Source organism: Heterocephalus glaber, unplaced genomic scaffold, assembly GCF_053883595.1.
Source record: "Heterocephalus glaber isolate CG9 unplaced genomic scaffold, H.glaber_assembly_v1.0 deba00000331, whole genome shotgun sequence".
NCBI lineage: Eukaryota > Metazoa > Chordata > Mammalia > Rodentia > Bathyergidae > Heterocephalus > Heterocephalus glaber.
In genome coordinates, this window is record NW_028258142.1 from 58,749,918 (window position 1) to 59,009,597 (window position 259,680).

Below are 259,680 nucleotides of genomic sequence, written 5' to 3' on the forward strand. Positions count from 1 at the left end.
AGAGCCAAGAGGTTTCCAATCAAGATGGAGAATTAGCAGGAAATCAAGGCAGCTGAAATGGGCGGTGGGCCTGTGATTGCTGAGCTCTGCCCACAGGGAGCAGAAATAGGCTCCAGACCACAGGCTGCCCAGAGATAAGGGCCCCCAAAAGCCAGTGGACCAGTTCAGAACTGAGGGGTCTGCACCCTGGGAAAGCACTGGGCACAGAGTGAGGACGGATTGGCTGGTCTCTCCGACTTTCAAAGGGAGCCCAGGACAGTCTTGTCATTTCCATAGCCAGAGACCTCACTGTAGATTCTAGAGCTCGCCCCTGTGACTAATAGCTAGGTTGTTTTCAAACGAATTATTAGGGGCCATGTTTTCAGTTCAGCTAATCAATTAGCAGACTGTAGAGGGCCTGGTTCATCACCGCAGTATTTACACACTAGGTTTTATCACTTCATGTAGTTAAAAGTGACTTATCACTTTGGTTATATCAGTTCTTGTAGTCAAATGACGCCAAACACTAAATATTCTTTCAATATGTTTCATTTGGGAGTTTCCTTGCTTTCACATTGTTGCTTCTATTTCCAATCTAAGAGGTTTTTTTATGAATACATGTCATAAATTTCAAAGGTGAAAAAAACCATAACTTTTTCTTAAACCTTTGGTGAGTCTGAGCCCAAGGACTAAAATAGAAGGGAGCTCAAGGTCCTTGCTCCGGATTGTGTGCGCAGCCTGCCCTCTAGTGTTTCCTTTTAAACCCTACCAAATTTTAAACCATTAAATTCTTAGTCTCAAAATATTGGTTTAATAGGATTAAAAACTGTGTCATCAAATTAATAGGACAAGGCCAAGTCCCTGACACGGATAAAAATTAAATCAGAGAAAAGTAGAGGTTCTTCTAGAAGCTGGTGGCAACTTCTCTGGGGAGGGACTGCAGTTAGCGGTAAATATACTATCTCAAAATTTCACTTGAACGGGGTATTCATAGAAAGAAAAAAATTCAAAAGAGATGTAAAATGTTATAATTATGTAACTATTAGTATGGATCTTTTTTATTATTAGTAGTAGTATGGATCTTATTTTATAGTTGTATTTAAAAGACATTTTCTATGTTCATTATATAGGAGAGGTTTTCATTGGTTTTTTAAAAACTAGCAAATACACACAAAGCAGATAAATATCCCCCTTTTGGGAGAGAAGTTAAGATAACATGGTTTATTTTAACAGATTTAACTTTGTCAAATGTACAGTTCTTTTAACTTTTAGTAAAGTTTTAAATATTTGTGTTAGGAATATTTATAAGGTATATCAAATTAGTAAAAGGAAAAAGAAAAATTTAGCTGTTAACTATTCATACAGCATGTAGATTTTTATCAGTATGACAAAATACATGAAGCAAAAATGTGTGAGGCTCATTTTGCTCTCAAAAAATGAACTTGTTTGAGAAATCCGAATTTTGGAGGAAGAAAACTGACATAATCTCATTAATTCTGTCTCTAAAAATGTTTACTGTTGACAAGAAAATCAAATGAAGTTTGGAGTCTATGGGGCTATGATCCCTACTTGATTTTCAAGTACTTCAGGTGATAACCTTATTTAATTGTCATAAAGGTTGCAAATTAAATAGAGACTCGAGGTTTTCTTGGTTTTTTTATTTATATAATAAGCTTCCTTCTGTCCCTTATATTAGCATAAGATGTCTAAAGTCATAAGAAAAACAGACAGAAAATGCTTTGGAGCACCATGTGTTTTTAACTAATGCCGGGAGAAATGAGCTTTAATGGAAGACATTTGATGCAGGTTTATTTTTCCTTTGCAGTAACAGTGAGAACATGGAGCTGCCACTTTTGATGTTTATTGTGTATCTGCTATGGTTGAAAGATTGTCACTGTGCACCTACTTGGAAGGACAAAAGTGCCATGGGTGGAAACCTGAAGGGTACGTTTGGTCTCTTATCTGTGCCATGTCCTGTCTGTATGTCTGCCTTTGCGCTGGCATTTACAGTGACCTTCAGCTGAGACATAATAACTACATGCACTGTTTCATGGTAAAAAGTCCTCTAGGTCTTGAGACCAAGTCATCATGACACCAAACAGCTGGATAAAAATAGAAAATTCCAGTCAAGACTGCGATTCAGTGTTCACATGTACAGATGTTTGCTATCACATAGATAAAACCTGCCAACTTTTTGACTGCATTTTTTTGGTATCATCCAGATGTTTGGTGTCATCTCAGCACAGCTTTTAATGAACAGTGAAATAACTTTTCTAGCATTTAAAGAATTTAAACCACCTGAGTAATCTGTGACTGTTCTAAGACTAGTGAATGGGTGGGTTATAATTACATTGAATCTGGTTGTTCTGTGGCCATTAACTTGTGACCTTTCTTTGGCGATGTAGGTTTTGGGTCTTTAACACTTAGAAAAATAACTTACTAAAATAGAGCTGACTTGGAGTCTATCATTAAATTCAGAGGCAAGAATAAGCTCTCGGGAGGCCATGCTGGCTATTGGGGAAAGAGAATAACAATGAATTTCATCTCCAAGGGCTTATTAAAGGTGTGAAAGAGGAGTCGGGCATCACCAGTACAGGCCTGTAATCCCAGCACTTTGGAGACTGAGGCAAGAGAGTCACCATGAGTTCAAGGCCAGCTTGAACTACATAATGAGACCCTGTCCCCAAAACCTAAATAAATAAATAAATAAATAACCACTAGGTTATTAAGGAATCTTGTACTTTATGAGATACTTCCTTGGCTTGATGATTCTTGGAAGGTAAGTGAAGCTGAGAAAGTGAAAATGTTTGCCATGTTTGAAGCCCCCAGCTGGGCATTTCATATAGATGAGTTTGTGAAGAAAACTCAAACATAAACATATCTGAGTTGTCAATGAAAGGGGACAAAAAGGGCAAATGAAAATGGCCTGAGGAAAATGACAAAAATGAGGGTGAATGAGCTCTGGATTGTTCAGGGGCTCACAACTGAGGAACAGAAGGAACTGTCATGTGGCAGCTGGGTCCACGCAGCAGCTGCCAGCTAATTCACTATGATCTGCTTTTAGAGCAGAGGCTATAAAAGAACTAAGCCTAGGGCCGGGGATTTAGCTCAGTGGTTTTGCTGCCCGCTGTGTAAGCGCAAGGAGCAGAGTTCGATCCCCGGGACCAAAAAAAAAAAAAAAAAATTCTTCGACACAAGAACTAAGCCTCCATTTCAAGGACAAGAAAGAATGGGGATCTCACTGTTTTATAATCTGATCAGATCTCAAAAAAAATGCAACGTGTCTTTTAGGTTTTTCTGAGGCTGAAGAGATAGATGGAGATGGAGAGGTGAAGAAGGCTTTGATTGGCATTAAACAGATGAAAATCATGATGGAGAGGAGAGGGGAAGAACATACCAAACTAGTGAAAACCTTGAAGAAGTGCAAAGAAGAAAAGCAGGTACTATAACTGAAAATAATACTTGCTCATGAACATATCTACTGCACTTAACAGTGCAATTGCTAAGTTACATATTTTCCCTAATTACAAATTTTCTGGAGAACATCTCTTGTTGGAGGAAACATCTGAAGGATGTTCATCTGAAGGATGCTTCCAATTTTTTGAAGAACGTACTCCTTATAGAATGGCACTTTGCAGGGCTCCAACACAGGAATTCGGTGGGATTCATCTCTGTTTGAAAAGTGCTACTTTCTCAAAAATGCTTTGTTCTTAGTTCCTCATGAGTGCAGATATTAGGCAAAACAGTTCACGGAGTTTTGGGCTAGATTAGTAGTGTCCAAAGCATTTTCATTTCTCATCCTTATTACGAAAAAATTTGCTAGCATTAATATGTCCACATTGACTTATTTATAAATTAGATACATGAACTGCTACCATCAGTCTCTGAATGCACAATACACATTTAGGATGAGGTTCAGCACTGGCTCCATATTTCAAATAATGGTCAGGCTGGGAATTTAGCTCAGTGATTCTGGCACCTGCCTTGCAAGCACAAGGTCCTGAGTTTGATCCCCATTACCAAAATAATAATAATAATAATGATCTGGATTTTTCAGTACCAGGAATTGAAACCAGGCCCTTTGTACAGAGCTACAACCTCACACCTTTTTAATATTTTTATTTTGAGACAGAATCTCATTGAGTCATTAAGTTGCCCAGGCTAGGCTCGAACTTGCAATTGTCCTACCTACCTCAGGCTCTAAAAGTACTGGGATTACAGACATGTCCTACTACACCTGGCTAGATATTGTGACACTTTTTTTTTTGGTACCGGAGATCGAGCTCGACCTTGCACTTGGCGAGGCAGGTGCGGTGCCACTGAGCCAAATTCCCAGCCTGACACTGTGACACTTTTAGGTTTTTTTTTTTTTGGTACTGGGGATCGAACTCGGGTCCTTGCGCTTGGGCAGCAGGTGGCGAAACCACTGAGCTAAATCCCTGGCCCCACTGTGACACTTTTAACCAACCTGCCAGACCTGATCAGATCATCATAGCTCCATTTTGTCACATGACCAATAAAGAGCTTATAATGAAGACATGTCAGCTGTCATGTACTTTTTGTCCCCTTGAGCTTACATCAGTGATGGCAAACATTTTAGAGATGAGTGCACAAACTGCAACCCAAAACCCACTTATTCACTGCGAAGTGCCAGCACTGCAATTAAACCTGGATTCTGAGGTTTTAGTTTAGGAAAAACAACTCTACATTAACATCTTTTGTCTTAAAAGAAAAACAAAGAACACACGTGCCATGGGTTTGCCGCCACTGGCTTATATTGATATGCTTGAATATTCTGGGGATTTTTTTACCCCAATAATCTTTTAAAGCCTCCTATTTCATGAGGAATAGGTTAGTTGCAACTAAATAATAAAGTTCATCAATCCACTTGACTCAATACAATTAGCTGCAAAGGATGGAGAGGAGCTGGCCAATGCTTCTGGCCAGTGGAAGGTCCCCTGGTGTGCAGGGTCCTCACATACAGTGGCCACATGAATGTCTGACAGGAGCACCTCAGGACAGCACCAATGCACCCTAAGTAGCGCACCGGCCAATCCATTTGACTTACTGCCTGCAGTGCTGGGGATCAAACTTAAGGCCTCAGGCACGCTACGAAAGCTCTCTAACCCTGAGCTACACCCCCAAACCTCAACATTTAAAAAAATTCAGATAGCTTCACTTAACAGTAGTAGTTCAAACTGTATCTTTTTACCAACAAAGAATATACACTATATTCAAATGTCCTGGAAGATATTAAAAATTGTTCACAAGCTACTGTACAAAACTCAATTTCCAAACTATATGTATTGCATACCTCATAGTTTAATGATTTAGCAATATAACATTCAAAACAAATATTTTCTAAAAGATTATTTTCCAACAATACCCTTCATCAAAAAGGAAGTAAAAACTAACAAAAATAATTTGGGAAATACTTAAAATTTTAATATTGAGAGTAAATTACTTTTCGTTTTTAAAGAAATGTTGAATTGTGGTAAAATGCTAATAAAATTTACCATTTTAATCTTATTTATTTCTTCATTTTGGTGCTGAGGATTGAACCCAGGGTCTCATGCATGCTAAGCACATGCTTTACCAATGAGCTACACTGCCACCCCTATCTTAATCATTTTTATGCGTCTGTTTAGTAGTGTTAAATACATTCAGACTGTTATACAACCAATTTCAGAATTCTTTTCATTTTGTAAAAGCTGAAAATTATGCCTATTAAACAATGACCCACTTCCCCTTTCCGTGTCAATTTTTTTTTTTTTAAAGACAGGGTCTCGCTATGTAGTTCGAGTTGGCCTTGAACTCACTATCTAGCTCAGCTTGGCCTTGAACCCACAGGGATCCTCCTGCCTCAGGCTCCTAGTGCTGGGATTACAAGTGGGTGCCACCACACTCTGCTCCCCTGTCAAGTTTTAAAGAATAGCAGTGGAATTTTACTATTTTCTAGCCACACCTGTACCTATCACCTATAAAGCTGAAGAGAGTGAATTCCAGATAGGTGCTTGCATCTCTTTACTCTTGAACATTTGGCCCCTGAGAGCCCACTGAGTGACCCAAGTCTGACAAGGTGACCTGAAAGCTGTATCAGCCTGTTACCAGGCTGGAGGATGTTGCAGCCACACCCACCTCCCAGATTCAACCAGGGTTTCTGGCAAGGAAAGGAGATTTCCTGACCAGCAGCTGCAACCCTCCTCCCTTTTGGCAACAATCAGAAGATTGTAGGAAATCTAAAGTAGCTCCTCACTGGGACAACGTGGAAGCCCCTGAAGCTGGGTTCTTCCCTGGTGGGCTTGTGAGACTGGCCATCTGGGAACAGTGACACCAAATATCACTGACAAACCCTTTACAAAACACAGTATCACATGGAATGCTCCAACATCTGGGCCAACCATACTTTCATTTTCCAGCTAAGAAAGCTGAGGTTGGAGCTGTTAATTGCATGTTACTCCTGCTGTGGAATGAATGAGCCAGGAGAAAGCTAGCAGATGTGGAACCCAGTGGCTTTCTGTTTCTCTCACTTTCCTGAGCCTCTTGACAAGCTCAAGGTGTTGTAGAAACCAACCTCCGAGTTCACCCCTGACTAGGGGGTGAACAAGGATGAAAGACAAAAGACACAAAGATAATTTGGAAGGAGGGGGCCGGGGGCTCTTTGCCTCTAGTGGTCAAAGAGCCCTGAGTGGTTGGCTCACCTCGCTTTTATTCACTTAGATGAACAATTAGATAATAGAAGATTCATCTGCCTCTTGTTATCTACAGCGTGTGCCCAGGTAAACATCCAGAGGTCAGCTGCACTGACTTTCCTGGAACTTGCAGTGTGCTAGCATGCCTGCCTGCACGTTACCACAGGAGGCACAGCTTGGTGCTTCTCTCTTTTGTGCTCGCAGAGAAGGTTAGTTTGGCCTCCATCCTCATTATTTGGTCTCCTACTGGGTGTAGAAAATGAAAAGACTATTCCAGTTAGGGGCCGATGAAGCAAGCAAATGTTTTCAATACTGGCCCTAAAGAATCCCAGAAACTGACATAATTTTTATTTGCTCTTCAAAACTTACTTATAGAAAATTCATTGTATTATACTCAAGTTTGGATATTCAATTAAAAAGTTAATTGGTATAAATATCACATTTTTTTATATACAAATGGAGTACTATGTCATAAAGAAGGATAAACTTGAATCATGTGTAGGAAAATGGATGCACCTTGAAACCATAATGTTAAGTGAAATAAATAAAACACGCAAGCTTAGTATCAGTGGTTCCTCTTCTATGAGAAACCCAAAATATAAATAAAGAACAAAATAAAAGATAGATAATAGAAAGTACAGAGAAGGCTGGGGATTTAGCTCAGTGGTGCCACTGCCTGCCCCGTAAGTGCAAGGTCCAGAGTTCAATCCCTGGTACCAAAAAAATAAATAAATAAAAATTTAAAAGAACAAAGAAAAGATAAAAGACATTTACAGGCAAACAAAAACTAAAGTGCTCCTGTAATCCCAGGACTCAGGAGGTTGAGGCAGGAGGATCGCTGAGAGTTCGAGGGAGCCTAGGGCTACATGGTGAATTCAAGGCCAGTCTGAACTTAGCAAGACCCTGTCTCAAAAAGCCAGAACAAACAAAAACACTAAAGTGTTGGGTTGGGGAGGGTGTGCCTCATAAATAGAGTGCTTGTCCAGTATGCATGAGGCCATGGGCTCAATCCCTAGAACCATAGGAAAAAAATTAAAATGTTTAATAAAAAATCAGAAAAAAGTAAACGCTGTTTAGCCCAGAGTTTCCTTCTAAAATTGCTTTAACCCTAGAATAAAGGTTTAGACAAATCATGAATTGGCAGAGAGGTCGGCACACCCCATTTCCTTGCTCTGACCGCCACCCACCCCTGGGTGGGTCAGCATCATCAGGGTCCCTGCCTCATCCTCTCCCTGTTAATATGTACCAAGAACATCGGAAATTTGCTTTTGCTTAAAGAGGAAACCCTAGGGCAGCTAAGCGTGACTTGTCCCCATGCCAAGTTCCAGTGGCATTCAGATGAGCTGTGAAGCACAGGAACACAGCACAGACCGTGTCCATGGGCAGAATAGTTAGGGAAGCCGAAGAAATGGATGGGACATTCTTAAACCAAAGATCAACCCCATCCATGGCAACACTTCACTTCTAAGCCTTGGGATGTGTGATCTGGTCAGTGGCCTTTGTTATGCTTCTAACTGGTAAGAGGAAGTAAGTCTGAGGCTTACCAATGACTACAACGTGCTCAGTGACTTGCTTCTTTAGTTCACTTAAAGCAAAAGCCATCAGATTTGCTAATGAGACTGAGTCTTAGCTATACCAAGTCATTTATCCAAGGATACATATTTAGTGTAGTTCAGAATTGGGAATAATAGGATCTGGGTTGAAGGAGGCATGAGTAGAATATATATATTTTTTAGAATATTTAAAGTTGCAACTGAATGAGAAAATCCAGGAGGTATTGTTGCTTGCCTGGGTGAAACAATCATTCTTAAGAAAATGTAGGATTCCAACATTGTTCTGCAAAGCCCATGTTAGACAGACAGATAGACACACACACACACACACACACACACATACACACACACACCCCCCCACCATGTGCAGCTGGCAGGCTAAGGCCTGATCTTCCTGCATGAGTCACAGCAACTGCTTATGGCTCAGCACCAGAATTCTGCAATGAGGACCCCTGAAAAATCTGCCCCTGGGCAGAGAACACCTGAAAGACTGTCGGAACCATGGTAGTTCTTTGGGCTTAATAGGCCAGAAAAGGCTGATTTCATTTTCTTTTTCATTGAGAAAGAAAAAGCACAATAAATTGGTTTTAAGTACAGAAACTCTTCTCCCATTTGAACTTTTCATGCAAGGGAGACACCGAGAGCCTGAGGCTATCTTCTTAGGGACAGGGGCATTACACTCCTTACACTGCTCACTCCCCTGAACTCCAGACCAGGAGTGCAGAGTGGCCTTAGAAGACCACATCTGCAGAGAGGCTGGGGGTCCAGGCAGAGGCTTGTGTCATGTACCAGCCTGTGGGGACCTCGAGGGGACTCGAGGGGCAGGGTGAGGCTCTAAGGCACAGGTGCTAAAGCTGCAGGGTGCCACCCGGTCATGTCCAGCCAGCACCACAAGGGGGAGTGCTCAGGATACTGACAGAAGGAAGCTGCTCAGTGGATAGCGCTTCTGCTCTTAGAACGCAACTCAACGGTGAAATATAAGCATTGCACTTTCCTGTAATATTTAAAAACACGCAACAGCTTAAAGGAGCAAAAATGAAAGTGATAAATCAGCGCCAACACAAGCCCTGAGTCTACTGTCCACATCCTTCACAGCCTAGACATGCAAAAGACAAGTTAAAAGGCGAGTTGCAGTGGCTTCTGTAGATAAGGGGATCTCTGGGACTGGTTCTTCCACATCCAGTGTAGTGTCCATCACAAATACTCAATAATACTTGTCAAAATGAACAGATAAATGAGATTTACATAGGCTTCAATACGAATAAATCAGTGGCCTTTTCTTAATTGAAACAGAAAGAGCTAGAGCAGATCTGTCAGCCACTTGGGGGCCTGAAGGAGAAAGATGGAAATAGCTTAGAATGCCCACTTTTTTTTTTTTTGGTACCGGGGATCATTTTTTGGTATTTTTTTTGGTATCGGAACATTGCACTTGTGAGGCAGGCAGTGGCAAATGCCCACATTTTTGAAACAGTGAAATCAACTAAGGTCCAAATGGAATCACAGAATGGAAATAGGACTTGTGTCTCTACTTTTTAATTAGGAGGCCCTGAAACTTATGAATGAAGTTCAAGAACATCTGAAGAAGGAAGAAAGCTTATGCCAGGTGTTTCTGGCAGATTCCTGGGATGAATGCAGGGCTTGCCTGGAAAGTAACTGCATGAGGTTTTATGGCACCTGCCAACCTGCTTGGTCCTCTGTGAAAAATACGGTAAGAAGAAAAGAGTGCTCAAAAGTTCTGAGTTCATAAGGTGTCTATAGCACCTTTACCTTTTCGTTTTTTGTGGTTTTTTTGTACTGGGGATCGAACTCGGGACCTTTTGTTTTCCAGACAGGCAGCGGCACCACTGAGCTAAATCCCTGGCCCACCTTTACCTTTTTATTAATTTATCTTAACAGTCAGAATAGAGATGTCTGATCTGACATTGACCTTTTGCGATTTAGAATCAAACACTAATGCTTCTGTACCTGTATAATTTACACATCAGAACATCTGGTTTTTACCCTCCTTTGAATGACATCATCTGTGTCTTTCTCAGAAGTACCGTGTCCTTCAGCCCTGTTTGTTACTCATGAACATGGTCCCACCAGACTGTAAGCTCTTTGAGGGCAGGGATCATGCCAAACTTGTCTTCATTTGAGCACCGTAGGCATCCAATAAATGTTTGCTGAGTTGCATTCTCAATCATAGTATTACTGTCTCTGATTTCAACGTTTTATCAGTCGTTCTCCCTTGAGGCCGCCTATTTGAACACATTCTCTGCCTTGTGAATCTCTTCCCACGCACATCCTACAGGACTGGCCTTCCCTCATCCCCTGTTGCTGTCTGTGGGCAGAGGGAGTCGCAGAGGGTGGTGACCCGAATAGGATGAGCTCTGCCCCACAAAAGGCTCCCATTGCCCTGGATTTTCCTCCTTCTTCAGGAGCTGAGTATGAAGTGGAGTGGAATTTCACTGTCTATATTTGTGCACTTGCTAGAGAAGGCGCCTGGCTTGGCACTGCCTCCTCAATGACAAAGGAGTCACCCCTAGGATACAGAATGTGCCAAGTTAATTTGTGACCAATGTTAATTGCATCTGCTGTTTGTAGAGCCACTGTCACTCTCTAATATAGAAATGAGGGGAGAACCATGGGCTGGAAGTCAAATTTGGGGCCAGTAATGTAATGCTATGAAAGTTGTTTCTTTTTTTTTTTTTTTTGAGACAGGGTCTATGTAGTTCAAGCTGTCCTCAAACTCATAGTGATCTCTCTGCTTTAGCCACCACACCTGGCTCTGAAAATATCTTAGAGCTTTAAGGTTGTGGGGTTTTTGCTTTTCTAAAGACAGAATCTTACTATGTTGTCCAGGTGGTTCCAAACTCCTGTCCTCACATGATCCTTGGCCTCAGCCTCAGGAGTGCTCAAGACTGTAGGCAGTACCACCCTACCCAGCATTAGAGCCTGCTTTTATGGATGGAGTCGAGTAAACAAAAGCTGGGAGACAGAGAGGCAGACAAGCCCTCCAGATTATTTTCTGAGAAAGTCACAAGTCCTTTAAAAATTCCTGGAGAATTTTTTGAATAGTAGGGGGATGATGCTACAGTGGTAATGTTCAATAATTAGTAACAATCAGCGTGTCCTTATCATTATCCTCTAAGAGCAACTACGGTCTTCCCAGACTTAGGTGTCACATGAGTGAAGAATAGCATAGTGTGAGTGCTGAAAAATCTTTCCCTCTGTATGGTCCCCCAAATTCTACAATTAAAGTTTCATTCCTTTAACTATAACAAGAAGGCCTTTGATCACTGCTAGTATGTATCCATCCCTAAGTAACCTGTTAAGCTGTATCTGGTATCTATAATTCAGTGGAGATGTGTGGATGTTTCCTTCCCACAGAGTGATTTATGAGATGAGAAAGAGGAGCCCATTCAGTAATGGCGAACCTTCTAAAGCTTTCAATGATAAAAACAGCCTGCTGCGGCGTGTGTACTGTAGGTTTGTCACCACTGTATAAACAATTATGACATTTAACTAAAGAGTTTTTTTAAAAAAAGAACTAATCCTTCTTTGCAGTTTTCAGACAATTTCCATGGTGCCCTATAGGCAATGGAGTTCCAACAACCACCAGTACATCTGATAACTGTATCGATAACTTGACCTCTTTAGATCCTCAGTGGCAAATGTGAACCAGCAGGAATTTCAGATCTTGTTTCCAAAGTCAAAGTCAAACCAGGTACAAGAGGTACAAGAGCGTTAATACCATACAGTGTGTCAAAGTTGAGCTGAGTGTAGTACGCATGCCTATAATCCCAGCATGTGGGAGGTTGAAGCAAGAGGATTGCCTTGAGGCCAGGCCAGGTTCCATAGTGAGTTCAAGGCCAGCCTAAACTCTGTAGGGAGACCCTGTCTCAAAAAAACCAAAGAAAAGTTAATCACTTTTTCCTATCTTGCCTGAAATTCTTCTTGATTTGGGATGAAAACTGTAAGCTGACTTTAAAATTTGCAGTAAGAAATGGTGCAGAGTGGGGAGGGGGGTGGCACACATCTCTAATCCCAGCACTTGGGAGGGCAGCCTGGGCTACATAGTGAGTTCAAGACTGGTCTGAACTACATGGCAAGATCCTGTAGAAAGAAAAGAAAGAAAAGAAAGAAAAGAAAAGAAAAGAGAAAAGAAAAGAAATAGTCTAGAAAGAAAATAAATTTTTATTCCATTTCTTTCTCCCACCCCACAGGTGGAACAGTTCTTTAGGAAGATCTATCAGTTTTTATTTCCTCTCCAGGAAAATGGTGGAAGTTATGTCCCTGTCAGCCAGGGGCTCACTGAGGAAGACACACAGGTGTCACACATGGAGCATGTGTTCAGCCAGCTGACTGAGGATGTGACAGCTCTCTTCAACAGGAGCGTCTACATCTTCAGACAGATGCAGCGAGAATTTGACCAGGGTTTTCAGTCATATTTCATGTCTGATGCTGACGTACCAGAGCCTTACTTTTTCCCAGCTTTGTTGGAAGAGCCAGCCAAAAAAGCAGATGTTGGGCAAAGCTGGGCCATTCCCAACGTCTTCCAGCTGCTCCAAAACTTCAGTCTCTCCATTTATGATAGTATCCGTGAAAAAATCACCAAGACACTGTGTGCAACAGAGGATTTACTGAAACAAGACAAAGGTCAGTATTCAAAGGTTACTTTTTCTTAGACGTCTACATTAAGTTCTGCTTAGCTTCAGAACTGGAAATTTCTGAGTCACTGTACAGTCATTCCTTGAAGTGACAATTTATAGATAATCACAGTTTCAGAGCCTCTTAAAGGAAGAGCTTTGAAATCTGCCAAATATCATCCCCCTTCTCATTGCTGAGAACTTCACTGCTGTTCTCTCCTTGTAGAGCAAATTTTCAGCAATGATAGGAAAAAAACGCAAATAGGGGACAACTTGAAAAACACAGTTCCCTTCTTTTTCAAAGTTCAGAGAAATAGATGTGCAGTTCTATTGTGCTTGAACACCACAGTTTCTTTAAAGCCAGCCTGGGGCCCTCCCCTCCTGGCTTCCTGAAGGCCAGTCTCACATGTAACTGGGTCAGTGCCCTCCATGGGCTCCTGTGGGTCACTGCTAGAATCCCTGAGTCCTAAGCACAGAAAACACTCATCTGCAAAACACTACAGAAAGATGGCCTGGAGAAGAACTGCCTGCTGTCAGTACAATCTACCCATAATAGTCCATGTTGGAAAGACAAAGCTGCCTCATGTTTCTAGGCATAGGGTGTCTTTTTAAATTTTTTTTTAGACAGGGTCTTACTATGTATTTCAGGCTGGTCCTGAACTCACTATGGAACACAGGCTAGTGTCAAACTTGTGATCTTCCTGCCTCAGCCTCCCAAGTGCTGGGGTTACAGGTGTGCACCATCACACCTGGCAGAGGGGTTCTGGACACAGCATGTAAGAAATGAGAGTTGGCCAGGCATGGTGCTGTACACCTGTAATCCTAGCCCCCAGAAGGCTGAGACAGGAGGATTTCTGTGAGTTCGAGGCCCACCTAACTACATAGGGACACCCTATCTCAAAAAACAACAACAAACCACGGGTGCGAATTGGAGTGTGCTCTAGGATGTGCCTTTCCTAGTGTCACCTGGCTGGGTCTGGCCCACCCTGCTATAGCAGGCTCACTGATGGCCATCGAAGAGAAGGAATTTTCAGGACGTGCCAGAAGGAGATGAGCAGGGTTTATTAGACAAAGACAGAGAATACAGAGCACATTAAGCAAAAGTATTTATCATAGAGTGAAAACAGAAAGCAGCCTTTTTTGTAAAGTGAAAGCAAACGGCCCCTGGGCAAAAGAACCTGGGAGGAGGCCAAAAAAATGTTGTCCAAAGGGACTCCCAGCTTAGGGCATTTATACTCAACAAAGGACTACACTGCTAAAATTACCAGTATAAGCCCAACAAAGACGCTCTTTAGAGGGGTGTGTACATCTTGTTCCTGGGAAAGAAATTCCACCAATCCAATGAGGCCTCTGCTGAGCCGCCAGGTGTCCTGGCCTTGGTCTCCGGCTCCCTCACTGAATCTTTCTGACTCCCTCTTTTCGTGCCATCTTCCGGCCGCCTGTACCTCCCTTCGCCTGGACCCTGCTCATGGCCTCCACACACACTCAAGCTGCCAGGCTCCTACACCTTACTTTCTGAATTGAGTTGTTTTATGGCTTGGGTAACTTTAGCTGTGGCTGTGTCCTGGAAGCTGCAGTCTTTTTATGAAGTACAACTGTTATAATTTCCTTGTCTCCTTTCTACCTTTTATTTGTTTATCCTACCTCAATGGGACTTAGTTTCTTTCTGAGCACAAGGCCAAGTCAAAGGCTGATCCCTCTGAGATGAAAATAAAACAGGTTCCTCTAGCTGACTCTTTCCCACTTCTCTCAGCTCTGGCTGGCAACATGTGAATCAGACTCTCAAAACTGCCATGATGTCACACAATTGGTTCCCATCTAGGAGGGGCTTACCCCATAGCCTGAGAAAGAGAAGCCAGGAAACAAGTCCTTCCGGTCCCATTGTTCCCTAATGGCCATCCTTACTGGAATTGTTGGGTTCTGTTTCAAGGCTGGGGGACCTTTCTTGGAAATTACATGCTTTGTCTGGTATTCCATTCTAAGGTTTCAAATTCATTCAAGCATCAAGGCAAATGAAACCTATCAATGCTGGGGCAGCATCAAATGATGCCTGATGTTTGCCTGATGTTTGAAGTTGGTATCACTTGTCCTGGAATAATATCAGAACATGTTCATCAGAACACAATGCCATCCCTTGAAGGGTGCCATCCCTTCACATGGTAGCAACCCGAGACATGTGCTGCTTCATTCAAATTTGCACAGGGTTAGGACTGATTCAGGCACATCCAAATCTAAATAATTTCCCCACCACTGCAACTCCCTCCCACCCGACTGAGAATAGGGGTATCAACCCTCTCCCTGAGGTTCTTCATTCACACTTGGCAGATCCATGCCTTTGCCATTCCACACCATCTCTACCACTGTGATAACCCAGATATTCAGGGAATGCTGTAAATCCAAACAGTAAAAATAAGAAAAATGAGGCCAAGGTAGGAAGATCACAAGTTCAACCCCAGCCTGGGCAAACTTGGCAACAACTAACTACATTCTTCTTTCCCTGAGCTAGACAGCACCCAGCAAGTACAGCAGAGAGGTTCTCATCCCACATGACCAAATGTGGCTTACTCATCAGGAGTAGTCAGGCAGGGGCTGAAGGACATTGGTGGATGGTTTCCATCACTTTTCTGGACAGGTGGTAAGGAATAAGGCCACTGTCCCTAGAAAATCTGCAGAAGGAGACATTTTGAACTTTGTCCTTTGCCCTAGGCAGAAGAATGGCAGTTCAGACATCTACTCCTGAACCCCTAAACCTGTGACTCTGTTAGAAGACAAAGGGAAACTAAGGTTGCAGATAAATTATGGTTGCTAATCTGTTGACTCTAAAATAGGGAGATTATTCTGAGTTGTGGGGATGTGTTCAATGTTTTTGTTTCTATTTTTGTTTGTTTGTTTGTTTTGGTACCAGGGATCGAACTTAGGACCTTGTGCTTTCGAGGCAGGCGACGGCACCCCTGAGCTAAATCCCCAGCCCCGGGATGTGTTCAATGTGATCACAGGAGTCCTTAAAAGTGGAGGAAGGAGGCAGAAAAGAATGAGAGATAATATCAGGAGAAGGACGCTGTCCTACTTTGCTGGCTTTGAAGATGGAGGAAAGGGGCCAGGAGCCAAGGACTATAGGTGGCATCTCAAAGCTGGAAACAGTATGAAGATGGATTCTCCACTAGAGCTGCCACACGACCCAGCCCTGCCAATACCATGATGTCAGCTCAGTGAGACCCACTCAGACTCTGGACAGAACCGCAGGATAAGGGCCAGTGGCGCTGTGCCTGCCTTACAAGAGCAAGGTCCTGAGTTCCATCCCGGGTACCAGGAAAAAAAAAAAAAGAACTGCAGGATAAGAATTTGTGTTGGTTTGGCCATTGAATTTGTGGTAATCTGTTATATAGCAGCAATAGGAATCTCATGCATGCTTGCTGTCATTCCCACAGTCACACTCCCTGAGCGAGTACTCTGTGTCTGGCAGCCATCATGGATGGGCCTCATTGGTCAAGATCATGCTAAGAGCCAAAATTAAGCTCGATATGGTGGCACATACCTGTAATCCCAGCACTCAGGATGCTGAGGCAGGAGGATGGCCATGAGTTTGAGGCCGGCCTGGACTACATAATGAGATTCTGTTTCAAAAAAAGGAAGAAAAGAAAGAGCCACAATTAGAAAAATAGCTCATATTGAAATATTTTAATATTTATTTTTTTCTTCTATTAATTTTATATGCATTGCTAATTCTCAAGAATTGGAGATAGTCATTGTTATGACCAGTGCTTTCAAAAAATTTTTTCCTATGCTTAAATAGAGGAGTGCATGTATCTCCAATTCTTGAGTGCAAATTCTTTTTTTTTTTTGGCAGAAGCAGAGATTGAACTCAGGACCTTGTGCTTGCCAGGCAGGCAGGGTGCCACTGAGCTATATCCCCAGCCCTTGAGAGTGCAAATTCTAATGATACTAATGTGTAAATGCTACATTCCCTGCAGACTCCAACCAGGGAGGCCCAATTTCAAAGATATTACCTGAGCAGAACAGAGGCTTGTGTGGGGACCTTGGTCAGAATTTGTCTGGATGCTTCAATTTTAGCAAAAGATGCCAAAAATGCCAGGATTATCTATCTGAAGGTAAGTAGTTAGTATTTTCTCAGGGTTCCCGAGCAAATATTTGTTTAGAGATAAAATAATCTCCCTCTCACAAACCCTGGGGGTCCCTTGCTTTCCTTCCAGTACTTCTTGTACTCTCACTTCCATCTGGGGTGCTCACTGTAGGGTTATAAACTCTAAGTATTTCAGAGTATGTGGTGGTAGTCAGCTTTCTCATTGCTGGGACAAATGACCTGACACCCATAACTTAAAGGAGGAGAGGTTTATTTTGCCTCAGAGTTTCAGAGGTTTCAGACCATGGTCAGCTGGCTCCAAGGCAGGAACATCATGGCAGGAGAGCAGGGTAGAGCAGTGTTTAGTTCATACCAGCCAGGAAGAAGAGCAAGTGAACAGCATCAGACAGGAAGGGGCCAGGGGCTAGATACAGTCCCCAAGGCCATGCCTCCACAACCACCCAGACACACCCAGAAGTGTGCTCCGCTGATCCTCTGGGTGGCCCTCCAGTCAATCAAGTTGACAATCCAGCTTACCCATCATACATGTCAACTCATCCTTTCACTTTCTTTAATTCTTCATTGCTTCCATGAAAAATATTTTATGATTAAAGACTATCAAACACCAATATGAACAAACAAGACAGGAAAACAATGAGCAAATTAGGGCAACTCCTTCCTTCTTATGGCAAATGAAAAAGAAAACCCACCAATAAAAGAAAAATTTCCATTGAATAAATCAATTTTTAGCCAAGTGAGTATTTGTTGGAAAGTAACAAACATTAGCAGTTTCCAGTTGGTGCATTAATAACCTGATTAGTATTTAAATAGGGAAAGTGGCTTCTCTTCACTAGCTCCAGGAAGACTTTTCTCCCCCAGAGCTGGCCAACCATGCCCTTCCCCAGGCACAAAATCTTTCTTCATTTCCTCATCCCTCCCTTTCTTGCTCCTCTCACTGTCCTCTTCCTAATTTAAAATCACTTCTCCCATCACACAGGGCCTGAATGCAAATTTCCTTAAAAAAAAAACAACAAGAAAAGTTTTTGAGTCCTATGTTTTTGTATTTTATCTCACTAAAACCCTAAGGAAGGACATTTAAAAAGTATGGCTAAGGCTTGGACAAGGAGGTTGGAAGATACAGTAAGAACAGCATTAATTATCTTGATAAATTATCCCATCACAGGAGCTTGTAACTTTTGGCCAATTTTGCTATCTAGGACTGAACTGAGTCCTTCAATAAAGGACTCAAGATCACCTTTGAGTTCTAACAAAATTACTCTACAAAGAAAGTTCAGGAGAGAGCAGACTACAACTTGTTAGTTGCAAAATCATAGCTCATACACCCATATTTTCCCCAAGTGCAAAGACCACTGGAGTAATACTTACATCAGCAGGAAGAGCAATGAGCAGACCTGGTGGGAACGGCTTTCTTCTCCTATTTCTTTTCCCAACCCTCTCTCACCTTTTTAGAGAAAAGGGAAAACATAATTGTTCCCACCTTCAACAAGGTAATTTGAAAAATACAACAGTTTTTAATGTGTCTTTAGATGCACAATAATACAAATAAAGGTTACTTTTGCTTTTTAGACTAAAGATGACTTTTTAATACTTCATTACATATTTTCCAAACTTTTTTTGGTACCGGGATCAGACTCTGGACCTTGTGCTTGCCAGGCAAGCATTGTGCCACTGAGCTAAATCTCAGGCCCCCAAACTTTTTTTTAACCTACAACTTACATGTACATATATGTATACTGTGTAATATTAGAAATTATTAGATATCTCTAAAATTTGCTTAACTTTTTTTTCTGGTGCTGGGGATTGAACCCATGGGGCACTCCACCACTAAACTACCTCTCAACCCCTTTTTATTAAAACAGGGTCTCAGGAAGTTGTCCAGGCTGGCCTGGAACTCACGCTCCTCTTGCCTCTGCCTTCCAAACAGTTGGGATTACAGGTGTGTGCCACTGCACCTGGCTGACTTTCATTTAATCATCCTGCTTGGGCTGCCAATGTAGCTCAGTGGCAGAGCACTTGCCTACTGTTACAGCCTCGAAACCTCAATGTGCTCAATGGTGGGGCTTTTTGGAGGTGGCTCAATCTAGGGTGTGTGAATATGGATCAAGGGTGTGTGATAACTAAATTAGCCCCTGATTGGTGTAGCATAGTTCCGGGTGTGGGTGGCACCAACCAATAGGCTTGTACCCTGAATGGAATAAAAGGGAAAAGGGGTCCTCGCTGCTGCTGCTTCCTGCCTACTATGCCATGGACTGTTCCTCCTCTGTGATGCCCCTCTGCAATACTGCCCTGCCTTGGAGACAGCTGACTATGGACTAAAACTTCTACAAACTATGAGCTAAAATGAACCTTTCCCTCCTTAACTTGTGGGTGTTGGGTATTTTGTCTCAAGCAATAAGAAAAGTAATTAAGACACCTACCACATACAAAGTCCTACATTTGATCCCCCAACATCCTAAAAAAAAATACAAAAAACTGTCAATCACACTGCCCAAGGCAACTGTGCTCTACAGACTGACGTTCTCTGTTCCTGAAACAGGTCTTCACATGGTGCAAAGGTTCTAAACATCCTCATGCTTTGGAAAAGGAGTAAGATTAACATCCTGATTATTTTGTTCATTTAAACAACAAAAAATGAATTTAATAGTCTGTTAAACTGGATCAGTATTTAGGTGGTTACTGAGCCTTCTTGGGGGCCAGTAACAATCTTCACCTTTTGTTTAAACATCACCATCCTGGGCTCTTATTTCTGAATTCTAAGGTTGGCAGGGCTTATGGGGAGAACAGTTTCATTGGGTTACAGAGCAGGATGAAGGGTGCTCTTTCTCCCCCTTGCACTTCATCCCCTCTTCTCTTCATCCTGGCTGTTGGTTTTCTACGACTCCCCCTTTTTTTTTGGTACTGGGGATCAAACTCGGGTCCTTGTGCTTTCAAGGCAGCTGGTAGAACCACTGAGCTAAATCCCCGGCCCCAATATCGCTTCTTTTGAAAGCAGCATCCATTATATAAATGGATTCATCTACTTTTTTTTTTTTTCTTTTGAAAGGCAACAAGGTGCAGATTTTATTCACCTGGGTGCTGGTTGACTGAGGGTAAGCAACCTGTCAGTGGTGAAAAAAGAACAGGCAGGGATTTTTATAGGGGATCAGAAAGGAGTCTGGCACGTACAGGGGTCAGAGCAAGTATCTGTGGTAGAGGTCCATGCAGCAGTCACGGCAGATGTGTGGGTGTTGTCGGGTCACTTGGCTCAGGAAGATGTTGTGCTGTGTTGTGGTCTTTTCTCCTTTCTGTAACATCTGTTCTGTGTTCTGTGTGCAAGGACACAGCACACCTGTATCTAGGTGGAGATGGCCGGATGTATTCCTGGTCTGCAGCCACCTGAAGGAGGGGCGTGTCTTTGCTGAGGGCTGTGGCTTTTTTGTATGTGCTAAAACTACCCATGGGCACCTCGCCTGGCTCCATGTCTTCTTGGCTACTGTGAATTGTGGTGTAGTAAACGTGGGTATGCGGGTATCCCTCTAGCGTGCTGCCTTCACTGCCTTTAGGAATAGACCCAGGACTGCCAGACATCCAAAATGCCAAGTTCGTGTTCTCTAAACTCAAAGAATGAATTCTAGGAACAACGGAGGTTAAGAGTAGGAAGAATTTTTGTTTTAATTTTTATTAGTACATATTTGCAGTACATAATGATTACATTCATCATGGGAAATTGGTACCTGTATATAACAAACACATCTTAATTCCTTTTACTTCCTCTTCTCTTCCTCTCATCTCCATCTCTTAGTACCTTGTCCATTTGCAAAAAATCTAGCTGTTTGCTAATATCTATCTTTAACTTGCTCTTTAAATTTTTTATACTTTGAGTTTCTCACATAAGAAAAATCATGTGATATTTAAGCTTGTGTCTGATTTATAATATTTCACTTAACAGTATGATTTCAAGGTGCCTCCATTTTTCTACAAATGACTCAAATTTAGCCTTTTTTAGAGCAGAGTAGTACTTCGTTGTGTACAAATACCATATTTAGGCAGGATTTATTGAGAGAAAGCTTCTAAGAGACAGAAGGGGTGATACAGAGGGAACAGATGTCACTCCCATCATGCTAGATGTCAGATATGCCGCGTTTGTCTAAGGAACAACAGAGGTTAAGAGTAGGAAAATTTATTGGGGAATAAGAATGGAGAATAAGAATTAGGAATAAGAATAGCTCCTGGGAGACAGGAGGGGTCCCAAATGGGTTGCCCTGGATTCATCTACTTTTCACACCTTTCCAGGGCTAAGTTTTCTTTCCATAGGCATATCTAGCCCACCTTAGTATATGTATTGGAAAATTTTGACATCTAGAATCTGCTAGATTTGGTAGAAAAAATTTTGAAAAGTATTGCATTTAGGAGCTTTGATTACAAACTGGGCTTTTGGAGTTATCTTTTCTGTCAGACCAAGATAATTTACATCTGCTGGACAAAAATCACTTACAACTTCACAATGCATAATTTACATCTAACTTCACAGAGTCTGGCCGTACTTGACAGTACATAGTAAATCCAACAAAAGATCATGTTCCTATAGGAACAGATTTATCGGTGGGCATTTTAGACAATGCTTTAGTATGATACTGAAAGGACACATGGCTATTCTTGTGCCTTACTTCCAAGTTCTGTATAACTTTTTTTTTTTTTTTTTTAGAGACAAGGTCTCACTTTGTGTTCAGGCTGGCCCTGAATTCACTTTGTAGCCCAGGCTGGCCTCGAACTCCTGGTGATCCTCCTGCCTCTGCCTCCCAAGTGCTGGGATTACAGGCATGCGCCACCATGCCCGGCTCTGTATAATTTTTTAACAATATAAATAGCCTTCCACAGGGGATTTAGCTCAGTGGTTTCGCTGCCTGCTGTGCAAGCGCAAGGACCCGAGTTTGATCACCGGTACCAAAAAAAAACCAAAACAGCCTTCCAATTTTTCACTTACTGTAGTTTGTGAGATTTAGCCATGTGAATATGTGTTGCTCTAGTTCATTAACTCACTATTAATTCACTGCTGTATATTGGTCTATGTAGACATATCACAATTTATTTATCTACTCTCTAGCTGAAGTACCTTTAACACATTCACAATGGGGCCGTAATTCATATGTCTCACTGCTGGGTGGTTTGACCCACTGACAGTACATGCATGTCCCAACAGACATGCATATCCCAAGACTCAAGCTGGCGGGAACGTGTTGTCTCGAGTTTTACTATTACAAATTACTCTCATCCATTTTACCACACAATAATTTTTCCTTTTCTTTTTTTTTTTTTTTTAATTTTTCCTTTTCAATCAATATTTGATAAGCTTGTGTTCTAAGACTAAGCATATAGCTATAATTATAATCTCACATTCAAAAAGATATTTTCCCAAACACCACTAGTCCTTTTTTTCACTATTTACTATACATTTTTAGTCCCAGTTAAATGGATCCACTATAAGGGATCTTTTTCTCTTTTCCTATATAATTACTAGTTCTGGACATACACACCCCAATTCAAAATAGTAGTTTCCTTTTGAGGCAGTAAAGGGGATATGAAAGGGTATAGCAGGGCTTCTGCTTTGGTAATGTTTCTCTTCCCTTAATATAGATGGTAGGCATGTGAGACATGACAAGAAGTTCTTTGTCTAGCCCAGTTTCTGTTACATAAAACCATATAATTAACAATCAGTTATCGGAGGGTGATCAATCCTCTGACTGCCTAGAAAGGGAGACAGCAAAGGCTAAAGAAAGAAAATAGACTTGCGTAATTTCAAAGTATATGGGAGGAGGTCAGTGACTCAGAGTGGGCAAAAAAAGACACTCCGAGCTGGCCACTATTTATTGGGTTCATACAGTGATCGGAGGGAGCATCAGATGACTCAAAGGGTAGTGGCAATTCTATGATGATGAGGATCTTATACTGATGAGAATCTTAGGTCAATGAGGAGCTTATATTGATGGGTGAGATGAGCAAAATGTTCTTACAACAGTAGGTGGGACAAGTTAAGCTGATCAGGAATTTATCTCTCCCCAGGTGAAACCTTTCTCTTTTTTTATTACTTGGTTTTCAAAGAACCAGGATATCTTCAGCTGATGTAATCTTGCCCTTGAGCATCACAGCATCATGGGACCACGGAGGCCTCAGCTGTGACTGGAGGCAAAATGGAGTTATGTTTTCACATGCCATAGTCAGCTCTTGGGCAAGGACATTAGGCCTCAGACAACCCTAATCATAAGGATTTCCTTTACTGTTACTTCTTTGCTAGACTGTCCTGCTGTGCCAGAACTACACATAGAACTCAATGAAGCCCTTAGACTGGTCAATATATCCAATCAGCAGTACGACCAGATCATGCAGATGACCCAGTATCACTTGGAAGGCACCACGTATCTAATGGAGAAGATGCGAGAGCAGTTCGGCTGGGTTTCTGAACTGGCAAACCAGTCCTCAGGAGCTGAGAATGTCTTTAATCCAATAAAAGTAGTAATGGTAAGACCCAAGAGTGGACACAGAGATTACATGTGTGCACCTTGATGCTTCTGTTATTTATTACTTATACCTGATTTCGAAAACTGGCTGAAGGGGAAATATGCATATGTCCATTATGACTGAATTCGGGCTGACTTGATTTAATGTAGTTCATGGTCTTCAGGAAACAAACAATAAAGAAAATCAATATACAGTGGACCCTTGACTTATGAACTTGATCAGTTTTCAAGGGCTGGCTGTAACTCAAGTTGGTTATAAGTCAATACATCTGGGTTCTGGATGTTTACCTGGGTACACACTATATGTAACAAGAGGCAGATGAATCTTCCATTAATGTAATTAACCCAAGTTGTTCATATGTCAGGCTAGTCGTAACTTGAGGGTCCACTGTAAAACAAAAAGTACTTTTCTAATCCAGAAATAGCTAATTCTGCTCATAGTTTCAGGGCTATAATTGATTGAAGTAACCATGAAGAACACTGGCCAATGTCATACTTAAGAGAGAAGACTTAGGTGTAAAGGAATTTGAGTTCAAAATTTGACTGTGAAATTGAACAGCTTGTAAGAAGCTTGGAAAAGTTCCTTAATCTTTCGAGGTCTCAGTTTTCCTATCTATAAAATGGGAATAATAGCTACCTTAAAATGTTTCTCTGAAGATTGGGGATGTAGCTCAGCAGTGTAGCACCTGGCTGGCAAGCACAAGGCCCTGAGTTCAATTCCAGGTACCAAAAAAAAAAAACAAAGCGAGACCTGAGCAATCCTTTATAAATCACTCACATTAGAATCTCAGGCTCTGCTTCTAGAGAATTTGCCCTGTGATATTCTGTAATTCAACATTTTGCTCTTTTTCAGCCTGTAAAGTTGTAGGCTGATTTGAAAATTTTAGGAAGTCACAAGCACATTAAAAATAAAAAACAGAAAAAAAACAGGATGGAGAAGAGTAGGTTGCACTGAACTAAATAAGTCATTATGAATGTTGTATTTCCACTGTGTGTGACATGGTATAAATATCTGTACACATATGTAAGCAAGCATGTGGACTTTGAGTCATGATGTGAAATGTGTATGTTACTATAGACAATAATCAAAGGGTTTTGAAAGCCACTGTTCCTGAGCAGGGGATGGTGGCAGATGCCTGTCATCTCAGTACTTGGGACGCTGAGGCAGGAGGATCACCACGAGTTCGAGGTCAGTACTACATAGCAAGTACTGAACTACATAGTGAATCTGAACTACATAGTGAGATCCTGTCTCAAAAAAAAAAGGAAGATGCTGGGGATTTAGCTCAGTCGTTCCACCACCTGCTTCACAAGCCTAAGGTCCCAAGTTCAATCCCTGGTACCAAAAAAAAAAAACCTATTGTTTCTACCCCTGCTGACTCTGATTCTACAATTCCATTAGGTCATATTCTAGAAGGAAAAAAGAATTCAATGTATTTAATCATCCTCACTCATACAGACTTACAGTTCAATGAGGACTTGTCTTGAAGAATGAAATTTAAGAAATTTTTAGCAGGGCATTCAAACTTTAGAAAGCTGTAGCCAATACTTGTTTTTATTAGTGTCAGTATTTTTGTTTTGTTTTTTTTTTTGGTACCGGAGATCGAACTCGGGTCCTTGTGCTTGCAAGGCAGGCGGTGGAACCACTGAGCTAAATCCCCGGCCCCCATAGTGTCAGTATTTTTCTTTCTGTGCTTCAATTTTCTGCCATTCTACTGCTTGAGTAACAATAACAAATTTATCTAAAAAAAATTTTTTTGGTGGCACCAGGGATTGAATCCAGGGCCTCAAACATGACAGGCAAGCGTTCTACCACTAAGCAACAACCCCAGCTATTTATTTATTTATTTGTTCTTGAGACAAGGTCTCATTATGTAGCCCAGGCTGGCCTCAAATTCAGGGCAGTCCTCCTGTCCCTCCTGCCTCCCCAGTGCTGGGATTACAGGTGTGTGCCGCCATACCCAGTTTACAGCCTTCTTTTAAATTTTGAGATAGGGTCTTGTTATGTCACCCAAGCTAGTCTCAAACTTGTGATCCACCTGCCTCAGCCTCCCCAGTAGCTTGGATTATAGGTGCATGCCACTGTCCCTGATTTAAAATTCTTTATATTGATAACAAGGCATGACTATATGAAAGCCTTCACATAAAATAAAAGTTTTTCAATTATGCATATTTATAATAGTAATCATTGAAGTTATATATCAAGTAATGTTCTAAGAACTTTTCTATACATCAGACCATTTAATCCTCTGAATGGCCCTCCCTGTAAGGCAATGTCTGAGCCATTTTCTGTTGTGAGAACACATGAGACTGGGCTGAAGGTGCAGCTCAGGGGTTGTGCACACGTGTGCTTGGCATGTGTGAGGTCCTTAGGGGTCAATCTCCAGCACCAAAACAAAGAAAAACAAAAACCCTGAGACAAATAATTTACAAAGAAAAGAGGTTTATTTGGTTCACAGTTCTAGGCAAGAACCACATGCCCTTCCGCATGAAGAGAGAAAGCAGATGTGTGTGGAAAGGAAGCATGTGTAAGAGACCAAGGGGAGGTGAGTGGGGGGATCCAGGCTCACTTTATAATATCAGCTTTCACGGTGTCTCATCCAGTTGTAGACCTAACTCACTCCCAAAAGAACAAATTTTTTTTCTTTTGGTGGTACTGGGGATTGAACCTAGGGCCTTCACACTGAGCTACATCTCTAGCCCCTTTTTCTATTTTTATTTTTTAAATTTTTAGGCAGGAACTTACTAAGTCACTTTACAACCCTCGAGATTATAGTGTAGGCCACTTTGCCTTAATCACCTTTTTTTTTTCTTTTTTTGGTACCGGGGATCGAACTCGGGACCTTGCGCTTGTGAGGCAGGCGCCAGAACCACTGAGCTAAATCCCCAAACCGCCTTAATCACCTTTAAAGGTGCCTTCTCAATAATGTTACTCTGGGAATCAAATTTCAAAATGAGTTGTGTTGAGGGACAAGCCATGTCCAAACCGCTGCAGGTAAAGAGTATTCTGCTCCTCATTTCTCAGTCAATGCACAAGGGAGAGTAAGCAGCTTGTGTGAGCTCACTCAGCCAGTAGGAACCGAACACAGACTCAGGCAGGGGTCTCCAGAATCAGCACACTTCACCACTCTCCTAAATTGCCTGTAAAAATTATGTTTTCCAAAGCAGCTCTTACAGAGCAACCCATAAAATAGCGAGGGCTGAAGAGAAGCCTTATACAGGGACTATACAAATGCCAGCAGGTGAAACAATTATGAGCCCTAGTTATGTTATATAGGTGTCTGCTTTATATTTGTGAAACTAGACAAATGCTTTATGCAGTTTTATGTATATTACAGTCGCTAAAAGAAAAGTGAAATGTTGTATAATCTATTCCTTTATGTACTAGAATTACTGGATTTTTTTTTTCTGGTACCCAGGATTGAACTCAGGACCCTTTGCTTGACAGGCAGGCACGGCACCACTGAGCGAAATCCCTAGCATGTACTAGAATTACAAAATTACTGGTTTTAATGTGGCCTTAAAGTTTTTGCTTCAGTTTTGTTTTGGATAAGGGAAACATTATTGGAAAACATTTTCAAAATAGTTCTCTTAAGGTTACATCAAGTTGCATGCCATTTAAATTCTACATAAATGATGAAAATGAAGTACAGTATGTGCACTTTAGAATTCATTAAGAGAGAGCTGGGCAAAAAAAAAAAAAAAGAGAGAGAGAGCTGGGCATAGTGGCGCACACTTGTGATCCCAGAATTTGGGAGGCTGAGGCAGAAGTTTGAGGCCAGCCTGGGCTATGCAGTGAGTTTAAGGGCAGCCTGAACTACATAGTGAGACCCTGTCTTTGGGGGGAGGAAGAAGAAGAGGGAGAAGGGGGGGGGGAGGAGGAAGAAGAAGGAAGAAGAAGAAAAAAGAATTCCATAACTAATGCACAATTTGTCCGACCAGTTCTTATGAAAACCTCACCCACAACCATACACCGTGTGTGTCCTAGGAAACTTGGTGTGAATTTGACATTCCACCTTGATGTTTATGGCACAAACAATGCTCACTAAACATTTCACCTGCTTCCTTGTGTTTTCTGGCTCCCCTTGCAGTTACGTGGTGCCACAGGGCAAGTTCTGGCCAATGAAATGTAAGCAAAATGGCAAGGATTATTTCTAGGGTGACATGGTAGAGCTTATACTGTATGTGCTTATCTATTTTCTTCTTCTGCTGAGTGCACAAGGGAAGCCAGGTATCTGCAAGCTACAGCCATAAGATGATGCATTTCTGTCACCAAGATATAGAGTGTCTTTGTTAAGAGATGATTTTTTTTTGTATGAAGTCACTGGGATGTTGGGGCTAATTTGTTACTTCAGCACAACCTAGCTTCTCCTCAATAATGTGGTATTAATTTCAAATGTTCACTGGGACATAGTAAACCTTTTGTGGTATAACCCTTCTTCTCTAGGTAGCTCCAAGTGTTCATGAAGGAAATTCTTCCAACCAAGATGCAAGCCGTCTGCCTGCCCCTCATTTCACACTCAGGAGTCCTCTTGACCAGGGTGCTGACGACTCTAACTTCACTGATTACATGGCAGAGAAGGCTCTTCAGTACTTTAGGGAACACTTTAAAACTTTGTAAGCATGATGTCTGATTAGGAATGCCTTTTTTGATGGGAATAGATGATTCATAAAAGGAAAAAACAAAACTATTTTTAAAACCTCTGAAAATATGTTCAACTTCAAAATAACCAGACATAGAAACAAGATTGCAGTTTCTTCCGATCAAACGTGCAAATTTTAAAAAGCCCATACTGGTGGTGCATGTCTGTAACCCAAGCACTCTGGAAGGCTGAGGCAGGAGGATCACAAGTATGAGCTCAGCCTAGGCAACTTAGTGAGAGCCTGACTCAAAATAAAAAATAAAAAAGGATGTAGCTCAGTGTGAAGGCTTTGGGTTCAATCCTCAGGACTGCAATAAACAGCCCCCAAAACCTAATATGAGTGTGATGAATCAGAAATTCTTATATGATTTTGGTGAAAACATAAACTGGTTTTGCCTTCTTGAAAAGCTATTTGATTATATATATTGAGTCATAAAAAATCTTTTTAATATTACTCCACTTCTGGAATCAATTCTAAGGAATAAATTTAAATTTGATCACAAGTTCTCTTTCCAAAACTGGGTGTGGTGGTGCATGTCTGTAATCCAAACTGAGGCAGAGGCAGGAGGATTGCTGTGAGTGAGTTCAAGACCAGCCTGGGTTACATAGTGAACTCAAGGACAGCCGGAACTACAGAGCAAGACCCTGTCTCCAAAAAAAAGTTCTCTTTCCAAGATTTATATGTACAAAATTATTTAAAATAGTAAAAATACCCTTAAGACAAACAAAAGAAAATGGTTAAGTAGATAATAGCTAAATACTCTCACTATATATATACATTTATGCAAATATATATATATATATATATTTTTTTTTTTTTTAAGTTTTTTGAGAGGCCTTGCTATTGGTTCAGGCTGGCCTTGAACTCACTAGTAGCCCAGGGTGGCCTTGAACTTGTGGTAATCCTCCTGCCTCAGCCTCCCAAGTACTCCGATCACAGGTGTGTGCCACCACACCCAGCATTCACTATATTTTATGAAACTCCTGGGCAATGTCATGAGCTACAAGGCAATTCTGAACTACTTAGTGAGACTCTGTCTCAAAGCACAACAACAAAAGCTGGGTGTGGTGGCACATGCCTGTAATCCTAGTACTTGGGAGGCTGAGGCAGGACTGTGGCAAGTTCAAGGCCAGCCTGAACTGCATACAGGGACTTTGTCTCAAAAAACTGAAAAAAAAAAAAAAAAGTTAAATGAACTCAAGTCAATATGTACTAGTGCCAGAATCTGAACTCAGTTCTCTCGACGCCGAATCAGCCCGCACCCCAGCAACAATTCACTGGATCCTCCCCCCCCACCCCGCTCCTCTGTTAAGCCACCTGGTTTCACACTACAAAGACGCAGAGGACACGGGACCACCAGACTACAGTACTGAGTCGCGCTGCTCCCGGCCCAGAGGTAGGGGCTTCTGAGCTGCCGTCCCACTGCTCCTGCTCCAGAGGAAGGGGCTTCCCGGCCACCACCCTCCCGCTGCTCCCAGATCACAGGAAAGGGCTTTTGGGCCACCATCCCTACCCCTGCTCGCGGCCCCTGTCCCACCTCTCCCAGCTCAGAGGAGGTAATCCATGCAGGTGCCAACAGCGCCCCCCCCACCCCACCCCCGCCGTCAAAATGAGAAAACACGTAAATAAGTCTCAAAACCAGACTTCCAGATCACCTACAGCAACCCCAAAGGGAAATGAGAAGGAACACTCTGATACTCAACCACCTGGACCCACTGAACTGGCAACAAAAGGGGATCTGGAAAAAATGAAATCAGAAATAATTTCTCAGATAACAGGAGAAATTGTGCCCCTAGTGCAAGACATGATTAATAAGTCTAGAGAGGAGCTCAGGAACATGATGGAAACCCAACACAGGAAACAAATGGAATCCATAAAACAGATGCAAATAAATTTCCAGGACATGTTAAACTCCACTGAAAGTCTACACAGCAGAATGAGCCAATGTGAGGACAGAATTTCAGATATAGAAGATAAGATTGCAATTAGTGACCGGGAAAAGAAAAATTGCTTCAAAATTATAAGGGAACATGAGAAATCAATCCAGCAGCTGCTAGATGATGCAAAGAAGAATAACGTAAGACTGATTGGACTCAATGAAGAAACAGGAGAGAGTGGACATGACATAAAAAATCTCTTCACAGAAATAATGGCAGAAAACTTCCCAAGCAGGGGAAAAGAGGTTGACATACAGATAAGTGAGGCATACAGGACTCCAAATAGCCTTGATCAAAAAAAATCTACACATAGGCATATAATTGTTAAGATTCCAGAAACTCAACAGAAGAACAAAGTTCTACAAGCAGTTAGTTTAAGAAAAGAAACAAATCACATACAAAGGAAAGCCCAGCAGGATCACAGCAGACTTCTCAACACAAACCATCAAAGCAAGAAGAGCTTGGAGTGACATAGTCCAAGCCCTAAAAGAAAACAGCCTCCAACCCAGATTGGTGTACCCTGCAAAACTATCTTTCCAAATGGATGGAGAAATAAGATACTTTCATGACAAAGAGCACCTTAGGAACTTCGTGAATACCAAACCAGCACTCCAAAGAATTTTACACAATATCCTAGGAACAGAAATTGAGGATCACAACCTCAGGAAGCAAAGCAGAATGAATTCATCTGGCATGACAAGAAATTAAATGTAAAGGGGGAGAACCCAATAAAAAGAAAAGGTCATGGCAATGACAAGTCAATACGTTTCAGTTATAACCATCAACATTAATGGTCTCAATTCACCAATCAAAAGAAACAGACTGGCAGAATGGGTCAAGAAGCAAAATCCAACAATATGCTGCATACAAGAAACACACTTAATTCAAAAGGAAACTCATAGACTGAAAGTTAAAGGGTGGAAAACAATACTCCATGTGACAGGAACCTGAAAAAAAGCAGGAGTAGCTATCCTCTTGGCAGATCAAGTAGATTTCAAACCAACACTGATTAAGAGAGATGAAGAAGGACACTACATCCTTGTAAAGGGAAGAATCCATGAGGAAGAGATGACAAACATAAATATCTATGCACCAAACACTAGTGCGCCCAACTATATAAAACAAATACTAACGGACATGAAAAGTCATATATGCACTAATACAATTGTAGTGGGGGACCTCAACACCCCACTGTCACAAATAGATAGATCAACTAGACAAAAAATAAGTAATGAAATTCTAGAACTTAATCAAACTCTTGAACAAATGAACTTAACAGATGTTTACAGAGTCTTCCACCCCACAAAATCAGAATACACATTCTTCTCAGCTGCACATGGGTCATTCTCAAAAACAGACCACATACTCACACATAGAACATGTTTAAGTAAGTGCAAAGAAACTGAAGTTATCCCCTGTATATTATCAGACCATAGTGTGATGAAATTGGAGATCCACAGCAAAAGAAACTCAAAAAATTTCATAAACACGTGGAAATTGAACAACACACTTCTGAATAACCAATGGGTCACAGAGGAAATTAAAGAAGAAATCAGACAGCTCCTTCAATTAAATGACAATGACAATACAACATATCGGAATCTATGGGACACAATGAAAGCAGTCTTACCAGGGAAATTCGTAGCAGTGAATATGCATATTAGGAAAACAGAATGAGCCCAATTAAACAACCTGATGCTGCACCTCAAGCTTCTAGAAAAAGAATAGGACAACCCCAGAGCTCATACAAGGGAGGAAATTATAAAGATCAGAGGAGAAATCAATGCAATGGAGACTAAGACAATGATACAAAAAAATCAATGAAGCCAAGAGTTGGTTCTTTGAAAGAATCAACAAAATTGACAAACTCTTAGCCAATCTTGTCAGAAAAAGGAAAGAAAAGGCCCAAATCCATGCAATTAGGAATGAAAAGGGTGAAATTACAACAGACCCAGCAGAAATCCAGAGGATCATCAATATCTACTTCCAGAATCTATATGCCAATAAGATGGACAACACAGAAGAAATGGACAGATTCCTAGATACATATGAATTACCAAAGCTGAACGAAGAAGACCTTAAAATTCTGAACAACCCAATATCAACCAATGAAATTGAAAATGTAATTAAAAACTTATCAACTAAGAAAAGCCTGGGCCCTGATGGCTTCACTGCTGAATTCTACAAGACATTTAGAGAGGAACTGCTGCCACTACTGTTTAAACTCTTCAATGAAATTGAAAGGGAAGCAATAATCCCAAATTCACTCCTGGAAGCAAGCATCACTTTGATCCACAAAGCAGAGAAAGACCCAACTGAAAAGGAGAACTATAGGCCAATCTCACTAATGAACATAAATGCAAAAATCCTTAATAAGATACTGGCAAACAGAATGCAGAAGATCATCAAGAAGATCATACACCCTGATCAAGTGGGATTCATCCCAGGGATGCAGGGATGGTTCAATATATGCAAATCAATCAATGTAATACACTATGATTATCTCCATAGACACAGAAAAAGCATTTGACAAAATCCAACATGCATTTATGATAAAAACCCTACAAAAAATTGGAATAGATGGTCTCTACCTCAAACTGATAGAAGCCATCTATGAAAAACCAACAGCCAATATCATACTAAATGGTCAAAACCAGAAATCCTTCACACTAAAATCAGGAACAAGACAAGGATGTCCACTATCACCACTCTTGTTCAATATAGTTCTGGAAACATTAGACACGCCAATTAGACAAGAGAAAGAAATAAAAGGAATAAAGATAGGAAATGAAGAAGTCAAATTGTCATTATTTGCAGATGACATGATACTCTATATAGAAGACCCCAAGAACTCCACCAAAAGTCTTTTAGACTTAATAACCAAATTCAGTCAAGTAGCTTGTTACAAGGTCAACACACAAAAATCAATACCTTTCCTCTACACAAATGACAGACTCACTGAGAGGGAAATAGGGCAAATAACTCCTTTCACAATAGCATCCACAAAACTGAAATACCTAGGAATCAACCTAACGAAAGAAATCAAAGACCTCTTCTCTGAAAACTATGGCACTCTGAAAAGAGAGATTGAAGATGATATCAGAAAATGGACAGACATCCCCTGCTCCTGGGTAGGAAGGATTAATATAGTGAAAATGGCCATACTTCCAAAACTGCTATATAGATTTAATGCAATTCCAATTGAGATCCCAGCAGCATACTTCATGGACCTTGAGAAAACAATCCAAAAATTCATTTGGAACAAGAAGAGATCCAGAACAGCAAAAGCAATTCTAGGTAACAGAGACATGGCAGGGGGTATCACAATCCCCAACCTGCAACTATACTACAAAGCTACTGTGATAAAAAGAGAATGGCACTGGCAAAGAAACAGACCTGAGGACCAGTGAACTCAGTTCTATCTGATTCTTAATCCCCGTACTGTACTGCTTTTTGCTAGGCCATTTGGTCAAAAAAAAAAATGCAAGATACAAAAATCTCAGTAATATGGTCAACTTTATCTTATAATTAAATTTCAATTCTAAGTTATCATTCTTCAGGGACCTTGACAGTAGGTCACCATCAATGTATAATTAAGGTAGGTATTATTGGGGGTATTGTCTCTCAGGCCTTTACCTCCAAACTTTAGAGGATATTCATCCAACTCATATGAGTCAAACAACCAAAGAGCCTTTTAGCATGTAATAGTTTAAGGCAAAGGACACAGGTACTATGGAGGAGAAAATAATGAATTTGATAAAATCATGTCCTAAAGGAGCTCTATCATACTGTGCCAATCAGTTTTTCATGGCTGGGATAAACTACCTGACATACACAGGTTAAAAGAGAAGTTTTATTTTGGCTCAGGATTTCAGCGGTTTCAGTCCATGGTTGGCGCTCTGAGGCAGAAACATCATGACAGAGGATGGCAAAGAAAAGCTGCTCACTTTGTGGCAGCCAGAAAGCAATATGAATTACTTTATAGTTTCTTGATTCTAAAAGTAACAAAATCACAATTTTTAAAAATTTAGAAGATAGGGCTGGGGATTTAGCTCAGTGGTTTTGCCGCCTGCTGCGCAAGCGCAAGGACCCAAGTTCGATCCCCAGTACCAAAAAAAAAAAAAAATTTAGAAGATAAAAATTATCCACAATCCCACCATCTCAACAAAACTACAATTATCACTTTACTATATTTCTTATTCAAATTTTCCACTTAATTTCTTAGACTGGATTCTAAGAAATCAAATTGCTGGTTTAAAGGTCATTAAATTTTATTGTTCTTGATATATACTGCCATTTAGTAACAACAATATTTAAAGTACCAATTTTTAGCTAGCATTTCAATTTTTAAAAAATTTTCAATACAGGGCTGGGGATTTAGCTCAGTGGTTGTGCCACCTGCCTCACAAGCGCAAGGACCTGAGTTTGATCCTCAGTACCCCCCTGCAAAAAAAAATTCAATACAAATGAACATTTTAGGCTGGGCATGGTGGCCTACATCTATAGTCCTAGCACCCCAGGGGACAAGATAGGAGGATTGAAAGTTTCAGCCCAACCTGGAAAATTTAGCAACTTAGACCCTGTCTCAAAATAAAAAATAAAAAGGGCTGAGGATGAAGTTCAATGGAAAGGCCCTGAATTCAATTCCCAGTACCTACCACGCACACAAACACACACACCCAATTCAGTGAATCAGGGGATCTATGAAGATGTCTTTAAATAAATGTTAAGAATATTCATACATGTGGTTTTTCTATTACTTTCCAATATATTAATTTTTCCAATCACATTTATTTATTCTATTGCCTATTCTGAACTTCTAGTCCAAGAAAAAAATCCACTAAAAGTAATTAACTAGCCTTTTGATTATTGCTGGGGTTTTTTATTGGTTTTTTTTTAAGGTAAGAAGATCTAATCTAATCTATAACCAACAAGAATTATGCCTTCAGCCAAGACCTGAAAATCTGAGATACAATGCAGGCTAACACAATGAACATAGTTGGGTGAAAGTTAGTCATATATTAGGAAGCACTGTTGATTTACTTGTGTTGAGTGGTAATTCAACAGCTATTCAGGTTGAGTTAAAATAAAAATTTCCTCCTAAAAAGTCAAATGTACATATGTAGAATATGATGCATTAGTACTTCTTTGTAATATTAAGTAATTATTGAGTGGTGTTTATGTTCTACAATTTCCATAAATGTGCCACTTTCTAATTAGTAAAGGTTCTTCCTTCAACTTCTTTTTGAATTTAAAGTATATTATAATTCACTTTTTTAAAATCTATAATTCATTTCATTTAGCAAAGACCAATAGCTTCTGCATATTTTTTATTGCAGCAAAATACACATGGCATAAAGTTTTCCATTTTTAACTATTTCTAAGTGTATAGTTCTGTGGCATTAGAACATCACCATCCATCTCTAGAACATCTGCCATCTTTCCAAACTGCAACTCCTGCACTAAACACTAACTCCCCATTCCGGCCACCCTTACCCTGGCAATCACCATTTTGCTTTATGTTTCTGTGAATCTAATCGCTCTAGGTACCTCATACAAGCAGAATCATACAGTATTTGTCTTTTGCAGTTCACATGTTCCACTTAGTATAATGTCTTCAAGGATCGACCATGCTGTAACATGTCAGAATTTCCTTCCTATTTTAGGTTTTGTAATATTCCATTGTATGTATAGATTTAATTTTGCTGATCTATTCATCCACTGATGGACCCTGAGTTCGTTCCACCTTTTCACTATTAATAATGCTGCTTTTGTAGGCATGGTGGCACATGTGTGTAATCCCAGCACTTGGGAGGCTGAGCCAGGAAGATCACCATAAATTCAGCCCAACCTGGGCTACATAATGAGTTCAAAGCCAGCCTGGACTGTATAGCAAGACTCTGTCGCAAAAAAAAAAAAAAAAGGGTGGGGATGTAACTCTTGTTAACCTGTCTGTTATAGAGCTGTCGGCCCTGACCTTGAGATGGATGAGGAAAACATGACCTCACCTGGGCTACCTACAGGAGGTCTACATTCCCAAAGGCAATACAGATCGATTTCAAAAATTCACTGGTCTGGAAGTGGGATGGGGGAGCTGGGAGAGGAAAAGAATCTGGAATGACCTAGGAAAGGGCAGCCGAGTACGAGGGTGTAGGAAACCAATTTAAAAATCTCCTGTCCTGTAACTCAGTGCATTTGTTTACTGTGGCCTTGTGAACATTCATATCACCAAATAGCAACAGCACCAATTCTCTACCAGGGCTTGGGAGATTTTTTCCGAAAGGCTTCCTCATTCTGTTCTTGGTACATCTTTTCTCTCCAATTAACCCAAATGGTTATTGTGTAAATTGTCTTTAAGAGTCAATTTATTGTGTGACAGTTTCATGCCACATAAAAGCACGTGACACTGTTTTAGCTGGCCAGATGAGGTAGGGCTGCAGATGAAAGAGACTTACCGAACTGCTCCCAGGATATTGCCATCAAAAAAATTTTAAGTCTGAGAGGTTTATTAGAGCAGAAGGACTTGCTGTGTCAGCTTCCCTCACTGGCAGAATACCCAAGATAATCAACTTGGAAGGGGGAAGGGGGTACTTTGGGCTCAAGGCTTCAGTCCGTGGTACTCTGGCTGGTTCACAGAGCTGCCTCCGCCTTGGCAGCCGGAAGCAGCAGCCAGGGTCCCACTTTCCTCTTTAAGACCACGCCCCCAAGGAAAAGCATAGAAGGGGAAAAAATGGAAACAAAGCTTTTGTAAATAAGGAGGGGAAGAGGGGCTGTAGGGAGGGGAGGGGGATGGGGAAAAAGAAGCAAAACATATCACGTAGAGGCACAAATTCCCTACGATGAATGTGATCTTCGCTTAAATCTGTCCCTGAACAAAGACCACGCCCTCCAGCGACCCCACTTCCGTCCACCAGGCGGCACTTCCGCCCCTTCCCTCGGTGCCACAGGCTGGCGACCACGCCTTTAGCACGGCCTGTGGGGACCCTGAGCCGAGCCTCTGCACTGGCACAGACATTAGGCAGGAGAAAGCCAGGAGAGAACCTCGGGCTCGGGCTGGGGGCCTTGGGTAGAGCACGTGTGAGATCCTGGTTCACTCGCCAGCACACAAATGAAATTCACAGCGGTGCCCGGAGCCCATCTTCATACCCCGACCCAAGCCGACAGGTTTGCTGAGCACCTACCGTGGAGACGCATCCCGGTCCTCCTCACCCTCCAGCGTGGCTGCGGCGCAGGCTCACCGTCACCCCCACTTCAGGGTTACAGCTGCCGCTCTGAGGGGAGGGGCTCTGCGCCCCGCTGCACCCCTACCCCACAACCGGCCTTCCAGAAGATTCCCCGGGTTTCAGCACCGCCCCCGGAGAGCGAGGCTGTCCTGGAGCCCTGCACCAATCCCAGGCCTGCATTTGGACCAATCACAGGCCGGCAGCTGCTATATAAGCAGCATTCCCCGCATACCTAGAGGTTTTTCTAGAGGGTTCCCTCCATGGCACCTGTTCCATATGGAGCATCCCAGACCCCGTTAAAATAAAGACTCCCTTGGTGGTCCTGTAAAACTGCTCACTTATTTCTCGGGTAGTGTGGGCCATGTAGTCTTCAAAAAGAAAGCAATGAACACTATAGGCTGCCCTGAAGAGCTTGAGAGATCAGCAGCCAAGGAAGATGGGCAGCAGCAGAGAACCGGCAGCTGCACCAGCCAGCATCTGGCTCTGTCAGCTGTTGGCAGCCAACGTTATCTGGTGTCATCTGGTGACATCAGGACTGGTAGCAGAGCTGCACTTTGCCGGTTTCGAACTGAATCGAGCAGAACCTAGGCTGATTGGCAGCACCATGTGCTCCATAAACAGTTGATGTCGACTTTGAATTCACCAGTGCGGCGGCGGCGAGAAGTTTGAAAAATATGGTGTTAAACCATTTTTAGTAAACTTTAAAAATGTGCTGAGGTGAATTATCGAACTCAGATTTCCTTGCACAGAAGGCGGTTCTTAGCAGATCTGATGGCGTTGGTAGAGGCGTTCAGGGTGTAGGAGGATTTAGACCTGGGAAGTTCAAGGCTGAAGCTGAAAAATGTCTCACTTTATAGTTCGGAGGGACTTTGAACTCACTATGTAGCCCAGACTGTCCTCAAATCCCCTGTAATCCTCCTGCATCAGCCTCTGGAGTGGTGGGATTACAAGCATGCAGCCACTAATATCCAAAATAAAGGAAGTGATTAATATATTTACTTTCCTGTTTGTAACGTGTTAACCGTATTTTCTCATCTGTGAAATGAGATTGGGAATAATATTAAATATTAAAAATTAAAAGAGTAATGAATAAAGTGCCCAGAGAACAATGCCTACAGACTTTAGGCAGTACCTTGTGGGTACTGTTTTAGGGCTTGGGGAATACAACTGTGTACAAAAGAAAAAACAGATGAGGACCATTTTGTTTGGTTTTTTGCAGTCTACGTCCTATGGGAAGGGAAGGAGGGTAAGGTTAATTAGAAAATTTGGAGTGGACTCAGGCAAGCCTGGTGTGGTGGCCTGTAGCCCTAGTATTCTAGGAGGCTGAGGCAGAAGGATCGAAAATTTGAGCCCCGCCTGGGCAACCTAGTGAGATCCTGTCTCAAAATAAAAGGGGCTGGAGCTGGGGATGTAGCTCAGTGTGAAAGGCCTGGGCTTAATCTCCAGTGCAAAAAATCCAAAATCCCAAAAATAACAGTTGATGAAGAAGGTTGCTTGTATTTACAAACTGTAGTAGTGCAGTTGACTCATTGTCAACACGCTCCGACTCACCCGTGTTTATATTCTAAAATCTTCCAGCAAAATTGAACAGTGCGGTGTTAAAAACTTTCCAAACCTCAGCCTTCATCAATCAAGTGGAAAGGTTGCATTGCTGCCCTTGCTCACTAGTTAGCTGTGCCCTTCATTGTAGGAAACGGATCTCCACAATGTTTAGTCCGCCTGAACGTGGGCGCTGGGAGGGGATCCAAGCAGCCTGGCTTAGAATGATGGGGGTGAACCCTGAAACTTTGCAGCTAGAGCGACCCTTCTGGGCCTAGGCACCGGAATGTGGGATTTGGTCGTGCTCTCTTGGTTGTTTAGAGGCTGGGTTTCACTATGTTGCCCAGACTGGCTTTGGTTTCAGGATCCTTACTGTCTCAGTCTCCCAGTGCTGGGAATTCAGGCGTGCACCCTGCACCCGGCTCCAAAGACTTTTCTTTTTTATTTTACTATTTATTTACCGGTCCAAAGGCTTTTTTTATTATTATTATTTATCGGTGTTGAGGATTGAACCCATGACCTTCGCCACATCTCCGGCCCTCTGCATTTTTATTTTTATTTTGAGGCAAGGTCTCGCTAAACTTCCCAGGCTGGGATCCAATTCGCGATCCTCCTGCCTCAGCTTCTGGAGTGCTAGGATGACAGGCGTGCGCCCTCAGGAGAGCTCCAAGGGGTCTTAAGGGCGGGGACGGGCTAAATTCCCGGAGACTGGGCACACGTGCGCGGGGTCCCGGCTCCCCACAGGAAAGGGCGGAGCGGGCGGGGGCGGCGCCCGGAAAAGGCGCCCGGAAGGGACGGCCCCGCCCTGCCAGCCGCTGCCCAGAGCCGCGAGCACCATGCCCGCCCCCGGCTCTCAGCTCCCGCCACCGCCCGCCGCGCACGACCAGGGCGCGAAGCCCTCGGCGCCGCACGCGGAGCTGCAGTACCTGCGGCAGGTGGAGCACATCCTGCAGAGCGGCTTTCGCAAGGAGGACCGCACGGGCACCGGGACGCTGTCGCTGTTCGGCATGCAGGCGCGCTACAGCCTGCGAGGTGAGCGCCCCCCGGACGGCGGCCGGACCCGGCCACCCCGCGTCCCCGCGGGCGCTCCCGGGTGGGGAGCGGGGAGCCCCCGGGCGGTTTGGCTTTGCAAAGTTTTTCAAAAGTGGAGCGAAAATAGTATGGGCCGGAGGCGGGAAAGGAGACGGCGCTGCAGCCCTGGGCGGGAACGTGGGGTTCCTGAAAGTTTCCCGCCAACCCCGAGCTCTAGCTCCTCCTCTGCTCTTTTTCTTTGCAGCTGTTTGGGCCTGGGGAAGAAGTGTCCCGGGGGTGGTTAGGGTCAGGCTTGCAGGGGACAGAGGACAGGGTGCGGGGGCCATTGCGTTAGCTTCTGTCACGCTGGGTTGAGGACCTGCTGTTTTCTTTTGGGGGGCAGGGCCTGCAAGGCAATCGAGCCTGGGGTAACACTGACCTCTCTTCGATGAGTGAGGAGCATCCTCGGCCTAAGTGTGGGACAGGGTTTGAGTGAGGAGACCCACTGGTGAAGCAGACTTACTGTGCTTAGGGGGACCCTCCATGGTTCCCCTTGTTCCAGAGACTGGAAACTTCACCCCGGATCCGTTCCGTATCACCCTGGAAGGAGCGGACTCTGAAGAAACACAAACAGCCCCTCCCCTTCGGTACCGGAGATTGAACTCAGGACCTTGGGCTTGCAAGGCAGGCGCGGTGCCTCTGAGCTAAATCCCTGGCCACAAACTGTCTTTTAATCCACCCTCTCTGGGTAGACCTTGGGCGAGCTCTCTGGTCTTCCACTTCTCCATTTGTCACAGGAGGAGGAGTTAATGCTCAGTAGGGAATTCTGATTTAAAAATCTCTTCTGTGAATATCAGCTACAAGGAGTGATCAAAATATACTGTGAACATTTTAAAAGAATTTATTACAGTGCAAGACACATTACCATGAATCCTCAGAATCCTCCTCCTCCCTTCAAACACACACCATGGATCTTGCCTCTTTCTGAAGCAGTTCTGGAGTCCTCTTTCCTGAGTGTCTCTAGGGACAGTGATCAAAAATACATGAATGCTGTTGCCGAGTGCCACCCAATGGAAAAGCAGGCTCATAAAAACATCCCAGTGTGTCCTCATTCCCCTGATCTGCCACGGTGAAACTTCTGGCTCTTCCCCCAGGTCAAAATGAGCATGAAAGGTAAACATTTCGAATCGATTCAGGACATAGAAGCAGTCACCACAATGCAACTAAAGATACTCACGAAAGAGGACTTCTAAAATTGCTATGGAAAGTGGCAAGAACTGTGGGATGAGTGTGTTCAAAATGAGGGGGAGGATTTTCAGGTAGATTTATGGCAATGGCTTTTACTATAAAAAATTTTTAAAAATTTAAACACCATATTTTTCTTTAAAATCATACCTTGTATACAACCAATAATGTGGACTGCCGCGGTACTGCATTTAGAGATAAACTTTTACACGTTTATTTCTCTGTTGCCTGTTGCTCCCACCCACTGTCCCTTAAGCTGTGTAAACATCTGCATTGCTTCCTGTTGCCTGTAAATGAAGAGCATAAAGGTGCTCTGGCTGGGTCACGTCCTGGATTAACAGGATCCTGCAGTGAAGTGTTTAAACAGTTGGTGTTTATGATAGACTGAAATAATATGTCAGTTTGCTTTACATGTATTTGTTACCGATCCGCAAGTTTTTACAGTGTGGATCTGGGTTGTGGTGGAATTAGGTGTAGAAGTATTCGGGCTTTGGGTGGGGGTGCAGTTTGGGTGTTGTCTTCCTGCCCTGTGACGGAGGTCACACTGCCTGGGTGGCGGTGAGCGCTCTGCCTTCTCCTGGCACTCCCACAGCATGGTGTGGAACTCCTGTGTCCAGGGCCACCAGGCTCAGGAGGGCTGCCCAGCCTTCCCGCCTTCCCGGGTGTCCCCCGTGGTCACTCCCTCGGTAGTTTCCTCCACAGAGAAAGCGGATTTTGAGTCCTGTCTTCTCAGGTTCCAACTAACTGTCTGGCACACTGTTTTTCAGATCAGTTTCCCCTGCTGACCACCAAGCGTGTGTTCTGGAAGGGTGTTTTGGAGGAGCTGCTGTGGTTTATCAAGGTAAAGAAGCTGCTGCCTTCACAAGTGGAGGGTCCTTTCTTAGCACAAGCCAGTGAGAGCCTTTAAATTATCAGATCATAGCCAGGAGGCTGAGGCAGGAGGACTGCAGGTTGGAGCCCAGCCTGGGCAATTAATTTAGCAATACCTTGTCTCAAAAGATTAAAAAAGGGCTGGGGATGTCTCAGTGCAGAGGCCCAGGGCCACACACAGACAGTAAGTCAGATCCTGTCACACCTCGGCCTAAAGCCCTTAGCGGGTCCTATTTCACTCAAGAAGAGCCAGGGTTTTCATTGGGCTGTTTTTCTGGCTCTGGCCTTCACTAGTTTTTCTCCATCTCACCACCCTGGCCTCCTTACCAATCTCTTGGGAATACTGGGACAATCCCATTGAGGCTGATGGTATTTGCCATTCCCACTTCTAAAACCTTCTCCAACACTTCCTTTGACACTGCTCAGTGAGCTTTTCTTTTTCTTTTTGGTATTTTTGAGACAGGGTCCGGGGCAACTTGGTCACAAGCAGGAGGTGGCAGGTACCTGCCCAGCAGCCCGGAGTGGGTGGGAAGGCAGAATCGGGCCGCTCGGCAGCTGGTTTCTACCTGGCCCCGGGGTTTGGCTGGCGCTGTCTGGGCCTGTGCTCTGTTATAGACGAGGCTGGGGCGGGGAGCAGTAGGTGGAGGGGTAGGAGGACCAGGCAAGGCCTAGGGTTATGTGGCTACCTCCTCATCCTTCCTCAGAGCGTCACAGGCCAGATCTAATGAGATGAAGTGTAAGAGAAATAACCACCCGAGGCTTTGTACTTAGCAGGAAAACAACTGTGTAAATACATATTGTGGCTAAAAGGAACTTTACAATAGCATAGATGAGTAAAATAGTGTCCACTTTTAGTCCAGTGTGACTGGTAATACTTGCCAGAAAAGCAAATACTGATTGGTTCTGATCAGTAAATTATCCTGTTGCCCGGTATATGAATGGATTGCAGGCAGGAAATTCATTTTGGAGTAGCACATTTAGACATAGAACATGTTTAAAGAAATGTAAAATTGACCGAGGCATGGTGGCTCATGCCTGGAATCCCACACTCTGGGAGGCTGAGCCAGGAGGATCCTAAGTTCAAGGCCAGCCTGGGCAGTTAAGACCCTGTCTTAAAATATGACATAAAAAGGGCTGGGTTATAGCTTAGTGCAAAGGCCCTGGGTTCAAAACCCAGTACTGAAAAAAAAAAAATTTTACTCAGTTCCCACTGCCATTTCTTCCAGGGATCCACAAACGCCAAAGAACTGTCTTCCAAGGGCGTGAAGATCTGGGATGCCAATGGGTCCCGAGACTTCCTGGACAGCCTGGGGTTTTCCAGCCGCCAGGAAGGGGACCTGGGTCCCGTGTATGGCTTCCAGTGGAGGCATTTTGGGGCTGACTACAAAGATATGGACTCAGGTGAGGAGACACAGCCAGGCTGCCAATACTCCAAGTACCCTTCCTAGCACGAGTTTGATCCATTTGGGGGACGAAGTCTCAGGACTGGCAAGTCCTGGAGCCAATGGAGAACTCTGACACTGGGGAGCTTCCTGTGTCATTGGCAGATGGCTGTAGGCTTGGTGTCCGTGTTGGAGGAGGTAGGTGTGTGGGAAAAGCCACCCAGCTGTGTCTTGTGGTGGCTTTGCTCTCCCTTTCCAAGGCTGAGACAGGAGGATTGCCACAAGTTCAAGTTTGAGGTCAGCTTGGAATACATAGCAAGACAAAACGAAACAAAAAACAAGGCTGCACCACCAGCACAATGTAGGTCCCTGTGGTGCTGGAATAGTGGAAGGAATATCCCACTGCAGGACGTCTGCCCTTCTCCATGCTATTGGTGGCACCTTGGTACCAGAGCCCAGCCCCTGGCCTTTGGCTCTTGTCTAACCTGTCCTTAAGCAGATGCCACCTCAGGGTGCGTGTGCGGGAAGTAACAGTCTGGTGGCTAGGCAGGGACCAGCAACCTGACATTGTGTCTCCTCTAAAGGGGACAGTGTTGCAGCTCTGGTCCCACCCCACTGGGGGTATCGGGCCTGGTGCTGTCTGAATCCCTTTAGTCAAAGCCTAAGATTGCACTGATGTGCAGTCATGAGATCTTTTTAACGTTGGCAGCTCCCCTCCCAGTACTAGAGATTGAACCTAGGGCCTTTGCACCTCCAACCCTTTTTTATTTTTTTATTTTGAGACAGGGTCTTGCTAAGATGTCTAGGCTGGACTAGAACTTGGGATCCTCCTGCCTCAGCCTCCCAGAGTAAAAAAGATTTAAAATGCTGTGTAGACCAGGAATGGGCAAATTTGTAGTGGCAGAAAGTAGAATGGGGGTTGCCAGAGGCTGAGGGGAAGAGGGAATGGGGAATTCAGGTTTAGCGGGTATACAGTTTTAGTTCGGGATGATGAAAATTCCAGGAAATGGATAGTGTGATGGTTGCACAATATCAGTGTGCAATTAATGCTGCTGAACTGCATACTTAAAAATGGTTATAGTAGTACATTTAATGTTATGTATACTTTATCAGTAAAAACAATGCAGTGTAAGTCACGCATGGTGGTGCATGCCTGTAATCCTATCACTCTAGGAGGCTGAGGCAGGAAGATCACCAGTTCAGGCCCAGCCTGGGAAACAGCTTAGAGAGACCCCGATTCAAAATAAGAAAGGGCTGTGCCTGTGGCTTAGTGCTAAAGCCCTGGGTTCACTCCCACCCCCGCAGAACCCAGCAGGATGGACCAGCCTGTGGTAAGTGTCTGTCGGTCGTCTTGTCTGCCCTTGTCGTCCCGGAGCCTCTTCCTGAGGACGTGGCTGCTCCCCTGGCCCTCGGTGCCTTGCTTCCTGCCTAGCAGTCAATTATTTCTTGTTGCTTAAGGGGAAAATTATGGCCTTACTCTAGAGCTGTCCGAATGCTAGCTGTTGGACTCCAGTAGGGGAGTTCGACGTCTTTGTTTTTAAATGTCCAGGGACCAGCCCAGTGGTGAATTGCTAGCCTAGCATGCACAAGACCCTGGGTTCCATCCCCAGCCCTGGAAGAAAATTTTGTTATTTTGGAATAATTACACATTCATAGAAGTTGCCCCCCAAAAGGAAAGTTCTCCTTCCCTGTTTCCCTACGAGGAAGACCTGCCCGAGGTGTGGCATCCATCTCTGTCGGTGCGTTCTCCAGTGCTCATCAGATTCGCCTGTTGTAGCACACTTGTTAGTGCGAGTGCGATTTCTAGCACTGTGGCATCCATCTCTGTCGGTGCGTTCTCCAGTGCTCATCAGATTCGCCTGTTGTAGCACACTTGTTAGTTCGAGTGCGATTTCTAGCACAGGTGTAGATTCGTGGAACCAGCACTACCATCGAGGTGTAGGATATTCGTGCACCACGATTCTTCTAAAAAATCTTTGTTTCCTTTTCTGGCGCTGTGATTGAGAGAGGACTTTGCCCCTAAAATGTGAGAATTGCCAGGCTGGAGCACTGGGGCTGGAGCATTGCCTGACTCCAACCTGGGGAGAGCATGAAGCCCGCCCCTCACTGCAAAGAGCTTCTCAGCTTCCTGTCCCGGCTCACCAGGCAGCCCAGGTGTCAGAAGTTCATGCCCCAGGCCCAGAGGAAGGCGGTGGTGTCATTGTTGACTTGTGTGGTGTGTTGTGTTTCTCTGCTCGCTGGGATGCAGTTTTAGGTGGGGGTTAGGGTAGGAGGGTGCCGAGCTGTGAGGAAGGAACCCACAGCCCACTGTAACCAGGACTGTGGAAGGAATCCTAATTCTGCTTTTCTTTTTGGTACTGGGAATCGAACTCAGGGCCTCACGCTTGCCAGGCAGGTGCTGCACTGCTGAGCTACATCCCCAGCCCAGGAATCCAATTTTGTGTAGGACCCAGGACGTCCTGTGTGGAACAAGGCTAAGCTAGACCGTGTCAGTGACAACCATGGAGGATGAGTGTAGAGAGGGAGTCCCAAGTAAGACTGCTGAGACTGGAGTGGATTAGCTTGTTTCTCGTGACAGCCATATACCTGGAAAGGGATCACTTTAGAAAGAAAAGAGGTTTATTTAGCTCCCAGCTCTGGAGCTTTAAGGTGAGGGCCATGCTGCTAGCACAGCAGCACAGCCCTGAGGTGACCCGGTGTCACATGGCAGTAAGGGACGGGAAGCACCCAAACACATCTCTTCCGGTCCCTCTTCTCCTTAAAGCCACCATGGAACTCCACTGTGGGAACTCCACCCTCATGACGTCATCCACGTCACCTCCCAAGGCCCCATCTGAGCGCACCAGAGTTGGATCAAGCTCCTCTTTTTTGGTACCGGGGATCGAACTCGGGACCTTCCGCCTGTAAGACAGGCAGTGGCACCACTGAGCTACATCCCCGGCCCTCAAGCTCCTCTTTAATACACGGTGAAATCGAACCCAGAGCCCTTGGAGACACATTCCAACCCCGTCCGAGCCACAGTAGTTGGCAGTAGGGGGAGGCTGGAGGAGAAAGGGACTGAGTGAGACATGTTCACGGAACTGGCACCAGCCCACAGACCCGGGGCCTCAAGTGGGGCCTTGCACTCCGGCCCCTGAGGTCTGAGCACTGCAGAGCGCGCTGTGGCGCAGCCACAGTGGCCCGGGACCTTGTCACGAGGTGCTGCTTCATGTGTGTACCTGTCCTCTCCGGCACCCCTGCAGATTACTCGGGTCAGGGAGTGGACCAGCTGCAGAAAGTGATTGACACCATCAAAACCAACCCTGATGACAGAAGAATCATCATGTGCGCCTGGAACCCAAAAGGTGGGACGTGGCTCCTCCACATGGCTAGCACAGAGGGGGCACCCCGGGGAAGCCAGCTCAGAGTGTGCCCCACCTCAGTCACACTTGGGTGCTCTTTCACCTTCAGACTTTGGGTTGGACCCAGGTGATCCCAGTGTGTGCATCTATACTCATTAAATTGCCTAGGAAAATACATGCCCATGAGATTAACATTTTAAGCCAGGCATGGTGGTGCACTTCTGTAATCCCAGCACTTGCAAGGCTGAGGCAGGAGGATCACTGTGACTTTGAAGCCAGCCTGGGATACTTAGTGAGATCTTGTCTCAGAAAAAGATTTAACATTTTTAATGTGGGCAGATGAAGTTTCAGCATCTCTGTTTATTATTGACATTCCTTTTCTTTCTTTTTTGGTGGCACTGAGATCAAAGCCAAGGGGTCGCTACCCCGAGCTACATCCTCAGTTCTTCTCATTTTTCACACCAAGGCAAATGTTGCTAAGTTGTCTATGCTGGGCTTGAACTGGGGGTCTTCCTGTCTTAGTCTCCCTCAGTGCTGGGTTTACAGACGTGGACCACCGTGCCTGGCTCATTCTTAACAGCTGTGTTGTAGAAATGAAACCTTTCCAGGGGTACTAGGTACCCAGAGTGTGGAATTTGCCTCTGTAATAGAGATTTTATCATGGAGTGCACCTGGGATGCCAGTTTCTGTGAATGAAACAATTCCTCTGTTTGGTGCCACAGAGGTAACAAGTCCTTGATTCCAGCTCAGGTAGAGGAGCATCGCTCTGTCCCTGTACGTCATAGAAGTCTCAGGCTGAAGGCCTAGACAGGTCCCCATCAGTTCTGGGGCTCTGCTGCAAGGGGGGAGCAGTCTGGCCTCATGCAGGATGTGGGTCGTGGGCATCGCTGCAGCTGGCGCCTTTCGAGGTTCTGCCTTGCGAGTGGCCTCTGTCTCCTGTTGGCCTTGCTCATAGCTGTGTTTCCTCACACCCCACCTCCTCCTCCGTGCTTCCTCAGACCTCCCTCTGATGGCGCTGCCTCCCTGCCATGCCCTCTGCCAGTTCTACGTGGTGAACGGAGAGCTGTCCTGCCAGCTGTACCAGCGCTCCGGGGACATGGGCCTGGGCGTGCCCTTCAACATTGCCAGCTACGCCCTGCTCACCTACATGGTCGCCCACGTCACTGGCCTGCAGGTGGGCTGCGCCCGGAGCAGAGAGGGTGGCTGTGGCCACCTCATGCCTTGGGCCCTTCCAGTCTTAGTTAACTTTTCTCAAATGCTACACTGGTTAAATCATTCTCTTGAAAAGTCTTGTAGTGTTTTCATACACTATATGATGTGCTTTAAAGGAATTGAGACTAAAGCTGGCTGTGGTGGTGCACACCTATAATCCTGGCACCTGGGAGGCAGAGGCAGGAGGATCTCTGAGTTCAATGCCAGGCTGGACTACATAGTAATGGGGGTGGAGGATTTAGCTCAGCTTGTGCTGCCCCTGCCTGGCAAGCACAAGGTCCTGAGTTTCATTCCTGGTACCAGGGGAAAAAAAATTGCATAGCGAGACCCTGTGTCAAAAAAGGGAGGGATGGGGCCAGGGATTTAGCTCAGTGGTTTCGCCGCCTGCCGCGCAAGCGCAAGGACCCAAGTTGGATCCCTGGTACCAAAGGGGTTGGGGGGGTGGATTGAAACTAATACATCATTCATCTCCCATACCATTTATTTAGCCAGGTGACTTTGTACATACTTTGGGAGATGCACATATTTACCTGAATCACATTGAGCCACTGAAAACTCAGGTAAGGATTAGATCCGTTCTCCTTTTTTGGGCGTGGTACCTTCTGCTAGTTAAAAGGTTGATTTGGGCAGCATCCCTTAGGTCACAGTCACTCTGTGGTGATGCGCCTGAGTTCCAGAGGATTCTCCGGCTGCAGGGCTTCCGTATAGGGAAAGGGGGCAGGCATGAGGCCAACACCTGCCTCTGTAGCCACAGGCATTTCACATGACAGGTGCTGTAAGGGACTAAGCACCAGTACCACAAAGGAAGGGCATGTTCAGGCCAGGGGATTTGAGACCTTCCCTGATATTTTTACTTGAAGGAGAAATGAAATGCAAATATTTTCCCTTAGATTTTATGCTAATAGAATACTTAAGTCTGTCTGAATCCTTTCAATACCAGATGATTTGAAATGGCAGGAAAAATATGAGCAGCTGTGCTTCATAAGCCCCAAGGGAAAAAAGGAAGAACCAAAAACCTTTGGGCCCCTGCCAGATCAGACCTGTGAGTGACACCTTTTGAGAGCTTGGCCTCTCTTAAGTAGACCGGCTACCAGCTTGTTGGGCTGTGGCTCTGCCTGTCCCTTCCTGTGTGTTGGACACTGTGCTGGGTCTGACCCGTGTCCGCATCCTTGCTGGTGTCATGTGCTCATTCCTGAATCCTGGCGCACATCCCTTTCTGGGACTCATTAACAGCACTCATCCTTTGTTTTCCTTTACCAGGGACAGTTGGGATAGGGATTATAGAATTTAGGAAACCATACTGTAATGCTGTTGTGAGTTACGTACAGAAAAGGAAGCTGGGTGTGGTGTGCACCTGTAATCCTAGCACTGGGGGCGCTGAGGCAGGAGGATCACTGCTCGTTCTAGGCCAGCCTGAGCTTAGTGAGACCCTGTCTCAAAAAAAAAAGGCAAGGAAAAATAGACTATGTCCTGGTCTTTAATAGATCTGCCAGGAGTTACTGTATAAGAATGTAAGCCTGAGCTGGGGATGTAGCTCAGCAGTGCCATGCCTGCCTGGCAAGTGCAGAGTTCTGAGTTCAATTCCTGGTACCAAAAAAAAGGACTTCAAGAATGTAAGCCTGACCCAGGTGTAGTGTGGTTCACGCCTGTAATCCTAGCACTTGGGAGGCTGAAGCAGGAAGATTGTGAGTTCTAAATGGGCATGGACTACAGAGCAAGCAGTGTCAAAAAAAAAAGCTGGGCATAGTGGTGCACACCTGTAATCCTGGCACTTGGGAGGCTGAGGCGGGAGAACTGCCACAAGTTTGAAGTCAGCCTAAGCTACATAGTGAGACCCTGTCTTGAAAAAAAGAACTTGGGTCTGATGAGCCACCAGGCCCCTGATGGCATGTAATGTCACAAACACCCTTCACTCTTACCTGAGCAGGGAGACCAGGTGGTTATGTCCCAGGAGTGGTGGGTAACCAGGGGAAGGGTTCTCCTTGGTTCATAAAATTGTGCTTGTGTCATGAAGGGACAGAATTAAAGCAGGTTACACAGACGCGGCAGAATAATGGTCTGATTTTGTCTTCAGCTTCAGCGAGAACCAAGACCTTTCCCAAAGCTCAAAATCCTTCGAACAGTTGAGACCATCGACAACTTCACAGCTGAAGACTTTCAGCTGGAAGGGTACAATCCACATCCTGCCATTAAGATGGAAATGGCTGTGTAGAGTGCTTTCAGCGGTGCTGTTCGAAGGAAGGAAGGAAGGAAGTGTCCCTGTTTAGAACTTGAGTCTCGGTATTTTTGTTTGTAAAGCAAAAAAGGAAGTAGGTCAAAAACTGTCAGTGACCTATCAGTTATTATTTGTTAACTTTTGAAGATAGTGTCACTGGCAGATATAAGGTACTGGTTTTTTAGTAACACAAGAGCTTAACTTTAGTAATAAAAGTGCACGAAAATGCTAAGATTATGAATAAAGTAACAACAGTGAAAGTTCCTATATTCTTAGCAAAACCAAGTATGCATTTCAGTTGTACATAATGAAGGTGAATTTAATTACATAAGCTCTTCCCTGAAATCTCAAATAACACCATCAGTCAGAATGTATAGTTTGCTCATGAACATTTGCAGTTACATTTGTTGTGTATATTCCTGTAATAAAGCCTTGGTTTGCATTTATCCGTGTTTCTTCCTCTGTTGCCGTTTATTTGCTCAGCTCCTGCCTAGCACGGTCACCCGAGTGACACACTGCGTCCCTGTTTAGCTGCTGTGGAGAGTGCTGTTGTATGTATTAGAAGTGCTCACTGTGCAGTATTTCACCCTGTTTTTCCGCCACGCATCTCCTTCTAGCTGCATTTTATCTTTAAATATAATGAGCATTTAGGTAGAGGTTTTTCAGGGTTATAAATACCATCAGTTCCAGTGTGGTGTGACTTCTCTAACAGGCTTAGACCGGTTAAGAAAAGGGATGCTAAACCACTTCAGGGCTCATCGGTGGCTTTTTTCCCTTTGTTGCAAATACCAGCTCCCCGCTGTGCTCCAGAACTATTTTTATTCTGCTAATTTATGAGAAGCATTAAACAGAACATGGAGTTGTTCTAACAAATTGTGCGACATGTTGCTGATTTTCCAAGTAATTTAATGTCCTGGTACAAGCCCTTGGTAGAAATTTTTTTTTTTTGGTACTGGGGATCAAACTCAGGAAGACCCTGCCTTGCAAGCGGTGGCACCACTGAGCTAAATCCCCGGCCCTCTTGGTAGAAATTTTGTTAAGAACATCTTCCTGGACTTCAGGCTAGGTGAATCTAAGTTTGTTTAAGGGTTAGAGTATGCATCGATTTGTTAAAAGAATCGATGATGAAACTGATTCCTGAGGTTAATAGGACATTCAGCTGAACTTGATTGGTAGGATGCAATTTTTTTCCTTCTATTTCCATAAAACTAACCAGGAAATTTTAAAGAAGAAAAGGTAGTAGGTAGCACTATGTAAGAAGAAGAGGAAATAGGGCTGAATGCTTAATTTTCTTGAGCAGCAAGGAGTTTCTTCCAGACTTCGCCATCTGGATACTGGTGTTTCCTTACAGAGTCCTCTTTCATTTCTGTCGAGTAGCCCGCATCCTAGCAAAAAGAATCAATTGGGCAGTGCTGATGACCACCTGGAACAAAACCATGTGTGTATTCCTGATTATTTAAAAGGGTCAAGCATGCCTGTGAGGCATCCCGGCCTGGCTCACCTTGGGAGGCATGTAGGAAGCCTGCTTGATTTGCACGGGATACTTGAAATGTTCGTGCAGATGATCCACATATTCACACATCCTAGGGGGAGGAACGAGACTGAGGCAACAGCACCCAAAGGGAGGTGATCTGTGAGCTGCTAGCCACTAACGCAAGGGGAGCAGCACGTGGGATTCCGCACGTTTCTATGAGAAGCCCTCGACCTCTGCCTCGGGTGCTATGCACCCAGAAGAGCAGTGTGGGACTGAGGCACAGTGAACCACGACGTCCCTTGCAGCTCAAGGTCTTGTGATGCCCCAGAGGCGTCAATTCAGACTCTGGAGAATGAGTCACCCAGGTGCCTGGCCCAAAGTCAGACAAAGAGAATGAATCACCCCATGGGGTCCCTCCAGGTACAGAGACAGGCAGGCCATGTGCTGCCCTGGTGCTGGGGTTGCACAAAGAAGCTGATGAGAGTGAGTCGCGTGGTTTCCTTGGGCACAGCCACTGAGCCACTGACTGGGGTGTCTGAAGAACGGTGCAGAAGACCCAGCTGCAGAGGAGAGGACAGAAGAGCAGGAAATGTGTCCACACAGGATGACAGAGCAAGGGGCTGACGTGTGACAGCACGTGGGGTAGCGTCTGGTGGTGGTTTTACCTGCGGGGAGGCCTTGGAGCACCAAGTCCCACTGAGGCACTAGCGCGTGGGGTGCTGCACCAGGGACAGTGTGCACTGAGTGCAGGAGTGACCCCCTCTCCCCCTCAAAACCTGTGGAGCTTTTCACAGTTGGTCAGAATCTCCTGTGATCCTGAAGGAGGAACTGAGGGGCAAGAGCACAATGATCTATGGTTCTTCACTCGAGTCTGCGAATTCACTGGGAGGGAAGAACAACGATCTAATCCCAACCTTCATCTTCCAGATGTACAGACAGGTTTAGACTTAGATGAGATCAACCCATGTCAGCTCCAGGTCTGAGGGGCCCAGGTTTCCTTCTTTGCAATCTAACATTCTTTAATTTATTAGCATAACATCATCCAGACAGCACCTGTCTCCTCACTACCAGCTGAAGAAGAAACCATTACAACTATGCCCTTTCCGTGCCTAACAGAGCCCATCTCTCTTGGGCCTGAATCTGGTATCTGCCTTTCCCCTGCATGCCTGGCTCTTGCTGTACACCTGTAGTGAGCTTTCTGCAACACTTAATTCCAGGAGCTGAGAAGGCATAATAAGCTGGATGTGGTAGTGGACGCCTGTAATCCTAGCACTCGGGAAGCTGAGGCAGGAGGACCACTGAGTTTGAGACCAGCCTGCACTACCTAGCATGACCGTGTCTCCAAAAACAAAACAAAAAGAAGAAAGCAAACATAATAAACAAAGCCATACATGCAGATGACTGGAAGGAAGACTGTCCCAATGTAAAGTTCCCTGGGATGCTGAGAAGATGAAACTATTAAATAAAGATGTATTGGGTGGTATCAGGAAGAGGAGATGCAATGGAAAATGTACATGTGAGAAACCAGGGCTTCAGGAAGGCATAAAATAGAGCCATTTGGAGTTCTGGGTGTGAATCTACCCTCAGTAGTGACTTCTCTAGTGGGTCCCTGTTCTTACTGCCTGTGTGGAGAAATCAGCAAAAGCAGCATGTTTATACGACAAAGTGGATGCGTCACGCTGTTCAGTGTGGAGCCGACTCTTAGAGCCATGTAGGCCCTTGCAACAGTGCGCAGTGTCCTGGGTGTCTGATGGTGAAAGCAGGACGCTCAGAGAGCTGGCCCGGCCTGAGGGAAGGAGTGCTCGAGGTAGACAGACTGACCTGTTGTTAAGGCTTGCGGAGACTGATATGTAGTCAAATATGATCAAGTGCTGCACTAGCTCACACAGGCCAACTCCGCCGGCGTGGGGGCACACAGGAGCTGGAGGGAAAACATTTCTCCTCAATGCCAAAAGCGTGCAAAAGAGGTGGGGAAGAGAGCCCTGTGGTTTCTGTCAGTGCCCACAGGTGATTAAGTCATTAATATTTAGGAATAGAGTCCCATCATGAAAATCATTAAAGATTCCTTGATGGGGGCAAACAGAGAAAAAATCAGCATGGCAAAGTAGAGACTTGAGTTGCAAAGACCACAGGAAGTGGGGGACCCCAGGCAGGCCCTTACTTCCAAACTTCTTGGCCATCAGTAACACTGAGAGGTTTTCATTGACACTTCCCAGTCTGCAGCTGTCAATCTGGAGAAACTGCAGGGCGTTCACCTGTAGGAGTTGCTTAAATACCACTCTATTGTGACACTGGAAATAGAATTAAAAATGACACCAATAGAAGAGTCAGCACTGGCCTTCGGGATCCCTAAGCCTGGCCGTGCGGTGATTCCACGCCAGCTGTCACCCATGGGTGGCCCTGGGGAACCCAGGCTGTGATTCTCTTTTGTTCTCACTGGGCAGGAGGCACCCTGGCAGTGCAGGCAGGGGCCTGGCGCTCCCTTCCTTCCAGATCTGCGGATGTGACCGTGAGACAGATCACACCAGCTCAGGACGCATTAAGGAGTAACTTGTACAACCTCAAGTGGGAGGTGAAGCCAAGCATTGAGATGAGGTATGGTGACAGCGATGAGCGGGTGGCATGATGACAAAACAGAACCACAGCTGAGTGGTATTGTTCCTTTTGCTGGGAAAACAGAATCTGTTCTCGGGCTGACTGCAGTGGGGCTTGGCAGGCACTGGTGCTTGGTTTACAAGCACAGGGAGCAAACACCATCCTGCTGACCCAGTTCAGAAGCTGGCTTTCTTACGCCACTGTGCAACCTTGCAACACCTTTACATTGCTGCCTTGTTGATCTTGATTAGATGTTTTGAGAAAATCACCTGAACTGTATAAATTATAGAAAAAGCCACCAACTTTTGACTGACTTCACACTGATGGACTACTGAGTTCTAAGACGGTAAAAATGTCCTGGCCCAAAATGGAACCGGATACAGAGCCTAACACAACTGTGTCCGTCAGTGGTGGGTGTGTGGTGGCATCGAGACACGTCACTCACCTGTTCTCCTGTGGCCACACCAATTCCTAAAGGGACCAGTGCCTAGGAGAGAAGGCAGCCTACTGTTATTTTCCTAGGTTTTAAACTGCAGCTCCTCAGGATTAAAGATGCATTTTGCTCCAGAAGGAAAATCCCTGCTGCTGAGCCACGTGACAGTCAAAGGCAGGCAGAAGGATGCCCGTGCATCCCTGACGGCCCCTTCAGTGGTTATTCTAGAACCTCCTCCCTTGCCACATTGTGGGCGACAGACTGGGTGAGGTGCTGTCACCTCCACCTGGACTTGGTCCTCTAGCCTGGCCCCGGAAAGCCATGTCCCTCACCTGCCACCTGGGCTCCAGGCTGCCCCACTCGGCCTCCACTGGCAGGGACCCCACAGTTGTCCGCCTCAGACATCTTTGGTTCCTGCCTGGTTTTCCTTCCATTTCTCAGGGACAGATTCGGAGCCCTCGCTGCCTGTCAGGTGCTGTGCAAAACACTCGTGTGAGTGATGCCCAGTCACACCTGGCAGGAGAGGAGCCATCAGTGTCCTTGTTTTACAGACGAGGGAACAGGAGCATCCCTGTCACAGAGCTGGAAGTACACAGCTGTGATTTGTCCCTGAGGCTGATCCCAGAGCCTGAGGAGACTTCTGGATCACTTATGCCAGCTTCTCAGTGAAATCACTGAGGGCGCAGGTGCCCCTGACTCAAATCCGTGTCCCACCTCTCGTGGGGCATGTGGGCGCGGCACCAGGCGGGCTTTCAGTCTGTTTCAGCAGATGGTCTCAAACACACCTTCTCACGCTAGCATTTTATGCTTTCTGAAATTTCTAATTTAAGGACATTTGGTTCTTTGTCTCAGACGAGAAAAAGGAGAGAGCAAATGAGGAGGGGAGCGGAGGGAAAGCCATTTTAAGGCAGCGTTTCCAGCACTGACTGGGTACCGAGTTTCGACCTGGACGTAGTCCCTGCATCGGCCCTCTCCCAGCTGCTCTCCCTTCACCTCCCCAGGTTTCAGCAGCAGCCTCCCCACCCCACCCCTGCCTCAGTTTCCTCTGCCCTGCAGGCCCTGTTTCAATGCACGGCCAATGGCATCGCCACCGTCCTCCCAGTCAGAGACCTGCAGCGGCCACCTCCTTCGGGCAGCGCCCTCTGAGCCCCTGTGGTGCCTCCTCTGTGCCCTGCGCTGCGCTGTGCCTGCAGTTGTGGTGCCTTGGCTCATCTGTCCCTTCCTCAGAGCCTCCCCTGACTCCCCAGGTGGGTGGCAGTCAGCTGCGAGCCTGGAGAGGCGAGAGCAAGGTGCTGCGACCCCAGGAACCCTGAGGAGCAAGGCCACGCACGCTCAGGGGAGGAGCCTCGCTGACCTCAACCTCTCACCCAGACACCTACCTTCAACAATTCTTTGGAAGGTTTGGCTTTTGTCTCTCTCTCTCTCTCTCTCTCTCTCTTTTTTTCTTCTTTCTTTTCTTTTCTTTTTTTTTTTGAGATGGGGTCTCACTATGTAGTCCAGGCTGGCCTCAAACTCACCACAATCCTCCTGCCTCATCCTCCCGAGTGCTGGGATTACAGGCGTGCACCACCACACCTGGCTTCTCTCTCTCTCTCTTTTTGAGACAGGATCTTCTATGTAGTGCAGGCTGGCCTTGAACTCTCTAGCCCCAGCTGGCCTCAAATTCCAGGTGATCCTCCTTCCTCAGCCTCCAGAGTGCTGGGATCACCACCACCCCCGGCTCGGCTTCTGTTTGAATAAAGGTGGCTGTGGTTGCCCCGTGGCTCCAGCACATGTCCCTCACCTGCAGCCCAGTGTTCTTTACAGTCAGCTCAGGTCCCCACCCCAGGCCATGAGGCCACCTCCCAGTCCCTGCCCACAACCCCCCCCCCCCAGGAGCTTTCTTCTCTGTACTCAGCACTCAGTGGCCCGGTTCATGTCCCCGCCCATCTCTGTTTAATGTGTCTGTTTTTCCTCTCCAGAGAAGCTGCAAGTGGGGTGAGGAGGACGTTCCTGAAGCATAGGCTTCCGGAGCGTGTCCGACCTAAGGTCGGTCTGATGTTGATCTGCTGAGAGAGCCAGCGAACAAAGGACCTTTGAGCCTCTAACCTCACACCCTAGTGGGAAAAAGGTTCTTAGACGAGACAGGGTGGCTGGACCCAGGCTCAGGGAGTAACAAGGCTGAGGACAATGTCTCTGTGGCCAGAAGTAGGTGTATCTGAACTTGGGATGGCCATAGCGGGACATCCGTGAATCCCATACCCAGTCCCTTCCCTGACCGCACCCTCATCCGGCAGCCTTTGGCTAACATGACTTCTTACAGAGCTTGCTTTCATCTGAGGATCAAAAGCCTAGGAGTTACGGTCTTGTACAAACTACAAATTAACCACTTGACATGGCTTTGTAGATCAGGGCTGTAAAACAGCCATAGAAGGGCCCCCTGCCTAGCCAGAGGTTTCTCAGGTGTTCCAACATGTCAAGTTCTTCCTGAACCCAAAAGGGAGGGAAGAGTTAGCCTTAGTTCTAGTCATCTGGAGGAATCTACACTTGTTTCATTCTGGATGATTAAGTACAGTTGTACCTCAACTTATAGAGGAGTTATGTCCTGATAAAAGACACATTCATGGCCCAGGATTTAGCTCAGTGGTTCCAGTGCCTGCCTCGCAAGTGTAAGGTCCTGAGTTTGATCCCCAGTACCAACAAAACAAAACAAAACAAAACAAAAGCCACATTCAAAATATGAAGTATGTTTTCTACTGAATGCATATCACCATTGTACCATCATAAAGTAGAAAAATTCTATGTTGAACTATTGTGAGTCAGAGACCATCTATATTCAAACAGCAGTCACATTTCTACACTTAAAAGCATGGGAACCATGTCTATCAAACTCTAGATTTTAGCAGCCTTGGAACTTTTGGTGACTCCCTCCAACCACAACAGGCGGAAGTGGTACAGAGAGGATGTCGGGTCTGCAGCCCTCACCTGTTGCACATTACAATTACTTCAGCTGCCTCCTTTAGGAAATGTGAAAGGGAGCAAGTGAAGAAATGTTACGGTCTGTTGTGACCACGCTGGAAAATTAAACATGAAAGTCAATGGCCTGGACAGCAGAGGCAGTGGCAGTCTTCCTACCTTGGAAATGGCAGCATGCCCCAGGATGTCATCGGGAGACGTGGGCTCCTCGATCCACAATGGCTTGAACTCGGCCAGCTTGGACATCCATTCCACCGCCTCGGGCACGTCCCAGCGCTGGTTGGCATCCATCATCTGCAGGGAGCGTCCTTCCCGGTGAGGGTGGCCCACTGCTGACACCCAGCCCACAGCCCTAACAGAAGTGGCTGCCCGGACACACGTGTGTTGAAGCATTAGCTATTTGTTGGGACCATTTTATCACATACTGAATCATGTAGTAAATGGTGAGTTTGTTCAACAGCCATGTGTTGACTGTGGCCCACCATGCATCTGGCACATTAATTAACAAACAGCTACCATTAATGAAGCCCCCACTCCCATAGGTGCTGGATGGGTTTTGTTCCATTTAATGCTTATAAGAACTCCATGAGGAAGGCCATACTTGTCCATTTTGCAAATAAAAAAATGACACTCAGAGAAGGAACTTGATCAAGAACAGTAAGTCAGGCCAGTGGAGAGTTGAGTCCAGGTCTTGAGTTCTGAGGCCCTGCCTCTCCACCTGCTGCCAGCCGGCCCAAAACCTGCTGGGTGTGCAGAGCCTGAGAGGGGCCCTTCCACCCCTCTATCACTGACATCACAATGCCTGAGAGCGAGACAAGGAAAGTAGTAGCTATGGAAGGTGCTAAGTGGTAAGAGCTCCCTCCCAGGACTCTTGGAACCACAGGATGGGGCACTCAGGAAAAAGTTTTATCATCAGTCATTTGGAAGAGAATGACCTCATGAGACAAGAGGAGCATTAACTCACGTACAGATAATGGGCCTTCGGGTCCTACATCAAGACTCCAAACTGGAATTTTAACTTGTGAAGGAGCCTCTTAAACTTCATAAATACATCTGCAACTTTTTTGTTTTTCAGTACTGGAGATTGAACCCAGGGTGTTGGCATGGAGCTACATCCTCAGCCCTTTTTATTTTTTTAAATTTTGAAACAAGGTCTTGCTAAGTGGCTAAACTGCCCAGGTTGGACTTGAATTTGCAATCTTCCTGCTTCAACCTCCCAAGGTGTTGGGATTACAGGTGTGCACCACCATGCCCCACTTGCAGCTTTCTTTTACGAAAATATTTTACACTTAATGAGAACCATTTCACAAAAATACTGGGTCAGGGACAAAAACAGCTGATCTTTACATTTATCACAGCCACAGTTTCAATACTTCTTCAACAGTGTCTCCCTGAACCCCGCCTACCTGATGAGCAACCTACAGAGATTAATGATTGACACACCAGGGCACCAATGGGAGACCTGTTTGCTGTTGGTCCGCAAATAAGTGAGCAAGGAAGGACCCAAGCCCCACCCTGATCTTATTTAACTAGTTCTGCAGAATTAAAAAACTAAAAAGTATTAAACCCCATGGGTTTGTGTGTTTTTTTTAAAAAAAACACATTCACCTAGGGCTGGGGATTTAGCTCAGTGGTTCCAGCGCCTGCCTCGAAAGCACAAGGTCCTAAGTTGGATCCCTGGTACCAAAAATAAATAAATAAAAATAAAAATACATTCACCTACTGCAAGACCACAGAGCCATACTTCACCTGACAATAACTTTTAAAACTTCTAAAGTTTTTAAGATCCTCCCTGAAATGAGTTGTACTTTGGCCCTGGATAAAGTCTTCCTGCCAGGTTGCCAGTGGTGTGAGAAGACAGTTACCAGAGTCTTCTCAGGTCCGATCATGTCTCTGATGAGGCGGCATCTGCGCATGTCATCCTCGAGGTCAGCCCCCACCTTCACTTTGAACCTAGAAACATATTTGGTAGGCTAGTGTACCTCTGTCCTTGGACTGGGCAGAAACACCTGAATTTTCTGCAGAAGTGACTGTCTCTGTCAATAACTCACAGACCACATTTTCCAGTAAACTCTGGCTCTTTCCCAATGATGTTAGCCAAGTCCCCTGCCCATAATGTGCTGACAGCACTGCTGTACTCTGTCAGGATAGTGCCTCTCAGTCACTGCGGCCTGCAGGCAAGGCGCCGGGACAGAGGTCTTAGTAAAGTGAACTGGGCCTTTGCTGTATCACGGAAATGAATTAACAACAAAGAGGCCAGAGGCAGAGCTGAAGAGCATGGTGGTGCTGACAGGGTATGTGGAGTCCCCTGGTGCACCCTGAATGAAGAGACTCATTTATAAACCATCTCTACCTTACAGCCTGGCGCACAGAGGGCCTGTCTTAAGTGAGCCCAGAGGGAGGAAGGCCACAGGGTAGTCCATCCCCCAGGTGCAGGGGCCCAAGGCCAGCAGCAGAAAGGACCTGGTTGAGTACGAAGGCGAGCAGAGGGCAGCTGAGGCCCCTGCTGAAGTCTCCTCCCACCATACATGCCTGTGGCAGGGAGCTGCCCATCTGGCTTCACGTCCAACCGTGCTCTGAGACGTGGCTGCTATACATGCTCCCTGTGACTCTGCCCTCAGCAGTGTCACTGGCCTGAGTGTGGGCACTGTCACGTGGAGGAGGGGCCTCCACTGCTGGGTTCGAGTTTCTGCTTACTAGCTCTCCAGGCCCTCGGCCCTGCACACTCAGTATCAATCACATAGGAGGTATGATAAAAAAAAATATGGTGAATATTTACATTAAAAAATTATTACAGTAAATGACACATTGCTTTGAATCCTCAAAAATACTCCCATTCGCCTTGAGCACACTTATCCCATCATTCTTGCCATTTTCTGAAGCCATTCTGGAAGACTTCTTGTCAGTGTCTTTAGTTGCACTCTCATGCTTGCCTCAGTATCCAGAATCAATTCAAAACGTTTCCCTTTCATGGTCATGTGACTTTGGGGAAGAGCCAGAAGCCACACGGTGCCAGATCCAGTGAATATGCCGGATAAGGACACACTGTAACATTTTTTATGACCCTGCTGTGCTGTTGAATGGCCCTGGGCAGCGGCACTCCCTGTAGTTTTGATGACACCTCATTATACCCATGTGCCAGGCTGCTTCTGGCCTTTTTGATGTCATTTAATCCCTGGCTCCCATCCTTGTGCTGCTAAGCGGGAAGGTCAAGTCATCACACAATCACCTACCTGGTCCAGCCATCCTTCAGGGCTGCCGTGCAGAGCTGTGGGGAAAGAGCTACCGTCACTGCGTTCATGGTATACGTAGCACACCACTCCCCTGGCTGGGCGGGACTCAGGTGTGTCTGATCTGGGTTCCACTAACATTATGGCCATAACATAAACCAGAGAAACAGCCATGTGTTGTTGAAATCAAGGGAAGAAACAGCTCGGCCAACAGAGCATCGTTCCTTCTCCTTACAGGGTAGCTTTCTCCCTCATCTCCATGGGAACCATTTCTTTCACTGTCACAACATTCCTGGAAGGAGTATGTAACATGAGTGTCCCTGTTTTGGGGGGGGTTGTTTGTCTTTCTGAGACAGGGTCTCACTATGTAGTTCAGGCTAGCCTTGAACTCACTATGTAGCCCAGGCTGGCCTCAAACTCACAGCAATCCTCCTGCCTCAGCCTCCCAAGTGCTGGAATTACAGGTGTGTGCCACCATGCCCAGCTGTGTCCCTGATTTTATTTTATTTTATTTGTTTATTTATTATTTATTTTCGGTACTGGGGATCAAACTCAGGACCTTGTGCTTTAGAGGCAGGTGCAGTGCCACTGAGCTACATCCCTGGCCCATAGTGTGTCCCTGGTTTTAAACCTAGCACTTTCTGTGGCATCCAGAGAACTAGTGGATGTAAGAGTATCAAGCAGAAGCCAGCCCGTGTGACTCCATCTCTCTTTCTCTCTCTCTACTCTACATGAAAACAATATGACAAGAGAGAGTTATAAATTAGCCCCGTGCTGAATGCTAATGGCTTCTGGAGAGGGGAGAAGACTGAAGGTTGATTTTCAGTGGTTCACGATGTCATCAACCTGCCTACTTAAGGAAGCCCCATAAAATCCCACAAAGACTGGCTCCAGAGCTCCAGGGCTGGTGAACATGTCGAGGTACCTGGCTCCCAGAGAGAGGATGGAGGTGCCAATGCCCCCCTGTGGCTCCTCCTGAGCTGTAGTCCTGACAGTAACCCAGTATCGAAAGTAACGTTCCCTTGAGTTCGGGGAGCCATTCCGGCAAAGGGTAAAACTCCAGGATTGCGGATGGAAGCCATTTTCCAGTCAGTTGCTCAGAAACTCAGGTGACAACCTGGACTTACATGGCTGGCATCTGAAGTGTCCCACCCTGCGAGCTGAGCCCTTAACTTACTGTCTGATGCTGACTCCAGGCAGACAGCATTCAGAACTGAGTAAAACTCTAGGACGCCTGCCCACTGGTGTCCCCAAATCCTGGAGACCTGAGTGGTGCTGGGGAAACCCACGCATCTGTGCCAGAAGTGACGTACGATCATAGCAGTGTGAGCATGGACGACAATCAGTTTGCTGTCCCTCCTTCAACCTGTCTGCAAAGCCCAGGTACCCAGCCCACCTTCTTCAGCAAGTCGTCCGAGTACCCAAGCCAGGCGCACGACGTGGTGTAGGCAGGGTAACCATGTGTCAGCATTTGCTCTTCTAGAAAACACAAGAGTTGACCTTTTTTTGGGGGGGGGGGGTAGGGTATGGAACAGTGTCTCACTATGTAGTTCAGGCTGGCCTGGAACTTGAGGCAATCCTCCTGCCTCAGCCTCCTGAGTACTGGGTTTATAGGCATGCGCCACCAGGTCCAGCAACATTCAACATTTTGTGCTTTCCAGGAACTTTGGAATTAGAACTGCCTGTAGCTAAGCTGCTGCTCATGGAGACTCCAGCTGTTCTGCTGGGTGCCTCTCACATGCACACAGCACTGGTCCAGCCCCTCGGTGTCACAGTGACCAGGATACCCTCTGAGTGTCCCACAGTGCAACCCTAGAGCCTAGCTTCCTGGGAGCAGTGGTGGAAATGAGCCTGCAGCCAAGGTGACCCCAGGTGGCTTCTTCACTAAAACCCACACATCTGACTGAGGGTCCAGCTGCTTGGTGCAAAGCATCTAGAAGGTCAGTTTGGACCCCAGAGGCCAGGGACACTCAAAAGTTGACAACAAAAACAGAAGATTTCCATACAACCTACCTCTTTCTTTTTTACCAACTTGACCTTTCTGCAGTATTTCTGGAAAAAGAAAAAAACAAACTGTCACCACTCCTTTACCCGGCAGAGCTGATGGCTGCTGGGTGCACCTCACTGCCCCAAAGCTCCTGGTTCCACCGCCTAGCTTGCCTCACCCAGGGCGTCCTCCTCGGTCAGGGCGTCAGTGATGTATCGGAAGTCAATGCAGGATAACAGCATCCTGGGGTCCTGGCAGCAGGATAGGAGGGAAAAGGCCCAGATCAATTCGTATGCAGATTATGGGTCTAAAAGCTCCTCACACTGATCTTCAGGGATCATGTGGGCCTTGGGCCGTGAGAGAAATCGCCTGTCACTCCTCGGTGTGGAGTCCTTCAGAGACGCAGTGCTGCCCCTGACAAGCCCTAGGGCCCCTGCCCTGTCCCTCTGCTCCCTGCCCCTGCCCTGTTCTTTCCGACCAACACAGCTTCCTGCCCAGAAGACCTGGCATGTGTGAGTACTCAGGACAAGGGAAGCCAACGATGACACCTGGGTTCCCTCTCTGCATCTGCTCTGGCCTCAGGGTGACCTACAGGGACCCTTGAGGGGCTGGGGGTGATCCTGGAGCGGCTCAGTGCAGAGGACAGGAGGTGGCTCTCAAAGCCAGGCACCATCCCCGCCACCCTCAGCTGTGTCCAGGAGCAGATGTGACAGCCTCCTGACCCAACAGTCCTCCAGGCCTTTGTGTGGTAGTTTGTCCTGAATTTTGGGGCATGTAACAACAGAGCCTTTGTGTGTGGACCAGCAGGCATCACACCGGGGGACCAGCAGCTCCCACAGTGTAAGGAATGAGCCCAAGGCCACTCGGTTGGTCGTGAGCTGTGAAGTCCAGAATCAAAGCCGGGTCTGCCTGGTTCGGAACTCGGCTCCCTTTTAACTCAGCCACAGTGTTTTCCTGCTCAGCAGCCAGATGCTTATCCCTGCTACAAACAGGCCAAAGAAAAGAGCCAAGTACACGCCTCTGGAATTCGATGTCGAGTCCCTGCCCTGCTGGAACCACACGATCCATCTGGTTGTGCTTTGGGCATGAGAGTGACCAGATGATGGATGTCTGAAGAGTAACATCTTGCTTCTCTGAGTTTATGAAGTTCGTTTTCACTGGGTCTTTCATTCTGTGAGGTTCCCAGGGGTTCTGACGCTCCTCTTCACATTGTCAGGCAGTGGAGGCTGAGAGAATTCACATCTCGGGTCATGTGCAGAGGGGAGGCCTGAGCTCGCCTCCCACCCTGCCTTTCTGAGCACAGCTCTGTCACTTCCCAGCTCACCATGGGAGGACTGCGTTTTGCTGGGGCTTGCTTTATCATCAGTGATTAACAGACACTTGACTATATTTACTGATTATCAAAAGGCAAATAACCCATGAAATCCATCTCATTAGAAGCAGTTGTAATGTGAAAGAATCTACTTACCATGTCCACAAGGAGCTTCCACAGAGGCTGGAAGAAAAAAGGACTTGTAAAACATAGATACAAAGCACTCATTTTCATTCTGCTAGTGAATTCACTAGTGGCAAATTCTTGCTGTCAGACATGTGGCCCACTGCCTGCCCACCTGCCTGTGGCCCTGGACCCTTTGCTTTTGTGTCCCCCCCTTTCCATTCCAGCCTTCTGAACCTACTCCTGCAGTTTCCTAAGTAGTGCCAAGATCTCTCAGGGGAGAAAAGAATCAAGCCTCTACTTATATCCTTTTGGGGAGCTGCACCACACTTGTCTTTGCTCTTCAGAGTGCTGCTCGCAGAGATAGTTGTGTGTCCTTGGGTGGCCTGGAGGCATGGGCAGGATTCTTACCTTTCCCTCTTGCTTCGCCCAGAGGTCCCACACCGCATTCAGAATCGCTGCAGTGGCCAGGTGTACCACACCTTTCTCTGGACCAATCTGGTGGGAAGCAAAGGCATTCTTAGACTTGAAAAAGATACTTAGGTCTTCTAGCCAGGGACACACTTCCGGAATTAAAAGGCAGCAATGGCAATGTACCTAAAGGTCAACTTTATTTTTTTAAAGTTTCGAACCTATAGAAAAGTTGTAAAAATAGAAAGAAAAACAAACAAAAATACTTATTCCCTGCTTCCCCCTGCCTTCTCATTTTTATTTCTGAATCATATGAGAGCAAAGTTGCAGACACCATCCTCTTTTACTCATAAATACTTTGGTGTGTAGTTGCTAAAAACAAGGACATTCTCCTATATAACCACAGCACCATGATCATATTCAGAGGATATAATATTGATGGAATACTACTAGCTAAAATATGGTCCATAATCAAATATCAACAATCCCGATAATGTACTTGTGATGCTTAAGTTTAACTGTCCATGTGACTGGCTTGGAAGCCAGCCAGGAGATTAGTGAAGCACACTTCTGTGAGTGCCAGGTGAGTCATGGAGATGCACCCTTGGGTACAATATCTGGTCCCTGGTCCCTTGCCTCTCTTATGCTGTTCCCCTGCTCCTTTCTAGCTGCCATGAACTAAGCGGTTTGGCTGCACCCTGCCGTAATGTTTCTGCCTTAGAGCCAACTGACTATGGACTGAATCCTCTGAAACCATGAGCCAAAAACCATTTCTTCCTTTAGATTGTGGGTACTGGGTATTTGGTTCTAGCAATGGGAAAGCTGATTTATACAGTATTTTATCTTGATCTCTACCTAATCCACAAAACACATGTGGAATTTAGTCATCATGTCTCTTTAGTATCTTTTAATCTATTGATATTGACATTTTTAAAGAGTATAGGTCAGATGACTTATCTAGCATCCTTCAATATAGGCTGGCCTGGAATTCCTTCATGACTAGACTCAAGTTATACATTTTTTTGGCATACTGTGTAAATTATGTTGTTGTTTTCTTTTATTAGTAGGGTTATTAAATTGCAAAGCTTGGGTAAACTCGTGTCCATTCAGTGTCTCCACTGTGAAGTTACCATTTTCCTTTTCTAAATAAAAGATAACTATCACCCCCAGATTTTAGCATCCACTGATGACTCACATCCATTAGCTATAGCTGTGATGGTTGCATGATGGTGAGTTCCTGGCATCACCATTCATTGCTTTGTATTCTACTGTATTGATGAGCTTTCCCTTGTTGTTATGATATGGACTCATGGGTTCTTATTTTATCCAGTAGGTTATGATAAGCCACTTTATCATATTTATTGTGAAGCTTCAGTTGTCCCAGATTTGGCCAGTGGGAGCTTTTTTCAAGGAAAGCTGAGCTTGCTTTGCAGAAAGTCAAAAGTAAAATCCAAGGCAATTAGAAAGCGCATTCCTTTGCGCCCTTGTCTGTGCATGGATGGGAGACTGAACAGCGAGGAAAGGGCAACACTGGCATCAGGAGACAAGGATAGAGCCCACATTACTGGATTTCTCTTGCAGTGTTAGAATCCTTCCTCTGAACCTCCCTTTGGCACCTCTGCCCTTAGGGCTCAGATACCAGCCCACACACAGAGAGGCACATGGTCCTCTGACTTCTCAACACTGCTCTCAGGTTTTCTCCTTTTTTTTTTTTTTTGGTACTGGGGATCAAACTCGGGTCCTTGCGCTTGTGAAGCAGGTGGTGAAACCAGAGCTAAATCCCCAGCCTGCAGGTTTTCTCCTTAATGTCCTCCTCCAGTGATGGCAATGCTTCTCACATTCTCCTTCCCAGAAGGTCTCTGTTCAGCCCATTATTCTCAGGCAACTTTTCCCAATCCAGGGAGAGGGAAGGGAGGCACAGAAGAGCTGAAAGTTCTTGGATCCATACACGTCCAGATTCAGCCCTTGCAGAAAGGAACTGATTACCTCAAAAGGCCAATTGTCTGAGTGGCTCCAGCCCAAATTTACCTGAACGAAATGTTTTATTTTAAAATTACAAACCCATCTCTATTTTCACATTTGTGGCAATCAGAGGACATCTCAGACCTTAGGAACAGTATGTGTAAAAGCTCCTTATAAAATAGATCCCTTACCCATCGGAGCTGCCCGTCACTGGTGAGCTCCCTGTAGAAGCCTCGGAAGTTGCTGACAATGTCCCTGAGGTCCTTGTGAAGCACGTGGTGGGCGAGGGCATTCACAGCACAGACGACTATTAGAAAAGGATTGAATTCGTGATGTTTTAACACATAGTCAACAAATCAAGACATGAGCTGGGCATGGTAACCCACCCCTGTCATCCTAGCACTTGGGAAGCTGAGGCAGGAGGATTGCCAGGAGTTTGAGGCCAGCCCGGGCTACATAGTGAGTTCAAGACCAGCCTAAACTACATAGTGAGACCCTATCTTAAAAAATAAAAGCAAAAAAAAAGTTAAGGCATAGGAACACACAAACTAATTTTTCTGGAAAAAATTTGGGTGCAAAAGATACACACTTTGTCCAATTGTTTCAAGTCGGTCTCTGCCTTTGCCATAACTAATTTGCCACAAGTAGAACAGCTGAGAGTCCAGACACAGAGCTAAACTTCCTGAGCAGAGCAAATACATTTGGACTGGTTATCACACGGGAACCATATCAGCGAGTTGAAATAATGTTCCCAAATTATTCTCTGCTTCACTTTGTAAAATGTTCAGATGATCACATTCAAAGCTGAACCTGGCTAGGTCGATGTTTTTAAGGAATAAGAATACCTTGACCTGGGCCAGGGATTTAGCTCAGTGGTTCTGGCACCTGCCTTGAAACTGCAAGGTCCCGAGTTCGATCCCCAGTACCAAAAAAAAAAAAAAAAAAAAAAAAAGAAAAAGAAAGAAGAAGAAAACAGACACAGAAAATAGAGTAAATTAAGATGACGTCTGTTTGGGCTGGGGATTTAGCTCAGTGGTTCGGCCGCTTGCCTTGCAAGCTCAAGGTCCTGAGTTCAATCCCCAGTACAAAAAAAAAAAGGTATAGAAACCACCTTGAATTCACAACATCACACATTTTAAAGGTGAAATGAAGCTGGGCATGGCATTCTACTCAGGAGGCTGAGGCAGGAGGACCACTGTGTGTTTGAGGCCAGTCTGGGCTACATAGTAAACTCAGGACCAGCCTGAACTACATAACAAGACAATGTCTCAAAAAAAAAAAAAAAAAAAAGCAAAGAACAAAAATAAATAAATAAATAAAATGAATTTGTAATCAGCTTATGAAATGTTAAAGTACAGGAAACCATCTTGAGTAATACTGAATTTCTTACTGTTGACTTATGACATTACAATTACATTTCTCATAAGTAGTTTGAAGGATCATTTGCGTCAGCACTACCATCAATTATTATTTTTGGTGCTTTGAAAGACTTCATTGCGTTATTTAAAATGAAGGGCCGGGGATTTAGCTCAGTGGTTTGGCTGCCTGCCTCGCAAGCACAAGGTCCCGAGTTCGATCCCCAGTACCAAAATTAAAATAAAATAAAATAAACTCTCGGGCTTTTGTTGATGGGCTGCACTACCATCCCAGCTCATATTTATCCCCAGGACTGTGAGAAGACAGCAAGCACCCTCTTCCTTCCTTGATGGTCGATGCTCTTGGATTTTAAAAAATCTAAAGAGTGGCCCAGGGATTTAGCTCAGTGGTTCCGCCGCCTGCCTTGAAAGCACAAGGACCTGAGTTCAATCCCTGGTACCAAAAAAAAAAAAAAAAAAACTAAAGAGTAAATCAGTGACTCATGGTGAGGGAGATTATTACAGTATCTGCACCAAACCCTGGCCTTGTGGGTTTAAATTGCTGCTGGAAATCACTGACTAAAGCAGCCTGTGGTTTGCATCACAGGAGCAAATGCATCTAACAAAAGCTGAGAGTGATCTCATCTTTTCTAGCTTTAAAGGATGAACAAGCCATGCCACTATTATTCATCCATAATATGTGGATTTTCCTTGCTCAACCCAAGGGCACTGCAGGAAGTTAACTCAAATCAGCTGCTTTTGATAGAAACCTGGCTTGTGGTGACCTGGCTTGAGGGCAGAGAAATTCAGGTCTGAATGTTCCATGGGATGGGTGGGAATGCATCTGGAAAGAATTAGCCCTCAAAAGGTAGCTTCTTGCTGACTAAACCCAAAGGTTTTCTCCTGGAACCTCGATTCTCTAGGATCCCAGGCCTGGGAGGACATTCAGTGAAGCTGTGGTGACTGCAAATGGTGACATGAACTATTTGTGTGTGTGTGTGTGTGTGTGTGTGTGTGTGTGTCCCCAGCCCTTTAAATTTTTTTTTTTTTCTTTCTTTCTTTTTTTGGTACCGGGGATCAAACTCAGGACCTTGCGCTGGCAAGGCAGGCATGATATCACTGAGCTAAATCCCCAGCCCTTAAATTTTTTTTTCTTTTGAGACAGAATCTTTTATGTTGCTAAGGTGTCTAGGAGGGGTCAAACTCGAAACCCTCCTGCCTCAGCCTCCCAGAGTGCTTGGATCACAGGTGTGTGCCACCATGCCCAGCTGGGACATGAACCTCTAAAAGCTATTTTGGGGGGTCTATTTAAAACTTTTTCCCTTTTGTATCTTTTCCTTTAAAATAAAATTGGCTTGCTCTACATTGTACATATCACTGTATATTTGTCCAAACCCACGGGATGTGCCACACTGAGACTGGGTAATCCTGCAGCAGCGGCACGTGACAAAGGGACCCACCACTGTGCAGGGGGTGTGTAGCACGGGGTGAGTGTAGCTGGATACTGCTGTGAACTGAAAACTGCTCTGGCAAAGTCATGAGCATGGTGGCATGGTTCTTTGGGAAGCTGACGCGAGAGGATCCCAAGTTTGAGCCGAGCTTCCGCAACTGAGGGGGGAGAGGAGAGGGAGAGAGAGGTGAGGGGGAGAGAGAGAGAATAAGTAAATTTAATAAAGATGTCAGCAAGGGCCGGGGATTTAGCTCAGCGGATCTGCCGACTGCCCTGCAAGCGCAAGGACCGGAGTTCGGTCCCCAGCACCAAAACAAACAAACAAAAAGACGTCAGCTGAAGGAAAAATGGTCAACAAAAAACATGTCTCCTCTGTGCATTAGAAAACAACTTTCCCTCCTTCTCTCTGTACCCTGAAAGACTGGCCAGATCACAAGGGAGAGACTTAGAGGCTGCATCGCGGAGATGAAGGTGCGCTCATGGCCCTTTCCTTTTTGGTGTCAATGTGGGTAGCTTGGTCAAAGTTAAACCAGGTTCTGTCAGACTGCGGTCTGGAAAAGGCGGAAGCCAACACAGAGGCACAACAGAGCCCTGTGTTGGTCATGGAGATACGGCCCATGACCCTGCCCACTCTGTCCGCCAGGATGGCAGGCGGGGCCCGACGGGGTGGCGGGGCCCTCAGCAGGAGCCCAGAGCCGCAGAGAAGAGCTGTGAGCCGTCTTTCTGCTAGAGGTCCCTCCCTGTGCACCCAAGGCAGCAAAGCTCCAAGTCCCGGCGGAGCTGTCTGAAAGTCGGGGCCACGCGGCATGGTCTGCAGCCCGGGGAAAGACAGCAGCTTCTTAAAGTGCTCGGTGTATGGCCAGGGACAACGCAGCTCACAAATCCATCTTGGTCCGGTGATCACTACCTTGGGGAGAATGTGGAAGTCGGGGACCTAATAGTAGGAGGAGAGGCGTGGCCTGCGGCACTGCCTGTCTGGCCAGGCCCTGTTTACTCTTGGAGATGCACTCAAAGCACCACCTCTGCTCTGAAGCCTCCCCGGCCGGCAGAAGGGAGGACCCCCTCCATGGGCACTGTGTAGGCAGTTTCTATAATAGCGGTTCGCACACGGCACCGGGGTCCTGTCTCCCTGTGTCGCACTCCATCCTCTGTGCAGCTCTGGCTTCGGTCTCTCTCTCTCCAGTGCCCAGCCCAGCACCAGATACCCAGCCGCACTCTCAGAGGTCTACAGATCCCTGAGCGGGGCAGGGGATGGCTGAGCTGCCGCCTGCCCTTGCCTGGAGGAGCTAGCGCTGGGGTCACCTTGGTAGCAGCCACTGGGAGATTGTGCCAGCCTCCCTTGTCACTCACGCTCACACTCGCACACAACATGCACACGCACAGCCTTTATCTGCTTGACAATGTTAAATCTTTCAGTAGGGCAAGGCTTTTATCTACGGCTATTGGGAGGGCTTCCAGTGCCAGTCTCCATGCGAGGCGTGACACTGCTACACAGGCAGAGAAGCTGCTTTCCCTCTTCCTGATCCTCACTGTCCAGCCTATCATAGCTTGGCTTCAGGCCCTGAACACCCACTGAAATTGATATGGCACAGGCTAACGTTTTGTCCTTCTTCTGTTTGTACCATGCTATGTGTGACTAGGGACACAAGGTGTGTTTAAATGTTCTAGAGACGATGTGCTTTGGAGTCAGGTTCTGCCATCCCTGAGCTGCAGTCTGGGCCTCAGTTTCCCTATCTCTAAAGAATTAGGGGGGTTGACATCACCAAGATCTTGTCCAGCTCTGGGGAATGGTACATTACGTCTAATGTCTTCCATTTAGGAAAACAGCCCAGGGAGAGGTCAACTTGTACACGGCACCATGTGGACACCTCGGAATCTGCTCTTGCAACCAACTTGTGAAACATCTTGAAAACGGAGTAGATTCACAGAGGGCACCCCAATAAGCCTTCCTGGGTGAGCCACATCTGCTTCTTCTTGTTCCCTCTGGTCACTTCCCTACCTCAGGTCCTCCAAGCTCAGCCAAGAGTTAAAAGCAGGAGGGACAATTCTTGTAGTTATCATCTGACGCAAAGAAATGGGTCCATTCCAGCACTTGCCAGCAGTCTATCGATGGCTGCAAATGCAGTCACTTTTTAATTGCTCTCAGCAAAATAAGTAACAAACCATCTGATGCTGTTTTTGCTCCCTTTGAGCAGGGTAAATACAAAGAAAAGGCAGACAAGGACCCAAATCTAAGTGAAAAGCAAGCATCCAGGAACCTCAAGAGAACGGTGAACTCACCCACTTCGGTGCCCTTTCCCAGCGTGAAGGTGAGCCCGCAGCCCTGGAGCCTGTCCTCCGTATCCGTCTCTAAGACAACATAGGCTGCCGAGTAGTCAGGGTCTGTGTGCTGCAGGAGAGGAGTCCCCACCCAAAATGCAAATATGAGAGACCCAAAAATAAACGCCAGAAAGACACAAGAATAAAAAAGGCAACAAACAAGGGATATGCAAGGACTCCTGTCTCAAGAACAGCTGAAGAACCCAAAGGAAACATATAGCTCTGAATGGACCAAAGTCCTCCTGCAGAATTCCAGTGAGTTCAACAAGTGCAAGGTGTACATAGTGTGTGTTTGCGTGTGCTGAGGATGAACCTAGGGCCTCAAACATGCTAAGCACATGCTCTGCCACTGAGCTCTACCCCCAGCCCCAAATGTTGACATTTTAATTTTATTTTTTGGTGTTTTTTGAGACAGGGTCTTGCTACATAGTTCAGGCTGGCCTTGAACTCACAGAGATCCTCCTGCCTCAACTTCCTGAGTGCTGGGATGACACGTGTGCCACCCTGCCTGGCAAGGCAGACATTTTTAATGCTAATGTGTAACTGGTGTGCAGCTCAATTTTAAAGCCAAGTGTTCTCAACAACAGAGTTATAGTCACAAGCAGCTTCAAATTGAACAAGCCAAGGCTTCAGAAAGCTCTTAAATAACATTGAACTGATCTTCACTGCAGCAGTTTATAGCAAGGCTGACAACATAATAGTGCAAGCTCAGGGACCACAGGAGAAATGAAGACAGAAAGCCTCAAGACAAGCTAACCCTTGTTCTCTAAATTATTTTAGCTTTTTACTATCAAACAGCATTTAAAAATAAAAGTACTGGGGATTGAACTCAGGGCTTCATGCATGCCAGGTAAGTGCTCTGCCACTGAGCTATATCCCTAGTCTTTTATTTATTTTTGCGGTACTGGGTATCAAACTCAGGACCTCAGGACCTTGCACTTGGGCAGCAGGTGTGGCACCACTGAGCTCAATCCCCGGCCCTCCCTAGTCTTTTTAAATTTAGAGATAGGGTCTTGCTATGTTGCCCAGGCTGACTTGGCTTCAAACTTTTGATCCTCTTGCCTCAGCCTCCTGAGCTGGGATTGCAGGTATGTACCACCACGCCTGGCTTCAAACAGTATTTTGGTAAGTATTTATTGTTTGACTATTAGGAAACTCAGCAAGGCCTAATGAATGATATGGGGGAAATGTCTCATATCGTGGAGAAACAAAGTCAAAACTCAAAGCCAGATGAGAACAAACTAAGGGAGCACAAGGTTGTACATTGAAGCACAGTGAATATAAACACACAGACGTTCAAGGGGGAGAAAGAGCAAAGAGGAAGTAGAACTTGGGAGAACTATCTTCAGGGAGCAAAGACCATTTAGATGGGCAAAGGGGCTGGTGAAAACATCTAAGAAGGAGAGTGAAGCGAATGAAGACAAGGGCAATAGGCAGTGTGAGGGCAGATGACAGCCCAAAAAGCCAGGCAAAAGGTCTGAATACGTTAAGGAATGGAGGTGGCAGCTATTAAAGCGTTTTGCATAAGGCTATGAGAATTTATTACTATCATTGTTATTAGTGATATAGGGTATATATACAGTGTATAGATATATAGTATAGTATATATAGCATATAGTATAAATAGTATACATATAATAGTATATATAACATATAGCATAATATATTATAGCTATACACAGCTATATTATATAATATAGCATATAGCATATATGCTGTATACCACCTGCTATATATATGGTATAGATATAGTATATATACTATATAGTATAGATATATATATATATATATATATATAAACATATATATATATTTCTGGGGGTGGTACAAAGGACTGAACTCAGGACCTTCACTCTAAACTACATCCTCAGCCTTTATTTTAATTTAATTTTAAGACCATATCTTGCTAAGTCACTAAATTGCCCAGGCTGGGCTCCAAATTATGACCTTTCTGCCTTGGCCAGTTATATAATATTTACACAGCCAGGCACATCTTTCAAAGGGTTTCACATTATACCAGGTGTGGTGGCACATGCCTGCAATCCCAGCACTCGGGAGGCTGAAGCAGGAAGATTGCTGCAAGTTTGAGATCAGTATGGGCTACACAGTGAGTTCAAGGCCAGCCTGAAATACATAGCAAGACTGTGTCTTAAAAAAACAAAAAGAAAAACCCCAAAGAGTTTCACATTATTTCATTTAATCTTCACAACAATATCATAAAGTCGTGATCCCTGTCTTAGAGATGAGGAAAGTGAGTTTTATTTATTTATTTTTTGGTACCGGGGATTGAGCTCAGGTCCTTGTGCTTTCGAGGTAGGCGGCAAAACCACTGAGCTAAATCCTTGGCCTGGAAAGTGAGTTTTAAAGGGGCTAGTACCTTCCGCAAGGTCCTAACATGAGTAAGTAGAGGAGGCGAATGTCAGTCCTTGTATTTGGCTGGGGGGCCAGGGTGGGGAAGCACGTGCACAAGACAGAAGGGATCCCGAGTATGGTGTCGAAGCCCAGCGGAGGGAGTGTGGGGTGCTGTGTTGCTGAGCACCAGCTGCACAGGAGACTGTGCATGTGGTCCAGTGGGACACAGCTATGCCTGGTTTGAGGAAGTCACAGCTAAGAAGACACGGTTACCAACACACTCCCAGTGCCAGGCAGAACCTACGTCCCCAGGGGAGACAAAAACAATGAGGACAGGCAGCGGCACAGTCTGCTGGCTGCTCTCAAAGCTGGGGCAGGCGTGGTGATGAGACAGGTAGGATCTGAGAGGGAAGACTCTCTCAGGCCCGGTACCTGCTATGACTGGTTCTCACCAGAACTCACCTTGAGGCCTGGTCCTGTGTGATGATATCGAGAAGAGTTTGGGGTTGTAAGAGGTAATTAGGTCAAGTGGGCACAATCCTCTTGAGTAGACTCATGTCTCTCTGGAGGACCAGGTTAGCTCTACTGGGACTAGATTAGTTCTTGTGAGAATGGGTTGTCGGTGAGTTAGCCAGGCACCTCCCCTGGGTCTCTCCCACAGGTCCTCCCTGCATCTGGGTCTGCTTCCCTTGTGCTTTGCTACCATCACATGAGGCAGCACCAAGCCCTCACCAGAAGCTGGGCACAGGCCAGGGCCAACCTCCAGAGCTGAGAGCTAAATAAACCTCTTTTCTCTATAAATTACCCAGCCTCAGGTATTTTCTAACAGCAACACAAATCAGACTAAGGCAGGAACAGTGGCAGAGAAGGCAGTGAAGGGGATGGCTAAGGGAAAGGCTGGTGTGTGTCAAGGGTTGGTGCCCACCCTAGTTTGGCATGTTACTGTTGCTGGAGTGGGGCTGAGAGATGAAGCTAGAGAGAGACTCTATGAATTAAAGACCCATCAGCAGTTTTTGGGTTAGAAGGAGAAGCAGCAATGGAAAGATGAAACCTTTTACTGAGGTGTTGGGAGAGGTCCAAAAGGACAAGAGGAGTTACAGATGACTGAAGCTTCTGAGCCCTGACAACTGGTAGAGTGATCCCAGTGGGTCAGGAGGGATGGGTGAGGGATGGAAAAGCGTCAAGTTCTGATTTATAGACTGTTTAGCATGAAGGTGAAAAAAAGCGCATCAGAAAATGTCCAGCCCCAAAGTGGGATCTGGGAGACTTTGGCCTAGTGATAGGTCCTGAGAGGGGCTTAACGGGAGTATGTGGGAGACACAATTGCAGGAGAGAGGGAACAAGCAACCCTAAGTGCAGGAAGGAGCCATCAGAAAGGCAGAGGCCAGCAGGGACACAGACTTAGGAAGAATGACAGCAGGCAACACATGATGCAGCAGAGGATGAAGAACAGTGGATGCAGAAATAATGAAGCAATTCCAAGAAGGGAGGGAAGCAGCAGTTGATTTTACACCAAGGCAGAAATAGATGTAAAGAACAGGTACCAGGCATGGGGCAGTAATTTTGAGTTTGATGACAACGGGCAGTGTTGCAGTCATTGTTTGCAAGGGAATAGATTTAATACAGGACACATAATAATCTATAGGATTGTTTTGTAATGTTTACCCAAAAAGTCAAATGCAGAGGAGTGTAAGAGATCTGTCCACATACTAGAGACCCAAAGAATCCAACGGGGGGCCTGGATCCCACAGCAATGGCCGCACAAGTCCAGCCAGAGGCCTAGAGGCCGAGGCGATGTCTTATGCGAGTCCATATTGAGGATCTACACTGGGAAGGCCCAAAGGCCAGTGGTGGGAGCCATAAAGCCTGTGCCGGCGGGTTGAAGGGTCTGTGCCACCAGGCTGAGGGGTCTGCACTGGAGCCAGGAAGCTACGGTCAAGGTGAAGACCAGAGCTCCCCTGACGAGAACAGCCGCCATCCCAGTGACAGGAAGGACCTGAACACCTCCTCCAACGAGAACAGCTGAGTTTGCATCAGGAAAACCAGCCGTGGCAAGCTTTTCCAAGAAAATCAACAGCAAAGATCTTCCCCTCCAGTTCTCCTTTATGCCACTGGCAGCAATCCTCAGGTGGGCCTTCCACGCCCAGACCACCCTGACTCAGTTCAGCTGGGCATTCCAAATTGACCACTAGTTAATCCACCACATGCAGAAACCGAAGGGAGCCAGCGATGTATTAGGGTCAAGGGTGGACTCCTCCAAAGTGGGAAGCCTTGCCCGTGTGGGATCCAGAAACAGGAGGAGAGGAAGACTGAAGATGGAGATGCTGGCGGACAAGGGGATCAGCATGGCAGCCTTGGGAGTGAAGAGCGGGAGGGGTGGGGCTCAGAATAGATCCGGACAGGATATGAACAAGGGATGGAGGACATGGCTGGTTTGGAGATGATGTGCAGAGAAGAGGCTGAGGGAACTTTGGTTCTGGCTTCTCAGTGATACAATGGACAATGACTTCTAACTGCTGAGGGCCCAGAACTGGGGGCCAAGGAGAGAACCAGCTCCCAGACTATGAGCAAAGAGAAAAGGTATTGCTGGGAGGTGGCTGAGCCAGCTGTGGCACTCTCGGGCTTGGTAGGTATGGGAAGCAAGTGTCTGAGCTACTTTCTCATCCCTGAGACAACACCTGACACAATTGGGAGGAGGCGAGGTTTATTTCGCCTCAGTTTGTAGAGGTTTCAGCCCATAGTCGGCTGGCTCCAAGGTAGGGTGGCATTGCAGAGGGGCCTGGTGGAGAAGAGCCACTCAGGGCATGGTGGACAGGAAGCAGAGATGAAGGGAGGAGCAAGGGGGACAGACCCTTCTAGGACACATCCCCAGTGACTACCTCCTCCGACCAGGCTTCACCTGGCAGCATCACATTTCGCTACAAATTCATCAGTGGACGAATCCACTGATGAGTATCATACCCCCATGATCCATCCGGTCGCCCCAAAAGCCTCACCTATGAGTGCATGAGGCTTGGGAGGGCATCTAGATAGAAACCACAACAGCAAGCAACTAGCAAGTATCTTCAAGCTAAGTGTTCCTCAAAGGTCCTTGAGCAATTACAACAGGAACCTTAGCTTTAATGGACTGGGGGACAATTCCAGGGCTTCTTCATGGGGAAAAAAACCCTAAATCCTACTCTCATCAGGAAGGCTCTGCTGCTGTGTGCTGAGAGTAGCTGAAGTGGTGAGTCCAGCGTGTCCTGAGGGCGAAGGAAGCCAACCCCACACAAACTGCAAAGCAGCACATTCTCCCCAGGAGGCCCTGGGGAATCAGCACCTGACTCGCTCAACGTTCAACCCAGAAACATTCTATTTCCTAGGCTCTCCTGCAATAAAACAGGTGTTATCTTAATACCTCATGAATTCAGTCCTGTCTGGGCCTGAGTCCCTTCTGCTCGTTTCCTCATGTGTGAACAGTAACACAGCAAATTCTTACCGCCGGCTTCTCTGCCTTTGGCATCTCCTTTGTACCCATGAGGTGGATACAACTGTGCCCACTTTATTTATTTATTTTTGGGTACCGGGGATCGAACTTGGGTCCTTGTGCTTGTGAGGCAGGTGGCGGAACCACTGAGCTAAATCCCTAGCCCTACAACTATGCCTGCTTTACACACAAGATCAACTACTGTACCCATTTTACACATGAGAAAGTCCAGGCTTGGAGAGACTGGGTGGTTCACCCACAGCTGCTAAGCCTCAGAGGGGCAGAGGCAGTTGCACCGCATCAGGTGTTTGGATTTTTACAAACACTTGTTTGGGCTGGGTCTGGTGGTGTGCATCTGTATCCCAGCACTCTGGAGGTTGAGGCAGGAGGATTGCCATGAATTTGAGACCAGCATGAATTGCATAGCAAGACCTCATCTCAAAACAAAACCAAATCCACTTATTTGTGGGGTAGGATAAAATGAAGACAAAGAAATTATAACTAAAAATTGTACTTTTTGTTTTGTTTTGTTTTGTTTTGATACTGGGGATCAAACTCCAGACCTTGCACTTGCAAGGCAGGCGCCGGAACCACTGAGCTAAATCCTCGGCCCTAAAAATTGTACTTTTAAGAAGATTGGAGGGAGAAAGCAAGGAAGGGACAAGAAAAAAATGAAAATGGAAACAAAGCTTTTGTACACAGGGAGGGGAGGGGGCTTAAAATAAAATTTAAAAAAAGAAGACAACTTCTGGGTCTCAGCTGAAGTTACCCCAGGTAATCCATATCAGCGTTCCTTAGCTTAAATTTAGGCTCCTTCCCTTCCAGACCTTAACATCACACCCAGAATTCCTTAAGTTTTGTTTTTGTTTTTGTTTTGTTTTCTTTTGTTTTTTGAGACAGGGTCTGGGTATGTATCCCGGGCTGGCCTCGAATTTGCAGCGATCCTCCTGTCTCTGCTCTCAAGTGCTGGGATTACAGGTGTGCACCACCACACCTGGCTCCCAAAATTCCTTGGAAATACTAACATTCCACATATTGGCTTGAAAAGAAAAAAAAGAAAACAAACCCTGGGCCCATACCTGTGGAATGGGCTCCTACCCTTCTGGGGCCTGGGCCACCTTTTTGCAGGGTTTCCACTCCCTTGAGAGAAGGGTAAATTGTTCCCTGTTCCAGGAAATAAGTGCCTTTCTGAGGCCCTGTACTCTATTTCTTCGCATGTGTACCTTTAACTTCTAATAAAAACCTTCCTGTACCTCTGTCTGACTAGTCCTGAAAATTCTTCCAGGATGAGAGTCAACAAACCTGCAAACTTATTCTACAAGGACCGGGGATTTAGCTCAGTGGTTCTGCTGCCTGGCTTGCAAATGCAAGGACCTGAGTTCAATCCCCGGTACCAAAAACAAACTTATTCTACAAGAAGGTGGGTTAGGTACCTTATTTCAGCTTTAGGGACCTACTCTGGTCTGGTCTGGTGACATTTGGAGGTCTACAAAGGATTATCAATTGAAAAATAAAAATTTATTTTGTAGTGAGAATTGAACCCAGGGCCTCCCTACACTGAGCTACACACCGCGCCCTTTTTATTTTTGTATTTTAAGACAGAGTCGAAGTCACCAAATTGCCCAGGGTGGGCTTGAACTTGCAATTCTCCTACCTCAGCCTCGTAGAGACCTGGGATTGTATGTGCCACCACGTCTCCTTTGAGTGGGTTTTTAAAAAGGCACTTAGCATAGTGACATATAAAAAAAGACTCGGATTTAAAAAGTAAGAAGTTAATCTCAGAATGAAGGACATTCTTTTGCATGTAATAATAGTACATTTCGAGATGCCCGTTCTTATAAAGCAGTTAGGCTGCACGTTTGCCATCTACTCAGCTCAGGAAGTGAAAACATCACCCGGGAATTAGTTAGCGTCCCTGACGGCATTCCCCTCCCCCCCACAGGTCTGATGTTTCCTCTCGCGGACATTTCCACAGCGTGCAGCTGTGTGTCTGGTGCCAGTGGTCGGGCCAGGAAGGCCCTGCGCAGGACTCCTGTGTCTCGGAACCAGCTGAACCTTAGACAGCTGGCCAGGGAGCAGGAAAAAGTCGCTCTAATATTCTCAGCAGAGAATATTAGAGAAAGGCCTCCCGCATCTAGGTAGGAGTCATAATCCGTGCCACCCTTTATTGCAGCTCTTCCGCCTGAAATGCACACCCCGCTGGGCCCTGACAAGGCCTTTCTAGGACTCTCTAGGCGTGTTCGTGGGCACACGGATCCCCCGCGCAGTTATTAGATGCTCGCTTTCTCAGCCCGACTGGGACACCTTCATTTCACAGGTAGGCCCGAAGGCCCACAGAGGCCTGGTTGTCGCCCACGTCTCGCGGCAGGTAGCCCAGGGCAGGACGAGCCCCGAACGCCCCGCGCCAGGCTTCCCGGTCTCCATCGCTGTGAACGCCGTGTCCTCAGCCAGCGGTGCGGGCCCCGCCAGAACTCTTTGCCGGCGCTGCCTTTTATGCACGCACTTCGACCCTTTCTAGGAAAACGTGCACGGTGAAAGCCAAGCCAAGAATTCTGAACAAACGAAAGCCTGGGCCCGGGAGGGAGCTGTTTCTGGGGCTTCCGGCTGCTTACAGCCCCCGTCCCGTGGAGGTTCCCTCGGACAGCAGCAGCCAGGGCTGCACAGCGGCCCCTTCCCCGCGGGCCGCCGCTGGGGGAGGGCCGGAAGTCCGTCGCACTCACCATGGCGTCCGAGCCGTGGCCCCCGAGCGACGTGGGGAAGCGCACGTCGCGCACCGAGATCCGGGAGACCCTGCCGCGCACCATGTCGCCGGCTCCTTGCAGCGCCTGCCTGTCCGCTGCCTGGGGACCCTGCGAGCGCCTTGGGGGTGGGGCATCTTCGCGGCGGGGATGCGGATGGGCTGCGCCATCGGGCGGTGGCTCAGGGGGCGTGGTATCGCCGAAGCGGTAGGTGCTGACTGGCTGCGCCGCAGGGGGCAGGGCACCGCGCTTCTGGACTTGGCCCGAGACTGCGGGCCGCTGGCTTGCTGCCCACTCTGAGCCTGCTGGTGGTCGCTGGCTCCCCCAGGAGAACAGTGGGCTAAAAAAGCTTAAGACTTAGCCGAGTGTGGTGGCCCAGAACTTTCGGAGGCTAAGGCAGGAGGAGCTCGAGTTCCAGCCCAGCCTGGGAACCTTAGCAACTTAGACCCTATAAAAATAAATCAATAAAAGGCCGGGGCTATGGCTCGCTGTGAAGGCCCTGGGCTCCATCACCAGTGCTAAGGAAAACCCAACCCCTCTACTGATTATACCCACACAGTTGCAGAGGGCTTGAAACTTTCCTTATCTGCCCAACACTGCAAGGGACGCAGGTCATTTGAATTTTATTGATAAAAAAATTGGGATTCAGAGAGATGAAGTGACTTGCCTAAGCCACGCAACCAGTTGTGGCACTGTCTTGGCTGCGAACCTGGGCTTTTTCTGCAAAGAAGTGTCTTATGGACAGTCCTGGAATTATAGGAACCCTCTGAAAACACGCTGGTGAGAACACAGTGAAAGCTATGTGGCATCATCCTCTCTTCCCCCACACTCAGGTCAAAGAAAATTTTTTTTGCACATACATGTATTTTCACACCATCTTAGAGGCTCACTGAAAGGTAGTGTGCTGCACAATTTGCAGCTCATTTACTCGAGACTGGACCCAGAAGCTTCACACTGAACTACATTCTAGGCCTTTTTGTGACAGGGCCTAAAGGCTTCAAACTGTGAGGCTGGGCTTGAACTTTCGATCCTCCTGCCTCAGCCTCTCAGAGTGCTGGGATTACAGGTGTGCACCACCATGCCCGGGTGGGGATGTTTTCAGGGACACACAGGGCACCTCTGCTGCCCCAGGATGGGTATGGCTCTCAGTGAGATGGAGTCCAGTGGCTGAAGGCAGGGGTGGCCAGCGAGCATGGCACAGCCTGGTTGGCAACAGAGAGCAGAGGGAGAGGACTGAGGGTCACCAAGGGCACTTGTCTCTGACTTAAGCTGACTGCAGTAAAGATCCACTTGGAATAAAGAACTTGAGGAGCACAAGGCAGAGAACAAACCTCCCAACAACCCTATGAGGTAAGCAGGGATTATCTACTGTTTTGTAGCTAAAGAAGGATCCAGGGGATGAAGTGTAGTAGTTCTAAGTGTAGACTGCAAACTCCAAGGCAATCACTTAAAAAAAGTGGGAAAGTCTAACTTGTATGCTAAGGAGAGAAAATAGTCATAAATCCTCAATTAAAACCATTAAGGGCTGGAAATTGAAAACAAAATAAGGAACAAAACAAAGAACAAGAAAACAAGTAGAAAACAGTATATGGTAGATACTCTATTAATAATTTCTTTGAAGTGCCAGGGATGTAGCTCAGTGTTGCCCCACCTGCTTCACAAGCACAAGGTCCTGAGTTCGTTCCTTAGTACCAAAAAAAAAAAAATTTCTTTGAATGTCAGTGGTCTAAATGCACCAATTCAAAGAAACATGAGTTAATCAGGAAAGAAGATCCAACGCATTGCTGTCTGTAAGAAACGCATTTGCCTATATAAAGATGCATGCAGATTATAATGGATGGTGCTGTGGTGCCTGAAGCAAACTCCTATGATGAAACTTTGAATGTGACAGTATCAAGAGATGGGATCAGGCAGTGATTAAATCATAGGGTTCTGCCCTCCTGAATGGGATTAGTCACCTTACTAAGGCCTGGAAGGAACAGTATTCATCCCTTCCTCCATGAGCACAGGGTTCAAGCAGCCATCTTGGAATGAGAGAGCAGAGCTCTCCAGATACTGACCCAGCAGGTGCCTTGATCTTGGACTTCCGATCTTCCACAACTGTGAAGAAATGAATTTCTGTTCTTTGAAAACTGCTGCAGTTTACAGCCATAGCATGGAGCAAAGGATGAGCGATTACACAGAGACAATGTCCAATCCAAACTCAAGCAGGCACAGAGGGGCTGCCTTAACTGAGACCCCCCTCAGCATGAGAGAGTGTCAGGAAAAAACAGTCCCAAACTGAAGCTTCTGTGGCTTCTCATTGATAGAACCAGGAAGCAAGGATAAAGGAAGTCTGTGCAGGAATTCATGTAGGGGACAGGAGAAGAACAGGGAAAGGTCAGGGTGGTCTGTTACATGACTGACCTAGGGGCCAATCTAAGCGATGAATTGGAGTATGGGGACGAAAGGGCCAGAGCATTCACTCCTTAAGGCAATGTGTTTTGATCCTACTTGGATGTGGCACTATGAGCTTTTATCTCTAACCATGCACTGGGGAGGTTTTGGGCTCCAAAAGTCCCTTATCTCTGTATATCCATCTCATGTATACCTTTGGCCAACACCCCCACAATAAATCAGCCAGTCTACAGTGTCACAGCACCACAAACCAACTGTGACAGATACACAAGTACTATTGACACTAATCAAAAGAAATCAGGAATAGCTCTATTAACTTTAGACAGAGCAGACGTCAAAGCAGGAAAAGTTACTGGGAATAAAGAGGGGCATTACAGGGCTGGGGATTTAGCTCAGTGGTTCCCGCGCCTGCCTTGCAAGAGCAAGGTCCAGAGTTCGATCCCCGGTACCAAAAAAAAAAAGAGGGGCATTACATAATGATAAAGGGGTCAAGTTTTCAAGAAACAGACCAACTGAAGTGTGTATATGCCTAACAGAACATCAAAATAAATGAGGCAAAACCTACGAACTGGAAGGAGAAACAGATGAATTCACTACTATGGCTGGAGACTTCCACACCTATCCTGAGAAATGACCAGATCCTATAGAGGCAGAAAATCAGTAAGGACACACTAGTGGTCAGTTATCACAATCAATCAACTGGATACGGTATCTATAGGTTATTTTGTTCAACACTATCAGAATATACGTTCCTCTCAAGCTGATGTGGAACATATACCAAAACAGACCACATTCTGGGCCATAAAACATACCTTAACATATTTTAAGAACACAGAGCATAGTATGTCTACTTTCAGATTACAATGTAGATGAGCAATCAATAACATAATGATGACTAGAAAAATCTCCCTGAAAATGGATTTTTTGGTGGGGGGTGGTGGTGCTGAGGGTAGAGCCCAGGGCCTTGCACACGCCAGGCACATGCTCTGCCACTGAACCACATCCTCAGCCCTACACATACTTCTAAACAGGTCCAAAAAAATCTCAACAAAATTCTAAAATATTTTGAACTAAGTGAAAATATACTTTATGAAAATTCGTGGGGTACAGTGAAACCAGTGCTTAAGACGGAAATGTACAGCATTTGAATGGATATATTACAAAGAAGAAAGATCTAATAGCAAACATCTAAGCTTTAGGTTTGGGTAACTGGAAAATGAAAGGCAAATTAAATTCAAAGTGAGCAGATGAAGAGAAGGCAAAACAGCAAAGAATCCTGAAATCAAAAGGGAAAAATCAATGAAAAGAATACCTGGTTCTCAAAAAAAAAAATTCAGTGAAATAGATAATTCCCTAACCAGCCTAAGAAAAAAACAACGCAAATTACTAATATTAGCAGTACAAAAGAGAACATCGTTACAGATCTTATGCACATTAACCTAAATGAAATGAACAAATTCCTTCAAAGACATGGCCTGCCAAAACTCAGATAAGAAGAATTATCAATCGGATTATGCCTGTATCTATTAAAGAAATTGAATTAATCATCAATAACCTCCCAATTCAGAAAGTACGGAGCCAATGGTTTCACTGGTGAATTTTACCAAACAGTTAAGAAAGAAATGATAGCAATTTTCTATAAGACAGAAACAGCAAATACTTCCTAACCTATTATGAGGCCAGTACAGTATCACTCTTATAGCAAAACAAAGACATTACAAGGAAACTACAGACTAAGATCTCTCTTGCACAGATACAGAAATCAACAAAATATTAATAAATTGAAACCAAGGTATAAAAATAATTACACACCCCAACCAAGTGGGCTTTCTATCAGATATGGAAGATATCAGATTGGTTCAACACTGGAAATCAATCAATGTAATCCTCCACATCAATAGGCTAAAGAAAAATCACATATCGAGGCTTTTTTGGTACAAAATCCAACACCCATTTTCATGACAAAAACTGAGTAAAGGAGGGATTAGAGGTTGCATTAATCACTTTCCCATCACTGGGACAAAATACCTGACACATGCAACTTACAGGAGGAGTGGTTTATTTGGCTCAGCGTTCAGAGGGTTCAGTTCAAGGCTGGGTGGCTCTAAGGAAGAAACAGCACGGTGGAAGGGCCCGGTGGAGGACAGTTGCTCAAGCCATAGCAGATGGGAAGGAGAGAGCAAGGGAGGAGTTGGGAACAAGAATACACCTTTCCACGTCATACCCTCAGTGACCTGCCTCTTCCACCAGGCCCCACCTCCTAACATGATGAGTGTAATTCCCCTGGAATCAATCACCTTCCAACAGCCCCACCTCTGAACACATGAGACATCTGGGGGATGTTTTAGATCTAAACCATAACAGGGGAACTTTCATAACTTTCTAAGGAATATCTCCAGCTAATACTATTTAACGTTGAGAAGCTTTACTCTAATATCAGAAGCAAGGCAAAGATGTCCTCTTGCTGCAGCTTTTCAACATTGTACTGGAAGCCCTAGCTACTGTTGTAAGACAGGAAAAGGAAGTAAAAGATACACATATTGGGAAGCAAGGAATAACACTGTGTCTTTGTTCACTGATGACATTCTTTGTAGAAAAACCTGAGTCAACAAAAAATTTCCGAATAAGTGATTATAACAAATTTTCTCACTACAAAAATCAATCACTTTCCTATATATGGTAAAAACTTGGATTCCAGGGCCGGGGATTTAGCTCAGTGGTTCCACCACCTGCCTCGAAAGCGCAAGGACCCAAGTTCGATCCTCGGTACCAAAAAAACCCCCTTGGATTCCAAGTGATTTGTTCCGGGAGTGTTCTGCCACAGGAACGGTTACTGACTCTGTCCTGAGCCCCACGCTGGGGTGCCACCTGTAGCTGACCCATCCAGCTGGCCTTGCTCCGAGATCTAGACCACTACTCTGTTCTCTCTGATTGGGGTGTGTGTGTGAATGAGGATGAATGACAGAGACATAGAGTCAGCTTCACATGTGGGCAGCCAGGGGTCTCATACTTCTAGCAGGCCGAGGAGCCCCGAGCCTTCTGGCTCACCTCACTTTTATTCACCCAAATACTGGCCCAAGCAATCAAAATAACACAAGACTCATCTGGTTTCCAATATCTATTAGTAATTCTCTGGTCAACAACCTAACCTCAGCTGTCTTAACTTTTCCCTAATGTGCAATACGCAATCACCCCAAGTGCAGCCTTGCTCCTTTGTGCTCACAGAGACCAAGCAGGCCTCAATTCTCTGGACCTTGACAACAAGCAAATATTTCTAATAAATTTTAACTTGATAAATGAGCAATGTCTTGCAATATGAGTAGTACATGACAGAATGTCACATGAGCACAACTGAGCCAATGGTTCTCTCTCACCACGGGAGTCTGGGTAATTGTCTTCCATGCGCCAATGCTTTGACTCAGGCCACGGTGATAGGCAGAAATCAGGGACTTTTCAGAATGCCGGAAGGTGCCACAACTGGCACAAGTATGTTTCTTGGTCACTTCAGAACACCTATGAATAGTCCTTTGCTTTTGCACATAAGAGTAAGCTTAGGAATGCTTCACTTCATTCTAGGTCACATTGCCTGCAAATATAGACCCTTTCCTCTGCTGCCTTATTGTCAGTTCATGAAGAACACTATATGGTGATACATGACTGTTACTGTTTTATGTACTTATCCTAACATGCTGTGCTTTTCATCCTTTAGAGCATAATCCTAATATAAAAGTTTACTGTAAAAGTGTGCTGCTATGCCAATGGTAGCCTCATGTATCGTGTTTAACTGCGTATTTGGCTATCAAAGGGCCATCACAGATGACTGACATATACTTTCTCAGTTTGCACTTAAAAGTTGGCACTCTGTGTGGTACTTTGTGATACACACGGATGACATTGCCTAATAACATATTTGTCAGATTATATTTCCATCATGTGTCACATGACTGTATTGAAATTGAAATTTTAAAAATTTGGCTTATGTGGAGTCTACTAGCTAATTAGAAATTTTTTTCCAGACCACTATTTGTTCAATATTAGTTCTGAGAATCTTTCTAAAACAAATCACATCCTTTGATGTCTTGTTAATGTTTGAGATTTTTAAAAAATTATATGGAAAAATGTATAAGTACTTTTCAGTTTTGCTTTGGTCGAGTTCTATTATATTTGAATGTTGTTTTTTTCCCTTGCATTGATTTTCTTTGAATAATTTTAATTTTTGTATATATGTGTGTAGTGAATGAGTAAAGTTTATAAAAAAATAGTATATGACAAGAGTTTAATACTGTATTGTAGTTAACATCTTTGCAAGCATATACAATGGCCCCCATGTAGAAAAAGGTTGAAAAGGTGCTAAGATGATTATGGTGGAAGAAAGAAATCACTGAGAAGTACAAAGTATACAAGTGGCCAAAATTGCAAGATTTTATAAGTCTACACCCACCAATTGCACAAAGTTAAAGAAGAGGGAAGAAATAAGGGGACTTGATGCAGCAAAAGGAGTCATAAGAATATCAAAGCACCAGCCACAAGTTCTGGAGATGTAGAAAAGCTGATTCTGGTTTGGATGAGAAGCAACTAGCAGGTGATACTATGACTGAGAATATCTGGGAGAAGACAAAGGCCTTGTACATCAACCTCCTAAGTAAACTGCCAGGAACATCGACAGCCAACAAAGGCTTCAAAGCAAGCAGGGGATGGTCTGACAACTTTAAGAGAAGAAGCGGCATCCATAGTGTTCTGAGGTATGGAGAGGCTGTGAGTGTGGATGCTAAGGCAGCCGAGGTGTTCACTACTGAGTTCCAGAAGCTCCTAATTTCCAAGTGTTACCTGTCACTGCAAGTTTTTAACTGCGATGAGATGGGACGTTTTTAGAAAAAGATGTCGAAGAGGACCCATATCACAGAAGATAATGTGATGCTGGGTCACAAGATCATGAAAGACCACCTCACCCTCTTGTTTTGTGGTAATGCTGGGATTTCAAAGTCAAGCCCCTGCTCGTCTATTATTTCAAGAATCCATGGGCTTTCAAGAAATGCAAAGGTGCAAAAGAGCTAGTTAAACATTATGTGGGGGTCCAACAGCAAGGCTTGGGCCACTCGTATCTAGTTCATTGAGTGGATCAGTGGAGTCTTTGGTCCCACAGTTTAGAAACACCTTTTAGAAAAGAATCTGCCACTCACAGCCTTGCTGGTTATGGATAATGTTCCCGCTCACCCTCCAGGTTTTGAGGATGACTCACTGCAGGAATTTGGGATCATTAAGGCCAAGTTCCTTCTCAGCACCGTTCCAATCCTCCAGCCCACAGATCAGCAGATCTTTTTTTTGGTACCGGGAATCGAACTTGGGACCTTGCACTTGCCAGGCAGGCGGCAGAACCACTGAGCTGAATCCCTGGCCCTCAGCAGATCATTTTGAACTTTAAAAAGCTTTACACCAAAACACTGATGCTTCAAGGTGACCAAAGGAACAAGCCTTAGAAGCCTCCGAGTTTTGGAAGAATCACTTCCATATTGTAAACTATTATAAGATCATTGATAAAGCCTAGGATGGGGTCACCAAGAGAAGCCTCCATTCTGCTTGGAGAAAACTGCGACCTGAGTGTGTTTCGGGACATGACTTAAGAGGCTTGCTCTGAACAGGAGCCACCCGTTGTGGATGAAATTGTGTGCTTGGGGAAGACCATGGGACTGGAGGTGAACAAGGGTGACATTCAAGAGCTGGTGGAGCTGACACTGATGAGCTGACGGTCTGCTTCTCAAGCAAGCGCAAGAGGTTATGGAGGAGATCTTGGCTGCGGAGGAGAAAAAGGCGGAGGAACCCTCCAAATGAGACTAGAGCGATGCGTAAAACATGGGAACAGCAAAATTCCATAGAAAATCACATGGGTAAAGCAGAAACAGCACCAGTAAGCAAGCAGTGAGCGCTATCACATTTCCATGAAATCCTCAAGAGGAGGCAAAAGCCAGTGTCACTGACTAGGCTCCTTATTAAAGTGGCATGAAAAGAAAATGATTCCATTGCACTAAGAGGCAGCAGCGATTCTGTTAGTGAGAGTGAATGTGGTCCTGCACAATGACCTTCCTCTCTCTGGCCTCCCTCACACCAGCCCGAAGGTTCTCAAAGCTAAGTGCAGGTTAACTTGGTTACTTTTCTTTAGAGTTCACATTTTTATTATTTTGTATTATATCACAGTACCATAGGCATTTGTATATGAATATTTTTGGGTTGTGGAACGAATCATCTGAGTTTCCATTATTTCTTACTCACTTTGGTATACAAGTGCTTTGGATTACAAGCATGTTTCCAGGATGAATAAGGCTTGTAAACCAAGGTTTTACTGTACTACAAATGAACAAGTAGAACGTGAAATTAAATACAGACTGCTGGGCCAGGGATTTAGCTAAATGGTTCTGCTGTCTGCCTCACAAGTGCAAGGTCCCTAGTTCGATCCCCGGTACCAAAAAAAAAAAAAGAACGAAGCCCTGTGATTTTGGGCCAGGGATTTAGCTCAGTGGTTTCGCTGCCTGCTGCACAAAGTGCAAGGATCCGAGTTCGATCTCCGGTACCAAAAAAAAAATAAAATTAAATTTAAAAGAATAAACAAACACAGACTACCATTTACATTAAGACCTCAAAAAAAGGAAATATGGAGTATGTTCACTGCCCTAAAAATCCTGTGATCCACCTAAGCATCCCTCCCTGGCAACCACTGATCTTTCTGCTGCTTTCCTTCCCCAGGAGGCCACAGCTAGACTACAGTATGTATGTAGGGTTCTGCAAGCTGAGTTCTGGAACTCAGGTCATGGCCATTTCGGTTCCCTCTGTGGTGTTTCAGGGCTTGCTGTCTCACTGCTGTTTTGGCTGACCCCAGCCCCATGCAAGCTAACTGCCACGCTGCTGTGGAGCTGCACTCCCAGCCTGCTCACCCACTAATGCGGAATACTATGAGGTCTAAGATCTACATGCACAGGGTCGCCATACTGATGTGGAAGGTGCCAATGCTCACCAAATTACGTCACAGGCATGATGCAATCCCAACTAAATCTCACCTGAAGTGTTAGAAAAATAAAGCCTATACTTCATCAAGAATTTGTCAGGACTGAGCCGGGGATGTAGCTCAGCAGTGCTGCGCATGCCTGGGAAGCACAAGGTCCTGAGTTTGATCCCTGGTACCAAAGGGGAAAAAAAACCCCGAATTTGTCAGGATATCAAGATTTAAAAAAAGCAAAAAAAAAAAAGGATTTAAAAAAAGCTAAAGGGGAACCAGCCTGTTGATTGCAATGTATTATCAAATGAAAGAAATTTTAGGGGTTATTCTGATGGCAGCAATGACAACTACGCATAATAAAAGAAGGAACTCAACTGGGCACTTGGGAATGCACTCCTACCCCTCTACTCTGAGGCCAAGGCAGGAGGATTCTGAGTATGAGGCTGTCCTGGGCAACACAGAGAATGGTAAGGTAAAGGTATGGAAAGTAAAAGTTAAAAAGGTAAGGTAAAGGTAAAGGAAAAGGGAAAGGTAAGTAAAATAACTCAAAGAAATGGGTTGGGAATGGATTAACCAGTGAACGCTGCTGGGAAGCTTTACTATACTGAAAAAAATCATGTTAGACCTTTATACTTATACTTCAAACTCAAGTGCTTTCCTTTTTTTTTTTTTTGGTACTGGGGATCAAACTCAGGACCTTGGGCTTGCAAGGCAGGCCCAGTGCCAATGAGCTAAATCCCCAGCCCTCAAATAAGTGCTTTCTAAACATGAAAAGGAATAGATTTGACAACATACAAGTGTGCAACTAAAATGTTCAAAAAAGTATGCATCAAATTCAAAGACAAGCCAGATGTGGTGCTGCATGACTGTAATCCCAGCACTCTGGGAGCCTGAGGCAGGGGGATCACTGCGAATTCGAGGCCAGCGTGGGCTACATAGCAAGTTCAAAGTCAGTCTGAACAACAGTGAGACTCTGTCTCAAACAAGCAAGCAAACGAACAAAACAAAGGGAAACAGCAAATTAGAAAACATTTTTTTTTTGGTACCAGGGATCGAACTCAGGACCTTATGCTTGCGAGGCTGGTGTGGTACCACTGAGCTAAATCCCTGGCTCCCAAAAAACATTCTTAATCGAGGAACTATTACCAGACTACAAAACTACTCGGGGGTGAGAATTTAGCTCAGAGGCGCCATGCCTGCCTGGCAAGCACAAGGTCCTGAGTTCTATTCCCAGTACCACACACACACACAAAATAAATAAATAAAAAGAAAAAGAAAAGAAAACTACTCAGTAAATGTTTAACTGAAGGCAGTGTGTGCTGCCTACGTGTTATTTCCTCTTAACAGTTTTAGATGATATGACTGTCTGTAAAAGGTGATTAACATCATTACAGTATTGAAAATCACAAATACTTTTGATTGGCCATTTAGAATTTAATATTAGATAGTTTTATTTTCATTAAACATAGTACATCACACATAGAGATATGGCTCACACATTATGCATTTTTAGAAAATTAAGTCTCTTATAGTCTAAAGCAGTCATTCTATGTCCTTCACATGGGTCCTCTATGAACAGCTTACCTCAAGTCACTGAGCTTTCTTTATATGACACATTGACTGTATTTGCTCTAATTTTTAAAAAAAGAAGTACTTATAAAAAATGTGACACTCATCTGACATGGAAAACTAATCACATGGAGTAAGTTTATTAATAATATATTAAATGTAATAAAGAGTTGACAACTCTGCTCAGAAGTTACATGTAACTAAGTTTTCCAATGGAAGAATAAATTTAGGATATATCAATTTTCTTTAAAAAGTAATGAGAAAATATATGAATAGCAACTGAAAAGATAAACAGGTACATTCAATGAGAATTTTTATTTCAATTATCCACAAAACAATATAGTACTTTATAAAAATATTAAGTTTTAGGGTGTCATTCATTAAAAAAAGTATTTCTGCTAGAAGGCTGTTTTTGCCAACTTCTACTTTTGGTAAGGGTTAAGTTCCACATTGAGACACGGAAGACGAAAGCTGTTGGAAAAAGCTTCAAATATACAAAACAGTTTATGTTTTTTGGCAATGTAAAAATACATAACAATTTAAAATGAATACACATTAAGTTAGTGTTTTATCCTGACTGTACAACTGTGATTAGAAGGAACTGCTCCAGTTAAAATCTAATGAATACCATCAATTTTCCTGATCAGAATTAGTAAATAAACATCATTTTGCTACTCCTTTGAAGATGCTTACAAAAATTACAATATCATAGTTCACATAAAGCCCCTTTAAAAACTCACATCACAGGTTGTCTATGTTAGGGGAAATAACGACGCCGCTCTTCCCAGGAAGCCCCTCTTGGTCAGGGGATTCAACACTAACAGGCTATGTAAACAGAGGACACAACCATACTTTTTAGTACCAGTCCTGTTGCCAACTTGCCCATTTTAAAATGGCTTGGATGTGAACATCTATACCATGGCACAGAATTTCTAATTTCATGATTAAATCAGATGGGTGATGGTAGCTACAAATTATATGCTGAAAATACAGGAACCTTATATAATGGTTTAATGTGTGACTATAAAACTTTTTAAAAACAGGAATACTAGACTTATTTATCAAATTCAGCTTTTCTCTGCTAGACTCTTAAGCCAGTAATGCTGCTATTCAAATTCACATCTTGGAATTTCTTTCTAGGTTAGTTGGAAAAATCAGTCTTACTTTGCATGTTTCATTTTATGCTTCAAATAGTCAAAACTGGCCTTGTTTGAATACGTATGTTATTATTCTGAGTAAGTTTTCCTCCCCAAATCAACTACATTCCTAAAGGGAAAAATAACCATGAAGTATATTTTCTAAAAGAATGAAGATTCAAACATGGTTTGAAAAGAGTTCTAAAAAGATTTTGCACAAAAGCTGTCACTGGAATTAGTGTGAAGCCTTCACTTCACTATTCTGAGGACATAACACTCATTTAGGCTGTATATTAAGAAAGATTAGTTTTACAGATATACCTTTTAACTCTTTAAGTCTCAGTAAAACAAGTGAGGAGCTCTGAGTGCCAGCAAAGCCACTTTGTCCCCTGTGACATCAACATTAAACATTCCATTCCAGCCCTCTACCTGTAAAACTTTCACATGTTCTTTTCTCATATTTCTTTTAAATACATTTTCCCTCTCTCTCAGTCTATATTTAAAACAAGCAAAGTGCATTCAAGTCCCTGATCTAGTGATTTTTCTATTTGTGGCACCCATCACCGTAAGAACACAATAGCAACATCTCACAGTACCAAGTCTATTTTTAAAGAATGGACTGCTCAAATGTTGGGTCTTACTTTTCATGCCATCTAAAGTTTAAAAGATTTCCCCTTGGATTGGATAGTACAATTTCAGTTATATACTGCCTTTAAAAAAATCAATGCAACCATATAACAGATTAACTCATTTTTCAGGTTATCTTCATTATTCTATACTGAACTACTCAGAAAATGACTTCAGTGAAAAAATTTTTTCTACTTTCCAGTTCCAAGAATCGGAGTATAAACATAGTGCATTACACTGCTGTGCTGTAACATTTAGTCAAGTTTTAAATCCTGTTTAAAAATCCTTTTTTTTTTGCTTTTGAAAAGCCTAGACCATTTCCACACAAAAGGAGGCATATGTTAAGACCGCAGATTGACTGTTTAACATAGAAAAAAAACTTTTGAGAATAATAAATCCAACAGATTTTTTTAAAAAAACTGGAATGGAATTATTTGGTCCTATGAGTTTCTTTAGATTTTACTTACGGTATAACTTTTTACCTCCCAAGTTTTATCTTTAATAATAAATGTTTCTCTTAAAATTATGAGAAATAATGTCTATTACAGAAAATAATTCTGAGTTTGGGGAAGAAAAGAAAGGAAATGATTTAAAACAGTAGCCTTGCTGCTCTTCCCTACCATTCTATCACTCACACTGTCATCAATATCTTAGCTCTACTGTCTTTGGACCCTGCAATAAGTTGAAAAATTCATCATTGGTACTTTAAAGTTTAACACTTGGAGAAAAAAAAAGTGGTTTTGTGCAACCATACCTGGAATTCCAGTTTACCATTAAAAACATGCAGAGTGAAGAAGACCTTCTTCTGATTCCTGTCCACAAGGAACTCTATACAAGTTCTTTACATTTTGGCAGATTTGTGCATATAAAATAGGCTATTTGGGTTATAAATTTTCTCCTGGCTGGTACTGTGGTTCTGTAGCAGTGAAGTAGTCTTCCAAGAAGGACTGAATATATTCAAATGTTGGTCTTTCATCAGGGTCCTTCTTCCAGCAAAGGTTCATCAATTCATGGAGTGACTCTGGGCAGCCCTGAGGGCAGGGCATTCTGTATCCCCGCTCCACCTGCTCCAGCACCTCGCGGTTCACCATACCTGACACACAAGAGTCACACATCAACCCATACATGTAGGAATAGAACAAACTGACACAGGCATATAAAGCTTACTCAGTGAAAAGCTCCTTTCAATAGAAAGACAAATTTTAAATATCAGAGTTTATCAAAAGAAACTTAGAAAATCTTCCTTTAACAAGTCAAATTTTTCATTCCACCTAATTTTTTACTTTTAACACTAACATCTTCAAAAGCCAACCCCATGTGATTAAGGAGAACCCAGGCTGTCATTCTGAGTTACTGATACTTTCTGATATTACTATTTAGCAACAACCTCGCTTGGGCTAATGAGGAATGGTGGGCAAGGGGGTTTCTGAAAGAACTTTCAAGCAGGATTCAGAGGGAAGAACTGTAGTCTTGGTTTTGCCACAAGTACTGACTGTGTAACTTTAAACTTAGTCACCTACCTGAAGCAGTCTCCTTATCTGTTACCATTTGTTGGACCTTCTTCAGGTTACACAGTTTCTTTCTTGTACTGCTCTGTAGCCCCCACCCCCAACAGCTCACCTTGTGTTGTCACAGGCCAATAAAGGTCTCTTTCCCCAAATTCTTCTTCTCTTCACTGTCTCCCCACTCCCCACCTCACCTTTCAATGCCTGTCCACAAGTCAGGCTGTCCTTCCTACCTCCTGCCATCTGGAACTGACCATTAGCAATGAGATGTCTCATACACCATGATTCCCTTAAAACAATGTAATGGCATTTATTAATTAGCTCTAGTTTTAGTTACAGTGTTTCTCAGGAATAAGTGATTCTACAAAACATTTTAAGGAAAAACTATTAAAGGAAACTGGAATTTGGGGTCTAATACTTGAAAGGAAGTTTTCTGAGATTTTCATCTAGGTAGGCAGCATCATCTTTGTAAATGAAATGCAGTATATTTTATCCACCACAGAAATACAACCAGAAATTGTTAGTGGGAAGCAGAAAAGGAGCAAGGTACTTAGCATTCAGTGAGGGCTTACTAAAATTAGAAGACGTTTTCCCCCTGCACTCTTATGCCTTTGTTCTTTTATTTTATGCTTCTTAATTATTTTAACAGACTAAGATTAATCAATCTAGATAAGCCTGAATATAACAAAAAACCTCCCAGTTACCAATAAACTTGGGTTCTGAACCCAAGGCCTGCACCTGCAACGTATATGCTCTATTACTATATTATGTACACGAACCCCTAGTTATCAATAAACTCTTCCATTCAAAACCTGACTCTCCAGAATTTTCTGATAACCACAACTACTGAATGATTTTATGCCAACAGTGAGGAAAGTAAACTACGGCCAGAATGCCTCCTGGCAGGAGTACTCTCTATCTTCAGGAAGAGAACCATTTCCTGCCAGGGAGCTTCCGAGTGAGACACAACTCCCTGAGCACACAGGAAGTTGGATGTCTCCCACACTGCTCAGAAAAAAAGGAGACAGGAACAGGCTAATTCAAAGATTGTCAACTCTTAAAATCAAGCAGTAAATATTTAGCACCCTGTTAATAAATTTAAATATGTCATACTTGATTGCATTTGCCCAGGTGTGGTACTGTCCCAAACTAAGACTAGCAAAGAGACACTGTGGGGCTGGGGATTTAGCTCAGGGGCACTACATGTGGTTCACAAGAGCAAGGTCCTGAGTTCAATCATCTGTACCTGGAAAAAAAAAGATGCACTGTGGCTTTGCAAAGGACAGTCCGGTGAGAGAAGAGCCTGCAGCAGATACGTCTGGACAACACGTGAACCAGAGGCAGACAGTGATGCTTATATAGCATCTTCCTCTTCTTTAAAGACTGGCACCCATGAGATCGTGGGTTTGACCTGTGGCACAGCCAAATACATGACTTCCAATTTACAAATCATTTATATTTTGATTCTCATCTGGACAGTTAAGTTATCCTAATCATATTTATTTTTGTATTGTATATTTGCAGCTATGGAGTTAGTTGCATATTCATTTTGGGCCTTTAGATTTCCCTATTTAATTGGCCATTTTATTGTTAAGAAATGTACTTTTGTCTCTAATAACTGCTACACAGGTTTTGTTTTGGTTAGCATTTGCATAGTTTATTTTTTTGCAACCTTAAATTATAATCATTTTGTAAACCCTGTCCTTAACGTATGTCTCATAAACAGTGTTACAGCACTTATGTATTTAAAATCTAGCCTTATCTCTATCTTTTAATTGGTATATTTACTGAACTTATTACATACTATCATGGATGTAAGTGGGTTTAACCCTACCAATATATTACTGTACTTATTTACTATTTGTCCCACATAGTTTTTTCTTTTTATTTTGATCAGGCAAGTATTTTTCATTAATCTATTTATTTTCCCACACTTTACCACTGAGCTACCACCTCGTTCCTCTCCTAGCTTTTTATTTTACTTTCTTTTATCACTTCAGTGGTTGTCCCTTGAGATACAGTACAATATTCTTCTTTGGTTATACTTTAAATGAGTACTTTTATGCTTTCCAAACAATGAAAGAAACTTAGAACAGCTTACCTGTTACTCCTTTACCTCCCTGTCCTTTGTATTACTGTCATAGAATTTACTTTTTTTTTTTCCTTTGGTACCAGGGATTGAACTCAGGACCCTGTGCTTGTGAGGCAGGCACGGTGCCACTGAGCTAAATCCCTGGCCCATCTAATTCGTTCTTATTTCATGTTTTACACCTCTAAAATTTCCATTTGCTTCTTTGTTATAAATCCCAAATCTGTTGAAATTCTCCAGTTTTTTCATCATGTTGTCAATGTTTTCCCATTTTAAATTAAAAAATAACATTATTGAGGTATAATTCATATAACTATATAATTCCCCATTTAAAGTACATAATTTGATGGTTTTTAATACATTCAGTTACATAACCATCACAAGTCAACTTTAAAACATTTTTATCAACCCCCCCAAAAAACCTGTATCTATTATCAATCATCCCCATTTCACTCTAATCTTTCCTACTAGACAACCACTAGTCTGCTTTTTGTCTCTGGGGATTTCCCCTTTTTGCCACTGCATATAAATGGAATTCTACGTGTGTGTGCATGCATGCATCCATCTTCTTTCAGCTGACACAGCGTTTTCCAAACCATCTTCCTTTTTATTTTTTTATTCATTAAGTTTATTGGTACATTTTAGGTATACAGTACAGTTACATTCATCATTGGGATCTTGTACCTTTGTATAATAGATCTTGGTTCTTATTTTTTCCCCATTCCTCTGCCCTCCCTTCACCCTCTCCTCCCCTTCCCTATTTACAAAGACTTTACTTCCATTTTTTTTCCTTTTCTTGTATTTTTTCTTTTCCTTCCCCTACCCCTCCTGCTTTGCCTAGTCCTTTAGACCTTTTCCTCCTTTTCACAATATCAATTATACATTTTGATCCTTATTTACACTTTTAGTTTCTCACACCAGAGAAACTATTCGGTATTTACATGTGTGTCCTATTTATTTCACTTAAGAGTATGGCCTCGATATGCATCCATTTAGCTATAAATGTCTCTAGTTTCTCATTCTTTATGGCTGAGTAGTACTCCATTTTATTAAAAAACCACATCTTCTTTATCCAATCTCCAGTTGATAGGCATTTGGGGTGTTTGCAAGTTTTAGCGATTACAAACTGTGCCTCTATAAACATGGGTGAGCATATATCACTCTGGTATGATTCTTTTAATTCTTTTGGGAAGATACCCAGCAGAGGAATAGCTGGGTCAAATGGGACTTCTAATCCTAGTTCTTTGAGGTGTCTCCATATTGATTTCCACAGTAGTTGCACCAGTCTGCACTCCCACCAACAATGGAGAAGGGTTCCTTTCTCCCCATACCCCCACCAGCATTTGTTATTGGTTGATTTCTTGATAGCAGCCATTCTTTGTGGGGTGAGGTGGAATCTCAGTGTTATTTTCACCTGCATCTCTCGAATGACCAGTGATGTTGAACATTTTTTCATGTTTATTTGCTGCTTTACTTTTTTTTCTGTTTTCTTTTTTGCTGCTTTACTTCTTTGAGAAACGTCTGTTCATTTCAGATGCCCATTTTTGAATTGGGTCTTTACATTTGGGGGTCTCATTTTTTTGAGTTCTTTATATATTCTACATAGTAGACCTTTGTCTGAAGAACATCAGGTAAAAAATTTTCCCACAGTGTAGGTTGTCTCTTAGCTCTGCTGGTGGTTTCTCTTGCAGTGCAGAAGTTTTTTAATAACATGAGATGCCAATTGTTGATTCTTGGTGCTAGTTCCCGTGCTACTGAGGATCTGTTCATAAAGTTTTTTCCTATGCCAATGTCTTCAAGGTTCTACCTAACTTATCTTCCAGCAGCAAGTTTAGTGTTTCTGTTCTAATATTTAGATCTTTAATCCACTTCGATCTTACTTTAGTGCATGGTGACAGATAGAGGTCTAGTTTTAATCTTTGGCAAGTTGAAATCCAGTTTTTCCAACACCGTTTATTAAATAGTGAAGATGGTTGGCTCCTTTGTCAAAGATGAGGTACCTGAGTATGTCTGGAGTTGTTTCTGTATCTTCTAGTCTATTCCACTGATCCTCGGGTCTGTTTCTTTGCCAGTACAATGCTGGTTTTATCACAGTGGTTTTGTAGTATAATTTCAAGTTGGGGATTGTGATAACCCCTGCCATGTCTCTGTTGCCTAGAATTGCTTTTGCTATTCTAGATCTCTTCTGGTTCCAAATGAATTTTTGGATTGTTTTCTCTAGATCTGTGAAATATACTGTTGGGATTTCAATCAGGATTGCATTGAATCTGTATAGCAGCTCTGGAAGTATGACCATTTTCACTGTATTGGTTCTTCCTACCCAAGAACAAGAGATGTCTTTCCATTTTCTTATATCTTCTTAGATCTCTTTTTTCAGAGTGTTATCGTTCTCAATGTAGAGGTCTTTTGCTTCCTTCATTAGACTGATTCCTAAATATTTCATTTTTTTGGATGCTACTTTGAAAGGGATTTTTTTCCCTAATTTCTCTCTCAGTAAGACTGTTATTTGTATACAAGAAGGCTACTGATTTTTGAGTGTTTACCTTGTATCTGCTACTCTACTGTATCTGTCAATTAAGTCTAGAAGTATTTTGGCAGTTTTCTGGGTCTTCAATGTAGAGTACTGTATCATCAGCAAATAATGACAGTTTAACTTCTTCCTTTCCTATCTTTGCTCCTTTTATTTCTTTCTCTTGTCTAATTGCTGTGGCTAATTTTTCCAAAATTATATTGAACAGGAATGGTGATAGTGGACATCCTTGTCTTGTTCCTGATTTTAGTGTGGTTTTCAGTTTTCGACCATTTAGTATTATGTTGGCTGTTGATTTTTCATAGACTGCCTTTATCAAGTTGAGATAAAGATCCTCTATTCCAATTTTCTGCAGGATTCATCATGAATGGGTGTTGAATTTTATCGCATGCTTTTTCTGCATCTACTGATGTGATCATATGGCTTTTGTCCTTGACTGTGTTAATATGATGTAGTACATTTATCGATTTATTTTTGTTGAACCATCCTTACATCCCTGGGATAAATCCGACTTGGTCAGGGTGTATTATCTTTTTATTTTTGGTACTGGGGATCGAACTCGAGTCCTTGCGCTTGCACAGCAGGCGGCGAAACCACTGAGTTAAGTCCCCGGCCCTGATCTTTTTGATGAATACCCTCTGTATTGTTTGCCTGTATGTTATTGAGGATTTTTGTATCTATGTTCATTACGGAGATTGGCCTGTAGTTCTCTTTTTGGTTGGGTCTTTCCCTGGTTTTGGAATCAAATAACACTTGCTTCCAGGAATGAATTTGGAAGTATTGCTTCCCTTTCAACTTCCATTTTAAGTATTGCTAATTTGAAAGCTTTTGGTAACTTCAAGATCAGGATTATCTCTGGGCCTGTTCCTATTGATCTTAAATTCCTGATAACCAGTAGTTTCTTCTTTTTCTTCCATGTCTATTAACTTTCTTTTATGCTGGACATTTTGAGTTATACACTGTGAATTATCTACATCATTACCTTTTTCTAAAAGACGTTAGGTTTTACTCACCAGTAAATTTACTGGCCAATTATTACCTGGGTCCTATTTGTCAAGGCCTGGCTTTGGGTTTGTTTACCTCTGCCCTTTCCCCTAGAGCGAGCATTTCCACCGACACCTGTCTACTTGAGCTGGCAGCCACTCCCCAGCATGTCACAGCCTCTGAGCTCTGCAAGGCTCTCCAGAAGCCTAGAGGCTGTTTCCTGTTAGGGGTCTGAAGCCTGTCCTTGTGTATGTGCAGCTTCAAGAGAAGATCGAGGACCCGTGGGGAACTCTGAGGAAGAATTTTAGTCTTTCACTGTCACTCCTTCCTTTCGAGGACCCTGCCTTCCATAACCTGGGCACTTGGTCTGTCTCCTCTGCTCAGTAAGACTGACGCTGCCTGTTGGGCTTTCTTCCCCGTGCTCTTTTAGAACAGCCTTCAGGGAGAAAGGTGGAGTAAACAGAGGGCTCACTTTATGTGCTTACCCTTCTAAGGACTGTGGCCTTCACTGGTTGTTGTACAACAGCTGTGTTACATATTTTGTCTAACTTTTGTAGTTATTTGTAGTGAGGTTGTAAGATGGGTATTAGCCCCGTCATCATGGCCCCAACTAAAAGTTCCTCTTGGCTATAAGTCCAAAGTAAAACTACATCATACGGTTATATTGCTGTCTCCAGTTATGTATGTAGGTATAATGTAGGTACAGCTAGATTTTATCTATTGTTGTGATTTTGCCAGACAAATGAGAAAAGACAGAAAAGCAAAGGACAAATGTAAATAAACACAAAGGTCTGATTGTACTACTTCACCATGAGATTTAAGGAGTGATTTCATGAAGAGGGTGGAGGCAAAGGTAGTAGAATCAAGGGATTAAAGATCCAGAGTGTGTAAAGAAAATGCTAGGGTTTGAGTAGAAAAACTGGAGAGACATGAGGCAGTGGTCAGAGAGTGGATGTGTAGAACAACAATTATGAGCAGTGCAGTTATTGGCAATGTGTTTTTGTTTTTGTTTTTTTTGGTACCGGGGATCGAACTCGGGTCCTTGTGCTTGTGAGGCAAGCGGCGGATCAATGTGAAGGTTTAAGGCATGAGTGATGACAAGATCACAGATGAGAAAGGTTCCGGAAACAAGAGCCCCAAGAATCACTGACAGGTAAAGGTGAAGTAAGATGATCCTGAATTAGACAGGAGTGGAGTCTGACTGGGAAGGGCAAGGGGGAGTCACTAAGAGAGCAGAACTTGGACAGTGAGTATTAGCATTAACAGGAATGAGGGGAAGTGCATGGTAACACGGTGGCATTAGAGCTACAACTGGAGGTGTTAGGAGGATATGCTAGAAAATGTGCAAAAACCTAAGGTTTGCATAGCAGTTTTTCACGAAGACTGGATTTCATATGCTTTCAGTCTCCTCAACCAGCATCAGACTAAAATACTCAATTCTAGCTCAATTTCATTGCCCTAGAAGCAAGTAGGCAAGCTATTTATTTTTTAGGAAGGACACATTTTTTCCCCTCAGTAATTATATAAATTTCCTCTTAAATAGTCCATTGAGGAAAAGAGGGCAAATACATGTGTATTTACAAAAATATACCAGTCATACTTGTAGAAAGGAACAATCACTGTACAGGGGGATGGGGGCAGCATATACTTCTGATCTGAGAGAAGAGAACAGATAAAAGATCTGTTAGGAAAAGGTCCTAAAGGAGAAGGCAGAGAGGAATACCAAGCAAGCCTTCTGTGCTTGCCCCACCCCAAGGACTGGGCTCTTACTCAGCGTTTTCCATCCCATTCCAAAATAAGGAGCAGGCATGGGGAGAGAAGAAAGCCCCCACCATACATACACTGCTGTTCCTAGTACACTCCCACTGGGCACCGACAGGACCACCAAGAGCTAATGCCAAGCTGGCTTACCTGGATATGGCACTCTCCCCTTTGTGACAAGTTCTGTCTGTAGAATTCCAAATGACCATACATCAGACTTTATTGTAAATCGACCATAAAGTGCAGCCTCAGGAGCTGTCCATTTGATTGGAAATTTTGCACCTAAGACAATATTGGCAATCTTAAATTGATTGTTTTTTAAAAAATCTATTTGTGCAAATATGAGCAGGGCTAATCTTTTGTCAATGTCCTTACTGTATGCATCACTGGTGTCCAACTTTTCAAACATGCAAAGTATATGGGCAAAATTTTTAATTTTTAAAATTTATATTAAAACAAATCAATTTCTTCCTTGTAAGATATTCAGTGATATAAAAAAGAGGCAGGTGTGGGAATTCACACATGTAATCCCAGCCTTTGGAGGCTGAGGCAGGAGGATTGCTGGGAGTCCAAGGCCAACCTGGGCTACACTGTGAGTTCAAGGCCAGCCTGACCAGGGAGACCTTGTCTCAAAAAAACCCCAAAATAAAACAAAACAACAATAAAACAAAGAAAGTTGGTAGTGCAAACAAAATCATTCAAGAAAACAGAGGTAGGAATTTTGGTATGGTAGTACATGTTTGTAGTTACTTAGAAGGCTGAGGTAGAAGGATCACAAATTCAAGGCTGGTCTGGGCTTAGGCTCTGTCTCTAATTTGTTTCTAAAAAAGGGATGGGGATGTAGCTCAGCAGTAGAGCACTTGTCTAGCATGTGTGAAGCCCTGGATGCCATCTCAGTACCACAAAATAAAATTTTAAAAAAGGAAGGATGGGTAGATGGAAGGAAAGAAGAAAAGGAGAGAAGGAAGGAGGGAGGGAAGGACAGAGGGAGGGATATGACACTCTAAGCCAAAAATATGGCTTATAAAATATGGACAACAAAATCTGTAACTTGTAGCTGTGAGCTGATGAGGATATATTCTGTTGGGGTCTAATGGCCACCGGTTTTCAACCATATTCTTTTTTCTTTATTATGATATCTCTGGATATTTTTACTGTGTTATCAATTGGAAAAGCCCCTGTTAATTTATTCAAATATTTAGTGTATGCCTGTTATGAATAGGCAATATTCTAATCATTACAAGCACATAAAAACATGGCTTTCATGAAGTTTATATGCTCATGATAGTAAGGTTATAAGTGCTTTATATATTTGAAGTTATCTACAAGTATATGTAAGTATAATGTGGTACAAAGCAGAGTGTATTAGATATTTCAACAAACAGAAGATAATTTTCACTGGCACAATCACAAAAGATTTCATTGAAAGAGTGGCAGCTAAACTAAGCCTTAAATGAATGGTTAGGATTTTACAAGTAAAGATTACAGAAGAATAAGAAGATATTTCAACTAGACATAACTGCATGAAAGTAGAGAGATTAAAAAGGTGTGGTTAAATCAGGATTTCTCAACTTGGCAATACTGACCATTTTGGGCCTGGTAATTCTTTGTGGTGGTGGGGTCTAGCCTGCCATTGTAGGACATTTAGCAGTATCCCTGGCCTCAACCCAGTCAGTGCCAGCAGTAGCCCCTGCTTTGTGACATTCAAAAATGTCTCTAGATACTGTCAGATGTGTCCTGGGAGTAAGGAAAGTCACTGTCCTTACTGAGAGCCTCTAAGGCAACAGTTCAAGAACTGATCGAGTATAAAGAGACTATATTACTTGCTATAATTTCTCATTCAAAGAATATCTGGTCAACTTCTTCCTCATAGGAAATATCTAAGAAAGTCACAGTAATATATATTCTATATAGTTTTATGAATAAAATCAGTGTTCTATGACTCCTTTGAGAGGAACCAGAACTATTCTTACTGTATAAAAACCTGTATTTTCAAAAGCATGTTAAGTAAGAAAAAACACAGGACATTAGGTTATGAGCATTTATATAAAAGTAATTTTACCTTGTCTTGCAGTGTATTCATTGTCTTCAATTAATCTTGCTAAACCAAAATCTGCTATTTTGCACACAAGATTTTCTCCTACAAGAATATTAGCAGCCCGAAGATCTCGGTGGATGTAGTTCATTCTTTCAATATATGCCATACCATCAGCAATCTTGGCAAGGAACACAACATGTTAGGAAGGAAGCAGGGAGAAGCTATCAGGTCTTTTTCTCAAAAGTAGATGACAGCAACAAGCACAGTCTAGGAGATGACACTAATACTACAGCACACTACATTCAACCTACAAAAATCTGACACACCTCTAGCACTGCACACAAAAAACTCCTGACTCATATTCCAAGGGTTAAGCTTTTCAGCCTACCCGTATATCCAGTTACTGTTGGCAATGTAATGTCACGTCCTAATGTCTTCTTGTTTCTGTGACAGAGGTAAGTCACAGGGTTATTTTGAACCTCTGGGCACAAGCCCGTCAAGGCCCCAATCAGAAACAATCTAAAATGACCTGGTGACAAGAGTACCGGCCACTATAGCTTACAGGGACAACTAGGTGTTCTACAAACTGGTTCCAATATTGGTTCTGCTACCAACAAGTTATGTGAATTCTAGGTATTTCTGATCTTCAGATGCTACATGATCTGTAATATTAGGAGTTCACACTGGATTACTTCCAATGTTCCTTCCTGTCCTATTCTGTTAAGATAACTCTACATTTTAAATGTATACTTTCAATTCAAATTGACTGATACATGTATATGCAAGTACCTGAGCAGCCATATCGACCAGCTGTGGAAGCTTCAAATACTTTCCATCTCCTTCCTTAAGGAAATCTAATAAGCTCCCTATAAGAGACAAGATATTCAGAAAAAGTAAGAAAATCTTGTATTAAGATTAAAATAAATACTCCTCCAATCTCAAAACAAATCACCCTACCACAATACAAAATCTTTCACCTTTTGATTTTTAAATTTATTTTTGTTCTGGAATTTCTGAATAATCATCTTAATATTCTACAATAGATCCTTAAACTAAAAATCTGGAAACTTTTCTTGACAGCATACAAAGAAGGTGAAAATGTAGTCTTTCCCTTTCCTAAGAGAACTGAGTCATTCAGATTGGAGTCATTCTTTCCTTGCTTTGATCAAGATTCTAATTTTGATTTGCAAAGTAGTATTAGACACTTACATATCTTGAAGTCTATATGAATCACGAACTCAGACAACTCAGAGTATCCTGGGCTGGCTACAATTAACTATAAGCAGCTAAGTGAGCTGCAGTGGGAGTGCCGGCCTGACCAAGAGCTCTCAATTTTAGCAGAAGATACCATGGAGCAGAAAAGTACTGTTGAAGGGCCGGGGATTTAGCTCAGTGGCACCACGCCTGCCTCACAAGCACAAGGTCCTGAGTTCAATCTCCCATACAAAAAAAAAAGTACTGTGAACACAGCAAAGTGAAAGACTTGGAAGAAAAGTATGGTTGTTGCCTTTCTATAACTGGTTAAAAGCATACCATGGATTTGAATTTAATCAAGAGAAAATAAATCCAAATTAAGGGACATTTTATAAAACAAAAAACTGAACTGCTCTCTTAAAACATAACAATATGAGGCCAGGGATTTAGCTCAATGACACGGAGCCTGCCTTGCAAGCACAAGGTCCTGACTTCTATCCCCGGTACCAAAAAAGAAAAAAAGAAAAAAACACAACAATGTATGAGGACCCCCCTCCCCCACAAAAGTTGAAGAACAGTTCCAGACAACACAATGGAACACATGACCCGAAACTAGATACTGACTGTGACCTGACACTGGACTAGGCCAGTGTAGTTGGTGGGTGGGGAAACCAAATTCCAGGTGAAGAAAACAACAATCTGAGGTGGGGCTTGGGTGTATCTCCGTGGTAGAGCATGTACTTAGCTTGAGTAAGGCCTTGGGTCCAACCTCCAGCCTCACAAAAACATATGTACATACAGAAAGAAGAAGTAAAAGAAAATCTATCTGTTGACAGCAGTAGGTTAATGCTGGAGTACATGAAGCAATGACTTTGGATGGATTTTGGGGGGCCAATTACTAAGTAACCGAAAGCCAAAATGGGGAATTACTGAGTTTTAAAACTAGAAAAACTTTTACTGTGTATTCTAAATCTCCACCTGAAAATAATCCCAATCCAGTGATCTGACAACACAGAATTTGACCACGGCTCCCATGGAAATGATCCTTTCTTTTTTGGTGTGGGACTAGGAATTGAACCCGGGGAGTGCTGGGCTACACCCCCCCCCCAGGCCTTTTAATGTTTTTTTTAAATTTTCAGACAGGCTTTCAATAAATTGCCCAGGTGGGCCTCAATCTACCTGCCTCAGCTTCCCAAGAAGCTGGGGTCACAGGTATGCCTCCATTATATTTCTCCCACTACCAATATCTTTTTTTCTTCTTTTCCGCTACCAGTATCTTGATTTAAACTTCCTCCCTGTCACAGTTCATTTAATGCACTCTCCAAAATGACATAATCGGCAGTTGTTTGGCATAGAAATTCTTTCCAAAGACTGCCATGCACTCTGGTGCTTGAGGTTATGTTTTGGCTGTCAACAAACAGTCTACATCTCTTAGTTTCCATTCTTTTTGAGGGAAAATTTTTTCTTACAGCAAATATGTAGTTTGTAATTACCCGTCACCCCTAGATGAAACTATGTCACTGGACAAGGTAGACTAACGGAGAGGGTGACTCAACCAAGTAAAATGACAAATTCAAAAACAGAGTCAACTCAAAATAGCTTACATTGGGCCAGTGAGTATATTTTCTGACTTACTAGATCCTCTGCAGAAAGAGGGGAAGAGCATCAGTCTTCCTTTTTATTGGCCTGGCCCTTAACTCTTACTAGTCTGGGTTTGGGAGAAGGGAAGAGCGGAAAAAAGAAGTTCCTAAGAGTTCTGAGCAGAGGAAGTGGGTTTACATTAAAATGAGATAAAATTAATTTCCCTTACTTCTTTACTTTAGTACTAAGGATATAAATATCTTTCTGATTTTATCATTTCAATTCAATTTGTTTTATTTTTCAATTTCCCTGGCTATTCTGTTTCCTTTAGTCAAATCTTTCAAAATAAATTCAGCCTGCCTATTTTTCCTTTTAAACTCTGTAACAGACTCAGGAATAACTGGAATGCATCATTTCCATTAGTGTCACATTTCCTGTTTTAAAATGTCTACTAAACTCTTAAATTACAAAGCACTATTCAATACAAATCTATATTTAGAAAAACTGAAAGAAGACTCTGTTTCTTAAACAACTTACCAACATGAATACTCCAAGAGAGAAGCACACATACGTACCTTTGGACATAAATTCAGTGACAATGTAAATTGGCTCTTCAGAAACAACAGCATAGAGTGGAACAAGTTTATCATGTCTTAGTTTTTTCATTATCTGCGCTTCTTGAAGAAAAGCTTCTGGCATCATTGTGCCTGGTTTTAGAGTTTTGATTGCTACTTTTGTGGTTCCATTCCATGTTCCTAGAGAGACAATTTTCAATCTATATTGTGAGATTTTTAGACTAAACTTCAATGAACAGCAGTTAAATACTTAAACCTATTTTATCATAAGTTGTACCACTTTAATGTATGGACAAAAACCCACCCTCCTCCAAAGAGCTCAGGCTTCTTACCCATCCATACTTCACCAAAGCATCCTTGTCCTAGTTTGACCTCTAGTCGCAAAGACTCCCGAGGAATTTCCCAAGCATCTTTTGCTAGACCTTGAGTCTGGGGTTTCACAGTTGGACACACAGTTGTTAACTTGTGGCATAAACCATCAGCATGTTCTAGATAAATGAATGAACTACATTGTAAAATAAATTCCTTACAAAAATTAAAATGCATATATAATAATTTTTTTAAAAACCTTTAAAAAATTGTAGAAAAGTAAAAACACAATAGTCTACCAATTTTACTCTAAAAATATAAACATAGCCAGGTGTGGTGGCACACGCCTATAAGCCCAACATTGGGGAGGCTGAAGCAGGAGGATTGCTATAATTTGAGGCTAGCCTGGGCTACACAGTGAATTTAAGGCAGCCTGAACTACATAATGAGACCCTGTCTCAAAGAAAACAAAACAAAACACAAAAACAGAACTGTCTATAAGAAGAAAACAAAATAGCATACATACATAGTAAGAGCCAGGTGGTGGTACACATGTATAATCCCAGTTCTCTGGGAGGCTGAGGCAGGAAGACCACAAATTTTAGCCCAGCCTGGGCAACTTAATGAGATTCAGTCTCAAAAATAAAAGAGGGCTGGGGATGCATTTCATTGTGAAGGCCCTGAGTTCAACCCTAGTACCATACAAAAAAGCAAAGCATTCTGTTAAGTACACTTTTATGTTATTACGTATTAAATATACGTATATTTGTATAATATCTCATATAAATAAGTTATGGGATTCGGCTCGGGTCAGCCAGTGTACAAAATTCTCTTAACCACTGGGATTTACTTATTCTTAAGGAAATGCTGTCACTGTAATTTCTAATATTAATAACTAATTTGCAAGACATTGAAAATCAAGATGTTCATTTAGGGGACTGAATTCTAAGTAAGGGCGACACAAAGGCAGGGAACCCCACATTCACAATGGCTTGACCTGTGTATCCTTGGGAGACACATTTCCTCCATTCTCATCAAGTTACCACACAAATTCACACTCTTAACAAGGGCAAGTACAAGTGGTGCCACTGCTTGTACCATGTTTGGTCAAAGTCAAGAGTGCTGGCTGACTTGATAGACTGTTTGCAGCTAGCTGTCAACGAAGAAGAAAATACCATGGAAACTTGCTCTCTAATACTAACCATTTAGGCTTACACAGATCCATTTACATATCAAATTGATAAAGAGAAACTGATGTACGACTCCAATATTGAATATTTTTCAAGTCTTTGAAAAATAAGAACATCTACAGTTGCTATGGCTTAATTTTCAAGGATAAGACCAAATTCCATTGGGCTTATTATTATTTTGTTATATTTTGGTGCTTTTTTGGTACCAGCGTTCGAACTCAGGACCTTGCACTTGTGAGGCAGGTGGCGGAACCACTGAGCTAAATCCCCATAGTTTGGTTTTTTGAAACAGGGTCTCACTATGTAGTTCAGGCTGGCCTCGAGCTTGGGGCAATCCTCTTACCTCAGCCTCCTGAGTGCTGGGATTATAGGAGTGCACTACCACACCTGGTTTTTGTTTTTTTTGTTTTTCCACTGGGTTTATACTTTAGGAAATCTTATGAGATCCAGCATCTGCAGGGGAAGATTATCTAAGAGGATGTCTTACAAAGCTTCTTAGGTGTAGTGCTTAGTTTTACCTATTTGGTAAGTGTCCATAAATAAAAACTTGCTCTTATGTTTTTTAATTCACTTTCATACTCTGCCTATATGCCATGAAATAGAACTCCAATGTAAACACTATGCCAGTAAGGATTCTAATAACCATCTGAGTTTAGCACATTATCCAATACCTCAATTCAGATACTATTAAGTCTGCTCCTGATTTTAAAACCAGAGGGCAATTAGTATGTTAGAAGAACAAGAAGAAATTCAGGTAGAGAAAATGTGTTTTAATGGCCTTTGTGATGGTGCTTGGTCAGTCTTGGTTCTAAAGGTACCAAATGAGGAAGCCAAAGTTCTTCTCAAACTTCTGGGTATTTGACAAGGAAAATCTACTTTTGCCTTATGATCTACACATTTATGACCTAAGTCAAGTAAATATGCCTGGTTTACTTCTTTAACATTTTTATACAGACATTCTGTTATGCACTGTGTTTTCAGATGTGCAACAACTTGTACAATGGTTTATTCCTAAGTATGCCTTAAACAGAACAAATGTGTTTTTTCTATATAGTTCCTTACCTTAATAAATATGTAAGGAGGGCCGGGGATTTAGCTCAGTGGTGCCACCACCTGCCTTGCAAGTGTAAGGTCCTGAGTTTGATCCCTGGTACCAAACCAAACCAAACCAAAATATGAAAGGGCCGGGGATTTAGCTCAGTGGTGTTGCCACTTGCCTTGCAAGCACAAGGTCAAGAGTTTGATCCCTGGTACCAAAATAAACCAAAAAAAACCCCTTAATAAATACGTAATATAAATTTAAGCAAACTTCTATTTTACATATGTGTAAACAAATGAACATTTTGTGGAGTTTGTATTTTGCATACTAAAGGAGAGAAATAAGTTTTAAATAAACCTATAATATTTATCTGGAAAAAAATAAAACTAGAGGCCAGGTGTAGTGGAACACTCCCATAACCCCAGCACTGGGGTGGCTGAGGCAAGAGTCTGAAGCCAGCCTAAATCACATAGTGAGATACTATACCAAAAAGAAAACAAACAAACCTAGACACATTTACTGGGCACACACTAAAGACACTGATTTTTGTCCTCATAAAAGAAATCGTGAGAAAGTTAAGTTTTTTTTGGGTTTTTTTTTGGTACCAGGGATCGAACTCGGGTCCTTCTGCTTGCGCAGCAGGCAGTGAAACCACTGAGCTAAATCCCTGGCCCAAGAAAGTTAAGTTTTTAGTTTCGAAATATTTACCCACCTGTGTAGTGTTTCACCAATTTCTGCAGCGTTTCAAACTGTGCTCTGGTCGTGATATAGTACCCACCACTGTCAAGCTTCCTGATTTTGTAGTGTTTCACATTGTCGCCCCTTACCTCATCCCAATCACGAATAGAGAGGGAGTAAGCACCTGGGGAGGGTGGATGAACATTTTTACTCTACTTTTCTCAAAACACTGCCCAAGGAAATTTTATGCTTGTATTAATATATTAATTCATACCTTTAGTAGTTTCACTTTCTCTTACTAAGAATATACCTTGTTGATTCCCAGGATTCAGAAGTAATCGTTCAGCATCTTTTCTCCCCATTTTGCCAAAATACCATCTGGAAAAACATTAATGGTGTTAATATCAGAAAGATATGAGTCAGAAAAACTATATATGTAGAAGTATCAATAAGAGAGTGGGACAGTGAGGACAACAAAGAATAGCCACAGAATATGGCTTAAAATATAGGACATAAATTCCTATTTCTTAAGAGAAACAGTATTACAAATTTCACTGTTAAAATATGCTCTGGTAGCATTTCCATGTCCTGACTATTCAGCAGGTTTTTGAACTACTCCGACTCACAGGAACAGTAAACGGAGAAGGGAAGATAGCCAATAACAGATGCTTTCTGTCAAGGACAGAAGAAAATGCTAAGACTACAGTAACAAGAGCAGAGGAGGTTCTCTGCCAACAGTGTGCAAGTGTGCCAACCCACACTCTGAGGAACTACATGTGCACAGGTTTGACTTAAATAAAGCCTAGAGAGTAAAAGTGAATCTCTTCTGGGAGAATTCACAGAATACCCGGGAAGATGATGAAAGAATAAAACAAATAGTAACAAATGTCTTGGTAGAACACAGTTATTCAGACAAATGACATATCCTTAATAGAAGCAACAAGTACTGTTCTGCTAAGAGTAGCTACTGTATGCAAGGCACTATATTTTATGTAAAATAAAAATGAAGTAGCACTGATGGATCCCAGATAAATTAATTGCACCTAAAATGAATGTCACTAGCAGTGATCTTTAACTCTTTAAAGCTGCAAGAATACAATCCCGTATCCTGGACAACCAGGCTCCCCAGCTGCTAACATCCTGCCTTACCACGCTCTGGCCCCCTTCCCTGTTTTTGTGCTGTACATGCATGTATTTCTTCCTAGACCTGAAAGCTAACAGCACTCTCATCATGAGCCTGAAGATCTCAGAGTGAGCTTCCTAGAAGACAAGGACGTGCTCCTACAGAAACACGTCCCAAGCACTGAGCCAAGATTTAAGTGAGGTAAATTTTTAAGGTGAGAGTCTGCAGAATATGAAAAGGGTTAACAGAATAATAAAAACGAGTACAAAGATGGAGGAGAAAGGCCAGGCATAAGAGCATGATTAATGCAGACTCACTTATGATGCTACTCTAAGTGGATGCTATTAATTATTAATTCTCAAGTAACATCTATTAATATGATACATCAGTTGTATTAAGACTGGTAATTGTGTGCATGTAAAGTTGTGGCTAAGTAGAATGTGCATTAAAACATTTCGAAAGTCAAAAGAATTAATAAAACATGAAGTATCGGCATACTCTTCTGCCTGAATGGAATCTGCAGGCGCCACATAATTGCTGGGGATGTAGCCGTTCTTTCCTGTTGCGATCGATCTCGCTTCCCACCAGTCTCCTTCCCTGCAACACACAGAACAACAGTCACCGCAAGGCAGACTCCTGCCTGAGACACAAAATGCTGCAGTTTTCGTGTCTGAAGGAAGCAAGTGATAATACTTCTATTTTTATTTATGCATTCATTTGATCAAGAATTAAACTCAAAAGAGTAATATTTTGGGCTGGGGATTTAGCTCAGTGGTTCTGCCACCTGCCTCACAAGCACAAGGTCCTGAGTTCAATCCCCAGTACCAAAAAAAAAATAGTATTTTTAAACATTTTCACATGAAGCAAAAGCACAATTGCATACTTCTGCTCCAAACAAACAATAACAAAAACTCCCAAATGCCATACACTGGAATTTAGTTATAACATAATTTTTATGTAATTCTTTCAACTTAAGACAATAAACTATACTGAATAATCTGGGAGATAAACTTTTCAAATTATTTCATTTTGACTGAATTTTTAACAGCTTGATATAATTTGGACACCATAAAACTCCATTTAAGCTGTACAATATAGTTCTTAATACAGTCATAGTTGTACAGACATTATAACAACTTATACACTATTTTCATCACCCCGAAAGAAGCCCTATACCCATCAGCAGTCACCCCCGACCTGTCTGCCCACCATTAGCAACCACTAATCTGCGCTCTGTGTGGATAGGCCTATAGTGGGCATTTCACAAGAATGGAACCATTTACATGGCCTTTTGCAACTGGTTTCTTTCACTAAGGTTCATCTATGTTTTGTTGCCAAATGCTTTTCTTTTGAACAGTACATAAACTTACAATTTTTCTGTCATTTTAGAGAAAAAAACCATGATCTACTAACATTCCTGTAGCCAAGCAATAACAAAATTTAAATTTTTAGAATAAGGCATATTTATAAAAATGACACCCCAAAATATCTTAATAAGACTAATTACAATTACAATTCAAAACATGAGAACTATATATGGTTTGTAATATATAAGCTTCGACTTTTCCGAAGGTAATGTAAAAAGCACAAATATTTTTAGTGTCTAATAAAGAAGACATATGTACATGGAATTCAGTACTTAAGATTAAATATATTCTCTAAATTGAAATTTTATAATCTGTTCTCTAAAAGTGAAATGGGAAATCTTTTGGTAATTCACAAACATATACTGGGTTGAGTTTTCCAAGTATGTATCAAATACTTTCAGATACATAAACAGAAGACACCTTATTTGATCCTATGAAGCATCCACGGACTCATCTAAACTGAAAGCCTAAGTGACAGAATTTACAACAAGGTGTGAAGAGAGTAGAAGTAAAAAAGCCAGGCATGGTGGCACACGCCTGTAATCCCAGCACTCGCCTGTAATCCCAGCACTCGGGAGGCAGAGGCAGGACGACACTGAGGCCAGCCTGACCTACATAGTGAGTTCAAGGACATCTTGAACTACACAGTGAGACCTTGACTCAAAAAACCAAAAAAAGAAAAAAAGAAAGAAAGAAAACAGAAGTAGAAAGACGTCCTTAACCCAAGGGATTCACAGTGTAGAGCCAGCTCCAGGGCACAGACAGTCCTTGGTAAGCCTTTGCAGTGTGGCCAGTAGCACGTTTACCACTAACCCTGCCTCCTCCCCTGTAGATGACAGTAGCAGCACCCTGACTGACAACTAAAGTACCACCACACCTACACAGACAAACATCTCCTGGGCAATTCTGCCCCAGGCCAAGAGCCACTGTCCAAAAGAATGACAAAGCAAGGTGTGGTGGTGCATGCTTGTAATCCCAGCACTTTGGGAGGCTGAGGCAGGAAGATTGCAAGTTCAAATCCAGCCCCAGCAACTTAGCAGGACTCTGTCTCAACACAAAAAAATAAAAAAGGGTTTAGGATGCAGTTCACTGTGAAAGCCCTGTGTTCAATCCCCAGTACTGCAATAGATAAGTACAATAAGGACAAGCCAAATGATAAATTACAATCCTTAGTACTACAGCCAATCAACAAATTATAAATTGAACTGATGAGAGTCATGACTGACCTGTGCACAGGGTGCTATGTGAACACCTAGACAGACACTGTAGCAGGGCATGGGGACTATGGCAGGCAGGAGAGGGATGTAGGGGAAGGTAACACTGAGAAAATATACATGCCTTTTATTTTGAAGGACGAGTAGTAGGGCTGGGAGATAAAGGAGGGTTGGGAGTGAGGCTTGGTGGTAGAGCACTTGCCTAGCATTCACCAGGCCCTAGATCTGACCCCCTGCGGGACCGCAATACTGATTATGCTCAAAGCAGGCAGTAAGCAGTGCAGGCTGTGAAGAGTTAACCCCACTTTTGAGAAAGAGCCCAGCTGAAGTCTACATGGTCAGAGTAACTCGCCCCCAAATTCTGTTTCCACAACTAAAACCTTCTTAGCTAGAAGGACAATGTTCAAATTATAATCATCTATTTTGTCTATTCTGTTCCTAATTCGAGAATGCTTTGTCTTGTCCTTTACGAGGCTTGCTTACATTAATTTCCACAGAAACCTCACAACCGTGCATCCTCTCATGTACTTGCTCTTGCAGGTAGCTCACCTTTACCCCAACTGATTACTAAGAAAAATGAGAGGCTTGGATGAACCAGCACCTTTGCTAATTAAGCACCATTAGCCATCCTGGATCCCTGGTTTCTTTGTCTCTTGGTTCTGTCTTTTAATTTTTTTCCTCAGGCTTGCCCCATAACACCAAGCGGGAGATCAGAACGTACTGCAGAGGCCTCTGATAATTCCCAGCACAGAAAAAGAAAGGAGGAGAGAGATAAGTTACTGTGGAAAAGGGAAATAATGTATATGAAGGCACAGAGAGAGCAAAAACCTCCAGTGTACTAAGAAAATTGCGAGCACCTCGGTATGACTTAGTGGTAGAGTAAGGGGCACATAGTAAATTCTCAATGAATTATGCCTATTATTGTTCTTTTATCTGATGGCAACTGGTAGCTACTGAAGGATTTCAAAGCAGAGATGTGATCACATTTTCCATCCTGGGGTGCTATTGGTAACAGATGGGAACAGGATGGACAGAAACATACCTGGAAGCAAGGTGCCCGCAGTTCTATATTCTAACTTATGCTTGCTAATGAAACTATGGGATGTTCTTTCCATAACAAACATCAGATTTTCTATGGTGGACCAGGAAATGACAAAAAGTCTAAGAGTCACATATGAAAAAACTAAATGTGGTCAGTTTGGAAGTGCAAGAGTTCCTTACTCAAAACTATTTCTGTCTCTTTAAAAGGAAATGTTTATTTTTGGTCCTGGGGATTGAACCCAGGGATTTGGCACTGAACTATACCCCCAGTCCTTTTTATTTTATTTTAAATTTTGGGTAATGGTTTTCCTAAGTTGCCCAGGCTGGGCTCAAACTTGCAATCCTCCTGTCTCAGCCTCCCAGAGTGCTGGGATCACAGGATCCCAGAAGGTCAAAGACCTTTAAATCGCCTGGTACTTACTCAAGAAAACAAAATCACCCCACCGCCACCACCCCACCACCATTAATGCTTTGTTCTTTGGGCTTCACTCTTCACGAACAACCATGGCAGGCAGCACAATCTGTACGAGTGAGTGAAAGTTCTGCCTGTCACAGTAGTCTCACGCCACGTGTCTCAGGAAGCCAAATGTACCGTCCGACCCAGGGGACAGAGACACAAGCCCACCACTCATCTCCCCATCAACTAGCTCAGCGGTTTCAATGCAAAGACCAGGTTCCTAGATTTCTCGCTCTCAAAATACAACACTTACGTATTGTTAATGATTTGAAATCTTTCACCCTTCTTAAATGAAAGGTCTTCTGTAGTTCTAGCTTCATAATCATATAAGGCCACAAATATAGTAACACCACCTAGCACAGAAAAGAAGATCAAAGTAAATTATACAGATAATTCATAAAAGAGAAATAAGGCACTACCGTCAGCAGAAAAGCTTAGTTTTATCCCATCTTCAGCATCTGTTTTTTAGAAGTTAGCAGCTTTGGGCAGCTAGAGTTTGAGTTAATCTCTCTCTCTCTGTCAGCCGTACATACTGATCACATTCCTTGTGGAGAGTTGGCCATGTACACAGCACATCTTAATTCTTTTCTCCTCTTCTTCCTCTCCCTTCCTCCATCTCTTTCCCATCTGAGAAAGATCTACCTCCTGACTTCCTATTATCTATCTTCTATTTTGCTCTTTATTTATATTTTGGGTTTCTCATATAAGAGAAACCATGTGATATTTAAGCTAGTGTGTCTGATTTATTTCATTTAACATTATGGTCTTGAGGTACAGTCACTCTCCTACAAATGACTCGTTTATCCTCCTTTATGGCAGAGTAGTACTCCACTGTAACTACCACATTGTCTTCATCCTTTCATCTGCTGATGGATAGATGGGCCACTTTGAAGATTAACTATTACAAGTTGTGTTGCTATGAACATGGATTACACATACATAACTGTGTGTCTTTAAGTCTCTCGAGAAGATACCTAGAGGGGGAACAGCTGAGTCAAATGGAATTTATATTTTTAGTTTTTTCAGGAATCCTTATACTGATCTCCATAGTGGTTGTACTAGTTTACGATCCCAACAATGCAGAAAGGTTCCTCTTCCCCCTGCAGCCTTGCCAGCATTTGTTATTGTTTCTTTTTTTAAAATTAATTTTTATTGGTACATTTTAGGTATACAATATAATGACATTCATCACTGGAAATTTGCACCTTTACATAATCTCTCTGCGTTCTTATTTTTCCCCCTTCCCCTGCCCTCCCTTTAACCCCTCCATCCCTCCCTATTTACAAAGACTTTGTTTCCATTTTCTCATGTGAATTCCATTCCCTTCTTTCCTTTCCCCTACCCCTCCCACTTCCCCTTTGCAGGAGGAAGGAAAGGCACAAAAGCCTATACAGCACCTGGTATTCCGAAAGTAGTCTCCCATCCAAGTACTAACCAGGCTCAACCCTGCTTAGCTTCTGATCAGCCGAGATTGGGCGGGTGTTCAGGGTGGTATGACCATAGACATTATTTGTTTCTTGATGATAGTCACTCTTTCTGGAGATGGAATCTCAGTGTTCTAATTCACACTTCTCTAGAGGCAAGTGATGTTGAACATTTTTCTTTCTTTTTTTCTGATTCAGAGTCTCATTATGTAGGTTCAGGACAGCCCTGAACTCACTATGTAGCCCAGGCTGGCCTCAAAATTGCGGTGATCCTCCTGTCTCAGCCTCCCAAGTGCTGGGATTACAGGCATGCTTATCACCACGCCTGGCTTGAACATTTCTTCATGTATTTATTGGCCATTTGTATTTCTAAGTGTCTCTTCATTTCATTTGCCCATTTTTTTTTACTGAGTATCTTGAGGCGTCTTTTTTTTTTTTTTTTTAAAGTTCTTTATGTATTCTAGACATTAGTTCTCTGAGAGCTGACAAATTTTTTTTCCCATTTGGTGGGTTGTCTCTTCACTGTTGTTTCTTTAGCGAAACAAAAGCTTTTTGTGTGTGTGTGTGGTACCAGGGATCAAACTCAGGACCTTGTGCTCGCAAGGCAGGCGCGGTGCCACTGAGCTAAATCCCCAGCCCATCTTTTTAATTTGATATGATCTCATTTGTTGACTCTCAGTACTTTTTCTGTGCCACCAGGGCTCTGTTCAGAAAGTCCTTGCTTACATCTATGTCTTCAAGAGTCTTACCTATTTTATCTTTCAGCAGATTAAGTGTTTCTCTTTTAACATTTAGATCTGATCCATTTTGATTTTATTTTTATTTTTTTGCTTAAATTCTTTTATTGGTACATTTTAGGTATACAATACATTTACATTTATCATTGGGTGCTTGTACCTGTACATGATGTCATTTTGATTTTAATTTAGTACATGGTGAGATACACAAGTCTAGATTCATCTTCTGCATGTGGAAAGCCAGGTTCCCAGCACCATTTACTAAAGAGGCTGTGTTTCCTCCAGTGTATGTTTTTGGCCCCTTTGACAAAGATCAAATAGCTGAATGTGCTTGGGTTGTTTTTGCTTCCTCTATTCTGTTCCACTGAGCCACATGTCTGTTTCCGTGCCAGTACCATATTTTTTTTTAATCACTGTAGCTTTGTAATATAACCTCAAATCCAAGACTGCGATGCCTCTTGCTTTGGTCTTGTTACTCAGGGTTGCTTCTGCTATTCTGGGTCACTAAGATCTCTCTTTAGTCCTTCCACGAAATCACTATACTGTAAAAATCCTAAAATTCTGTCAACTCAGAAATATTTTGACTTTTGAAGCAACAACATCTTTGCCTCAAAAGAGTTAAATTTCAAATCAATTCTTTGGAAGAGGACTAACAGACACTATGCTGGTGCCGATCTTCTCAACTCCTTATACATAATAGGTGTACATTTCTGTCCATTCCCATGAACAGTTATCACTAGGGTTTTAGTAAATTTATTATATATTTAAAAATATAACACATTTGTCTTCAAATTAAATGGTATGACTAGTATGGATTATAACTGCCATATTTAGCAGTATGTACAGATGCTAAAGGGATGAACACACTGAACAACCAAACTATTCTGTGCAATCACAAGAAATAAAAAATTTATGTAATGTATGACATTTTAGTGTTTAAAATTATTCAAGGCTGGTATTCTGGTTAAAAAACCTGTAATATATTACTTTTAAAAAATCCACTATATATTTATCATATACAATACTATGTTTTAAAACATATATACAAGGGCCAGGGATGTAGCTCAGTGGCGCCGCACCTGCTTGGCAAGCACAAGGTCCTGACCTGGATTGCTGGTGTGTGTGTGTGGGGGGGACGGGACATATACATTATGGATGGCTAAATCAAGCTAATTAACAGACTCCTTGTCTTATTTTTTCATGGTGAGAAAAACAAACTCTATTACCCACCAACTTTTAAGAATACAGTACATTGTTATTAACTAGTCACCAGGTTTTACAAGAGATCTTTTGAACTTATTTTTCCCAAATGAAATTTTGTTTTTTAACTTTTTTGTGTGTATGTTGCTAGAGATCAAACCTAGAGTCCCAAGCATGCTAGACAAGCATTCACTACTGAGGACACAGCCAGCTCTGACCAATACATTCTTAATTTGAATATGTACACTGTCTACTCAATATAGTTCCACTGACTTGCCAGATCAATTACGAGTTTATTTACATGCAACTATTTATTTTCGGTACTGGGGATTGAACTCAGGACGTTGTGCTTGCGAGGGAGGCACGGTGCCACTGAGCTAAATCCCCGGCCCCAATATTTTTGAGAAACAGTAGGAAAAAGGCAGGTAGTAAAATTACAAATAGACTGTTAAGTATAACACTATGAAATGTAGAAAAAAATATGAAACCTGCTGTCTCCAAAGTAACAGAAAGGTACAGTCACACACATTATTAGCTCATTCATTTGACTTCTCTTTGAGTTTATCACCTACCGTCTGATGTTGTCAGACGTGAATGTCTAATATGCATTATACAATTTATCATGTACAAAATGAAGTTCATTTTTCTCCTCTAACCTGCATTTACCTAAATCACTACTAATCAGGTACTCAAGCCAAATCCATTAGAACTATCAGTTTTACATGTATGTATCTACTTTCCATTTTCAGTGCTGCATCCTAATCCCACTCCATGTCATTTCTCACCAGAATTGCTGGGAATATTCGGAGTACTAGTCTCCTAACCCGATTCTACACTGGTTCGCTACCATCTACTCTCCATATACTTGCCAGAGGAGTGTCTGGGTTTTGTTTTTAAATGCCAAGTCCAAGCAGGGGATGCTGGCATGTGACTATCATTCCAGGGTGGGAGGCCGAGGCAGGAGGACTGGAAATCTGGGGCCAATTGGGCAACTAAGTGAGACCCTGTCTCAAAACAAATTTTTAGAAAGGGCTGGTGAGGTAGCTCAGTGGCAGAGCATAGGCCTAGCACAAAAAGGTGCCTAGAACAGGGCAGGAAAGACATGGCACAAGTACAAACCAAACCAGACCGAAAACAAAAGCCAACTTCCACGTCCTTCTGTACCTCCTGCACTTCGTGTTATTCCTTCTCCCTTGGAATCTCTTCTCCCAGGGCTACAAATACGTCATTCTCATCACTCCAATATCAGTTCAAATGATTTCCTCTTGAGGAGGTGTTCCCTGTTCAACTACAGAGTCTTCCCCAGTCGTGCTTATCCGTTCTTTCACAGCATTTGAGAACCACTGATCATCCCTCTTAGCTGTTTACTGACAGATTATCGCCCAGTCCTCTTCATAAAGTAAACTCATCTGGGTAGAAACCTTGTTTGTCTTGCTCACCTCTTTACAGCTGGGCACACAGACATTCCATTTTTGGTGAGTTAGTAAATGAACATCAGAGAATGGAGTATTTCATGTGTGAGTAAACTGCTTTCAAGTATGTCTTTTAAGTATCAACATTTATTTTAACCACTTTGAATTACCACCTCTCCCAAACATATAATCCTAAAAATAACTTAAACTTTTGCTAATGACTGAGAAATAGCATTATGGCCATCAATTCCCAGTGTATTTAGAGTCAGGAAGACAGAATTGGAATTGAGACTGACTTTCATGCTCCTAACTCTCCAAATGCTGTTTAATACATCAGTGTAAGCCAGGCAGTCCCCTGGCCACTGTCTGTGGTCCAGAGGTGAGCAGACCCAGGAGACAAACTTAAAGAGTCCATGGCTGAAGAAGTTTCTCTTTTGCCCCTCCTGGCTGGTTTTAAGGACACAAGTCACTCCACTTGAGGCCAGTAGCTGTTTGTGCCGGAGGATAAAGTGGACACTCCAAGGGCTACAGGAGGGAGATGAAAGAAACATGACTCCTTGCCGACATCATGGAATTGTCTCGTTAGGAACCCTGCAGCTCATTCTTCTTTAAGCCAGCTGTGTTTTGTTATTTCAAGGGAAAAGCATCCTGATAGGGAAACTTTGACAAAAAAGTTCATTTTCACTCTTGGTACCGGAGATCGAACTCGGGTCCTTGCACTTGCGCAGCAGGCGGCAAAACCACCGAGCTAAATCCCCAGCTCATTTTCACTCTTTTTATAGTTTTTTAATCTACATTTTTAGAGTATTCTGCCTCCATGAAAGTTTGTCAACTATCATTTCCCGCTATTCTCTGAAAAGATATGATAATGTAATAAGAAAAGTTCTAGAATAGAACAAATCTGAGCTGTCCTGGTTACTATCTATAACTCTGGAAAAAGAATCATTTAAATTTTCTACAGCTCAGAATTTCTCTTTAAAATCAGTAGTATCTGACAGAAACATGGTGTCATTACTACTAAGTAACTACTGTAATTCTTTAGCATTGCACAGCACTTTACAATACTGAGAAGTTGTAAGATTCTTCAAGGACGGATGTTATTTTTTTATTTTTTTGCTACCAGGGATCGAACTTGGGTCCTTGCGCTTGCATAGCAAGCGGCAAAACCACTGAGCTAAATCCCTGGTCCAATGTTATGTTTTTAATCTTTATAGTCCCAGTCCCTGCCACACAACAGGCATTCAATAATTACTTGAATACAAGTTAATGAAGTAAGCAATGGTATACAACCACCATCAGATTATCACCAATTCGTTAATTGGCTCTGGGCTGCATGAGGAATACCAAAAAAGACCAGTACCAAACAAACTGTTCTAGCCCAAAAGAATAGCGAATCTCAAAGCAATCAACACAGACACGTTCCAACTTGGCATCGAGTACCAAACAAATGATTACTGGGACAAAACTTTCATGTTAAAACACATAAAAGTACCAAATTCAACAAGTTTCAAAGCCATTGAGTACTAAAGTGCGACTGTCTATATTAAGACTTCAACTCTGATATCACAGACTTGAATTTTTACATGTAATTTTTGGGAAAGTCCTGGAGTAAGGTATTTTCCTTAGTAGCAGACAGATGTCAAGTGTGTGTTGCCCATGGATACATTCTCCAACAGCTTCCCCGTCCACTTGACTCTCACCTGTTAAACCAGCAGGATAAGAACTGGGCACCACTGAGAAGGAGGAAGATGCTCCCCCAAAAGGAGTCACCCCTGAGGATCCCCCAAATGGTGTTAGGGAGAGGCTGCTGAAGTTCGCCGATGTGCCCTTCACTGAAGAGGGCGGGGCCACCGCAGTATGCTCTGCTCCGTAATGGCCGACACCACTACTGACAGGCTCCGGAGCGTTTTCAGTTCTGTATTTAATGGCTGGACTTTTGTCTTCCTTACTTTTAATGCAGCCCATTATCAAATCTAGAGACAATAAGACAGATATTTTGAGAATTAAAATCCTACTAGAAAGAGATGCAATTAAAAATATGACTTTAATCAAGGCACACATCCCCCACAGAAAAGAAACAAAACAAAATCAGTCAGAAGTCTCTTCCCCTAATTTATCTCATTATGATTCTGCCAAAGCCTTATTCCAATCACATCAATCTCCAACTAACGATAGCATGCCATAGTAGTTGGGAAAAGCAAGGGTTCTAAAGTCAGCGAGGCCTAAATTTGAATCTTGGCTTCCTACTTAGAAGCAGAGTGATTTCAGGTATGTCGCTTAAACTCTCTGCACTCCACTACTGGACTTGAAAAAGGAGTTAACTACTTCATATGGCTTATGAGGATTAACTTCCACACAAGTTCTAGACAATCTGGCACATGCGGGGTTATAATGCAATAGAAATATAATCTAAGTAACAAATATAAGCTGCATATATCAAACTTTCTATTAGCCAAATTAGAAAATACAAAGAAACAGGTAAAACTAATTTAAAAAAAACATTTATGTGCCTGCCTCTCAAGCGCAAGATCCTGAGTTTGATCCCAGGTACTGAAAAAAATTTTAACCCAATGTATTTAAAATAATTACTTCAACATATAATCAATATAAGCATTTTCAGTGAGATGTTTTATGCATTTTTTGTACTGAGTCATGGAAAGCCAGTGCACATGTAGAACATTATAATTTAGACTAGTCATATTGCAAAGGTTCAATAGCTGCCTGTGGTTGGTGGCTACCATTCAAGCCAAAAGAGAGCTATTCCTTTTCCCCTCCATATCAACAGGTACATCCCTAATGCCTGCCAAATTTTACCCTAACCTATCTTCCCAACCCCTTCAACAGTATAGCCTACTATTCTCTCATACTTATTTTAAGCTTGCATACACACATGAGTACATACACACTGTTTTCCAAGAATGCATATATGCCCTAAGCTTTCCTATTTTTTTTTTTTTTGACCTAGGTTTGAACTCAGGACCTTTGCACTTGCAAGGCAGACGGCGATGATGCTGAACTAAATGCCTGGCCCGGCTTCCCTATTTTTGTAGGGTTTTTTCCTTCTTAAAATTGCCTCTGTCCAAAATACTCTCCACATCTCTACCTGTTAAAATCCTATCCATTCACTGGTGGTCATTATACACATTATTTATAATTCTGACTTTCTCTGTAATTGGTAAAATTATCTTTTTAAAATTTTTTTTATTTTTATTTTTATTTTTTTTGGTACTGGGGATCGAACTCAGGACCTTGCGCTTGCGAGGAGGGTGCCTGAACCACTGAGCTAAATCCCTGGCCCTAAAATTATCTATTTTTTAAAAGGTGACATTCAAACATAGAAGTTATATGTGAGTGGTGGCACACGCCTGTAATTCCAGCTACTGTGGTGGCTGAGGTACAAAGAACATCAAGTTCAAGGCCTGCAGGGGCAACATAGTGAGACTTTATCAAGGAAGGAAGGATGGATGGATGGATGGATTAAAGGTGGGCTGGGATTTTTAGCTCAGTGACACCACGCCTGCCTCTCAAATGAAAGGTCCTGAGTTCAATCCCCGATACGGACAGGGGTGGGGGGTGGACAGCTGGACTAGGGATGTAGCTCTGTGGGGGAGCACTTGCATAGCAATCTTGAGGCCCTGGGTTCAATCCCAGCACGGAGGTGGGAGCAAAGAAAAATAAAGTACCATTGCCTGTATTTCTACCTCTAGTAATGGGCTTTATGTGCTAGATTTTAATATCCTTGAGCCTGGGCAAGTGCACAAGTCTTTTTTTTTGTTTTTTTAAACTTGGGTCCTTGTGCTTGCGAGGCCCAAGTGAGCTAAATCCCCAGCCTGCACAAGTCTTTTTTAAAGAAACATAGTTTCTTGCACAAAACTGATCAGTTCGGAGAGATCATTAATGCCCTTGAAGTGTTTTTTGTGGGTGTGAAACAAATGGTGAGAATCTGAATTGGTCCCTCTTCTTATAGTACTGAAATTAAGTCTACTTAATTTATCAAGTCATGTTCATGCCCTGATTTTATATACTTGTATATATCAATAAACACTGTGATACTTGAAAAAAATAGGTATTAATGGGGTACCATGTAATGTTTTGACACATGTGTATACTGTGTAATACTTAAATCAGGTTAAACACATGTATGTCCTTAAACAGTTCATTAAGGTGAGGTAGAACACCTTCTTTTTTTTTTTTAAACCACCATTGTGCTTTGGGGAGACTTTTGTATGGCACTCTGACTTTACTCTATTTTGTATTAGTTTTTGTTTAAAGCCCTAATTCCCAACATACCCCCAAATTAAAGGCAATACATTGCTTAGAAGCAAGAGTTGTGCTTCACTCATCTCCTACCCACTGTATCACCTACCAATGTAATTTGTGTACAGCAGGTTTACTAATATTACAAAACTCGCATTATTCTATTCACTTCTGTGGAGGCACTAATGCAGATTTCATTAATTTACTTTTTTTTTCTTTTTTTGCCAAACTCTGGATTTAGCCCAGAAAGCGCTGTGCTATGTCCCCTCATCTTTTACATTTTTTTTTAATCTTTTAAATTTTGAGAAAGGGTGTCCCTGAATTTCCCAGGCTGGCCTTGAACTTCCATCCTCCTGCCTCAGCTTCCTGAGGAGCTGGGACTACAGGCAGGCACTGCCATGGCTTGTTTAATCCCTCACTTCTAACACACTTATCTCATTGTTCTTGCCACTTTGCAAAGCAGTTCTTGAAGTCCTTTTTTTGTGAGTGTCACAACTAAAGTTTCACTGTTGTTGCTGCTTCAATGTCCCGAATCAATTCAAAATATTTACCTTTCATGGTCATTTTGATTGTGAGAAACAGTCAGAAGTTGCATGGTGCCAGATCCAGTGAATAAGAACACACGGTTATGGTTTTTGTTTCGGTACCAGGGATCGAACTCAGGTCCTTGGGCTTGCGAGACAGGCAGCGGAACCACTGAGCTAAATCCCCAGCCCACACATGGTTATGTTTTGTCCCTGCCTTTCCATTGGATGGCATTTGGCAGCAACATTCACTGTATTTTTGACCACACCTTGTAAAGACATGAAAAAGAACTTCCAGATCTGTTTTATAAAGTGGCAAGAACAATGAGATAAGTGTGTGTGAAATGAAGGAGAGGACTTTGAAGGGATTAATGGCAATATGTCTTTTACTTTAATAAATTTTTAAAAATTTAAACAGTCACCATATATTCTGATTACTCCTTTTATATATTAAAATAGAAGCAATCTCAGAACCTCAGAGTTGGAAGATTTTATAGTCACTCTTTTAAATATATATACTGTATTCTGAACACATTACAAGTACAAGCATCAGAACATGAAGAAATTATAAACCAAATACATAAAAGGTAATTGCTTCTAAAAGTATTAGAAAAAACCCCAAAAGCTAAGTAGTTTCATAAGCCAGTATTGGAAAAATCTTTTAAACCAAATGTAAAATTAGAAACTTTAAAGGAAAAGACTAATAGATGATTACATAACTTCATATGGTGGGGATCTTAAGTAAAGCTAAAGAGACAAGAAACAGGGAAAGTGTCTTTGAATGTGACTTCTGTTCTTTCTTGCTTTCAATATACACATAAATGTACATATATGAAAGTTGGCTGACATTCTTAATATAGACAACTCAACACAAGCAAAGAAAACATCCTCCAGGAAAATACCAAAACCAAGAGGCAATTCACAAAACATACGAAAGACCAATTACCATAGGAAAATACAGTACACCAAACTTCTCAGTCTTCTAGTAAATGCAAATTAAAACAAGGTATTTTTGTTTGCTTGGCAGATTCCTTTCTACCAAAAGGCCAGAATCAATACATAGGAGCTATCACTGCTGCCACCTTGTTCAGAAACACTATTAAAAATATAGGACAGGAGTTATATTTTGAAGTGAACTTCAGGTACAAATATGAGTTAAGCAGATTTTTATGGATTGCCTTAGAAATATATTTGGATGGGAAATATATGAGAAAGTCTTTTCCAAGTTCCAAACTACTAACAGACATGTATTTATTTACAATATATACGTTACTAGACACTGTAAAGTCTGGGTATGGCAAGAAATGGTCCCTTTTCTTTAAAAAGGTCACAAACAAGTGTAAGAAACTACCCTGCTCCCCCACTTGGTAAGGAACCCAGGGCCTCATGTGTGTTAGGTAATGGTTCTGAGGTTCACCTCTGGCCCTAAGTGTAAGAAACAAATACAGTATTGAAAAACATGAAACGTGCTAGATGGAAAAAAATGCTAGAGCAGAAGTAGGAACAGAATGCTGTGGGAATACAACTGAAGTTATCAGCTCCATCCTGAGTTCTTAGGAATGAAAGCTTTGCAAAAGAAGTGGTGTGTGAGCTAGGCCTTGAAAAGTTGAACATTTCTAGGAAAACAGGATATTCCAGGATGTATGAAGAGTGTGCAGATGGCTCACATGCTTGGGATAGAAAAGCATAGTATACTCTGGGAACAGAAAATCTCTCTGTAGCAGGAATATATGGAGGTATTTGTAAGCACGGCAGGATGGGCAACCGCAGTAGAAAGGACTGATACAAAGATGACTTGTTATACAATAACTTTTAGATTTGTGAACAGAAAATTAAGAAAGAACTGGAGTCTACAAGTTCAAGACCAGCCTAGGCAACATAGCAAGCCCCTGCTTCAAACTAAATAAAACATAACAAACAAAAACTTACAAGAATAAAAAAAAATAAAAATAGCAAGAGAAGATATAAATATAACTATGATCAATAACGCACTACAGACTGGAAAGCACCAGCAATAATGGACCAATGAGTTAGTTCTAGATGATCATTTCAGGTGTGAGTGGAACATGTCATAAAGTCTAATAAAGGACTGATAACATGCTTAAAGCTCAAAAAAAGGAACCAGGGAAAAACTAAACAAAAATACATTCACAGTTTAACTAAATCTTTTGGAAATAATAAAACTCAACCAAGGTACAGATCTGGAGGGAAGTGAAGAATGAATACAATGTTAGAGGAACTGCACGCAAGAAATGCACAGGAAAAGAAATGAGGAAGCAACAATTAAAGTCTGGAAAAGACAGTTATCAACTAAACACAGACACTTCCAAGTGTAGCTATGGTATTTTTTTTCTTAAAAGAAAACAGCAATAATAAAAAAGATTAATGTGTTGGAAGCAAATAAAAATGTTAATGTGTTAGATAGGGGTAATAGATATAATTATTTTCATTTTCAGTATTTTCTAATTAAACACAACTTTAATAAGAAATAGACTAGTACACTAGAAATAAGGGGACAGACTTTGAGGAAGAAAATGGCTAACGATGTTCAAGACCAAAATGAAGTGGTATTAATGGATTTTAAAAGGCAGCTATTAGTCACTAGGAGCCCACTGGTAACTTATTTAGCAGTGCTGGGAACTGAACCTAGGGCCATCACACTAAGCTACATCCCCAGAGGTTATCAGCTCCATCTTGAGTTCTTAGGAATGAAAGCTTTGCAAAAGAAATGGTATGTGGGCTAGGCCTCAAAAAGGTGGACATTGTTTTGTATTTATTTATCTTCCTTTTCCTTTTGAGACAGCATCTTGCTAAACTGCCCAGGCTGGGGTGATCCTCCTGCCTCAGCATCCCAGAGTGCTGGGATTACATGCATGCACCAGGAACAAAATATAGGAACAAAATTCAGGGCCCTATGCATGCTAGCCAAGCCTTCTACCAGAGTTACAGCCTCGGGCCAGCAAGAACATTTCTTAGCATCACGAAGATGAAGGATACACTGCAGTAATCTCAATGAATTAATGATTAGGCCATGAAAATACAGGGAATTTGAGATGTAATATCTTCATAAGTTCATAACACACACTTAGCACCTGTCTAGACCTAGGTAACGCTGACTGACGCAAGCAACTCAAGCAGTTTTATTATTCCCTTGCCAGTTTGCAGACTGAGCCATAAGCACAGGCTTCTAAGAAGTTTTCCTCACCTGTAAAAAGGAAATAATAAATGAATGTTCCGTTTTTCTTCAACGTCTATGACGCTAAGCCTGGGGTAGCCAAGTACCTACCAGAGAGGAGAGCAGAAAGACGGAAGGCACTTGGGGCCTAAATATCCCTAAATACTTGGGCTCCAGAAACCTCATTCTATGAGATAACAAATGCCTACGCTATAAACCAGTTTTAGTTGGTTCTCTGTTACTTGCAGCTGAAAGATCTTTAAAAGGTAGTACTTGTGAGCCACGCATGGTGGTACACAACTGTGGCCTCAGGCACTTGGGGATGGGGACCCAAATCACTCCACAATGCTTAATATATTAAATCTCTTTTCAATATATCAGGTTTGGTTTTGTTTGTTTTTTGAGACAGGGTCTCACTACGTACTTCAGCCTGGCCCTGAATTCACTATGTAACTCAGGCTCAAACTAGAAGCAATCCTCCTGCCTCAGCCTCCCTAGTGCTGGGATTACAGGTGTGCACCACCACACCTGGCTTCAAATCAGGGTTTAATAGCATAACACAAAAGGATTCCAAACTTCCCTCAAAGTGTTTACATAAACATAAAATATTTAGTTATAAAATTTATACCTCTATCTAAATTGTTTTTTAATGAACTACTGTAAAATGCACCCATTTTAAGTGTAAGGTTCAATGAGTTTTTGTAAATGTATAAAACTAAACTAACACTATAACCACAATACAGACTATTTTGATCATCCCCCAAAAGTTCTGATGTACTCTTTCCAGGAAATCCTCACTCCCAGTCCTAAGCAACCAATGATCTGTTTTTTCCTGACTCAACATTTAGCTTTCCTAGAAATTCACATAAACAGAATCATATCACTGTAGTTTTTCTGAATCTACCTTTCTTTCATTAAACACTATATAGCTGAAGTTCTTCCAAATTGTTCATATTTCAGTACTTCAGTAACTTGTACTGGTAGGAAGAATTCCATCATATGCCTATAATCATATTCTCTTGTCGGTTTTTTGAGTTGTTCCTGTTTGGGTTATTATAAATAAAGCTGCTATAAACAATCCAACAAGTCTTTGGGTGGGTGGACAGGTGTCATTCTTTCCTCCCCCAGCAATTTCCTAGGAATGGAACTGCTTAGTGTATCAGTCAGTGTTCACTAGAGGAAAAGATTTAATGAAAGATATATAGATAGATAGATATAGATACATACATAAATCCATATATAGATATATAAAAATCCATATATAGATATAGGGATTTACAAGGTAGTCAGGTGTGGAAGAGTGCAAAAGGGCCATCTGCCCGCTGGGGATCCGAAAGATCCAGTCAAAAGTCAAAGGCCTGGAGCTCCCCACACAGACTCATGCGAGTCCTATCTGGAAGCCTAAGGGTCTGTCCTGGAAGCCTGGAGACGGATGCCCAAAGGTGACGGTGAAGACTGGAGCTCCTCCGAAGCAGCAGAAGACTTCCTTCTTTCCCTTTTGATTCCACCCAGGGTAGAAGCCCATTGGTTGGTGTCTCCCACACCCAGCGTGAGTCCTCCCCCTTCAGTGCATCCATCATCCAGACACAACCCGAACCGTGCTAAACCAATCAGTGGGGTGTTTCTTCCTGAAGCTGACACCAAGGTTAACTATCACATCAGGTGGTTTCAAGTTAAATACACCTTTACTGCAAAAAGCTGTTAAATAGTTTTCCACAGTGCCTATACCATTTTGCATCTCCACCAACAATGAAGATGAATTTCAGCTGCTTTACATCCTAAAAAATCCACCATATATACACACAGGCCTAGATAGTATCCAAATTTTCTCTACAGCTATCGTCTACATTTCACTCTAGGAAGCTCTGGGAATTGAAATCTATTTATATCAAAAAGTAGCAGACATGGGCCGGGGATTTACCTCAGTGGTTCTGGTGCCTGCCGCACAAGCACAAGGTCCTGAGTTCAATCCCCGGTACCAAAAACAAAAACAAAAAAAACTCAAGAAGAAAAAAAAACAAAAACAAAAAAACCCCTCAAAAACGTATCAGACAACGTAAAATAAATCTGGCTGAGCTGATGCTATATTTAGTACATGAGTATTCCTTTACTTCATGAATACTGTAAAAATCATAAAAATAGCAAATTAATCACTGATTTCTAGTTCAGCGATAGAAATAATGGTCAAGAGCTGAATAAATGCCAAACATGTTTATCATTAATTTGCCAAAATCTATAACAAGCAGTTCAACAGCAAACCCATCCTCTGAGGTATATTATTTTTATATTTAGATTAGATTCAGTGGCATCCTAAGAATATGCATTACTAAGATACCATGAGTACTATCTTACATTTGTAATGTTTCTAAAAATATCTCATTTAAAAAATTAAGAGTATAATTTACATAAGTAAAATTCACTCCATTAAGAAATGGGTTTGCAAGTTCTGACAACTGCATATAGCTGTGGCAAACTGCCACCTCAAAGACAATAAAGAGCGGTTCCACAAGGCCTCAGCACTCCTCCACGACCCTTTGTAGTCAACCTCCCCTCCCAGCCCCAGGGAACCACCGATCTGTCTTCTGTTCTTACAGCTGCGCCTGTTCCAGACACAACATGAGTAGAGTCATACAGCATACCAGGCAGCTTGTTTTTTTCTTTTTTGGTACCGGGGATTAAACTTGGATCCTTGCCCTTGTGAGGCGGGCGGCGGAACCACTGAGCTAAATCCCCGGCCCCGTGCAGCTTTTTGATTCTGGCTTCTTTCACCTTCGTTGAGATCCATGCCTCTGTGAGTAGCAGTGCTCATTTCTTTTTACCACTGAGTCTTATTTCACAGTATGCAACAATTTTCTCCAGCGGAGGGGCATTTGAGTTGTATTTGAAAACCACAAACAGAGCCATCATGAGCATAGCCTTACAGGTTTTCTGTGAGCATAAGCTTTCATTTCAGTTAGGTAATTACCCAGGGGTAAAAACTGCTGGATTATATGGGAGTAGAACTTCCTAAGAAACTACAAAACTTCTCCAAAGCAGCTTTAACATTTTTCATTCTATCAAAATGAAAATTTCAACTGCTTTGTGTTAACACTTGTTATTAACAGTTTTTTTAAAAAGTCACTCATAGGCATAAAGTGGTACCTCTTTGTAGTTTTAATTTACATTTCCTAATGTCTAAGCACTTGACACTGAACATATTTTCATGAGCTCATTTGCTTCTTAGCTATTCATTTCTTAGTGAAGTGTCTGTTCAAGTCAGTTCTTTACTTGGGTACTCTTTTTTTCTGTTATGTTCTGGAAACAAGAATACTTACTATGAGAAGCCAAGTATAGCAGTGCATACCTATAATCCCAGCACTACGGAGGCTGCTGCATAGTGAGTTCAAGGCCAGCCTGAACTACATAGTGAGACCCTATCTCCAACCACCACCCCAAAATAATATTTACTAATACATTTTTATATATTCTGTAGTCATGTTGTATCATATATACATCATTGAGAATTTAAAATTTTATGATTTGTCTGTTCTGAGAATTCTTCAACAGAAGACTTCCTATGTTTTCATCTAGAAATATGAACTCTTACATCACACGCCTACTGATCCATTTAAAGCTAAATTCCACAGATGCTGTAAAGCCAATATCCAGTTCTCTTAACTAGCATTTGTTGAAAAATTAAACATATCTCATTCAATTAACTTGGTACCTTTGTCAAAAATTACTATGTTTGCATCTATTTCTATATTTGTTCCATATCTATGTTACTGCCTTTCTTATTATAGCTTTGAAATCAGACAGTTTAAGACCTCCGGTTTTTTTCATCTTTTTCAAAATTGCTTTGAGTACTCTAGGCAGGAGTCAGCACATTTTCTCTTTAAAGCACCATATGATAAGTACCTTAAGCTTCAGACCATATGGTCTCTGTAAGGACAAACTGACTCTGTCCTGTTACTCCAAAGCAGCCATACATAATACATAAATATATTAAATATGCCAGGGTTGAAATAAAATAATTTCTAAAAATAGGCAGTGGGCCAGGTTTGGTCTGCAAGTCACAGTCTACAAACCATGCACTGGCATCTTTGTTATCCACACAAATTTTAGAATTAGTTCATCAGTCTCTCCAAAAATGCCTGCTGGGATTTTGACTGGGACTACACTAAATCCAAAGATCAATTTGGGGAGAACTGACATCTTAGGAATGTTGACCTCTTGGATCCATGAACATATTGCTACATTTATTTGGGTCTTACAAACTTCTCGGCAATTTTTTCTAGTTTTCTGTGTATAGGTCCTGCTCAATTTTTGCTGAATTTCATGGTTTTTTAATACTATTACAAATGGTATTACTTTATTTCTATTTCCAACTGTTCAACCTGTAGTCAGACACGTATACCGTGCAGTAACATTTGTATGCTGACTTCCTTACAGTGACTCTGCTTAAACTCACCAGTTTTACTAGCTAAAAAGGTCCCACAGGATTTTCTACTTTTAAGACTACATGTACAGATAAACTTTCCCAATGTGTGCGCCTCTCCCCTACTGCTTTATTGCACTGGGAAGTACCTCCAGCACAATGCTGACTAAAAGTCAGAAAAGAAAGCAGCTTTGCCTGGCTCCTGACCTGAAGAGGAAAGCATCCAGTCTATCACCCTCATTAAGTCACTGACTGAAGGATTTTCTGGTAGCCAACCTTCCTCAAGCTGAGAAAGTTTCCTTCTAATTCTTTGTTTGCTGAGAGGTTTAATCATAAATAGGGGTGCTGAGTTTCATAACAAGGTTTTCTACATGTTCTTAGATGATCGTGTAAGTCTTAGGGCCGGGGATTTAGCTCAGTGGTTCTGCTGCCTGCCTTGCAAGCCCAAGGACCCGAGTTCGATCTCCAGTACCAAAAAAAAAAAAAACCAAACAAAAACCATATGCCAGATGATCATGTAAGTCTTGTTTATTGAACTGATGTGATGAAACTATAGTAATTGATTTTTCAGTATTAAATCAAAGCTGGCACCTCTGCATTCTTGGGATAAAGCCCATTTAGTCACAGTATCAAATGGGTTTTATATATTTCTGAGAGCTAATATTTTTCTGTAAAATATTTTTGTGCTTGTGATCAAGAGACATACTGTTCTTTAGCAATTTCTGTGTTTTGGGAATCAAGGTAATGTTGGCCTCATGTTTTTTTTTTAAATTAAAAGGGTTTAAGATTGCTATTATTTCCTCCTTAAATGTCCAAAAGAATTCTCCAGTGAAGCTATTTGGGCCTGGAAATTTCAATTACAAATTCGATCTTTTTAATATATAGGTTTATTCATATTCTTGATTTTTTTTCTTGTATTACTTTGGTAATAACTTTCAAGGATTTGCCTAATTCATCCATGCTGTTAAATTAATATCAACATGATGTTTTCTATGAAATTCCTTTGGTAACCTAGTTCAGGCCCACCCTTCCCCAGCAAGACCCATATCCTCAGGGATCAACAGGGGCTTTCCCCTCCACTCAGTAAATGCTCAAGCCCTCTGTGACCCCGGCAGTCTGTCACCTCACATTAACTAAGTACCCTTCAGCTTTATAGTGTCCTTCTCTCTATATACATTCAGCAAAACCACAGAGAGTCCTGTGTACACTTTTAGCATTATGATTGTGTCCTTCTGCTAGAACTCTGCCCTGCAACTTCAGCTGCCTCCCATCCCTGCATTCTCATCTCCTATCTCTTCAAATCTCTGCCTTAGGCAGAAAGCTGAGGTATTTAGGTGACAGAAGAGTCATCAGATTTGCTTCCCTTCTTTCAGGGGTCACAGCCCTGCACTGCTGCTGTCCAATATGTATAAATGATTGTTTTAATTTATTTTGTCTGGATTTTCAGGGGTTTTTTGGCAGAGGAGGTATGGTCATTTAAAATGTTCTTGAAAGTCACAATCTGGAAAAATACTTCATTCCTTACTCTGAGAAGCAGGATGATTACAAGTTTGAGTCCAACCTGGGAAATTTAGGGAAACCCTGTTTGGAAAATATAAGGGCTGGAGATGCAGCCCAGTGCAAAAGCCATGGGTTAGGGCTGGGGATTTAGCTCAGTGGTTCCGCCACCTGCAAGGACCCGAGTTCAATCCCTGGTACCAAAAAAAAAAGCCATGGGTTAAATCTCCAGTACTTAAAAAAAAAATTAAGATTTTAAGTATTTCACTATAATCTGTTAAAGTACTGTACAGGATTTTTCTTTTGTATAATTCCAAGAAAGAAAACATTTTTAAAAGCACATCTTTTCCAGGAAGGTGGTAGAGTGCTGAACAGCAGGGAAACAGCCTCTGCAAGATTGATGCTGGAATACTGCAATGTGAGAAAAAGGAGTGAAGGGCTGGGGATTTAGCTCAGTGGTTCTGGCGCCTGCCTTGCAAACACAAGGTCCCAAGTTTGATGCCTGGTACCAAAAAAAAAAAGAAAAAGAAAGAAAACGGAGGGAAGTGGGTCCCCAGGACCCAGCAAGGATCTAAAACAAGAACTGAATCCCACAGGGAGAGAAGAGAGAGACTTCAAGGAAGAAGGAGGCCTGGCTTTCTTCCTGAGCCAACTTGCTGAGTAGAGGAGCAATTCGAACCTGCAGAGGCCTCCATGGAGAAGCGCACCAGCAGAACAGAGCAGCCGACACAGTGGACTGACACAGGGGACTGGCTGGCTGTCTTTGAGGCTATCTTGTTGCTGACTGTACTACTTTAGCCAAGGTGACAGAACTGTGCTAATCAGCTGTTCTTCCTGGTATGCCAGGACTGACACAGCCTGGGGTCATAAACAATACTACAGGCCAGTGCCAAAGAATCAAGGACTACACCAAATAGGCAGCAACTTCTCATCCCCAATAAATCAAAGAGGTAGGATCTTGCAACAGACTCAAAACCCAAAAGCCAGCTATTCCTGGAAGACATCTCTGAGAAGTAGTCATTTCCTAAGGGTTCTAAAAACTAGCAATAAAGCTACTTGCCTTAAGTAGTTTATAAGCATCAACCCAGGAATTAAACTAAAAGCACATCTTTATGTATCTGCTTAGTAAATCTAAATTTTATACTCATTTTAATGTTAGGCTTTTGGGGATGGAAAAGGGGGTTTATTATAAAGATAAATGTGGCAATAGGGAAGAGGAAACACCACCATATAAAAACCAAAAGCTACAAAATAGGTCTCATACAGATTAATTCCAAAAGTGGTTCAAGTTTGATTGCAGGTCTTGATACTGGACGATCACTGCTGCACTGTCAGGTGCTCACTGCCTCCTTACTGTAATGTGGACTCAACTCTATCCTGTATTTCTGAGGGTGTGTGTGTGTGTGTCGGCACGAGCACTGGTAGGGGTGACTAGTCACAGGGCCTCTGGCATGCTAGTCATATACTCCACCAGGGGGCTAAACCCCCAGGACTTGTCCTTGTGACGTTTTTAACCAACTACACCTCACGCTACTGACACAGCCATTCTCTACCTACCTCTTAACTTCTACTTACAATTTTTATTCGTTTGTGGGATATTCCAGGTTCTCAAATATTCCAATCACTGCCTGACTTGCCCATTTCCGACTCTGCATTTGAATGAACAAGATTAAAAGCAGAATACTGCTATCAATTTGCCTAACCTGTGAGGAGTTATGGCTTGGCTGATGGTTCATCCCGTGGTCTCCTTAAGAGGCTGTGGGTAATTTGACCCAGCTATTCCCCTGCTGGGTATCTTCCCCAAAGAACTAAAAGAATCCTACCACATGAAGGGAGGTGAAGGGGAAAGGAAAAGAGGGAAAGGAAAAACTATGAGAAAAGGAAAAAAAAATGGAAATGAAATCTATGTAAATAGGGAAGGGCGGAGGGGGTGAAGGGCGCACAGGTAATGGGGAAAAAATAAGAACCAAGATACATCATGTACAGGTACAAACACCCAATGATAAATGTAAACGAATTGTATACCTAAAATGTACCAATAAAAGAACTAAAAAAACCCAAAACAATCATACCACAGCGATATATGTGCACCTATGTTTATAGCGGCACAGTTTGTATAAGCTAAGGTTTGGAAACAGCCCAAGTGCCCATTGACTGGAGACTGGATAAAGAAAATGTGGTTTTTTTTATAAAATGGAGTACTACTCAGCCATAAAGAACGAGAAACTAGAGACATTTATAGCTAAATGGATGCATACTGAGGCCATACTCTTAAGTGAAATAAATAGGACATAAGTGTAAATACCAAATAGTTTCTCTAGTGTGAGAAACTGAAAGTGTAAATAAGGATTAAAATGATTATAATGAATAATTGATAATTTGAAATAGGACAAAAGGTCCAAAGAGGTAGGGATGAAGGGAGGGGAAGGGGAAAGGAAAGAAGGGAAAGGAAAAATTATGAGAAAAGAAAAAAATGGAAATGAAGTCTTTGTAAATAGGGAGGGGTGGAGGGGGTGAAGGGAGGGGAGGGGAATGGGGAAAATATAAGAACCAAGATACATCATGTACAGGTACAAGCACCCAATGATAAATGTAAACATACTGTATACCTAAAATGTACTGACAAAAAAACTTAAATTGAAAAAAAAAAAAATGAGGCTGTGGGTAATGACCTGGCTGATCACCATAATCTCTTCTGTATAATTCTTCTAGGCTGACTGTGATTGAACAGCCAGTATACACACACTTGAGCAAAATACACTAAGAGCAAGAACTTCTCAAATTCCAAACCAATTTCCACATTAGGTTTCTTTTTTTAAACAGAGATGAAGTCAGAGATCTGGAAGATTAATGTTTAATGCCGATCCAGCCCCACAAAGTCACTTGCCATTACCAGCAAGAAGAGCTGGGCAGCTGGGAGAGGGGTCTGCCTTGCTGTCTCATCACACTGGAACCCACCCTATTCTCACGTAACAAGCGAGCAAAGACAGGGTGGAATAACAGCAAGTTCTGAGGGGCACAGAAGTAAAACGGTCCTTTCCTATTTCTTATAGGCTGTCTTGTCACCCTCCAAAAGAAGGTAAATAACTGTACTCAAAAATATGAGTCGTGACTAGGCATGGTGGCACACGCCTATAATGCCAGCACTCAGAAGGGTGAGGCAGGAGGATCCCTGAGAGTTTGAGGCCGGCCTGGGCTACATAGTGAGATCAAGCCCAGCCTGAACTACATAGCAAGACCTCTCTCAAAAGTTTAAGAAAACTGAAAGACGCAGAGGACACCAGACAACCAGACCACCGTACTGAGTCCCGCCGCTCCCAGCCCAGAGGAAAGAGCTCCTGGCCCAGAGCAAGGGGCTTCCCGGCCACCATCCCTCCCACTGCTCCCAGCCCACAGGAAAGGGCTTTTGGGCCACCATCCCTACTGCTGCTCCCGGCCCCTGTTACACCTCTCCCAGCTCAGAGGAGGTAATCCATGCAGGTGCCAACAGCGCCCGCCCCCCCCCCCCCCGTCAAAATGAGAAAACACGTAAATAAGTCTCAAAACCAGACTTCCAGATCACCTACAGCAACCCCAAAGGGAAATGAGAAGGAACACTCTGATACTCAACCACCTGGACCCACTGAACTGGCAACAAAAGGGGATCTGGTAAAAATGAAATCAGAAATAATTTCTCAGATAACAGGAGAAATTGTGCTCCTAGTGCAAGACATGATTAATAAATCTAGAGAGGAGCTGAGGAACATGATGAAATCCCAACACAGGAAACAGATGGAATCCATAAAACAGACGCAAATAGATTTCCTGGAGATGAAAAACTCCACTGAGGGCCGGGGATTTAGCTCAGTGGTTCCGGCACCTGCCTCGCAAGAGCAAGGTCCTGAGTTCGATCCCCGGTACCAAAAAACCCCTAAAAACACAAAAACTCCATTGAAAGTCCACACAGCAGAATGAGCCAATGTGAGGACAGAATTTCAGATACAGAAGATAAGATTGCAATTAATGACCAGGAAAAGAAAAATTGCTTCAAAATTATAAGGGAACATGAAAAATCAATCCAGCAGCTGCTAGACCATGCAAAGAAGAATAACATGAGACTGATCAGAGTCAATGAGGAAACAGGAGAGAGTGCAGATGACATAAAAAAACTCTTCACGGAAGTAATGGCAGAAAACTTCCCAAGCAGGGGAAAAGAGCTTGACATACAGATAGGTGAGGCATATAGGACTCCAAATAGCCTAGATCAAAAAAAGTCTACACATAGGCATATGATTGTTAAGATTCCAGAAACTCAACAGAAGAACAAAGTTCTACAAGCAGTTAGAGAAAAGAAACAAATCACATACAAAGGAAAGCCCATCAGAATCACAGCAGACTTCTCAGCACAAACCATCAAGGCAAGAAGAGCTTGGACTGATGTATTCCAAGCCCTAAAAGAAAACAGCCTCCAACCCAGATTGATGTACCCTGCAAAACTATCTTTCAAAATGGAGAAATAAGATACTTTCATGACAAAGAGCACCTTAGGAACTTCATGAATACCAAACCAGCACTTCAAAGAATTTTATACAATATCCTAGGAACAAACATTGAGGATCACAACCCCAGGAAGCAAAGCAGAATGAACCCATGTGGCATGACAAGAAATTCATATAGAGAGGGGGAGAACCCAACAAAAAGAAAAAGTCATGGCAATGACAACTCAATACGTTTCAGTTATAACCATCAACATTAATGGTCTCAATTCACCAATCAAAAGAAATAGACTGGCAGAATGGGTCAAGAAGCAAAATCCTACAATATGCTGCATACAAGAAACACACTTAATTCAAAAGGAAACTCACAGACTGAAAGTTACAGGGTGGAAAACAATACTCCATGCAACCAGGGACCCGAAAAAAAAGCAGGAGTAGCTATCCTCTTTGCAGATCAAGACACAAGCTTCCTACTAGCTACAGATAAAATCACAACTCCTTAACTTGGTATCCCAGGCAAACAAGTCTAAATTTACTTTCCCATTCCGTTTTCTCTCTCACATCTTAGTCTTTCAAAACAGTCTTGGGGTTAGGGGAGACAAAAAAATCCACTTGGACATTAACTATGGGAACCAGGAAAGCCGGGGATTTAGCTCGGTGGCAACGTCCTGAGTTTGATTCCCAGTACTAAGGAAAAAAAAAAAAAAGAAAGGCAGGAGACAAACACTGTGTTTAGCAGAGAGAGCAAGATGTGCAAAAGCCCATACAGAAGCGAACAGAGCAGGGTTCTGTTTGGTTCTGTGGTTCCAGGGATTGAACCCAGGGCCTTTGCACTGAGGTACAATCCCAACCCTTTTTACTTCTTGAGACAAGATCTTGCTAAGCTGCCCAGCCTGGGCTCAACTTTGTGACCCTCATGCCTCCCACAGTTCTGGGATCATAGGCATGTGCCACCACATGTGGTCAAAGTGAGTTTTTATTTTTTGATACCGGGGATCGAACTTGGGACCTTGTGCTTGAGAGGCAGGCAGCAGCACCACTGAGCTACATCCCCAGCCCCAAAGTGAGTTTTTAAAACCATAGTAGTTCAGAAGTACAATTTAAAAATAAGAATGGATCCAGACATGGCGGCACACAACTAATATCACCACCCTGGGAGGCAGGGGCAAGAGGGTCACAAGCTCGAGCCCAGCCTGGACAATTCAGTGAGACTCTATCTCAAAATACAAAGGAGATGGGGATAAAGCTCAGTGTGAAGGCCAGGGGTTCATCCCAAATTAGCAGTCCCCCCAAAATGAGAACAAGAAGGGGAAAGATGAGTCCAGAATAGAGAGCAACAGGAAGAGAATCTATCCAGTAAGAATCTTTATTTCCTCCTTAATACAAACTGCAATGTGACCATTCATTTAATATTTTTTTGGTACTGATCTCTAACTCAGGACCTTGTGCTCTTGAGGCAAGCGGTGGAACCACTGAACTAAATCCCCGGCTCTATTCATTTAATTTTGGTTGAAAGAGTAAATCACAATTGTAACTTGATTCATTTCCATAAAACAACCTACCTAATATTTACATACCCTCAAAGAGTCAGAACAGCAAAAGATCCAGAAATACCTCAGAGGTTTTCCAACTACATAGTTCCTAACATACCAATTCTCTAAGTCAGATTAAAATGTTTCAACATTAGGTTGTCATATATTAAAATTATGTATAGTGTATGAGAAACTGCTTTATAACAGTATGTTTAGTAAAGTGTATTAAAGTATTTAAAAAATAATATTGTATTCCCACCGTGCTTTTTGTCTCCAGAGGATTTAAGTACTATTTAATCCCATCCCATAATAACTCTAGTGTATTACCAGGAGGAGCAGCCATGCTCTCCACTGTATGTTGGAGAACCTGAACTGGAGGGGGTTAAGGTCTTGGTTAAGGAGATGCAACCACATGGGAGTACAACCAGAAGCCAGGTCTTCTGCCCTGTAAGCTATATTCTTTGCACCACCCACACAACCACTGGGGAAGTGTTTATGACGTTTTCTGTTCATTGATAAGTTACTGAATAGTGGCCCTTTAGAGTTTCAATGTGCAACAGACACAAATCACTAACTTTGAAAACTGCCTCCCACCCCTCACCATGACCACAGTAGTTGCATTATCAGCAAGAGTAATATAAAATTCTCAAACAATATGACACATTTTTGAATTGTGAAATGGATTCAGATGTACATTACTTCTAACTTTAGCAAGCTAACCAGTTGTGACATATATGCTGTATCCAACTGGGGAGTGAGAGGGGGAAGGAAAGCCCTGGTTCAGCAACTTGCCCAGATGGCTCCAGTTTACAACAACCTTCTCAAGCTCAAAGAAATTCTATAGAAATTCTAGATTTAATTTCATAAGGCAAGAAATGAACGATCTCCATAGGTCAAAGAGCACCACAGGCCATAAACACACCCAGTCATTTTTCTTTCATTTGAAAGTCCCTTCCTTTTAGCATCAAGCACAAAGGGTAGGCAGGACCATAAAGAACTGAAAGCATGCAGAGAGGAGGAAGCAGCAGACTAGTATAGAGTGAGCACTTTGTCTTGGAAAAGCAAACAAAGAGTTTAATTTTCCAAGAGTCATCAGGGACTAGAAAATGTGAGCAATGGAAAACAGGGCTCACTAACGGTAGCAATTTTCTACCATCTTTTCTGTTTTGCACTTTAGCTAAACAAACAATTGACCTTAAAGAATAAGTGAACCAACTTGTTCTAAACACTGGAGTCTCTCTCATTAGTGAAGCCTGTCAGAGTCTGCTGCGAGAAAGGCCTGATGTAAAGAACCCTGAAGCCTACTCCACAGCTTGTAAAAAGCAACCTAACAGGGCTGGGGACCCAGTTTAAAGGTAGAGCCCCTGCCTAGCATAGACTAGGTGCTAAGCTCAATCACCAGCACCTCAAAACCAACCACTCACAAATGAATGTAAAGCCTTATGATTTTTAAAAACTTACTAAATTCAATTAAAATACATTTGAATGTAAAAGCTAATTACACTTTAAACAATTATTTAAAATCGCCTGTTGGAAGGTACCTGCAAAGTATTAAGCATCACTCACTCCTCATATTCAGTCAATTTTTTTAAAATGCTGACTTTATATCTATCTTAAGAATTTTTATCATCAAAAGTTTTTCACATCTTATCTCCTATCTTTTGTCAGGACTTCTGACGGGTAAATTATAGTGAACAATGACTACAGTGAACAATCTACTTTCAGGACCTTATGGTAATTAATGGTCCTCCAACACTGCATGGTCTCTTTCATTGGTGTGCAATTATTTACCTAACAACATCTATCTCCCTTCTGCTTTTTTATCTTTTAAAAAAAGACTAAAGACAGAAAAAACTGAATTTAGTTTATAAAACTAACCTGAAGTTCTTTAATTTTCCTGAACTTCCTGCAATACTTACTTTACTACCATTCTCATGTTGTAAAGATACCTTGAGTTTCAATGTGTGTTCCACTCAATAGATTCAAAACAAAATATTTGATATAAAAATTAAACACAACTATGAATGCAAATGAATGCAGCAAACCTAGGAAGAGGTTTTGGTAATGAAGCAACAAGAGGAATAGCACAGTGTGTTTCAGAAACCAAAGTCATGATGGCAAGGAGGGCTGGAGATGAAGGTGGGGAGGCAGGACAGGAGGCCAGTCCTCACAGGGGGAGCCCATGGACCATTCCGACCTCTGCCAGCTCTGGGTGCAGGTCTTGTACTTTGTTAAACCATCAGCCTTTTCTCAAACTCAAGGTAACATATCTAGTAATGGGTTAAGAAGGAAATTATGAAAAATGAGTTTTGATTGGCATCCAAGAACTTAATTGTAGGGCTGGGGATTTAGCTCAGTGATTGTGGCGCCTGCCTTGCAAGCTCTAGGTCCCGAGTTCGATCCCTGGTACCAAAAAGAAAAAAAGAACTTAATTGTAACTTTTCTTTTTTTCCAGTTGTTAAAACTTTATTTTGAAATAATTTTAGATATATAGTTGTAACAAATTTCTCCTAAACATTGTCCTTGATTACCTAACAGTTTTGTTACCTAATATCCCTTTTTTCTCAAGCATGATGCTATATTATTTTAGTTTTGTTAGAGTTTAATACAAAGTTTTGAAATGTTTGCTTCAAAATTTTAACTGCTCAACATGTTGAGATATTTTTATTTCAATTTTTAATTTCCATTAAGAAAATTCTGCCCTGTTATCAGTAAATTTTTTTAAATCTATGGATCTGGTACACATTAAGTATTTAATAAATGTTTGACACTCAATTTTCTTAGCTTTTATTTCATTCAAAATCAATGTTAATTTCATAGCTACTAACTAGGTAAAAAAATAAGATATATAAAGTACCAATTCTGCTTTTTTATTTTTTTTATTTTTTGGTACCGGGGATCGAACTTGGGTCCTTCCGCTTGCGAGGCAGGTGGCAGAACCACTGAGCTAAATCCCCAGCCCTGCTTTTTTAAATAGGCTTTCTTTTTCTTCTAAAAATAAGTTTATAGAATAATGGTAATTATACATAGAAGAGCAAAAACAAGCAATAATTTTCTAACAATTTGTTTGGAAAAAAAATGACCCTACTTTTTAAATAAATGGAAAAAGTCTCCCAGATCATCTAAAATATCAAAATGTATGGGATGCCTACAAGCATTGTTTCCAAGAAAGCCAAAGGGTAAAGAAGAAAGCCCCGTTCTCATTTTATCCCAGTATACACTCTCTATAGAATGCGTCTTTTATCTGGTACAGCTGTCTACTGGGCATCTAACCTGTTAAGAGTATCTTCTAGGAATCTCATATTTATCATGTCCAAAATGGGACCTGTCATCTTCCCTATAATCCATTCTTCCTTCTCTGTGATCCATGTCTCCAGTAAACGGTAAGCACAGTGCTTCATCCAACCCACTGCCTTAGAAACCTGAGAGTCATTTTAAACTCCTACCCCACTACACCCTACACCAGTGATGAAGAACCTCTTAGGAGTTTTCAGTGATAACAAACAGCCAGTTTCAGCAAACCTGCCATAGGTTCACCACTACTGTCCTACACGGGTACATCCCATCAGTCACTGAGACCTGAACATACTACCCTGTAATCTACAAAAATTCCTCCTCTCCTCCCCCAACCAATACTACTTCCCTAAATTACTAATCATTTACTGTCTAGATCAGTGGTGGTGAACCTATGGCACAAGTGCTGCAGTGGGCTGTTACCACTGAAGACTCTAAAAGGTTCACCATGACTGGTCTAGATTATTGCAAAAGCCTCCTTAACTGACCCATATCTCTGATTACAAGTCTTGAATGGCCTGGACATCTTTCCCTCCCTCTCCCAATATAAAGTACACATTTACATGGAAGAGAAGTCCCTGCATGGTCTGCTTTACTTCTCTCTGCTGGCTCTTTCCACTCCTCTCCTTGGACTGTAGCTCTTAGCACACTGAATTTCTTTTAGATTCTCAAATGTACCATATTGTTTTTATTAGTGTTTGGCACAACCTATCTCCATCTTTGCGCTTAGCTTAAGACTCCCAGGTCTTAGGGCTGGGGATTTAGCTCAGTGGTTCTGCCACCTTCCCCCTCAAGCGCAAGGACCAGTTCAATCCCTGTACCAAGAAACAAAACAAAACAACAAAACAAGATTCCCTGGTCTTAAGTCTTACCTTAAACATTCAAGGAATTCTCCCTGACCTCCCATGCTATTTTATAGCATATTCTACTTCTTCTTCCACAGCATTTACGTGAATTCTCACTGCCCAACTGTCTCTATTCTTCTCTGAACTGTGATATCAAGTGTATTTTGTCTCTCTAAAAGCTTAGTCAAGTGTCTGGCCCATAACCAATACCCAATAGGCATTTCACAGAATGGATGAATGAGAACTGACTTTGGAATTAGATCTACATTTCAATTCTGGTTTCATCACTTATTAGCTATTGTGATCCTTGATTAAATTACTTAATCTTTCGTAAACCTGAGTTTCCACGTTTTCTTCAGAGGAATAATGCCTATCTTACAAGGGTCTAAGAATTAACTAATACACGCAAAGCAACCAAAACATACCCTTAACAAAGGCAGGCATTTAGTTAAGACTTCTGCCTGTAAGGACACAATCTGCACACAGGTATCCTAAACAAAAATGGAATTTTTATAGAAACTGTAGAAGTGCCAGGCATGGTGGTGGTGCAAGCCTACAATCTGAGCACTTGGGAGGCTGCAGCAGGAGGATCACCATGAGTTCGAGGCCAGCCTGGGCTACATAATGAGTTTGAGGACAGCCTGAACTACATAGTGATACACTGTCTCAACCGCCACCCCACCCCCCAAAAAAAAGGAAAAAGAAAAAAAAGAAAGATTACAGAAGTCCTTCATGGAATTCAGGGTCATAAAGGAAAACTAGAACGAGGAATGTTAAGTCTAGAAATTTAGTTACTTCTTTCTGCTAGCCCCTCTCTATAACACCCTTCCCTGCACCATCTCTTCTCCCTTCTATCCCCCCTCCAAGTTTTTGTCTCAGTCTCTTTCTCCTCTGCCATTCTATTCACCTGCTTCATTCTATTCTCTGTGGCAAAATGGCTTTTGCAGTTCTTCACTTCACAGGGTAAAACGTGACTGTTAACACTTGGGAGGCTATGGCAGAAGGACAAGGATTGGGAGGCCAAGGCCAGCCTGGGCTACATAGTGAGACCCTGTCTCAAAAAAACCAAACCAAACCTCTTCTCCCAAATCCCAAACATAGTTGTCAATAGTTCCAGAGCTGTAATCTTAATTTTACAGCTAGACTAAGGGGGCTCTAGGCTTTAATTCCAAATTCCTAAAGGACCATGAGTTGGTCCTCTCTAGCCAAGAAGTGGGCTTGCTGCTGTTTCCATAACAGGTCCCACTTTAACCATGACACAGCAAAAGGGGTCCTAGGAAACGAGGATGTGGGCAATCAAAACACTTAAAGAGTTAACAATTACATCTATTCAGTAAAAGCTACTAACAGTTCAGGAGAACTGTTCTACTTAAGTGAACTAGCTACAGCAAGAATATATGAGTAGTCATAAGTTTAAAATTATACTTCTGTGATTTTATATGAATGGAAAAGTATATCAATATGCAATATATAAAGGAATTATTTTCTCTTTAACTTTCTAAACTTCTAATTTCAATAGCTAATATTGCCAAAAATTGTATTTTTTAAAGAAAAAGGATTTAATTATACTCTTTAAAGATTTTATGAAAATATACACCAAATAAGGTTTTGCTTCTTTTTATGTGTTTTGGGTGTTTTTTTTTCTGGTATCAGCAATCAAACTCAGGACCTTGCGCTTGCCAGGCAGGCACTGAGCCCTATTTTTTGTATGTGTTAAAAATGCAAAATATACAAGAAGGGGGGTCAAAGATTTAGTTCAGTGGTTCCACCGCCTGCCTCACAAGCGCAAGGTCCCGAGTTCAATCCTCAGTACAAAAAAAAAAAAAAATACACACACACACACACACACACAAACGCACAAGAAATCTGCCTCGCCAAGTACAAGGTCCTGAATTCAATCCCCAGTAGCAAAAAACCCAAATAAATAATAAAAATTATACAGCATATTTTAGCTAAGGATGCAAAGAGAAAGTTGGGGAAAGATCTCCAAAGTACAATTTAAAATTTAAACTAGCTGGGTGTGGTGGCACACATCTGTAATTCCATCACTACGGTGGAAGGCTGTGGCAGGAGGATCCCGAGTTCAAGCCCAGCCTGGGCACTTTAGGAATTAACTTAGTGAGACTTTGTCTCAAAGATAAAATAGTCATAATAATAAAAAAAAGTGGCAGGGATGTAGCTCAGTGCAAATCCCTTTCTTTCAGTCCCTAATACCACAAAATAAAATCAAATTTAAAGTAACACACTCTAAATGTCTCCCTAAATCTTACTCTAATCTGAAAGAAAACCCTTCTAAAAGTGGGAAAAAAACCCCAGGAAAAATCATCACATCTTTTATAGCATTCTAGCAATAAATATGGACATAATGTTACAACAAAATTGATTCTGAAAATTCAATTTAGTTGAATTAGAAAAACCAGGATGAAATAGCTGTGAGTGAGCTCATAGCATATCCACCTCCCCCACCACCTTCTAACAGATTTTTCTAAGCTTCTATTTATCACAGTCTAGTTTTTCACTTGGCATTAATATTTGTAACTTACAATTAACACTAAAAGTTACTTGGAGGATAATAATAATTTTCTTTCATTAAATGAAACAGATATGGTATTGGTGGAACTGCCCTAAATTTCATATTGGCTAAAAAAAATGTCATTTTAAGATATATTTTGTCATACATGTGGCCAAAACTTTTCTGTAACTCTAAATGTCCACAAAACATTAAATAAATGTCCAATCTCTTGCATTAAGCATTTTAATTCTTTATTAACTACAGATTTCCTATGTGCTCACAATATTAAAATTGAAATACGGATGTACATAAGTAAATGCCCTAGATGCACTAACTTATATAATCCATGCAATAGCCACTGGAGATATGTCCTATTATCCCTGTTTTACAGATGAGGAAACTGAGGCCCAAGTGGTTAAGTAGGTTTGGATTCCATGTCACAAACTAGTGACAGCCAGAAGCTGAAAGTGGACTCAGTGTCCATTAATTTTCTAGTTTCCCTTAGTTGTTGCTACAATAAGCTACCACGAATTTGGCGGCTTCAAACACTACAAATGCCTTCACTGTAAAGTTGAGAATTCGGACATGAGTCTTCAGGGGCTAAAATCAAGGTGTCAGCAGGACTGCATTTCCTGAGAGGATCTATTATCTTGCCCTTCCCAGCTTCCAGGCACCACCTGAATTCCTTGGCTCTTAGGCACCTTCCTTCATCTTTTTCTTTTTCTTTTTTTTTTTGGTACCGGGAATAGAACTTGGGTCCTTGCGCTTACCAGGCAGGCAGTGGAACCACTGAACTAAATACCCTACCCACCTTCCCTTATCTTTGAAACAGCAACATTGTTTTTCTTCGCCTCTTGGGGACTGAACTCAGACAATCTACCACTGGGCTATAGTTCAGGCTAGTTTATTTTTTGGAGATAGGGCCTTGACACATTGCCCAGGCTGGCTTCAAATTTGTAATCCTTCTGCTTTGGCCTCCCAAATAGTGAGATTAAGGGTTTGCTCCCTGACTCCTCTTCGCTCTTAAAATCCCCTTTATTATAATGGACCCTGGATACTCCAGGATTCACTCCCTATTTTAAAATCATTCTATAAGCAACCTTCACTCCATCTGCCACTAATTCTCTATGCCTGCAAGAGTGTGAATGTACCCACCAAAACCCATACTTAAGTTTAATTCCATTGTGAGGTATTAAGAGGTAGGATGGACCAGATGAGGCCTTTAAGAGGTCTCATCCAGGAGTACGTTGTAAAGGAGCATGAATGGGTTAACCCATTCACGGATTAATGGGCTAATGGCTTGTCTGAAGACTGGGTCTCTTCTCAAAGCCAGCTGGGAGGGACTTCGGGAAAGATGGCACACTGGCAAACAGCAGGGAAACTCACTACCCCACTGTCACAAATAGATCATCTAAAGCCGGGCATGGTGGTGGACCCCTGTAATCCCAGCACTTGGGAGGCTGAGGCAGGAGGATCGCTGCGAGTTCGAGGGCAGCCTGGCCTACATAGTGAGTTCACTGTCAACCTTAAACTACAAAGCGAGACCCTGTCTCAAAAAAAAAAAGATCAACTAGACAAAACAAACAAAAAAACCAAGGCAATATCGGAATTGAACCAAAATTTTTAACACTCTGTAGCTAGCTGTCTACAGTGTTCTACCCCACAATAACAGAATACCCATTCTTCTCAGTTGCACATGGGACAGTCTCCAAAACAGACCACATACTAGCTCACAGAACATGCTTAAGTGAACGTAAAGGAATTAAAATTACCCCATGAAGAGGACAATATTGCTGGGCCACAATTCATCAACAAAAGCACCCAGTTTCCGTTAGACTGTGCTGAGCACCGACAGCCCGAGGAGAAGGCTGAAGCAGCTCATGGTCCTTCTTCCAAACCGGCCACCCCCAAGGCCACCAGCCCAGCCCCATCGCCATCTCCAGCACCCGTCTCGGCAGAGTTCGCTTATGTTCCTGCTGACCCGGCTCAGCTTGCCGCTCAGATGCTAGGTAATGTTGCATCTACTCATTCTCATGAATCTGATGTATCAATGGTGGACACGGCGACCAGTATGCTCATTTTTACCGAGGAGGTGCTGAGCGCAGAGGTTGCTGAGGAAGTGGTGGTGGCTGCCCCTCTGGGGTGCCCCGGAGAGGTGCAGGTTGTAAGCCAAGCATCTGTGCAGGTAGATGCGGGTCCTAAAGCTAAAGACTATGAGGCTGAACCATCCACGGCTTCCTCAGTCTCCTTTGCAGGCTGACACCCTGGTCACATCAGCCCTTCGCATATCATCTATATATAACAATGCGCCTGTCACTGAAGGAGTTGTCTATGTTGAGCAAACCCCTGTTCCCGAAAAGCAGCAGTCACCACCAGGTAGTCCCAAACTTGTAGTATACGAGATGGCCTCAGGCATGTGCAAAAAAGAGTCTGTAAAACTTGCAGAGGCAGAGAAGACAAATTACCAGCCCTTAGTCCATATGGAGGTAGAAGCTATAGCACTGCTCTCTAACTCCCATTTGCAAGGTCAGCCGGAGGCACCTGCAAAACCCCTGGATGCAGAGGACCTTGTTGAAACAGGTCCCGAAGTCTGCACCTTGAAGTGGAGATCATGTCCGCAGACCTTGACAAACCTGGGCAGGAGGAGTCGCCCCAGGAGACAGAGGGCAAGCAGTGCCCCCAGGGGCGGCTGCAGCAGTGCACACAGGTGCAGCTGCAAGATCATCTAGCGGCCCCCTTCCCTCTTGTGCTAGAAGGTCTTACTGAGCCAGAAATTGAACCAGAAGGGGAAGCAGCACCTGAACAGGTTTGGTGAGGCCAGCAATAGCAAAAGGCGAAGCAGGACCACCACCATATTCTAACAACACGTGGATTCTTTATTGTCTAACTGATAAGAATCAACAAAGCTGCCCATCACCGCCACCTGCACCTGGGCCTTTCGCCCAAGCAACCCTCTATTTATCTAATTATAAGGATCCACAGTTTCTGCAGAATTCACCAAAAGTTACTTTTCCTTACGTGATGACAGACGACAGCAAGACCAGTTGCCCACCTTTTGTTTTAGTAGGCTCAAATGTTCAGGAAGCACAGGATTTGAAATCTCTTCCTGGACACACTGTTGTCTCACAGTCAGATGGTGTGAAGAGATACGCTATCGTACATGTACCCATTGCTGTTGCTGCAGACCAGAAATTCCAGAAACACACCCGGAGTCCCCAGAATGCTAGTCCTCCCACAAGTGGACACGATGGCCCCAGGCCACAAAGCCCAGTTTTTCTTTCTGTTGCTTTCCCAGTAGAAGACGTAGCTAAAAAAGGTTCAGAATCTGGTGACAAACACACTCCTTTTGGAAGTTACGGTATTGCTGGAGAGATTACTGTGACCAGTGCCCATGTTCGCAGAGCAGAACCTTAAATCTGGTAGGTAAATTTTCCTACCATAATACAGGGCCTTAATGTACTTGAGTTCTCAGCATTTTGATGTGTCAATCTAGAGACAGATATTTTAAAACAGTGAAGTGATAAAATGAGTTGGGCATTTATTAGTGACTAGTAGGCAGTTGGAGACAACCCATCAAATTAAGTATGCCTGAATATGTGAACCAAGCAACCCTGCCACCTTTTGAGTATGTGGTAGATTCTAAGAGGAGATGGATTTTTAAAAGGACAAGATCATCTGGAGATTGCTCCTGGAGAGCAAGAAAAGAGTTGATACTACTTTAGGGATTACATATGGCACACTCAGTAGATACACTGGAGAGTTAAAATGACAACTGGAATTTTTCAGTACTGAACGACAACAGTAGGGTGAGCAGACCATGGAATCTACACGTTGCTGGCCTTTTCTGTCCATATGTATTTGGGGCATGAAAGTGTAAAAAGCACAGGTAACTAACTAAGAGCTTAGAACAGGATGAGCTGAACCTTGGAATTCTGACCTTCCACTTATTTAAACAATTTAATTGTATATATTATTCCTAACAGATGCTGAAAATGACATCGAGTCGTCAGTCAAGGTGCAGTCGGCCACCAAGCATTAATATATCAATAAACTTCCTGCAAGCATTAAAAAAAAAGCAAAGTCAACACTCAAAAATCAATAGCATCCCTGTACATAACTCAATGAGAAATCAGGGAAAAAACATTCTTCTCAATAGCATCTAAGAAAATGAAATGCCTAGGAATCAACCTAATGAAGTTGTGCTAACCAACCCGACTCCATCTTGAGTCTCACCACCACTGTGTGCTTCTGCTTGGACAAAGCACCCAAAACCCACATCCTGTTTGGCAGTAAACTTGCTGCACTTGCAGGATGTTTTGTAGCTCACCTAGTGTGTGAAACTTCTTTTTGACCCCCCACCCCCATCCCACTAAACTGGCATGGTTCTGCTTCTGTAAAATTCCACTTGCTCTCCCCTTGAGCCCTCCCCAATTGAAAGCATGATTTAAAAGGAGAAATCAAACCGCTTCTCAGTACACTGGCCCCATCTCAGTCAACAGTTTTAACAAACAGACTCAAATCTGACAAAGAGCGTGGGGCATCTCTATAGTTCTAACTTGCTCGGGTAGAACAAAGCAAAAGATCTTTACATTGAAAACTACACTGATCTAAAAAGGGAGATCAAATGGGATATCAGAAAATGGAAAAACATCCTTTGATCTTGGGTAAGAAGAACCAATACAGTGAAAATGCCATACTTTCAAAATTGTTACACAGATTTAATGCAATCCCAATCAAAATACCAATAACATATCTCACAGAATTAGAGAAAACAATCCTAAAATTCATTTGGGACTGGGCTTGGTGGCACACCCTTGTAATCCCAGCATTCGGGAGGCTGAGGCAGGAGGGTGGCTGGGAGGTCAAGGCCAACCTAGGCTACACAGTGAGATCAGGGTCAGTTTGAACTACATAGTGAGACCCTGTCTCAACAAACAAACAAACAAACATTTGGAACCAGAAGAGGCCTAGAATAGCAAAAGCAATAATGGGCAGCAAGGCAAGGCAGGGGGCATCACAACCCCCAACTTGAAATTATACTACAAAGCTACTGTGATAAAACAGGATGGTCCTGGAAGGATTAAAAAAAAAACAAAAAACTCCCCACAGACCTGGGGATAAACGAAACAGATTAGAAGATACAGAAACAACTTCAAACACATTCAGCCACCTTATCTTTCACAAAGGAGCCAAACCCCTTCACTGGAAGAAAGATAACCTTTTTAATAAATTGTACTGGAAAAACTGGCTTTCCACATGCCAAAGATTAAAACTAGACCCATATCTATCACCATGCACTAAACGGTTAAAACAGAAACACTCAAAAACACTCAATTTGCTGGAAGATAGAATGTGTAACTCTTGAAGACATTGGTGTAGGCAAAGACTTTATGAACAAAACCCTGACTGCATAGGAAATACCACAAAGAATCAACAACTGGGATCTCTTTATTAAAAAGCTTTTTCACAGCAAAAGAAACCACCATCAGAGTAAAGAGACAACCCACAGTGTGAAAATTTTTTTGCCAGCTCCTCACATAAAGGACTAATATCTAGAATAAAGAACTGAAAAAAATCAGATTCCCTCAAATTTAAAGACCCAATCCAAAAATGGGCATCTGATATGGATAGGCACTTCTCAGATGAAGTACATACAGCAAATACACATAAGAAAAAATGTTCAACATCACTTGTCATTTGAGTTTTGCAAATTAAAACAATGCTGAGATTCTATCTCACTCTAGAAAGAATGACTATTATCAAGAAATTAACCAATAACCAATGCGGGAGGGGTTGTGGGGAAAAAGAAACCCTGCTCCACTACTGACGGGAGTGTAGACTGGTGCAACCACTGTGGAAATCAGTGTGGAGATTCTCCAAAAACTAAAATTCAATGAGAAAGAAAGGTTCCATCTGACCCAGCTATTCCCCTTCTTGGTATCTTCCCAAAATAATTAAAAGCATCATACCACGGCAATATATGCACACCCATGGTTATAGCGGCATAGTTTGTAATAGCTAAATCTTGGAAACAGCCCAAATGCCTATTAACAGATGAATGGATAAAAAAAATGTGGGGTTTTTTTTTTTAATATAGTGGAGTACTACTCTGTCATAAAGATAAACTTGGGACATTTCTAGCTAAATGGATGCACTTTTAAGACTATACTCTTAAGTGAAATAAATCCAACATACATGTTTCTCTGGTGTGAGAAACCAAAAGTTTAAATAAGGACCAAAGTGTATAATAGATATTTGGAAACAGGGAGAAAATCTTCAAATGAGGAGAAAAAGGGAGGGGGGAGGGGGGAAGAATGGAGAAAAAAGAAAAAACAAAGAGAATAGAAGAAAAAATGGAAACAAGTTTTATAAATAAGGAGAGAAAGAGGGCTGGGGATTTAGCTCAATGGTGCCTTGCTTGCCTGGCAAGCCCAAGGTCCTGAGTTCGATTTCTGGTACCAAAAAAAAAAAAAAAAAGGGAGGGAGAGGAGGGGAATGGGAAAAAAAGCATGATGTATCATGTACAGGTACAGATGCTCTATGATGAATGTTATCATTATGTATTTCTAAAATGTACCAGTAGAACTTTGTTTAAAAAGCCAGTTGGACTGTCTCTGGTATACCCTCTCACTATGTGATCCTCTGGGCTATTTCAGGACTCAGAGTGCCCACTAGCAACCCCTTCTACCTTGGACCTCCCAGCCTCCAAAACAGTAAGCTGAATAAACCTTTATTCCTTAATTACCCAGTCTGTGGTTATTAGTTACCCCAACAGAAAACAGATTAAGATGCTAGGTAATCTAATAATAGGGAATGGTAGCACTCATTTGTAATGCTAGCACTTGGGAGCCTAAGGCAGAAGGATCACCAAAAGTTCAAGATCCAACCGGGCTACATGGTGAATTTAAGGTCAGCCTGAAGATGTTGTCTCAAAACAAAACAACCAAACAGTCTAGGAATTCACAGGACGTAGACATTTCAAAATCTTTCCATAAAATAGAAATAGAATCCTTCCATATTACATGTCTACAGCTAAGGCTCAGATCAACTTTCACATCAAGGCTTAATAACAAACACTAAAGTCTTACTTAAAAATTCTTTAAACTATTCTGAAAATACTAACCAATGCAATTAGACAAGAGAATAAAATAAGATGAACTAATATTGAAAATGAACTGGAATGATAATCATTATAATCATTTCTACACAATAGGATTATTTAAACAGAAAATTAGGAGAATTAACTGGAAGACAATCAGACACAAAAGACTTCTGTTTTGTTTTTGTGGTACTGGGGACTGTACCCAGGGCCTTCACACTGAGTTACATCCCTATTCCCTCCCCCTTTTTTTTGTTTTGTATTCTGAGACAGGGTCTTGCTAAATCACTAAATTGGCCAGCTGGGCTCAAACTTGCAATCCTCCTGCCTCAGCCTCCCACAGTACTGGGATTACAGGAATAAGCCACCACATCTGGCTAGACACAAGAGATTTCTATACAGAAGTCACAAAAATGTGCAAACAAGTAAGTAGCTTTTTTATATTTCAAAACCAAGCAGTTGTAAAATGTAATTTTAAAATGAACCATTCAAAACCACACATACCTATTAAAAGAAACTAATACGCCCTGGATAAGAGACTGATTCTGAAGCTAGAGCAAGGTAATACAAGATGAGCCCAAATATGTAAAACACACAAGACACTGTGAGTGTCTAATTAAAAGTACACAAGAACTGGTTAAAGAGGCTCTCACTATCACCAGGCACTGTGGTATACTCCTGTAATCCCAGCACTCAAGACGCTGAGGCAGGAAGATTGATGTGAGTTTGAGGCCAGCCTGCGCTGCCTAGTGAGTTCAAGGCCAGGATGAACTACATAGCAAGACCCTGTCTCACAAAATTAAAAAAACAAAAACACCTCACTATTCAGGTTTAATTGCAGTGTTGGCACCTTGCAATAAATAAGTGGGTTCTGGGTTGCAGTGTGGCGCTCAATCTCTGAAAGGTTCGACATCATTGGTCTAGAGCATACATTTTAAAATCTAGAATAATTTTCCCTTATGAGCCCCATCTCCAAAACTTCTTTCTAGAACTTGTATTATATCACTAGCTTCTTTTTCCATTGGTCCTAATTAAGTTTAAAACAGCAAATATCTTTACAGATTTCTTTCCTATCTAAAATACAAAATTAAACTGACCAAACGCTCTGCTTTAAAAAACAAATTTCCATGGGGCTGGGAATTCAGGTCAGTGGTGCTGTGCAAAGTTCTGAGTTCAATCCGTGGTACCAGAAGAAAAAAAGGGGGAAGACGGTGGAGTGGTGAGTAGCTGAGAAAGAGCCTCTCCAAGATTGGTGCCCCAACACTGGAATATAGCCATGTGAGGTGCAGAAGGAGGGAAGTGGGTCCCCAGGACCCAGAAGGATCTGAAGTAAGAACTGAGGTCCACAGGGAGAGTGAAGAGAGACCTCAACAAAGAGGGAGGTAGCAAGCTGTGCTTTCTCCCAGAGCCCAGACTCACAGCATGGTAACAGTGGGTCAAATCTGCAGATACACGGTGACTACTGGCAACCCTAGAGGCCTCCACGGAAAAAAACACAAGTGGAACAGACAGGAAACGGCAGTGGCTGGTGAGTTACTCGGTTTCAGACATCATCCAAGAGAAGATGATTGGCTGGTACCCATCTTGGAGAGCTGGGAACTCAGAACAGCTAAGGCTGACTCCATCTAGTGACTCCTGGTGTCTCTGTGAGGATTTGGAGTATAAGTCAGCAGAAGGTCAAGGAGCAGAGTTCTAGTTTGCAGGGAGCCCAGTTCCAGCCACCAGGAGGCACATGGACTGCTGCTGCAGGCTCAACAAATGGAGTTCCGGCCTCATAACTAGGAACTTGCCTGAACCTTAGGGGAACTAATGGTGCAGGCTGGCTGGGATTATCCAGTACCCCACCATAAAGCTACTGCTGGCTTGCATTAATCAATTCAACTCTGGACTCTGCCCACGCTGTCTACCAGTGAAAGGAGAGATACGCCTTTAATTGGACCTTTTTCCTTTTCTTTTTTTTCTCTTTTCTAGTTCTTATTTTTTCTTGATTGTTTGAACATGGTTTCTAGTTTTTGTTGTTGTTGTTCTCTTTTTATTTCTTCCTCTTTCCCTATCTTCTTCACTAGTTTCCCAAAGTTTGTAAAATCTTCCTTTGTCTTCCAGCCTTGCTTCTAATCTCTTCCTCTTCTTCTATTTCTCTATTTTTTCCCCCTAATTCCTTTTAAATCTTCTCCCCTAAGGGTAAAATCGTCATATTAAGGGTTTATTTACTCCATACAATTTTCTGGTTCGTTTTTAGATTTCTGTATATTATATAACCACAAATCTAGTTCCTATGGTTAAAGATGGCAAATTACTAGTTACCACAGTCTGTCATTTTCTAGGCTGTATTTGATGCTATTGTTATTGCTGATTGTACTACATTAGCCAAGGTGACATGACTGAGCTAATCAGTTATTCTTCCTGGTATGCCTAAGGGTCATAAAAATGTACAAACAATAGGGCAGCTGGGCCAAGTAGGCAGAGACTTCTCATCCCCAATAAACTGAAGATGTAGGATCTTGCAACAGATGCAAAACCCAAAAGCCAGCTACACCAGAAAACATCTCATTTCTTAAAGGTTCGGAATACTGGCAAGAAAGCAACTTGCCATAAGCAATGTACAAGCATCAACCCAGGAATTAAATTAAAAAAAAAAAATAGAACAAACAAACTTCCGGGCCGGGGATTTAGCTCAGTGGTTCCACTACCTGCTGCACAAGCACAAGGACCCGAGTTCGATCTCCTGTACCAAAAAAGCAAACAAACTTTCAGAAGGTCCCAAGATATGTGAAATCTTCCATCATAACTAATTTGTTTCTACACCAATATCAAAGCCTGAATTAAAAGTTTCAGGCAGGCATGCTGGCACACACTTAAAACCCCAGCAATCTGAGAGGCTGAGGCAAAAGAATTCTAAGTTCTAGTCCAGCCAGGGTAACTTAGCATGTTAACGAGATTGTCTCAAATTTAAAAATAAATAGGGCTGGAAACGCAGCTCAGTGTAAAGGCCTTGGGCTTAATTCCCATATCACAAAAATAAGTGAACAAACAAATCAAAATACTTAGTCCATACCTTTCAAATCAACACTCTTAACTATGTTTAGACAATCAGTGTATTTTCATAGAGAGGTCTAACGTTAATTACTGGGTTACTTCCTGTCCTCTCCTGTGGCAAAGCTGGCTACCTGTCCACCAAAAATTCACTGTCCCCTCCTGCAGTCAAGTTGTAAATGGTAGTAGTCAGGTGCCCTACTAGAAACTACTTTTTCTGGCTCTCTTTACAACCAGATATATCCATATGACTTGTTTATATGAATGTAATGTAAGAAGAATTGATGTGCGCCCGAGTTTTTAAGAATGTCTGCTAGACATACATTTACAGAACAAGATACAGTACTATAAAAAATAAATGGATAACTATCCTGAAGAATATTTAAGTATTATTCTTTAAAATTTAGTAAGTCACTGCAAAATCAAACCTCAGCTTCTCCATCAGACTCAACTAGAATGCTTATTTGAATGTATCCTGAGTATTAATGCCACTAATTCAGCACTAAGTGTGCTACTCCGAGGAGTCTTGAGTAAGAAATATCAGTGGCTACTGTATGAATTTAGTTAGGTGCTATCAGCTGAAATGTCCCAGGCAGGCAGACACTGCCAGGTGACTGCTGCTACATTCAAAAATATTTTCTAAGGTCAATGTCCAAGATGCTTGGATAATTTCATCATCCAAAACAAAGATCTCTCTCTAGCCTCCTGCAGCTTACATTCTACTGCCAGGAATCCCAGTCATTCAGAGTTGGCACAATAACAACAGTATAAATCCTATCTGCCAATGTTATATACAGGCTAAGCACGGGCAATGATGTACTGCTGGGGAGATGATGAACCGCTGGAGTGATGTATGAAGAAGTTCTACTGTAGATGTGCTCTGGGGGACAATGATGTTAACAAAGTCTAGCTGGTATCCCCACTAGGAAACAATGCTCTGGCTTATTAGAGGACAAAGGGTACATTCTAAATAGAGATAACTAAAGAAATAAGTGGAAGTCAAAGAAGAAAAGGCTTCAAAGGTGGTGAAGGAAATCATTTGTCAATTCAAGAACTTGATAGCGTGGCAAATCAGTAAGTAGCAAAATATTCATTTGCAGCTGTAGATGCGTTCTCAAACGGTGAAAATTTATGTAACAATAAGATTTATAGAACAACCCAGTATAACAGACAGCAAGAAGTAAATGAACAAACTGGGCATGGTGGTGCATACCTGTAATCCCAGCACTCGGAGGCTGAGGCTGGAGAATTGTCCCAAGTTTGGGGCCAGCCTGCACTACACAGTGAGTCCAAGGCCAGCCTGAATTACATAGCAAGACCTCGTCTCAACAAAATACAAAACAACAACAAAAAACTAAAGGAATGAACCAGTGTGGAAGAATCCTATCACTTCCTCCAAATGCAGCCTTGAACAGTTGGTGAGTCTGCCCTAGGGCAAATCATTATCCTGCTGACAGGGCCTCTTTCTGAAGCAGGTGTCTGAAATTTGACAGAAAACCATTAGGTAATGAGACTGTCCATCTATTTCTACTAACTCACATAGGAATAAATGATGTAATTAGTACAGAAACCATTTGATCCAGTTTTTGAGTCAGAAGACAGATTTGAGTAGAGATTATATAGACATACATAAAATAAATATACTGTATATATTTACACATGAGGGACTGGCTTTATACATACAGACAAAACAGACTACAAATCTAAACCTGAGGCTAGCTAGCTAATAAACCCATCTTTTGCATGGTTCATTATCCTTTTAGTGAACTGAACGTTGTCTGAGACAGAAAAACCTTGATTGAGAAGACATGCTAACAACTGTTAATCTCTGCTAATCTGGTCTAAATATTATTTTATAAAAACATTAAAATGTTTTGGATATAGCTTATTTTTCATTATAAACCCAAACTTACAAAAGAGTACCATTTGCTCAAGCTTAATGTAATAATCATTTTTCTCTGCTAGTGACTAAAATTAATATCTGACCTTAATATCTGGCTTCTATTATAAAACATGCACCACAAAGCTACTTCCATTAAAAAAAGATGAATGAAAAAAAAATTCTATCCCCAATTCAAAAGTAAATTTAATGGAGAAGTAAAAATGTAAGAAATCCTCCTTCCAATATTGTTTCTTATTCCTAAGGGACAGACTTCTAGGTTCAAATTACATATATTTTTTGATCCTCGGTTCCTTCATCTGTAAAAAAATACCTATCTCCTTCACACTTTTTCTGTGTACTTTAGAAACATACTTTAAGCATTTAAATTAAACTGATAATCTATGTGAAAGTACCACTTCGCACCACCCCTGTCATAAACAGGCTTAGTTCCTAACCCAATGCCTATGAAGAATGAGTAGTTGGTAAATAGAAAAAGATGATGAAAGGAAAGTTATAAACTCCATATTATGCCACTCCTCCTTTTCCCAGGCCCTTTTTATACTATTCTGGTTTAATTCCCAATCTTTCACACTGTCCTATAATATTAGATTAAGAGGCACGTGTCACTGGGCCTAGCAAGCTGATGAGGTAACCAGGGAAGCTTCCACACTTCAAGTTAGCTCAGCAGCAAGGCCTCCCTGGGAGAGTTCTAGCATTCTAATATGGAACTCATCAGAGTGATTTTTAAACAGTGAGAGGGGCTAAAAGGTGGAGAAGGGGAGTAACTGGCAAGACTACAGGCCAGTGGTAGGGAACCTATGGCACACTTGTTGTTATTACTTTTTTTTTTTGCACAGTTTCTCCACTCACTATATAGCCCAAGCTGCCCTTAAACTCACAGGGATCCTCTTCCTCCACCTTCCTAGTGCTGGGTTACAGGCGTGTGCTACCATGCCCAGCCTTGTTATTTGTTTTTGTTTTTAAGACAAAAGATGTTAATGTATGAGTTGATTTTTCTAAACTATAACTTCAGTATAAATTCAGGTTTAATTGCAAGGTTGGCACTTTGCCATAAATGAGTTTTGGGTTGCAATTTGGGCAGAATGCTCTAATAGGTTCACCATTGCTGATATAGGCACATTCACCTCATAATTACAGCATCTGTAGGATTTCTAGGATGTGTTTGTTCAAAGAGTACAGACTTAAAAATTTTCTTTTCCGGGCAAATAATTTTTCATTTTCAAAGAACTGATTAACAAACTTTGGGAATATAATCTACTTATAATTTTAGTTTCTTTCTTTTTTTGGAAAATCTATTTTGCAAACCTTCAAATCCAAACCCTTTTCAAATGCCCATGCTTGCTGTGTTTTAAATATTAACTACATGTGATAAAAGAACATACTCAGAACCAACAGTCTACACTTTTGTCAATTTAAAAAAAAGTGCATTTTCCTGATACAATGTGGCAAAGTTGTCATCCAAATAATAATCATGATTACCTGATAACTGATATCACAACTACAGTATATGCTTCAAGAAGATAATTAAGGCATTACTTTTCTAGTACTATTGTAACAAATAGTAATTTTTTAAAAGCCTTGTATTTAGTTGTGTCTTCAGATAATAAAACTCCTATAAAAGTGTTGGGGAAGCTGTACTTCTGATCATAAACATCTGTAAAGAACTAACGTCTAGAAATCAAGTCTTCCTGCCTAGAGAACTGAATCAGTTTATTGAAGGTTAAATCTGTCTGGTACAAAGGGACTTTAGGAGTGTCAGAGATATCATAAACTTAATGCTACCCAAAACCAAAAGCAATGTAATGGATGATCACACTAAGAAGCTCTACCAATTTAGAAAATCTGTAACACCCTCATTATCATCGCCAACTCTAACCAATTGTGAATTCCTAGAGAGCAACAGTCATGCTGCAATCACTTTTTTTTTTTTTGTACCGGGGATAGAACTAGGGTCCTTGCACTTGTGCAGCAGGCGGCGAAACCACTGAGATAAATCCCCGGCCTGCAATCACTTTTATAATATTAAAATTAACGGGTCTGGGGATTTAGCTCAGTGGTTTTGACGCCTGCCTCGAAAGCGCAAGGTCCTGAGTTCCATCCTCGTACCTAAAAAAAAAAAAAAAATTAGCATTGTTTTCTGGGTTAACATGATTAAAAAATACTCAACGAAGGGAATAACTGTATTTTACTTGAGAAAGTTCAATGCCAAGTTCATGGGTCTGTTTTTTTAATATAATCATTACTTAACTGTTATCTAATTTTAATACAAACTCTACACTACAATATTTTCTTAAAATTTTATCTTTATCAAAAAAAACCTTCAACTGTAGCAAAAGCACACATTATTTAAGGCTGAAAGGCTGTTAAAAGCCATCTGACCCAACTACCACTAGCTTCAAGTGGCCTAGGAAGTTTACTAAATTCAGCAAGGATACGTAGCTTGTCAATGTTAGAAGTAAAATAAAAATCCATATTGTCTTCTTTCTACTTCTTTCCTTATTACACAAGTTTCCTTTTCTGTTCCTTTCAACATACCCAATTGTTATTATTTCTAAAGCATCCTTATATGTAAAAGACTAATTACATTAGAAAAAAACTTAGAAATCAATAAACTTGCCAAAAAACAGTATCAATTACACACAAATCACCAACTTTCTTCACCTTACCTCATCTTCTACTTAATGCTTAGAAACAAAGCTGTACGAAAAATCAGAGAAGAGCTGGGTGTGGCAGCACACAGCCTTAATCCTAGCACTTGGGGAGCCTGAAGCAGGAGGATCACCACAAATTTGAGGCCAGTCTGAACCACACAGTGAGTTCAAGACCAGTCTGAATGACATGAGACCTTTCTCAAAAATAAAATAAATGTTGTTAAATTCAGAGAAGCAACCATCCTCCACAGTCAGCTGAAGGAAACCTGGAATGTACACACTGCTGGGAATAGAGGCTGGGAACTCAGTCCTCTCCTCCCCGAACTTCCTGTCCCTGCCCCAACCCAGTAACCCACCACAGGCACTGGACCCTCTGAGCTGTGCATTCTTCTACACACTTTACAGCAAGAAGTGAGAACTTCCCTTTCTTTTTGCCCTAGGTGGATACAAACCTAAGTTACAATTTTGACTATCATTATTAACATGATAGAATACCAAATGTATTTCAGAAAAATCTCAGCTTTAAAAAAATAAGTTGGACTTTCTATATTCGCTAAAATAGAAAACATTTCTTTAAATTAATTTTTGCTAAAGACTAATGTAAGTTCAACTATAAAGAGTTTCTATTCTGTTAGAAATAACAAAATGAGAGCCAGGGATTTAGCTCAGTGGTGCCACCGCCTGCCTCGAAAGCGCAAGGTCCTGAGTTCGATCCTTGGTGCCAGAAAAAAACAAAACTGTTGTGTGTCAAAAGAGCAGTAGTTCCAAAGTCATATACTCAGAATCACATCTCTATATACAATTCAAAATTTATTCAGTCTTTACTGGTCTAGGGGCTAGTCTCAAGCATTAATATAAAAATTTCCTTGCTACGGTGAACACTATACTACCAAGGGTAATATTCACTCATGGAAAGAACCAATTACAACACAAGGAGAAGTGCGCTTTGTCACAGAGGTTCTGTGGAAGTATAAGGAAGAGGTTATCACACCAGTGTCTTGCAAAGTATGTGGCCCATGACAATGCATACTTGATCATGTTCTAGTGAATGGTCTGCCTGTACCTCTTCCTCCCCTTGGACTACACAAGTCCAGGGCTCCCTAACCCCCATCCCAAATTAGCCAAGCCCTGAACGACCAGTAGAGCCAAGATTAGCAAAGGGAATTGTCTCTAGATTTTCAGTAGATGGCAATGCTACTGTATTATTTACTTGGTGTATTTACAAACTGAAGCAAAATTTGCCTGTGGCATCTTCCAGCCTGAGGCTGCCATATATATAGCTGGCACTTTGTATTTATTGATGTTTACCTTATAAAACACCAGGAATAAGGAAAGAAAATAGGAGAAAGAACCTACAGTTCCTACTTGTAAACTTCAGTCAGCATCAGGGATATACCATGGGTAGCTAGTTCTAGAAATAACCCCTCTGGAGGGCTTTCCAGCTCCTGGAAGAAGGGAGTCCAAAGAAACGGCCCTTTCAGCAATCCTGCCACTCTCCAAATAGTAAGGGTTATTCTAAGAATCCTAGTTTAAAGCAGAACCAAGTATGTATATGGTATGTGAATGGTATGCTTCAAGGGACCTTCCGTCTCCTGGCTTACTGTGGATTCCAACAGGAAACTGAAGGTCACAACTACCCAGGGTTAGGAAGCCGGAGAGGAGTTGAGGCGCTGAAGGCTGTAATTCAGCCCAACTGTACCTCCTCAGCACATTATGCTACACTCTACAATTACGGGATTCTCCATGTTTCTTGGAGTGGGCTTCAAGATCTTAAAAGCAAAGCCAGTCCACGCCAGGATATTCTGCCACCAAGTCTGCCAGTTCTAAGACAACAGTAGTGCTGCTGCAGCCAATGATTCCTTGGCATCCAGACATGTTAAAATGATTCTGGCAGCAGCACCAGCTCTTCTCTTTCACCCTCTGCTGTTACTATAGCTCCTTTTGCTAAATCTGCCTCTGAGTTTAGACAGGAGCTGGATGGTTTATAATCACTCAGCAGCTGCAGCTGAGCAATACTCCGCCTAATTGTGGCACTGGAGCAGCTGAGAGGAAGAGAAAATACACACCCTACCATAGCCATATGCATTGTACATACCTACTGCCCCCCACACTACCAATGAAATACCGTACTAGCATACTTTAACAGATGATTTCCTTTACAGAAAACCAGCCACTGTTCATGAGAAGATTAGTATTTGTATTATAAACCTGTTTAAATGTGAACTGAAGGTGACCTAAGCCATGTAAGGGTTCTGAACAATGACTCACTAAACTTCCTGTAAATATTCACACTACAAAGCCAGAATCACAAACATCACCTTTCTAACATGACAAAGTTCCTGTGATGTAAGATTTTGGCACAGATGTGATCTCTTCTTCAACTCTATGTTACAACAATGCAAAGCAACATCCATTAAACAGCGAGCCACTGCCTAAAGCAAGTAAAGGCAATGATTTTCCACATCTCTGCAACCCCAATACCACATTGTCATTTGCTTTTTTCTGAAACAAAACCGTATTTTTCTTTCAGGGTGTTACAGATCTGCAAAAAAACTTATTTTACCTGAGAATTTCATGACATCCTTAAGAATATCAAAACTAAGGCTGAAATTACTGATCTAAAGTTTTCTAAACTGAAATAGAATAGATTTAAATTTGATGCCATAAAGTTTTGAGTTTTGTCATGTTACTTAATTTTCTGAAAGATGGGGTAGTTGCTGACAGGACAGTACTTACTCATTCAATTAACATTTTGATTACCTAATGTTAGTCACACTATTTAAAATTAGTAAAACCTAGTGTCTTCCCTCAAAATAGTAAAGTAATTAACATACTAAAGAGAGAACTTTATCATAAATATTTTTTTCAAAATGCTCTGATTGTTCATTGTTCATTTAGAAGTCAGCATGTAGTATTTTCAAGGCTTTTCTACACACTCTCGGGTCTACGGACATTACTGATTCTAGTCCGGTTTGCAAAGGAGTGCCCAGTTCCAGTCTGTCATCAAATGTGAAGTTCTTAACACAGGTATCTAACAGACTACATTACACACAGACTTTTTAAAGAAAAGTTTTATGTAAAATAAAATAGATATATAAAAGTAGCTGAAACAAATATGTTTTAGTGACTTATACTACAACCACTACCAGGTTAAAACAATTTTGTACTGCTTCAGAAGGCAAATCCCAGGCACAGCCTCTTCCCTCCCCCAAGATCTTTACTTTCATTGAAATCAGTTCTTCACAGGTTTTTTTAAAAAAATATGGTTTTATCACCCAAGCATTCCTAGCCTTTCATACGATGCTAGTAAAACTAATAAATTATGTCCACACTGAACTGACTCACTAGACTGAGAACTAAATATATTTGTAAGGAAAAATTACTCATAGTAATAAACTACTGCTTAAAATAATGCGAATGTGAAATTTTAATAAACATGTCTTACACCAGGGGTTGGAATATTTCATTTATACTGGGTCACTGCTATCTTTTTAGCATATTTATTCTTTTACAACTACAAACAATGGAAGTTTATTTGCATAGACATTGATTTTTCAGCTTAAGAATTTCTTGAACTAAAAAAAAATATATATGACCATGTATTAATACCATACTCTGACCATAAGACAAATTCCACCTATCCCTGGAAGATAGGTCAAAGCTGTAATTTCACTTTCGGCTGAACAGAAAGGAGTCAATTTTGTGGTTTATGAAGTCAGCAAAAACTGCAAAACTAAAGCTATTATAACATTATGGTGGTTATAGCAGAGCACATATTTTAAGGGTCCTTTTATCTTTTATCCCGAAAAAGTGGATATGAACAGTCTTGTACTTACATTTAGATTATTGTACTTACATTTAGATTATTTTTTTTTCAAATTAAGTATTCCATAATCTGCCAAATACCATTCAAATTCTTTATTGAGGTTTAGGCAGTGTCCAAAAATTAAGATACAATTAAATGTCAACATGGCAGGGGTCTCATACATTTGTGAGGAAACAATGGCCTTGGTGAGACACTTTCTTACAGTATTATATGTGATGCAGCAAAGATCCATGGCTTCTAACCCGACACACTTTTATTACCCGTCCCTCAAAATGCTTCCTGCCCACTGTACCGCAAACACCACGCTAGTGAAGATAGTGAAAATAGCGCCCACTTTGCCTTCAATGCATAGGCACCCGTACACATTTAATAGTATTTGCCCTGGCACGTAATTTAACCTTAGAAACTTAGCCGAATGGCTTATCACATTCAGAATCACCAAGGTTCTTCTGGTGCGGCAATCCTACGGTCACAATGCACCAACACAGGGACGACCGTGTCACACAGAAGCGAAATCGCCGCTACGAAAACACCAGTTGGACAAGGACACGCGCCAAACGGCACGGATGTAAAGCTGCGATTCAATGAGACTTCCTATTTACTTTAATAGCATACCACCGTCCCATGCCTGCTTAAACTCGCTATGCAGAAAACAATTCAAGCAAATCCGGACTACAGAGATACAAACTAAAGCAGTCTCACCGTACCAGTCATGATTTTCCAAGAGCTTCCTAAAACAACTCTGCCCCGTGCCTAACACAGCCAAAGCTGGAAGCAATTATCAGGAAGAAAAACACACTTGGGAACAAGATTTTCTTTAACCCGGGTGGACGGGGACCCGAGGCCGACGGCAGGCGCCGGGTCACTGGACTGTCCGAGAGGACGCGACGCGTGTTTCCCAGCCCCCAGCCCAAAACAAAGGAAAACTTTAAACACGTTGCGGTTTTCAATCACACCCAGGGCGGCCGCGGGTTCGCAAGCCCCCAGCCCCGGCCGCTCCCCCAGCACAGCTGCGGCCGGCGGCACGCACGCGGGCAGCCCCCGGACCCCGGCCGCTCCCGGACTTGCGCGGACCGCGGCGGGCCGGGGGCGCGCAGGTAGCGCAGGCGGCAGCCACGCCCGTGGGAGCCGGGCCGGGGGAGGGGAAAGTTTCTCCGCAACTTCCCGACGCCCGACGGGATCGCGGGCGCCTCCGGGCGCGGCGGGCGCCGGGGCCTAGCGCTGCGCGGGCCGGGGTCCGGTCCTTACCTGCGCTCCGGCCACGCTCGCCCGAGTCGCAGCGGCCGCGGCTCCGGCTGACGGGAGGCGGTGGCGGGCTGAAGTGACGCCCGCGGGGCCCGTTCGCTCCTCCACCTCTGGAGCGGGCGGGCGGCTGCGACGACGGCCGGCCGGCCGGGACGCGTTCCTCGAGGAGGCGGGAGTTCCCGGCCCCCACCCCTCGCCTCCGCTCCAGCCCGCTCTCCCCGCCCCCTCCGGGCCCGCCTCTCCGCTGGGCGCCCGCGGGCGGGGGCTGCGCTACCTGCGCGCGTCCCCGCTCACCGGAACTCGCGCGGCCCCTGCGCCTTCCGGCGTCGGGGCTGCCCGGGGCCGCCCTGCCTCTGCGGCTCGGGTTCGGCCCGAGTCCAGGTCACAGCTGCCGGCCCAACATGGCGGCGTGGCCCGGGGCGGGCTCGCGATGGGCGCGCCGACCCCGCCCTCCGCGGGCCGAGGGCTCCGGGGCTTTGTTTTCGCGGGGAGGGCCGGGTCAAGCCTCGCGGGCGGGCCGGCCGTGCGACTCTCCGTGCTCGGCCTCCGCACGCTCGGTCGTGGAGGAAGCGAAATCTCAGTCCCGTCGCTCGCACCCTCCCTGCAGTCACGGGCGTCCGCGCCCGGCGTCCTTGCGAGGCCGCGATCCTGGCTTTCCCCGGAGCTTCCTGTTGACTGTAGGTCGAACCAGCCTTGCCGGGAGGGGAACCAAGCGGAGTTGTGTTGGCGGCTGTCCCGCTCGGGATTGGCTTTGGCTTGTCTTGAGCCAGTACGTTCTTACAGGATGCTGGTGACACCCCAGGGACCTTGCTTGACAGCTGGGGAAACTGAGGCTGGGGCTTCGAAGGGGAGCAGCCACACGAGAATCGTGTTGGTCTACACCTGGGCACCTTCGAGTTGGGCTTGCAGAAGAGAGAGGGTCGGGAGGTCTGGGGCCAGAGTGAGAACGTGGACTCACTTTAAGGCCCTTCTGCCAAAGCCACTTCTGCCTTATCAGACTCGTAATTTCCCCTTTGTGTTTCCTGTTTGATGGGGTTATCAGAATTTTTAATATGGGACTTTTGGTTTCCTTTGTGGTTTTTAGCGAAATTGAGAATAATCTTCAACAAATACAAAATAGCACAATCATCTGTGTGAGGATTCTGCATTTCTAGGAACTTAAGGAAATGCATGTAAGGGTTTGAAAAGATGTTCTTCAACTCATTAACTGAACCAGAGCTAGGCACACCGTCCATGTTAACAAAAAGGTGCGCGTGATGTGTCAGATACTTTATTTAGCTACTAAAACTTCATTTGTCATTATCTGTCTTGAGCATTAAATTTTGTTGTCGTACATACATAATTCAGTTTTTCTTAAAACCAGAAAATAAATTCCTTGCGCTGTTGCCTAAGATTCTAAATAATGCACAGTAAGATTTTTTTTTTTTTTTTTTTTTTTGTACTGGGGATTGAATTTGGGTCCTTGCGCTTTCGGGGCAGGCAGCAGCACCACTGAGCTAAATCTCTGGCCCTTAAGATTCTAAATAAAATAAAGATTTTTGTCTTCCTAAACTCAGTCTCAAATCAAATCTCCAGTGCCAATTTACCCTTTTACTTGTTGAATTTGCTTTTCTTAACCCTCTTGGTTTTGTTTTGTTTTGTTTTTTTAATTATTTCCATCCCTATTTCCTGTTTTAGAATATTCATTTTCCACTGACAGGCTTCAATCTGTAAATAACCAGAAAGTTTTCAATCTTACACTTAATGGTTCACTTATTTCCAAAGGATGAGTTTAGAGATATTTTTTTAAAAAGATCAAAATACAAAGTCTCATTGAGCCTGGTGTAATAGAAATTACTTCCAACTGAAAATAAGTTTGTCAATTGAAGGAGTGAAGAAACTTGGCCCTGTGTGTTGTTCTGCGCAGTATGGAGGTCTGCTCCTGGAGTGAGAGTAATGGAGGACCTGTCTTCAAACCCTTAGGAAAGTTTACTTGATAACAAAGAGAAAGCTTTAAACAATTTATGAGCTATGTTGGGTCCCTAGAAAAGTGAAGTGTTTTCATTTAAGTTTAGTAATGTTTAAAATTATTTGACTGGAAGTTGAGCCAGTGCCCACTCCATCACCCTGGGAACTGTGATTCTACCAGGAAATGTTTTTGTCGGGTAAACTTTTCCTACTTGCTGCCAGGGAGGGATCAGCTGTTGTTGCTTCTTGCCAGGGCTGTTATCACGCCCTTCTCCCTGGTGACAGTGGAAAGCCAGTGGCCAGCTCCCAACCACCCTGGCTAGCACCCCTTTCGTGCCACCTTTCCCCCCTGAGGGAGGCCGCTGGGTACTGGATGTCATTGGCACCACCTTGGCTCTGCAGATCCACCCAGCCCTTACTGCTGCTGGGTCCACTTAGGAAGAATATGAGGCTCTCTCTAGGCAAAGATCTGGAGGTTCAGCCCACAGGACGGATTCCTCCTGGATCTCAGCGAAGCAGGGAAGTCATTCATCAATTTCTAGAAGGTTGGTGTCTCTATGGCCTCGAGGGTTATGGCTCTTACTTCCCCTCAACTGGGTAAGGGTTGCCTAACAACCAGATCGGTAGATGTATAAAGATGTACTGTGATGAACAGATGTTGATGAAACATCTTAAAATTCACAGAACTCAACTCAACATCTTTTTTTTTTAAGAATAGGAAAAATTTATTGAAAGGTAGCTTCTAAGAGAGACAGAAAGGGGACCAGAAAGTGGGGTGCCTGCCCAGCCCGCATCTCAGAGGTGTTTTATGGGACAAAGCCACGAGGTGAGGTGGGTACAAAGTGGGACAAAACTGTAAGACCCAATGGAAAATTACAAGGTGGGCACGATCAGTAAGATGACAGGTACAGTCGCCCAGGTGATATTGATTAAATGGAGATCAAATGGGGAAGCTAGTCAAGTAGCAGGCACAAGTTCTTAGCACGCACTTCGTAAATCTACCCCGTCTCCTTGTTTTCCTCTGTTGCTTTCTCTGGCCTTTAACTGTGTTGCTACCTACTGTATAGTCAGACTTGCTTGCTGTGCCTCCCCAGCTCCAGGATTATTTTTTTTGGTATCGGGGATCGAACTCAGGGCCTTGCGCTTGCGTAGCAGGCGGCAAAACCACTGAGCTAAATCCCCGGCTCATCCATCCAGGATCATTTCTAGCAATCTAGTCTTCACTTGGCATCTCCTTTGAGATCTTCTCTTGGTTTCTTCTCTGACTTCAGTTCTGTGTGTTTTCATTTGAACCTAGTCCCATTATGTCCACTAAAATTCCTGGTTTCAGCCCAGCTTCCTGCTATCCACTGTGCCTATTCCTAGGGAGGCTTCCACAGCTCCAAACTTGCATGCTCCAAATTGGTTCTTCACTCTGCTGTCTGACAGCAGTTTCTAAACTGGATGGCACTTTGTGTCCTCTAACGTGTCCTCTGCCAAGCAATACAGCAAGTACAAGACACCTTTTGAGGCTCTCTAATTTTTCTGTTCTTTTCTGATAATCCTCTATGAATACCTGGAATGTAGGCCTTTGACCTGAATAATCTTGAGGTTTAGCCTGGAATTTTGAATATTGAGGGAGTGACATAAAGGTGATTCAGATTAGTCATGGTGGAATTGAAAGACCAATGCCAGAAGGTGAGTGCCCAGGGGTGGCGCAGTAGGTGACAAAGCCAGCATCCTAAACAAACCATCCTCAACAGGACCGGAACCCTGCTTATCTTTCTTGCTTCCTGTCTGAGCCTGCTCCTTTAATCTTCCTATCTATTCTCCGAACTTCCTCCAATAAGTTACTGCTTAAAGTAAATAGGGATCGTTTCTATTTTTTGCAAATAAGGACCACAACTTAGTCTCTGCTCCTTGTACTGTGAGAGTCAACCCAGGCACTGGGTGTGCAGTGTCCGCTGTGCAGAGTGGGGGTGGAGGAGATGAGGGAACTCGTTTTCACAGAGCAGGGTGTAGCAGATGTAAGACAGAGTGGATGTAGGAGATCGTAGGACCCCAACCGTAAAACTCACATGTGAGACACAAACCCTAGAAGAGAGCTGATGAGTCAGTCTGTCCTGTGGCCTATCTGGCAGTCACGGTGTCTAAGGCGATGGCATAGAAACATTTTCTCCTAGGGTATTAACTCCATTCTCAGAGTCCCTCAACACAGTTCAGGTAGCAGTCACCCCAAGTCTGGAGTTAGATTATGCTAAAACCGTTCAATATGTCTGCCCTATAGGCTGGCAGTTTCTTCCCGTGCATTTGCATTTCCTCAGTCATCACCGAGGGCTTGGCCCATCCTTTTCTGGTGTAAGCTGATGTCTAATCCTAAAATGTGTCCCTGACACTGGGTTTAAATACCACTAAAATTGCTGCCAGATTGCTCCCTCCTGGAAGTCTGCACAAATGGGTTATGAAAAGTAGAGCATAACTTCGCTTGAAGGCAAGAAGTTAAAGTTAGAATGTTTACCTCCATTGATCATTTAGAAAAGAAACTATAAGCCAGTCTCTTATGTTTAAAGTTAACTGACATCTGATCACAAAATGTAGAAGATTGATATTAAGAAACTTTTTATTTTTTAGATGTTTTACAACATGATACTATGCCTGGGGTTTTAAAAAGTGTGTTTAAAATATATCTATGCTTTTTGTTTGTTTTTTGGTACCGGGGATTGAACTCGGGTCCTTGAGCTTGCAAGGCAAGCGATGGAACCACTGAGCTAAATCCCTGGCCCTATATCTATGCTTTTAAAGCTTTGTTTTAATATCCTTTCTAAAGCTAAACCTGGTATTGTTTTTTTGCATTTTTAACTTTACAGATCATTATTTTTCTTTTTTTTGTTCCAGTACTGGGGATCAAACTCAGGACCTTGTGCTTCTGAAGCAGGCACGTTGCCACCGAGCTACATCCCCAGCCCCAGATCATTATTTTTCACATCTGTGTTTGCCCAAACTTTAAACTCTGACTCACTTGATCTTATTATTTGATGTAAACTACAATGCATTTAATCTTTTAGCAAAATATATTTACTCCTCTTTGACTTGTATATGAATAGCTCGAGGTTTTTTGTGGTTTTTTTGGGTACCAGGGATCGAACTCGGGTCCTTGCGCTTGTGCAGCAGGCAGTGAAACCACAGTAGCTCGAGCTTTTGATTACTTGAAATTGCTACTTGTACCAGGTGATGTTCACTAAAGGAACAGATTTAATATAAGCGATAGGTTGATAAACAGCATTCACATGGGACATAAATATCTTTACCTCCTTTGGTTGTATAGAGAGGTCTGTCCCCATACCTCTTCCCTAGATATCTTTGTCACCAATTTTCCAGTCACGTTCCTGCGAAGTCCCTGACCATATGGCCAGATCATTGGCTACAGCCCATGAATCAGTATATAGTTGCACATCTGACCATTTTTTCTCCGAGGCAAAATGTATGACCAGGTGTATTACCCAAAGGCCTCCACCGTGATTCACCTATGGATGCCTGCCAGAGACTCCAAACAGCATCTCTCCCTGCCACTGACACCTCGAGTAGCCTGGGATCTGCTGGATCACATGGCCTTGGTGGCAGAGCAGCCTGGACCTGTTGCAGAGCCTTCTCTTGCTCTGCGTCCCACTCAAAACTAGCAGCTTTCGAGTTACTTGGTAAACGGGTTGGAGTAAAAGTGAGGAATGGTTTGCTTCCAAAATCCAAATAGGCCCACAAGGCATCGTGCCTCTTTTTTGGCTGTAGGGGTTGCCAAATGCAACAATTCATCCTTCACCTCAGAAGGGATATCTCTGCATGCCACATACCACTGGAGTCCTAGAAATGCCACTGCTGTAGAGGGACCTTGAATTTTCATTGGGTTTAGTCCCTATCCTATAGCATGCAAAGGCTTTACTAAGTCCAGAGTGGTTGCTACCTCCTGCTCTCTGGGTCCAGTCCGCATAATATCATCAATGTAATGGACCAGTGTGATACATTATGGAAGAGAAAGAAGCTCAAGATCTAAATTGTGCCACAGGACAGTTAACACAACCCTGACGTTAGGACAGTGCAGCTATATTGCTGGCCTTGCCAGCTGAAAGCAGATTGTTGCTTGTGGGCCTTGTGGATAGGTACAGAGAAGAAGGCATTTGCCAACTCAGTAGCTGCACACCAGGTACCAGGAGATGTGTTCATCTGCTCAGGCAAGGACACTGCATATGGTACGGCAGCTGCAATCAGAGTCGCCACTTCGTTGAGTTTATGCTAAACCACTTGGTAATCCACCATTATTCTCTAAAACATGTCTGTCTTCCGCACAGGCTAAATAGGCGAATTAAAGGGTAACATCGTGGGAACCATCACCCCTGCATCTTTCAAGTCCTCAGTGTTAGCACTAATCTCTGCAATCCTTCCACGGATGCAATATTATTTTCAGTTTATTAGTTTCCCAGGCAAAGTCAACTCTAATGGCTTCTGTTTGGCCTTTCCAACCACAATAGCCCTCACACTACAGGTCAGGGGACCAACGTGAGGGGTATGGTAAGTACTAAGTATATCTATCCAAGTTATGCATTCTGGAATGGGAAAATAACTACAGAATGGATCTGGGGACATACTGGACCCACTGTGAGTTGGACCTTTGCTAAAACCCTATTGATCATCTGACCTCCATAGGCCTCTACTCTTCCTGGAGGGCCACAATGATGTTTTGGGTCCCCTGGAATCAGTGTTAGTTCGGGACCAGTGTCCAGTAGTCCCTGAAATATCTGATCATTTCCCTTCCCCTAGTACAGCTACCCCAGTAAAGGCCTTAGGTCCCTTTCAGGAAGGATGGGAGAAAGACTGACAGTGTAGATTTTTGGTGGTGCATCAGGATCCTCCTTCCAGGGTTACCCAGCCACCCCACCCTGCCCTTTGTCCAAGAGGTTTTGGTCTGTAAACTGACTCAAATCTGGAAATTGGTCGAGGGGCTGTGATTTTTGTTACAGCACCATGATTTGAGGTAGGTGTCTGTTCATTTGCCTTTAAATTTTTCTGATGAGATAAATCTAGCAACAAAGTTAGCAGGCTTCCTGTCTGTTTCACTTTGGGGACTCCACGGCTAATCAGCCAACGCTGTAGGTTCACAGGCGTCAGACTGTCCTGGTCATTGCTCTGCTTCTGTTGCCCGTTACAGTGAGGATGTGCATTTTGTGGCTTTGGCTGTTGACTGCTGCCATTCCAGGATCCACCCATTGCTCTGAGTGACTGTGGTCCCCTCCATAAGGTCTGGTGTACAGAGAAGAGCATTGACAGGGCTCTTCAGGGATGCTGGTGTCCCCTCACGAATCTGATCCTTAGGGTGTTAGTGCGGGGCACATTTCCAGATCATCTCAGTGTGGAGGATGAGGTTTAACATGACAGATCCACTCCAGCATTCTCGTTTCCTTGAGCCTTTGAATCCCTTCATCAACCATACCAAGAGGGCCAGGTGTAGGGGTACATGCTTATAATCCTAGAACTCAGAAGGCTGAGGCAGAAGGGTCAGAGTGAGTTCAAAGCCAGCTGGACTACATAGTGAGACCCTGTCTCAGAAAAAGAAAGAAAAAAAAATAACAGTAAACCAAGGAATATCAGGCATCTCTAACTCATTCTCAGTGGGTCACCTTTTGATTCATACTTCTTCCAGCCAGCTAAATAAAGTATTAATACCTTTTTTCAAAAACTCCATGAGCTGCAACATGAAATTCAGAATCTGTAGTTAATGGCCCCATATTGACAAACAGCCTGGTCCAGATGTATTTTTGCTACCATTATCCTACACCTCTAAAATCTACTGTATACTTGTTCATCAGGACTCTGGTTGTTAGAAAACTCAGGCCGGGGATGAACCTCAGCGCCACAGGGCTTGCCTGGCAAGCCTGAGATCCTGAGTTCGATTCCCAGTACCAAAAAGAAAAAAGAATTAGAAAACTGAAGAAGTTCACTCAGAGTACAGTGGACCTCCTCTTGGGTCACACTGTACCTCACCCTTAGGGACTTTCTGGGATTTGAGCCTGGTTATAGGCCTGGGGGCAAAAAAGGATTGGTGGGGTGGCCCTTTGAAGTGTCGGCATCATCATGCCTGCTAATTGCATCAGGGAACCCAGGATTAGCTTCCTCAAGTAGAGGAGGAGAGGCCAACACCACAGTGGGTGCAGGTGGGCGGGAAATCTCCTCTGGTAAAATAATCTCATTAGGGCATAGGAGCTCAATATTCCCAGTGCTCTTGATATCCTCCCAAACATCTCCATCCCAGTTAATGGAATCCCACCCTTTTCTGATCAGTGCCCTAACTCTTACTTCAGATACCTCTGAGGCTGAGCTTTAAACTTAATATTGCATTTCAACCAGTCAGATTATGAGGGCCTGTGTTTGGGTTTCTGCAATCTCAGGCCTGTGGCTAAAGGCTAAAAGATTCTGTTTCAAGACATGCTTAGAAACTTTCAGATTCTTTATGCATGTCTGGAGCTGGAAATTTGAATCTTTGAGCTCCTTATTTTCCTTTTTTTCTTTTCTTTTCTGAGACAGGGTCTCGCTATATAGTTCAGACTGCCCTTGAACTCACTATGTAATCCAGCCTGGCCTCAAATTCACAGCGATCCTCCTGCCTCAGCTTCTGAGTGCTGGGATTACAGGTATCCACCACCACACCGGGCTGTCTTTATTTTTCTTTGTTAATTTGTCTTCACACCTAGAAGATGCTACATTTTTTAATGCATGTTTGGAGCTTGTGATTTTCCTTTACTAGTTTGTCCAGATGTAAGAGCAACTGGCCAGCACATTCAAAACTATTGTATATTGAGTCACTAAATTCCTTGCATCTCACAAGTGGTAAATTAGGACAACCAAATGGATCTACATGGGGTATTACTTTAAGTAGTTCACACCACAGACTTTCGGTACACTGCACAGTATCAGAAGGAGAGGCCATGGCAGTTGAAAGTCTCATAAAGTTAGAGAGCCAACTCCAGGAACCACTAAAGCCATTAAAGAAATTCATCCTGATGATTCTGTTTCTCTAGAGTCACCCCACTCTTGGTACCAAAATCTGTATTAGTGTTCCCTAGAAGAACAGTGTTATAATGTTAAAAACGAAAGTATATCCATATCGGTACAGATATAGATGGGTGTGGAAGAGTGTGAAAGGGCCATCTGCCCGCTGGGGATCTGGAGGACTCAGTCCGAAGTCAAAGGCCTGGAGCTCCCCAAGTAGTCCCATTCGAGTCCTGTCAGGAAGCCTAAGGTTCTGTCCTGGAAGCCTGGAGATGGATGCCCAAAGGTGACGGTGAAGACTAGAGCTCCTCTGAAACAGCAGAAGACTTCCTTCTTTCCCTTTTGATTCCACCCAGGGTAGAAGCCCATTGGTTGATGTCTCCCACACACAGCATGGGTCCTCCCCCTTCAGTGCGTCCATCATCCAGACACAACCAGAACCGTGCTAAACCAATCAGCGGGGCGTTTCTTACTAAAGCTGACACCACTGTTGACTATCATACTACTTAATTGTTCTCCTTTCTAAGGAAATCACACATATAAGAAATATTTAATGCAGGAACCATGTGTTAGTGAAATGTGTTTTAGGTCATGTGAATGAATGAATTAATCAAATAGGCAATGCAGATACTAGAATTGATAAAACACCAGCAGCAGCAACAAAAGCAATAGCTATTTTTTATTGAGCCCTTACCATATAGCATGTGCTTTACCTCTATCACTCATCGATCCTCATACCAACCCTAGAGATTGGTGGGAATGTCCTCATTTACAGACAGGAGCCCTGAGGCTTACAGGAGTTAAGCAGTCAGTAAGAGGAGGTGCTCCCAAGCCTGCTCTGCTGAGAGTCACTGTGGTGACCGAAAAAAAATTCTTTTTCCCTCTCCTCTCCCTGAAATTATTTTTAAATGTTATTTCAATGACCATGTAAAAATAGCATTTATTTCGCCAAATTCTGGAATAATAAAAACGGGCACATTGCATTTATAATTGAAAATACGTAACTAAGAAATGTGAGATCCTATGAAGTCATAGAAAATTGCATCACAATCTTCTTAAGAAAGGATCGGGGCACCCTTAGTTGTATGAGACCCACCTTAAAAGAATGAATTTAGCTGAAGATTTAGCTCAGTGGTTCCGCCACCTGCTTTGCAAGCGCAAGGTCCTGAGTTCGATCCTGGTACCAAAAAAAGTAAAAAAAGAATGAATTCAATTCTGAAAAAACAACATGGATATTTTGTTACTATCCAGTCAAATTTCCATTGTCACTGCCCTAAAATCATGGTCTTCAAGGAACCAAATGTCTGGGAGATGACTGTTTGTACAGCATAAATAATTACCTTACCAAATGCAGAATATAGTAAGGTTAGTTTAATCTGCCAGGTCTAGGTCGGTGTAGTTAAGCTCTTCAGGGTAACCAGAACTCAAGGGATAAGAACCTGCTTCATTTACTAATAGCCCAACATCAGGTGGAGCTTGTAAATATTTTAAAAATCAGCTCATATAAGACGTTTATAGAACGTCTTGTAAATTCTGTTTATTTTGGTCTATATTAAAGACAACCTTATGACTTTATTAACTTGAAGAAATGGAGATAATTAGCAGGATGTGTATTGAAATCCAATGAGGATAAATATTATATTTTAAAAGATATTATTAGTACCTTTTCCTAGAGAAAAAGAAATTAATATCCTAAACATTTTTATATTAAAGTTTCTTTTCAAAATTTTCTTTAGAGATTAATAAAATCAGTTTTTACAGTTCATGCCTAATTTGGTTAAATGTTTTAGTTAAAAGAACAAGCCACTATTTAAATTTTTTCTAGATTTATTTATTTATTTTTAATTTATTTATTCTTTTGGTACTGGGGATGAAACTTGGGTCCTTGCGCTTGCAAAGCAGGCAGTGGAACCCCTGAGCTAAATCACTGGCCCTGTTGTTTTTTTGAGACAAGGTCTCACTATGTAATTCAGGCTGGCCTTGAACTCATTATGTAGCCCAGGCTGCCATTGCTTCTCAGCAACGCTCCTGCCTCAGCCTCCTGAGTTCTGGGATTACAGGCATGTGCCACCACACCCAGCTTTTTTCTAGTTTTATTTCCTTTTTTACCATTTTTTTTTTTTACCATTTTACCATTTCAGTTTCTTTATAATGAATTAATCCATCACAATTTCAAATTATTTGAGCCCTGAGTTCTGATGATGAATTTGCATATGCATGTATCTTTTTTTTTTAATATGCATGTATCTTTGTAAATACTCAAAACTATGTTTACTAAAGAATCATCCATCATGCACTGAAGATTCAAAATGTACATAATGAATCTCACAGCTTAGGGAATGCTATTTAAATAAACCAAAGATGACTCACTTTGAAGTAGATATTTCTCTTTTGGTGACCTGATAATTTTGGCATCAAATACAAAATTGGCAGGCATGCTCACTTTATGTAGAACTGATTCCAACAAGTTAAAATAGAAGGAAAGCAAGAGACCAAGGAATGGATGTTTTGAAAGCCACAGATTGGAAAGTTTGGCTTCTGTTATGGTAGTGGCTTTTAAAATTTATGCACACACCTGTTCAGGAAAACATTTAGGCTCTTTTCAAACCTTGTAGGGACCTAGCATCGACTTGTGGATTTTATATGAAAACCTTGACATAGGAAAATTAATCCCCCTCCTTTCATAAAAGGCTGCAGAATAAATAACTTCTTTAAGCTTTTCTCTGCAGCCTCACATATTCTCTCTAAAAATGAGCAGGCCCATTTCCTTTGATGATGTGCTGTGCATCGAAGAACAAAGCATTTCCTGTGTCTGTTTGCCTTGTGCCCTCAAGAATGTGGAAGGTATCTGAAATACGCAAAGCAGAGCAAAAAAATCCCAAAGAACAGAAATTTATACGAACTCTTCAGATGGTCATAGCACTATGCAAAGTACAGGGAAGTATTTGATGAATCTGATTACTTTGACATACAAACACCAAGCTTTATTTACCTTAAGATAATCAATTTGATATCTACATAAGACTAGGAGTAAAATATAAATTCTGGCCCAACTGTTAGTGAGTGCAGGAGTTCTTTTTCTTTTTTCTTTTTGGTTGTTTTGAGACAGGATCTCCCTAGGTAACCCAGACTGGCCTCAAACTCACTTGTTGTCCTCCTGCCTCAGCCTCCCAAGTGCTGGGATTACTGGCATGTGCCACCACTCCTGGTGGTACAGGATTTCTTTTGAGGGAGTTATGAAAATGTTCTGGAATTTGTGCTGATGGTTACACAGCTTTGTGAACATACTAGAAAAATACTCAATTGCACACTTTAAAGGTGAGTTTCAATGTACATAAATTACATCTCAATTAAAAACATTCTAATCACAGAATTTTATGCCTGTTTGTCGCTGTATAATGTAACTTAAACAAGTAAATTTTCCGATTTGTCAGGACTTCAGTTTTCCTCACTGTAAAGAGAAAGAATTATGTTAGACTCCTATTTTCTGTCTTTTGTTTTGTTTTGTTTTTGGAGATATGGTCTCACTATGTAGTTTAGACCGGTTTTGAACTCGCTAGGTATCCCAAGCTGGCCTCCAACTTGAGGGAGTCCTCCTGCCTCAGCCTCCTGAGTGCTAACATTACAGTATGCACCATCATGCTGAGCTCATTCCCTTTTTAAAATTTTTTTTTTTGGTACCAGGGATCGAACTCAGGTCCTTGTGCTTGCAAGGTAGGCAGCAGAACCACTGAGCTAAATCCCCAGCCCTTCATTCCCTTTTTATAGACAAGAACAATGAGGGAAAGAGAAGTTAATAACTAAGCCAAAATTATACAGCTACAAGTGGTAGAGCTGAAAATAGTTTAATTTTAAAGCCAGTACTCAACTATTATGCCATACTATTTAGAAGTCTGACAATAAATTTTTGAAAAGTTTTATATTGACTTACAATCTTTTAGCCTTTTTCCACTTCCAAAAATATGAATTTTTGATAGTGAACATCATTTTAAAAAATAAGAAGAGTTTCGTTGACAGGAAACAAGCCATATTTGAGAAAGTAATATTAAAGGAGCAGGAGAGGCATGTCCTAAAAATCAGCTCATACTAGTGCCCACTGTGGAGTACAAGGTTTCAGCTGAGCAACAGAAACTATTTGCTTAAAATAATTTAATTTCAGCCTGGTGAGTATGCTGATGCACACCTATAAGCCCAGCCCTAGGGAGGCTGAGGCAGGAGGACTGCTGTGGGCTCAAGACCAGTTTGGAATATATAGCAAGACCCTGTCTCAAGAAACAAAAACAAAACAAAATAATGATATTAATAACAATAATAATTTCAACAGAAGTCTCTCTGTATTAAAGAATCTCTTAAAAAAAGTATAGTTCTTTCGTTTATTCAATTTCTTCTGGCTGGGGGTGTAGCTCAGTAGTACAGCATCTTTTAGCAGCCTGGGTTTGATCCCCAGCACCAGAAAAAAAAAAGAACGAAAGAAAGAAAAACTTCAGTCCTAATTCAACTCAATTTGGCCATAAACAAATATGTCCCATGCCCCCCACCCCGGCCGTTCTAATTGGCTTCCAAGGGAGGCAAATGACAGCAGCACGCATGGGAAATGAGAAACAGAATTTAGCTGAATGGCTGAAGTCAATGCAATTAAAACCAAACCGAAATAAAAAAGAACAAATGCCAAATTCTGTCTTCTTAGACCCCGCCCCGAATTGGCACACACGGATACTCAGTGCTCTAACAACAAACAAAACATTTCTGAGGTACTCCCTGCTTACCAAGGGGCTTCTGATCTCTTGGTGATCAAAATCAGAAACTCATTTCTTGACCGTTCTTTAGTCAGCACTCAGCCTGCTCATTCATGCACTCATTTATTTATCGCTACTGGGATTTAAGCCCAGAGGTCCTCCACTAGGACCACTGAACCACACAGCCAGCCCTTGCGATCCTCCTGCCTCAGCCTCCCAGAGTAGTCACTGGGATTCCAGGCGTGTGGCTCTGCGCCCAGCGTGACCTGCTTTATATGATAATGGATTCAAATGAGTCTTTTCCGCAATCTGTCAGGTTATCCTTGCTTTTTGCTTGGTTTTTACTATGAGTACACTGAACCTCAGTTCAAAAGTTACCGGATCCGGCCCAGTTTCTCTGAGTCACATCTAGCAGTTTCCCCTCCCCCTTACACTCACACCCCCGTACAGCGCATGCGTGTGTTGGTAGGGTTCCCATTATTTCAATTATTTGAAATAAATGTAAGATATTTACCTAGGAGATTCCATTCCTTAGCTTTAGTCTGCTACAGTATTTTACTATCAGAGAACATTTAGAAAATTTAGTCTAACTGCGGGGATTTCTGTTCTTTTCTGTTCAGCTCAATTCTTGAATATTTAACTTTATATCCGATAGTTACAAACAAAGGTTTCACATTAATTCCTTTTTCAAATTAAAAAAAAAATTATTTTCCATAGCTGGAGGTTGAACCCAGGGCCTCACCCACGCTAAGCCTGCGCTTTACTCCTGAGCTGCACATATTTCCTTCTTAATGCTGCCTTATAAATCGTTAAATCTCGGTCTGTTTGCTAATGCCTAATGGACAGGGATAATGTCGCTGTTCAGACAGAATTTTACAAATTCGCCATGGAATTTAAAGAAAAATAGAGACCCCTGGCTGAGTATTTTTAAAAAAACAACTATAATACTATACTTGGAGCAAGACTTGAGACAATGACCCCCGCAAAGAACGTAAATGATGTAGAGAAAAAGCATTTGTACAAAACCTAAAAGGAGAGATAAACTTCTGACCTGCAAAGCCTGCTTTGGTCAAATCAGATTACAAATTTCTTAAAGGTATAGGAAGGACACATCTCACAGCTTTGAGCCAAGTAGGAATGACGCAAAAAAGCAGCATGGAGAATTTACAGTGAGGAGCCGTGTTTATTTGTTTTCTAAGGCAAATACCATTGATTTCACAGTTAATGAGGGCCAGGCAAATTACTCATACTTTACATCCTCATAACTCATTGCTTCCCAGCAACAATCCAATAAATTTAGATATTAATGAAATAAGAATCCCCTGAGAAAGAGAAATATCCTGTTTACGACAAATATTTTTTTCCCCTATGCCAACCAAAAGAGCAAACTTCTAATGTAGAGATTCCCTCTATTTTTTCTTTCACTTTTTTTTCTTCCTACGCCTTTTTTTGCCCCCTTTTAAAATTATTATTATTTTGTTTTTGGTACTGGGGATCAAACTTGGGACCTTGCTCCTGCGAGGCAGGTGGTGGAACCACTGAGCTAAATCCCCGGGCCTCATTTTTTTTTTCTTTCCCTCTTTCTCTTTCTTTTTGAGACAGGCACTCCCTGTGTAGCCCAGACTGGCCTTGAACTCATGGCGATCCTTCTGCCTTTCAGCCTCCCGAGTGCTGGGATCACAGGCATGCGCCACCACACCTGGCAAATTTATGAATTTTCAAGACAAAGAAAAAGGTTTAGGAATTCTTTTTTTTTTATTTTATTTTTTTTAGGTTTAGGAATTCTAATGACTATGTCCCTGTTTGTGCCATTATGAAGAGTTGGATTTATAATACATTTCTCTGTTGCTTCTGTAAGTTAAAAAGTTCCAGCCCCATGCTTTTTCTTCTGGGACTCACTTCTTTAACCCCAAACAATAAATTTCAGCTACAAGTAGCACATGACTTTGGCATTTTTTAAAAGTTAGAATTTAAATCTTGGTTATAAATTAGAATCCTTACATAAAGTACTTTTGGATTATTTGTCATGAACAGATTTTTATTCTCAGTAATAGATGTTAATTTTGTTACAATGATATAAGCAAATTATTATATTTTTAACCAATTTGGTCTTTTTTCTACTTAGAAACCATTTTACATAATATTTCCATTATCAAGCATTTTCTTTACTGTGTAGCTTGTGAAATAGCATGACAATGAAATAAGATTTCTGTCTCTCAGACCAGGTCAACAGTAGAAAATCCTGGTGACTCAAGAAATGCTATGGTACTGGATGAAACAGAAATGTAAGAGCATACTGTACTTTTTGAAGCTTAATAACAGAATATTATATACCATGGTGAATAATAGCTCATTTTAATAAATGTAAATGGAAGGCTTAGAAAATATAAAGTCTTCAGGATTTAGGAGCAGACTTATATGCTGAGGCAAAACTGACAAGAGCTTCCTAAAGGCAGTGGAGCCAAACATGATGGTGCATGCTTGTGATCCCAGCACTCTGGGAGGCTGAGGCGGGAGGCTGAGGCAGGAGGATCACAGATCATGAGTTAAATCTCAGGCTGGGCAATTTAGTGAAACCCTGTCTCAAAAAAAGGGAATTGGGATTGAACTGGGAAAGACAGTTCCCCAAAGGCATTCAGAAAGAAGGAGGGCATAGGCTGAATGTGAGCCCTAAGCGTGGTGAGGCAGTGCTCCAGGGCGGGCTGGGTAGAGGGTTTGTGTAGGGTTAGAGGAAGTGGGTCGGTTTCCCAAGTTTCACCGCTCTTCCACCCGGAGAGTGAGTCTTTCCGTCCAGTGCCTCTGGAGCTCACCCGACTGATATTTTCAGGGGCGGGGATGTTATCTTATCCACTCTGATACCTTCAGGGCCTAACCCAGTATTTTCAGTGCCTGGCCAAGACGAGGCATTCTGCCAGTGTTTGTTGAATGAATGAATGGACCTCTGACTCTGATAGATTAAGTGAATTAGTCAAGGTAAAGCAACTAGCAGGTGATAGCGCTATGACTAGAAAGACCCATATTTTCAGACAGAAACTGAAATATTAGTGTAACAATTTCTGTTTTTACTTGGCTTTTGGTAAAGTTTCTTGGGTGAACCCTAAGAAGAAACAGAATTCATAGATGTGCACACACAGACATGTAAGGAACTGGTTTGTGTGATTCCGGGAGCTGAGCCTTCCCAGGTGCAGGGAGTCACCAGAGGGCAGGCGCTGTGGATTCAGTTAGGTTCTGATGGTCGGATTCGCGGGAGGACCCAGTGTTTCAGGCCAAGACTCAGGCAGGAGTCTCACATGGAAGGCAGGGGGGAGGAGCTTTCTTACTCAGTCCGCCTTCTCCTTCTATTGGAGCCTTCAAGGGACTGGAAGACCCCCCCCACACACACACAGCGAGGGGGGCAACCTGTTTCACAGTTTGCTGACTCAAATGCTAATTACATCCTGAAAGCCCCGCTGACACATCCGGAATACAAACAGCATTTGACAAACACCTGGGCACCCGGAGGCCCAGTCAACTTGGCTGGTCTCGAACTCCTTGCCATGATTCCTCTGCCTCAGGTTTCTAGGTTTTGTTTTTTTGTGTTTTTTTGGTACCAGGGATCGAACTCGGGGGCTTGCGCTTGTGAGGCAGGTGCTGGAACCGCTGAGCTACATCCCCGGCCCCGCATCCCCTGCCTCAGGACTGGTGTGCCATCACGCTTGGGTAAAAAACTGTATTTTTAATATATGGTACCAAGTTTTAGAATGTTTTTCTTATACACAGATGTTAACTTGATTTAAAGTGAAACATCTGGAGAAGTTATAATAGAAGTCAAATATTTTTAGTTCCTTAATACTTGCTAATTATGTTCCCTTATTAACCTTTCATTCTAAAAGTTTCCATGAACAATGACACAAGGCACGAATTTTCAGTTGACTGAATCCATGAGGTATAGCTTGCTTCACAGCATCTCTAAACACCAGCAGCATGAATATAATAAGAACTAACACTTTACACTTCGCAATTTCTTTTTTCTTCTTGTGGTACTAGGGACTGAACCCAGGGATTTAACACTGAGCAAATCCTCAGCCCTTTAACAAATTAATTCATTAATTAGTTTGTTTCTTTTATTTCGAGACAAGCTATTGCTAAGTCACTAAGTTGCCCAGGCTGGGCTCCAAATCATTGAAATACATTGTCACATTTCATCCTTACAACCATCCTCTGGATGTCTCTATCTCCATTTAAAAAAAAAATTTATTTTTTGGTATTGGGGCTCGAGCTCGGGACCTTGTGCTTGCCAGGCAGGCGCCAGAACCACTGAGCTAAATCCCCGGCTACCATCTCCATTTTACAGGTGAGGAAACAAGAGTGACAGATGCAAAGCAGTATGCCAATCACCACGTGTCAAATCTATCGACCAAGGAACTTGGCCGTGTTGCTCATCCTGAGAGTGCTTGCTGCGCATGTGCAAGGCCCGTCACGGGGTGGGGGATGGGTGGGGTGGGGGTGGGACACAGGACGTTAAACTCAGTATTTTTTCCAAAAGCACTATATCTCATTAGAATAAATTCCGAACTCCTAAGCAAAAATGATTCCGAAGGTCTTCAGTTAAGAAGTGGTTTCTTTCGAAACGTTGTTTGGGAAGTATAATCATGTTAGAATCTCAAAAATTTATATCAGTGTAAATATCACACCAATACCCCAGAGAGTATGATCTGGTTGTCTCCCTTTGTTCTCCAGCCTAGTGTTACTGTGGTTTGGTTCACTGAATAATGTTGTACCCTCTGGTTGATAGCTTTGCTCATTTTAAACACTTTGACAAAATTTCCTTTTTTTTTTTCTGTTACTACAACATATTTTCCTGTGTTGATTTGATACAATTTACTGAATTGTCTTAAGCGCACTAGAAAAATAATAATACAAAAAATAACAATATATTCTCTTTTGAATAGGGTCATGACACACTGTGGAAATGAGAAAAAATTCGTGATTCAGTGTAGAATTGATAGCCTTAACACCAATGTAAGACCCAAATCCTTTTTAATTGAAGTTGAACTCTTTTTTGTTTTGTTTTGTTTTTTGAGACAGGATCTCGCTATGCAGTTCAGCCTGGCCTTGAACACACTGTGTATAGCCCAGGCTAGGCTCATACTCGTGGTGATCCTCCTGCCTCAGCCTCCCGAGTGCTGGGATTACAGATGTCCACCACTATGCCTGGCTGGAAGTTTTAATCTTAGCAGCATAAAAGTTACCTAGAATGATGTAGATCTCCCAGTCTGATGGTGTGGTGTTTTTGGACCATTGCATACTTTTCTCCTGTTACTTTGTTCCCTTGGTTTCTGTGACTGTTGACACTGATACATCGCCTTTACTGGGGTAAGAGACACCCAGCAGATGAGCAGAGAGCGCTCCGGGTGCTCATGGAGGTGTAGTTCTGGGCCCCAGCCTGTCCCTCTCTGGCACTGTTCCCTCCTCTGCTTCCTGGGGACCATGAACCCAGCAGCTGTGCTCCACCACGCCCTTTGGCCATGAGGTTTCAGCCACAGAGCCAGCCTATCATGGACTGAAAGTGTGTGCTAAATTAAACCTCTGCTCCTCTGAGTTGTGGGTGTCTGGTGTTGTGTCTGAGCGATGGGAAAGCTGACTAATACAGTCTATTGAGGAGAGTCAATTCTAGCTGATTTTCAGCCTTTAAAAATTTTTTAAAAAATTTTTGAGACAGAACATTGCTAAATTGCCCAGGCTGGCTTTAAACTGGTGATTCTCCTGCCACAGCCTCCCAAACAGCTGGGATTACAGGCATGTGCCACCACACTAGACCTTTTTTTACTTCTCTTACACTTCCTTTTACAGTACCTAAAATAATGCCATGGATGCTGAAGGTGCTTCATTTATTCCTGACTAATGAATACATAGTTTGGAATGGAGCTGGGAACTCCTGGAATAGTTAGTAGACCCAGAATAGAATACTGTGTTCGAATAGGTGGGTATCTCACCACTGGGATATCAAAAATGACAACCTTGTGTCACAACTGGAGCAAAGCAGCAAGAAATAAGGGGCAAAGGTGGCAGAGGCAGGTGGCGGAAACAGGCAGCAGGGGATGACATCACCAGGACAACAATAGAGGAAGATGGTTTTGGCAGCCGCTTGAAGAAAAAAAATTAGAAAGAGGGGAAAAAGGAAACGGAAAAGGGAAGTCTGTTGAGAACTCAGCAGGAGATTTGGAGTGGGTGGGGAGCTTTCTGTCACAGCTTGATGTTTTGAACATCTGCTCAGCCCTATCATGGCGAGACCTAGAAACTTCAGCTCTCTCAACGGACCAGGTTGGGAAGCTGTGGATTCCATGGCCAGCCGAGCCTGGAGACAGGAATGGCTAAGACAAGCGGGCACAGCTGGAAGACAAACTCTTCTCTTACATGGAGAATTCCCACGCCATTCCCAGGGTTAAGGCAGGACGATCAACCTGAGTTTGAGGCCAGCCTCGGCTACCAGTTTACAGAGAAAGCAACTATTTTTTTGGTACTGGGGATCGAATTTGAGTCCTTGCACTTGCGCAGCAGGCGGCGAAACCACTGAGCTAAATCCCCAGCCCGAAAGCAACTATTTTTAAAGCTGATGATCTTCATATCCATTCTTCTGTTGGATTATTTAGTTTTCATAAGATTCCTTACCTTGCTTCATTTCCAGTAGTGGCTGATGCTTTTCAGAACTCAGTCTTAACCCTTCGTGTTCCTTAGTATTTAATGATGGCTACTTTGCATTTGAAGAAGTGCTCACAGAATGGGACTTGGTTTGTTTTGAGACAGGGTCTCCCTTTGTAGTTCAGGCTGGTCTTGAACCCACTATGTAGCCCAGGCTGGTCTTGAACTCGAGGCCATCCTCCTGCCTCAGCCTCTTGAATGCTGGGATGACAGGCCTGTGCCATCACACCCGGGTCAGAAGGAGACCCTTAATGAGTAAGGAAGCTAATAACGATTCCCACATTATCACTTTTGGTTATTCACTGTGGACAGTAAAGGTGTGGCCATACTATCATAACAAATAAACCCCAAATCTCAGCGGTTTAAAGCAGTTTATTTCTCACAGGAATAGTGCAGTGCAGGTTGGCTGGTCTTGTCTGGAGTTGGTGTCTCCTGGCTGCCCGCACCCCGGAACCCTTTCTGACTTCTGACCCGCCAAGGTCACCACGCTAAAGGACGGAGGGAGGAGGCACCCTGGTTTCGCCTGGTTTGCCTGGAAGTGACATCACCCGGCCCCGCCCTCCTTCCCGCCGTCCTCCGCCTCTTCTGAAACAGGGTCTCCGTAGTGGCCCGGGCAGGTCACGCATGCCTGGGATCAGGGATTCTCTTGCCTTGGCCTCCTGAGAGGCTGGGAGTACCGATGGGCGCCATCAGGGCTCGCATAAACGCTTTCACCTGTGTGAAGTGTCCAGTTCCGTGGTGTGAAGAGCATTCACTCTGTTGTGTAACCATCGCCACGTTCCACCTCCAGAACTGATCTTTTTCTTTTTGGTACTGGGGATCGAACTCGGGTCCTTGCGCTTGCGCAGTAGGGGGCGAAACCACTGAGCTAGACACCCCCCCCCCCCCCCCCCCCGGCCCAGAACTGATCTTTTCATTTCTTTGAGTAGAGCCGCTTTGGGCTGGGGGTGTAGCGCCTGGCCCATGCTTGGCTGCCCACCTCGTACAGGGTCCGGGATCAATTCCTAGCATCTACTGAGCCCTCCGTATCCAGGAAATAACAATTCTCCATTCTCCTGTCCTCCAGCCCCTGGCAACCACCATTCTACTTTCTGTCTCTATGAATTTGATTATTCCGGATCCCTCACGTAGCTGGAGTCATGTGATATTTATCCTTTTCTGTCTTACTTTATTTAGCACAGTGCCTACCAAGTTTTATCCATATTGTAGCATATGTCAGAATCTCTTCCTTTTTGGGGCTAATGTTCCATAATAGTGTATGCATGATTTTATTTATCCACTCCTACTGGCTCATCTTTGATAATATCACACGTGTTTTGTTTAGTTAGTTAATCAATAATACATAGAGTGAGTGTTGTGTATAAACCCATACCGCACCTCCATTAGAGGGGCAGGTAGTTGTTCATGTGGTCATTGGAGTCTTTTTAGCCTACATATCTGATGGGTGTTGCCATTTCTTCCCTTCATCAGGCCTTGCAAAACTCTGCTTTCAAAATAAGTTAACTCTGGAGGCTGAGGCAGGAAGAGCACCATGAGTTCGAGGCCAGTCTGAGTTACATAGTGAGACCTTGTTTCAAAAAACCAAACCAAACCAAACCAAAATAAGTTATCTTCACAGTGCCTAATGATGCTCTGGAGAAATCACTGTATTTGGTCTCCACTACAAGCATTTTACACCATTAAGGTTTTCCTTTTGTCTTGATAGGCCAAGACATCGATTGTTTATAAGTTATTTAAACAGGCATAGTGGCATACGCCTAAAATACCAGCACTTGAGAGGCTGAAGCAGGAGAATCACAAGTTTGAGCCCATACAGAATTACACAGTGAGACCTTGTCTCAAACCTCCTCCTCCAAAACGGCTATTTTAAATTTCACTATTTCTCAAAGTCCTTGCTATAATTTTATTACAATTCTATTGCTAATAATATTAACTCTCATGTAACTATTAGGCTTTAAGTTCTTTTTTTTCTTTTTTTAATGAGACAGGGTGTCACTATGCAATGCAGTCTGCCAGTGAGCTTACTATGTAGCCCAGGCTGGCCTTGAATTCATGGTGATCCTCCTGCCTCAGCCTCCGGGAGTACTGGGATTAAAGCCATGCACTCCAGAATGCTGGTGGTCTTTGCCATTTGTTTTGGTTTTGGTTTGAAAACCATTGCCATTTGGTGGACTGGACTTGAATCTGGCAGTGAGGGGCCATGGCCTTTGATCCTGACGCCTCCTGACTCGCGGTGCGCCTTGGGCTCGGTCACATATCTGGCTTGGGCCCCAATGTTGGGTTACAAGAGCGTGGCCGGGCCCTGGTGTTTTAGGCACCATCCCTGCAGCCCACAGCGCTGGGAGGTTTGCGGGCGCCACCTTGTGGTAGAAATGAATACTGCTGCCAGCAGCTTTCTGGAGACTGCAAGTGGGGGGCTTTTATTGCGAGCCCAGAAAACGCTGGACCAGGGTAGGCGGCCCTATGCGGCGTAAGAGTGCTCTCTCGTTAGAATAAATTGAGGATGAGCTGGATTTGGGACAGTGGCTACAATCTCATCATGACAGCCAGACATCAACGCGTGTAAATAATTTAGGGCTGCTTGGCCTGCCGTCGCCAAAACTGACTGGGAATCAGCTGACTTCGCTGGACTTCTTCTGTATGGGAACAGTGGCCTTGAAAATGAGTCGGTCTTCACTTCCAGGCCTGGCTGGCGGGCTTCCCAGGGGGTGCACTGTCCATCAGAGGTGACTTGGGGACCCCTGGAGGACTCCGGGTCAGCGACTGCAGAGCGCCGGGATCCTGAAGGCGTCTGGGGTCAGTTTCCGGAAATGGCCTTGCTATGAGCTCCCCGCCCGAGGTCGGAGGAAGTTTCGCCGTCCTGACATTGCGTTCACCCCTGAGGCGTCAGGGAAGGTAGGGGAGGCCTGGGCCCTGGGCCCCCACACCTGGCTGTCTGTGTTTGGCCTCCGCTCTTCATTTTGTCAGAACTTCACACTAAGATTTTACTCTCCAAAGAGTTAGCCTCAAAAACTACTTGGAAGAGTTCTGATTCCTTTATATTTTGTGGGGTTTTTTTGAGACAGGGTCTCGCTATGTAGTCCAGGCTGGCCTCCAACTCCTGGCAATCCTCCTGCCTCAGCCTCCCGAGTGCTGGGATTACAGGCGTGCGCTATCACGCCTGGCTCCTCTTCCTTCTTCCAATGGCCGAACCCACTCCTGTGCATGGCTTGGCCCGAATTTCCTTCCTGCAGCTGAGGTCACAGAGGCTCCTTCCTGTGCAAGAAGCTTTCCTGCTTCGTCCCCCTTGATTGCAGCCTCTTTCCAGTTCTTCTTTGTGCCCCAATGAGATGTACGCCCCTTGAGGTCACCCCCTTGTCCAGGGACACCCCAGCTCTCCTGACAAGCTGTGCACTATGCGGGGACCTCACTAAGGTGGGGGTGAGCTACAATTTGCCTCTACTTACCCACCAGGGGGCTGTTTTAAAATATTGTCCAAGCGTAGCCGGGCGGAGACTAAGGCAGGAGCATCTCCAGTTTGAAGCCCACCTGGGGAAACTGGCAAGACCCTGCCTCAAAATAAAAAACAAAAGGGCTGAGAGTTGGCTCAGTGGTAGAGCACCCCTTAGTTTGACCCCCAGTACCACAAAAAAAGGAAGGGGAAGCATATAACCTAGGCAGGCAGTGGACACGAGCCCTCAGCTTCACTCCGTATTGACAAATATGTTTATTCCCAGATGTGGACTGAATCAGACTCACAGCGCATTTCCCAATGGAACGCAAGGAGTAATGTTAACTACAGCACAGGTTTTTGCTAGAAAATAACCGAGGAGGAGTTCTTTTTTCTTTCTTGGTGCTGGGGCTGGAACCTGGGGCCTTAGGCATGCTCCTCCTGCACTCCACCACCCCACCTGGCCTGCCGGCGTTTGTAGCATTAAAAGCCTTCAGAGGTTTTCACTGCACAAGGTAACAGAACAAACCCTTTCCCTGGCCCATCTGGCTGGGCATGGCTGGCTTCCAGCCTGTAGGATCATCACCTGTCACTATTCTGACCCACTTCACAAAAGGCAAAACTAGGGGCTATGATTTGCGTATCAAAACCTGATTACAAAGCTAGGTATGCCGGTGCACGCCTGTAGTCTAAGCACTTGGGAGGCTGAGGCAGGAGGATCTCCAGGTGTTCGAGGACAATCTGGGCTACATAGGGAGTTCAAAGCCAGCCTCAACTATATATGAGACCCTCTCTCAACCAAAAAAGAAAAGAACCCTCCCCACATACCCCCAAACCAAAAAAACCCTCCCAAACCCCAAAAGACCAAAAAACAGCCTCCCCCTAAAAACCCAAAACTAAAACAGCAAGCAAATCCACCTGATTACAAAGCTGGAGCCCACAAATCGAAAGAATGCTGTTTCCTGCTGCGTTTTAATTGCAGGAAGGTGTAGTTTGTACCTGGGGACTCAGTGGAAAATGCTTTGAAACCTACAGTTTCTATCTACGTCGGAATGACTTTTGCTGACCTCTCATAGCAAACAACCTTGTAACATTAGTGCTGAAGGCCATGCGAGCCCAATCTAATCTTCAAGTGACGTTTCTCATCAGTTTTTATTTGAATGCCCCCAGTTGGGACTTCTAGATGATTCTGGAATTTCTTTGATGTGCTCTTTGATAACCAGCTCTAGCTACTGGGTCCCTTAAAGTAATTCCCCCTCAGAATGCAAACCAGTCCACCCACCATGGAAATCAGTATGGAGATTCCTCAAAAAACTACACCTAGAAACTCCATTGACCCAGCTATTCCCCTTCTAGGTGTCTTCCCGAAAGGGAAGTCATATCAAAGTGATCCATGCACACCCATGTTTACAGCAACACAATTCATAATTGTTAAATCTTGGAAACAGCCTGTATGCCCATCAGCAGATGAATGGATAAAGAAAATGTGGTATTTACAAAGAGTGGTGTACTACTCTGCCATAAAGATAAACTTGAGTCATTCATTGGAAAATGGATGCTCCTTGAGACCACAATGTTAAAAAATGAAATAAATCAGACACACAAGCTTAGGTATCACATGGTTTCTCTTATATATGAAACCCAAAGTATAAAGAGCAAAATAAAAGGTAGATAATGGAAGTAGGGAGGGAGATCTCTTGCAAGAGGGGAGGAGACCAAGAGACAAGGGAAGGGAGAGGAGGAGAGGGGAAGGGGGTGAAGAAAGAACTAAGATGTGTTAGGTACATGCAACTCTCCACGGAACGTGATCTTTATGTACTGCAAACACGGACAAATAAAAAGTAAAAGTTAAAAAAGGCAACTCCCAGTCGCTCTCCCCTGCTGCGCACCCAGCCCCACCTAGGTCCCAGCCCCGCCCCTTCCGGTTCCTGCTTCCCGCTGACTCCTCACTGCGCCCTTTCTCCCCTTTGCCCTCCAGGCCTGGCCCCTGACGCATGCGCCGTGCAATCGCTTCCCTTAGGCTCCCTGCACAGATGCTCAGATTTTGCCCTGATCCCGAGGCGGCCTGGGAATTCATTTCCTGCTGACTGCACTTCCGCTTCTGGAAGGTGATAGGAAAGAAGCCAACGTGAAGACCCCGACCTTCTAAACTTCCTGGTGGGCCTTCATATCTATTTACACAGCTACAATTTGAGAAAAACAAACCCAATCAAATGACACTGAGGGGCTGGAGTTTCAGGGACTTCTTTGTTCACCCTTCTGGCAAAGCAGGCCGCGGCAGTGGCGGGTGTAGCCCGGCGACCTTGGCTGAGGTGCCCAAGGCCTGATTTCTCTCAGTCCCTGTGCCTGGCCCAGTCTGTCCTGCGTCCACACCCGCGCCTGCCACTGCTGCGGATCTGAAGCCCTCAGATCTCAGGACAGGCGTCCTCACTAGCTGGCTACGGTGGTTTAGGAGCTCGGGCACCAGGGTTGGGAGTGGAACGTTTTAACTTTGGATCCCAGGGGCCTGGTGTGGAGAGACTGCTTTCCTAGAGAAATATGTGCCTAAACCAAAGGGAAACCAAATGGAAACCAAATGGAAACCACCGGGCAAGGGACTCTGTGGTCCTCTGAAAGAAACGGATACTTTCAAATTGCCATTCTTTACTGATTTCATTTTGAGGTAGATATTTTACACCAAAATAAAAGTAATCATTAAAAATATATTTTAATGGCCAGGGATTTAGCCCAGTGGTTCCACTGCCTGCCTTGCAAGTGTAAGGATCCGAGTTCAATCCCCGGTACCAAAAAAAAAGAAAAAAGAAAGACCATAAAAATATATTTTAATGTATGTCTTAAGTCACTTTCCTCATCGCTGGGACACAATAGTGGACAACCATAACTTAATGGAGGAGCAGTTTATTTTGGCTCACAGTTTGTAGGTTTCAGGAAGGGGAGGGGAGAGAAAGAAGAGAGAGAAGAGACCCCGGGGCAGGGAGAGAAACCCTTCCAGGCCACGCCCCCAGTGCCTGCCTCTTCCTGCCAGACCCTGCCCCCTAAGAGCAGGTCAGCTAGAACCCCCCATGATGTAATCACCTTCCAAATGTCCACCTATGAGTGCATGAGGCTCTTGGGGAACATCTAGATAGAAACCATGACTCTCTCTATATATATATTTAAAACAATTTTTTTTTTTTTAGACAGGATCTCACTAAGCAGTTCAGGCTGGGCTTGAACTCACTAAGGAGTCCAGGCTGGCCTTAAACTCATAGCTATCTTCCTGCCTCAGCCTCCCGAGTGCTGGGATTACAGGTGTAATGTATCTTTTATATATTGAATATATACTTTTTGGGGGGGGATATAGTTCAATGGTAGAGCATATGTCAAGCCCTACATTTGATCCCCAGCACAAAACTAAATAAATACATATTTTGGCCCTCGTATTGTTTCTTTCCAAAGTGCATCTGCATATCCTTAACTCCAGTAGAAAGATAATGATGATAAAGATGTTAAAGAGCCAGATACCATGGTCCATGCCTGTCATCCCGGCTACTTAGGAGGCTGAGGCAGGAGGATCACTTAAGGCCAGGCTGGGCGACATAGGAAGATGCTGTCTCAAAAAAAAATTTCAATACCTTCATGTATTGATCCTTTCCAAACACGGTCTCAGCTAAGCTTCTAAACAACCCCACCATGCCAAGACTAACACCGAGATAAGTATGGAAACTAAGTCTTGGGGGAGATCTGTCTGGGTGGTGATTTAGGAATTGGAAAAGATAAGAATAAAATCCTTCTCAGGTGAAATTTAAATTCAAATTGGTATTAAATATTGCTGCTTTTGGCTTTCTTTTGTTTTTTTATTTTTCTGGTACCAGGGATCGAACTCAGGACCTTGTGCTTGTGAGGCAGGTACTGGAACCACTGAGCTAAATCCCCAGCCGTGGCTTTCTTTTAATTCAAATTTAATCAACTAAAGCTAACCATAGCAAATGCTAACAAAGAAAACTGTACTTTTTTTGAGACAGGGTCTTGCTATGTAGTTTAGGCTGGCCTCGAATTCCCCTTGCCTCAGCCTCCTGAGTGCTGGGATTATAATCTCTTTAGTAGTATTAAGTGCTTTACACGTGATCTAGTTAAACAGGTAAAACTAGTACATAAATGGGATGAATAACAAGTAGACAAATCAGGAATCCTCTGGCCCACAAAGGGACTGCCAGGGTCAAGCCCTTTCACCTAGAATTCCACACAGCTCAAGACTAGGACACTACGGCTTCCTCTTCACCCTGGCCATGCCTGGAAAGAAACAGGCCCAGCCTCTCTCTTTGTCCCTCCTGGGAAGAGAAGTGACTCACGTGGGAGTCACGGAGTCACCTGAACATCTGCAGAGGCAGGCTTCCCGTCCTCCTTCACTTCCTGCTTCCAGGTGGCTCTGCCTGTGTTCCTCCAGCCCCACAGGCTAAAATAGCCAGAGGCTCGGGAGCAGCCCGGCCAGGCCTGTGACTCCGGCAGGACTCTGGCACTGGGGAGGGGCTTTGCCTTGTGGGCCACAGTTCATCTATTCTTGCATCTGCAGACAGGGTCTCGATACCTAGTTCAGTGTGGCCTTGAACTCACTGTGTAGCCCAGGCTGGCCTCTAATATGTGGCAAACCTCCTGTCTCAGCCTCTCCAGGCTGTGCATGACTTGGATGCGACACGGAGCCCAGCTGCAGGCAGGTGTTTATGGGGAGGTCAGAGGCACTCTCAGGCCTAAGCTCTTCTCCTCAGTCCAGCTTCTCACGGTTTATGCTAAAGTTCCTGGAGCTATTAACAAAGAGCCATCCCAGTCCCAGGTAGCCCGAGGTGGTGTCTGTGAAACGCTCTCTCTGTGCCAGCGCTTCATCGGCACAGATAAAACCTTGGAGCAGCCGGGGCGACAGGGTGGGCGAGACCCGGTGACCAGCCCAAGGCTACCGTGTTAGCAGGTAGTAGAGTTGAAATTCAGGTGTCTGGCTCTGGGCTGTACTTCTAACCTTTGCAGACAACGTGGTTCCTTCTGTGTATTGTGATACAAATTTACAAAGCACTGTTTTGTGTGGTTTTTTTTTTTTTGGGTACCGGGGATCGAACTCAGGACCTGAAACCACTGAGCTAAATCCCGGCCCTGCACTGTTTTTTAAAAATTGGTACTGGGAGATGAACCTAGCACCTTCACACTGAGCTATATTCCCAGCCCTTTTTCATTTGTTAACTTATTTTTTGATTTTGAGACCAGGGCTTGCTGTTGTCCAAGTGGGACTCGAACTTGCTGTTCTCCTGCCAGAGACTCCCAAGATGCTGGGGTCAAGGAAGCACTTCTTCTTTTTTGAGTTTCTGAGTTGATCCAAAGCTATTCTTTGAGGTTAAAAAAAATGAGGACCTCTACTTCCTCTGAAGAAGTAGGATGCTTTGTCTCTGGAAAATTCAAATCAGGTTCCTAAATTTTCCCTACACTTTTGACTCTGCCGTCTGCAGCCCTGGGATCCAAACCATATGTATTTTCTTCCACGCAGCAACACAGAGTGGGAATTTTAGTCACTTGTCACTATGCATTGATTGCGATTCAGCACTTGCCAGGAGCTTGCCCGTGACATCTGGTATGTGGAGAGAGAGAGAAACAGAGAGGGGGGAACGGGGGGGGGGGGGTTTGTTGTTGTTTTGGTTTTGGTTTTGGTACCAGGGATCGAACTCTGGTCCTTGAGCTTAAGCGTCGGAACCACTGAGCTAAATCCCTGGCCCGAGAGAGAGGATGTTTGAGAATTGTATTTATGAAGCCTCCCGAAGTCTCTAAGTTATTTGGCTGTTATATCAGGGGACCAGGAAATGATGGTCTGACTGGGATGCATGCAAGAGCAACCAAAACCATAACAATCTGTTTGTCTAATTTGCCTGTAAATCTGTCCTCCCGGTGACCAGACGTGTCTCCTGGCCTTGTAGGAACGAGGCGGCTGGCTCGTCCTCCCTTTGCGGAGGCTGCTCTCCTCCTGTGGAGGGCGCGTTTCCAGCCCAGGACCCCAGCGGCAGGCAGCGGCGGCACCACTGAGGTAGATCTCAGGCCCTTATCTTGCTTCTTATAGTCCCATTCCCCTTTCCTTCCTTCAACCCCTCCTCCCTTCCTTATTTATAAAACTTTGTTTCCTTATTTCCCTTCTTTACTCATCTTCTTCCCTCCTCCCATTTGTTCCCCTTCCCATTTGAAGATTTTCTTCCATTTCCCAATATCTATTATATATTTTGGTCTTTATTTATACTTTTGGTTTCTCACACCAGAGAAACAATATGGTATTTAAACCTGTGTGTCTGATTTATTTCACTTTAAGAGTATGGTCTCAAGGTGCATTCATTTAGCTAGAAATGTCTCAAGGTTATCTTTCTTTATGGCAGAGTAGTACTCCATTGTATAAAAACCCACAACTTCTTTAACCATTTGTTGATTGATGGGCATTTGGGCTGTTTCCAAGATTTAGCTATTACAGACTGTGCTGCTATAAATATGGGTGTACATACATTGCTGTGGTATGATGTTTTAAATTCTTATAGGATGATACCAAGAAGGGGAAATCTAGGCCAAATGGAACCTCTAGTTTTAGTTTTTGAGGAATCTCCATACTGATTTCCACAGTGGTTGCACCAGTCTGCACTCCCACCAACAGTGGAGCAGAGTTCCTTTTTCCCCACAGCCCCGCCAGCATTTGTTATTGGTTGATTTTTTGGATAATATCCATTCTTTCTGGAATGAGATGGAATCTCAGCATTGTTTTAATTTGCATGATGAGTGATAGTGAACATTTTTTCTTACATTTATTTGCCATTTCTACTTTTCAGATGCCCATTTTTAGATTGAGTCTTTAAATTGGGGGGTGTGTGTCTGATTTTATCTTTTTTTTTTCCAGTACCGGGGATTGAACTCAGTGCTTGCCAGGCAGGTGCAGTGCCACTGAGTTACATCTGCAACCTGATTTTTTTGAATTCTTTATGTATTCTAGATATTAGTCCTTTGTGTGAGGAGGAGCTGGAAATTTTTTTTCCCCCAAACTGTTGGTTGTCTCTTCACCCTGTTGGTGGTTTCTTTTTGCTGGGCAAAATCTTTTTAATAAGATGAGATCTCAGTTGTTGATTCTTTGTGGTATTTCCTATGTGATCAGGGTTTTGTTCATAAAGTCTTTGACTTCACCAAAGTTTTCAAGAGTTCTACCTATTCTCTCTTCCAGAAGATTTAGTGTTTCTGTTTTAATGTTTATATCTCTGATCCATTTTGATTTTAGTTTAGTGCATGGTGAGAGACATGGGTCTAGTTTTAATCTTCGACATGTGGAAAGCCAGTTTTCCCAGTACCATTTATTCAAGATGTTATTTCTTCCAGTGCAGGTGTTTGGCTCCTTTGTCAAAGAGAAGGTGGCTGAGTGTTTTTGGAGCTGTTACTGCATCTTTTAAGCTGTCCCCTTGCTCCTTTCTGTGAGTGCCATGCTGTCTTTATCATAGTAGCTTTGTAGTATAATTTCACATTGGGGGTTATGATGCCCCCTGCCTTGCCTTTTCTGCCCTGAATTGCTTTTGCTATTCTATGTCTTTTCTGGTTCCGAATGAATTTTAGGATTGTTTTCTCTAATTCTGTGAGATATGCTATCGGTATTTTTATTGGGATTGCATTAAATCTGTAAAACAATTGTGGGAGTATGGTCATTTTCACTCTATTGGTTCTTCCTACCCAAGAACAAGAGATATCTTTCCGTTTTCTGATATTCTTTCTGATCTCCTTTTTCAGAGTACTGTAGTTTTCAATGTACAAGTCTTTTACTTTCTTTGTTAAACTGATTCCTAGGTATTTCTTTTTTGGATGGTATTATGCTTTTTGTATTTTTTGGTTTTTTTTTGTCCTGGGGATCAAACTCAGGTCCTTGGGCTTTCGGGGCAGGCGGCAGAACCACTGAGCTAAATCCCAGGTTTAGATACTATTATGAAAGGTGTTGTTTTCCTAATTTCTCTCTCAGTGAATTTGTTATTTGTGTACAGGAATGCTATTGATTTTTGAGTGTTGACTGTGTTGTTGTGGTTTTTTTTTTTTTTTTTGAGACAGGGTTTCACTCTGTAGTTCAGGCTGGCTTTGAACTCAAGTGTTGACTTTGTACTCAGCTATGCTACTGTATTTGGTCATTAAATCTAGAAGTCTTTTGGTGGAGATTTTGGGGTCTTCTATGTAGAGTATCATGTCATCTGCAAGTAATGATAATTTAACTTCTTCCTTTCCTATCCTTACTCCTTTTATTTCTTTCTCTTGTCTAATTTCTCTGCCTAATGTTTCCAGAACTATATTGAATAAGAGTGGTAACAGTGGACATCCTTTTTTTGTTCCTGATTTTAGAGTGAAAGTTTTTGTCCATTTAGCATGATGTTGGATGATGGTTTGTCATAGAGGGCTTTTATCAGATTGAGATAAAGACCATCTTGGGATATAGCTCAGTGGCACAGCGCTTGCCTGGCAAGCATGAGCTCCTGAGTTTGATCTCCAGTACAAAAAAAAAACTCCACAAAAAACCAAAAAACCCCCACCTCATCAGCTAGTCCAATTTTCTGTAGGGTTTTTATCATCAGTGGGTGTTGGACTTTATCCAATGCCATTTCTGCATCTATTGAGAGGATCACATGGTTTTTGTCCTTGGCTCTGTTAATATGATGTATTACGTTTATTGATTTGCATATATTGAACCTTCCCTACATCACTGGGATGAATCCTTCTTTGTCACGGTGTATAATGTTCTTGATGATTTGCTGCATTCTGGTTACATGTTTTTTGGTACCAGGGATCAAACTTGGGACTTTGTGCTTGTGAGGCAGGCAGCAGAACCACTAAGCTAAATCCTTGGCCCTGCTGCATTCTGTTTGCCAGTATCTTATTGAGGATTTTTCATGTCCATGTTCACTAGGGAGATTGGTCCATTTAGTTCTCTTTTTTCGTTAGATCCTTCTCTGGTTTTAGTATCAGGGAAATGCTTGCTTCCAGGATGACTTTGGGAGTACTGCTTCCCTTTCAATTTCATTAGAGTTTGAGAAGTAGCAGCATTAGATCTTTTCTAAATTTCTTGCAGAATTCAGCAGTGAATCTGTCAGGACCTGGGCTTTTCTTTGTTGGTAGGTTTTTAATTACATCTTCAATTTCATTGACTGATATTTGTTATTTAGAATTTTTATATCTTCTTGATTGAGCTTTGGTAATTCATACGTATCCAGGACTCTGTTCATTTCTTCTGTGTTTTCCATCTTCTTAGAAAACTGGTTCTTGAAGTAGGTATTGATGATCTTCTGCCTCGCAAGCTCAGTGGTTCTGCTGCCTGCCTTGCAAGTGCAAGGTCCAGAGTTCGATCCCTGGTACCCCAAAAAAAGTTTCTGCACAGGATTGCTTTCATTGTGTCTCATAAGTTCTGGTATGTTGTATTGCCATTATCACTTAATTGTAGAAACTGTCTGATTTCTTCTTTAATTTCATCTGTGACCCATTGGTTGTTCAGGAGGGTGCTATTTAATTTCCATGTGTTTATGAAGATCTTGTGTTTTCTTTTGGCATTGATTTCCAATTTCATTACACTATGGTTTGATAATATGGGTGGTATAATTTCAATTCCTGTGCATTTACTTAAGGATGTTCCATGAGGTAGTATGTGGTCTATTTTGGAGAATGTCCTGTGTGTGGCTGAGAAGAATGTGTATTCTGTTGTTGAGGTATGGAACACTGTAGACATCTACTAAGTCCATTTGTTCAAAAGTTTGGTTCAGTTCTGATATTTCTTTGTTGTTGTTTTGTCTAGTTGATCTGTCTGTTTGTGACAGTGGGGTTCTGAGGTCCCTCATAACAACTGTATTAGTACTTATTTAATTTTTATGTCCATTAATACTTATTTTGTATAGTTGGTATTTGGTGCATATATATTTATGATTATTGTCTCTTCCTCTTGGATTATTTTCAGGTTGTAGTGACCTTCTTTGTCTCTCTCTCTCTCTTTTTTTTTTGGTACTGGGGATCGAACTCGGGACCTTGCACTTTCAAGGCAGATAGAGGAATGTCTCTCTTAATCAGTCTTGGCTTGAAATCCATTTTGTTGCAAATAGAAGAATGTAGGGGACAGGGGAAGGGGACGTTACCAGAACCTCTGCAGTGAGTCCTGGTCTCCTGCGAGCCACGGCAGCACACGGCGAATTACAGGAAAGGTAGAAAAATGAGACCGAGAAGAAGCTGTGCTTTGGGTCTGATCAGTGCTGCTCTGGGCAGCAAAGACAAAGCCCCCAGCTTACCACACCTTTTATTCAGTACATCGGGAGAAACAAATGTAACAAATGACTTGCAGAGAGTTCAACAGTTCACGTTGGGATAAACAAGGTGTAACGGAAGGCTTGCAGAGAGTTCAGTACATCTCCGGCAAACAAGATGTTAATCAGTCCAAGAACAATGAGGAACTGAGCAGATGTTTGTTCTCCCAGGATGTTTCTTGTCCTGGAGAATCACAGCATCACTGGATCACTGAAGTCTCAGTTGTGACCGGAGGCCAAACTGGAGTTATTCTGTAGCTGGGCTGTAGGCAAGAGAACTAGGCTAACCAAATGATTTATCCCTAGAATTATGTAGCATTGCTCCCAACAGAAGAGATACCCTAGTTTTTCCAGGTTGCTGTCACATGCAGTGTTGTTTTCCATCCTTTGACTTTCAGTCTATGAATTGCCTTTTGAGTTAAATATGTTTCTTGTGTGTAACATATTGTTGGATCTTCCTTCTTGACCCATTCTGCCAGTCTATTTCTTTTGATTGGTGAATTGAGACCATTAACATTGAATGTTATAACTGATATGTACTGACTTATTCCTGTCATGCTATTTTCCTGTTGTTGGCTCCCTTGCCCCCTCTGTTTAATTACTTGCCTTGCCTGGTGGATTCATTCTGTTGGGGTTCATGGATTTGTAGGCCTCATTATCTCTTTCTAGATGTCCTTCAGAACATTTTGGGGTGCTGGTTTGGTGGTCATGAATTTCTTCATGTGTTTCTTGTCATGGAAGTATCTTATTTCTCCATCAGTTTTGAAAGATAGTTTTGTGGGGTACATTAATCTGGGCTGGAGGTTGTTTTATTTTAGGGATTGAAATATTTCACTCCAAGCTTCCCTTTACTGAGGGTTTGTGTTAAGTCTGCTGTGATTCTGATGGGCTTTCCTTTATAGGTGATTTGTTTCTTTTCTATAACAGTTTTTAATATTCTGTTCTTGTGTTGAATTTCTGGAATCTTGACTATTATACTGGTGTAGAGTTCTTTTGGGGGAGGATCATGGCCAGTTACAGTTTTATGTGCCTCACCTATCTGTACGTCAAATTCTTTTTCCCTGCTTGAGAAGTTTCCTGCCATTACTTCTGTGAACAGGTTTTTAAATGTCATTTGCGCTATGTCCTACTTTTTAATTTTCTCTGAGCAATCTTATGCTATTCTTCTTTGCATCATCTAGCAGCTGTTGGATTGATTTTTTGTGGTCCTTTGCTATATTTAAGGAATCTTTCTTTTCATGAGAGCTAACTGCAATCCTGTCTTTTTCCATCTGATATTCTGTCCTCACATTGGCTCATTCTGCTGTGTATACTTTCAGTGGAATTGTTAATCTCATGGATATCTATTTGAATCTGTTTAATGGATTCCATTTGTTTCTTATGTTGGAGGGTTCATGTTTTGTATTATTTTCCTAAGCTTATATATATATATACACACATATATATATATGTATATATATATATTTTTAAAATCTGTATCTGCTCTAGTGTCTTTAACCGTTTCCTTGATTTTGGTAATAATCTCTGTATTTATCTGAGAAACTATTCTGATTTGATTTTTTCTAGAGCTTAATTCATCTGCTTTGTTACTTCCTCTGTTACCACTTCTGAGAGTCCAGGTGGGTTACTTTTGAATTGTTCCACCTCATTGTCCCCTGGATTTGCCTTTGGTGAGCTGGAAATCTGGAGTTGCATCTTGCTTCTGTGTCTTCTCATTTTCTCTATATATTTTTAGTTTAATTCCTGGGTTGATGCTTGTAAATTGGTTATATCAGGTGTAAGATTTGACCGGAGCATGAGTGAGATCGCCAAGGCAGGCGAAATCTAAGCAGCATGTGATGAGTTTATTGCCATCTCCATGCAGATGGGCCAAGGGCAAAAAGGCCTTTGGCATAGGAGGGAGGGTGGGCACAGTTTATATAGGGGAGTTTAAGTAGGGGAGGGGGTATCAGTTTGGAAGGTGGAAAATTTTGGGGTCTCTTGGGTGATGGGTCTCTTGAGGATGGTAAGGAGGATGGGGTAGGGTAGAAGGATTGTGGCAGGTGCAGTGGGTGCCTTGTGGTTTTTCCAACAATCAGTCTCCTTGCAGGTGTGAAGGAGCTAGGTGGTAGCTGGCTTCCTGTCATTGCTATTCTTGCAGGCAGTGCATCTGTCGGGGGTTTTTCTCTCTTGGTTGGGCAGGGGTCTCACTCAGGAGAACTATGAGCAGGTAGCTTTAATGGTAGTATTGAGAATCCTTAGTAAATGACTACTTCTCATAGATGTTTTCCAGGTGTAGCTGGCTTTTGGGTTTTGAGTCTGCTGCAAGATCCTACCTCTTCAATTTATAGGGGATGAGAAGTTGCTGCCTCTTTGGCCTAGCCCCTGTTTATTTGCCACTTGCCTATAGTATTATTTATGACCCTCAGGCAATCCCAGTCTTTGCTGTCAGGAAAAACAACTGGTTAGAACAGTTCTGTCACCTTGGCTAAAGTAGTACAATCAGTGATAACAATAACATCAAAGACAGCCTAGAAAATGATGAACTGTGGTAACTATTAATTTGCCACTTTTAACTGTGTAAACTAGATTTATGGTTATATAACAAAATCTAAAACAAACCAGAAAATTCTATACAGTAGATATGCCCTCAATATGGGAATTTTACCCTCAGGGTAGAAAATTTAAATGGGGTTAGGAGCAAAAAATAGAGAAATAGAAGAGGAGGAAGAGATTAGAAGCAAGGATGGAGGACAAGGGAAGATCATGTGAACTTTGGGAAACTGGTGAAAGAGAAGGGAAAGAGAGAAGGGAGAAATAAAAAGAACAGGACATAAGGGCCAGGGATTTAGCTCAGTGGTTCTGCCGCCTGCCTCACAAGCGCAAGGTCCCAAGTTTGATCCATGGTACCAAAAAAAAAAAAAAAAAAAGAACAGGACAGAACAACAACTACAAACTAAAAATAATATTCTCATTCATATAAAAACAAGAACAATCAAGAAAAAAAGAATAAAACAAAAGAGAATGAAGACGAGAAGAAAAAAAAGTCCACTTCAGGGCGTGTCTCTGCTGTTGCTGATAGTCAGAGCCGAGATCCATGTTGATTAATCCCAGCAAGTCAGCTGCAGATTTACAGTGGTGTAGTAGACAATCCTAGCAGGCCTGCACTTTTAGTTCCACAGAAGTTTAGGTTGTTTTTTTGCTGTGAGACTGCAACTGGATTTGTACACTCCATCTATCTCCTGCCATCTTGAACTGGGCTCTCTCTCAGCTTGAACTGGTCTCCTTCACCTCCTCTTGGCTTGAACTTGGTTCTGCCTCACTGTGACAATGGGAGCTGCTAGATTGGGCGAACCCATAGCTGCTCTGAATTTTGAGCTCGGTTAGCCCCTCTGCATTATGGCAACTGGCCAATCATCCTCTCCTGGGCGACAGCTAAACCAAATAACTCACCAGCCACTGCAGTCTCCTGCATCCACTGTTCCATTCCACTGGTGGATTTCTGGAGTCACTAGTAGTCACTGTGCATCTGCAGATTGGAGCCATTCTTTCCCGCAAAATGAATCAGGGCTCAGGGAGAAACCTCTGCTTGCCACCTCCTTTTTCTATGTTGAAGTCTCTCTTTGCTCCCGCCATGGGCTTCAGTTCTTGCTTCAGATCCTTGCTGGGTCCCAGGGACCCACTTCCTCCTTCTTCTCGTCCTCACGCTGCTATATTCCAGCATCCGGACACCAAATCCCAGAGAGGCTGTTTCTCTGGTGTTCACCACTCCACCATCTTCCTGGAAGTCCTATACAGGTCTTGAAAATATTACACTTTTAATTTCAATCATCATCTTGATATTCGTAATATTTTAAAAATTATTTAAAATATCTGTCTTTTTTTTTTTTAACAGCAACAGGTGTGGAACTACCCTAAGGATAATTACTAATTTCTAAGGTTAAAAATACCTCTAAAATGGAGAGATCTGGTTTTACCATCTCAAAATAGTGATCAGTTTTGAAATAACTAGCAGTAGGACTATCAGACAATATAGAATTCTCTGTATAAATGTTAACCTGAATAAGAACAAACCTTCAGGCTTTAATTCCAGTTCCTGGAAATATAGGGCATAGAGAACCAAGTTAAGCAATGTCCCAAAGAAATCAAGTCAAATTTGGAGTGTGGGATATTGTGTAATATCACTGGTTGGATCTTTTAAAACTTAACTTTTGGTGTTGGGTACATAGCTCAGGGGTAGAGCATTTGCCTAACATGTGCAAAGCCTGGGGTTTGATTCCCAGTGCTGCAAAGGCAAGCAAAACCAACCAACCCACCACCCAGCCAACCAACCAACCAATCAACCAGCAGACAAACAAAAAGCCACCAGAAACAAACCTAATTTTCATGATAATAATTGTCAGGTGGAATGTGTACTACATTAACAGTAGGAAGACTTACAGCAAGTAGATTAACATGCACTGCAGCCACTTTGGAAAACAGTCAACAAGTTAAAAGTAAATTTGGCATGTGCTCCAGCAATTCTATTTCTGGTGTCTATCCAGAGCAAATCCATGTTCAAAACAGGGGTTGTACATTAGTGTTCAGAACAGCATCGTTTGTGATGGTCACAAACTGATAACGACTCAGATGTCCATCATCTGGTGAACAGATAGGTAACATGGGATCATCCATACCATAAATATTACTCAGCCAGGAAAGGAACAAATGACTGGTATGCGTTCCAAAAGGGATGAGTCTCACAGACATTATGTTAAATAAAAGAAGCCAGAAGCCAGATGCAGAACCTGCGTATTCTATGATTCTGTATGTATAAAAACATCAAGAAAAGGCAAATCTATAGACAGCAGGTAGCCGAGTGGTTAGCAGGGGCCAGGCTGGAACTGGGGATTCATGCTCCTGAGCAGTGAGATCTGTTTAGGGTGAGGGAAATGTTTTCAAGCTGGACTGTGGGGATGGCTGTATAACTACGAATTTACTAAAAATCATTTAATGGTGCACTGCAAAGGAGTGAATTTTAGTATGTAAATTATACCTCAAGAAGCAATATGGCAGCACCACCTGCCCCTCTGGAATCCACACTGAGAACTGGGGGGAAACCTCCTCTCATGTCTGGGTTTGGGTTTCCCCCAAGAAGAACTGGGATGAGGATTTGAGTATAAATGGTTGATGAGGAAAGTAACTCCAAAAGGAAAAAAAAAATCTTTGAAGGTGATGTCTTTCTTTTTTTCTTCTTTTTTTGAGACAGGTTCTTGCTGTGGAGCTCCCAATCTTGCAGTGATCCTCCTGTCTCAGCCTTCCAAGTGCTGGGATTACAGGCATGTCCCACCACACCCAGCTCTGGAAGGAAGGTGTTGCTGAAGTTGAAGGTAATGCAGGAGACAGGAGACAAAGGTGCCATATCATGGGCATTGCTATTGCTTACTGCTTGGACCACTTGGGTCCATTCGTGCCCCACAAGTAGCTCTCTGGCATCTTGTCAACAATTCTTCTAGGTTAGCCAGTCATAATTTCTAAAAAATTAGGCTCAGGATGGTGGGAAGTTCAGGCTACAGCTTCCTTTCCTGCAGGCGGTCCCCAATTTCACCATTTTCCTGTTCGAACTCTGGATTCTCCTCATGGCAACTGTTCTCCCGGCCCGGGTTGATTTCCTGGTGATAGATTCAGGCCTTTCCCTTCGGGGAGCCTGAGCCCCGGACGCCCATGTTCTTGCCAAGTGTGGCTGCTGTGTGTGGAAAGGCACCCTGGCCCGTGATCTGAGTGCCGGACGCACCCTTTCCTGCCTCGGTTATGTAGACGCAATTTTCTTTCCCCTCGAGAATCAGGCAGGGCCGGTTACCGGGATAGTAGCTCGGATCTGCTTTCTGATTTAGCACGAGAAGTCACAAATGATGAAGCTTTCGATTCAGAGGGACACGTCCTCGAGCCCAGAGTAGCCACTCAGTGAGACCCTGACTCTCACAGCACATGCAGTATGAACCCACTCAGGAGTACACTGTAGCACCCTGTGACCCAAACCCTGGCCCAGGGCCACCTCCGAACACAGGAGGCTTTAGGGGGGCATTCTAGATCCAAACCATAAAATACACCTTTGGCTTTTCAGAGTTATGTTTTAATAAGTAACGTCCACATAACTCATACATACAGAATTAACATCCTAACAGCTTCTCCTCCTCCCCTTTATGTTTTGTGTGAAATGGGGTTGTAGGCCCTGGTGGGTCAGCAGGAGAGGAAGCTAGGCTGTAGCTGGAGGTGGGTTTCCAGGCCATGTACCTGGTGGGCTCTGCCCATTTCTCCTCTTAGAATCGCGTACTGCTAACCCCAGCTGGGACAATTCCAGTGTTGCACGCTCGGCTGTGGAATTTGATTTTTTTTTGTTTTTGGTACCGGGGATTGAACTCGGGACCTTCGGCTTGTGAGGTAGGTGTGGTGCCACTGAGTTACATCCCTGGCCTGGAATTTGATTTTTTATTAGGATTGATTTCTGAGATTTCTGGAATGATTTTCCAACAACCTGGGCTTGGATGCCATTAAAAAAGTGTGAGATCGTTTTCGACTCACACTCAGGTATAAAAAAATCAACACAGATCAGACGGCCTCATGGGAGGATTCTGTTCAGCGGCCCCCACCTTTTGTTAGGGTCTCTGCTTCCCAGGCTGTGGCAAGAAGGTATCCTTAGCAACCAGGAGCCTGGCTTTGGTGTATAAAAGAAGGCTGTGGACCGGTCCAACGTCTAAAGATTCAGCTGCCTGACACAGGGTTGCTGTTGTTCCCTGCGGTAATAAGTGCACAGATGGTAGGACCTGCCAGCGGGATAAAGGGCTTGGCCCGCTGCAGGCCATGTGCTTGATGGCCTCCTCTTCCTGGCCCCCTGCTCTGATCTTTCAGGCCCACAAAGGGAAATCTGGCACTTCATTGAAGCACGAGGGAAAATGAGGGGAAGGACAATGCTCAGGGGGCATTTAAAAACTTCAGAAGGAAAATGGCATATTGAGAGCAAAGTGTGTATTCTTACCCGGTATCACCGCTGAGAAAAAGAATGCTAATGAGAGAATACTTAGAAACGATCATTATCGGGAAAAGAAGGTTTAACGAGAGCCAAATGACAGCATTTGGGCCCCCTTAGACCTAACAATGAGGCTGTTTTCTGATTTTTATTCTGAAATCAGTGATGCCTTTGATCAAAGGGAGCTCCCTACACTTTTCCATAAACTAAGTTAGTTCAATCTTCAGGAAGAGGCTATAATTTTATAAGTTCCTTTCAGATACCCTTTCTTCCCAAAGGAAACTCAAGCAAATGTCTCTCTTTCATGCCGCTGAAGGACAGTCTTCTCAGCTAACTCGCAAGAGGCCAGAGCTCATTGCTAATTTTGTGACTGGCGAAAAGCAGAAGAGGGAGACAAACCCTAAAACACGAAAACCTTCCTCCCCCTGGTTCCTCTGAGTTGAGCTGCTGTTGTTCACAGCTACTTCGTTTCTCTTCAGCCCCAGTGTAAGCTACAGAAAGTATTTCTAGAATTGAACATTCACACTTCTCTTAGTAATTTCTGCACTAACAAATGATTTAAGATTTTTTCCCCACTTTCTCTTGACTAACCATTAAGTGACATTTATAATTCGGGCTATGCTTTATATTTCTAACCTATCACTCCCATTTTTTTCTTTAGGTCTTCTGTTTTTTTTTCTTTTCTTAAATTTTTAAAAATATTCTTTTGGTGCTGGAAATTGAAGCCACAGCCTGATGCATGCTAAGCCGTACTCTATCACTGAGTTACACCCTCAGGCTTTTATTTTTAATAGGCAAAAAAAGACAATGTGGTGTTCTCCCTACCCCCAGTGCTGGGGATTGAACCCAGGGTTTCAAGCATGGTAGGCAAGCAGTCTACTACTGGGTTTAATCCTCATTCCTTTTCAAATTTTATTTTGAGACAGGCTTTTGCTTAAGTTGCCCAGGCTGACTTTGAACTTGTGATCCTCCCGGCTCAGCCTCCTGAGTAGCTGGGATTACAGGTGTGCTCCACCATGCCTGGACAATGTAATGTCTTGATATCTACATACATTAATATTCAAAGTAGGATACACTGTTGGTATTGTTAATCTATGTAGCTGTCTTGAAAAACAGTATGGAGATTCCTCGAAAAACTAAAGGTAGAATTACTAGTGTGTAGATATCAAAAGGAGTTGAAATCAATGTGCCAAAGAGATGTTGGCACTTTAGTGCTCATTGGAGCACTGTTCACAAGAGCCAAGAATTGATTTCCAACTGTCTGAGAATAATAAGGATGGGCCACCTAGGGAATCTCATTCTGGACCAGGTTACCCGAGCTCATAGGCAGCACCCTGGTCTGGTGTGAAACACAGGACAGAATAGCCCAGGACTACAGGGGAGTCTCTCCGACTTTCTCCTCTTGTAGAATTCAGGTCCAGTTTTGTCTGTTTATGAGCTCAGGGAATGTTCAACACCAGGTGTCTTGGCATAATCAAGTAGTCGTTAGCAATTATCTAAAAATGTCCTTGTACCTGGATGGGGAGACCCTCAGCCTGCAGCAGGGCTTCTTGTACCTACGGTTTTGTTTTTAAGCCTAGGCCTGATTCATTGAGTTTTCTGCTTAGGAATGAGCTTCCCGTAAGATACTACTTTCAGTATTCCTATTAGTTTTCTCTCCGAAATGAACAAATGTACTCTTACTTCAGGGAGAGGTTACAAGTTACGTTTCATGAGCCATGACCCCAAGCGTTATGGCAAATAAATGCTGTGGTTCCTATTTCACATTTTATTCACTTTTCCATCTCATGTGAAATATCTCTGTAAAATGGTGCGTGTCACCTTGATACTATAAATTCCAGTCTGGCCTTTTTTTTCATATAGGAAGCAGCAGAATAAAAAACAGTGCTGTTTAAATAATTTGAGATATTTGTTTAAAGTGAAAGATATGAAGATGGAGGTTGCTGCTTCACAGTGTAAATTGTTTCTAGTTCCAGTTGGCTTTATAATAGATGGTTCCTAATTTTAGATGCATAGTAATCTTGAATCAGAGAATTTCCTGTAATAAGGTAGAAGTGGTTTTAAGGCCATACCTTGGTCCTGATGGTTTAAATAAAATAAAACGAAGGGAAAGGTCACCAACCCTGCAGCGCTGTGGTGTTGGCAGCAAGAAAGTTCTTCAAAAGGGCCACTAGGTGGCGGTGCTGCACTGCACTGCTGGACGGCGCTCGCAGCTTGGGGAAATAATTCGGTGGAGAGAGCTTGGATCGCTGATGTTTGTCCCCAGGAGCAATTAGATTGGTTTAAGCAGAAGGGTTCTGCATATATCTGGCAACCAGATTTTCTGTTAAGCTTTTGTGGGGATGCACTTCGCTCTGCCAACAAATCGTTTGGACTGGATATCTCCAACCTAAGGTCCCTTCTACTCAACCGACCGTGGCTACCCAGTGGGTTGGCTTGGCTTTGTTTCCGTGCTAGGAACCGAGCCTGGGCCTTGTGCATGATAAGCATGTGCTGTACCATCAAGCCACACCCCCAACTCCAATTACCTTCTTTAAAGCATTGCAAAGTGATAAAGTGTAGACGATCCTGAAAGCCATTTAAGTTGATTTCAATTTCTTAACTTAATAATATGATATATATGTGAATAAAGCGCCTATTTAATGTCAGATGTGATTTTCATTCCTGGAATTCCAAGATACAGAGCAAAAACGTTAACGTTTTACTTACAGAGATAATGGAATTGTCCATTGAGATACCATCTTGGGTGGTTTATCTTTGCTCTAACAACTGTTTCAGGAACTACTGACCTTCAGTTTGCAACATCTAAAATCATATTAGAAGTTTTGGATCACAAGTCTGATATTAAAGAATTACATAAAAATTTGTCCTGTGGACATGCTATATTTTACATTTTATGGGTATATGTGTATTCCCCTTCAATGGACTTATTCATTAAGTTTCTTTTAAATAATTTATTTGGGGAGGTAGAAGAGGGGGAAGGGATGTAAAAAGAATTAAGTTGTGGGTCGGGGATTTAGCTCAGTGGTGCTGGCTGCCTCAAATGCACAAGGTCCCAAGTTAGATCTCTGGCACCAAAAAAAAAAAATTAAGATGTGTTATGCTCATGTATGTATCGACTCCCCATGATGAATGTCATCATTATGTACTGCAGACATGTACTAATGAAAATAAAAATTAAAAAAAGGAAAGTAAAAATAATTTGTTAACTTATGGAGCCAACAACTGATGGGTTCTATTTTCAAGATCAGTACTCTCTGGTTAGACAGCTGGGCAAGCAGTTGTAAGGATGTGTGAAGAGGGACAGAGTTCTGTGTTCAAATACAGCAATATAGCTCAAGGTTACCGTGCATGTCAACTTGACAAGGGGAAACTAAATGTTAGGCTAGCTCATGCATGGAAGTTGGGAGAAAAATAATCCTTTAACAAGAAAATAGTATTGTATTTTTTTATTATATATATATATATATTTTTTGGTACTTTTTTTGGTATTTTTTTGGGGGGGGACCTTGTGCTGGTGTGGCAGGTGGCAAAACCACTGAGCTAAATCCCCAGCCCTATTAGATACATTTTTTTTTCTTTAGAAACCTGGAAACATGTAAAATGTTTTCAGCCCAGAGATCGTAGCTGCTATAGACAAGCTACAGAAATAAATGCTAGGTAATATTTTTCTCCTAGTTTTCAAGTTATATAAATAGCTGTATCTAAATAAACCCTAAGTACCTGGGCATGCTGGTGGATGCCTGTAACCCCAACACTCGGGAGGCTGAGGCGGGAGGACTGATGCAAGTTTGACACCAGCTTGGGCTACATAGTGATTTCAAGGCCAGCCTGAGTTACAGCAAGACTGTCTCAAAAAACCTAAAAAAAGGGCTGGGGATTTAGCTCAGTGGCACGGTGCCTGCCTTGAAAGCTCGAGGTCCTAAGTTTGATCCCCAGTACCCAAAAAACCCTTTAAGAATCCTTAGATTTTTCTTGCTCTGTGAAATTCTCCCCTCCCATTATTCATGAAGGACATAATTTCTTTGAGAGAATTGGGACCTCTCCTTAGAACTGCATGGTTATCCCAAAATTGAAATTTAAAAAGCAAAAGTTTGCGTTTGTAATACAAATCACTTCAGGGTCATGGCAATTTTTGCTTGTCTAAAAACTAAATGCACAAAACCTGTCATTCACACTGTGAACAAAACAATGGAGGATATATTCTAGAACCAGGTGATTCACAGTTATTTTTGACAGGATGAAAATCCATCTCTTGAGAAGGACAACAGTTCAGCGAATAAATGCTACTGTCATGGAATGACACAGCTATCTCCTTAACTGAATGGAGGAGGACAGAAGGTTTTCTTTCTTCTTTTACAAGGGCAGTTTTGATGCAATTGAGGTATTACATTTGCAAAATCCTACTCATTGTTGATGAGTAACTTGATTTTAATGATGGTCCTTTGTTTAAAATACATATATTCTGACACTAACTTCTCTTTCTTCTCCCCAAATAGAATGTTTGAAGTTTGGTGTTATTCCTGATTAACATTTTCTGTATTACTTTCACAACTTGGGCTCTTTCGGGTGCCAGATCCAGTTCTAGCAACTAGAATGCATTGTGACTTCCTTTTTTCCGGGATAGTTTTCAAGTTTTCAGGGTGTTGATATTGAACCAAAGAGTGGTAGGGGTGGACATGACTTTCAAGATTATCTAATCCTTATTTCTCAGATGTGCAATTAAATCTTGAGTCATTTAGTTATGTGCCTGATAGGTTGTAGAGCTCTACTAGAATTAAAGAAGGAGAGAAAGTACAAGGGTATTTGTATTTATGATGAATTTGCCATGGTAGCCATAGAACATAATTAATTTTAGTACTTGCAGTACTCCTATGTTGTAGGCAAATCCCTATTGTTATTTTCCCCTAGCTGTATTGAGATATAACTGACAAACAATATTGTATGAATTTATCATGTTGTACCACGTGATGATTTAATACACATATATCTTATGAAATGATTCCTGCAATAAAGTAGGTTGACATATCCGCCAATTCACCTAGTGTCTCACTTTTCTCCTTGCTGAGACAAAATACCTGACACCCAAAGTTAAAGGAGGAAAGGTTTACTTAGCTCCCAGTTTGTAGAGGTTTCAGTTCATAGTGGACTGGCTCGAAAGCAGGGTGGCATGGCAGAGAGGCAAGGCAGAGAAGGTAGCAAACAGCAGGCAGCAAGCAGCAAGCAACAATAGCAGACCTCCTGCTGTCTCCTGTATTCTGTCCAGGCCTCACACCCTTAGGGCAGGTAGCACTCACACCCTTAATCCTAGCATCACCCTGTGAATCAATCCCTGCATCGAATCCTTGACCTCAGCATCACACACCCTAGATCCCACCTCTGAAAAGCCCCACCTATGATTGCATGAGGCTTTGGGGGGAATCTAGACACAGCCACTACACTAGTTACCATTTTTGTTTTGCTTTGTGGTGAGAATATAGGACATTTAAGATCCAAGATAAGATAGAGGGTTAAAGGCATAAGCACACTCACAGGGATCATCATTATCCATTTCCAGAAGCTTTTCATCATCACACCAAACAGGAGCTCTGCCCATTAAAGAGCGGCTCCTCATTGCCACCCACCCAGCCCTGGCAGCCTCTGTTCCCCTTTCTGTCTCTGTGAATTTGTCTAAATTCCAGACATGGAATGATACAATACTTGTCCTTCTGCATCTAGTTTATTTCACTTAGCATAATGTTTTCAAGCTTCCAAGTTCCGATAGCATATATCATTTTTTAATGGCTGAATACATTCTTTATATTTATCCATCACATTTTGGTCATCAGTTCATCTGTCAGTAGACAATGGAATTGTTTCTACTTTTGCCTATTTTGAATAATGCTGTTATGATCACTAGTGTACATTATCTGAAATGTGGTCTTATACCTTAAGTGACAGTTTTAGTCTATATTTCTCCTTATTCTTCTTCCTTTTTCTCTTTTTTTTGGTACTGGGGCTCGAACTCGGAACCTTGCGCTTGTGAGGCAGGCGGTGGCACCACTGAGCTAAATCCCTGGCCCTCATTATTCTTCTCTTTGAAATTTTTTCCTAGATATTTCTGCATGTTTGTCCTTTCTAGTAAATCTTAAAGTAGTTTATCTGGTTTCCTTCCTCTAATCTCAAATGCTTTTGGAATTTACTTTACAACATATTAGACCTCCACTAACTGGCGGAATTGATATAATTATAATATTTAGAAAAGTCACTTACGTATTATGATAGCCTATATCATATCTTTTATTCAGGATTAAATAGTTATGCCCTCCATAGAGTTTTAAGCTTGTTATTATAATTCCTCTGCATTCTTTGTTAAGAGTGTTTTGGGGGCTGGGGATTTAGCTCAGTGGTTCTGCCGCCTGCCTCACAAGCGCGAGGTCCTGAGTTCGATCCCAGGAACCAAAAAAAAAAAAAAAAATGATTCCAAGAGTGTTCCAAGAGTATTCTTAGGTATGCTACAATTTTGTGGTCATCATTAATGGAAGTATTTTGCACTTTATTTTATACTGTTTATTGTTGGTACATAAAAATGTCATTAATTCTTGTACATTAATTTTGTTACAAACTATGTACTTTAATCATGTTTCTATGATAAATTCTAAACTGTTAACATTTAAAATTGGGAGCGTGTTTGGGATTCTCCCTACAAAGATTGCTTTGTATTTACTAGACGTGTTTAATGGGAAGAGAATTTGCTTTAAGAATATTAAATTGTTGCTACTACAGTCTACATATAGAAACAGCAGCATTTATCTCGGAGGCACATGGCTCTTTTGAAAAAATCTTAATGACTCTTTTGGTCATGGAGGTCCTAGATTGGTAAAGGTTGCAAAAGGGAAAAGGAAGCTGTCTTAATAATATAATAATAGGAACATTCCTAAATTCTTTTTCCTCCTGAAGAAGGGTGTGGGGAGCTCCAACGATGAGAAGAAAGGAACCCATGGGGAGCAGTGGTTTGGGGTGGGTGGAAAAAGGGGCCCCACACAAACACAGCCGCTAAGAAACTCTCTGTGGGGGATATCTGAGGGCCGGCCATATCTTGTTTTAAATTGTGAGTTGACTCCTGTTCTCTGCCCTCTTGTGATCTCTTCTAAAATACAGTTTGTTAGTAGAGAATTCGAGGTACAGTAAGTCCACCACGTCAGGAAATGGCTGCCAGGGAAACACAGTTTACTACTCACAGGTCCCAAGAGGAGGGAGCAGCTCACAGCAGGTCGGGCACAAGGAGGGATTGGTGGCCAGGCAGCGGAAGGGAAAGGAGAGGGGCCAGAGCCTTTATTGTGGGCTTCTGGAAGGAATGGAGAGTCAGGCCAGGTGGTCTTAGGAGGGACTAGTTTGAAAAATAAAAGAGATACTAGGAAAAAGGGAGATAAATCTTTTGCAAAAGGAAAGGGGGCTGAGAGGTGGAGGGAGAGGATGGGAAGGGGATGAAAACAGAATTAAGATGTGCTATGTACATGTGCCTACTCCCTGAGAGGAATGTAATCATTATGTACTGCAAACACAGACTAATAAAAATAAAAAGGATTGGCTAGTTTGAATAACTTTGGCAGGCTCTGGAGCAAAGGGATCGTTCCTTCTTGTCTGGAATCAGCTGTGGGATAATTAGGGAAGAGGAATAAGTTACCTGTGAAAGTCCTATAAAGGAGGCCATTGGACTGGAGGTGATGGCTACAGATTGGTTGGTTTGTATTTGAGAAACGTTCTCAGGAAGAGGACTCCTCCTGGGTGGCAGGGACAAGGGAGATGCAGGAGGAGGCCATGGCAGGAGGCCCCTCAGGGAGGCCACAGCCATGTGACTCAGGTGTATCACTGCCCTTCCACAGTGTGTGTATGTAGGAGCACCAAGTTTGCAAAACTAGAAAACATGCTTACTGTATGATCCTTCTCAGCTTTCTTAGTCCAGCAGAACACTTCTGTCATGTACAACTATCTTGTGTTGGGAATTCTTTGGAAGGTAGAGGATGCATCAATGCTTTCCATGTTGCATTTGTTGCTACGGAAGTGGGTGGGGTGGGAAATCTGAGTGGGAGGTGACCAGGAGGAACAGAAGCACTAGGAATTCTCAAAATACTGAGGGGGGTTGTGGACTCCACAGTGGATAGAGGCTTAAGTCAACTGATTTTGGAAAATAAATTCCTTGGGAAGCCTGTAGGAGTTGGGAAAACTCCATGTCAGGCCTTTGGGTTGTGATGGTAGAGATTTAAAGTTTGGATGCTTTGAAAGCTTTAGGGCCAGGTGTGGTGGTGCATGCCTGTAATCCCAGCACTCAGGACACTGAGGCAGGAGGATCGCTGTAAATTCCAGGCTAGCTCGGGCTACCTAGTGAGTTCAAGGCCAGCAGAAGATACAGTGAGACCCTGTCTTAAAAAAAAAAAAAAAAGAAAAAGAAAAGAAAGAAACTTTAAGGAATGGCCCAGCAGTTGTTCTACAAAAGTGGACCCATTTACAAAAGTGATTCTTAGGGTTTTTAAGGGTCATGGGTTTAGATTTAGGAAATCTAACAAAAATGATACATTCTCTCTCAATAAAAGTGATATAATATATATCACTTCAGGAACTTAACAGAAACTCTGCAGCCCAAGTATAGACGCTGGCCCAGGAAGCTTGAGTAAAATTTCTCTGGCTTAGAAATCACAGTAAAAGAAATAAATATGATGTGTTCTCTTTGGTCTTGACAGATGTGGTCCAATTATGGATCTTTAATACCACTCCATGTTAGTTGAGATAATTACTTTTTATTTAATCAACTGTATGGCTTGAGTCCTTATCCGTAATGAAGTACAAAATAGGTCATTTTAAAAATAAGAAATCTTAGAAATAAGTCTTATTGTCAATGCCAGGAAAGTTTTTTTATTATTCATGATTAAGGATTTATGATTTCTATCTATGATCAGCCAAGTTAAAAACTCATTTCAAAAAAAAAAAAAAAAGAACTCATTTCACACCATTGTTTCTCTTTAACAGTGTGGATTACATCAGAGGATTTTAGTTCTGAGAAAAATGGAAGAAATATGATTACCTAGAAAGGGAGATTTTTATCTTCAAGTGATTGAAAAGTTTTCTGAATTGTTCAAAGGAGAAATAAAAATCACATAATGGTATAATAAAAGACTGACATTTTTCTTCAAATTTTAATAAGAAGTAACTTGATAATTTAATGCTGGCTAATCCCTGCTCTAGGATCATGCATTAGAAGTAATTTCACTGGTAAAATGATACCCAGAAGGAATAAAATAAAGCACTCTACACGTTTCATAAGGCACATTTTAAGAGTCTCTATATGCATTTTCTTAATTCTCATAAGAGGGTGGTGTAGAATAAAGAAATTGTCCTGCCCTTGCTCCTGAGACAGAGAGTTTAGACCCTTGGGATTCACTCAGTAACAGGCATATCTATTATTCATGGGCCCCTTAGACCAAGCCTGAATTTATGCTACAAGGTGACTCATGTTGGGACCCTAGATGTTTTTGAGGATGGGGGCTGGCCATGCTGGAAAGACCAAACCTATGATTAATAGGTTGAAGCTTTTAGTTCAACTTGCATAGAAGAGAGGGGCCTGGAGATCAAATTCAGGCATGTGGCCAGTGATTCACTGAAGCATGCCCATATAGTGAAAACCCAAGAAAAACTGTGGACCCGGAAGCTTCCATGAGCTTCCGAGGTGGGGAACCCAGGGAGGAGCTGGAGGTTACTGCAGCCTGATTCCAAGGGACCTGGTCACATGTGGGTCCCTCTCAGACCTCACCCTACAGGGGTCTTCCTTTGGGTGGTCCAGATTTGAATTCTTGATAATAAAAGTCTAGACATAAATATAATGCTTCCCTGAGTTCTGTGTGTCGTCCTCTCAAATTGTTAAGCCTTAGGAGGGTGGGAGGAATCGTCAGGTTTTCAGTCATTTTGACAGAAGCTTGGGTGGCCCGGGAACTCTGGAGCTGTGGCTAGCATCAGTGATGAGGGTGTTTATGGAGGACTGTGAGCATCACAGGTGGGGGACTGTCACAGATTGCATTGTAGGAGTCCAGATAAGTGAGGAGATCTTCCCCTGGGTAGGTAGACTGGGACTGGCTATACACTGGCAGTCACCTGTTGCCTTCAAAGTATTCCTTGGCTAGATCAAAGAGAGGTAACTAAGTCACTTTATCACAAAGTTTTATCTGGCCACGTGGTTCTTAGTCCTTTATCCATTTCTTTTTTCTTTCTTTCTTTTTTTTTTTGGCTAGCAAGTTTACTATATTTTGTTAAGGATTTTGATGATTCAGTATCTAAAATTAGAGCTAGTTTATGTCCAATGAATACCGGATGTACTATACAAACAGGTCTCTGTAGAAATTTTGAAAGGACCAGATAGATTGACAAAGCATTTATTTAAAAAATACCCCGTGGCAGTTCTTGATCATCAATAGGACAAAGTTGTCATGGATCTCTTGCTGTTTACATATTATTTCTTTGATATTTGTCAGTAGTTCTTACGGTGAAAAGTTTTCCCTTTAAATACATCGACCCTCTAACAAAAAAACTTAAAGAACTCTCATGACTTGAGCGTTGGAGAATTTGTATAGGAAAATAAATATCCATTTATTTGAGACCCCAAAATAAAGAGAGCAGTTGCGCTAAATCCACCTGTAGGTGATATTTCCTCCATATGACAGGGGAAGGAGGGCACTACCTGAAATGTCTTCGAACGTTTCACATGGATAGGAGCTGTGTGTGCGGGGGGTACACAAAGCACAAGCACAACTGTGGGAGAAGACAATCTCCCGCTTGGCTCCACTGCTAAGCCAGCTCTAGACAAATGCATGAGGCAAGTGGCGTTTGCCCACACTTCTGGACCTGCTCTTCGATCTAAGTGCCATCCTCTGCCTTCCCAGCTAACTGGGCAGACCAGGGCCTTCCGAGCTCCAGGGCCTGTGCTTGCTCTTCCGTGCCAAGGGCCCCTGTTGTCCTCCCTGTCCTCAGTCTGTACTCACTAGATGTAAAGCGTCACCCTGCGTGAGAAGGCTTCCTCAGTCTGCTGCACAGTGACAGTGGAGCTTTGCCGAGAATGCTTTCCTTTCCACCCCCTGGTATATTTCCTCAAATTCCACCATCAGCCTCATTCCTTAGGGTTTGAATGTCTTTGGTCTCTAATAGCATACTATTAAAATATACCTCGAAACTCTAGCGAAGACAGTTGAAGGGGTAGCGATAGAGTGGGACATGGAGGCTGAAGGTTGGGCTGGGTGACATGTGCCTGTAGGGTCTGGGAAGAACTCTGGAAGGAGAAGCCGAAGGCTGCCTTATCGGACGGAATGAACTCACTTATAAAACTCTTATTTATTTATATTTGTTTATTATTTTGAGACAAGGTCTTGTTAAGTCACCAAGTTGTCCACGCTGGGCTGCAAATTTCAGGTTTTTCTTTTCTTTTCTTTTCTTTTGGTACCAGGGATCGAACTCAGGTTCTTGCACTTGCACAGCAGGCAGTGAAATCACTGAGCTAAATCCCCAGCCTAGATTTTTTTTTTCTTAAATTCTTGCATTGGTACATTGTAGGTATACAACACAATTACATTTCTCATTGGGAACTGTACCTTTACATGATGCATCTTGGTTCTTATTTTTTCCCCATTCCTAGCCCTCCCTTCACCTCCTCCACCCTTCCCTATTTACAAAGACTTTATTTCCATTTTTTCCACCAACTTTCAGTTTTTAAAAAATTTAAAAATAATTTAAATCTTTATTACAGCTTCACAAAAATGTACTCATAACATGCTATAGTATTACTTAAAATCTTGTTTCTTCAGCTTTGAGTAATATCTTTGCACACTCTGGCTGGGTGTGGTGGCAGACTCCTGTAATCCCAGCACTCAAGAGGGTGAGGCAGGAGGATCACCATGATTTTGAGGCCAGCCTGGGCTACATGGTGAGTTCAAAGCCAGCCTGTCTCAAAAGAAAAAAATCCATGCATGGTTAATCCCAAACTTCCTCCTTTCTCTTAAAACTTGCCAAATTCTCTCACAGCAGCTTCAGCAGTCTCATTCTGTTTCTTTGCTCCCTTTTTCAACTACTACTTTTTGTCCAGGGGCACCTGTTTCACATTAGACTCCTTTTTCATTGCTCTGATCTGCACAGTAAGGATCAGGAAATCAAGGGAGGAAAGAAAAGATGCTAGGAATACTCAATACTCAGACAGCATTAGTTTTCCATTTTTGTTTCTCTTGCCCAGAGCTACCATAGAGGGCACAACACTTTCTGGGTTTTAAAAAAGAAGTCTGTTTTTTCCCTTTTTTCCCTCAGTACTAGGACTGGAGCCCAGGGCCTTCATACTGAACTACATCTCGTGGGCTCCAACTTTCAAACCTCCTGCCTCAGCCTCCGTGAGCACTGGGATCTCAGATGTGCGTCCCCACACCCAGTCAGAGTTGTTTTATGTTTTTTGGGGGGCTGACCAACCAATCTTTAAAAGCTTTGCTGTGTAGGAACTCACCACTCTAGGCAACTTTTACTCTTATGGACAAACTAGGATTACAGAGCAGATGCAATGTGTGTGTTTGGGTGGGGAGGAGCTGGGGATGGTGGGGCATTGGTCCAAGAAGTTAACCCAGGGCTGGGGACTTAGCTCAGTGGTGCTGCTGCCTGCCTCAAAAGCGCAAGGTCCTGAGTTCGATCCCCGGTACAAAAAAAAAAGAAAAGAAAAGAAAAGAAAAGAGGTTAACCCAGTCCTGAATGGGTAAATTTAAAAATTGTCATGGCTAAGTGATTGTTTTATTATGATTATCTTGCCACTCTTTAATCTACAAAGAAATTTAACTTTAATACTGTAGTTTATGTTGCAATTGGGTCACAGGAGACTAACATTTTGCCTAATTGGATTAGGGAGCCGATGCTTTGGGAGTGACAAGGGTTACCCATGTATGACTCTCACAGTAATCCCGTGAGATTGCTATGGGGAGTGAAGAAAAGAAGGTTCTGAGATAAAATGGAGTACTACTCAGCCATAAAGAATGAGAAACTAGAGACAATGGCGATACTCTTAAGTGAAGTAAATAGGACACCTGTGTAAATGCCAAATAGTTTCTCTGGTGTGAGAAACTAAAAGTGTAAATAAGGATTAAAATGAATAATTGATAATGTGAAATAGGAAGAAAAGGTCTAAAGGGGTAGGGGAAGTGGGAGCGGAAGGGGAAAGGAAAGAAAGGAAAAAAATATGAGAAAAGGAAAAACATGGAAACAAAGTCTTTGTAAATAGGGAGGGGGGAGGGGGAAAGGAGGGCAGGGGAAGGGGGAAAAAGTAAGAACCAAGATACATCATGTAAAGGTACGAGATCCCAATGATGAATATCATCATATTGCATACTTAAAAGGTACCAAGAAACTTAATGGAAACAAAACAAAACAAAACAGAAGGTCCTGAGAGGCTGAATACTCATCCAAGAGCGTTTAGAGAGAACGGAAGGGGCTGGGATGCAAGGAGGAACCTGTTGGACCTAAAACCCAAGGAAATCACCCACTGCATGTGCCATGGCCGGTGCGGAATGGTGGCTTCTCCATTAGAGCAGTGTGGCAATAGTGACATGAAAGGCGGATCACGTTTCCCGCCACTTTCCCTCCCAAACCCTCCACTCACTGTGGAGCTTTGCTGTTTCTGGTGAGGGTGTACAGCCAAAGTAGGACTAATGGCACTGGGGTGTAGCTCAGTGCAGAGTGCTCGCCTAGCAAGCACAAGGGCCTGAGTTTGGTGCGCAGCACTGCAAACAACACACACACACACACACACACACACACACACACATACAAAGGAAGAAAAGAATAATTTTTGTTAAAAAAAGTCTTGATCCATGTGTGATGACGCACAGCTGTAACCCCAGCACTCTGGGAGGCAGCAGCAAGAGCATGAGGAGTTTGAAGCCAGCCAGGCAGGGGATGTAGCTCAGCAGTGCAGCCCCTGCCTGGTAAGTGCAAGGCCCCGAGTTTGATTCCTGGTCCATAAAGAAAGAAAGAAAAGTTTCAACCTAGCCTGGGCAATTTAGCAAAGAGTCTGTTTCAAAAAAAAAAAAAAAAAAAAAAAGCGGCTGGAGATATAGCTTAGTGTAAAGGCCCTGGGTTCAGCTTACAGTACTACAAACCAAACCTTCCCAAGTAAGGCCTGGAAGACATCCCAGCTCTGCGGAGAAGCCCCCTCTACAAACAGCTACGGGGAAGTCGAGGCTGGAAGCCTGAGGACGTGCGGTCTCACGGACCGGATGGAGGGCGTGGGGTTGGCTGGGGTAGACCAGGCCCCAGGCGTGCTGAAGGGGAGTTTCTGCAGGTGCTGCATGGGCTGCGAGGGGACAGTCAGCACGCCAGACCCAGCAGGTGGGGGACAGCTAGGTGCAGCCTGAAGAGGGTGGAGAACCACAGAGCGCCAGCTTCCCTGCTGAGGAGCAGGTGTTTACTCCATAAGCTCTGCGGCACTACACTCTGGATAAAAGAGGAACGGGGGGTCCCTGGATTTCCTGAATTCCCCAGTCGAAAGACGAAAACCACGGATGACTGAGCAGTCATTGATTTGACTGAATTTGTCTAGCAATTATTAAATTAAACTCTGTGTGATTAGGCAGTAATAGAAGCTCAGGGCAGAAATTAAATAGTTACAGCAAAATAAAAATGTTGTTTTGCATGTATGAGTTTATGGCTATAAAAATCCATTCCCCTCTAAGTAACGACACAAAACAAATCCGAGTGCTTCCCCCCTGCCCACTCCTTTCCCCAAAGTTTCCCATCGATTTCTCTTGGTTCCTCCCACGCAGGCTGAATTACTGGGTTCTCCCTGACAGCTTTCTCAGATTTAGAGTCCAGGTGCTCCAGGGGCTTGGAAGATGTAGGTTGTTAGTTATTATTGTAATAACTGTTCAGTTAAATAAAAGCTCTATGAATCTGTATATTGAAAAGTTTCAGATGGTTCCTATTTATTTTAGCTTTGTTCCTTTTGCAGTAAAAGCTTTCCGTTTAATTATTAATTTGACTGTTATTCCTGGCAAATCTTGGTTATAAATAAATGTTTTCAAAACATTATACACAAACCACCAAGGGTTTTTTCCTTAGTGGTAGAGCTATTATATATGGGATTGCTGACTCTGTAAGTGCTCTTTAATCATGAATAAATACTATTCATGTAAATTAAATTTAAATGGTAGCTTCTTCATGATTTTAGAAGGCCTGGAAGCAAAGACTGTAGTTTAGACAAAACTTGTGATGTTTTATTGCAAATGGGTGACCACAGGAATGATCCTATTTGCTAGTTATAACTGTGTTAGTCAGCTTTCCGTCATTGTAATAATACCCAAGATGCCCAAGTTATAAAGAGAATAGATTTATTTTGGCTCACGGTTTTGGAGGTTTCAGTCCGTGGTTGGTTGGTCCTCTTGCTTTTGAGCACATGGGAGAGCAAGGCCTCTCACCTCATGGCTGAGAAGTGAGAGAGAGAAAGAAATTTTTGTCCAAATAATCAGTGTGGTGAGATGGCCTATGTGATGATTAATGTTCTCTTTTCACTACTGGGGATTGCACCAGGGTCTTGCAAGGCAGTGCCCTACCACTGAGCTCCACCCCGGCTCCTCAGATCACCTCTTGTCTAAGAGTTACCAGTTGCCAACCTGCTTTATTATGGATTTTGGACTTGTCAGCTCCCACAATTTGATATATAACTTATATAGATTTGTATATATAATGTATTCCCTAACTTACTCTTTGGAGACTGGAAAACCCTGTTGATACAGTAGAAGAATATATATTTCTATTAAGAACTAATATTATCTTCAAAAATAAATATATATTTTAGAAGACTTCATTTGAAGAGAAGAAAAGTAGTTGATACTTTTATGTTACATGCAATTTGGTCATTTTCCAAATGTACTTCTGTCTCACATATAGATAATTAAATTCTGGGAATACTGAAAATGATTTGGATTTACATCTGCCAGAGCTAGTTCTTGGGACTGGATGTGACAAGTTTGAGTTTCACATGCTTGGACCACTGTATGAGAAGGGTTGGGGGAAAGAGCTCCATGATTAATCACCCGTGTCTTCCTCCGGACAGCGAGGAGAGAGTATGGTACACGAGCCCTGTGCTCACTAGTGTCTGAGAACCTCTGAGGCCGAATCCAGTAGGCAAGTCCTGAATGGATTCATGTCAGCAGCAGCAGTGTAACTGCTGCTGGGGTCCTGGTTCCAAGAGCCAGGTGCAGGTGACCTTCTAGGTGAGGTGAGTCTGATGTCAGCAAGTGTTTGTCAGCTAGAAGCATCACCTGTTGAGGGAGCTAGATGAGACGCAAAAGACTTCTCAGCCCTCAAACTGGGCATGGTGATGCATGCCAGTAGTTTCAATATTGACTTGGCTTCAGAGGTGTCGTGGGTCTATTGGCTATGGATGTACATGTAGTGCTAAAACTCGGCGCTGCTGCTTTCTGTGCAGCTGAACACACGATTACTGTATTTAGATACTTTCATAATTCTGGGTTCTGTACCTCAAGGGGTGGAATGTTTGTTTCACGTTTTGGGGTGGGGAGCTTGTTCCTAAGTATAAATTTGCCCAGCATTAGTTTCACTTAAGAGAGAACAAGTAGAATTGTCTCCAGCTCTTTCTTTTTTTTTTTGGTACCAGGGATGGAACTCAGGTCCTAGTGCTTGTGCAACAGGCGGCGAATCCACCTCTTTCTAAGGGGGCATTTGGAGAGGAAAGGTGAATGGTCTTGCCTTCATAACTTGGCTGACCTTTTTTTTCCTAGTGGTGTCTTTGATAAAGGTGTTTAAAAAGTTTTGTTTGTTTTTTGAGACAAGGTCTCACTATGCAGCTCAGGCTGGCCTTCAACTCACTGTGTAGCTTTAGCTGGCCTTGAACTCACAGTGATCCTCCTGCCTTAGCCTCCAGAAGGCTGGCATTACCGGAGTGGGCCTCCATGCCTAGCTCTTTTGATAAATCTAGAACCTTTTTTTTTTTTGGTGATACTGGGAATTGAACTAAAGGCCTTTTCACTGAGCTACATCCCCAGTACTTTTTCTTTCTTTTTTTAAAAAAAATTAAAACATTTTTGACACAAGGTCTCTCTAAGTCACCAAGTTGTCCAGTCTGGGGACTCAAACTTGCAATTGTCCCGCCTCAGCCTCCAGAAATCTGGATTTACTTTTAAGACATTCCATTTGAAAGGTTTTGTGGTCTCCTTTTGTTCTCTGCTGATGACTCAGAGTCATGCAGTTTTCCTAAATGGATTTTATTTCTGTAGCAAAACATTTGCCTTCCTAGGATGGCCTTATTTACTAGGTGTCTGTTGTGCAAACCTCCAGGGAATGGCTGTCATGCCGTGTTGCCCTCCAGTATGTAAACCATGGAAACAGCACCACACTCTGTCTGCGCACCAGAGTCTGAGCGTGCTGTCTTCACACTCTCAAGAAGCATCGGGAGATTGTAGAGCATTTAAAAAGTAGCAGGGTTAACAACTGGCCTAACGTATTATGCCCCATAGCCTCCTCTGCTCATGTTGTCTATTATGGCTGTCATCTTACATGGTTCGGCTGTATTTATGTAGTGCTCCCTCCTCCCTTGTAAACTGCTTCTAATGTCTTAAGATATGAATTCCATGTAGTGACCTTGTGAGGAAGGCCAGCATTTTTCTGTTTAAAGGTGAAAAGTGATGGCAAAATGGAACTTGAGCGTGTACGCACAAAGCTCAAGTTTGTCTTCACCTGCAGGTAGAAGCAGACCCTCGGTTCTTTGTTGTTGTTGTTGTTACATTCTTTTATTGGTACATTGTAGGTATAGAACACAATTATACTTCTCATTGGGAATTGTACCTTTACATAATGCATCTTGGTTCTTATTTTTTCCCCATTCCTAGCCCTGCCTTCACCCCCTCCACTCTTTCCTATTTACAAAGACTTTATTTCCATTTTTTCCATTTCTCAGCATTTTTCCTTTCCCTTCTTTCCTTTCCCCTGCCCCTCCCACTACTCCTACCCCTTTGGACCTTTTCTTCCTATTTTGCATCATCGATTATTCATTCTAATCATTGGTACATTTTAGGTATACAATATAATGACATTCATCACTGGAAATTTGCACCTTTACATAGTCTCTCTTGGTTCTTATTTTTCACCCTTGCCCAGCCCTCTCTTCAACCCCTCCATTCCTCCCTATTTACAAAGATTTTGTTCCTAGTTTTCCATTTTCTCATATTAATCCCATTCCCTTCTATCCTTTCCCCTAGCCCTCCCACTTCCTTCCCCTTTGCCCCTTTTCTTCCTATTTCACATTACCTATTATACATTTAGTCCTTATTTACACTTTCAGTTTCTCACACCAGAGAAACTATTTGGTATTTATACATGTGTGTCCTATTTATTTCACTTAAGAGTATCGCCTCAATGTGCATCCACTTAGCTATAAATGTCTCTAATTTCTCATTTTTTATGGCTGAGTAGTACTCCATTTTATAAAAAAACCCACATTTTCTTTATCCAGTCTCCAGTTGATGGGCATTTGGGCTGTTTCCAAGTTTCAGCTATCACAAATTGTGCTGCTATGAACATGGGTGCACATAGATCACTGTGGTATGATTCTTTTAATTCTTTGAGGAAGATGCCCAGCAGAGGAATAACTGGGTCAAATGGGACTTCCAGTCCTAGTTCTTTGAGGTATCCCCATACTGATTTCCACAGTGGTTGCACCAGTCTACACTCCCACCAGCAGTGGAGCAGGGTTCCTCTTTCCCCACAGCTCCGCCAGCATTTGTTATTGGTTGATTTCATGATAGCAGCCATTCTTTCTGGAGTGAAGTGGAATCTCAGCTTTCTTTTCATTTGCATCTCTCGAATGACCAGTGACGTTGAACATTTTTTCATGTATTTATTTGCTATTTCTACTTCTTTGTCTGAGAAATGTCTGTTCATTTCAGATGCCCATTTTCGGATTGAGACCCTCGGTTCTTCATGACGAGCTCTCCGGAAGCCAGACAGCCTGGGTGCACTAGGAGGCCTTGTGGTATTTCCCAGCATCCCTTGGGAATTATGTGCCTCTTTGTTTTGGAAAGTGTGATAGTTAACAGTGGTGTCAGCTTTAGGAAGAAATGCCTGCTGATTGGTTTAGCACGGTTCGGGTTGTGTCTGGATGATGGACATACAGAAGGGGGAGGACTCACGCTGGGTGTGGGAGACACCAACCAATGGGCTTCTACCCTGGGTGGAATCAAAAGGGAAAGAAGGAAGTCTCCTTCTGTTGCTTCGGAGGAGCTCCAGTCTTCACCGTCACCTTTGGGCATCCGTCTCCAGGCTTCCAGGACAGACCCTTAGGCTTCCTGACAGGATTTGCATGGGACTGCGAGGGGAGCTCCAGGCCTTTGACTTGTGACTGGGTCCTTTGGCTCTCCAGCGGGCAGATGGCCCTTTTGCACTCTTCCACACCTGACTCTGTGGGCGGCCATTATAAGCCGACCTCGTAAATCTCTAGTTATTTATCTATCTATCTATCCATCCATCATGTATCTTATATTAAATCAGTTCCTCTAATGAACACTGACTGATACAGAGAGGGAGGGACTACATCATCTGGATATCACCTTTCCACCTTTTCCAGCTCCTGGTAGCCCCCAGTGTTCTTGGTACGGGGCAGCACTAACTCTGATACTCACATAACCTTTCTTTTGTGCATATCTGTGTCTGTGTTCAAATTTCTTCCTTTTACAAGGACATGAGTTATAGTGGGTTAGGGCCCACCTCGTGTCTTCATCTTGACTATGTCTACAAAGAGCCTATTCCTAAACAAGGTCACATTCTGAGGCACTGGGAGGTAGGATGTCAGTCTGTCTTTGCTGCGGGGAACAGTTCATAATGCCACCTCCAGAAACTTCGGACTCACAGCCTCAAATGTAATGCCCGGCATCACAGCTGACCATGCACTAGATATTTCCAGCCCTGACAACAATAGCTGCCAGATGTGACATGGAGAGATGTGTTTTATGGAGGTGAGGGGTCCAGGAGACACTAATCAGGTATCTGGACCTCATTGGTCCCACAAGACACGACAACAGAGTTGGATCAGGAGGGAACCATATCCTGAAAAAACCCCACAAGGTACATGACCCACCTCTGAATAATATAGGACAAACTATACTTCCAAGATACAGCTCAGCCCCATTCAGCATGAATTTGAGTCAGCACAGTCAATTAATCTTATCAGTAATGACTTGCACACCAGATGATTCAATCTGTACACCGGAAACGGCCACTGTTGGTGGTTGTGTTGCCTGGCTCTCCCTTCTGCTGTTTCTTCCCCCACCTGCTCCTTTAATATGTTGGCTTAGTTCTCTGCCTCCTCCTTCTGTCCTGGTTTGCTTTTAGCTTCCTTCCCAGTGGAGGTCAAAGGTCACATAAGGAGAAGAATCAAATAGCTTGGTATAAAACAAAAGAACCTTTAACAAAGCGGAAGTACACTTTTACTGGAAATATAATAAAGAAAAGTCATACACTGGACATGTATTTAAAATCAAATCTCATACTTTTTTATTGTGAAAATATTTATTTAAAAGATTTTAAGAAAAAAATGAATAAATATAAGAAAATAAACACAACTCAGGGTTTCCTTCATAATTCCAACACTAGTGATGAACATTTCACTGTCTTGGTTTGTACTCTTCCTGATGTATGGGTATACATGTTTTGTTTTTACAAAATTGGTATTGTGCACGTGGGTTTGTAAGTTGTTTTCTGTCTTTTTAATGACATAATATAAACATCTCATGTCATTAGAGGTTTTTCTATAGCATCATTTTATTTCACCATTCTACCATAGAAATTATGATTCTTTATAGGGATGTACTAAAAGAAATTTAGTGAATTCTCTGTAGTGGGACAGTTTATGGTTGTTTTCGGATGGTCTGTATTATAACCAGAGGTGCTATGAATAGAGTTGTAGTTAATCTTTGGACAGATTCATGGTTGCTTATTTCCTGAGCATAAACTCACAGAAGTAAAATCAGTGGGTTAAATTTATGCATAATTGACAAACTGCTCCCTGGACAAGTTGGATCAATAACACTCCTGCCAGCACTGCTTGAGGGTAAGTTTCCAAGTGTGTTGGACAGTGCAACCTAGAATTTAATAAATCATTCCTATTTGTTAGATTAAAAATGATATTTTTGCCCTTATCTAGCATGCATGAGGCCCTGGACTCAATCCCTAGAATAGAAACAAAAGCTTTACCTATCTATGTATCTATCTATAGCTATAAATATATAGAGAGAGTCTGCCAAAAAATGTATACACACTTCAGGGAAAGAAAAACTTGTGTTAATATTTTATTTTATTTTTAAAAAATTTTATTGGTACACTTTAGGTCTACAATATCATGACATTGGAAATTTGCACCTTTACATAATCTCTCTTGGTTCTTTTTTTGGGGGGGGGGAGATATGTACATTTTGAAAGTGTTATATTCAACAGCTGTTCCACTCAACAGCTGTTCCACAATCTGGCCATCTTTAGGGCTGTCCAACAATACTGTTAATCCAGGTGAACCATTTATCCAAATTTAATAGTCGATTAATAATAGATTCCAAGTTAAACAAGGCATGTATACATTACAGAAAGCAGTACAGAAATGTACTGTATATGAACTGTTTACAAAAACATACAAAAGGTTGGATGGCACAAGGGATACAGTGCTAGTATAAATGGATTGTTTAAGCTAAGTGCTTAACATAAACTGGCCATCCCTATCACTAACAAAGAATATTTAAGGGACATGAAATATTTTCTATAAAAACAATGCTATATGGTGTAGAGTACTTTATTCAGTGTATTTTAGGTGGTACTCATATTGTCATTATTTTCCTTGTTGATTCGTGAATATATCTTCATCATGTTTCATCCAAAGCTCCAGGAAAATCTAACTTGCTAACAATCATTTAAAGCGAGAAGAGAAGAAAGCAGGAGCAGCAGCAGGGAGCAGCAGCATTATGGGTACCAGCGGGGACAGTATGTCTTTGCAGGTCTCGCTCAGATATGTGCTACCTGTCGCCAGAACTTGTGCTATCAGCTTACACCACGGTACCAAATATCTCACTGAGGTCACTTCGCAGGGCTGTTGAGGTGATTTTCTTAATACCTCTCCGCTGAGCAAGGGTAGAGCGGCCTACTGGTTCCAAAACTGGTGACTGATTACGGTTTAAAGCAGAATAAGTAGCTGCCATGGCACCCTTTACTAGATGTGGTGCATCCTGCCTGTTTAGTTGGTCTTGTGGCAGTTGGTCCCAGTGGACAATCCAAGGATGTCTGAGCACAAGAGCAGCAGTCGGTCTCTGATGAGGGTCTACATGAAGCATCTTTGATACCAGGTCCTTTGTGGTATCTGAAACAGAATTCCAGTAACCACCACTGAGTGAGAATTTTCTGCTACCTATTTGTGCCAATATTTCCTCGGGTGTATCATCAGGACCATTTGCAAATGGAGTGTAACCAGTAAGCATTGTATAGAGGAGGACATCTTGGTTCTTATTTTTCCCCCTTCCCCTGCCCTCCCTTCAACCCCTCCATCCCTCCCTATTTACAAAGACTTGTTTCCTTTTATTTCATTTTCTCATATTAATTCCATTCCTTTCTTTCCTTTCTCCTACCCCTCCCACTTCCCCTTCCCCTTTGCCCCTTTTCTTCCTATTTCACATTATCTATTACACCTTTTAGTCCTTATTCACACTTTCGGTTTCTCACACTAGAGAAACTATTTGGTATTTTGTGTTAATATTTTAATACTAAATTTATCGAGACATCATGAGGTTAATACAAGTGACGTTTGGCCACGACAATGACCAAAGGTGCTCAAAGTAGTGGCCATGAGATTCCAGATATTTATTAGTACAGCAAACTGCTCCTTGGGTGACCTTGCTCACTGAGATTGCTGCACATGCATTTTCAATTTCTTCTCTAAGGGCCGGCAGTGTAGCGGGTTTTCTGTGATATGAGACATCCTCTAGGGTCCCCATAGGAGGGTAACATCTTCTGTTGAAATAACATCATACTGTTTTTCTTTTCCTGAAGTGTGTATATTTTTTGGCAGATTCTGTATACATCTGTCTCTGTCTCTCTCTCTCTCTCTCTCTCTCTCTCTCTCTCTCTCTGTATATATGTTAATTTATACTTGTGTGATCATGCTATCTCTAGCAGGTCAAAGGACTAAATACAAAATACATAAATATAAAGAAATAAATACTATTATGTAATTTCTAACAAAAGAGGAGGATACTGGCCCAATTGCCTGTCCATTTGGAAAATGGAAAATTTCTCTTGAAGATATTTTTGCAAATTTATTGACAAAAAAAATTTATTGACCATTCATGTCTCTAATTTTATAGATTGCTTGTTTATGACTGTTACCAACTTCGAATTTATGTATGATTGTATTTTCTTTATGGATAAATGCTCTTCATATTTTGAAAATTGAATTCTTTGTTTTTCATACATGATGCTAATATTTTTCCCCCAAGTTTACATGTATGTTATTTAAGTTTATTTGTAGATTTTGTTTTCTTTTTGTGAGACAAGGTCTTGTTACCTTGCTGAGGGTGGTTTTCAAATCCTGCTGCTTAAGTGATCCTCCTGCCTCAGCCTCCCAAGTAGCTGAGACTACAGATGTGGCTACTATACCTGGCGTATGGATTTTGTTTTAACACAGAGAAATTTAAAAAAATGTTTTAGTTTATCAATCTCTTCCTTTATGTTTTAGTTTTGGTTACAGATCTTAAAATTTCTTTTATAATTCTAGAATTATTTATATTTTTTCTAGTATTCTTGTGATTTTTAAAATTTATCTTTTTAATCAATTTGGATATATTTAATGTGTGTAGAATATAAAGCATCAATCTACTGTTTCTCTTTCTCCTAAAGGATAGTCAGTTGTCCCAGCCTTCTAGTCTCCACTGGAAATTAGATACTAGTATTTAATTCTTTATATTTATATACTTTGATGTATTTATTCTTTGATCTATTATTTCATCAATACCACCTTATTTTAATTGCTGCAACTTTATTCACTTAAAAATTCTGTGAGTGGAACTTGTTCACTACTTATCGTTCTTAAAATGTTATTGGAAATGATAACTTATCTGTACTTGTAACTTCATTTATCTTAAAATGTTAGGGAAAAAGGAAGAACAAAAACTAGGGCCTTCAGGCTGATGTTTTGTTAGATAATCATGTACTTTAAAAAAACCTGTGCTTCTTCTCCCTTTATCAATAGTGGCAATTCTATAGCAATAACAGAGGGGTCAAATGGCTGAAAGAAAGCACACTGAATTTGGCAATAGTTGGTCCTGGGTTTGAAATTTGATTTTTTTCATTTGTTAACTGTGGGCTGTGGGCAAGTTAATTAAGCTTCAAGATTCCCAGTTCAGAGCCTCAGCCGGAGGCACCTGGAGCCAGAGCCGAGCCCTGGGGAAGCCAAGCCGGGGGGAGGCGGCCAGCTGGGACCCTCGGGTACCACCAGGTGCGGAGCACTGACCTGGGCCAGGCCTGGAGCTCTGGGAATCAAGGAATCCACTCTCACGGCCTGGGGATGGAAGAGGAGGGGAGGAAAATGGGGTCCATCGAAGAGCAGAGCACGGACACCGGGAGGGGAGGACCGGGAGAGGTTGCGGAGCTTCCTAGGCCGGGCTTGGACACCAGAGTCCCTGGCTCCCCAGCGGCCATGGCCTCGGCTCCGTGGGTTCTGGGGAACACGGTCAGCTCAGCTTCCAGACTTCTGCGGGCCGGGCCCGGAAGGGCATCGGTGCCCTCACGTGGGACTGGCCCAAGGTCCCGTCACCAGGTCTGGCCAGGCCCACAGCCTGCCTCCTGCCCCTGCCCCACTTGTGCGGATGCCCGCTGTCCTCGGTGGCACCACGAAGGCAGGGGGCCTCAGCTGAAACAGCAGCAGTGACTGGAAATGGCCATGGCTGGACCCCCGAGGGGTCCAAGGAGGTCCCCAGGTCCTCAGGAGGCCTGGCCGGCTTAGTGGCTGTGGCAGCGCTGGTGAGGCTGCTGGCAGGAGCTCCCCTCCGTCGTGGGCAGCCTCATCTTCCCCCGCATCCTGTGTCGCAGCCATCTTAGCGCCCTCAGCTACATGGGCATCGCGCTTACCCTTCCAGGAACGTTCCTTTACCTCAGCCGCGAGTTCATGGCCCCATAGCCGCCCGGGGCTGTGGCAGAGGGACCCGCCTGGGAAGGGACTTTGAGAACTGGGGGAGCTCATGAGTCCCTCCTGGGACAGCTCCAGCCTGGCTCCAACCTTGGCCAGTGGCTGTGGGGACAGTGGAGAGTGGGCAGCTGCTGCTGGGGCCAAGGGAGCTGGCACCTTCTGGTAGGGCTGCCAGGGAGGCTGGAATGGGACTCCCAGAGAGACCTGCCGCCCTCCCTGCTGTTTTACCTTGTCACAGTCCCCGCTCGCTCCCTGCCAGAGGCTGGGTCCAAGCCAGGTATGTCACTGTGCTTGCCGGAGTAATTCTTTTCATTAATATCAACCCCTGTGGCACAATTTGCTGGGGAAACTTGGACAACTTCAGCGTGTTAGGATGATAATGATGGCGCCGATTCTTGGCCTCGCACAATCCTTCCTCCAGCAGGGTGGGGGGGAGCAGAGAAAGCCAGGGAGCTGGAGCAGCAGCTGGGGCCTCATTCCTGCCCCCCACCCCCACCCCGTTTTGGGTCTTCTGTTGATAAATAAACTATTTTTAGTGGAGAAAAAAAGATCCCCAATTCATCTATCAATAAAAATAGCAATATTAATACCATACCTATCTCACAGGACAATAAGAGGATTAAATTTAAAAAATGTTGGCTAATGAAGAGAATATCATTGCTACCACAGAAGGAGCTTCATAAATGTTGATTTCCCTTCCTTCTTAGCGGTCTAGGATCTATTATTGAAAACATTTTTATATACATCATCTTACTTGACTCACAAAGTCTTGACTCACTGGCAATCACAAGTCTTCTGTGGTATTGAATTACATGATGATTTAATAAGATACATTGATGATATAATGGACATTAAGTGATGAATTTAGAAGTAATGAATTTTTTTTATACTTAAATACATCACTAAAACTTTTGCTGAATTCTGAAGTAAGAAATCATTTTAAATGACTTGGCACAGCAATATTTTTGACCTCTTGAACAATGTGGTATGTGTCAATGACAACATGTGGCATACTATTAATGTTCATTTTAAAAGAAGCATACCTATTCTGTAAAACCTGTAACTGTGATGTTTATAGCCTAACTTAGCTGATTTCAACTGTGCTAATAGCATTCGATTTCCATTACATTAAACATGATTTTTAATTGGAAAATCAATGAGAAACAGATTTTCTTTCCAGTTGAGTCAAGTCACAGATTAAAGCTGATTTTAACCAGTAATTTGTATTTATAACAACTCTAAAGACAATATATATGTAAACCAATGTAACATACTATGGCCAATAAAACTCTTGGGAGTCACTGAGAGTTAAATCTGAATTCAGGTAAGTTACTCACTTCTTTGATCCTCAGTTTTGACCTGTAAAATGGAAGTAATATTAGTGTCTACAAAGTAGATTGTTGTGGGTGGGAATAACCCTAATTCAAACACTTAGCACAATAAATATTCCCTCAACAGTTACTATGCTATTATTAACTGGGGAGTAGTAACATCATGTGGCTCCTTTGAAAGAAAAGATTTAAAATAACTTAAAGAAATAATAATTAAAAATTTAAGTAGTAACTCATGGACAGATATAATCAGGTTCCATGCAGATAAAAGGTTTAAAGAAAATCATGCTTGTATATATTTAGAGAAAGATGATGACCTGAAAAGTATTTGTATAGGATGAGTTTACAGCTCAGTTGTAGAATGTTTGCCTAGCATATGGAGATCCTAGGTTCAACCCCTACACAGAGGGGTGTAGGGGCAGAGCTATTAACACATGGTGCTAGTAAGAGGGACAATGAAAAACAAAATTATTACAAATACAGTCTGAGCCCAGAGGGCAGAGATTTGGGATGATATGAATTTAAGGAGCAAAATCTTTTGGTCTGCACATAAAAACCTTGTTTTATTTTACACACAGATTCCTCTTTCAATATTTTCCAAAGCTGTCTCAGAAACTCATTTAGGGTATAGGACTTCCTGGATATTCTCCAAGCTTTTCCTCCTGCATTTAAGCCATACAAGAGCAGAAGCTTTAGACTGAAATGAGAGGACTTTTAAGAGGAGATGTTCTGGAACTCGTCTTGGTAGAATCTGGCAGATGCCAGGCAGTGCAGTCTGGAGTATATATTTTGTGAACAAGTAAACTAACATTTGGAGAATTAGGCTTTAGAAGACTCACATGTATGTACTACTTGAAATCACCCAAACTCTGGCACAGTTTACATCCTGGTGTTTGTTTCTTGGGTATCTGTTTTGTATCTCAAAACAACCAAGAAAATCCCTTGGCCCTGTGAATGTGCAATTTTGTGCTCAGATCAGAGAGGGCCGCTTTGCTCTGGTGGTTTGGACAGCTTTCCTCTCCTGCTTGTTTTCAGAGTGCTGAGGCACTGTGTTCTGAAGGGCAGAGAAACCGTGACACATGCCGGGTTCACTCATTGCCCCTTAGTGCATGGTGAGTTCAGGGATGCGTGAGGCAGGCAGTCCAGTCAGCGGTGCCATGACACTCTGCGGCAGAACATTTGGGTTACCCTACAGGTGTCACCAGTATGAAGTGAGTCATTAGTCATCACACTTTCTGGAAGAGTCAGAAGAGAAAAAGTTTAGAGTGAAACTCAATACAGTGTTATAATTCATTTTTGTTGTTCAGAGGTCAGCATGATGCTCCTCAGTGAGCTTGCTCAGCTGAGCTGGTTTCTTATGCTAAGTACTGAATAGAATCAGAATGCATGATTTTTCTAATCTTGATTTAGTATCATTTATACTAGGAATGTTTGAGCGTGCTTTATGCAAACCTGTCCTTTTTTGTTTTGTCTTTTTGAGACAGGGTCTCGCTATGTAGCCCAGGCTGGCCTTGAACTCACTGTGATCCTCCTGCTTCAGCCTCCCAAGTGCTGGGATTACAGGCATGTGTTACAGTGCCAAGCTATACCTGTCCTTTTATATGGTTAAAAAAATCTGATGGGGTTTGGACATGGAGATAGTGGTAGTGAAGGACACTGCGGAGCCCTGAATAGGTGAGGAAAGGGAAGCTGATATGTGGAAACCATGGCAGAAGGAGAGTAGCAGAAATCTCTTTATCTGAGAGCTCCATCTCATGGATCTGCTTAAAGGCCAAAAGTCACATAATTCACCACTGATTTGCAAGGAAGGAGCAGGATGGAGATTCCCTTGTAATGGTGTAGCTTTCCAGATTGGAGATGGTTCAGCGAGTGGATCCTGGGAGAGACAGCACAATACAAATATTATAGCATTTTTTTTTTTTTTTTTTGGTACCGAGGATGGAACTTGGGACCTTGTGCTTTCAAGGCAGGCGCTGGAACCACTGAGCTAAATCCCTGGCCCTAGCATTTGCTATAGTTGTGAAACCACCTGTAAATCACAACTCTCAGGAAATATTCTAGATGTGTTTCTCCTGTCTGAGTACAAAAATATACTTCTTCCAAGGCTAAAGATTTCTTTGAATAAAATGTTCATTCAAGGCTCAAGGCTTGACTATCAGAAAGGCAAATGCATTGGGAAAAACAATTCAAGGAAGTGTTATTTTGACTTTTAGTTAGTATTCACCATTTCCCATCAAGAATTGTTTTCACATCTGAAAGACTAATGGAATAAAAGGAGTTGAGACATCAGGGACCTGAAATTTCCAGCAAATATTTCCGAGAGCCTCTTCGTGATAAGTCAGGGTTTTAGCCCCAGGCGGCTTCTGTCACTCTGACTCAGGGGAACACTGGTGAGACCTCCCACTCCGAAGCGCTCCCTGGCTCCTCTAACTTTCCTAACTGAAGATGATTCCAGCTAACGACATTCTTTGCTTTGATAGTCTGGAGAGAAATTTGGCCCGCCTGGGAAGGGCTCTGGTAAAGGTTGGGGGAAGGACTGGGAGTGTTGGAAAGAAGTCTTGAAATTCTTTTGTGTTATCTGCAAATAGAAAGTTCTAACCCCATCCCCTCACCCACACATCTTATAAAAAATTAGATACAGGTAATCTGGAGGTCACCGCAGGAGGATGGAAAAATCCCTTTGGGAGAGAAACTAGGCAAGAACAAAATAAATTTAGGAGGCTTTCTCCTTGCTTTGTCTCTCCTCCTCCTCCTCCTCCCCTTCCTCCTCTGGCCTCTCAGGAAAGGTGCTCTGGGAGCCAGGCTCCGCCCTGCCCTTTAAACCGGGCGTCAGCAGGGTAATTAACAGGAGCCTGGCTGTGGTTTCCCACCGGGTCCTCCGATCCTCTTCTCCTTGAAGCTACTCGCCAGCGCAGAGCTGATGCCGGCCTCCTGCCTGGTGTTTTGGGTAGACAGGTTGCTCTCCCTTCGCTGCCCCAGGGGCACCCAGACTCACCTCCCTCCCCTCGCCTGGATGCTGTCGGCTCCGGACTGGAGCCCCCCGGAGATTAGAAGCAAACTTGTCTTTTGGAGGGGGAGTGTGCGTGTGTAGTTTTGGATCTTGAGAGACTTCACTCTCCACCCAAAAGAAAGCAGAAAGGGCCCGCACTCTCCTGTTCGTAGGAGGGTTTAGTGAGGCGGGGGTGAGGGGCACCCCAGACTCCCCCAGTTCTCGGCTCCCCCTGCCAATGCTTGGCTCCTAGCCTCTCCTCTTCAGCTCCTGCCTCTCCTGGACCCCCAACTTTGGGCCAGAATTTTCAAGACTAGGAAAGCTCCTAACCCATGGGATGATCCCACTGGCAGTTGAGTCCCTGAGGCAGATATGGGTGGGGCTGGTCTGGTCTTCAGATTGTGCCCAGGGACAGAGGATGGGTCTTGGTGTTCTGGAGCTCAGGGACCGAGAATCTCAAGTTCTCTGCTTAGTCGTTCACTCCAGTGAGTGGGGTCCAACTTCGAGACTTGTGATTTTGGGGCGCTTGAGAATACTTAAACCCAGAAGAGCAAGTAGCACAGCCTTTGTCAGGCAGGGCAACAGTTCCCGCTGCAGGGGCCTGGGAGCCACCAGCTCATTCCCCACGAAGTCACTAGGGTCTGTGCCTCTTCCCCTTTAATAGGCTGTGAAGTCAACAAACTCCCCACATGGTGGCTCCCTTTACTAAAGTTGAGTGGTGAATTCAGAAGGAGTCTTGGAAATTTGCAAATATTTCTCCAGGATGGACTCTCTTCAGAATTCGTGTGGGAGGAAAGAGGATTTTAATGGGGTTCACCTTTGACGTGCGAATAGGAAGACAGGAAAGGCACAGTGGGTGACAGCTTTGGGTGCTTTAGTAAGAAAGGCATCTCAGCTTGAGGGTCTGCTCCTGTTCACCAAGGGCTCTTTGTGTGTGAGCAGAGGCGTGGCGGAACACAAACACACCCATGTAAACACCGCAACACAGGTCAGCAGACACACGCAGCAGACAGAGACGTACATTTCCTGTCAGTGTGGTTTGGAGCATTACTGAAGGCAGGCACTTGAGCACGGCTAGGGAGAAATTAAGAAGAGGCAGGCAGTTCGGGGTCCTTCATGGAAATAGAAAAACTTTGCCTTCTCAGAGGAAGTATTTCATCGAAAAGAGTGGGAATGGCATTGGGAATGAGAAATGGGGCTTGGAAAAAGTACTCAGCACTAATATTGCTTATTTAAGTGTTAGATCCAAATCACAGTAACAGGAAACACTCTCAGTTGACATTCCTTCTAATTTTTGTGTAAGATCCAATAATTAAAATATACACTAATGGTTACTGATGAGTCTATTTCCTTTTTAGAAGAAATAGACCTAAGACCTTTTACTGGAGTACACATTTATAACTCTTTTTGAATTACTTGGGGACTTGTAAGGTTTAGGGTAGATATGGTCTTCCCCCATTGCTTTCCCCTCCTCATGTCATTTTCAGTTAAAATAATTTAGCCAGTCCCAAGGGAGGGATTCCCGTTAAAAACCCTCAGCAAAGGAACTTGTACTGGGAATCCTGCTTTCCCAGTCTGCCTATATTTTTCCCAAACAGAATTTAACTTGTAAAGAGAGTGTAAAAAGCATATTTCTCACCCCCCAATTCTTAAAATTTCAAGTCTTGTGGAAAACGTGATGTCACGGTTTCAATTTTTAAAATCAGCAAGAGGTACAGAAAGTGTGAAGGTGTACAAACAGGAGACCTGGAGGGCCAAACACCAGGACTAACAAGAGACACAGAACGCTTTTTCAGTTAAGTCTAAAGCAAGTATTGAGATGGTAGAGCATTCGTAGACACCTCGAGGGGGGATAGATCGGAGCAGCGGGGCGATTTAGACAATGAATTGTCACATTAACAGCACCACTGCCAAATCTTCAGATTTCCAGGCTCTGGTGCAAATTAAACTGGGGACAATTTCCAATGCTTGCAGCATCTGGGCCTGGGGAGTTCAGCACCCAGAGCAGGAACAGCTCCAGACAGCCTGAGCCCTGATCATTCCTCTGTAGCCAGACTGTCAAGACAGCCAGACTCGCTAGAGATTTACTGAAAAATCTTCCAAGACCTCCCTTTAAAAACAAAACGACTTCCACGTTTAATGGTCCATCTGAAAGAACATACGCAAGAAATTAGGAGATCTAAATTAAATTTATTAATAGGAGAGCTCAGTGGTGCTTAATTCCAGAGACCAGAGCTCTCGCTAGTAGGGCTTGATGAAGAAGTAAAGAGAAACAGTGTGGATGGAGTTAAAAAGATGACCTTTAACCATCCTGGAAATTCTACAAATTCTTTACCCGTCCTTGAGAAATGGGTGAAATTGGAAACCATCAAAATAATTGGACTTCTTAAAAATTGGATTGTATGAGTGAAAGGTGTTTATGAGAAGTCGATGACTCCGGATCTTATCATCCTAGAGGACAGCACAGAATAGTTAATACATTCCTTGAGGGACTAGGATGCTGACGTCTTTTTTCTGATACCCGATCATTACGTGACTGAAAAAAAAAGGAAGTCATTTCATGAATAAAAATCGGAGCGCAACAGTGCAACAAAATATTCTGTACTTAAAGGCAATAGGCAGGCAGATGTTGACAAAGAGGACGCTCCTAAAACCATGTTCGGGTAGATTCTTGCTAACTGCATATATAAACCGAGCGGAAGGCCGGTCACCTCTGCAACCGCCGGCAGCACCCGCAGAAGCCGCAACTCCAGACGCAGCCAGAAGACCTCAGCGCGCACCAGGCGCTGCTACCCAGTCCCGGCAGCTGCCTGGCCGGCGGCTCCACCGGGCCGGCTGCACTCGCCGGCCTCTCCTTTCCTCCCTCCCCTTCCCCTTTGACTTTCCCCTTTTCCCTTCCTCGCCTGCTTTCTTCTCCCAGCGGACTCTCGGCCACTTTGCTCCCCCCTCCCCTTAGGTAGCCGCCTCCTCTTTCTTCCTTCTCCCTCTCGCTCCTCGCCCCCTTCCTTCTCTCCACGTCGCGCTTCCTTCCAGTTCCGTGCGTCTACAAACTTTTGGACACCAGACGAAAGCCTCGGCAAACAAGTCCTCCGGCTCCGCCCGCCGCTCCTGTTCATTCCTGCGGCTTCTCTTCAGACCCCGACGCCGGGCAGCGATGCCCTTCGGCTTGTGATTCCGGCGCAGAAACTTGCAGGAGCCCCCCGCCCGCCGTCCCACTTGGCAGCCCACCCTCTCCTAGCAGCGGTAAGAGTTGGACACGAAGGGGGAAAACTCTCACCAAAGCAAACGACTCCCCGGCCCCCCCCCCCCCTTCGTTGTCGGGGTAGAGTTGGCTCCCCGTCTGGTCGGGCCAGCTGCTGGGCGCGGGTAGGTGTTCGTACATCCCCAACTACAGCGAGCGAGAGGCGGCCGCGCCTGGTGGGCTCACAGGCAGCCGGGCCGCGCGCCCTCCTCGGCCCGCGGAGTTTCCTGGGGCGGGAGGGCGGAAGGCCAGGGGCTTTCTCACGGCTTTGCACCCTTTCCCGTCCTGCGCAGGATGACCATGTGCAGCGGAGCGAGGCTGGCCCTGCTGGTCTATGGGATAATAATGCACAGCGGCGTCTACGGCTCACCTGCCGCCGCCGGACTCCGGTTCCCTGCGATCAGGTAGGTTCCGTGCCCCTGGGCCGAGCCGAGGGTTCCCTTCGCCAGACAGCTCCTCTCGGTCGCCCTCCTGCTGCTCCCCAGCGCAGGCTACCGGGCGCCGCTCTCTGCGCCTCCGTGCGCCCCGGGCCGGGGCAGACCAGGCTGCCCCCCGCCCGGCCCGGCCCGGCAGCGGGGGAGCCCCCTGCGCCCACCCAGCCTCCCCCGCCCCAGCCTGGCCCCTGGGAGGGGCAGGGCAGCCCCCCCAGCCGCGCCGCTTTCGCCGATTCAGGACGAGTCCGTGGACTTCAGCTCCCGGGGACGGGCTGGGGCCTGAGTGCGGAGCTCTCGGACTCGGCTTTGTTACAGCTGCTTCTGGGCTATTGGGGCGGGGTCTCTCTCTCCTCCGCCCTTCTTCACCTCATTCGCTTTCGGTCCCCTGAAGAGCCTTCTTTCTAGCGATCCGCGATCCAGCTGCCTCTCAGAGTTCCAGACGGTCTTGGGGAGGGGGAGTTGTAAGGCGGCTAAGGTTAAGGAAAAGCGACTCGAGGGTAGGAAGCGCAGGAACGAGACTGCAGGGAGGGGACGGATGCGAAGGAGGAAGAGGGCGGGCGGGCAGGCGGGACGGGAGGGCGGCAGCGCCCACCTCAGGGTGCAGAAGTCCAGGCTCTCGCTCAACACCTGGTTTCTAATCGGTCGGCGCTGCTGGGTCCCCCCGCAGCCCCAGAGACCCCGCGAGTGTACGGGACCGGGGAAGCGCACGGGGCAGCCGGTAGCGCTCGGGGCCGGCCCGGAGCGTGGGACCTGCCAGCCTCCGAGCCGCGCCCAAGAACGATGCCCTGGCCTCGGGGGCCGCAGCCAGGGGGTCCGGCTTCCCTCAGGGTTCCTGCATCTGGGCGCAGGGTTCGACCGAAAGGGGCTGCCACTATCTGGGTCGGGGCACCGGGGCCAGGACGGAGGGGGACAGCCAGGAAGGGCTGAGAGTGGGGCGCGCCGGCCTCGCCCCGGCCTCTCCAGGGACGCGGGAAAGGCCAGCCGGGTGCGAAGCGCGACTCCAGCCTGCCCAGGGCGCGCCCCTGGCCCCGGCTGCATTCCGAGCCTCCCGATGGGGCTTCGTGTTTTAACCATTTCTTTCCGTCCGGTTCAAGGATGCGGGCGGTGGGTACGGGTGGCTGTGAGGTCGCCGGGCGCTCGCTCTCGGCCCCCTTTTTTTCTCTGCGCCCTGGGATCCAGATGGGGTCCTTCCACCTAGCCATCGCTAACACACTGGCTTCACCTATTTACTCCGCGGACTTACAAGCCCTCGTTTCTCCTCAATGTTCTCGAAGTCCCGCGTGCCGGGCACTCTGCCTGGGCACACCACAGAAGTGAGCCGCCGCCAAACCGGCTAAGTTGAGGGGCATCTATTATTCATGTCCCTGCCAGATCCTCTCCCGCCCAAAATAGAAGCTGGAGGTTCTCCGTGACCTACATCTGCGCGGGGAAGGGCTCCCCTGAGCTCCGAGGCTCTGGTGGGGGTGGCGGCCGGAGCTGGCCGCCGCGCACCCCAACACCCAACGTCGCCCCCCCCCCCCGGCCAGCGCAGGGCCCCCCCCCCCCCGCGGGCCTCGGCTCGGGTCAGCGTGGCCTCCCCTAGAGCCCTTCTCGTGCCAGCCCGCTACTGCTTGGAGGCGTGCACGCTGGGTGTGTGGGGGCCCCTTTCCGAGGCCTCCGGAGGCCGCTACCCTGCAGGGCAACCCTTCCGCCCAGGGAAGGGGGTCTCCGCCCCACCGCGTCCTGGAAGAAGACTTTTCCTTGGGGGACCTTTGTGGAGAAGGAGCATCCGTGCGAGACTCTTTCTTTGAGTCCTCGAAGAGGTGGGGAGGGACTTGGCGTGGACCACTCCTTCTGGCTGCTCCGCAGGTCGGAGGACGAGGCGTACGAAGAAGACGGAAACCCGCCGCAGGAGCTGCTGGCCGAGGGCCGGCCAGGCGCAGGGAGCCCCGCCTCCGCGCCGCAGGACGCCCACGACCTCTACGACCCGGCGGAGCGCAGGTACCGCGGCCCGGCAGGCGGCTGGGGGCAGGGCGGCCGCCTCCTACGTCCCCAAGCCCGTCCCCTCCGCCCGGTCCCGAGAGCGGCAGGGAATTAGTAACGGGAGGATGCGCGTGGCCCCGGGGGCCGCGTGGGGACCGAAAGGTCGGTGGCCGAGGCGTGTCGACGAGTGTGCTCCTGGGCAGGCGGGGAGGCCAGGACTTACTCCGGACCCCGGGCTCCCTTCCCGGGGGCCTCCCGGCAGCGATTCCCGAGTACCGCGCGTCCGGGCACGCGGAGGGGCTCCCGGGCTGCCGCTGGGTGGGGGGCGAGGCAGGGACCCCGGGCGCACACTTTGCCTCCCCGTCAGAGACGTCGCCCGGGGAATGCTCAGCAAGGCCTACCGCAGAGTGCTGGATCAGCTGTCTGCCAGGAAGTACCTGCAGTTCCTGGCGGCCAGGGGCATGGGGTAAGAGTTTGCCAAGGAGTTCACGGGCGCATGGGGCGCGCGGGTTGGAGGCGGTGCCAGGCACGCGCGGGGCGGGCGGGGCGGCTTCCGCATACTGCGCGCGCGTGGGGCCGCGGTGCGGCTGCGCCCGGGGTCTGGGGGCGCGGTGGGCAGGCGCAGGCAGAGATTTGGAAGGGGCGCTTTACGTTTGGCGGGGAGCTGGGAGAGCCGGAGACCCGGTGAGAGGAAAAGAGGGAAGAAACCCAGGGATTTTGATTCCTTTTGAATTAAAAAAAAAAAAGAGGACCCCCCCCCCCAGTCATTCACAACCTTCAAGGTTCGCCGAAGGATTTGCTATAATTTCCTCTAGGCCTGAGGTTTTTGGGGTTGGGCTTTTCATTTACTATAAATTCCAATCGAAGTGAACACTACGTTAAATTTGGAAATTTAGGGAAACGAACAGTTTTTGCTCACGCTAGGGCAAACCTGAGTTTGGGGCGTGTGTGGAGCCTGTCTCAGCAGAAGGCAACGTTTTAATAAAGCCCACGGGGAAACAGATTACATTTTCGCAATGAATAATTCATACGGTGAAAAATATTGCCCACGGCCCGTCGACTTATATTATTATCACATTTTTCAACTTAGCATGCGGAAGGAGTGCTGGGGTCGATGCAAACGCCACGCAGTAGCCAGCGTGGCCTTTAGGAGCCTTTGGTTATCTTCTTCGTAGGTCGGGGGCTTGAGCAGTTAGGACAGTTTATTGCAAAGGCAGGGACGGAGAAAGGCTGAAATCGCGTGCCTGTTTCTCGGATTTGACCCTGGGCTCTCACTGTAGCATTTAGCGCCAGGAAATCCTGGGGGCAGGGAGGATCCAAGGGGATCCTCAGGTCTCAGCCCTGCCGCTGGCACGCCCAGGAAGGCAGCGCGGGGCTCGAGGCTCGGGCAGGGTGGGGCCCGCCTGCTCCCAAGCCTTCGCCGGGGTCTCCCGCCCGGTCACCCTGTCCCACCCCTTTCCTTGCAGTGGGGACCTAGGCGGCGTCGCGGAGGACGACTCGGAGACGCTCTCCAAGCGCCACTCGGACGGAATCTTCACGGACAGCTACAGCCGCTACCGGAAACAAATGGCTGTCAAGAAATACTTGGCGGCCGTCCTGGGGAAAAGGTATAAACAAAGGGTTAAAAACAAAGGACGCCGAATAGCGTTTTTGTAGCGATGAGTTTCCAGCTACCCTGTGTATACAACCCTGACACAATGAAAAGTCGTTTTCCAAACTGACTGAACAGTCATCGCTCGTGTGTTCTATCCAAACATGTATTTATGTATGAAGTAAAGCCATTAAATGAATATTTTGATAATAATATTGTTTTCTTTTTACAAAGCACTAGAGAATGCACAGATATACTTTGTGGACCAATTATTGATATTATCTTATAAGCATATTAAGAATATATATAAGTATAATAGAGAGTAGTTCATACAAAGCGTGCACAAGGATTGAAAATTCGCCTGAGCTGTTTATGTTTTTATATAAAATAAATAGAAAAAAAGACAATCATTGTTTTGAATATTACTCCTATTTTTGTAAACTGGAATTAAAAGGATAGTATTTTTATCCACAACAGGCCTGAAAATGTTAATATTGACCATTTGCTACTGTACATAAACAATGACGCCCTGCTCTAGGGAGATTGAGTAGTGATTTGAAGAATTGCTGAAGGGCATTCTCTCCCAGGGGTCTCTGGGGCAGGCTGCTTCCGTCCCAGCCTCACTCACTCGAGTGGGCACTGCCCCACAGGCTGGGTGGTAATTCCAATACTTTCCCTTTCTTTGATTCTCCTTTCATGTGTATTTGTCTCTTCAGACTCTCAGCCCAGAAAGAAATTCTAATCAAACAACAGCTCGATTTAAATTGTGCTTCTCCCCAGAATTCAGGCCACTCCCTGGGGGAAGAGTTGAGGAACTGTACAGAGGAGGGAGGCTTGGATAGGAAGCTCTCTTTTTTGTACTTCCGGATTCACTAGGGAACGTACAATCCCAAGGTTAGGACAATTGGAACAAAATGAAGGAAATGGAGGTTTCCCGGAAGAGGCAGAGCAGAGGCAGAGGAGGACCCTGGAGAGGGACAGTTTGAGACTGCACGCCCCCTCCGGGGAGGCTGGGGGCAAGTCCGGTCCACTGCAGGTCCTCTGCCTGTCTGATCTGGGGCGCTGGGGATTGGAGATGGATGCAAAGTACAATGTGTTTTTCTCAGTGCTGTCCACGCTTCTCATCTCGTGAAGTGGCCAGGATCCTCCCCTTTGAACCCTGCTTTGTAAAAGCCACCTTTTTCCTTTGTGGCTTTTCTGGAGACCCTTCCTTCCTACCCTCCTGCACTATTTAAGTATTGTTTACCATTTTTTTCATTCGCTTCTCTTAAACTTGTGAATGCTTCTTACTTTTGGTTGTTGGATGCAAGCAGTTATTGTAAAAGCTTAGGAACTCCTGTGTAGCTACCACTAAGTAATTATGCACTAAATATGAACCTTTTGTTTCTTGTTTATTGAGTTTGTAGGTAAAATGTATTTTTCTACATTATGGCTTATTGCTTAGTAAAATTTATTTCATAAAACCAATCTCTGTCATAATAGAATGTGTAGTGTTCACATGTTACTCAGTTTTACTGATAAATCATTTAAACCTCATCTTCATATGTATGAGTACTATCTTATATCTGTGATACAGAGCGAGGTAAGCAAGCTCCCACAACCCACCCTGGTATCTTTTCTTGGCTAAAGAAAGCACGTCTGTTTCCTGTCAATTTCTTGAACATAGAGGATAATCTCTATAACAAAGAACCTTCACCCAGCAACCAGCTCAAGCAGCAACAGGCAAACCAGCCAATCTCCCAAATTTCAGAACACAAATTTTTGCGAAAAAAAGAGAAAAAAAATTAAGCGTTTAATGTGTAAAAGTTTAAAGGACCTTTCCTTTTCTTTTATGGATTTGATCGGTATGAAGTCTTACAGGAAAGAAAACAGAATTGTATTTGCATTCTCAGGCGGGGTGGATGCTGCCAGAGATCACATTGCAAACAGTGAAAAAAGAGGCATTGCTCTATGCCTGAGTCCTGCGAACAAGATCAATCTTGCTTTAATTCTTCAGTCTCCTCAGGCAATGTGACACGGGGTGCAGTTTGCAGCTTTAGTGCCTTTCTTCGCCTTTTAAATCGCCACGAATCACAGATGGCTATTTAGTGGCCCTACAATGCTGCAACACATCAGCTTGCATTTTAGTCTTAATTATTTGTTTCTTGGATAATGGGCAGAGTGTTCTGTATTTGTGTCAGCTGTTAGTGGTGAAATAGGGCTCTAGTTAACCTTTTATTTATGAAGTCTAATTTAGTGTTCCCGTGGCTAGTTGCAAGCATTTTACAGTGATCACCCAGTTTAATCTTTTGTATACTTTTTAGAAATGCCAAGAGCCTTACTAAACTGGAGCAGAGTTATGATGTAGTGATAATTTAGTTAGATGTTAGTCTTGAAGCTTTTATTTTGTGTGCAACTGATTATAAAAACATCTTAACCAATATTATTACACACATGATATCTATAACTAGGTCTTTGATAACTGTTATATAAAGTGTGTAAAATTTGTATGAATAAATTTTTGTAAACAATGCAGCTTGGTCTAATGTTTGGAGAAAAAAGATACCCAAGAAATAACTACTTTAAAATATGAAAGCATTATATTTCTTTAGCAACCCTAAGATCTTTCATGTCTGGAATATATATCTAAGCATCCATGTATTTTCATAAACTGTGCTCTAATATCTGCTTGATGGGTACTGGATTCAACTAAAAACTTAAAGTAGCTACTCATGTGGAGATGCCTAAGAATGTATAAAGCCCATAAATAGGCATGGATGTCAGAACACATCATTTAGATTAATTCCCACCTCCCTAGTGTGTATGTACATTGCTTGGTATTCAGAAGGTTACTAGGCAGTAGTGACAGAGAATGCGGGAGAATTGGTTATGTTTCTAAAATAGCTATCTTGGGCTGGGGATTTAGCTCAGTGGTTCTGCCGCCTGCCTTGTAAGCGCTAGGACCCAAGTTCGATCCCCAGTACCAAAAAAACAAAAACAACAAAAATAGCTATCTAATGTTGTTCTTTTACAAGTAACTGTATACTACATGAGTTTGTATTAAGTTTTGTATAAAATGATTTGAACAGTCCATTTTGGAGCTTTTAAATACGTTTAGAGATATGCCAAGCTATCTCTGACTAAAATGTTTGGATAGAAGGAGCAAGAACAAGATTAAGAGTTAACTAGATACTTTAAAAGAAAATGTACTTTGAATCTTAGAACAAAATATGAAAAATCATTTGCATATTATATGCTTTATTAGTTCATATTAACTTGAAAGCAAAACTTTCAAGTAAAATTCCCACAGATTCCCCAGTGGTGTGTTTTTGAAGCCCTTGACCATTTCTGGGTTAAAAAATGTATTGAAAATCATCTAGAAGAAGTCACATCATTGAATTTGAAGTGCCAGTTTTCATCCTAAAAATGAAAGCTTAATTAATAAATCAATAAATATGTCACAATAGTATTAAAGGACCAGCAAGGACTCAAAAGTTGTTTTTAGAACTTAGTTCAGCATTTGAAGCCTAGAATCATATAGTGAGGGGCCCACAATCTAGAAATCTCATTTATAGTTAAACGAATATAATATAGTTTATATGTACACTGGGTTTTATTGAAGTAGTTCTCCATTTTTAACCTGTCCCCAGTGGAGTCCTAATGTGGTAAATGGAAAAGTGAAGAATGAACTTAGTTGAAGACTAATGACTTGTCAAGAAAAATAAAGATAAGCCCCAGAGTAGGCTGACATCAAGTGAAATATATATAAATAAAAATATAAAAATATATATGCACACACATATACATGGAAACTTGCTATGTTGTTTGGCATGGGATAACACAAATTGTAACTTTTCATAGGAAGACTTCATATAGTTGAGTACCAGAGAAGCCATAATATGTGCCTTACTGACATTAGGGCTGGGAAGACACTGGTCCAATATGTACTTATTTTTTCTTTTGGTACCCGGGATTGAACTCGGAGCCTTGTGCTTAGGAGGCAGGCGGCGGCACCATTGAGCTAAATCCCCGGCCCATATGTACTTATTTATCAAACCCTTGAAATGAGTCTGGCACACTGTCTGAAAGAGCTACATAGACACCTGGGAGGAAGGTAGGATCTTCCAGCGAGCGCATTTCTGGGGAAACTTGGTAGTGTTGCAAATTGTAGGGGTCCATCAGAACCAGTGAATCTGCATTCTCAACAAGAACCCTACATTCACGTGCACTGAAGATGGAGACCACCTGGACTTGGGATCTGGTAATATGTGTGTATGCAGGGCTGAGTATTTTTTCATATTAAACAGCAAGTTCTGCTCCCTGCACGCATCTTTAGAAGCCCAGGTTCTTCTCAGGTTTTGATATATAAATATTCCTTTTCAGCTTCCAATAATCCCCACATCCCCCAGGCCTGATGTGTCTTCTGCGACTACCAGTATCAGTATCCTGTCAGGTGCCACAATAAAGCCCTTTCTTTCTAGGAACCTCCCTCAACCTTTCAGAGTCACTGCCACCTTCACTTCCCTCCCATCTACCCCTGTACTGGTTCCTATGACCCTTACTTTTTGTACGACCTCTTCTGATCTTTAATCCCACACTATTCTGCCCTGTGCCTTAGCAGTCTGAAAAGTGCATGGCTTGTCCCTAGCTAGATGACCTTGTGGAGGGCATGGATGATATATTGCACTTGGATGCCCATCTCACTTCTGGAAACGTAAGAAATATCTGTCTCTCGTGCGCGTGCTCGTGTGTGTATGTGAACCAGCCTAAGAGTTTGAACCTGACCAAGGGGTGACGAGGATGAAAAATAAAGAGACATAGAAACAGGTTGAAATGTGGAGAGCCAGGGGACTCTTGTCTCTCTTGGACAGAGAGCCCCGAGTGACTGGTGCATCTAGGCTTTATTCACTTAGACAGGGGCACAAGCAATTAGAGTTCCACAGGACTCATATGTGTCCCTCCCTCCATGGTACCTGTCTGGGTAAACAACAGGATCTCAGGTGTTTGTTACTTTCCCTGCGGCATGTCTGCATGTTTGCACGCCGCCTTTCTTAGTTCTCACGGAGGGGCCAATTTAGGCCTCAATAATCCTATCTGGTCTCGTGTGTGTGTGTGTGTGTGTGTGTGTGTGTGTGTGTGTGTGTGTGTGTGTGTGTGTGTGTGTGTGTGTGTGTGTGTGTGTGTGTGTGTGTGTGTGTGTGTGTGTGGTATTGGGCTAGGAACTCAGGACTTTTGCACTGAGCTACATCCCCAGTGCTTTTTATTTTTATTGTATTTTAAATTTTGAGACAGGGTCTCCCTAAGTCACTAAGTTGCCTAGGCTGAGCTTGAATTTGGATTACTTCTGCCTCAGCCTCCCAGAGTGCTGGGTTTACAGTTGTGCCACCTCACCTGGCAGAAATACCTTTCTTGAGTGAATAAATTAACCAGATGAGTTGCAGAATTCACCATGACATTTCCTTCATATTCTAATAGGAAAGCTGCAAAGCACATATAAGAAGTGAAACTGACTTGTTAATTAGATGTTCATCATGAATGCCACTCCATCTCCCTTTTGGAAAAGCTGCTATGTGAAAAGAAAGGCAAATTAATTAGGTTTATTTCGGCCATAGGATAAAATGAATTTTATATTCACATGTAAGCAAAGGCTGCAGTTGGGTCAGGTTGTACAGGCCTTTATTTTTTCATTCTCATAAAAGGAGAAGGATCTTATTTTCAAACTAAAGAGGACTCACCTTGTGCCTCAAGACAGTAATACATTTCCAAGAATAAAGGAAGAGGGACATAGTGAGACATAGTCTGAGTGAGCCTGGACTGACCTCAAAGTGATAATTAACAGAGCAGTTAGCTACAGCTGCTGAAGAAACTTCCCCCATCAACTGAAATATAATTGGAAACATGGGTTCATAGACAGGAAAAAGGACATAGTGGACAATACTTTTTAAAACAACACTAGCATTATAGTAGGTGATGTTATCCGGTCCAAGCTTTCTTCTTTAACTACATCTTTGCTGTACATGACAAGAGTCCTAATTCAGGGAGGGCCATTACCTGTAAATCTCAAAATAATTCATGTATATTTATGGACATTTCCCTGTCTCTTAACTGCCTTGATTTTTGCTTAATTACCCCTTCCTCATGCAGAGCATGGATTTTGTGGGGATTCTTACTCTTTTTTTTTTTTTTGGTACTGAGGATTGAACCCAGGGCCTTTGTACCCAGCCATTTTATTTATTTTTAAATTTTGAGACAAGGTCTCAAGTTGCTAAATTGCTCAGATTGGATCTGAACATATGATTCTTCTGCCTCAGCCTCCCAGAGTACTGAGATTACAGGTGTGTGCCACCATTCCAGGCTATTTCTAGATATAACTAATCAAGATAATCGAATCCCCTTAACCCTGGTTCACAGCCTAGTGTGTGATCCACTTTAGGATAGTGGGATGAGAGAGGAATTTCTTTTCCTGGAAAATTCCAAGAAAAATGTTAATTTCTTTTTTTCTGAATGATGTGGTATGTAATATAATGCACTGTACATATAAAAAACTAGCCTCACTTGGAGCCAATATCACGGAAGACAGAGAAGTGACAGGAAAAGACATGTCCCTGACAGCAACATTGAGCCCCTGAATCCAAGCAAGGCCAAAACTACCAGTGGACTTTCCTGTTAAGCCAATAAATCCCCTTATTGCTTAAGCCAGTTTTGTTGCAGTTAGGACCTGTGTGCACGTGGTAACTCCCACTGGCTTGGCATCATCAGAACCCAGAAGTGAGTATTCCAAGGTTTACCCATTCTCTGTGACCATTTTACTCTAACCTTTCATTATTTACGTATTGTACAGCACCTAGCAGTGATCACTAGCAACTATTTTTTTTATTACTTAAATTCTTTTATTGGTACATTGTAGGTATACAACACATTTACATTTCTCATTGGGAATTGTACCTTTACATGATGCATCTTGGTTACTTTTTCCCCATTCCTAGCCCTCCCTTCACCCCCTCCACCCTTCCCTATTTACACATTTTATTTACTTTGTTTCCATTTTTTCCATTTCTCATCATTTTTCCTTTCCCTTCTTTCCTTTCCTCTGCCCCTCCCACTACCCCTACCCCTTTGGACCTTTTCTTCCTATTTTACATTATCGATTATTCATTCTAATCATTGGTACATTTTAGGTATACAATATGATGACATTCATCATTGGAAAATTGCACCTTTACATAGTCTCTCTTGGTTCTTATTCTTCACCCTTGCCCAGCCCTCCCTTCAACCCCTCCATCCCTCCCTATTTACAAAGATTTTGTTTCCATTTTTCCACTGTCTCATATTCCATTACTAGCAACTATTTTGAACTAGAGTAAGAACTATCTTTTGAGGAGCCCTTGTTATCTTTTTCTATCCCCTGTACCACGTCTTCGAACTGTGAGTGCCTTAGAAGGGCTCAATGGTGAAACTTTTTTTGGAAATTCTGCTCTCTGACCGCGAACTACAGTCCTGTCACTGCTGCCATTCCCTAGATACTCAAAAAGCTTGTGTTAAAACTCAGTGGAGGCTCCAGTCCTCCAACGCCTCCTGGCCCCCAGGTCCCCAGGCCTGCCTTCCCTTTGTCCTTTTTCCGTGCCCCCCATTTTGGTCAGTTTGATGACCCTCTCGGGCCCATGCACGCATTCTCTCCCTCGCCTCTTTTGCCTCCCTCACTCTAACACTCCTCAACCTCAGATCAACCCAACATGTACTTCGTCCTGCTTGTTGAGGGTTATTGGGAAATGGCTATGTTGTGGTACTGTGCCACTCTAAATGATGACCACCTATGTGGGTCCCTTCTAATTGGCTTTTATTTCCATCTTTTATGGAACATGTTTGCTTCATTGTTCATTGTTTAGAAACCCAGCCATCCTGCCTTTCAGATTTTGCTTTTCATATTCTGAAAACAAAAAGAAAACAAAGCAAACTTTCTAGGTTTCTTCTCCTCACCCTCCATATATGTATTTTTTTTAACTTCAAATTTCCATCTCAATTTCCTGCCATCTGTATTTCCTCTAACTCTATTGAAATTTGTTTGTATTTAGTTGTGTCAGACTAAATCCAGTATCTTTGTAGTTCCATCCTACATTATTTGTTCCTCCTTTAAAAACTCGAATATTTGTTTGTAAAACATAATTGTTACATTTGTTGAATTGGTACATATATATAGCATATTTTGACCATTGTGCATTTCTTTCCCCCTTCCTCCCTACCTCCATCTGCATCTTCAAAGTCTGCTTTTTATTTCTTACCATCTCTTCTTTATTTTACTCTTATTTATTTATGATTTAGGTTTCTTATATAAGAGAAACCATGATATTTAACATTCTGGGTCTGGTTTAATATTATAGTCTCCAGTTCTATCCATTTTCCTGAAAATGATATGATTTTATTCTTGTTTTTTTGTGGCTCCTTTTATATTTTGAATACCAATTTCTTCCAAGATTTCTTTCAGGTATCCCACAGATTGTTTTGTGATGTTCTCCAAGTCTTTAAGATTATAATATTGATGTTTCTCAGTGGCTTAAAATAGCATGTCTAGAACATGTTGTTTATCTGCTCAAATTCTCTTTTTGTCTTCTTTTTTCCTTTCATATTCATTATTGTATTGATGATTAGCTACAGGTTTGTAATTGTTTGTTACAACTTTGTCCGGTTGTTATGACGGTCTTACAAATTTGAAAGATTGTTCTATTTGCAATCTCTTTAATCTTGTGTAGTTTTCACTGGCATCGTGTTGGGGGTTCAGCTCTTTGTTCCACTGTTGCTTCCAGTGAGAGCTTATCTGATGAGCTCTCAGTAAATTCTGATAATGTGTGTCTTCCAACACCTTGGAAGACAAATCGATGTTTTCTAGGAGCTGACTGAAGCTGGCTTTCTGACAATATCACGGATATTTCCAGGATCCTCATTCGAAATAGCAGACATTTCAGTCCTTCCTGGATTCTGGGTAGTCCATGGTTTCCCACCTTCTCTCTCAGGGGCTTTAGCCCGTTGTTGTGACAAATGTTTAGAAACTTAAAGGAAACCAGGAACTTAGGGAAAGAGGGACATGCAACTGGGAGCTGGGAACTGTGCCTTCTGGTTCACTTATTTTTTGAGTTCTTTATGTATTCTAGGTATTAGTCCTCATCAGAAGAGTAGCTGGCAAAAACTTCCCTATTCGATAGGTTGTCTCTTCACTGTGTTGACTATTTCCTTTGTGGTACAGAAGCTTTATGTTTGGTGTAAGCCCATTTATTGGATCTTGCTATTATTTCCTATGCTGTTGGAGTTCTGTTTGGGAAGGCTTTGCCTGTGCTGATGGCTTCGTGTTTCCTCGGTGTTATCTTCCAGAAGCTTCAAGGTTTCTCTTTTTATATCTAAGTGATCCATTTTGATTTGATTTTAGTACAGAATGAGAGAGATCTAATTTCAGTCTTCTGCATGTGAATAACTAGTTTTTCTGAGCACCATTAGTTAAAGAGGCTGTCTTTTCTTCAATGTATTTTTTTTATTCTCTCTCTCTTTTTTTTTTTGGTACCAGGGATCAAACTCGGGACCTTGCACTTGTGAGGCAGGCAGCGGAACCACTGAGCTAAATCCCCGGCCTATATTGTCTCTTGACAGCATCTCCTTCATTCCTAGACCTTTCTTTTCACTTGGTTCCAAAGACTGGTCCGTCCCTCCCTCCCTCCCTCCCTCCCTCCCTTCCTTCCTTCCCGCTTAGTACATGTTTGGAGTACGTAATGTTTATATTCATTTTAGGGAGTAGGGACATATACTTAGTGTATCTTGATTCTTTTTATTCCCCTCCTCCTGCCTCCTCCCCACTCCATCTCTCTCTAATGTGACTGTTTTCAGTTCTTTCTGATATGATTTCGTCCTTCTTCTTTATGGCCTAATTACTTCTCCACTGTGCATATATGGCACGCTTTCTTTATCTGTTCATCTGTTGGGGGACTCTAGGATAATTCCGTGATTGGCTGTTGTGAATAGTGCTGTAACAAACATGGGTATACAGCGTCCCTATACTATGTCAAGCTTGATTCTTTTGCACACATACCCAAGAGTGGTATAGCTGGATCACGTGGCACTTTAAGTTTAGTTTTTCTTGAAATTCCATATTGATTTACATAGTGGCTGTGCTAAGTTGCATTCCCACTGACAGTGTATAAGGGTTCCTTTTTTGACACGCACATAATTTTATTGTCACTTCAATTTTCCATGTATATTGCAGTAGAGGAAAATGGGGTATTTAAAAAATAGTGGTAAAAATACATAACGTGAAATCCGCCCACTAACATGAAGTCTGTTAGTGTACAGTACAATATGTTAACTATGAACACAATGTTGTATAGTAGATCTCTAGGGAATTTTCATCTCATATAGCTGAAACTTTATGCCCTGGGAGCCTTTCCCTATTTTCCCTTCCTCAGAGCTCCTGGCAGCCACCATTCTACTTTCTGCTCTGGTGAGTTTGGATATCTCAGAAGCAGCACTATGTGGCATTTGTTCTTCTGGGACTGGCTTATTTCACTCAGCATAGTGCCCTCCAGGTTCATCCCCATTGTAGCGCATGGTTTTTTTTTTTTTATGGCCAAATAAAATAGCCCACTGCCTGTAAATGCCACATGCATATTCCTTATCTGTCTATCCATCGATGCATCTGCCAATGAATGATGGTTTCCACACCCTGGTTGTTGTGAACAGTGCTGCAGTGAACACAAGAGTGCAGGGATCTCTTATCGGCATTACGTTTTATGGACCTACATATCATCAAGAGTGGAATATCCTTTCAAAAATAGATCTCAAGTATTAATCTGATCAACTCATTTTCCTGGCTTCCTAGGCTACCTTCTGGTGAAATGTCCATTTTAGATTACCCAGCCGACAATGTGTGCATCAAAGCAATATTTCAGAGGACTAAACTCAGTGCAGGAGCAGGGGCCCTATGCTATCTCATCAGCACAGCAAGGAAAAAGAGGAGCTTGGAAAGAATGTTTTGAGACAGAATAAATATTGGCCAGCAGGGCCTCAGCCCCTCCAGGCATAGAGGCTCAGGGGCACTGAGCTGCCAGTGCATCTCTATTAAGTGCTAAGTCTTTAGTGACATGCTAGCAGTGCTTCTGGCAGCATCAGTAGGCTCTTTGATGACTCTGGAATCTGTTTTCTTGTTTTCCTCTGAGCTGTTGGGGCTTCAGTTCTCATTCTTTATTAGAACATTTCTGGGTCTTTTACTTACACAATCTTGTTTTTGCTTCAGGGAGAAAAAAGGGAAAAGTTAGGTGGAAGTAGATTCCCTTGTGGAGGAGCAAAGAGCTTGACTGAATGTGCCGATGGAAAGGGGGAAATGAAAGAGAAAACCACTAAGACATTTCTGTCCCTGCCATGCTCACTTTTCCAGCCAGCTCCAGGTACCTCTGGCTTTTTCCATTTTGCTTTCTTTACTTGTGGAACCGATGAGCTAGTGAATAAGGATAATGAGGGTATCTTTCTGTAGAAAGATCTAGGTGTAAACATCTGCAAATGTCCTTAGGCTACTTACACCTATAGAAGCCTCACTGATACCTATACGCACTAAGAATCTCGTGTTCCTTGTTAAGGAGCTAGATCAAATGTTACTTTTGTCTTAGCTTCTGTGACTCTTAGCCATGGGTGTTAATGAGAAATGGCTGCTCTTATCATATTTTAGACTCTCAAACTTCCATGGATCTCTGTCCTCCAGGTGTGCTGTTCAGAGAGGTCAGCACAGGGGTCCTCAGGAGCATGCAGCAGAGGTCACTGGAGAGACCAGGGAGGGGCAGCAGATGGAGTGCACGTTGAATGCCAGCACCGTGGGGCTGCTGTATATTAGTGAGCTTTTGGCATGAACATGACCCTAGCTTTCATTGAGTGATCTTTCAGGAGCTAGGAAAACAGCTTTTTATTATTCTGCTTATCAGAGTGTTGCATCCAGGGTAGCGTGTTGTAGTCTTCATGTCTTAAGGTGAATGTGGTAAAATTGGAAAGGGACCGCAGATGAGCAATGGAATCGATTAAAGACCTGAAAAAAAGTCTTATGCTTTAGGAGATATCAAAGAAGCTGTGGCTGTTTTAATGAAGAAAAAAACTTGGAGTTCTTAGTAGGCTTTAAAACATTAAATACATTATTTAAATGGCACCGATTATTTCTTCTTGAGCAGATCTAAGACGGCTGATAGAAAAACATTTAAATTAAGCACAAAAGAGCACTTCTTTTTTCAGTACTGGGGATTGAATCTAGGGCCTCACACATGCTAGGCAAGTGCTCTACCATTGAGCGATAGTCCTAATCCTTTTTTATTTTTTATTTTGAGACAAGGTCTTGCTAAGTTGCCCAGGCTGGGACCAAACTTGCGATCCTTCTGCCTCAGCCTCCCAAGTACATAGCTGGTATTACAGGCATGCGGCACTGCACCCACCTAAGGGCACTTTTGAAACAGAAAAGATGAATGAACACGGGGTGACTGTCGGAAGGAAACTGAAGTGTGCCTCCTTTTCACTATGGATGCATTGCAGTGACCACATGGATGGCAGTGTTGTGGTGTGAACTTGTCCAGGGGCAGGCCACACCCTCAAGACCTCTCCTGAGCTTCTGTTCTGCGATCTCAGATCTTCCTTCGACTCCCAACAGGATTCGAGCCCTGCACTCTCCTGGCTTAGGGAGGTTGGGATACTTTCCTTACTTGTTTTAATATTTGCTCCCTTCTTAAGTCTCTCCTTCAGCCATTTGCTCCATGTTTTCAGGTGCACCAGCTCCCCTCATGTGAGCAGTCCAATTGCCCAGTGGTGTGGGTCAGCTCTGGCCACTGTACACGAGACCCATCACTGGGCATAACCATGGCCTGTGTGCTCTGGAGGCCCAGAAACATCTCACACAGCTGCTGCTTGGCCTGACACCCATAGACAGAAACATGCAGTAAAAAGACTTGCTGGATTCTGAAGACCTTGGTTTGCAGTTCAGTTCCACTGCTTAGTCACTGAATGACCCTGGGTGAGCCACTTGACTGTGGAATCTCACATTGTTCCCCTATAAATGAGAATGAAAATAACAATACCTAATTCCCTGGGAATTTATGAGGTTCTAATGAGATGACAGGATTCTCTGCAAAGTGTAAATTCCTGTGCAGTAGTCAGTTTTGATCATGGGCCAGTTAGCCTTTTGCTCACACCTGCCTGTCTTCTGGTGTCCCTGCTACTCTCATCTGCTACTTGCCCTTGGCACCTAGACCCTTGGGTGGCTGCTGGGCTGTCCAGGTTTCTCATTTCCTCTTTTCAAGCACGCCTCAGCTTTTCTTGTCTCTCCGTAGGCAGCCCTCCCTTTTCCCATTCCTTCAGGATCCTGATCTTAATTAGATGACGGTAAATGGGCAGTGGTGGGTTAAGCAGATAAAGCAACCTCTCCAGTCTCTCAAATTTTAAATGGACAACCTTTGCCAGATAACAGTATCCTGGTGCAGGTAAAACAGAGGAGCTCATTACAAAATTCTTAAAGACTGCTGGTGAGGGCTGGGCCCCCAGGCTTCTCTGGAAGCCCATGGAGAAGGATTTCTGGGAGGCAGACCTGACTACTCTCCATGTTCCAGCAGATAGCATCTGCTTGCACGGCTTGCTGTGAAAAGCATTGTGTGAGGAGAAGCCAGGGGCTGGGCGAGGGCAGATCTTCCTGTCTTCCTCTCAACACACGCACACACACACACACACACACACACACACACACACACACATTCATAGCCTCTCTGAGAAGAGTCAATTCATAGAGGTTAGGCTGGGGGCAAGTCAGGGTGCTAAATTCTGAACATTTGTCAGTAAAATGATGCTGCCTCTTAAAATAGCTCAAGGATGTTTCTGGACAAGGTGCTTTCTGTGCGTAGTTACATACATATGTATATAAATATACAATCTATCTCTAGGCAGAAGGTGTATCTTTAGCTGCAGTGTGTACATAAACACATATTCAAGCACATGCCCAAATATAAGTCATGAAACAAAAATGGTGGAAGTCACATAAGTTACAATATTTATGTCCTGAGGATGGCTAAACTTAGCCACCACATCTAATTTGCAGTGACGTCTTTCTTTAACAAGTTTTATAAGAGGGATGATTTAAGTCGAGGAGGGCAGTGACTCACTCACATGGTGCCCAGTGCCTGAGCTAAGTTTAGAATACAAGGCTGCTAGGAGCTTCTGGGGCTTAGATTTTACTGTTAAGTCATTTTGCTCCTGCATGCTTTTTTTTTAATCTTTGACTTAGGTAAAACCAGGAACTTGTAATGCAGTAGTAAAGTTCTCATTTTCCTTATTTAATTACTTCACTTTATTTAGCTCTCTGTTTTGGGCTACATTTTGGGACTCCATTCAAATAGATTGGGCTTACTTTGATTGTTTTGGGATTTATGGTATGAGATTTTACCAAGTTGAGTTTTACCTTTTAATTATGAAAAAGGTCCATGCCTTCAGCAATTAGATATGGAAATGGAGAGAAAAATAGAAAGAGTAAGAAATTCTTTTGCCCCACAGGGTGGAGTAAATGGTCTAAATAATATGTTGTTCAACATTCATTCACAAAGCATTCATTTACAACCTGAGCTAGGTAGGTACTAGAATTATCAGGAAAAGAAAATTACCCTCCAGGGGCTCATTTTTTTTTTTTTTTTCTGGGAGGAAGATGGAAATGCACCAAAGTAATTATGAGGCAAGGAGAGAAATACACTGGGAAAGATGAGGTAAAAAAGTGGCTTGGGAACAAGGAGGAAGGACTGACCGAGCTAAAGAGCTGGAGAGGCAGGAGCCTGGGCGGCTGAGAGGAGCAGCCTGGGGCTTCCTGGATGTCGGGGTGGGGGAGGCCATTCCAGGCCTTAGGTCTGTGCAGAGTGGGTGTGGGCAGCAGCTAGCTGGCGTTTAAGTAGCTGTGGCTGTTGAAACACAGTTTCCTCAGAGCCCGATTGCCTCAAGGGAGGCTGGGCGGATGTTGTAGGAGGAGTGTGTCTGGAGATCAGGACCCTTTAAGATTCTTCAGATTCCTCTCAGATGCTCAAGGTTTTCCGAAGATGAGGCTTGAGATGCCGTTGGTTCTTGCAAGGCAAAGTGTATGTCCAGCCTTAATGACCTGAACCCCTTTCACATCTCATGTA

The 259,680-nt window shown here is 43.1% G+C and overlaps 5 protein-coding genes, 2 long non-coding RNA genes and 2 pseudogenes across 13 annotated transcripts; 5 read left to right on the forward strand and 4 right to left on the reverse strand.

Moving 5' to 3' along the window:
• Nucleotides 1-836: 836 nt before the first annotated feature.
• Nucleotides 837-28,427, forward strand: Clul1 (clusterin like 1). The gene is made up of 8 exons (XM_087194220.1): nucleotides 837-928; nucleotides 1,805-1,923; nucleotides 3,271-3,419; nucleotides 9,765-9,932; nucleotides 12,433-12,865; nucleotides 16,827-16,964; nucleotides 23,229-23,452; nucleotides 27,899-28,427. The coding sequence occupies exons 2-8, from the start codon at nucleotides 1,818-1,820 to the stop codon at nucleotides 28,070-28,072; spliced, it is 1,392 nt and encodes a 463-aa protein (XP_087050346.1). The 5' UTR covers nucleotides 837-928; nucleotides 1,805-1,817; the 3' UTR covers nucleotides 28,073-28,427.
• LOC147830160 (uncharacterized) lies at nucleotides 12,669-37,362 on the reverse strand. The gene is made up of 5 exons (XR_015444443.1): nucleotides 37,214-37,362; nucleotides 19,375-19,409; nucleotides 18,323-18,398; nucleotides 16,391-16,469; nucleotides 12,669-12,849 (listed from the first exon to the last, which is right to left on the reverse strand). It is a non-coding gene; the product is annotated as an uncharacterized LOC147830160 (long non-coding RNA).
• Nucleotides 37,363-39,591: 2,229 nt separating this feature from the next.
• Nucleotides 39,592-50,516, forward strand: Tyms (thymidylate synthetase). The gene is made up of 7 exons (XM_004853178.3): nucleotides 39,592-39,826; nucleotides 41,818-41,891; nucleotides 43,147-43,321; nucleotides 46,545-46,646; nucleotides 47,642-47,817; nucleotides 48,344-48,415; nucleotides 49,930-50,516. Exons 1-7 carry the CDS (start codon nucleotides 39,631-39,633, stop codon nucleotides 50,065-50,067), a joined length of 933 nt encoding a protein of 310 aa, XP_004853235.1. The 5' UTR covers nucleotides 39,592-39,630; the 3' UTR covers nucleotides 50,068-50,516.
• A 443-nt stretch (nucleotides 50,517-50,959) lies between these two features.
• Enosf1 (enolase superfamily member 1) lies at nucleotides 50,960-80,403 on the reverse strand. 6 transcript variants are annotated; one of them, XM_004853179.4, is made up of 16 exons: nucleotides 80,215-80,396; nucleotides 71,638-71,746; nucleotides 66,744-66,859; nucleotides 64,591-64,677; nucleotides 64,213-64,239; nucleotides 62,923-62,995; nucleotides 62,771-62,809; nucleotides 62,154-62,236; nucleotides 60,761-60,795; nucleotides 59,393-59,480; nucleotides 57,687-57,821; nucleotides 54,585-54,626; nucleotides 53,706-53,835; nucleotides 53,366-53,465; nucleotides 51,572-51,653; nucleotides 50,960-51,455 (listed from the first exon to the last, which is right to left on the reverse strand). In XM_004853179.4, the coding sequence occupies exons 1-16, from the start codon at nucleotides 80,296-80,298 to the stop codon at nucleotides 51,354-51,356; spliced, it is 1,332 nt and encodes a 443-aa protein (XP_004853236.1). In that variant the 5' UTR covers nucleotides 80,299-80,396; the 3' UTR covers nucleotides 50,960-51,353. The 6 variants fall into 6 exon arrangements, with proteins under 6 accessions (XP_004853236.1, XP_087050354.1, XP_087050352.1 ...); XM_087194224.1 differs by having other exon boundaries at nucleotides 51,249-51,493; nucleotides 80,215-80,400; XM_087194228.1 differs by lacking the exon at nucleotides 71,638-71,746 and having other exon boundaries at nucleotides 80,215-80,378.
• Nucleotides 80,404-91,027: 10,624 nt separating this feature from the next.
• Yes1 (YES proto-oncogene 1, Src family tyrosine kinase) lies at nucleotides 91,028-166,818 on the reverse strand. The gene is made up of 12 exons (XM_004853180.4): nucleotides 166,686-166,818; nucleotides 122,098-122,370; nucleotides 115,878-115,977; nucleotides 112,044-112,142; nucleotides 110,697-110,800; nucleotides 110,457-110,606; nucleotides 107,539-107,694; nucleotides 107,207-107,386; nucleotides 104,646-104,722; nucleotides 103,881-104,034; nucleotides 101,969-102,100; nucleotides 91,028-94,042 (listed from the first exon to the last, which is right to left on the reverse strand). The coding sequence occupies exons 2-12, from the start codon at nucleotides 122,360-122,362 to the stop codon at nucleotides 93,834-93,836; spliced, it is 1,626 nt and encodes a 541-aa protein (XP_004853237.1). The 5' UTR covers nucleotides 122,363-122,370; nucleotides 166,686-166,818; the 3' UTR covers nucleotides 91,028-93,833.
• Nucleotides 142,457-149,763, forward strand: LOC101711691 (calcium-binding tyrosine phosphorylation-regulated protein pseudogene; annotated as a pseudogene).
• A 22,663-nt stretch (nucleotides 166,819-189,481) lies between the features above and the next one.
• Nucleotides 189,482-231,488, forward strand: LOC110350837 (uncharacterized). 2 transcript variants are annotated; one of them, XR_002397739.2, is made up of 5 exons: nucleotides 189,482-189,955; nucleotides 192,469-192,647; nucleotides 196,424-196,530; nucleotides 206,016-206,136; nucleotides 226,724-231,488. It is a non-coding gene; the product is annotated as an uncharacterized LOC110350837 (long non-coding RNA). The 2 variants fall into 2 exon arrangements; XR_015444444.1 differs by lacking the exon at nucleotides 196,424-196,530.
• Nucleotides 231,489-239,932: 8,444 nt separating this feature from the next.
• On the forward strand, nucleotides 239,933-247,051 carry Adcyap1 (adenylate cyclase activating polypeptide 1). The gene is made up of 5 exons (XM_004853182.4): nucleotides 239,933-240,555; nucleotides 240,847-240,957; nucleotides 242,836-242,967; nucleotides 243,317-243,415; nucleotides 244,416-247,051. The coding sequence occupies exons 2-5, from the start codon at nucleotides 240,848-240,850 to the stop codon at nucleotides 244,603-244,605; spliced, it is 531 nt and encodes a 176-aa protein (XP_004853239.1). The 5' UTR covers nucleotides 239,933-240,555; nucleotide 240,847; the 3' UTR covers nucleotides 244,606-247,051.
• A 5,884-nt stretch (nucleotides 247,052-252,935) lies between these two features.
• On the reverse strand, nucleotides 252,936-255,096 carry LOC101712061 (general transcription factor IIF subunit 2-like; annotated as a pseudogene).
• Between the last annotated feature and the right edge of the window lie 4,584 nt (nucleotides 255,097-259,680).

What these genes read in the sequence shown, in the direction of transcription:
- Clul1 (XM_087194220.1), top strand. Translation starts at nt 1,818, where the DNA reads ATGGAGCTGCCACTTTTGATGTTTATTGTGTATCTGCTATGGTTGAAA. An exon ending in CCAGGATTATCTATCTGAAG is followed by an intron (nt 16,965 to 23,228) that starts GTAAGTAGTTAG and finishes CTTCTTTGCTAG; the next exon opens with ACTGTCCTGCTGTGCCAGAA. An exon ending in ATCCAATAAAAGTAGTAATG is followed by an intron (nt 23,453 to 27,898) that starts GTAAGACCCAAG and finishes CTTCTTCTCTAG; the next exon opens with GTAGCTCCAAGTGTTCATGA.
- Tyms (XM_004853178.3), top strand. Translation starts at nt 39,631, where the DNA reads ATGCCCGCCCCCGGCTCTCAGCTCCCGCCACCGCCCGCCGCGCACGAC. An exon ending in CTACAAAGATATGGACTCAG is followed by an intron (nt 43,322 to 46,544) that starts GTGAGGAGACAC and finishes GCACCCCTGCAG; the next exon opens with ATTACTCGGGTCAGGGAGTG. An exon ending in GTGCGCCTGGAACCCAAAAG is followed by an intron (nt 46,647 to 47,641) that starts GTGGGACGTGGC and finishes GTGCTTCCTCAG; the next exon opens with ACCTCCCTCTGATGGCGCTG.
- Enosf1 (XM_004853179.4), bottom strand. Translation starts at nt 80,298, where the DNA reads ATGGTGCGCGGCAGGGTCTCCCGGATCTCGGTGCGCGACGTGCGCTTC. An exon ending in GGGCGAAGCAAGAGGGAAAG is followed by an intron (nt 64,240 to 64,590) that starts GTAAGAATCCTG and finishes TTTTTCTTCCAG; the next exon opens with CCTCTGTGGAAGCTCCTTGT. An exon ending in CTGAAGGATGGCTGGACCAG is followed by an intron (nt 59,481 to 60,760) that starts GTAGGTGATTGT and finishes ATATGTTTCTAG; the next exon opens with GTTCAAAGTGAAGGTGGGGG.
- Yes1 (XM_004853180.4), bottom strand. Translation starts at nt 122,362, where the DNA reads ATGGGCTGCATTAAAAGTAAGGAAGACAAAAGTCCAGCCATTAAATAC. An exon ending in CTTTGGTGAAGTATGGATGG is followed by an intron (nt 107,387 to 107,538) that starts GTAAGAAGCCTG and finishes TTGTCTCTCTAG; the next exon opens with GAACATGGAATGGAACCACA. An exon ending in CACTGAATTTATGTCCAAAG is followed by an intron (nt 104,723 to 107,206) that starts GTACGTATGTGT and finishes TGTCTCTTATAG; the next exon opens with GGAGCTTATTAGATTTCCTT.
- Adcyap1 (XM_004853182.4), top strand. Translation starts at nt 240,848, where the DNA reads ATGACCATGTGCAGCGGAGCGAGGCTGGCCCTGCTGGTCTATGGGATA. An exon ending in CTCCGGTTCCCTGCGATCAG is followed by an intron (nt 240,958 to 242,835) that starts GTAGGTTCCGTG and finishes GCTGCTCCGCAG; the next exon opens with GTCGGAGGACGAGGCGTACG. An exon ending in CTGGCGGCCAGGGGCATGGG is followed by an intron (nt 243,416 to 244,415) that starts GTAAGAGTTTGC and finishes CTTTCCTTGCAG; the next exon opens with TGGGGACCTAGGCGGCGTCG.